General features: G+C 42.9%; 3 protein-coding genes and 1 long non-coding RNA gene across 9 annotated transcripts; 2 read left to right on the top strand and 2 right to left on the bottom strand.

The window, feature by feature from the left end:
• Positions 1–37,211: 37,211 nt before the first annotated feature.
• LOC100079093 (cytochrome b5 type B) lies at positions 37,212–78,408 on the top strand. Of its 2 annotated transcripts, XM_029074568.2 has the most exons (5): positions 37,222–37,512; positions 62,591–62,719; positions 63,149–63,175; positions 73,069–73,094; positions 74,428–78,408. In XM_029074568.2, the coding sequence occupies exons 1-5, from the start codon at positions 37,309–37,311 to the stop codon at positions 74,510–74,512; spliced, it is 471 nt and encodes a 156-aa protein (XP_028930401.1). In that variant the 5' UTR covers positions 37,222–37,308; the 3' UTR covers positions 74,513–78,408. The 2 variants fall into 2 exon arrangements, with proteins under 2 accessions (XP_039769603.1, XP_028930401.1); XM_039913669.1 differs by lacking the exons at positions 73,069–73,094; positions 74,428–78,408 and adding an exon at positions 63,274–63,586 and having other exon boundaries at positions 37,212–37,512.
• A 53,813-nt stretch (positions 78,409–132,221) lies between these two features.
• Positions 132,222–136,613, bottom strand: LOC114815180. Its single transcript, XR_005660564.1, has 3 exons — positions 136,571–136,613; positions 133,646–133,748; positions 132,222–132,261 (listed from the first exon to the last, which is right to left on the bottom strand). It is a non-coding gene; the product is annotated as an uncharacterized LOC114815180 (long non-coding RNA).
• Positions 136,614–137,282: 669 nt separating this feature from the next.
• On the top strand, positions 137,283–245,838 carry NFAT5 (nuclear factor of activated T cells 5). 5 transcript variants are annotated; one of them, XR_003762907.1, is made up of 15 exons: positions 137,283–137,377; positions 181,788–181,913; positions 197,165–197,723; positions 202,293–202,485; positions 204,329–204,519; positions 209,881–210,053; positions 216,856–216,990; positions 217,159–217,211; positions 223,038–223,170; positions 226,698–226,775; positions 236,636–236,790; positions 238,974–241,524; positions 243,141–243,380; positions 243,937–244,003; positions 244,932–245,838. XR_003762907.1 is itself a non-coding variant. In XM_029075717.1 (14 exons), the coding sequence occupies exons 1-13, from the start codon at positions 137,305–137,307 to the stop codon at positions 243,374–243,376; spliced, it is 4,656 nt and encodes a 1,551-aa protein (XP_028931550.1). In that variant the 5' UTR covers positions 137,283–137,304; the 3' UTR covers positions 243,377–243,380; positions 243,937–245,838. The 5 variants fall into 5 exon arrangements, 4 of the variants coding, with proteins under 4 accessions (XP_028931550.1, XP_028931556.1, XP_028931555.1 ...); XM_029075717.1 differs by having other exon boundaries at positions 243,937–245,838; XM_029075722.1 differs by lacking the exon at positions 137,283–137,377 and adding an exon at positions 196,618–196,679 and having other exon boundaries at positions 181,826–181,913; positions 197,165–197,304; positions 243,937–245,838.
• Positions 245,839–255,798: 9,960 nt separating this feature from the next.
• NQO1 (NAD(P)H quinone dehydrogenase 1) lies at positions 255,799–267,857 on the bottom strand. Its single transcript, XM_001510204.6, has 6 exons — positions 267,706–267,857; positions 261,735–261,899; positions 261,513–261,643; positions 259,849–259,962; positions 257,577–257,678; positions 255,799–256,434 (listed from the first exon to the last, which is right to left on the bottom strand). Exons 1-6 carry the CDS (start codon positions 267,710–267,712, stop codon positions 256,129–256,131), a joined length of 825 nt encoding a protein of 274 aa, XP_001510254.1. The 5' UTR covers positions 267,713–267,857; the 3' UTR covers positions 255,799–256,128.
• Positions 267,858–268,241: the final 384 nt, after the last annotated feature.

The raw sequence follows: 268,241 nt of genomic DNA, 5'->3' as shown, positions 1-268,241 counted from the left end.
CAGTGCTTTGTACATAGTAAGCACTTAACAAATGCCATTATTATTATTATCATCCCCATTTTCCAGATGAGGGAACTGAGACACAGAAGTGAAGCGACTTGCCCAAACTCACCCAGCTGATAAGTGGCGGAGGTGGGATTAGAACCCACAACCTCTGACTCCCAAGCCCAGGCTCTTTCCACTGAGCGACGCTGAAATATCTACTGAAGCTACCATAAGGTCAGCCAAGGTAAAGTGATTTGGCCCCACACCTTGGGATAGAATAACTGAAAAAAAAATCTGTCAGTCTCCACTTTCCACAAAGACATAGGTTGTCTAGGCCCAATCTTTATTACAAGCCTGGATGACAATTATTGCCCCGAAATTAAAGATTGGAAGAATGAAAATGCATCATTTTCCCCATATAGTAATCGTCTCCAAAGCTCATAAATATATTGTTAGCCTGTGTTTAATGGTGTACTGTCACTATCCTAGACACATTGTCAAAACATCTCAGTGCCAGCCCCATCACTACACATATGCTGGTGTCCTGGCATGTGAATATCTCCTGTCCACTACAGATGTGGTGTGGTCACCTTTACACCTAGATATTTAAGTTTTAAGTGCCCAACCTCCCTTGTTTCTGTTCCTGCCACCAAGATCCGTGGCTCAATAATGATGTTGGTGTATGTTAAGTTCTTACTATGTGCCAAGCACTGCTCTAAGCGCTGGGGTAGATACAAGGTCATCAGGTTGTCCCATGTAGGGCTCCCTGTCTTCATCTCCATTTTACAGATGAGGGAACTGAGGCACAGAGAAGTGAAGTGACTTGCCCAAGATCACACAGCTGACCGGCTCTGCCGGGACTAGAACCCATTACCTCTGACTCCCAAGCCTGGGCTCTTTTCTCTGAGCCATGCTGCTTCTCCGAAGTGGTGCCCATATTCAAAGTCATTCATTAATTCAGTCATATTTATTAAGCACTTATAATAATGTTGGTATTTGTTAAGCGCTTACTATGTGCAGAGCACTGTTCTAAGCGCTAGGGTAGATACAGGGTAATCGGTTGTCCCATGTGAGGCTCACAGTTAATCCCCATTTTACAGATTAGGTCACTGAGGTTAAATGACTTGCCCAAAGTCACACAGCTGACAGGTGGCGGAGTCGGGATTCGAGCCCATGACCTCTGGACTCCCCAGCCCGGGCTCTTTCCACTGAGCCAAGCCACTTCTCTATGTGTGCAGAGCACTGTACTAAGCTCTTGGGAGAGTGCAGTACAACAATAAACAGTCACATTCCCTGCCCACAACAAGCTTACAGTCTGGGGGGGGGGGGCAGTGAGGAGAGAAGGCAGACATCAATTCAAATAAATAAAATGACAGATATGTACATAAGTGTTGTGGGGCTGGGAGAGGAAAAGAGCAGAGGGAGCAAATCAGGGTGACAAAGAAGGGAGTGGGAGATGAGGAAAAGTGGGGCTTAACTTGGGAAGACCCCTTGGAGGAGATGTGCCTTAAATTCATTCAATAGTATTTATTGAGTGCTTTCTATGTGCAGAGCACTGTACTAAGCGCTTGGAATGTACAATTCGGCAACAGATAGAGACAATCCCTGCCCACTGACGGGCTCACAGTCTCATTGGGGGAGACAGATGGACAAAAACAAGACAACTTAATAGCAATAAATAGAATCAAGGGGATGTACACCTCATTAACTAAATAGAGTAATAAAAATATATACAAACGAGCACAGTGCTGAGGGGAGGGGGAGGAGCAGAGGGAAAGGGGGCTTAGCTGAGGGGAGGTGAAGGGGGGGCAGGGAGGCAGCAGAGAGAGCAGAGGGAAAAGGGGAAGCTGTCTGGGAAGGCCTCTTGGAGGAGGTGAGGCCCTTGAAGAGGGAGACAGTAATTGTGAGTGGTTTGAGGAGGGAGGGCATTCCAGGCCAGAGGCAGGACGTGGGCCGGGGGCGACAAGGCAGGGGAGATGGAGGCACAGTGAGTAGGTTAGCCCTAGAGGAGCAAAGGGCGCAGGCTGGGTTGTAGAAGGAGAGAAGGGAGGTGAGGTAGGAAGGGGCAAGGTGGTGGAGAGATTTAAAGCCAATGATAAGGAGTTTTTATCTGATGTGGAGGCGAATTGGCAACCACTGGGGTTTTTTGAGGAGCAGGATGACATGTCCTGAACGTTTTTATAGAAAATTGATCTGGGAGGCAGAGAGGGGAGAGAGAGAAGGCTGGGAGGGCAGCAAGGAGGCTGATGTAGTCATCCAGGTGGGATAGGATGAGCGACTGTATTAACGCGACAGCAGTTTGGATGGAGAGGAAAGGGCGGATTTTAGCAACGTCGTGAAGGTGGGACCGACAGGATTTTGTGATGCTTTGAATACGTGGGTTGAATGAAAGAGAGGAGGCAAGGATAATGCCAAGGTTGAGGAGTGAGGTGTGCGGGCTGGGTTGAAATAGGAGTGCAGCGGGGTGAGGTCGGGGGGCAAGGTGACTGCTTTAAAGCCAACGGTAAGGAGTATCTGTTTGATGCAGATGTGGATGGGCAACCCCTGGAGGTTCTTGAGGAGTGGGGAAACGTGGCCCTAACATTTTTGAATGTTTCTTAACATCCCTACTCCAATGTCCTGCTGACACCTCAAACTTTACGTGTCCAAAATGGAAGTTCTCATCTTCCCACCCAAAATCCTGTCCTTCCCCTGACTTTCCCATCATGGTAGACAGCACCACAATCCTCCCTGTCTCACAAGCCCATAACCTTGGTGTTATCCTCGACTCATTTCTCATTCAACCCACACTAAATCCTGTTGGTCAGCCTCCACAATGTCACGAAAATCTGCCTTTTCCTCCCCACCCAAACTGCACCCATGTTGATCCAAGCGTTTATCTACCCAGCTTGATTAATAATAATGTTGATATTTGTTAAGCGCTTACTATGTGCCGAGCACTGTTCTAAGCGCTGGGGTAGATACAGGGTAATCAGGTTGTCCCACGTGAGGCTCACAGTTAATCCCCATTTTACAGATGAGGTAACTGAGGCACAGAGAAGTGAAGGTCACATTTCTGACAAGTGGCAGAGCCGGGATTCTAACCCATGACCTCTGACTCCCAAGCCCGGGCTCTTTCCACTGAGCCACGCTGCTTCTCTGCATCAGCCTCCTTGCTGATCTTTTTGCCTCCTGTCTCTCCCCACTCCTGTCCCTATGTCGCTCTGCTTCTCGGATCATTTTTCTACAGAGAGGTTCAGTCCGTGATTCCCCACTCCTCAAGAGGAGTGAGAGGAAACCAAGCGGAACCCCAGTGTGTGAACTGTGGTGGAGTAGGAGCCAAACAATAAGTAAGGTGGAGAGGAGAGCTGATTCAGTGATTGCCTCAAAGTCAGTGGTCAGAAGTTTCTGCTGAGGAGTGGGGAATGGTATTTTAGGAAAATTATCCAGGCAATAGAATGAAATATGGCCCCGAGAGGGGAGAGACTGGAGTCAGTCAAAATACTTGAAAAGGAGGGGGAAGGGAATTGCTTGAGCCAAGGTAAATTTTGCAGCATTGTTTTAAAGTGTAAATGATAATAATAATTATGGGACTTACTATGTGCCAAACACTGTTCTGAGCACTGGGGTAGATCCCAGCTCTGCCACTTGACAGCTATGTGACTGTGGGCAAGTCACTTGACTTCTCTGGGCCTCAGTTCCCTCATCTGTAAAATGGGGATGAAGACTGTGAGCCTCATGTGGGACAACCTGATTACCCTGTATCTACCGCAGCACTTAGAACAGTGCTCTGCACATAGTAAGTGCTTAACAAATACCAACATTATTATTATTATTATTATAACAGGATAATGAGGTTAGACACGGTCCCTGTCCCACATGAGGCTCACGGTCTTGGTAGGAAGAAGTAGGATTTAGTCTTCATTTTATAGAAGAGGTAAGTGAGGCACAGAGAAGTTAAGAGACATGCCCAAGGTCACACAGCAGAGAAGGGGCAGAGCTGGGATTAGAACCCAAGTCCTCTGACTCCCTGGCCAGGGCTCTTTCCCTGGATGGGGAGGATGGGAGGGTGGGATCAGGGCAGTTATAAGAGACAACAAAGAATTGAAAATCTCATCACCAACAAGAAAGCTATTGATATTGACAACATTGAAGAGGCCGGGGAACATTCTTCAATCAGCCCGAGAAGGACGTACTATGGGACCCGATGATGTCCCTTTTACAAGAACCGCCCAGACTCCCAACCAGCAGACACCTCCAAATATGCAGACACATCTCAGGAATACCCTGGACCACCCAGGCTAACATCAGAGGCAAGAATGCCTACTTTCAGGGAGGAAAAGGAGTGTTGGAAGAGTATAAAGGGGTTCAGCAGACAATGGTCTTTCTTCTGCAGGTAATAGTCCACTGGTCGCTTAACCGTTGCGTGAGAGAGCCGGTAAACTTCACTGTGTGAATCTCTTGACATGACATCTCATTCTTGGATTGGTAAATATACCGGGTTTCTTTACTTTTTGGGGGGTGTTCTCTTTAGGAACCCCAATATGTTGCTGGTGCGAGGCAGTTGTCAGCAACTGAGAATAGAAGTAATAGTAGTATTTTTGTTTATTGAGCACCTACTGAGTTCGGAAAATACAACAAATGCACAAGACGTGATCTCTCCCCGCAAGGAGCTCATAGTTTGATGGGAGAGACAGAAAAAGATTTTTCCAACAGCGACATCAGAACAAATGAACTAAATGTTCAATCAAAATATGCGTTAATGCTAAGGACAGACAGATGTAGATAAGAGCAAGAGGCAGCTGTTGAGGGAGGTGCGCCTCAGGGTTGGGGAAGGATTGTTGAAGGAAGTGGAATTTTAGGAATTTTAAAGATGAGGTTTGAGGTCTGGTAAAAGGAAAAGGGAGTTCCAGGTGAGCAGTCCCAGCATAGGCAAGGGGTTGGAGGGGGTGGTGAAACAAACTGGGGATAGAGTTATGAGGTGGTCTTGGAAAAATGAAGAGTGCAGGCTAGGGAGTAGCTGATACAGAGAACCAAAAGGTAAGACGTAGAGCCCTCGTGGAGAGTCACGACGTAAATGGTAAGGGATTTTTGATTTGGAGGGAGATGGGCAACCTTGGCGAGGTAGAAGGAGAGGGGAGACAGTTGCTGAGTGATGTAGGAAGATAATCCTAGCAGTAGTGTGGACCAAAGTTGGGGAGAGGCTAGAGGCAGGGTATCTGGAGAGGAAATCGATACAGTTGTCAAACTATATTTTGATGAATGCTTGAACCTGGCTGGTGACTGTTTGGGAGAAGAGAAAAGAGCAGATGCTTGAAATGTTATTTTTTGGAAAATCTCTCCCTCCTACTTAGACTGTGAGCCTCACGTGGGTAAGGGACCGTGTCAGACCTAATCAACTTCTACCCCACCCCGGCACTTAGAAAGTGTTTGATACATAGTAAGCACTTAAAAAGTAACATAAAAAAATCAGCAGGATTTATCAGGTGGTTGGATGTCCGTACTGAATGGCAGTGAGGCGTCAGAGATGACACAAAGGTTGTGGGCTTTGGTTACAGGGAGGATGGTGTTATTGAAAGAGGTAGGCAAGTTGAGAAGGTTTAGGAGGGAAGATGAGAACTTCAGTTTGAGTAATGTTATGTTGGAAATGCCTATGGGTTTTCTAGGTGGAGATGTCCCAGGGGCAAGAGGAGATTTGGGACTAGGCAGTAGGGGATAGGTTAGGGATAGTCAGGTAGATCTGGGAATAATCCACATATATGTCAGAGCTGAAAACAAAGTAATGAAGGCATTAAAATGCTATAACACTGTTGTGAGAGAGCATTAAAAAGTGCATTATTTCAAAGGACTGCTAAACTGCTAAACCCCGGTTAGAGCTGTTAATTGACTCCATGAAAATTCAGTGCTAAGTAGAAGAGCAGTAAATGAACTATAGCATAGATATAAATATATATTTATATCTGTATATCTAAATATTTACATCTATATTTATATATGTGTATCTATATTTATATATTTATGTCTATATATTTATATATCTCTATATAAATGTAATGTAGAGAAGCAGCATGGCTCAGTGGAAAGAACCCAGGCTTGGCAGTCAGAGGTCATGAGTTCAAATTCCGGCTCCGCCGCTTGTCAGGTGTGTGTTTTAGGCAAGTCACTTCACTTCTCTGTGCCTCAGTAACCTCATTTGTAAAATGGGGATTAAGACTGTCAGCCCCACAGTTCCAACCTGATCACCTTGTAACCTCTCCACCACTTAGAAAAGTCCTTGGCACATAGTAGCAGTTACCTCATCTGCAAAATGGAGATGAAGACTTTGAGCCTCACATGGGACAACCTGATGACCTTGTATCTACCCCAGCACTTAGAACAGTGCTCTGTCCATAGTAAGCGCTTAAGAAATACCAACATTATTATAGTAAGCACTTAACGAATGCCATCATCATCATCATCATATAGTTCCACAAAGAAAATAATGTTAAGTGCATTAATGGATTCCTTAGATTTAAAGAATGATCAAACCAATACATTAAAAATCAGTATTCAAAACACCATAAATATAATTGCATCTAAATATGTACGAAATATTTTGCACTGGATTTTTCCGGGTACATATGTAAATACTAAATTTTCAGGGTTGTCTTTTATATGTACTTAGTACCACAAATACTACCATGACATGTTATTCAGCAAGAAGGTACCTGTGCTATCTCACTAAAAGCTATCATTATCTATCCTAAACAGATGTACCTTTATTGAAATTGAAATGGGTTTTAATCACTCCAATCGATTCACTCAAGACCCGTCTTGTAGAAGCTTTAAGAAATATGGGCATGAAATATGGGCATATCATTTTTTTGAAAGAGTGCTAAAAAAGGGTCACGATAACAGAGGGTGGCTGAATATTTTTCTTTGCGAAAGACAAGCGCATCTATGCGTATTTGTCCTTTATATTTGAAAGAGATTCCACACGGGAAAGTTCATCTATAGATGCATATGTGGCTGGAAAGGTCAAACCGGGACCCATAGGTCACAGTTAACACACAACAGTTGTCCTGTTGTGTTTGCAGTTTGCAGCACTGGATGCTGTTTTCATTTTTTGACTCTTTGTCTCATTCTTTCAAAGCCTCTGCTCAAAAAGAAGGTTTTTGGTGTGTTTTTTTTTTTGTTTTGGTTGCAATGTGCCTTCCTGCTGGCTTGTGGCGATGTCTCCCACTTTTCAGCTAGGATGCCAAGTTGTTTGTTGGGTTTGTTTCTTTGGTTTTGTTTTACCACATTCTTAAAATGTTTCCTCTCTCCCCTTGTTTTCCATTTCCCAATTACGGCTCACGATACAACAGTTGACACCTCCGCCACCTATTCTACTCAGTGTGTAACGTAACTTTTTTAACACCACAAAGGAGGCTATACTGTAGATCATATCGATCATTCAATCAGTTGTCTTTATTAAGCACTTACTGTGTGCACAGCACTGTTTTAAGCACTTGGGAGAGCAGTGCTGCTAAACACATTCCCTACTAGAAGCTTAGCTTGCTGACAAGTGGGTTATTGATATATAATGTAATAATAATATATGATACTATACGTACACAAATAGGGATTACTTATGGACTGAATATCTTCCTAAGGAAAGCTCAAAACAATGACTTAAATGAGATGTGAGGATTTATCACATTTTGCCACTCATTTCTGACCTGTCTCCATTTTGCTGTGCCCCAGGTTAATCAAGTCGATGGTATTTACTGGGTGCTCGCTGTGTGCAGAGCACTGTACTAAACGCTACTTCAAATGCCGTCAAGTTGTTTCCGACCCATGTCGACTCCCATCTTCTGTCATAAAGTAGTTCTGGTATGTGTATCCGTAGAGTTTTCTCGGTAAAGATATGGAAATGGTTTACCATTGCCTTCTTCCATGTAGTATTCACTCTATCATTCATTCATTCAATCGCATTTATTGAGCGCTCACTGTGTGCAGAGCACTGTACTAAGTGCTTGGAAAGTACAATTCAGCAGTAGAGATAATCCCTGCCCACAACGGGCTCACAGTCTAGAAGGGGGGAGACAGACATCAAAACAAGTAAACAGTCATCAATAGCATCAGTATAAATAAAGAGAATTATAGCTATATATACATCAAAACAATAATAATAATGTTGGTATTTAAGCACTTACTATGTGCAGAGCACTGTTCTAAGCGCTGGGGTAGAAACAGGATAATCAGGTTGTCCCACATGAGGCTCACAATTAATCCCCATTTTACAGATGAGGTCACTGAGGCACAGAGAAGTTAAGCGACTTGCCCACAGTCACACAGCTGACAAGTGGCAGAGCCGGGATTCGAATCCATGACCTCTGACTCCCAAGCCCATGCTCTTTACCAGTGAGCCACGCTTCTTCTCAAAACAAGTAAACAGGCATTAATACCAATAAATAGGATTATAGATAGTTATATATATACACAAGAACTGTGGGGCGGGGAGGGGGTAGAGCAAAGGGAGCGAGTTGGGGCGATGGGGAGGAGAGGGGGAGCTGGGGGAAGGGGGACAGTCTGGGAAGGCCTCCTGGAGGAGGTGAGCCTTCAGTAGGGCTTGGAAGGGGAGAAGAGTAATTGTTTGGCGGAGGTGAGGAGGGAGGACGTTCCAGGCCAGAAGTAGGACGTGGGCCAGGGGTCAACGGCAGGACAGGCGAGAATGAGGCAGAGTGAGAAGATTAGCACCGGAGGAGCGGAGTGTGCAGGCCCTCTGCCCTTTTCTTTGTTCAACGTTTTGATTACTTGATCATCCTCCTTTGACTCTTTCCTGTGCTGGGCAGCAGCAGCACGGGTGAATCCACTTTGTCCGACGTTTCAGCTTAGACCTTTCCATCATGGGTAATAATAATAATGATGATGGCATTTGCTAAGCGCTTACTACATGCAAAGCACTGTTCTAAGCGCTGGGGAGGATACAAAGTGATCAGGTTGTCCCACATGCGGCTCACAGTCTTAATCCCCATTTTACAGACGGGGCAACTGAGTCCTAGAGAAGTGAAGTGACTTGCCCAAAGTCACACAGCTGACAAGGGGCTGAGCCGGGATTTGAACCCATGACCTCTCCCCCCCCAAGCCCAGGTTCTTTCCACAAGCATAAACAAACTCTCCTGCCACTATAAGGCGTCGATTTATAGGACAGACTAAACGCTTGCAGCCTGGCTTAGTGGAAAGAGCCCAGGCTTGGGAGTCAGAGGACGTGGGTTCTAATCCTCGCTCTGCCACCTGACTGCCGTGTGACCTTGGACAAGCGGCTTCACTTCTCTGTGTGTCAGTTCCCTCATCTGTAAAATGGGGATTAAAACTGTGAACCCCACGAGGGACAACCTGACTACCTTGTACCTACCCCAGCGCTTAAAACAGTGCTCGGCACATAGTAAGCGCTTAACAAATACCATAATAATAATGATAATAATATAACAGTGTCACAGACAGTAAGTTTACAATCTACCAGTTCAATCCTCATCCACTCCTGACTTATCTCAGCTATCCAACTGGTCAAAAATTCATTCAATCATATTTATTGAGCTCTTACTGTGTGCAGAACACTACACTAAGCTTTTGGAAAGTACAATGCAGCAATAAAGAAAGAAAGTCCCTGCCCACACTGGGCTCACAGTCTGCGGGGGCGGGGGAGACAGACATCAATACAGAAATGATGATGAGGAAGGGGGACACATCACTCCTGATTGCTTTACACTTTGTCCACTTGACTGGTGGCTCCATTCATTCATTCATTCATTCATATTTATTGAGAGCTTACTTTGTGCAGAACACTGTACTAAGCACTTGGAAACTACAGCTTGACAACAAATAGAGACAATCCCTGCCCAACAACAGGCTCTATTTGGGGAAATGAAGCAGAGGGGTCTAGTGGAAAGAGCTTGGGCCTGGGAGTCAGAAGGACTTAATAATAATAATTATGGTATTTGTTAAGTGCTTACTATGTGCAGGGCACTATTCTAAGCGCTGGGGTAGATACAGGGCAATCAGATTGTCCCACATGGGGCTCACATTTTTTAATCCCCATTTTTACAGATGAGGTAACTGAGCCCCAGAGAATTTAAGTGACTTGCCCAAGGTCACACAGCAGACAAGTAGCAGAGTCGGGATTAGTACCCATGACCTCTGACTACCAAGCCCGGGCACTTTCCACTAAGCCACGCCGCTTCTCTTAGAAGTTGGGTTCTAATCCTAACTCCACCACTTGCCTGCTGTGCAGCCTTGGCCAAGTCACCTAACTTCTCTGTGGCTCAGTTACCTCATCTATAAAATCTAGACTGTAAACTCATTGTGGGCAAGGAATGTGTCTGTTTATTGTTGTACTCTTTGTGGTCTGCACAAAGTAAGTGCTCAATAAATATGAATGAATTAATGAATAAAATAGGGATAAAGACTGCGAGCCCCATGTGGGACATGGACTGTGTCCAATCCGATTAGCTTGTACTTAACCCAGCAGTTAGTACACTGCCCGGCACATAGGAAACACCTAACAAATACCATAAGAAACAACATCAGTGAAGTAAGTGTGATGATGGGCATTAGGGCTCCCACCAAAATCCCTCTCCCTGCACTTTGTCATATCAGAGGTAGCAAAACTCCACCTCAGTCAATCAATTGATGGTATTTATTGAGCACTTAGTGGGTGCAGAGCACTGTACTGAGTGGTTGGGAGAGTACAGTACAGCAGAATCAGTACACAATCCTAGCCCACTAGGATCTCACAATGTACAGGAAGAGACAGACTTTAAAATCCACTACAGGTAGGGGAAATGGTAGAGTTTAAGGATGTGTTTGAAAGTGCGGTGGGGCGAGTATCGAAGTGCTTAAGGGGTACCCAGCCAAGTACGTGGTTGATGCAGAGGGGAGGGTGGATAGAGGAAATAAGAGCCGGTCTACTTGGTTTGTTTTGTTGTCCGTCTCCCGCTTCAAGATTGCGTGCCCCTTGTCTGGTAGGGATTGTCTCCATCTGTTCCCGAATTGTACTTTCCAAACGCTTAGTACAGTGCCCTGCACATAGTAAGCGCTCAATAAATACGATCGAATGAATGAAGAGCCTAATCAGGGAAGGCCTCTTGGAGGAGTCAGAAATCTTCCCCAGAAAGAGCTCTGGGAGTGACAAAACTCACCTTTCCTCAAGCAAAGCCCTCGTCTCAATTCACTACTTCATAAATCAGAACAAATTGTGTCTCTTCGTCGGTTAGTGCAACTCCAGGACAGGAAACTAAGCTGAAAAAATAAGGAAACAAGTTGTCTAAACCGAAGCTCTCCTTCCGCAATTTCAGTTCGTTTCCCCTTGTTCTGCCCTCGGTGACTATGAAGAGCCGCTAGTCAACATCCTCTATTTACTCGAAGACTTCCTCAGAGGTGCTATTTTCCAACCCTTTAATCATTATTGTTGCTCTCTCCTGAATTTGCTCCAAGTTCTTTGCTTCTCTTTTAAGCTGACCTCAGCCTGTACTAGCCATTTATTTTCATGGCTAGTCTCTCCAGTTTATCAAAAACTGGGAATATTCCATCCATGACAGACGAAAGTTTACTTCCTGGATTACCTTGGACACCCTTCCAAATTAATTTAATATATAATTAGGGCTTCAACTTGATTAAATCTCTAACTATTCCAAGAAAAAGTGGGAAGGGTCTCTATCACTCTCTGCAAAGCTTCCACGCTACTGATTGCTGTCTTCGTACTTCCTTGACAGGTACTCGTCATTCTTTTGGCCAATCTTCTTCTATACTGATTGAGTGTGACTGCCAACCATTGAGTAGTACCTGAAAATGGAGGAGATTCTCAGTGAGGTCGAGGAATTCCTAGAAATCAGACGTCAGGTACAGCACATCGGGCTTGCATGTTGCCCACTTTTCCATTTTGAATTCTTGATGTTTAGACTGCGAGCCTGTCACTGGGCAGGGATTGTCTCTATCTGTTGCCGAATTGTACATTCCAAGCTCTTAGTACAGTACTCTGCACATAGGAAGCGCTCAATAAATACGATTGAGTGAATATGAAGACGATGTTCAGCCTATCATCAGCCCCAGAGTACTTATGCACATATCAGTAGTTAATGTCTGTCTCTTGTAAGTTTCTTGTTGGCAGAGAATGCACCTACCAACTCTGGTGTATTGTACTCTCCTATGTGCTTAGTTCTGTCCTCTGCACACAGAAGATGCTCATTAAATACCACTGATTGATGGATTTTGAGTGCAGGGGGTAAAAAGGAGTCTGGGTTGTTGGAGGGGAGCAAGTGAGATGGGGTGAGGGAATGGCAAACCCGTTTTGAAAAAGTAATAATTCGAAGAACTCCAATCAGAAATTCTTGGCCCTTTTTAGCCCTGCTAGAAGCAATTAGGGCTCGTCAGACAGAAGCTGGGAAAACGGCCCCCAAACCTGTGGGGATGTAAATAATGGTTTCATCTCCAAAGTGGGAAATCCCTGATGGCCGTGGTGCCCATTTTTCTCATGGAGTTGGCACCCGTGCCTGCGGCAGAAGAGAACTTCAAGAAAGGCCAGATGATAGTGGCAAAAAAAGACTGATGATTGAAGGATTGGAAAATACATTTTACGTGAACAGGTTGCAGGAACTGAGATGATCTTGAGGAAGAGAAAGCCAGAGGGTGATTTAATAACCATTTTCAAGTGCTGAATGAGGAGTAATACAGAGGATGATCAACCACCGTCTCCACTGATGACTGAAAAAGAGGAAATGGACTTAGAAAAAAATGTATTAGAGTAGTATGAGGATTAGAGGATGTACATATGTAAATGATAAGCCATTTAAGTAAGAGATAGTTCAGAACATCAGAGAAAGAGTCACAGAAAAAACCAGCAGGTCTGAAAATGAAGGAAATTGTAGGAGCCCCTCAAGAGGTGCATACGTGCAGATATAGATGTGTGCATACCTATAAATTATAAATTATTAGTGTCTCTCTCCCCCTTTAGACTATAAGCTTATTTTGGGCAGGGAACATGTTTGCCAAAATTCAAATTGTATTTTACTCTCCCAAGCTCTTGCTACAATGCTCTGCACACAGTAAGAGTTCATTAAATACCATTGTTGTTGATAATGATGATGATGATGCAGGACTGGTAACTTGACCGTTCCTTCCCTGTTTAAATCTTATTTTCTTAGGATATTTAGTAAGCCCTTACTACTTGCCAGGAACTGTACTAAACGCTGGGGTAGATACAAGCTAATCAAGTTGGACACAGTCCATGGTCCACATGAGGCTTACAGTCTTAATTGCCATTTTACAGATGAGATAACTGAGGCACAAAAAAGTTAAGTGACTCATCCAAGGTCACCCAGCAGACAGGTAGCAGATTCAGGTTTAGAACCCAGGTGCTTCTGACTCCCAGGCCCATGCTCTATCCACTAGGTCACACTATTTCTCTTATTCCCCCTGGTTCCTCCCTGTCATCACCTCTCCCCCAATTTAAGACAGTGTACTCCTTGTCTCTGCTTACTTTCACCTCCACCCACCAAAAAACTAAGCCAATCTATGTAATTTTAAACATGATGGGTTTGCCCGTGTCTTCACATCAATATTTTGAAAGTGCAAGAATCATGTGTTGTTAATCAAATGTTGTTCACACTTCTAGGCACAATAAGTGTTCAGTAGACATTGGATGATGACCACGATGATGAAAAATTCTGTCCATGGGAGGAATTCGGAAAAAATTTAAAATTAAAATCAGTATAGATGAAATATCCAATTTATGGCTTAGAATGGCTGGAAAATCATGACTGAAGGTACCGAAAGGATATTCAGGAATCATAAAGACACTAAAACTTTGGGTGAATCTTTTGGAATCTTATGGGGAGATACTAAAGAAATAGATTAAAAAACTTCAGGTATGTGTGGGTTTTTATCAGGGGAGTTAGTCTGAGCGAATCAGAAAGAAAGTATTGCAAGTATGGAGCGTAACACAGGCACACACTGACTGGGGGAAAGCAGGTCACTGTAAAAACCTGAGGAAGAACAACTTAGATTTATGGAGTTAGGGGTGAAGAGGTGAAGGTGGGGAAAGAATGCGGTTTCCTCCATCATCTGGTATCTAGTGCAAGGATGTTCTGCTCATTCTAGTACTCCAAAGGTGTGCGGTGTCAAGGGCGTGACCTGCTTCAAGTGAAAAAAAAGGGAAGATGATGGAGGGACTTAATGCCCTTCTTCCTAACTCCTCAAGTGAACTGCTGGGCCCTCAGGAGCCTTGGACAGGAGAGTCAGTCTCATGAATGGGAAATTAGAGAAGCAGCAGGGCTCAGTGGAAAGAGCCCAGGCTTGGGAGGCAGAGGTCATGGGTTCGTATCCCGACTCTGCCCCTTGTCAGCTGTGTGACTGTGGGCAAGTCACTTCACTTCTCTGTGCCTCAGTTCCCTCATCTGTAAAATGGGGATGAAGACTGTGAGCCTCACGTGGGACAACCTCATTCCCCGTATCTACCCCAGTGCTTAGAACAGTGCTCTGCATGTAGTAAGCGCTTAACAAATACCAACATTATTAAATCTAAACAGAAAGTGACCCTCGCTCTTTCAAAAGCTACTGTGAAAAAATAATAGTAATGTAGGTATTTGTTAAGCGCTTACTATGTGCTGAGCACTGTTCTAAGCGCTGGGGTAGATACTGGTTAATCAGGTTGTCCCACATGAAGCTCACAGTTAATTCCCCATTTTACAGATGAGGTAACTGAGGCACAGAGAAGTTAAGTGACTTGCCCACAGTCACATAGCTGCACTCGAGGTGGTTGATGAGGGTGGAAGGAGATGGAAATAATCAAGCAAGCAATCAATCGTATTGAGTGCTCACTGTGTGCAGAGCACACACAGCTGGGGAGAGTCCAGTATAACTATATAACAGTGTCGGTAGACACATTCCCTGCCCACAGCAAGCTTACGGCCTAAGGGGGGAGACAGACATGAATAAGCTGCATGGCACTGTGGAAGGAGCGCAGGCTTGGGAGTCACAGGTCGTGGGTTCTAATCCCGGTTCTGCCGCCTGTCAGCTGTGTGACTTTGAGCAAGTCTCTTAACTGCTCGGTGCCTCAGTTACCTCATCTGTAAAATGGAGATTAAGACTGTGAGCCTCACGTGGGACAACCTGATGACCCTGTAACTACCCCAGTGCTTAGAACAGTGCTCGGCACATAGTAAGCGCTTAACAAATACCAACATTATTATTATTATTCAGTGGAATCTTTCCCGGCGCCAGGGGGATGAGCTAGACATCTGAGGCTCCTTCCAGTCCTGAATTCCGGGATCCTGGCCCTCTAAAGATAGCAGCGTGGCTCAGTGGAAAGAGCCCGGGCTTGGGAGTCAGAGGTCATGGTTTTGAATCCCGGCCCCCTCCGCTTGTCGGCTGTGTGACCTTGGGCGAGTCACTTCACTTCTTTGTGCCTCAGTGCCCTCATCTGTCTAATGGGGATGAAGACTGTGAGCCCTATGTGGGACAACTGATGACCTTGCATCTACCCTAGCGCTCCCCAGCGTTTAGAACAGTGCTTGACACATAGTAAGCGCTTAAATACCAACGTTATTATTATTACTATAATTCTCAAAGGAATTATTGTCCAGTTAAAAAAAAAAAGTCAAACGAGATGAAAAATACCAGCAGGGGGCAGTTGATGCCTAAATTCAGTCCAGGCCACTACAGTCACCCTGAGCTAATTGGTCTATCACAGAGGACGCAATTTATTAACAGTTCATAATTCAACCCCTTGTACTTGGGGTTGGTAGATGTGATAGGTGCCCAGCCACATCCATAATCTAATGCCTCTAATGTAAATCGCCCCTTCCTACCCCTAGCATTTTCAGCAGCAGGTTTAATGTCAATCAATCAATAATCATATTTATTGTGCCTTTACTGTGTGCAGAGCTCGGGAAAGTACGATATTAACAGAGTTGGTAGACAGGTTCCCCGCCCGCCATGAGGGCCGAAGCACAGAAAGTCCCAGATTAGTTATGGGGTGAGGGAACCAGGGGACAGAGTCATTGCAAAGCGTTTAAAATGGGGGTGAAGCTTTGTTTTAGCAGAACATTTTCTCTATATTTGTTTCTTGAATTGATGTTATTAAAAGGGCTGCAGAAAGAGTAATAATAATCCTAATAATGTTGGTATTTGTTAAGCGCTTATTATGTGCTGAGCACTGTTTTAATTGCTGGGGTAGATACAGGGTAATCAGTTTGTCCCACGAGAGGTTCACAGTCTTCATCCTCATTTTACATATGAGGTAACTGAGGCACAGAGAAGTGAAGTGACTTGCCTAAAGTCACACAGCTGACAAGTGGCAGAGCCAGGATTTGAACCCATGATCTCTGACTCCCAAGCCCGCGCTCTTTCTGCTGAGCCACAGATTCAGGTGATCACTGGAAACCACTAGATGACAAATGGAGAGCTGCTCCTCGAACAGAAGTGAGGAGTGTGAAATTTAATTTGAATGAGATGCACCGCTATTCTGATGTTAGCGCTGGGTGTAGAAAAAAGAATTCCTTTTCATCATCTTATAATTCCTACAGGGAGAAGAAATATCTAAAAACTGTTTGGCATTTGTGTAAAGGTCATAGGTCCAGTATTGAATAGTTAAACACAGGTTTACGAAAGAACCCTTCATTGAATTGGCCAGATTAAACAGTATGTAGTTATGGAGAAATAAACATAGGTTAACATTTAACTCCAACAATTCTCTATTTCAGTGTTTGTTGTTCTTCAAGGAATGGGGATGGGGAGGGCTAAATCAAATCTCTATTTAATCCAGGTGTAATTATGACTCCACAGGGCATCTTACCATTTACCTCTCCTCCAAATGGATAGGAATATGCAAGCAAAATGGATATAAAGTTGGGAGACCTTATCAGAGGATAGGCGGTTATTTTGGTGCAGGGACCACTTAAGACATTTTCAGGCTGACAGCGAAGGGCGGGATTGGCAAATTTGCTCAAGTTAGCTTCTATCCGATTCTCGGACCGCTACAGACACATCCGGCCGCCCCTCGGACAGCAGCATCCACTGGACGTGGCCACGGTCCTGAGACTACAGGACTGAGAACCTGTACGGAGGAATTGATTCTCAGGCTAGTGGTTTGCACAGCCCGACTCATCCTCTCTCATCATTATCCCCCTAGGATCCTGAATGCAACAGGTTTCGAGTAGGCAGGCAGGCATCCTCACTGCAAAGTGCACATGCAGCCTTGACCCACATTCACAAGCTGTAGTCATTCATTCGTTCGATCGCATTTATTGAGCGCTTACTGGTTGCAGAGAACTGTACTAAGCGCTTGGGGGACTACAGTACAACAATAAACAGGCGCAATCCCTGTCCTTAACGAGCTCAGAGGGGGAGACAGACATTAATATAAATAGACCCCAGATCTCCTGATTTCCTGTACTCTCCCAAGCGGTTGGCATCAGTGCTCTGCACATAGTAAGCACTCAATAAATACCAGTGTTTGATCGATCAATCGATCGATTGATTCCAGAGGAGGACTCTTTCTAGTGGACCGACAGAAGGATCGAGGCAGTGTCCAGGGATCGCTGACTGCATCCATAAAGTAAGAACTACCACGGGTGAATGGGTCACTTCTGCTAATGAAGTGAGCTTTACCGAGACAATCTCTGCTCCCTAGGATTCCTGCTCCCTAACAACCTTCTCCCCACCCCCGGCCCAAACCCCATCCCCTGAACTACTATGTATCAGCCCATAAGTAGTTCCTCTCCTCCTTCGGACATTCTATTTCCAGAATCTCCCTCCTACGACATGCCCCCTGACCTTGGAGGAATATGTGCTACCCGGGGGACCGTCACGGCTGACTCTCCCTTCGTACAATTTCTCCCATCTAAACTCTGTAGCAGGATGAAGGAGAAGAATTATAAACACTCTATAGATACCGACACTGTTTCGTTCTAAACAAATGGTGCCACCGGTGAATGAAAGGACATTGTGGGGAAAGATTTCCTCTCTTCTGATAACACCTTTGCATTCCAGTTGCAGCTCATATGATAATAATTGTGGTATTTGTTGAGTGCTTACTATGTGCCAGGCACTGTCCTAAGTAATTGGGTAGATAAAAGATAGGTTGGATACAGTCCCTGTCCCACATGAGGCTCACAGTCCAAGTAGAAGGGAGAACGGGTATTAAATCCCTATTTTGCAGATGAGGAAACCGAGGCACCGAGAAGTTAAGTAGCCCGCCCAAGGTCACACAATAGGCAGGTGGTGGAACTGGGATTAGAACCCAAGTCCTCTGACTCGCTTCTAATCAATTCCCCTTCACATATATCTACACTTACATACACTCACAGATCCACTCCCAGCCCCTCACACATCAGAGAATCCCAATTTTAGGGAACATTAAGCAGGATGAGGCTGGATCCTGTGAGGGAAGGTTTTTAGGAAGTAACATTAAAAAGCTGTGATGACATCACGTGGCACGTAGAGCCCCACCAAAGCGAGTAACCTTGGGCCCCTGGGGGGGCCGGGGGTTAATCCAGTCTAGCTGCTGCTGAGGGGGGTTATCGAACAAAGGTGGCGGATGAGAGATTTAAATCCATTACAGTGGGGGTGAGGGGATGAGGTATGATGAGCTGTTAGATTCACAGTGAAGAAAATTATGTAAGTTAGTATGTGTTTAAATTACACGACTGGCTTTCTGTGAACCACTTGCTCAAAGGTCTCATTCTGTTTGGCATTTCTACACAGAAAGGTCAACAACCTCTGCCCTAAATGCACAGAGCTTTGGGTGGAAAACTTACCTTCCACAATCAGCATTGAGGTTAAATAGCTGCAATAGAGAGATTCAAGCGTTGTTTGTTTTTTCCTCCACGAAAAAAGTTACAAACCATAAATTGCAACCTTAAATTCAGCAACAAGTTCTTTGTGAGTTTTATGGGTTCTTTCGTTGTGGGTTTTCATGTTCCGTGTCTTACATTTGGTTGTAATTTCTGAATAATTTGTGGCATTTTTATATGTTCTAGTTAGCAGTATCTCATCCATCTCGCCACTGATCCCTTCCCCACATCTTTCCCCTAGCCTGGAACCCCCTCCTCCTCCAAACATGACGGACCACCACTCTCCCCACCTTCAAAGCATGATTAAGGTCACATCTCCTCCAAGAGGCCTTCCCCAGTTAAGCCCTTTTATTCCCCCCCAGCTCCTCTCCCTTCTGTGTCGTCCGTGAACTTGGATCTCTGAACTTTGGGGCATTTGATGTTTGCCCCGCCCTCAATCCCACAGCACTTATGTACACATCTATAAATTATAGATGATAAATTATGTATTTATATTAATGTTTGTTTCCCCTCTAGACTCATCGTGGGCAGGGAGCATGTCTGCTGATTGTATTGTACTCTCCAAAGCACTCTGCACATAGTAAGTGCTCAGTAAATACCACTGAGGCTGCTGCTGATCAGTAACAGAGGATTACCATGAGGTGTAGTTGTGAAATATAAGTGCTTTATTTTCAACTGGAGTGAAAATATCTAATTTTGAGCTCACTGTGGGCAAGGATCGTGTCTGCCAACTCTGTTATACTGAGAAGCAGCGTGGCCTAATGGAAAGAGCACGGACCTGAGAGTCAGAGGGCCTGGGTTCTAATCACAGCTCAGCCACTGTCTGCTTTGTGACCTTGGGCAAGTCACTTAACTTCTCTGTGCTTTAGTTTGTTCACCTGTAAAATGGGGATTAAGATTGTAAGCCCTATGTGGGACAGGAACTGTGTCCAGTCTAATTATCTTGTATCTACCTCAGTGTTTAGTACAATACCCAGCCCTTATTTAGTAGGTATTTAATAAATACCACAGTTATTATCAGTACTCTCCCTCGCACTTAGTACAGTTTTCTGCACACAGTAAGCGCTCAGTTCATACGATCGATTGCTTTATTGCTTTTTCATTCATCTTTTATTGTTTTGTAGCCAAAATGTATTGTAAAAACGTAAGGTTATCAAGCAGTACCATGAAACCTCAGAGAGAAAGTGTTAGCCTCTCACTTCATTTCTACACACATATTTTTGTCATCCTCCTATACCACCTGTCATTTTCGACTGCTACAGAAATAGACCAAACAATAAACCATGAAACAGTTTCATGAACCCTCCTCCCCAGAACAAAAGAAGAAGGAAGAGAAACCCCATGTGGGATAGGGACTGAGTCCAACCCAATGTGCTTGTATCCACCCCAGCGCTTAGTACAGTGCTCGGCACACAGTAAGCGCTTAACAAATACCAGAAGTATTATTATTAGAGAAGAAACTACTTATGAATTTGATTTCAGATGTTCTTCTTAAAAGAATTTGGTATTGTACTTAAAGCTACTATTCCTGTCAGAATGAAACAGGGAACTGCGCTTTGTCCGGATGTGACAGTCAAATAATTTAAGAAAGGAACTCAGGTTTCCTGAAATAATTCTCTCTCATCTTCCAGTGACAGTTATTTCACTTTTAGGAGGGAGTTGCCGGGGTTTCTTTTAAACAATAATGCAGAATATGCATCGAGACCGATCTTATTTCCTTCCAGCCTCTTGATGCCTCTTTTATCTTAACCAGGTGGGGCCGGTGCTTTTGTTAATTAATGAAGGGCAGAAGTGACATTGGGAAACTGACCTTTTCCCTCTGCTCCGTTGAAAGGATCATGAAATTTCTCATAATTTTTATGACCCCAAGGTCTTTTTGAAATCTCCTGCCAAACAATTTATTGAACTTCTAATTAATGAAAGGTCATATGATCCCATCAAAAAGTTTTTCCGTTGACCTAGACACTGGCTTCCAGACAAGCTCAGGAGTGGTATGTTGTCTATGAAGTTGTTTTAACTGGCTTCTGAGTTTTCCACTGAGCGTGGAATAACAAGAAATTTTTGTGCATGAATTAGGTTTTGTGAACTGGACCCACACCTAATAGAATCCGAGTTTGTGATAAAACCTGCATTTTCCATTTCCCACCTACCTGATCACTTTTTCTTACTGCTATCAGGGCCACAGTCCTGATAAATGGCAATTAGGAGACAGGCCTGGTGGGGATGGGCCAAAGGGTGGGGAACTATTTACTGAGTGAACTGGACAATCCTCCTGGCTTTGTACCCATTTTCTGTTGGCCCCATGGCTGGGCCTGGAGTTCCTCACCCAAACCTGTTCCTCTTTTAATAATAATAACAATAATCTTGGTATTTGTTAAGCGCTTACTATGTGCAGAGCACTGTTCTAAGCGCTGGGGTAGATACAGGGTAATCCGGTTGTCCCAAGTGAGGCTCACAGTCTTAATCCTCATTTTACAGATGAGGTCACTGAGGCTCAGAAAACTGAAGTGTCTTGCCCACAGTCACACAGCTGAGAAGTGGCAGAGCAGGGATTTGAACCCATGACCTCTGACTCCCAAGTCCAGGCTCTTTCCACTGAGCCACACTGCTTCCTCTTTGGAAGATGCCAACTAACCCTGTCCAAACCTCACCATATACAGCCATTTCAGCTCCCGGAAAGAATACCCTCCTGCTCCCTCATCTCCAAGAAGCCCCACTACCCTTTCCCACCTTCTTCTCTCCTTCTTCCTTTGGTCCATCCCTACCTTTTCTCCCCATGAGGGGTAAATGGCCCAGTGGACAGAGCATGGGCCTGGGAGTCAGAAGTGTTTGGGTTCTAATCCTGGCTCCACCACTTGTCTGCTCTGTGACCTTGGGCAAGTTACTTCACTTCTCTGTGCCTCAGTTCCTTCATCTGTAAAATGGGGATTCAAACTGTGAGCCCCCCACAGAACCCACATAAACTGTGTCCAACCTGATGATCTTGTATCTACCCCAGCGCTTAGGACGGTGCCTGGCACACAGTAAGCACTTCACTCATTCCATTAATAAAGGTAAAGTTTTCAAGGGATTCATCTGCTATTTCTTAACTTTTAAGAAAAACTTTGAGCTCACTATGGGCAAGGATCGTGTCTGCCAACTCTGTTATACTGAGAAGCAGCGTGGCCTAATGGAAAAAGCACAATTCCTTGTGGGGAAAAATGAAAAGATTGGGAATTTAGTGATTTCAGGACATAGATGCATTGTCTTCTTAATTAACTAAATATTACTGGCAGAGCAAATTTCTCAGTTACAAAGGATTATTTGAAGGAAATCAATGTGCTTTCTACAAGTGTCTGGAATACCATATATTGGGGGATTTTATTTTTTTTTAGCTCAAGATTAAATGAACTCTGCTGAGTTCCACCTGTACCATCTGTCAAGTACAAGTGCTCCCAAAGCCAAAGGGCTTATGCACTTTTTGATCAAGAAAAAAGAGGAGTCATTACCACTTGATATTATTTGAGAAGCAGCGTGGCACAAAAGGGCCTGGGAGTCAGAGGAACTGGGTTCTAATCTCAGCTCTGCCACTTGTCTGCTTTGTGACCTTGGGCAAGTCACTTCACTTCTCTGCTCCTCAGTTCCCTCAACTGCAAAATGGGGGTTCCATACCTGTTCTCCCTCCTACTTAGACTATGAGCCCCATTTAGGACCTGACTATCTTCTATCTACTGTGCTTGACACACATTAAGTGCTTAACACCATAATCATTATTTTTAGGCAGTCAACCAAACCCAGCCCTTCTTCAGGAACATTACTGAGAAACTAATTTTAGCCTTTTCTTATTCTTTTATTTAACTCAGTCATGATTTTTCCCATATTACCACGTTTGTCAATGTGGTGAAAATGTAGGACTTTCCTCTCATTTCTTTCGCCTCCAATCACACATATGCAATACTTTTAGCTACCTGGAAAAATGTGGGGTATTCAGTCAGTCAATCTTATTTATTGAGCAATTACTATATGTAGAGCACTGTACTAAACTCTTGGGAGAGTACAGAATAACTGATCACCTCATCCTCTCCTACTTCACCTCGCTATTCTCCAACTACAGCCCAGCCCGCACACTTCATTCCTCTAATGCCAATCTTCTCACTGTACCTCGATCTCGTCTATCTCACCGCTGACCTCTCGCCCACACCCTACCTCTGACCTGCAAGGCCCTTCCCCCCGTTCTATCAGGCAGATAATTGCTCTCCCCGACTTCACAACCGTATAGAAGAACCGTCTCCTCGAAGAAGCCTTCCCTAAGCCCTCTTCTCCTCTTCTCCCACTCCGTTCTGCACCCCTTTACTTTCTCCTTCATTCATCCTCCCTCCCATCCCCACAGCATATCTGTTATTTATTTATTCATTTATATTAATATATTTCTCCCTCACTAGACCATGAGCTGACCGGGGGCATGAATGCATCTGTTTGTTGTAATATTGTACTCTCTCAGGGGTTTAGTACAGGGCTTTGCACATGGTAAGTGCTCAATAAATAAGATTGAATGAATGAATGAATGAATGAACTGATATTCGTATACCCACTTTGGTTCTTAAAGCAACATTCATTTCCATAATTCTTTCTCATTGCATTGGCCTACCTCTGTGCCCAAGCACTCCAAGATAAAAACAGGAAATAGACTTAAGAGCAGGGCTAGCTTTGGCTTAGAGATGGTAGAGGTGGGCCTATGATTGGTATTTATATCTACTGCTCTTCAAAGTCTCCTGGTTCTATAAACAGCCTATCTGCAGATCCAAACTGCCGGCCAGATTGGTTGATGTGACGCTCACGGCCACTACCAATGGTTGTTAAACGCTTACTAGGTGACGGGCACTGTACTACGCACTGGGGCGGATACAAGCAAATTGGGTTGGATGCAGTCCCTTTCCCATGTGGGGCTCCTGGTCTCAATCCCCGTTTTACAGATGAGGCACAATGAGGAGAAGTGACCTGCCCAGGCCACACAGCAGGCAGGCGGGGAGTTGGGATTAGAACCTATGAATCTATGGTCCCCTATGGAGTTTACAGTCTCAATCCCTATGTTACAGATGAGGTAACTGAGGCACGGAGAGGTGAAGTGACTTTCCCAAGGTCAGACAACAGACAAGTGTCAGGATTAGAACCCATGATCTTCTGACTCCCAGAGCTGTGCTCGCTCCACTACGCCATGTGAAAAGATGTGGAAAGACAAGTCACAAGCAGGGGAAGGTCAAAGAGGAGGGTCGTAGGAAGAAGGTAATTGGCATGGTTACGTAAAGGAAGAATGAGGTACTGGAAAATGAAAACAAGTGGAGCTATAGGAGGGAAGTGGTAGGGAATTGGGTGTTACAGGAAAAGGGATGTCACGATAAATGGTTGAAGCCGGTTATCTGCTGCATAAGATTCCAAGGCCTGAACTACATTGCTCTCATTATCCAGATTTGGGTTCCAGTGAGATTTTAAGGAACGTTACTTGAACAGAGTCACCTGACTTTTGGCTCAAATGGGCACATTCTTCAGAAGGCACTAGTTTGGGGGTCAAATTTGAGCTAAAATCTTGGGTGCAAAGCAGAGATTAAACAAATAGGAGAGCATTTGGGGAAGTAGTGTGGCCTAGCGGATAGAGCACGGGCTTTGGGAGTCAGAAGGACCTGGCTTCTAATCCAGGCTCTGCTGCTTGTCTGCTGAGTGACCTTGGGCAAGTCCCTTAATTTCTCTGAGCCTCAGTTACTTCATCTGTAAAATGGGGATTAAGACTGTGAGCCTCTGTGATTTTTTTTGCCAATTTATTGATTCTTACAGGGTTTTTTGGTTCAGATTTTTTTTTCCTATTGCAGAAAGGCTAAACCAAGTCAAAATCAGGATTGCTGCAGAAAGGCTTAGGTTTGCAGTCATCGGTATTTTTAAAGTCACGGTTTTATAGGGAGTGAAGTGTGTTAGCTGTTGTGTATCAGGAGAAGACAGGGAACGTGCCTGCTAATTCTGTTGTAGTGTAATCTCCCAAATGCTTAGTACAGTGCTTGGCTCATTGTAAGTGCTCAGTAAATGCCAGTGATTGATTGATTCATTATCATCATTGGTATCTATTGAGCACTTACTGCAATGTATTGAGCGCTTGGGAGAATACAGTAAAACAGAGTTGGTAGACATATTCCCTGCCCACACAAGTTTACAGTCTTCTTTCAAGAACGATGGATGAGCCTTGGCCCTATAATAATAATTATGGTACTTGTTAAGCGCTCACTATGTGCCAAGCGCTGATCTAAGCACTGGGGAAGATACAAGTTAATCAGGTTGGATACAATCCCTGTCCCACAAAGGGCTCACGCTCTTAATCCCTATTTTACAGATGAGGTAACGGAGGCCCAGAGAAGTGAAGTGACTTTCCCAAGGTCACACAGCAGATGTGTGGCGGAGCCGGGATGAGAACCCGTGACTGTCTGACTCCCAGGCCCGTGCTCTATCCTCTAAGCCACGCTGCTTCTCCAGGACTGAGAAACTGCTCAGAGGAACTGATGATAGGACTCGTGCAGCTCAACTTGCCCCCTCTTGTCCCTGCCAGTCGTATTCCCTATGGGGCTGGGAAAGCAAAAAGATGAGCCGGCAGGAAGGGGGGGTGGCCCACTGCTAAGTGCATGATGTGGGGTCTTCCACTAGTTTCAGGCCTCCTGATTCCCACAGCAGTCCTCTTTCCACTGGGCCAAAAGCAGGGCTGCTTTGGGGAGGATAAACGAAAAGTAAAAAGCACAATTCCTACCCTTGAGGCACTTTCTGGAGAGTTGGGGAGACCAGGAAACATAAATTGTACACATACAAGGGGACTAAAAATCTTAGCGACAACGGTTGACAACACAAGTTCATTCAATAGTATTTATTGAGTGCTTACTGTGTGCAAAGCACTGTACTAAGCACTTGGGAGAGTACAATACAACAATAAGCAGACACATTCCCTGTTCACACTGAGCTTACAGACTAGAGGGGGAGACAGACATTAATATAGATGAATAAATAAATTATAGCTATCAAGTAAGCAATGGATCAACTAATAAATATATGGAACAGATAAACCAATATACTCAGAAGTGCTAATACTAATAATGGTATTTTTTAAGTACTTACGATGTAAGTTAAGCATTTACGACGTAAGTGCGTCAAGCAAGAACCGTGCTGGGCTGGGGAAGATAGACTTTTTCCCACCCTAAAGCCAACAGCTTCAACCAAGTCTTCAGGATGAGGAACTATTACCATGGCAAAAACAGGGAACTCACTGAACTCTACTATCAATTAGCCAAAGTCACTTCTTTGCCCTGGGCTCACAGCCTAACAGAGAACAGGAATTGAATCCCAATTTTACAGAGGAGGAAACCGACTGGTCCGAGATCACACAACGGGCAAGTGGTAGAGTCAGGATTAGAATCCAGGTTCCCTGAGCCCCAGGCTTTTTCCGCTAGGTCATGCTGCTTCTCAAAAAATAACAAAAAATTGCTAATGGGATGACATGTTGAGGGAGGTGTGGATTAGTCAGGGAAAACCTCTTGGAGGAGATGACTTTCTAGAAGGGTTCTGAAAGTAGGGAAGACATGGCTTGGTGGGGAGGGATGTCCTTGAAGAAGACAGGGAATACGCTGAAGGTCAGAGACAGGAGAGTTGAAAGTGGGGAGAGTTTAGAGGCTGGCTTGGAAGGAGTGAACCATTTGAGCCGTTGTGTATCATGAAAGACAGCAGAAAGGTGAGGGGACCAATAGTGAAAAGCCTGAGTCCACGGATGAAGAGTTTCTCTTTTGATGTGGAGAGAAATGGGTCTCTTAGGAGATTTTTGAGGAGGGAAGTGATCCATTCAGAATGGCATTTCAGGAAGAAGATCAGGGTAGCAAAGATAATTTACTATTTCTCTTCAATGGAGGACACTATCTAGAAAGAGGCCCTAGCCACTTATCTTCACCCTAAAGCCAAAGACTTCAACAGAATCTTCAGGAAGAGAAAATATTACCCTGGTGAAAATAGGGAACCCATTGAGTTCCTTTAAAAGTGGGACCTATCTCCAGCTACTCCAAACCCTTCCTGTAGGAGATTGTGGCAGGCAGAGATCTCATGATGCATTAAGTGGTAAATGCAGAGTTGGGGGAGGGATAGGCACTATTTTTAAGCTTCTAAGAGGATCTTAGAAACAATTGGGAGTAATTAAAAGTTCTTAGAAATGACCCCATGATGCTCTTTTTACCGAGAGAATGTAGGACGTGCACAATATATTAAAAGAGAGGAGCCATTCTATTGAAGTTAAAAATAATCCTCTGTCACATGGCTAATTTGTTGGAATTCAGCACTGAAGGGTTGTTGGCAGAAGCAGAGGTGAAAACAGCTGGGGAAGAGCAAGTAGAAAGCTTACCCAGGGCCTTGTATTTGCAGATGGAGGAGATTGAATTATACAGTTTATTTAGGATACCTTATCTTAAAATTCATAAAAGGGGCAGGGTCAAAGGGAATAGTGATGTGACTAAAAGTTGTGACTCATCCCATTTTAGGACAATAAGTGAACAGGTCAGGACTTTTCTCCCGGCACTGGGTTCTCTGATTCATGAGCCACCAAGGCCAAAAGATTAAGAATCTTTTCCTTGCAGTGATTTGGAAATTATCTATTTTAATCCATCTCAGATGGATCAAAGGAACCACTGAAGTCTTTCAATTCTAATCCTTACGGTATCTACTCAAACCAGCAGTGTCAGCTTCAGCCCCAAATAATAATGTCTTCAGAGCTGAGGTTGAGGTAGGAAAATAGATCAAAATGACAAGGCCATATTCAAGAAACACCAAAGAATTAGGGAACCCTGGAATCCCTTGTGCTTTGAAATGCTGCTTTAATTGTCTGAGCAGATTTATTTTTTCCCCTCCAGAAACAAAAGACTTTGGACCCAGAGCAGCAGACGACTACTTTTACAACGTGAAATTGTTGTAAAATAGCCTCACTCCTCTGATGGAGACATTTTCATTCAGCCTCAGGCCCAGAGAAACATTCACGTTGCATGTTTTTTCACAGTGCCCACCTGCCCTCTGGCCTGTTCCTTTGTGTTATGTAATTTCAAAAAGAACCACATAGACAAATATACATATGGGCATGTACGCAGGATGGGAATGGGTGAGCATTACATCACAAGGCTTTCTTAATATGGGATACTGTAACCCAATAATCAATCAGTTGTATTTACTGAGCTCTTACTTTGTGCAGAGAACTGTAGTAACAACTTGGGAGAGTACACTATAACAGAGTTGGTAGATATGTTCTCTGCCCACAAGGAACTAGCAGTTACTTTTCAAATCATAATGGGAATCTCTTACCTCATGTAAAGAGCACAGGCCTGGACATCAAGAGACCTGGGTTCTAATGCAGGCTCTTGCCACTGGCCTGTTGAGTGACCTTGGGCAAGTCACCTGATTTCTAGATAACTCAGTTTCCTCATCTGTACAATGGGAATTCCATACCTTTTCTTCCTTCACCTCAGACTCCAGGCCCCATGTGGGACAGGGACTGTGTTTGATCTGACTGTATTTTATCTTCCCCAGCACTTACCACAGTTCTTTTTTTTTTGTGTGTAATGGTAGTGATTTGTACATTCCAAGCGCTTAGTACAGTGCTCTGCACATAGTAAGCGCTCAATAAATACCATTGAATGAATGAATAGTTGTTAAGTGCTTACTCTGTGCCACACATTATACTAAGCACTGGCATAGATACAAGTTAATCAGGTGGGTTACAGACCATGTCCCACATGGGGCTCACAGTCTTAATCTCTGTTTTACAGATGAGGTAACTGGGAAGTTTAGCGACTTGCCCAAAGTCACACAGCAGATGTGGTGGAGCTGGAGTTAGAACCCAGATCCTCCTGACTCCCAATCTCGTGCTCTATCACTAGGCCATGCTGCTTCTCTTAATCCCGGCTCCACCACTTGTCTGCTCTGTGGCCTTGGGCAATTCACTTCACTTCTCTGTGCCTCAGTTCCCTCATCTGTAAAACGTGGATGAGGACTCTGAGCCCCATGCGGGACAGAGACAGTGTCCAATCTGATTTGCTTGTATCCTACCCAGCACTTAGTACAGTGCCTGGCACCTAGTAAGCACTTAACAAATGCCACAATTATTATTATTATTATTGTTCTCTCAGTGTTTGGCATGTAGGAAGCACATAACAAATACCACAAATATTATTATTACAAGACAATCCTACTACTCCCCGCTTAGGCCTTTTTTGGATTAGTGCATCCAGTTTTGGCATCTACAGTTTAAGAGGATGCAGAGAATTTGTTAGAAGGATCTAAGAGGAATTACAAAGACGATTAAAGAGTTGGAAAATGGGTCCTACAGTATAAAAGGTTATTGGAATTATTTAGTTTGGAGAAGAGACAACTGAAGGATGATTTAATAAAGACCGTAAAACACATAAAAGGATTTTATAGAATTTTAAAAGGATCATGGAGCCTATATAATTAGAAATAATTAATGCCAATTAAGTGCCCCTTAAGGAGACTGTGTGCCCCTTGGGGGCTAGGGACATCCATGTTCTTTTTCCCAGCTCTGAATTTGGTGCTTTGCACAAAGCAGGGGCTTAATAAATAATATATTACTCTTCCTCCTCCTCCTCTTAAATAGTCCTATTAGGGAAACTTTCCTTAAAACTTTGGAGTGGTTAGATACTCTCCCAGTTCTCCTCTGACACTAATGGGCCAGAACTATCCCTGGTAGTGACTTTATAAAACCACATAACTGGCAAGATTGGAGCTTAAAGAAGAAGTTGATTCAGGATGATGGACATTGTGGGTCTCTTGAAAATTGTCTCAGGGCTGTCATCATTTTTTAAAAAAGGGACCTGGTTTTCTTTCCCTCAAACTAATGTAAAGGTATTGCTGAAACCCCTCTCCAAACACATATACCCCCTGCAAATTCTAGATTTGAGAATCTATGAAGTATCTCTTGATATCCTCTCAATCAATCAATTAATCAATGAGTGGTATTCAATCATTTATTCAATCTTATTCATCAAGCACTTACTGTATGCAGAGCACTGTACTATGCATTTGGGAGAGTACAACACAACAATAAACAGTCACATTCCCTGCCCTCAATGAGTCTAGAGGTAGGGAGACAGACATCTATACAAATAAATAAAATTACAGATAAGGACATAAGTGCTGTGGGGCAGGGAGGGGGAAAGAACAAAGAGAGTAAGTCAGGGTGAAGCAGAAGCGAGCGGGAAATGAGCAAAAGTGGGATTTAGTCAGGGAAGGCCTCTTGGAGGAGATGTGCCCTTTAATAAGGCTTTGAAGGCAGGGAGAGTAATTGTCCGATTTGAGAGGAGAGGGCATTCCAGGCTAGAGGTGGGATGTGGGCTAGGGCGAGAGGGGCTAAATCGAGTCACAGTGAGAAGGTAGCACTGGAGGAGTGAAGCATGCAGGCTGGGTTGTAGGAGAGAAGGGAGGTGAGATAGGAAGGGGTAAGGGGGTGAAGGTGCTTTAAAGCCAATGGTGAGGAGTTTTTGTTTGATGTGGAGGTGGGTGGGCCACCACTCGAGTTTTTTGAGGAGCAGGATGACATGTACTGAACGTTTTTGTAGAAAAACAATCCAGGCAGCAGAGTGAAGTACGGACTGGAGTGGGGAGAGATGGGAGGCTGGGAGGTCAGCGAGGAGGTTGATGCAGTGATCTAGACAGGATAGGATGAGTGATTGTATTAATATGATAACAGTTAAATTGGAGAGGAAAGGGAGGATTTTAGTGACGCTGTGAAGGTGGGAACAGCAGTGACAGATTGAATCCGTGGGCTGAATGACAGAGAGGAGTCAAGGATAACGCCAAGGTTACGGACTTGTGAGACACAAAGGATGGTAGAGCGCTTGCTGTGGGCAGTACAAGCGCTTGGGAGAGTACAGTACAAGAGAGTTGGTAGCTTTCCTATGAATTAACACTAGACCGACATTTACCCTGTGTGTGTTTGCTTGTGTGCGCACGTGCAAAGGAAGGTTAGAAGGAATGTGATGGTATGGGAATTCTGGGTTAGTTTTCAGAGATTTAAAATGATGGTCAATCAATCAGTGGTATTTACTGAGCGCTCACCGTGTGCATACCGCCACACTAACTCTTAGGAAACTACAACAGAGTTGGTAGACATGAACCCTGCCCTCAAGGAACTTTCATAGTCACTTAGGTGTCTATGGCATTTCATGACTACCTTTGATATAATAATAATGATGTTGGTATTTGTTAAGCACTTACTATGTGCAGAGCACTGTTCGAAGCGCTGGGGTAGATACAGGGTAATCAGGTGGTCCCATGTGAGGCTCACAGTCTTCATCCCCATTTTACAGATGAGGTCACTGAGGCACAGAGAAGTTAAGTGGCTTGCCCACAGTCACACAGTTGACAAGTGGCAGAGCCGGGATTCGAACACAAGACCTCTGACTGCCAAGCCTGGGCTCTTTCCACTGAGCCACGCTGCTTCTCCAGCCACGGTGCTGCAACTTGAACTCTGAGTTTAGTTTTTAATGACCTCCATTCTGCAGTCCAGAGCTCTTTTGGGGGAGTTCAAGGGCTTCTTTTGTAGGAAGGGAGTCTTTTATAGTTCTGAAAAGATCCTTTCCCCATTCTCCTTCTCCTTCCCTTTCCTCCTCCCCCCCCACCCAGTTCAACCCTGGGCATATGCATCTATAGATATGCGGGAGTTCACAGGGGAGAGTACTTTGTCAAAACGAGAATTCTTTCATCCGACGTGTTTCCGAACACATGACGGGACACCAAGGGAAAGAATGAGGAGAAATGAAAGGCCAGTTGCTCAGGCCATTTTCAATGAATCACCTCCAAATGTCATCACCCATCCCCAGTCAGGAAAAGCTTTAGCTTTCTCAATGCCAAGGTAAACATATGGCAGGAAGAAACAAATTATAGTTTTGTTTGTGTTTTGTGTCTTGACTGCTTGATTTAAAGGCCTTGATCCAGTGATTATGGATAAAAGAAAACAGTCTGGAGCCTAAAATCTGCACTTTACAGTGGGGCTAATGTCCACTGTTCAAAGTAAGCACAAAGTTAATAGCAACTAAACCAAAAATTGTACACATTCTTCTAAATGCCTTTTGATCACCCTAAAGGAGAAAATTATCTAATTGTCTGCATAGTTCCCTGCAGTTAAAATGATCACATGAATGACCCCACCTAAGGTACTTGTTCCAAAGTGCAGCATTCAGACCTGCTGCTTCGATAAAAGAGGCCAGAATTAAGTCAGACACTAGTTTTGAGCACCAATGAAAAAGGTAATAATGAATAGCTAGCTGGAGCCCTAGTTTTCAATGTGGTGCAGGGTTTACCTTTTCCCTGTCTCTGCCTCCCATGTCTCTGATTTTGTGTCTTCAATTTCTCTGTCTTTTTATAAAACCCACTTGCCCTCCCGTTTGTTTCTTTATATTATGTAGTTTCAATGACGCTTTATTCCCGTGTATCTGTCTCTGTCTCTTTCTAACTTATTCTGCCTGTGCGTGTGTGTGTGTGTGTGTACCTCTCTTGCTCCTATCTCAGTTGGTAATGGTATTGCTTAGGTGCTTACTATGTGCTAGGCACTGTTCTTATAGGGAGGGATACAAAATAAAAGGTTTCAGACATGATCCCTGTCCCATAATATGATAATCCAGGAAAGGGAGAACAGAAACATAAAAAAGAGAAATAAATTACAGGCAACAAATTTCACACAATGGGAGCATTTAAAATTTTGTCTTGCTTTAAAGTAAAGCATTTAATTCTTTAACACATTTTCCTGTGTTAGACAGTAAACTCCTTGAAGCTAAGGATCGTTTCTTGTAAAGCTCTCGTACTTTCCCAAACACTTAGTTCAGAACCCTGCCCTCAGTAATGCTCAAGCCATACTACTGATGGATTAAAATCCCCAAAATCAATAGCTATATATATTTAGATAAACAGCGGCAGTCTTGATGTTTCTCCGCACTCCAGCCAGAGTCCTTGGTTCTATCATGAGTGCTAACTGTGTGTGGAGCACTGTGCTAAGCATCTGGGAGAATACAATACAACAATACAAGCAGACACGTTCTATTAGTCCTAAAGGCTATTGGTCACCCTCAGCTCCTGTACTCTGGCTATCTGGATAGAGTACGATGCAATCAGTGTGTTGCAAGAAATGGTTGTGCACATGCATACGGGGATGGTCAACGTGTGCATACTATAATGCAAATTTTCCTTGACACGGGATTCATCAATCTGTGCACTAAGCACTTAGACGAATACAGTACGATAGAATTGGTAGACTCACTCCCTGCCCACCAGGAGCTTACAGTCTAGAGGACATAACCCCCCACCATGTTATAGGAAAATTGATGTGTGTGTATATATACACACAAAAGATATGTATATATGTGTGTGTGTATATGTGTGTGTGTGTATACATATATATAGTATATACTTCATTTATAGTTTATATATATTTACCCACTTCGTATAGTTTATATATATGTATCAACATATACGTATATGTGTATATAATAATGTTGGTATTTGTTAAGCGCTTACTATGTGCCGAGCACTGTTCTAAGCGCTGGGGAAGATACAGGGTAATCAGGTTGTCCCACGTGAGGTTCACAGTTAATCCCCATTTTACAGATGAGGTAACTGAGGCACAGAGAAGTTAAGTGACTTGCCCACAGTCACACAGCTGACAAGTGGCAGAGCCGGGATTCGAACTCATGACCTCTGACTCCCAAACCCGTGCTCTTTCCACTGAGCCACGCTGCTTCTTGTCACGTGATGACATGCTTCTTGTATATATATGTATATATAGGCCACACTGCTTCTTGTCACGTGATGACATCAATCAATCATATTTATTAAGTCTTTACTGTAATTCAGAGCACCGTACTAAGCACTTGGAAGAGTACGACACACAGATTATGTAGACATGTTCACTACCCACAAGGAGCTCACAGTCAACCTCTAGACTGACATTAAAATAAATGACTGCTACGTACATACGTGTTTTACTGCGCGGAAGGAGGGGATGGTTAACCGCTTCCATATTTTTACCAAGAAAACTCTCTGGATCCACTACCAGAATGACTGCAGATGGAGGCGGGGTATTCTGGGAGAGATGTGTCCATGGCGTCGCTATGGGTCGGACACAACTCGACAGAATAAGACAACGACATAAGTGCTGTGAGGCTCAAGGTGGGGTGAATAAAGGGTACAAATTCAAATTCAAGAGCAACACAGAAGAAGGAAGGAGTAGGGAAAATGAGGGCTTAGTCAGGGAAGGCCTCTTGGAGGAGATGTGATGTTAATAATGGTTTGGAAGTGGGAAGCTATTGCTTGTCGGATGTGAAGGGAGAGTGACTCTAAGCCAGAGGCAGGATGTGGGGTCAGGAGTGAGTAAGAGCTCGATAAATACAATTGAATGAACGAATGAATGAGATAGCTTAGAAAGACGACATGTTCTAGGGTCTGTGGATTTGCACAAAGGATCATTTTGTATAGTCTTATGACACCATTATGTTAAGTAATCTATGCAAGAGCATCAAATAACTGTAGGGCTCCAGCTAGCTATTCATTATTACCCCTTTTATTGGTGCCAAAAATTGGTGTCATCATTATGTACTTAAGTAACCTGTGCGACTATATCAAATAACTGTAGGTCTGTTGCTTCCTGGTCATCAAAGAGGTGTGTCTGTACTCTTAGAGAAGCAGCGTGGCTTAGTGGAAAGAGCCCGGACCTGGGAGTAAGAGGTCATGGGTTCCAATCCCGGCTCCGCCGCTTGTCAGCTGTGTGACTCTGGGCGAGTCACTTAGCTTCTCTATGCCTCAGTGACCTCATCTGCAAAATGGGGATTAAGACTGTGAGCCCCACATGGGACAACCTGATGACCTTGTAATCTCCCCCAGCAGTTAGAACAGGGCTTGGCACATAGTAAGCGCTTAACAAATACCATCATTATTATTTTTATCATTACCCGAAAGACCTTTCCAGGGGAGAAGGGTATATGTCCACCTTCTAACAGTTACTGGATTGAAACAGAGCCCAGAACTTTCCTACCTTGGACCCCAACTCTAGGGCTAGTCTTGGCCTTCTTGGAGTTCTTTCGGTTGGGTTTAAACCAGGGCTTGATTAAGACCAAACTGACCCTGGGAGTGAGTTGGCTTTTTGCTGGGCTAAAAGCCATTAACCCTCCTTCATTCTACTTCATCTGAACAACTTTAAGGTCTGAGGCTGTGACCGCTGGACCTGGGTAAGAATAAGATGCCATAGGGCACAATACCTAAGCAAAGGGTACGAAAGGATTTAAGGGCCAACTTATTGTGTTTCTGGAACAGGAAAAGGGATCAAGACACCGTGAGAACACAGAAGGTGTACTTGATGTCAGCATGAATGGGACAGGCAGAATCTTTTCTCTGCTCTAAGAGAGTTCAAACAATGGCTTTGTATTTCTTAACTGTTTGCTTTGACATTTTCCTGGTCCCGATTCCATTTCTTACACAAAGCCAGTAAAATGAGCCTACTTTGGATATGCCAATGTAAATAAATACTCCCCTAGATGCAGATCCAACTGTTATCTGGATTTTATAAGATAGCAGTACAAGTTGGCAGGCAGGGAGGGGCTGCATTAATAAACAGTAATAAGAATACTATTTATTACTCTTAAATAAATATTTAATATTTATGTCTCCCCCTTTCATTCAATTGTATTTATTAAGCACTTACTGTGTGCAGAGCACTGTACTAAACGCTTGGGAGAGTATACAGTGCAACAATATAAGCAGACACATTCTAGGCTGTAAGCTTGCTGTGGGCAGGGAACATGTTGTACTCTCCCAAGAGCTTAGTAGAGTGCTCTGCACATAGTAAATGCTCAATAAATAGCATTGATTAATACCAGTGAATTATCTGACAGATTATTTTCTTGTAACACCAGAGAAGCACGACAAAGAAGGATTCTAACAAAGATTCCCATTTGGGGTTTCCTTCAAAACCAATCTGCGGCAGGTGAAACAAGATAAATTGTGCTCTCACTTTCTAGGATGCTTTGGCTCTTCCTCACCTCTGCATCTGACAAGTAGAAAGGCCCTGAATCAGTAGACCAAATAATCAGTAGTATTTATTCAGCCCTTACTGTGTGCAAAACACTATATTAACCACTTGGGAAAGTATGATAGCGTTAATATACGTGATCCCTGGTCTCGGGAAGTTATAACCGGCTGGGGAGACAGATGCTAAAATACAGATACGGTACAGTCACAGAGTCTATATTTGTAGGGAAGCAGCTTGGCTCAGTGGAAAGAGCCCGGGCTTGGGAATCAGAAGTCATGGGTTCGAAATCCCCGCTCTGGCACTTGTCAGCTGTGTGACTTTGGGCAAGTCACTTAACTTCCCTATGCCTCAGTTACCTCATCTGTAAAAGGGGGATTAAAACTGTGAGCCCCACGTGGGACAACCTGATCGCCTTGTATCCCCCAGCACTTAGAACAGTACTTTGCACATAGTAAGCACTTAACAAATACCACCATTATTATATATTATTTTGTCTATATTCGTATATATTATTCATGACTATTTTATTAATGATGTGTGGATACCTATGATTCTATTTCTCTTGATGGTATTGATGCCTGACTACTTGTTTTGTGGTCTGTCTCCCCCGTTTAGACTGGGAGCCCGTGGTTGGGCAGGGATGGTCTCTATATGTTGCTGAATTTTAGGTTCCAAGTGCTTAGTGCAGTGCTCTGTGCACAGGAAGTGCTCAATAAAAATGAATGAATGAGTGAATGAATGAATGAATGAGTGAACGAGTGAGTGAATGATTGAATGAATGAACGAGTGAGTGAATGAATGAATGAGTGAACGAGTGAGTGACTGAGTGAACGAGTGAGTGACTGAGTGAATGAGTGAGTGAATGAATGAACGAGTGAGTGAATGAATGAATGAACGAGTGAGTGAATGAATGAGTGAACGAGTGAGTGAATGAGTGAGTGGATGATTGAGTGAATGAATGAATGAACGAGTGAGTGAACGAGTGAGTGAATGAATGAGTGAACGAGTGAGTGAATGAATGAGTGAACGAATGAATGAACGAGTGAATGAATGAATGAGTGAACGAATGAATGAACGAGTGAGTGAATGAATGAATGACTGAACGAGTGAGTGAATTATTGAGTGAACGAGTGAGTGAATGAATGAATGAGTGAACGCGTGAATGAATGAGCGAACGAATGAATGAATGAATGAATGAATAAATGAATGAAGGCCGGCCTCGAGGTGCCGAGGGCCTCAGACCCGTCGGCCCTGGAGGCCGAGCGCCTTCTCATTGGCTAAGAGCCAACGGCCTCCCGCCCCCCGGCGAGCCGTGATTGGCTGCCGCCGTGTCGCTCAAGGCGGGAGGCGGGCCGAAGCCCCCGCGACGGAAGCCGACGAGGCCCGAGCGCCGCCGGTCCCGCCGAAGCCAGTGGGCCGGCCCGAAGTCCGCGCCGCGGCCGGAAGGAGGCGCTTCGGTTTGCGATGGCGACGGCGGGGGAGCCGGGCGGCCGAGGGAAGGCGCCGGCGCCGGGGCCGGGGCCGGGGCCGGGGCCGGGGCGGCCCGCCGAGGCCGAAACCCCGGTCGCTTACTACCGGCTGGAGGAGGTGGCGAGGCGGAACTCGCCGCTGGAGTCGTGGCTGGTCATCCACGGCAAAGTCTACGACGTCACCCGCTTCCTCAGCGAGGTGGGTGGGGGAGGGGGGTGGGGGCGGCTGTGGAGGCCGCGGAGCATGCCGGGAGCCGGGCCTCTGAGGGGAGGTCGAGGCCTCGGGCCGCCGGGGCCCGGAATGGGGCATCGCTCGCCCAGAAACGGACCCTTTTCCCGGCCTCGCCTTCCCTCCCCAAAAGCGCAGGTGGCGGCCGGGAATCGGCCGGAGGCCCCGGCCGTCGGGACCCGCCCTCGCCCGCCTCAGGCCGCCCGGCCCCGGGACGTGCCTCCTCAGTCACCCGTTCCCTCGGCCCGTCCTACTTAGCCCTGCTAAGCCCGTCCTACTTAGTCGTCAATACCATCAAGAGAAAGAGAATCATAAGCTACTTAGCCCGTCCTGACTGGGCGCGGAGCGCTGGACTAAGCGCTTGGAATGGACAGTTGGGCAGCAGAGGCCATCCCTGCCCACTCGTTCCATCGTATTTATTGAGCCCTGACTGGGTGCGGAGCGCTGGGGTAAGCGCTTGGAATGGACAGTTGGGCAGCAGAGGCCATCCCTGCTCATTCATTCAGTCGTTTTTATTGAGCTCTTACTCTGTGCAGAGCGCTGGGCTAAGCGCTTGGAATGGACAGTTGGGCAACAGACACCATCCTTGCCCATTCATTCCATCATATCCATTGAGCTCTTACCATGTGCAGAGCGCTGGACTAAGCACTTGGAACGGACAATTCGGCAACAGATGGAAACCATCCCTGCCCATTCATTCCATCGTATTTATTGAGCTCTTACTATGTGCAGAGGGCTGGGCTAAGAGCTTGGAATGGACAGTTGGGCAGCAGAGACCATCCCTGCCCATTCATTCCATCGTATTTATTGAGATCTTACTGCGTGCAGAGCACTGGGCTAAACCCTGGGAATGGACAATTGGGTAACAGATAGAGACCAGCCCTGCCCATTCATTCAGTCGTTTTTACTGAGCGCTTACCATGCAGAGCGCTGGACTAAGCACTTGGAATGGACAATTGGGCAACAGATGGAGACCATCCCTGCCCATTCATTCCATCGTATTTATTGAGCTCTTAGTATGTGCAGAGTGCTGGGCTAAGCGCTTGGAATAGACAGTTCGGCAACAGATGGAGACCATCCCTGCCCATTCATTCGATCACATTTATTGAGCGCTTCGTATGTGCAGAGCACTGGGCTAAGCGCTTGGAGTGTACAATTCGGCAACAGATGCAGACCATCCCTGCCCATTCATTCAGTTGTATTTGTTGAGCGCTTCTTATGTGCAGAGCACTGGACTAAGTGCTTAGAATGGACAATTCGGCAACAGATGGAGACCATCCCTGCCCATTTATTCAATCGTATTTATTGAGCGCTTCCTATGTGCAGAGTGCTGTGCTAAGCGCTTGGAGTGTACATTTCAGCAACAGATGGAGAAAATCCCTGTCCATTCATTGTCGTATTTATTGAGCACTTAGTGTGCAGAGCACTGGGCTAAGCACTTGGAAAGGACAATTGGGCAGCAGATAGAGACCATCCCTGCCCCCTCCTTTGACTCAGCAGCTTCTGCTCCCTCAATCATTGTCAGTCATTCGATCGTATTTATTGAGCGCTGACTGTGTGCTAAGCCCTGGACTAAGCGCTTGAAAGGTACAATTCGTCAGCAGATAGAGACCATCCCTGCCCATTCATTCAATCGTATTTATTGAGCACTTCCTATGTGCAGAGCACTGGGCTCTTGGAGTGTACAATTTGGCAACAGATGGAGACCATCCCTGCCCATTCATTGTCGTATTTCTTGAGCGCTTACTATGTGCAGAGCACTGGACTAAGTACTTGGAATGGACAATCTGGCAACAAACTATTCCTGCCCATTCATTCAATCGTATTTATTGAGCGCTTACTATGTGCAGAGCGTTGGACCAGGCGCTTGGAATGTTTAATTCAGCAACAGATGGAGACCTTCCCTGCCCATTCATTCAGTCGTATTTATTGAGCGCTTACTATGTGCAGAACACTGGGCTAGGCTGTCGGAATGTATAATTTGGCAATGGATAGAAACAATCCCAGCCCAACAACGGGCTTACAGTCTCCCCTAGTATTTTGGGAGAAATTTGACCTCTTCATCGTCCTTCATTGCGCCCCTAGCCCCTCTGTATTCGATTCTATTTCTGTATTGGAAGTGTCTGGAGTAAACAGAAAATTTTGTTTTGCCCCATACATTTTGGAATAATAATAGTAATTAATGATGGTATCTAAGTGCTCAGCGCTTAGAATAGTGCTTTGCACATAGTAAAGACTCAACAAATACCATCATTATTATTATTACTATGCACCAAGCACTATTCTAAGCCCATAGTCCCTCTGTATTCGATCCTCTTTCTGTATAATAATGTAATAATAATGTTGGTATTTGTTAAGCGCTTACTATGTGCCGAGCACTGTTCTAAGCGCTGGGGTAGACATAGGGGAATCAGGTTGTCCCACGTGGGGCTCCCAGTCTTAATCCCCATTTTACAGATGAGGGAATTGAGGCACAGAGAAGTTAAGTGACTTGCCCACAGTCACACAGCCGACAAGTGGCAGAGCTGGGATTCGAACTCTTGAGCCCTGACTCCAAAGCCCGTGCTCATTCCACTGAGCCACGCTGTATTGGAAGTGTCGGGTATAAATAGGGAATTTTGTTTTTCCCAATAAATTTTGGAATAACAATAGTAATAATGATGGTATTTGTTAAGCGCTTACTAAGTGCCAAGCATTGTTCTGAGCACTGGGGCAGATACAAGGTAATCAGGTTGTCCCACATGGGGCTCACAGTCTTAATCCCCAGTTTACGGATGAAGTAGCTGAGGCACAGAGAAGTCAAGCGACTTGCCCAGGGTCACACAGCAGACAAGTGGCGGAGCCGGAATTAGAACCCGTGACCTAATCCTCCTAGACCACTCAGCTGCCTTTGTTACTGTGGATCACCCCCCGGCTCAGTGGAAAGACCATGGGCTTGGGAGTCAGAGGTCATGGGTTCGGATCCTAGCTCAGCCACTTGTCAGCTGTGTGACTGTGGGCAAGACACTTAACTTCTCTGAGCCTCAGTTCCCTCATCTGGAAGAATGGGATTAAGACTGTGAGCCCCATGTGGGACAACTTGATTACCCTGTATCTCCCCCAGCGCTTAGAACAGTGCTCTGCACATAGTAAGCGCTTAACAAATACCAACATGATTATTATTATTTTTTGGGGTACACTATCTAACCTTGTTTTCATTGATACCGTCTCCTCTTCTGGGTCTCCTACCCCTGGCCGCTCATGCTCGGACTCTTTCACTGGTTCCTCCTCTGCATCTTGCCCCCCATCTATGGAAATCCCTCAAGGCCCAGTTGGGGTTCCCTTCTGTTCTCCATCTACGTCCACAGCCTTGGAGGGTGCATTTACTCCCAGCACTTCTATTACTACCTCTACGCGGATGATTCCCAAATCTACTTCTCCTGCTCCTACTGTCCCCCCTCAACTGTTTCACATTTCTTCCTGCCTCTATGTGGATGATTCCCAAATCTACTTCTCCTGCTTCTGCTGTTCCCCCTCAACTGTTTTACGTTTCTTCCTGCCTTCAGGACTCCTACCTCTATGTGGATGATGCCTAAATCTACTTCTCCTGCTCTCCCTACTCAACTGTTTCACGTTTCTTCCTGCCTTCAGGACATCTCTGCTTGGGTGTCCTGCCAATACCCCAAACGCGAGAGATTTAAAAGAACACTCTTCCATCTCCCCATCCGAACTCTCTCCCTGATATTCCCATCGCTGTAGATAATACCACCTCCTCCTCTCTCTCAAAAGTGCGTAACCTTGGAGAAGCGTGTCTTAGTGGAAAGAGCAAAGGCTTAGGAAAGGGGGACATGGATTCTCAGCCTGACTCCCACCACTTGCCTGCCGCGTGACCTCAGCCAACCACCTAATTTCTTGATACCTCAGTCACCCCCCTCCTCCTTTTCTTAAAAGTGGGGATAAAATAACTGTTCTTCCTCCCCTTTAGACTGTGAGCCCCCTTATGGGACAGACTTCTGATCTGATTGTATTGTAACTACTTCAGTTTTGAGTGCGGTGCTTCTCATGTAGTAAGCACTTAAGAAGTACGACAATTGTTATCATTACCATTATCGTTTTACTGTTATTCTTATCCTTGACTCGTCTTCCTCCTTTAACCACATATTCACTCAGTCACCAAATCCTGTCAGTTCTCCCAGAGAAGCAGCATGGCCCAGTGGCAAGAATATGGGCTTGTCAGAGGACGTGGGTTCTAATCTGTGTCTGCTGTGTGACGTTGAGCAAGGCACTTCACCTCTCTGGGCCTCGGTAACCTCATCTGTAAAATGGGGATGAAGACTGGGAGCCTTACGTAGGACAACCTGATTACCTTGTATCTACCCCAGTGCTTAGAACAGTGCATGCCACATGTAAGTGCTTAATAAATACCATCATCATTACTATTATTTCCAATGCATCTGTAGAACCTGTCCCTTCCATATTGCCACCACATTGATCCAAGTGCTTATCTGATCCAGTCTCATGGTCTTGGGATGCACCAGTACCTAACAGCTTTACTGTCAGGATAATGTATCCATCCCTCCTGCAGCAGCCTTTTAGCTAAGAAAAAAGCAAAAGTCGTCTCCAATTGCCTTAATTACATTTACCAATAATACCTCCAGCTCACTTCCTCCTATCAGTAGGTAAAGAGGACACTAGCGTCCTATAGCAGCAGATAATCCTAAACGTACCCAGATGTATGTGTCTTTAAACAGCATATTTAGCAATAAAGGGCTTTTTGTGCATTTATTGTAAATAACTGTAACAATGAAAATGATCTCCCATTGCAGAACCAGCTTCCAAACAGCATGAAACAATGAACAAGTTCATTGATTTTTAGGGTTTTTTATTCAATTTCCCTTTGGTCTAGCCTGATTTCTTTGAAGTCCTAGGCAGATAAAATATGCTTATTTCCATTACAGTTGTCAGGGATGAAGACTTTATTAAACTAAGGATCTTTTGGTTCTCCTCTTCTGCATTTTCCCCACTAGGGGAGAAGGATCTTTTTCCAGCTTAACCTTAAACCACAGGGAAAGGGATGGAAAGGCTGGGAGAAAACTTTTACAATGGAATTGTTTGTGTTTTAGCGGATTTGAATATGATGCTTCTAATTTGAAATACCATCTCATAAAACATAAGTGTTGATATAAATGGATTCTGGTGTTAGACTAATTTGTGGGCTGGAATCATTTCTACCTATTCCATCATATTTTACCCTCCCAAGCGCACTCAGTACAGTGTTCTACAAGCAGCAGCATGGCTTAGGAGTCAGAGGATGTGGGTTCTAATCCCGGCCCCGCCACATGTCTGCTGTGTGACCTTGGGCAAGTCATTTAACTCCTCTGGGCCTCAGTTCCTTCATCTGTTAAATGGGGATTAAGACCGTGAGCCCTGTGTGGGACAGGGACAGTGTCCAACCCGATTAGCTTGTATAGAACTTAGAACAGTGCTTGGCATATAGTAAGTGCTTTCCAAATACCATAATTATTATCCTTTTTTATTGTTATTAATCATGACTCAATAGATGTAGTCGATCGATGGATTAGAGCCCTGTACTGACAGGTCCTCACCTTCTGTTCCCCAAAGTAATGAAGCCATCAGCTGTGCCCAGAGGAGTGGTAGTATATATTTAGCGCTTACTGTGTACCGAGCACTGTACTAAGCATTGGGAGAGAATACACAGGTGGAATTAGACACAGTTCCTGCCCCTGGGGGTTGGAGGCTCACAGAGTAAGAATATAAGTGGGGAGAAGGGACTGAAGCGTAATTAGGTTAGAAGAGTGTTTGCTTTCCCTCCTTATCTCTGCATTCAATCATATTTATTGAGCGCTTACGGTGTGCAGAGCGCTATACCAAGCTCTTGGGAGAGTCTGATACAACAATCAACAGACACATTCCCTGGCCACAATGAGCTTACAGCCTAGAGGTGGGGAGACAGGCATTAATATGAATATTAAAAAATTACAGATATATACGTAAGAGCTGTGGGGCCGGAAGGGGCGAAGAACAAAGGGAGTAAGTCGGTGACGCAGAAAGGAGTGGGAGAAGAGGAAAAGGGGGCTTAGTCAGGGAAGGCCTTTTGGAGGAGAAGTGCCTTAAATAAAGCTTTGAAGGCAGGGAGAGGCCATGTCTGGAGCAGATTGGCCTATGTAGGGCTCCAGATCAGTCGATAAACTATCCTGTTTTGTTTTTTATCCATTGACTACTCAGAGGAAAGGCTTGTAGCCTTTGAACTCCATTTCCTACTGAAAAATCCAAATGCAGTGTTAAGTGTGGATGGTTATCTAGATAACTCACTGCCAAAAATTTGGGCAAGTTTGATAGTCTAGCTGCAGCCTTAAATGTTAACATACATTGTTTTCAGTCAATCAGTGGTATTTATTGAGTGCTTACTGTGTGCAGAGCACTGTGCTAAGTATTTGGCAGAGTACAGTACAACAGAATTAGCAGATACGTTCCCTGCCCGTAATGAGCTTACCGTATAGATTTTTAAGGGACAGTGTAGTCCTTTAGAATTGTGAAACTGTGACGTGTTCTTGGAGATGCTTATTCTCTAAATTAGTTCAGTATTTCTACTCAACAAAAATATAAAAAGTTCTATTGTTTAAATGTTTTTAAGCGCCTGCTATGAATTAGATGCTATCCAGAACCGTAAAAAAAACCCATCACCACTGTTGTTTTATGTGAGATGCATGAAATATTGATCAAATTTCAAATATTCACTGCTCCCAAGGGTAAGATATTGCTAGGTCACCCTCTCTGCAGAGAGGAATTGCGATTAAAATGGTCCTCGTAACTCAGTAACACCAAAGCTAATGTATTTACGAATTTACTTAAGCATTACAAATTAACATAATTTTCTGAATTTAATAGTTAAAGAAGTAAAAACTCTATTCATTTCCAGGAGGCTATTATCAGCCGATTACGGTCTAGAAGCGAATTTCACAAATACCCTCATCCTAACACAGTTAAAATGAACGAGTTGGGCATTCGGGATGGTAGATTTGTGTCCTGGTGAGATAGTTGTTAAACTTTTATGTACAGAGTCGAACATACTGTTCTTTTTGTTTTGCTGATATGGCTTTTCTGAATTTGTGACTTAAATTGAAACTTCATAATCTCTTTTATTGTGGTAGGTACCTTGGGGCAGAACATAATTAAGAAGGTTTGAAGCCCCGATCTAGCTTGCTTTAAGTACAGGCTCTGTTAATCCTTTGCGACCATAATTTTCAGTGGAATTAAAACTGGAGACTTATTTTATTCCGTTCACTATCACGCTGAACACGTAGGACTTTTTGGTTTAAAATAGGAGTTGGCAATTATTTTGACCCGTGGGCCAGTTTGGTTTGCAAGAGCCTGTGTGCCAGCAGAGTAGGGGTGGGGAGGAGTGGTTTAGCCCACAGCTCTGCCTACCTGGTTTAGAGTCAGCCGTGAACCCTATCACAGTGCCCTGCACAGAGTAAGCACCCAATAAATACCATTGAGTGCGATGATGGTGGACTGCCTACACACCACTGTTTTGGGAATTGCAGAATGCACCTGTGGTTGGTAAACCACACTGCAGGTAGAAGTGTTTTCCTTGGACCTGAGAAGCAGTGTGGTCTAGTGGATAGCGCATGGGGCCAGGGAGTTAGAAGGACCTGGGTTCGAACTCTGGCTCCGCTCCTTGTCTGCTGTGTGACACTATTTGGGCCTCAGCTACCTCATTTGTAAAATGGGGATGAAGACTGTGAGCCCCATGTGGGATGGGGACTGTGTCCAACCTGATTAGCTTCAATCTACCCCAGAGTTTAGCACATAGTAAATCCCTAACAGTTACCTTTTAAAAAAAGAAAAAAAAATCTGGGCCAGATTAGATCCCTGGATTGATTACGCCCTGCCCTTGTCAGGAAAGATGAAGGGTAACAAGTGGATATACTTGAAACCGAGAAAATCATAAAGGGATGAGTCAGGGCAAATACAGAATTGTTCCCTAAATTCTCCATCACTAGAACTAGGAGTACACTTTGGCTCTTGAAGGTGGTAGGTTCATGACAAATTCAATAATATATTAACAGTGTGGGCACTAAACTCTTGAGAGATCCAGTTCTACTGGAAGTTGAAGAGGCAGAAAATAAAAGTAGACTCCAGAAGCATTTGGATAAACTCATGTAGAAGAGCCCCATTGTCAATTATAAGAGAAAAATATTGGGAATATTAGGCCTAAGAGAAGTTCGTTCATTCATTGTCATATTTATTGGGCGCTTACTGTGTGCAGAGCGCTGTACTAAGTGCTTGGAAAGTACAATTTGGCAACAAATAGAGATAATCCCCTCCCAACAATGGGCTCACAGTCAAGAAAGGGGGAGAAAGACAACAAAACAAAACTAGTAGACAAGCATCAGTAGCCTCAATATAAATAAATAGAATTATAGATATCTACACATCATTAATAAAACAGAATAATAAAATATGTACATATATGCACAAGTGCTGTGGATCAGGTAAGGGGTAGAGGAGAGGGAGGGAGTTGGGGCGATGGGGAGGAGAGGAGGAGCAGAGGAAAAGGGGGGCTCAGTCGGGGAAGGCCTCCTGGAAGAGGTAATAGATGAGTGGCAGGAAAGCTTAAGGAAGTTAAGACTCTTAACTCCCTAACTTGGGGAGAGACTGTCAAGGGAGACAGCTGTGTTCTCCAAATGTCATTTTGTGGCCGTTCAAGAGAATATTGAGCTGGATGGCTTCTAGGTAATAATAATCGTGGTATTTGTTAAACATGTACTATGTGCCAAGTACTGTGCTAAGAGCTGGAGGTACAAGGGAATCACAGTCAAAGTAGAAGAGGGAACAGGTAGTGAACCCCCATTTTGCAGGGGAGAGAACTGAGGCACAGAGAAGTTAAGTGACTTGGCCAAGGTCACACAGCAGGTAAGTGGCAGAGGCGGGATTAGGACCCAGACCCTCTGACCCCCAGATCTGCCTATAGGTACTAATTCTTACGTTTTTATTTTAGGAGTTTCATGTAAATGTATTTTACTTCTCTGTGTATGTTCCAGTCTTGGACCTACTTTCCATCCATCAACTTTTGGCTCTGAATTGTAACTTGCAGAGCTCTGAGGAACCTTTAAGAGAGAAGAACCTTAGAGCAGCAGAGCAGTGCAGGTGATAAATACCAGCTGACATTTGATTTGGACTTTTTTCTTTGTGGCAGATCGGGTTGACCGGAGAAGAGTAGAAAGGAAACATTATACTTTGACATTTTGGGCGAGACTAGATTCTTGTCTTGTGGAATTGAAGAAACCAGTGAGACAGACCTAGCTGTGCTCAGTCAAGGGCTGCAGCTAAAATACCGATTAGAAAAGTGGCAAGCACAACTAATAAGATGCTATCACTTTTCTAAAGGATCTGTGAATCTGCATCTCATCTATTTGGTTTGCGGCTTGGAAGTACCTAAGTTGTGTCCAGCTGATGCTGACGGTAGGGAAATGGGTTCTCTAGAATTTGGTGAATCTTCCCCAGGACTTTTTTCAAAACTTGCAGAAAAATTGCAAATCAAATAGACACGGTCATCTTTTTGAATATTTGGCTGGGCCATCACTAATGGTACACATCTTTATGCTTGGGAAGTTAGCAGTGTGTATAAAATTGAAAGAAAATGAAGAGACCTCTCCAAATTGCAACTGGTATTTCCAAAATGGGGCCTGGATGTGGTTTAAAATTGGTCTCGTGGTAGAATATATACCTTAGGGTGGAATGTGCCTTTTCTAGTCTTTCTTAATCATTAAAACAATTTAGTAAAATTAGTAATGGTATTTGTGGAATTTATGGATTGATCATGGAAGTCTACTCAGTGGAATGCGTTCTACTAAATTATTGGAAAAGCGCAACAGAAGTAAAGACGTATTCTCTTCCCCCAGAGAACTTAAGATCTTCAGTTCTTTTATAACATCTGTGTTTATTTAGGTATTTTGGGTAGAACATGTTGGAAACCAGGGCACCTTCTTCAGCCGTGTGCAGTCTTTCTGGACAGAACTCAAAGCCTTGTCAAAAGAAATGCTTGTGCATATGGAAGTAGCTCCGGTCGGTCGAGACCCGCGTTTCACAGTGCAAGTTTTCCTTAATGCAGGCTTCTTCAGGAATGTAACCCCTGTGATCATTTCTCCAGAGTCAGAGGGCATCTCCTCACCTCCAGCAGGCGTTGTGTGTGTGCTCTTGCTGAGCTGACTAGTGACCTATCACAAATCCCTGTAAAATCGCCCTTTTTACTTGGTTTCCTGCCTTCTGTAGGGGATCTAGTCTGAAGTTTATTTCAGGGATGATTGAGGTGAGAGAGCTGATCATCAGTGCGTGATGTCTGACAGCTTCAGTCTTTGATTGCAGTATAGATTTTTTTCAAAAATTTTGTTTATAATGTTGCAAAGCTCATTGCATAATGAAAACGGAGACTGAGGACATCGGACTACATGGATAAAGGTCATCAGGCCATAAGAACGTTTACAGATTGACCGAAAGGTTTTTTGGTTTTTTTAATGGTATTTGTCAAGCATTTATTCAGTGCTGGGCACTGTACTAAGCGCTGGGGTAGATACAAGCTAGTCACATTGGGCACAGTCCATGGCCCACATGGGGTTCTCAGTCTTAAATCCTGTTTCATAGATGAGGTAACAGGCACAGAGAAGTTAAATGACTTGCCCAAGGTCACACAGCAGACAAGTGGCAGAGTCGGAATTAAAACGTAAGTCCTCTGATTCCCGGACCCTTGCATTTTCCACTAGACCATGTTGCTTTTTGGAAACTTCTCCCAGATTGGAAACCGTGGGCCAATCCATGTGTTGCAGAGGAGGTGTGGTGCAAATCTATGCAGTGAATTGATTTCAGCAGTGTAGACAACTAGCTTGGATAAATAGAGGCCAGAATCAACTGACTTTCTGGGAGATATTCAGGCAGGAGCCGAGGGAGTTTATCCAGACAGTTGCAGCTGGCCTTATTTTTGGTAACCCTTGAAATGAAGGCATTTTGTTAGAGTACTTGTATATCTGAGCCTATGAAAATTTCAAATTATTGGTAGTTTTCCATTTTTTTAGATGTTGGATACCTTATTGGGGAATTATGGACAAGTGAACTTTAGAATTAATGGTTTTGATCGTAGAAGCAGAAGGAGAGGAGCTTTCAGATGTCTGTCTTCTCAAAATTTTGACATTCCCTTTCTTCTGTTTGGATACAGGGCATTTTATGGGGTTCACTTTTCAGGATTTTTCTTGAAGATCATATTTTAAAAGAGCAAGTAAAGGTATCTGAAGCAAACACCACCCCCATGCTTTCTCTGAAACTTTTCTTCAAGTAAGAAAAAACTTGTTTTCCTTTCTCCAGAAACATGGCCGCCGGTCTGGCCAGTAACTTTCCCAGTAGGGTTTTAGTTCAGCTGGTTCGGGGAAAATGCTTTTAATGACTCAGTCGTTCTTTTTGCTCCCAAGTGTTACAGAACAATTCTTTCTCCAGAATATCTGGTCTCCATTAGACCAACCGCACAACTTAATATTTACAAATGAAAAAAAAATAATAAAGTAGGAGAACCCACCTGTTTCCTAATGGACTTTAACTTGCTGTGAATTAGTAACCAATATACATCTCACTGCTGGGGAACGCTTCGTCCTTTAGGATAGCTTGTTTTGGCTTGCTTGTGGAGGTGGGGCAGTCAGTATATGGCAGTGTTTCCTTGTATTGGGCCCCTGATTTGATGTGGAGGATTTATGATTGACCACTGATGCCTGAGGGTTCTGGTGACCCTGTCCTCTTCCCTCCATCCCCACCTCGCCTCCTTTCTGCCTCGGTTCCTTTACTAGAGATTAGTGAATGGTAGACGGAATACATGGAGACTGGGTAATAATAGCTTGGCTAGAATTTTAAACACTTATTAACCGGAGTGATCATAGTAAAGAAAACTTGCCTCCTGCAAAATATGTTTTACCTAGTAGAATGAAGGAAACTAGATTATAGTTGTGTGCCAGGCACTGTTCTAAGCACTGGGGTAGTTACAAAGTAATCAGGTTGGACGCAGTCCCTTTCCTGCAGGAGGCTCACAGTCTTAATCCCTGTTTTACAAATGAGGTAACTGAAGCCCAGAGAAGTGAGGTGATTTACCCAAGGTCACACAGCAGACGTGTGATGGAGCAGGGATTAGAACCTAGGGCTTCCAGCTCCCAGGCTGTGCTCTTCACACCAGGCCATGCTGCTTCCCAATTTTCCCTCATGGGGATTTGTTGTGACTTTGAAAATGGGTTTGCACCCCAAAAGAATCAGGAGGCATGTTGTCTCTACCTCTGTTGTCATGGGCAGTAGGGAAATCTCATTCCCTGAGAACCGGCTCAGAGTTTCAAGGTTGCAGGGTGTAAATTTGACCTCTTTCAAAGCCACTGTGATTTTTTCAAGCTTGTTTGGTAATAGAAGCAAAGCAGTGTGCCTTTCCCCAGTTATGGGGAGTGGTTGGGTTCCAATCTTTGGATTTGGCTATCTGTAGATCGAAGAAAGGTGCTGCCGTGGCAGGCGACAGAATTCAACGCGGGTTTGGAGCGAATGCTGAGCTGTGAATTTGGATTATTAGCACTGAGATCCTGGAAACTAGTTGGATCAGTAAAGTCTTTGGCATTTTTTTCTTGAGGTACCTCTCTTGGAGTAACTGAAAAGCCCAAAGCAGTCATTGTAATTTAAAAAGCTTGAAACAGCCCTCTTCACCTTCTGGACCTGAATAAATAAGTTAATTATGGTATTTTTCATGCAATTGTTCTATGCCAAGTACTATACTAAGTGTAGAGGTGGATACAAGTTAGCGGAATCAGACATTGTCAGCAGGCCAGTGTCAGAGTTTGGACTAGAACCCAGGTTTCATGACTTCCAGTCTCATGTGCTTTCCACTCAATCTCTCAATCAATAAATCAGTGGTATTTATTGAGCACTCACTGCATGCAGAGCACTGTAGTAAGCACTTGGGAGAGAATGCTATAATAGAATTGGTGGACACAATTCCTGTCCACAGGGAACTTACAGTCTAGACGGCGTGACCCTTCACCACTTGATATTCACCCCACCCCACTTCCATTCATGGAGCACGAGCCTGGGAGTCAGACGGACCTGGGTTCCAATGCCGGCTCTGCCACTGTGTGACCTTGGGTGAATCACTTTTCTTCTCTGCCTCAGTTCCCTCTTCTGTAAAATGAGGATTAAGACTTTGAGCCCCATGTGGGTGGGACAGGGACTGTGTCCAACCTGATTTTCTTGTATCCATCCCAGCGCCTACAACGGTGCCTGGCACATAGAACGTGCTTAACGAGTACCACGATGATTCTAAGGACGTGTGTGTATATTTTCTGCCAATTCCCCTATCTGGAATTTATTTTAATGACTGTCTCTCCTTTAGGGTGAAAGTTCCTTGTGGGCAGGGATCATGTCTGCCAACTCTATTGTATTGTACCTTCCCAAGTACTTAAAACAATGCCCCACACCCGGTAAGCATTCAATAAATAGCATTGATTGCATCTGTCTCTGCCTTTCATCACTTCCTCTTCCCTGTTTATGGACCACTGTCTCTTCCCCCTCAGAAACGTTGTGTCTGCAGGAAATTGACAAAGATAGTTTTCTTTTCCAATTTCCTTTGGAATCATTTAATAGTACTATATTAGGTCCTCTAAGCTGTAAACGCATTATGGACAGGGAACATGTCTGCTAATTCCCCAGCGCCAAGCACTCAATAAATACAATTGATCGATTCTCCTACTAGAACACAGAAGCTTGCACTCTTTGTTCCTCTCAAACTCAACCTCCCTTTGCCTCATTCTCATCTCCCCTGCCTCTAATCTCTAGCTCACACCCCTCCTTTTGTCTGGAACTTCCCCCCTCTTCAAAGCCACCAGACCACAGCTCTTCCCATCTTCAGGGTCCTTCTGAAATCCCACCCCCTCCAGGAGGCTTTCCTCACTTCATTTTGCTTCTTCCCAAGTTATGTCCTCTGTACTTTTGTAGATTGTGAGCCCTACAACAGACAGAGACGGTGCTTAATTTTCACCCTTATGTTTTCCCTCAGTGCTTAGAACAGTGCTCTGCACACAAGTGCATAATAAATACTATTCCTATTACTTTGGAGCCACCTCTGCACTTTGGCACTTAGAATCACCCAAACCATTTCTACATACGTTGTTTTTTTACTCTACTATTTAAATCTGTATTCAGCCACATGTCTGTCCATTCTCTTCTTTGTCCTAATTTAATCTGTCCCCTTGCTAGACCTAGCTGCTGTTTTCTCCCACCACACAAGACCATTTTACGTCTTCCATTCCACCAAAGGAAAATTTTTATCATCTCTGGTAATCAACTCTCTGCCCTCAATTAATTTCTCATGGAATTCCCCTAACTCCCACACCCTCTCCCCAAGTTAGGCTGCAGCAAATCAAGTCCCATTTCTCCAAAGCTCACATAAAAAGTCATCTCTTCCGGGAGGCATTCCCGACTGATTGGTAATCCCCTCACTATTCAGTCTCCTCGGCACTTAACGATTATGTAATTATTCGTTCATCTATCTATTATTTGTATATCCATTTGTGCTGTTTTTTTTCCGTTTTCCGGTCCTTTTATCTAGTGTACTTGCCCGACGTTTTCCTTGACGTAGTCATACGCAGTTGTTTCAGTCATTTATTCCACTGTAAGCGTTCAGAGGTTGACAGTCCAAGGATGGTGGTGTATTACAGAAGTGCAGGCAATTCTGACTTTGTTCCAGTTGTCGAAGTACTAATAACTACCCTTCCCCGATGACATCAGTGTCACTGTGCTCACAGTTGCAGCACTCAATAAGCTAGTCGTTGGCAGGGAATGTGTCCCTTATATTGTCGTGTTATGCTCTCCCAAGTGCTTAGTACAGTGCTTTGCGCAGTAGGCACTCAAATACGATCAGATGAATGAACAGCTTCCATATAGGAGCTGCTGTGGATGGAATTCAGTTGCCAGGTAGGTTGGATCCAGCCCATTGGCAATAGTTTTTTCAACCCCTGCATTAAAGTGAAAGCTCCTCAAAGGTAGGAACTGTGTCTCATACGCTCAGTTTTTCTTCACTCGCTCAATTGTATTTACTGAGCACTTACTGTGTGCAGAGCACTGTACTGAGTGCTTGGGAGAGTACACTATAAAAATAAACAGATACCTTCCCTGCCCACAACGAGCTTTGCAGTCTAGGGACTTGAGTTCTCAATGGACTTCAATTTGCTTTATAGTGTTGTACCCTGCTACTGCATGCATCTGAACAACTTTCTTCTGCCGTGTCCATTCCATTCCACCTATCCATAGAGATGCATTTTGTTGGAGTAATAATAATTACAGCATTTAAGCGCTTACTGTTTGCGAAGCACCGTACTAAGCGCTGGAGTAGATACAAGCAAATCAGGTTGGTCCCATTTGGAGCTCAGTCTCAATCCCCATTTTACAGATGAAGTAACTGAGGCACAGAGAAGTAAAGCGACTTGCCCAGGGTCACGCAGCAGGCAAGTGGCGGAACCGGGATTAGAGCCCGTGACCTGCTGACTCCCAGTCCCGTGCTGTATCCTCTATCCGCTACGCCATGTAAGAATCTTCTTTAATTCCCAAACAATCTTCTATCCAAAACATATAGTGGAAACATTGCTTGGGAAGAAGGGCGTGGTTTGGTTTGGTTTATTATGCCAAAGGGCCTTGACGATGCTCTTGTCCAGAGCAAGCCTCACTGAGTGTTTTTTCACTAACAGATCAAGGGATCTTGAGTTGCAAAAATCGTTCATTTTCAATGTCTTAGCTATGTCACAGTTGACAAGTTGTAGCGAGTGCCCTTAGGCAAAATGACACAAAGAAGAAGCCCCCCAAATCCCCCTCGGTTTTGTTGCTTCGAACTGAAAGAAAACAGTGGAAGAAAGTCGCCTGGAAATTTGTTGGAGGGAACCCCTGGGTTTTGAAACTCTTTTAGAAACTGGGCCTTCACAGCTCCCAACTTTCACTGAAGTCTGCCCCTTCCCCGCCCGTTACATTCCCAGCAGGATAATGCCTGGCGTAGCAGCAGCCTAAGAAAGTGAGTAGAGAGATTGTTCTTCCTCCTGTCACTGCCGTCCATTCGCTAGAGAACTCGATCCCGGAGCTGAGTCCGAGTCTGAGAATGCTCTGGGCAGAGGCTCCGGCTTTAGCGAGGCAGCGTGGGGGCTGCCAACCCAGTTTTCCTTTAAATCAAGCCCAGCTGCTGCTGTTTCTTTCAAGGTTCCGTGCCTCCTTAGCGTGTTAAGGAGTCCGGTAAGAAGCTAATCATAGGAACATGAGCCATGGCATCGCTGGGTCAGGCCAGTGCTCTCCCCAGCCTAGAATTGCCTCTGCCTAAAGAGCTGTACCCCGTTCTCTATTGCTGTATTGCATTCTCCTGGGCTCTTAGAATGGTGCTTTGCACATGGTAGGCGTTCAGGAAATACCATTGATTGATTTGAAGTAGTCCTAGAGATAGTCACATCCCTGATTAAAAACCCGGGCTGAGCTATAGGTGAACACGGAGCACTGACTTGTAATTCTCTGTACTTGATCTGTTCACTCAATCAATCAGTGGTATTTATTAAGCACTGACTTTGTGCAGAGCCCAGTACTGGACACTTGGGATAGTTCAATACAGTTGGCTGACACGATATCCGCCCTCAGGGAGCTTACAGACTAGCAGAGGAGACAGAGAAATACAGGTGAATTACAGGTGAGGGGAGCTAGGTGCATTGATGGGGATTGTTTGGCAATCAATTTAGGCAGTCTTGCAGTTATTAAAAAAGATAATCCATAAAATCAGTCAGTCGTGTTTATCGAGCACTAATCATGTGTAGAAAGGTTGTACTAAGCACTCGGGAGAGTGCAGTATAACAATATAAGAGACACATTCCCTTCCCACGGTGATCTTACAGTCTAGAGGGGGAGGCGGACATTAATAGAAATAAATAAAATTAAAGCTGTATACACATGGGATGGGGCTGGGAGAGAAGATAAATAAAGGGAGTAAATGAGGCAACGAAGAAGGCAATGGGAGAAGAGGAAAGGAGGGACTAGGGAAGGCCTCCTGAAGGCTTGTGCCTTGGCTAAGGCTTTGAAGGTAGGGAGAGTGGAGAGAACACATGCAAAGATATATGTGCTTTTAAAAAAACAAATTAAAAAAAACCCTTAGCCCTTTCCTTCTCCCAGTCATAGCTCCGCCAGAGCCATATGGTAAAACAAAATCAACGCTTTTTAGTACCGACCTTCCCTGGCATCAAGGTGGTTTGCAGGGATGTGGTAAATATGGCCTACAGAGATTTGAAGCAGCTGAAGAAGACCCAGGCTCAAAAGACCCTGGGTAAATGGCGGTTAACCCAGGTATTGGCAATCAAAAATGGTTATCATCTGCTTTTTGGTAGACCAGAGGAGAGGGAGCAGGTTGTGTAGTAAATCCCAGACAGAGCCATGGCTACAGCAAGACCGCTGTTATGTGTGGGATCTCCTGCAGAGATGTGAGTTACAATCTTGGATTTGCCCCTGTCCCTCTCTCCCATGGCAGGATCAGGATCGGCGACCTAATCCCAAAACTAGTCAGAAGTTGCTTCCTTTGGGATGTTGAAAAGTGCCGAAGGCACCGCTTCCAGGTTCACATCCAGGGTCCTTACACTGCTACTCAGGTTTTAGAGGATGGTGACCTGGACCCATCATGGCATCAGTAATCTGTGGCCGCCGCCCCTGGCCAGAGGGCAGTGTGCTAATCAGGATGGCTTGTTGTAGGGCTGCCCGTTGCCTGCATTACCTCTTTTGGGCTTCATTTTTCTGAGAAAAAGGAATCAAAATTTCATAGGATCGCTGTACTGAGTAATTGATGAAAATAATCTTGAAGCCCTTGGCAGAATCAGTTTATAAATACTGAACATGTTGAAGACAGAGTCTCTCACTGTTCTGTAGGGTGATTGTCAACACCCAGAAGTGACCGGGATGTTCTAGTTTGACACCTTTGCCCTAAAACGGTACATATACTGAAAGTGAGATGTCCTTTAAAAATTGGAGAATTAGTCTTAATAGGAACAATTGTTATTATGTTCTGCAGCCTGGGAATTGAATTGTTTCTTGTTAGACCCAAATGGATAATTCATTATCCTTACAGCAGATATAGATAAATTACTGTTGAAAGGGATTTTCAAGAAACCTATCTAGGGCTGTTGATTTTCTCCTTTGAAAAATGGCTTATTCATGTGGAATTTTAGTAAATTCCATTCATTTCCAATGAGATGAAAGAAATGGGCTCTATTAAAATTCCAGTAGAAATTTGTGAGTTTTTAAGAGTACGTCCTCTACTGCCGTTCTTTTTCGCTTCATTCTTTTCTTCCTTTTACTTTCATTTTACCCTCTGCCCTTTAGTTTTAGTTTAGTTTAGTTTTGGGGAAGCAGCGTGGCTCAGTGGAAAGAGCCCGGGTTTGGGAGTCAGGCGTCATGGGTTCGAATCCCGGCTCTGCCACTTGGCAGCTATGTAACCATGGGCAAGTCACTTAACTTCTCTGTGCCTCAGTGACCTCATATGTCAAATGGGGATGAAGACTGTGAGCCTCATGTGGGACAACCTGATTACCCTCTATCTACCCCAGTGCTTAGAACAGTGCTCTGCACATAGTAAACGCTTAACAAATACTAACATTATTATTATTATTCTTATTATTATTACTAGTTCCCACTCTAAGGAGCCATACCTGGGAGTTGCTTGGATTCCCTCAGAGGTGGAGGGGAAGCCCTCATTCCTTTTCTTCAGATGGGAGCCCTCAGTGGGCTGAGATCTCCTCCATCGTTTTCGCTACCTAGGTCAGTTCTGTATGATTTAGCCGGCCAGAGTAGGCAGAGGATTCGCTTCCTGTTTCCAGCCACTCTGGAAGCTAGCGCTTTGTACGGAGTTGGAGCCAGCTTTGAGAATTGAGGAGAACAGCATGACCGTGGGACCGATGTTGACCCAAACCCACACTTCCAGGCCTAAAAGTGGGCACCGCTGCTGCTGTTCGTTCATCAGATTCTCCAACTTCTATTTCTTGGTTTGAACGTGCTCAGTACATAGTCTGAATCGTTCAGCATTCTGGGTCCTATGCCATGTACCACTGACTCCTGCACTCAGATTCACTTAGAGGGAAGAGGAAGGCATGGAAGCTTGGGATGTGGTCATTGGGACCCAGTTTTCAGCAAAGATATTGTGGTTGCCCTAAGCTGGAGGGAAATCGATCCCTTCAAAAAAGGTAGTAATGGTAGACATTTTCTTGCAGATGGATAGGAATTCATCTCCATGAATAAGAAGCAATATGGCCAAGTGGAAAGAACTTAGGACTGAGAATCAGGGGACCTGGTTCTGGTCCAAGCTGGGCCACTTCTTTTAATGGTGTTCGTTAAGCACTTACTATGTGGCAGGCCCCGTAAAAAAGCACTGGAGTAGGTACAAGCTAATCAGATTGGACACAGTATATGTGCCACACGGGGTTTACAGTCTTAATCCCCATTTTACAGATGAGGTAACTGAGGCACAGAGAAGTTGTCATTTGCCCAAGGATACACAGCAAACAAGTAGCTGAGCCGGGGTTAGAATACATGTCCTGACTCCCAGGCCCCCTCTTTCCACTAGGTCAGGATACTTTTCCACTTGCCTGCTATGTGACCTTGGGCAAGTCACTTAACCTTTCTGGGCCTCAGTTTCTTCATCTCTAAAATGGGAATTCAATACCTATTCTCCCTTCCCTTTAGACTAGGAGCCCCACTTGGGACAGGGACTGTATCTGATCTGATTATATTGTATCGATCTCTGAGCTTAGCTCAGCACTTGGCACACAGTAAGTACTTAACAGATGCCTCTATTATTATTTTTAGACATAGTATTAATAACCGGATAGCATTTCTTACCCCAGGAGTTTATGCAGGCAGAAAGTATCAGTAGATACAAACAAGGTATAGATAAATTCATGAATGATTTAAGAGAAGAATATGGGATATTAGAAGGTAGATGCTTAGCCATAAGGATCGATGTCAAGGAAGACGACTCCCAGATTTTCTACCTAGCGTCTCTCATGCCACTGTTGGAGAAAGAATACTTGGTCGGCGAGGCAGTCTGACCCACTATTTTGCATTTCTTATGGATTGGGTGGAATCTCCCACCAGGAACAACGGATGAACTTTGGCCCTGAGATTTTAGGACTGAGAGCCTGGGCAGAGATATTGATTTTAACGCTAGTGGTCTGCGCAGCCCCACTCGCACTCTGTTCCTGTGCCAGATATGTTTCCGCGGGAACACGGGCTGCAACGAGCAGGTAGATGGGTGGGGAGGTACAGCATGCTGCAGAGTGCATGTGTAGTCTTCGCCAGCTTCAGGTACAACCACGACTACAAATCCAGGTCCCCTGACTCCCAGCACCATGCTCTTTCCACTGGGCCAATAGTAGTTTCTGGAATTTTTATAATTTGATGTTCACATGGTTTAAAAGAAGAAGATCTGGGAGATGGGTTCCTTTCCAAGGTTCAAGGAACCCAAGCTGTTTCCAGCTGCGGCACACTCCCAGGTAGAGTAGCTAGAATTCATATTGGCAGACCCAAGCTTAGATTCTTCTGCAGTGATTCCGCTTCGTGCTGAAACTAAAGGCTGAGGGATGTGTGTCTGCTTTCCCTGCACTACAAAATTGTCTTGGAAAAAAGAGAGGACCTCCTCTCTTCTTGGGACCCAGAAACGGAATCGTTAGTGAAATTTATGGATTTGTTTCCTTCATTCTTCTTTTCAGTCTTAATTTTCACTCATTAAGAATTTCCTATGTGCCTGTTTTCTGAGAGTACTTGCCTTTATCAGTGACTGACTGTACCGTTGGCTAGTTTAGTTTACAGATCATGTGTGAACAGTTAATTAGAACTGAATGTAGTTGAACAATTGATACTTTTCACTTAGAAACTGGCTCCTGGGACTAGACAGGTTTGGTAATGTATTAAAATGGCTCTTGATGTTCAATTTCATTGGCATTAGGCATTTGCAAACTACTGTTGTTGGGAACAAACATGTTTAGCTTTCTCACTCACATAAAATGCTCTTTGAGAGACTCATTGGCATAGAGGTAAGGAAATAGTAACATGTGTCAGAGAGGAGACCACTTAAAAGAAGAATCAATCTGTAGTATTTATTGAGCACTTACCATAGGCAGAGCACTGTACAAAGCCTTTAGGAGAGTTCAGTGCAATAGAGTTGGTAGACACCATCCTTGCCCACAGGGCGCTTACTGTCTAGCGGGGGACACGGACGTTAAAATAAATTACAGATATGGGAAATGGCTGAGTGTAAGGATGTGTACATAAGGGCTGAAAAAGCGATGACTGTGGCTTATACAAAATATCTAACGTAATCACCGAAATAACTGGAAATCATCAAATGTCTCTGCCACTACAGTCACATATAGAGTTGACCTTTGTAATCGAAGACGTCATTACTGATGGTAAAATTCACTGAAGAAGCTGATGTGGGACCACATCATGCAAACAAGTGTGTTAATTGTTTGAAGCATTTGAGGACAATTTTCATTTTTGCTCATCAGGCTCACAAAACTATCCTTTTGAAACCTTTGCTCGAGAAGAATCTCTTTTTGGATTGCCATCTGCCAGGCTGATCGATCTGCCATAGCTGTCTTCTGATATTCAGCTCTAATGCAACCTTGCCTGAGACTGCACTTTATTGCATTGTTTTCCTCTCCTTTCCCCATTTTCGATCATCCCATTTAGCTCGCAGAAAGCGGTTTGAGAATCCTATCGTCATAAGTTCTCTGCACGTTATGCCATGCAACACTCTGGTGACTTTATCTTTATTATTTTTAAGTGCTTACTCTGTGTCAAGGCACTATACCAAACACTGGGGTAGATACAAGATAAACAAGTCAGACACAGTCCCTGGCACTGATAAGTTAAGCCACTTGCCCAAGGTCCCTCAATAGGCAAATGGCGGAACTGAGATTAGAACCCACGTACTCTGACTCCCAGGGCCAGACTCTTTGCACTAAGTCATGAATCGAGTGTAGCTTCAGTGCTACAAGACTGCCTTTCTTCCAGGAGCCACTTCTTTGTTGCGATCTGCCTTTCCTCTTGAATATGTTGGAATATGAATATGTCGGAGCTGCTCAAGAAGCCAGGTGTGATGGCTGGGAAGGGATCAGGTCTGTCGACCTTCTCGGAAGGTTGGCCAGCCGGTGGTCAGTTGGGTCGAACACCTGATGCCACAATACCCCCACACTCTGACCAACAATCTGGAAGGATAGTCTGGCCTTGTTAAGTAGCTGTAGAAAAGTGAATCAAAGGTGAAGCATCCTGATGAATTTTCCGGCACTAGTAGGGAGTAGAGAAAGAGTTGGAGGAGGTGAATTTTATGGAATATCTGGTCTGCTAGAGAATGAGACATTTATTAGGATTTCGAGGGTAATTTGATCTTACTTAGCTCCTCCTATATTAATCACTTGTGACAATATGACAGAAAAGCTTTGATTGATTTAATTACTTAGTTTCATCTTATGTCTGTCTTTCATTACAGTTTTGCCCATTTTCTTTTAAATCCCCTCAGATCATAATCTAGAAACAAGCCTGAGATGAAATTTACAAAGGGAAGGCATAAATTAAGTTAAATTTAACAGCGGCTGTAAAAAAAAAAATTATCTTTGTCCTATTTTTGCCCTTGGAAGAAAATTTGGAAATGTGTTTTCTTTCCAACCCATTAACAAGCCAGGTCTTGGTGTTGATGAATTGTCTTTTATCGCATGATCATATTTTTCAGATCCAGTAGTGTGCCGGCCAGGGATTGTTGATATATCAATACGGTGTGTACCAGCCCTGTCAGAAGTAGCCGATATTATGAGGATGTTGCTTATAGTGAGACATTTGCTCGGTTTTTAATGCAAGTCCTCAAGAAAATTTTTCTTGGCACCCTTCTGTACTTTCCTTCTGTCAGTTGACATTTGAGGAAGGCCAGCTGAGTTGAAGATTCATTGTTGCTACATTGTGCGGAAAAGTGCACCGAAATGGCCAAAACCTCTTCTTCACTGCCGGTGTACTAGGGAAGTGAAATGGAAATCCCTACCTTCTTTTCAAAAATAGATGACCTCAAAGATGTGCCTTTTTGTAGGCCTGAAGTTTCACTTAGTACTCGAGTTAGTCTTAAGGGAAGAAAGAGATCTGGAGTGAGATGTGGAGTATCAAAAGGCAATAATAGATAAGAGTGTGGGATGACACTTATAGTCGTGAAGGGCATTTTAGCCAGAAGGGCAAGCTAACTAATGATAGTTCTGCTATGATCAAGTTGAAAGTGGACAGCAAGTCAATCCTGGCCATGGATCAGATTCTGTAACAATTGGAAGTCCTCAATTTTGAGATTATAAACTGTGCACTCCCTTGCAGTTTAAAAGTGAATGATGGTTGCTTCAATTTCAAATGCTTAAAGGTCCTGGGGTTTATATTAAGCGTAGGTATTCCCGGACTGCATCTCACAAGAAGGAGATGTTGATCAAAGAGGATTTGGCAAGCTTGAGCAAGCTTTGAACATGACTGAGGAATTCTAGTAGAGGAAAGGGCTTAGAAGACTGTTTTATGATCTGCTCTAGTGAAAATCCCAGGTTTCAAATGAAATCAAGCATTCCGATTTCTTAGCGCTAAAGACTCGGACACCGAGATCAGGTTTTTGCAGTGTGCAGTTCACACATATCAGGTTCACTGCCTGTTGGGAAATGTCTGTTCTGAGTTCTTGTCTCAGGATTTATTCTTCTCTTTAGAGCTTAAAGTGACTGAGGAATTTTCTGTTTTGTTTCTTAAACTTTGTCTTAGAATCTTCGCCCTTCAGTGCAAGAAGAAATGAGAATGACCTAAGTTTTTTTAGCCTGCCTGGCTAGTGTGGGTTACCTAGATTTTGAGGGCTATACGCTCGCTGCCTGGGGCTTTGTTTCCAAAATACTTTATTGTACGATCAGTCTCTGTTATGTTTTTAACATTTATTGAAAATGTTGGTTGGAGAGGACAATCCTATGATACTGGAACTTTTCCTAAGGGCTGCTTCCCCACTTTATGAGGAAACTAGTTCCTTTGTGCATTTTGCCAGATTGGGTCTTATTTTCCCACTAAAGAAATGACCATTATGGGCAAATCTCTAAACCGTAAGCTTGTCTCTAGACTATAAGCTCATTATGGGCAGGGGACGTCTCTGCTAATTCTGTTGTATTGTACTCTCCCAAGCATTTAGTACAGTACTCTGCACATAGTAAACGCTCAATAGATACGATTGACTGATTTAGGCTGACATCATCTGAATTTTTCTCATGCCTTCATTTGTAGGGTTACTAGTATTTTTAGGTAATTTACACCCCTCCACCCCACCCCAGCCCCTTATATAATAACTGGTAGTATTTTCTGGTTAATCCGATGGGCTGGATGGGCTCTAACTCAACTGAATCAAAGGTGGTGAGTAATGATCAGATTGAAAATCGACGCGATTATTATCTTTTATGTGCTTTTTTGACACTCCCGGGATTGGTGTGCCTCTTTGTCATTTAAGTGACTGCCTTCCTTATTTCTGAGGTGGACCCCCGGTTAAATCCTGTGTGTGTCACATTCACTTACACATGCACATATGCACACTCATGTGCGCACTCTGTAATATACGTGCCGTCTCTTCTCCACCTGTTGGGATTTGGGATTCAGAGCGGACGTGATTTACGAGCCAAGTGCTCTCCGATAAAGGGAGAAGAAAAGTTATTGATTCTTGGTGCTGGAGGGGGTTTGGTGCTTGTAAATCCGGTAAGGTTAGATTCTGGGTGCTCTCAGGGACTCTGTCCCCTCCTGTTGCTCAAGACTGCCTGGAGGGGAGGTTGGACACCTGGGTTTCCAGCTAGAAATATCTTGAACTAGTGGTCAGAGGTCACTTTACTAAAATGAGAATGTGTGTGAAAGCTGGGTGGTGGGCGGGGAGGAATTCTTGTCTTAAATATCCTTTCAGTGAATTCGGTTTTCAGTGAATTCCTTTCTCTTGCAGCACCCAGGCGGAGAAGAGGTTCTGCTCGAGCAAGCTGGTGGGGATGCCTCAGAAAGCTTTGAAGACGTAGGGCACTCCATGGATGCCAGGGAAATGCTCGAACAATACTACATTGGGGAGATCCATCCGGTAAGGGCCACTGAGATAGTGACTTCTCCGGGGAGAAAAGTGGATGGAAAAAGTTTACTGGTAGGACTTTGTCCAACCCCACCAGACAGATAAAACTAGTATTTGCCTCATCAACTTCATCCCACTACCCCGAGAAATGTTGACCCCAAAGTGATCAGTGCTTTCGGGATTGCCCCCACCATTTAAGAAAATTAATTCTGCTCTAATATACCCATCTCAGGCAATAGCCCCCATGAACAGCTGGTTTGGGGTACCCCTCATGACATGTTGTCTGTAATTACTCATTTTGGAGTGTGGTTGTCATTCCTCGGAGTAAGCTCACCTCCCAGGATAAGGCATCACAAAGTGGGAGATAACTGTACACATGCCAGTTGGCCTCGATTATCTGGAAGTTTCTTAAAGTGCTGTTCGTTTTGCTTCTCTCAACAGAGTGAACGTAAAGAGAAAGGTTCCAAGGTAAGAAATGGTTGGTTTCTTTCTTGTACCTGCATGTTTGAGCAGATTTGATATGCATCTCTCTCTAACCAAGGGTATTTCTTTTCCCCTTTATACAGAAACCTTGTGCACAGAGATTTGGTCCCCAACCCTAATGCACAGGGCTTTGGGGAAGGGAAGAGAATAACTGAGATTTGAACATTAGGAAAGAAATCCTCACTATTGAGAAAAGGATATCCTTCAACCTGTGAGACCAAGGCACTGATAAAGTTAAGAGAAATTAGTTATGAAGTCAGCAGTAATAGACTGTTATTACATAACATGAAGGCTTTGTAAAGGGGGGTGTTTTCTCAGTGGATTTGAGAAGGAAAATACAGGGACTAAACTTTCTTTTAAGCGTAACCGAATAAACAAGTAATTGACTTGGTTGGAGCTAGCCCTTTTGACTCTTCTCAAAAAACCCTAATCTCTGGTTTAGGAATATTCAGATGATTGGCGGGGGGAGAGGGGGAGGGAGCGGGGGGCAACTTCATCCACTCAGCTGTTCGGTGGAAAAGAGAAAGATATGAGGTAATGGACTCGTACAGTCTTCAGCCGTGATCCACAGCAGCGTGGCTTAGTGGAAAGAGCACAGGCTCGGGACTCAGAGGTCGTGGGTTCTAACCCCAGCTCCCCCACGTGTCAGCTGGGTGACTTTGGGCAAGTCACTTCACTTCTCTGGGCCTCAGTTACTTCATCTATAAAATGGGGATTAAGATTGTGAGCCCCATGTGGGACAACCTGATCACCTTGTATCTACCTTAAGCGCTTAGAACAGTGGTGGGTACAAAGTAAGCACTTAATAAATACCATCGTTATTATTATTATCCACTGACTTTCTCCTCTCCTCTCTATACCTTCCCTCCATTCAGCACCATACTCTCTACAGCTACTGCAGTAATGTGGGTAAATGAAATCTCTCTCAATCACCGATATTTATTGAATGCTTACTGGGGGCACTGCACTGTAGTCATTTGATTCATTCAATCGTATTTATTGAGCGCTTACTGTATGCAGAGCACTGTACTAAGTGCTTGCGAGAGTACAATATAACAGTAAACCGACCCATTCCCTGCCCACAGTGAGCTTAACATTGTAGAGGGAGAGACAGACATCAATATAAATAAATAAATTACAGATATGTGCATAAATGCTGTGGGGCTGGGGCCAGGGGATTAATGAAGGGAGTAAGTCAGGGCAACGCAGAATAGAGAGGAAGAGGAAAGGCGGGCTTAGCTGGGGAAGGCTTCTTGGAGGAGATGTGCTTTCACACGAAGGGGGAGAGAGTAGTCGTCTCTTGGATTTGAGGAGGGAGGGCGTTGCAGGCCAGAGGCGGGATGTGGGTGAGAGGTGGGCAGAGATAGACGCGAGCGAGGTACAATGAGAAGATTAGCAGTAGAAGTGTGAAATGTGCGGTCTGGGTTGTAGTAGGAGAGTAGTGAGTTGAGGTAGGAGGGGGCAAAGTGGTGGAGTGCTTGAAAGGCAATGGTGAGGAGTTTTTGTTTGATGTGGAGGTGGGTGGACAACCGTTGAAGTTTCTTGAGGAGTGGGGAAACGTGGCCCGAATGTTTTTGTAGAAAAACAGTCTGGGCCGCAGAGCGAAGTATGGACCCAGTGGGGAGAGACAGGAGGCCGGGAGGTCAGCGAGGAAGCTGATGCCGAAATCAAGGCGGGATAGGAAAATTCATTCATTCATTTGATAGTATTTATTGAGCGCTTACTATGTGCAGAGCACTGTACTAAGTGCTTGGAATGAACATGTCGGCAACAGATAGAGATGGTCCCTGCCGTTTGACGGGCTTACGGTCTAATCGGGAGAGACGGACAGACGAGAACGATGGCAATAAATAGAGTCGAGGGGAAGAACATCTCGTAAAAACAATGGCAACTAAATAGAATCAAGGGGATGTACATTTCATTAACAAAATAAATAGGGTAATGTAAATATATACAGTTGAGCAGACGAGTACGGTGCTGAGGGGATGGGAAGGGAGGGGGGAGGAGCAGAGGGAGATGGGGGGAAAAGAGGGTTAAGCTGCGGAGAGGTGAAGGGGGGGCGGTAGAGGGAGTAGAGGGAGAAGGGGAGCTCGGTCTGGGAAGGCCTCTTGGAGGAGGTGAGTTTTAAGTAGGGTTTTGAAGAGGGGAAGAGAATTTGCCTGGTGGAGGTGAGGAGGGAGGGCGTTCCAGGACCGCGGGAGGACGTGGCCCGGGGGTCGACGGCGGGATAGGCGAGACCGAGAGACGGTGAGGAGGTGGGCGGCAGAGGAGCGGAGCGTGCGGGGTGGGTGGTAGAAAGAGAGAAGGGAGGAGAGGTAGGAAGGGGCGAGGTGATGTAGAGCCTTGAAGCCTAGAGTGAGTTTTTGTTTGGAGCGGAGGTTGATAAGCAACCACTGGAGGTGTTTAAGAAGGGGAGTGACAGGCCCAAAGTGTTTCTGCAGGAAGATGAGCCGGGCAGCGGAGTGAAGAATAGACCGGAGCGGGGCGAGAGAGGAGGAAGGGAGATCGGAGAGAAGGCTGACACAGTAGTCTAGCCGGGATATAACAAGAGCCCATAGCAGTAAGGTAGCCATTTGGGTGGAGAGGATAGGGCGGATCTTGGCGATATTGTAAAGGTGAAACCGGCAGGTCTCGGTAACGGATAGGATGCGTGGGGTGAACGAGAGAGACGAGTCAAAGATGACACCTAGATTGCGGGCCCGAGAGACGGGAAGGATGGTCATGCCATCCACGGTGATAGAGAAGTCTGGGAGAGGACCGGGTTTGGGAGGGAAGATGAGGAGCTCAGTCTCGCTCATGTTGAGTTTTAGGTGGCGGGCCGACATCCAGGTGGAGACATCCCGGAGGCAGGAGGAGATGCGAGCCCGAAGGGAGGGGGAGAGGACAGGGGCAGAGATGTAGATCGTGTCATCTGCGTAGAAATGGTAGTCAAAGCCATGAGAGCGAATGAGTTCACTGAGGGAGTGAGTGTAAATGGAGAACAGAAGAGGGCCAAGAACTGACCCTTGAGGAACTCCAACAGTTAAAGCGATCCAATTAATGTGATAGTAGTTTGGTTGGAGAGGAAAGGGCGGATTTTAGCGATGATGCGAAGGTGGAACCGACAGGATTTAGTGATAGCACTCGGAAGTGTGCAGTGCAGACATAGTTGGTAGACGTGTTCCCTGCCCACATGGAGCTTATTGTCCAGAAGGGGAGACAGACATTAAAATGAATTAGGGATTTGTTCACAATGGGGTGAATATCCAGTGTTCCTCCCTCCATTCACCACCACACTTCCCACAGCAGTAGAAGTGGGGGTAATAGGCACATCCCAGAATTGTACACCACCCAAATTTGGCTTCTCTGGATCCCCACCTCACATCAGTCTCATCTGCCGACCAATTATGATGTGGCAGTTAGCTCTGGCTTGAACACAAGTACTCTTTAAGCTCAGATATCGCTGCATCAGTCAGTCAACGATTCGTATTTATTGAGTGACTGTATGCAAGGGCTGTACAAAGCATTTGGAAGGGAATAATATAAAAGATTTGGTAAAACTGTTCCCTGCCCACAAGGAGCCTACAGATCAGAGTGTCTGCCATCTGCCCTGCAATCCATGTTAGTATAAATCTGTTCTTGTGCCTCTCTGATATATGATTTTAAATTATGGAATAATTTACAAAAGGAAGAATGTTTCAAGCTAGTTCTGATAGCACTGTTGCTGTTGCAACAACTAGTTTCTGCCCATTAACTTGTATAATAAAGTAAAATTCGAATTTAGTATAATGTCCTTTTCACTCAGTAATATTTGTTGAACACCTACCGTGAACAAAACACTCAACCAAACGGGGAAAAAAAATAAAAGTAAAAAATACACCCCATCTCGGGCCCCACCCAGGGGCTTAAAATCTAAGAATGAAGTGAGGAGAGGGGCTGGTTAGAGATACATAAAGGTAAAACCATAAAAACTCTAGAACTTGCCCTGAAAAGCATTACAGTCAAAGGTCACCACTATATTTAAAGAGTGCATTCACTGACCCAAGAAATGTGCCCTGGCTCCAGAGAGATCTCAAGTTTGTGTTTGCAAACTTTATTCAAACCACTCTACCGAGGTAAACCTATTTCTCAACATTTCTGCCCACTCGACTCTAATTCTTTCCATTGCCTTAATGAGGAACGGCCAAAAGTAATCAATCCACAAAACTGAGTTACTCTATTAAAAGCAGTTTCTTTGGTGTGACTTTTTGTTATGCAGTTAAGTGATAATCCTCTGGAGATTAACACGATTGAAATCCTCAGATAAACCTCAACCCTTATTTTACCCCAATTTAACATCCCACCTCTCCTTCAAACATCTAAATAGCATTGTTAACAAATAGCAAATTTTTTTGGTTTGAGGTTAGCGTCCTCTCCTTGCCCTCCTTTTGAGCTGTTCGGAGGTGATAACAAGCGCTGATATGCTGACCCCCAAACAGAAAACAGTTAAAAGTCTGTTTCTTGGTGCAGCAAGACAGCTAGCTGTGCAAGAAAAGCTGGTGCCCTTTTGTCTATATGGTGACTGCTGCTTGCAAAGGTGTTTTTTTAGGGATGGGTTGCATTTTTCTTGTTCTAACAGTTTTACTTTGTAACATGACCTCTTGAATCAAGATTTAGGATTAGGTGGCAACGTAACTCTTCAAAGCCCAGGCTCTCTTGCTGAGAAGTCTCCCATGCTGGTGTCATTTTAACAGGGCTCCCTTTAGAGGAGTGGCTCGGTAACTTTATAAAACACGGGGTACGATCGTGGTGGGGAGACACCTTTTTCAACACCGTCAGTGCTACGTTTTGGAGCAATTAAGTCTCATTTCTTAAATCCCAGTTTGGATTATTTTTTGGATCTTTTGGTTTTTAATTCTCTCTTCAGAGATCTGTTTTATTCAGCTCACTTAGTGTACTGGTCTCCTGAGAATTTACCTGAAGGTCATATTGCAGCGCTGGTCTTTAATTTTTATTTTGGAAATTGTGCTGTGATCCTGTTGGAAGACTATTTAAATAATCAGTCATAGACACCAAATGGCTACATTTATTCACTTGGGCCATTGCGAATATTATTACCCTATTCTTTTACTTGGAAAAAAGGTCCTGTGTTTGACCATCTTTTATATAAACAAGAAACTACCTACGAGGGGAAAAAAACCCAACAACCTCATGAGTTGTCATCACAGTCATAAAATCCTCAGTTGCTTTATGGAAATTACTGTGTCTGTGGATGTAGTGAACTCTCAGACAAGAAACCAAGCAGACTGTGTGCTAAAACCACCCCGATTCTCAATATTTCTGAGACTCTATCCTCCCTCCCCTTCCCAGTTTCCTACACTTGCAATTCCATCTGCTGTAAAAGCATATTACTTTATCGTTTGAAACTACTTCTCTTAATTCTTTCTTCCCCAAATATATCAATTTTTCCCCTTTTTCTTAAAAAAGTCTGAAAGTTAAATGTTGCGACCAGAAGTCCACCAGAGGGACATATAAATACACCTTAGAGGAACAATAAGATGAATTTGGCTCTAAAAATCGAGTGGTCTTGCTCCATTTAAGACTTTTAAATCTAGCTACTGCTAGAGTCATTCAGAATACTACAAAGCACCTCCTTTCAGCGTCCTAGAAATAACTGTAATGTCTGTGCAATATTTTGGCAACTCTGGGGAAATTAGAGGCTGTAATTTTATTTACAGACTTTGTTTCTAAGGTTTTAAAAGTTTAATAAAGTCAGGACAAGTCTCTAGTTGGGTTTATTGGTTCTCGGTTGTGTGTGTGTACACAGAACTCCACAGAGAGGAAAGGAACATGCCAGTGAATTCCTCAGTTTGTTGCGTGTGTTGAACCCAGTACGGTTTTGAGTTTGCTCTACCTCAAAATCCCCACGCTGTTATTTTGACTCCGTACCACAAACCAAACAGCCTTAGAATAGTTACTGTGTCCTACTCGCTGAAAATCCAGTATTTAATTCCAACTAGGGAAGGCTCACAAATACCTGGATATGGCCATTCAGACAGAAGTATACATTAAAGTCGGTCATATCCTCTGGGGATTTCTCATAAACATCTGTGTTGAATCTAAATTCAAAATCAGGACTTCTGTTTGGAGTTGGGACGACGGGCGTTGCGAAGGGGAGAGGTGAGAGTAGAGCAAATGTTAATACAATCGTTAAAGAGCAAATGTTTGGGGTTTTTATTTTATGAAATTAAAAATAACTTAGGTGGCATCTTTCCAAGATTGACTGAGGGATTGGCTGCTGACGGCACCGCTTTAGACAACCCTTTCATTATAGTTCGTTAAAAGTGAACCACTGTAGCTTGGCATTTTCATGCCTATGAGTGTGTGTAAGGGAGTTTTAGCTCTCTGTGTCTCTATCTGCCTCCCTGTCTCTCCCTGTCTCGCTGTCCTCCTCCCTTTCTCTGTCTTCCACTGTCTCCGTCTCCCGCCGCTCTTTCCTGTAATTCGGTAGGAGAATTTTGAGGGTTTTTTTTTAGGCTCAGGATTGATGTGCATTACTCAGGGTGTTTAGGTGTTCTCGATAAGAAAAACACTTACAAGGAATCTAATGAGCCAATGTGGTATGTCTCTGGTTTTGGAAGCTTCTGTTCCACTAGTCTCTTCCCTTACACTCAGGTTGACCGAGCTTCTGCTCCCTTTTCCCCTCCACTCTCCCCTGACACCCATATACTAGCATGGCCTAGTGGTAAGAGCCTGAGCCTCAGAGTCAGAGGACCTGGGTTCTAATCCTGACTCTACCCCTTTCCTGCTGTGTGCCCTTGGGCAAGTCGTTTTCTCTTCACAGCGCCTCCATTTCCTCATCTGTAAAATAGGGCATTTAATCCCTGTTAAATTAAATACCTGTTCTCCTTCATACTTAGACAGTCCCATGTGGGACAGGGACTGTGTCCAACCCCATTAACTTTTAGCTATCCCTGTGCTTAAGACAGAGTTTGATATATAGTAAGCACCTAACCAATACCTCAGGTGTTAATTATTTGACTTTAAGATCCAATTTGACCTTATCACTTTACCTCTTCTGTACTGAAGATGAGGAAGTCTTCCAAGCGAGATACATTTTAGCACTCTCTGCATGTGTCTGAGGTTTTGACTCTCTTCCCCACCACCCCCCTTTTTTTTTGGTATGGTATTTGTTAAACATTTACTGTGTACCAGGCACTTTACTAAGCCCTGGGGTAGATGCAAGCTTATCAGGTTGGACACAGTCCCTGTCCCACATGGGGCTCACAGTCTTAATCCCCATTTTACAGATGACGTAACTGAGGCCCAGGGAAGTGAAGTGACTTGCCCAAAGTCACATAGTAGGCATGTGTGAGCCCGTTGTTGGGTAGGGATCGTCTCTGTTGCCGAATTGTACTTTCCAAGTGCTTAGTACAATGCTCTGCACACAGTAAGCACTCAATAAATAAGATTGAATGAATCAATGAATGTGGGGGAGCAGGATTAGAACCCAGGTCCTTCTGACTCTTAGGCCCATGCTCTATCCACTGGACCCCACTGATTCCCTGCTTCTCTCTTCACAGAGCTAAGTCAGTGTTCAAGGCTTTAACTTCTGTGAAGTCATATATGTGCCCATAGTAACTTTTAGCTTCTCCATCATTCCAGGATTAAACATTATAATGTGGACTCTGCCCTTTAATTCTTATATTTTATCTCATTGTTCCATAGTTTCTGATTTAGATAATTAAATTACTTCATTTGAACTCTAGATATGCGCTCTCTTTGAACTTTATTATATTAATAACAGGATAGAGTATAATGGTACTTTTGCTAATAACAGTAGAACTTACATTATCCACAGTTACCCAAGTGACTGGTTATATTAATTCAGACTAGTTGATAATCAACTATTGAGCACCTACTATGTGCAGAGCACTGTACTAAGCACTTGGGAGGGTACAGTCCAACAGAATTAGCAGACATGTTCCCTGCCCATAAGAAGTCTGATCAAGAAAGAAATTAAGATAATCCAACAGAATTGGGCATTTATCTTTCTTAGATAAACATACCCAGTTATGGTAGGTTATCTTAACTTTCAGTTATCTGGACTAGTTTCCATTTCTAATAGTTTAGCTATTTCTCACAGTGTACTAAAGCTCCTTTTTGCCCTGTTCCCGGTTTTTGCCCCGTTCCTCTTCTCCCACTCTCTTCTGTATTGCTCTGATTAGCTCATTTTATTTACCCCACAATCAACACCACAGCATTTATGTATATATCTGAAATGTATTTATTTATATTAATGTCTGTCTCCCCCTCAAAACTGTAAACTTGTTGTGGGCAGGGGGACGTGTCTACCAGCTCAGTTACATTGTAATAATAATTGTGGTATTTGTTAAAGGCTTGGTATGTGCTAGGCACTGTACTAAGCGCTGGGGTGGATAAAGACAGATCTGGTTGGACACAGCCCTATCCCACGTGGAGCTCACAATCTCAACCCTCATTTTATAGATGAGGTAACTGAAGCACAGAGAAGTAAGGTGATTTGCCTGAGGCCACACAGCAGACAAGTGGCGGAGTCAGGATTATTCATTCATTCAATAGTATTTATTAGAACCCATGACATCTGATTCCCAGGCTCGTGCTCTCTCCACTGTGCCAAGCTGCTTTCCCCTGTACTCTCCAAGCGCTTAGTACAGAGCTCTGCACACAGTAAAGGCTCAATAAATCCAACTGATTGATGGATAAAAAGAGCTGGTGACAGGAATCTTGCCATATAATAATAATAATAATGTTGGTATTTGTTAAGCGCTTACTATGTGCCGAGCACTGTTCTAAGCGCTGGGGTAAACACAGGGGAATCAGGTTGTCCCACGTGGGGCTCACAGTTAATCCCCATTTTACAGATGAGGGAACTGAGGCACAGAGAAGTTAAGTGACTTGCCCACAGTCACACAGCTGACAAGTGGCAGAGCTGGGATTCGAACTCATGAGCCCTGACTCCAAAGCCCGTGCTCTTTCCACTGCGCCACGCTGCCATATGGAGGGATACTGTGGCTTCATGTCTATCCCTGTCCTTGGGCCTCGATATCTGCCTGCCCTTTATGAGGCCTCCTCCTTCCAGAGGGTCACGATTCCTCTCGGTGTGGATTGGTGTAATCTAAGCCCCCAGTAAGTGTTGTATTACTTGCGTGTAACTCACCGCTGATATGTTATGCCGGTCTTTTGAAGAGTGTAACTAATTTATGGAATGAGCTGCCCAGGAAAATCATTTTTTAGGGTTGTCATTCTAGGCTGACGCCCTAACAGAACGGTTAATGGGTTTCGAGAAGGCGTTTTCCTACCTCGGCCCCAGTTTTCCTCTCGCGGGGCCAAACGGCTCTTGTGGCCTCTAATCGTGATTATAAAAATGAAGCGGCATCAGTGAGGATAATCAAAATTGGAGCCGGTAAATGAGTTACTGGCAGGAGTCAAAGTAATTATCTCCCCACAGAACATTGCACAATTGGCTAAGGTGTAATAGGGGAAAGCTTTAAAAAAAGCACCAACTTTTAAAGTATGGCTGGACAAATCACTGCCAATATGAGACAAACAGGCTCGAGAGGAATAGTGTGATGATTAGTCCACCGTAGGAAGTTAATATCACTACATTCCTCCTCAGCTGTATACTTTCAAAGGACTTTTAGATCCTCATTAATGATTGGCCCCTGGAGAATGAGTGCATAACTTCAAATGCCATTCCCAGTCGACCCTTAGTTTCCAGAATGAAAAAAAAGAAAAATTCCCTCTGGTTCTACTGTGAGTTCTAAAGCCTTCATAGATGTTCTCATGTAAAATTTTATGCAAACCATGTTAACCTTATTTATCTCTCCCCCCCCCCCCCCCCGCTTTTTCTTTTCCCTCTGGGTTCACATCTTCTGCAGAGTTCTTCAAACTCATTTGGCAAAAGGTATGGTATCCCTTTACATTTTTTACTTTTAAAAGTAAAGTTATGTGTAAGTCCATTTACAGTGTTAATTCTGCATTTTTTTGGTAATAATTTAAGGAAGGATCACATTGTAGTTCAGAATACTTTGCAAATGTGTATTTTAAGCCCACAGGACCGTCCTCCCAAGTACCTCTCCAGCTTTGGCCTTTCAAATTCTAGACCTGGAAGGGATTTTGAGAGGAGATTTAGGTCAGCCTAAATAATTTCTGACAGTGTTCTGCCCTTTTCCACATCATATCCCTATTCCAGGGTTTAATAGCCTTTGAATTCCTTCTATTTAATCCAAATCACTTGTGCTTCAGTGTAATCCATTTGCCCTTGTTCTGTTTTCAGTGAAGAAGGAAGAACAGATTTTTCACTGTACTTCATAGAATAACACATCAAAAATTGTCATCCCTGATCTGTCTCTTCTTCAGGCTGAGTAGTCTTAGTTCCTTTAACTGTTCCTCATTGAAGCTATATTCCAACCTTTTAGTTATTGGTGTTTTTCTGTGTAGGGAGGAGAGTTATGTTCTCCACATCTCTTTTAAGATGACAAGTCCAGATCTGAACACAATACTCTGTAGTTTAGGTCTGCCAGAGCTAAGTATAATAGAAGGATTACTTTTGTGGTTTCCTATATGTAATGCTCGTGTTTACACATCTAATATCAGGGTAGTTGGGTGTTTTTTAATGACAATTTCCTGGCTGACTCATGGTGAGTCGGTTATCCACTATGACCTCTATATACTTTCATGCCTTATTCACACGAAGCCAGCGATTCACCATTTTGTATTCATGTCCCTTTTTTCCTTCCCAAAGAGTGCTATGCTGTATTTGGCCTTATCTACTTTCTCATGGCCACTTTTCATGTTGGCCGGTCTCTCGGTCCCAAAATTGCAGAGTCTGAAATACAGGAGCAACAAAACTATTTGGATCATAGTGAAGTGTAGTAGGTTGACACTTCTCATCCTTAGATGATTTAAAGTGTAGCACTCTTGATGGAATGCATTTTGGGCCATCCAGAACCTCATAGGAAAATGGCCAGGCAGTCCTCCCCACAACCTGCCCGTACGTAGAATTGGTATCTCTCTCTCTCTGAGAGAGATCAATCCTAGTAGAGCGTATAAATGGCAAGCTGGTGTTTTCAGTAGTCATCTGGTATCTTACCACCTCCTGGATTTTTATAAGCAATCTGTGTTTCTCAGAATATATCAAAATGCCTTGCCGTCAAAATGTCTTGAAATGTACAGGCTGATGTGCAAAACATTTTCAATCAGATTTATGTAACTTGATTTTTATTTTATTCTTCCAGTTGCAATTGGATTATCCCCATCATTGGAGTTGTTTTATTAGCTTTCATGTATCGCTACTACATGGGGGAGAGCAGAGCTTCTTGATCCCGCCTCAGTGAAACCTGCCAAGTGCAAGCCTTTCAAAGAGAGAAGCAAGCCTGCTTTGTTCAGACTTCTGGATGCCCCTCTCCTTGAATTCTGTCAATTTTATTTTCACCCTTTGGCTTCTCTGGCAACACTGGAGAAACTGAGATAATTCTACCCCCGTTGACCTCAAATCTGGGACCAACACTTGTCGTCTTACATCTCCTTTACCTTCAGACACTCTCACTCACCAGTCTCTCAGGATTTAATTTTGTAATCAATCTGCCCTCCCTCCTTAGGTTTATAGGAGTCAATTTTCATTCCACAACTTTCTGCCACCAATCACATTCAGATTGAAGAGCTGCTACTGGGTGAATCTGTAAAACATTCTGTGCTTCATATGCACATCCGCAGAAGAAATTCTGCACGGGTCTGGTGTTCGGTCCTTTGCGATGAAGTGGTCTGGGATCTAATAGTTTGAATGGATCCAGGGCGTTCTTAACAGGAGAAGCAGCAAACTTCTATTCTTTGAAGATATCCTTCCTCTTTCTTTACATTGATACACACCTTTGAATGGAAAAAATACAGATTTTCAGAAAGCAAAATGTAACTTAATTTTCATACTTCTGTTCCGAGCTGCTTGTCATGAAAGGTAGAAGTACACAGCCACCATGCCCGAAAGCCAACTTCATGAGCTGCTAATTGCCTCTGAATGGAAACATCAGAACCAGAACTAAGCGGTTACTAGATCTACTGTTATGCTCCTGAAATGCCTGAGCCTACACTGGATGTTCGGGTATTCAGTAGCAGAGTTGTTATTTCAAACATTTTGGGTAAATGGAATTTCAAATTCCACATGCTTTTGGTGAGAAGATAAGACTTTCTAAAACCCGCTGCCTTGGTTTGACCCCACACTTCTTCAGCCGCATTTTGAGATTAAAGTTGAAATACAGAGTGGACTTTGTGAATTTTCTCCGAGTTCCATTCCATCAGTAAATTGGAAGGATCATCTTTTGCTAAAAAATGGCTCCCACAGGGAGCGAAAAGTTTTGGATTTTCCCGTTCCTTTTACTACATTTGGGGTGAATGCAGTAAGTGGCACAACTAAATGGCATGTTCAAAGAAGGGATGAAAGGAAGGGAAAACTTGTGCTTTACCAGGCCTCAGTGACTCAGTAGCTTTAATTATGCTCAGAGGAAAATATTTTTTTCCAGACTTGAGTCTTGTTGAGGAATAATTGATTTTTACAAATTTGTAGCCACTTTTTCGTGCTCCTGTGCAAGCTAGGAGCTTGCCTAGTCTTCCCATATAGAGTGAGTGACCGGTTGATGATTTCACCCTAACTCTTTGGGAAAGGTCACCCTATGTCTGAATACATTTAAACACCAGTGCTTTATACAAAAGGAAACAGCTTAGTTTATAAAGTAACAGTCATGCCCAATTCCTCTCCCCTTTTCCCATTTTCCAGGGACCCCACAAGACAAGGAGTAACAAACTGTACTGTGGCTACCCAGGCAGACTACTTAAGGAAACCTCGAGCTGAGGTCTCGCTCTGATTTTATAAATGAGTGAATACACACTTCATTAAATTCTATTTATTAAGTACTCATATATACATGGTGTTGTACTGGTTAACTTCAGTGGTTCCTTGCAGAATTTCCTGTTTCTCTACTTATGGTTTGAAGGATATGTATGTTAAGGCTCAGCAAACGAATGGCCCCTCAAAAATTAAGCATTTCTTGAATTGATAATAAAGCCGTTGCTTTAAAGTGTAAACGAGCCTTTTGCACTGGGGAGAAAATCGTAATTAACTGTATGGCAAAGGACTTGATTAGACCTGAGGTGGTCAAATGGTATGAAATCTTGGGGATAAATATATTGGGGGGATTTCACCCGTTTTGACACCTGTCCTGGGCCCCATGAATTCTCTGTAGCTTTTGTTTCTATAATGGTTTCAAGGGGGACTGAGTCATTGGAGGCCTTAGATGAACGAATGGGGCACAAGAGTAGGAGGAAACAGAGGGATAATTTTAGGTGAAACTTTGAGGCAGGGAGGGGATCGGCTTCTAAAAAAAGGTTGAAAACATCTGATGTAGACCGTTGGTCTCAGAAGAGGACCGCCATAGGTGAAGGGATTTGCTTGCCCCTCGTTCCTGGATATCTGAGGGTTTTTTGGTGTAGTTTTTTCCACTCAGAGAGCCAAACTGAGCTAAAAGATACCCAGGTCTTTAGAAGAGTGTCATCAAGTCTTCAAAATCGAATGAACATCAGTCGCCGTACGTCTGGATTGTTAAGGGGTCTTCAGAAACCTTAGTCCCAATGTGTCAAAGTGGGTTTGATATTTTTAAGGGAAAACAATAAAACAAGTAATGTGGAGCTTTTTTTTCCCGCTGCATGTCTCTTCCTGTTTACATCTAATCTTGTTCTCACTCTGTGCCAAATGTGAATTCTTTTGGTCTTGCCCCCACCACATACACAACCTACCCAGGGCTCTGGGTTCCTCTCTGTCTCACTCAGTATGTTCAGCGATGTCTGGCATTGTGTAAACTGTTCTTGGGTACACGACCGGTAGGCAGGAGAGCACAAGAGCACGAGGGTCTACGCGCAACCCACTGTCACTGTAATCAGCTCCTTTGCACAAGTTCTCTGTCCTGAAGTCTCAGGCTGAGGCGCATCCGTCTTTCTCGACGGGAAAGGTAGGTTTACCCGCAGTATGATGGCCTTGGCTTTTCTGCTTCGCCAGCCCTCCTTAGTTTGTTTGTGCGCTGGTGTTAAACAAAAGGGTCCAGATGCACTAGGTTTTGTCCTGGAAGTGCAAGTTTGGTGCGGGTGATTAAATCTCCATTGTCAGGATCAGTAACCTAGGACAGACGAAGCTATTGTTGGGTACTTGCGAGTAGCTCCCCTTTGGCTGCCAGTGCCCACTGGAGCTCGTCTTTAGGGTATCCTGTGGTTTATTTCCGAGGAAGCTGAGCTACAGTGCACTGTACCGTTGAGTCAAGGCCACAGAATGTCTGGGGAGGAGAAAGGGGAAAAATTGTCGGTCACCCCAGTTAGAGTTGGGACGACCGAGCCCGAGAATTTCTCAAGATGGCTTCTGCCCTTGGAGAGGAAAGGAATGTGGTTGTGGCACATCAGGCTATAAAGGGACGAAGTTTGTTTTGAATTTAGGCGTCTCAATCGAACTGCTCAACAAGGAGTAGAATTCCATCGGCACCTATAACGTCAGCTTCTGGAGTTCCCTAGCAGCTGTCGTAAATTTATGGATTGTGAAATAAGAACATTGTTAGCTTTATGTTCCTTTGGTTCGGTTGTGGGGCAGTGGCGGACGTTTTACAGGCTGGGTCATTGTTTATTGTCTCCCCTGCTTAAACTCTGTCGTGATAGCTCTCTAGTTCAGGAGTCTTGGTCTGTGAAGAAAATGAACGTTCATTCCCTTCTGCCCCAAAGAGATGGATTCAACCCTTTCGTGCCTCAACAAGAAGTTCACTTGTTGAACCACCTCCTCCTGTAGTTGCCCAACATCACAGACCTCTGGGGAGTTTGGCAGGATTGGCCGTCCTCTACTAGAGAAGCCCGGGGCTGGAATTTGTGGGGGTGATGTAGGTGGAGAAGGTTTGACACGCATTAGAATGCCTCACCCCGGGTTAATTCGATACTTCTCGGGGTGCCTAAATCCCGCATCTGCATACTCGGAGAAAAATTCCGAAGAACCATCCCATATATTCTTGACTGTCCTCTTGACATTAACGCATCTTTGACATTAACATCCCTATTGTGTATTCAGTAATTGGGTTTGTTTACCTATTTTATCTCAGAATATTTTAAACAAAGATCTTTGTCTCTTTCTACTGGAATGTGCACACAGTGATTGTTTGTTAGCAGAACTGACACAATAAAGATATTGTTTCACTTTCCTTGCCTCGGTGACAGTTATTCTATCAAAAGGAAAAATGGGAGAATGAGATCTTTTTTCATCAGGTGTTTTAGGGAAAAAAAGGGATTCTGGGAACCTGGAGCTGATTATGTTTGGAACTTGACTGTTTAGGAATTCCCTGAAGGACACTTGCAGCTCTTCGTGGTTTGAAGCTGATTTTTCACTCAACGATATTCCTGCAATCTAGTTTCGTGACTGGTGTGGAAACCAGGTAGGCAGGTTGAAACAGGTCAGAGCTGGCACCCAGGTTCTCAACCAGTGGGGCTGGGTTAGGACAGCCCAGACCCACACTCGGGGGGACTCGGGAGGGCCCCCCTTTTCTCCTGCACCTGTACACCATCTGGCTAAGTGGCAGAGGAAGAGAATGGGGGGCGGGGTAGGGACGGGGGGAGTGTTACTGCGGATTTAACTTTTTTATTCTGGTTTATTCTGACACATTCCCTTCCCACCAGGAGCTTACAGTCTAGGCAGGGAGACAAAATAAATTACAGATACGTACAAAAGTGCTGTGGGGGTGCCGGTGGGTGACTATCAATTTCAGCAGTATTTTATCTCCTGTCCCTGCAAGTGATAAAAGTGTTAAATATTTGCATGTTTTTCTCCCCTATTAGAGTGTAAATTCCTTGTTTTTAGGCAATGTGTCATTTCTTTATTCTGCCCTTCCCAAATGCCTGGGACACCACACTGTACTAAATGGGAACTTAATATTTTTACCACTATTATTAATAGCAGCTGCTTCTGCCAAAAGTTGGGAGTGGGATAATGGCCTAGTGGATAGAGCACCGGCCTGGGGGTCAGAAGGACCTGGGTTTTAATCCTGGCTCTGCCATTTGGCTGCTGTGTGACCTTGGACAAGTCACTTAATTTCTCTTTGCCTCAGTTCCCTCATCTGTAAAATGGGGATTAAGACTGTGAGCCCCCATGTGGGACAGGGACTGTGTCCAACCTGATTAGCTTGTATCTTCCCCAGCACTTAGAACAGTGCTTGACACACAGTAACTGCTCAACAAATAATATTATTATTACATTCATTCAGAGCCCCGGAGCACGAAGCTGTGGCCTCTTTACACGTTGACTGTACCGGCTCGGGGTTCAGATGGATCAGACCCCAAAATTGGCATGGCAGAACTCTGTATTACAAGCTAACAAGTGTTATTTCTATCTCCTAGCTAAATTTCAAATGCAAGTTGTCCTGAGGATCACCAAGAAAACCACTTTGGGAGTGAAATTTCAGCTCTCAAGTTCTCCAAGTTCTGTATCAACAATATTGAGGCCCTAATGTAGGCAGAGCACTGAAATAAGCAATAGGGAGAGTACAGAAGAGTATGTAGGACCGATCCTTGTCCACAGGGAGTTTGTAATTTAGGTTTTTACAATGATAACAAATTAGATTTTGAAACAGCCTGCCAAAATATTTTGTCACTGCTTCTGGCCATTAATAACAGATAATTTTTATAACATTACTTAATAGACATAATTCCATTAAATTAGACTCCATTGAAACAGTATTGTTTCTCTGTAGCACTCTGCTTGCCCTCTTTGGAGCACAGAGGATTGTGTCCATTCCCTTAGTAGGACCAGGCCCAATTTCAGTTGGATGAAAGTGACTGGTCTCTATCCATTACCTGACAGCAACGTAAAGTACAGTCTAAATGTACATTGTGATGAGGAAATATTTATTTTGCATTGCACAAGGTGACTGAGATCTTCTTTTGCAGGGTAATGTCACTGGATTCAAATTTCATGTGTTAATTGTTTCAAGGTCAAATTTACGAAAAATTAACTTTCTACATCAAATGCACCATGATGATATATATAATGTAAGTATATGTGTGTGTGTGTGTGTGTGTGTGTGTGTATGCGTGTGTGAAAGTTAAATTCCTCTACAAATGCATAGGTGGAAAAAAATAACTGACAGTAAATTACTTTCCCAGACGAAACACCGACCTAATAGTAGAAACACATCCTTTGATAGAAGCCTCTTAAAAATAGAAATTTGAGATAAAGTTTTGCAGAGTGTCTTCTCCAGGAAAAGAGTTTTGGAGATTTTTTTTTTTTTAAGACATTGACAGTGGCTACTTGTAAAAAGGAATTAGGGATCTTTGGGCCCTTTAAAACGACTGTTAGGACAATAATTGCTTCAGAGAGAAGTGTATTTGGTTTTTACAGCTCCGGCTGTAAATTTGAGATCCTTGAATGAAATATACTAGGTTGCTAGCTGGGATCGGATTTAAAACAGATAATGACCCACCGAATAATGATCCTTGAAAAGTCATCCTCGGGGAAAGGATGAAGGAGGAGAGCAACTCAGCCTCCTGGCTTTGGTGGCTCCAGGAAAGGAGTTTAGGATGGGTGAGGTAGTCAAAGGTGGGTGGCAGCGAACCTCAGGACAGTCAGTAAATAGTCTTGAGGATGATATCGTGTAAAGACGCCATCGTTTTTAACGAAGAAAAATGTCCTTTTCTAATTCTCCGATTGACTGCCTGCCAATGAAAACTAGAATGAATGAAAATTAGAAGATGGCCTACACTTATCTCCATGAAAATAGCCCAATCTACAGCTTCGGCGATGCAGTCACAGTGTGAAAAAATAATTCAAGGTCATCGGAAAAAGCATCCACAAAAAACACACATGCTTTGTTACCAGCATAACAGATGTCATTTTCAGTCCAACTAACGGTGCCAGTTTCCAAGTAGTTTCCTATTGTTTTTCTGTTCCTGGTTTTAATCTCTGAAACATACCCAGGTTAACATTGAAACCACATGGATTTAGAAAAAAGAAAATAGGCACTTTGCAATCTGTGTTTCTGCAGGAAACTTCCTTTCCCCTCGGAATCTTATTTCTCACTTTTCCGACTGCCTGTGAAAGTATCTGAGTGCCCTCTGAATTTACAGCACTATACTAACTGCTCGGGAACATAAAGTAGAAGTAGGAGGCACAGTCGATAGCCTTTGCTTACAGGTGTTAGCCCCTGAGATTAGGTGGCTTCACTATTACAGCAACATTATGAAAGCCCACGGTAAAAATCTGTGGTTTTGCTGGCTGTACCTCGGCCTTCCTTTCAGGGTCGTACCTGGAGAGTTTCCGGTACTCTACCAGTCACGAGTACAGGAGGGAGAGTTGAGCAGAGTCATTCCATCCCTAGCTTGGCCAGTGGCTGGCGAGTGGAAGGCCACCTGCTACAAGTCAACTCACCTTTGCTGGGCCGCAGCGGCGTGGGAGAGAGTCGAGGGTAGAGACTCACTGACTGCGTGGAAGGAGGCGGTGGTAAACCGCTTCTGGATTTTTATCAAGAAAACCCTACGGATACGCTATCAGAACGACCGCAGATGGAAGTGGGGCGTTCTGGAAGAGACGTGTCTACGGCGTCGCTGTGGGTCGGGAACGACTCGATGGCATAATACAACGACGACGACAGGCTCGACCTTACTTGTATCACTGGTCTCCCTACCTCCAGCTTCTCCGCGCTCCAGTCTGTACTACATGCTGTCGCAAGATTCATCTTCTTGAAGTGTTGCTTGGCAGATATTTCTCTATTGGCTTCCCATTTCCTTCTGCATCAAGCAAAAACTCTTTACAAATGACCTCATGTTTCTCTACTATCTCTCTCCCTCTTCATCTCTGCTCCCTCCACCTGCTACTCCCCAACATGCTATTTTCATTCCTCCCAAGCTAACTTCCTAACTCTATCTCACACTCAACTCTCCTGTCTTCATTACCTCACTCCAGCCATTCCCTGACCTGGAACACCTCCGTCTGCCCCCTACCATTGTCCGTCCCCGGCCCACCTCTGCCCAACACCCACCTACCACCAAATCCAACAGATCATAGCTTTTCCCACCCTCAAAGCCTTCCTAAAATCACACCTTCCAATTCTCATACCCCATTTAATTCCCAACACCCCAAGTTGTATCACCTCAAAGTCGTTTCTAGCATCTTATCATCAGCACTTGTGAATATGTGATTCTTCAGTTATATATGGTTATTTATGCTGATTGCTCTTTTTGGAATTATTACGTCTGTCTCCCCCTGTTAGAATCTATGCTCAGGGTCAACAGGGAGTATTCCTTATCCTGTTACACCTTTCCGAGCTCTTATTATAGAGCCCTGCACTCATCGATTGTTCAGTAAATACTAATTCTGCTACTGCCAATCAATCAGTGGCATTTATTGGTATTTATTGTGTTCAGAGCACTGTACTAAATGCCTGGGAGAATTCAATACAAAGGAAGTTCCTGGCAGTGGTCTATGTTCCAAAGAGGTGTTGGAACTATTCTTACAACTTCTTTAATGCTCACCTCAGCCCCACAGCATTTATGTAAACATCCTTATACCCTTCTATTCCCCCCAGCCACACCATAAGCGAAATGGCCCAGTGATAGAGCACGTGCCTGTGAGTCAGAAGAACCTGGGTTCTAGTCCTAGCTCTATTATTTGTCGGCCATGTTACCTTGGACAAGTCACCCAACTCCTCTGTGCCTCAGATAAATGACGATTAAGACCGTTAGCCCCACGTTGGACAGGGACTGCATCCTATGTGACTAGCTTGTATCTACCTAGCGCCTTGTGCAGTGCGTGGCACATAGTAAGCGCTTAAATGCCATAAAAATTAAAAAATAAGTCAATCGATGGTATTTTTTGAGAGCTTGCTATGTGCAGAGCGCTGTACTAGGTGCTTGGAAGAGCATAATACAACAGAGCTGGGGAACACATTCCCTTCCCACCAGGAGCTTACAGTCTAAGCAGGGAAACATTACGGATGCGTACAAAAGTGCTGTGGGGGTGAGGGTGGGTGACTATCAAGTGCTTTAAAAGGCACAGATCTGAGGGCACAGGTGATGCAGAAAGGAGGGGAAGTAGGGGAAATGGGGGCTTAGTCGAAGAAGGTCTCTTGTGATTTTAATTAGGTTTGGAACGTGGGGAGAGTGGTGGTCTGACTTATGTGAAGGGGGAGGGAGTGCCAGGCCAGAGGGAGGATGTGCAAGGAGTGGGTGGTGAGATGGAAGTAGAGTGAGTGAGGTACTGTGAGCATAGTATAGGGGCTGGATGGTAGGAGATCAGCAAGGTGAGGTAGGAGGGGACGAGCTGATTGAGTGCTTTAAAGCCAGGGGTAAGGAGTTTCTGTTTGATGCGGAGGTGGAATAAGCACTTAGGCTCCCATGCACAATGTCTGTCAAGGCCCATTATCTACAAGGTGAGGTTTTTCAAGAATGTACCCCCAAGTTACTGGAAAACTTGTACTTTCCAAGAAACTCTAATGAGGGCAGTAGACAGCTCTCCGAAAAAAAGGAAGAAAAGCTACCGTATCTATAATCGGTTTCATTAGTCCACTGTCATCACGATTCTAAAAGACATGGAGGAAATAAAAAAGCGTATTGGAAGGCTTTCAGTTAAGACTGTATCTTTGGGGTTGATGGGGAAAAAGACCCTAAAGGGAGAAGCAAGGAAAAAGGTAGGAAAATGAGAGGTAAAAAAAAAATACTCAATGTAATCCACCTTTACCTTCACTCAGTCAATCAATGGTATTTATTGAGGGCTTACTGACAGCAGACCTCTGAACTAAGTGCTTGGTAAAGTTCAATACAACAGAGTTGGTAGATGTCATCCCTGCTTAGAGGGGAGACAGACATTAAAATGAATCTCTTTATCGATGATTCCCAAATCTATCGTTTATTTTTGACCTCTCCCAGCCCTGCAGTGCCGCATTTCCTCCTACCTTCAGGACGTCTCTACTTATGTGTTTTAATTCTTACTTTTCAAGCCTCAGTGGGTGACCACCCTCATCCTGGTGGTGTGGGATTTGGTGAAAAACCATTTTGGATTTGTCCCGCCCACACCTTTCCTGATTTTGTGGACTTCAATGGGGCTTTTCTAGTCCCCTCATTTTATCTTGGCATTCTTCTTTTTCCTTCTCCGACTTTTATTTATTCCTTCTAAAATAGGGCGAGCAAATCCCGGCTCTACCACTTGCTTGCTGTGTGACTGTGGACAAGTCACTTAACTGCTCCATGCCTCAGTTTCCTCATCTGTAAAATGGGGACAAAATCCGTGTTCTCCTTTCTTCCTAGACTAGTAGCGTCATGTGGGACAGGGACGGTGTCCGACCTGATTATCTTTTTTCTACCCTAGTGCTCATCACAATGTTGGACACATGGTAAGTGCTTAAGAAACACCATAATTATTTGAAAGGTGGCAAAACTCTGCCTTTTACTTTATTCTTCATATTGCCCAGCACTTGGTTGGCCTTTTTCAATACTGTCACACATTGAATTATGATTTAAAACAATCAACTGTGACTCCAAGATCCCTCTTCTGAGTCGTAAATGCTTGTTCCAACCCTTCATCATAACGATAATGACTGTGCTACGTGCTAAGCACTGTACTAAGCCCTGGGATAGGCACAAGATAATCAGTTTGGACACAGGTGCCATTTCCCCTGGGGCTCACAGCCTAAGGGGGAGGGAGAGCAGGTATTGAATCCCCATTTTACGGGTGAGGAAACTGAGGCACAGAATAAGTACCTCACCCAAGGTCACACAGGTGGTGGGCCCAGGATTAGTTGCAATTAGTTTTATTTTTTTCTTGGGAGCATTTTCTTGCATCTTTCCACAGCAAATCTTATTTGCCATTTTTCATTCCACTCATCCAGCTTTGGGAAGTTTCTGCAGTTTAATCATCTTTGTGGCATTTCACCACCTGGAAAAAGCTTAGTGGCATCTACAAACTTACAGGTTTCATTGCCCGCTTCCTTTTTCACATCATTTATGAAGATGATAAACACAATACTAACACAGTTGCCTGGGGATGACCCGGTACTTACACTGTTTCACCCTCCAAAAATGTTCATCTTGCCTTCGTGTGCTTCCTAATATTCCCTCAGTTCTAAGTCTTTGAAGTGTAGTTTTGGGAAAAGCCATTTGATAATCTAAGTATATGGTCAGTTGGTTCCCCACCACCCACATGCCTGCGGATTCTTTCAGAGAACGGCAGATTAGTGAGGAAGGATTTCTCTATTTACTAAAACCATATGTTTTTCAAGACCCTGAGCTCCTTGAGGGCAAGGGTCATGTGCCTCCTGGAATACTTGGCCTACAGAAGGTGCTCAAAAAATGCACTGACTCATTGATGGCTCTTTGATTTTAAACTTAATTAGTAGTTCTACTAATTTTCCAGGTATAAAGAAGGATATTTACTAGAGTGTAACTTGCAGAATCAACTCTGGAGTCCATTTTAAAGATGGGAGTTAGCTTGGCAATTCACCAATCTTCTGGAATAGTAGTGGTTATAATCATAGGTTCATTCATTCATTCAATCGTATTTATTGAGTGCTTACTTTGTGCAGAGCACAATACTAAGCCCCCGGAAAGTACAATTCAGCAATAGAGAGAGATAATCCCCACAATGGGCTCACAGTCCAGAAGGGGGGAGACAGGCATCAAAACAAGTAAACAGGCATCAATAGCATCAATATAAATATAAATAATATCAATATCAATATAAATAAATAGAATTAGAGAGATATGCACATCATTAATATAAATATAAGTATGTACATATATACACAAGTGCTGTGGCTGGGGAGGGGGTAGAGCAAAGGGAGTGAGTCGGGCAATGGGGAGGGGAGGGGGAGCGGAGGAAAAGGGGGGTTTAGTCTGGGAAAGCCTCCTGGAGGAGTGACAACCTCTCATTTCACCTTCCAGTTCTTTAAGACCTTTTGAGTGGATGATACTCACGATTTGTTTACATTTCATTAATTGGTCACCACAGTTTGATCCAATTCTTCTGACCCGTTAGCTAGAAAAAGCAATTTGGGGGTGAAGATCTCTCTGTCATCCTCAGTAGAGTGTGTATTTAACATTTCATGAAGCCTCTTGGCTATTGCTTTTTTTTAAAATCCATGAGTGCTCCTTTTATAATAATTGATAATTTATAGTATTTGTTAAGCACTTACTATTCATTCATTCATTCAATAGTATTTATTGAGCGCTTACTATGTGCAGAGCACTGTACTAAGCGCTTGGAATGTACAAGTCAGTAACAGATAGAGACAGTCCCTGCCCTTTGATGGGCTTACAGTCTAATCGGGGGAGACAGGCAGACAAGAACATGTCTGAACTATGAACTATGTCTGAACTATGTCAGAACTATGTGCTGAGTACTGTACTAAGGGCTAGGGTGGATATAAGATTCAGGTTGGACACAGTCCCTGTCCCACAGGGGGGCTCACAGTCCAGGAGGGAGTATAAAGGGTTTAATCTCCATTTTATAGGTAAGGAAATGGAGGCCCAGAAAAGTAAAGTGACTTGCCCAAAGTCACACAGCAGGCAAGTGGCAGAGTCAGGATTAGAACCTAGGTCCTTTGGCTCCCACGTCCATGTTCTTCCCACTAGATGATGCAGGTCCCACTCTGCTTTTATCTCCTAATCATCAAGTTGCTCCGCTCAGGTGTCTGGCTTTTGATACATCATCATCAGTGGTATTTATTGAGCACTTACTGTGTGCACAGCACTGTACTAAGCATTTGGGAGAGTATAATAGATCCAAGTTGGTAGATATATTCCCTGCCCACCACAAGCTTAATATGATCCATCTGATGGATCTTTGGTTTTGGTGTTCTTCAAATTCTGTTTCGACCCATCTAATTCCCCGTTTGCACCTGATTTACCACTCTTTATCATCTTTTTGGTTCTTCATCTGGATGTTTTTCATTTTTAAAAGGATAAACTCTTCTCTCCCACCTTTAGCCATGCAGGATTTCTAGTCCGAAAACTTCTTATGGACAGGAATAGTAGTAATAGTCTTTATTAAGTGCTTTCTCTGTCCAGCACACTGAGGGAATCGTATTTACCTACACTACTGTATTGTACTCTCCCAAGAGTGTAGTACAGTGTTCTGTAGACAGGAAGCACTTAATAAATACGACTGATTGATAGAGTGATTATGCTTAGTTAATTTGTTCTGTGCCACTCATTTTACCTGGTTTTCAAAGATGGGGTTTTAAAAATTAGCCTCTAAGTTTTTTAATACGTTGCTTGTTTTTTGGTTCTCACTTTCAGCTTTTCAAGGCTTATGTTTTTTCACAGTTTCCGTTTCTAAAATTAAATACCCTTGTGGGGTGTTTTTTTATGGCTCTGTTACTGTATCCTAGGCCTTGTACTAAGCTCTGGGGTAGATACAGGCTATTCAAGTTGGACACAGTCCATGTCAATCAATCACTTGTATTTATTGAGTATTAAGTGCTTGGGAGAGTACAATATAAGAGTTGGTTGACACGTTCCCTGCCCTCAACGAGATCCCACATGGGGCTCACAGACGTAAACCCCATTTTAGTGATGAGGTAACTGAGGCACAGAGAAGTTAAGTGACTTGCCTGAGGTCACCCAGCAGATAAGCAGTGGAGCTGGGATTAGAACCCAGATCCTTCTGACTGCCAAGGCCATGGTCTAACCACTAGGCCACTCTGCTTAAGTTCCTTTGATTGTCCCCACTTCTCCTCATCAAGGATGTTAAATTGGATTGAATTTTAGTCATGAATGCAGAGTGACTCTCCTACATATTCATTCATTCATTCATTCAATAGTATTTATTGAGCGCTTACTATGTGCAGAGCACTGTACTAAGCGCTTGGAATGTACAAATCGGTAACAGATAGAGACAGTCCCTGCCCTTTGATGGGCTTACAGTCTAATCGGGGGAGACGGACAGACAAGAACAATAGCAATAAAATACATAAAATAAAATACATATGCCTACTGCAGCAGATCCTGTTCACTTCTCATCACGAAATCTAGTGTAATATCTTCCCTTGTTCACTCTAGTGCCAGCTCTTCCAGAAAAGTCCTTTACTCTGTCCAAAACCCTTATCTCCACTTATCTTCCCGATGAATTATTCAGCCAATCTAAGTGAGGATAATTGAAGGCTCTCAGATTGACTGACCACCTGCCCTGATGATACAGCTTTCCCAATCACTTACTTTCCTTATCCTGGTTAAGTAGTCTAAAGACTACGTCTTCTGTGATATTTTGATTTAATTTCAGAATTTCTGTCTGTTAACCAGAATCCCCAGCGTTCCTTCCCTGAGGTTGTCCATCAGCCATGGTTCGGATCAGGTAGGAAGCAGATCAGGGCAGGGTTGGTTTTTGTGTGTGTGTGTGTGTAGTTTTTTTAATAGTATTCGTTAAGCACTTACTATATGCCGGTCAATCAATCAGTTGTATTTGAGTTCTTACTGTGTGCAGAGACTGAACTAAGCACTTCAGAAAGTACAACATAACAGTTGGGAGACAAATTCCCTGTCCACAAAGAGCTTACAATCTAGAGGAGGTGCTCTACTGAGTAATCCAAGCTAATTGGGTTAGGCACAGTCCATGTCCCACATGATGCTCATTGCCTCAATCCGCATTTTACAGTTGAGGTAACTGAGGCACAGAGAAGTTGAGCGACTCACTCATGGTCACACAGCAGGCGAGTGGCGGAACCAGGATCAGAATCCCGGTCCTTCCGATTTCCAGGCTCGTGCTCTATCCATTAGACCCCGTTGCTTCTCGGTTCACTTCTCTGACGAATCTGCCCCAGGTTCCCTGTTCTCTGAGGTTGTGTGAACAGAGCAGAGCGTCTTCCTTGGGTCCATCGGCAGACTATTGCTACCCCACAGCTGGGCTCACGGTCTTATTGACCACGGTTCACGTAAATGCTTCCCAAAGGGTGGAGCCGTGGTAGTCATCTCCCTCCCCACTCACACAGTCCGCGGTACAGGCTTAACATACGCTTCTATGTAACAAGTGAATTTCTTAGGTCACAAAAATGATCATTTTTTGCTTGCACCAGCGATCATCATGAGGAGGTCCCCTTTTCGGTAAAGTTTACCGATTTCACCAAGTCGTTGGGGGAGAGATGGGCTCTTGCCAGTTTCCAACTGGCTTTAAGGGTCTATAGGATCTGGAGGCATCCTTAGTGCTCTGCATATATTATGCTTTATTGCCTTTATTTTGCAAATGCAAATCTCCTTGGGGGGTGAGGGGCACCTCATAATAGCCCTTTCATCCCCCTACACATGTTATCCAGTAAAAATCCACCAAGGTTTTTAAGCTATTACTACTTATGTTGCATAATTTGCCTCTCTGCTACCCACTCCCAAGCACCTATCTCAAACTTTCCTTTAGTGCCTCTGGAATGACAGCACGACAGTCTTTTGACTTTTTTCCCTCCACCAAGCTCCAGAGATACCAATTAATGTCAATAATAATAATAATGTTGGTATTTGTTAAGCCCTTACTATGTGCCGAGCACTGTTCTACGTGCTGGGGTAGATACAGGGTAATCAGGTTGTCCCACGTGAGGCTCACAGTCTTCATCCCCATTTTACAGAAGAGGAAACTGACGCACGGAGAAGTTAAGTGACGTGCCCAGAGTCACACAGCTGACAAGTGGCAGAGTGGGATTCGAACCCATGACCTCTGACTCCCAAGCCCATGCTCTTTCCACTGAGCCAACCACCAGGCACCCATTTCTTAGCTTGTAAGTATTTGCATTTTTGGTTTGACTTCTTTGACAGTTTCCAGGATACCTCTTGTTGAAATAATACATTGATGACTAAGCTTACAGCTTCAGAGTCTGATACAAGCAATCCAGTCGGTATTTTGGCTCTGTCTTCATGGCACATAACGCCAATGCAGAATAAATAAACTATTTTATACCTAGGATTCGATTCATAAGTAAAGGGAAATCTCATGTAAATCAACAGCTGAAAGCCTATGAAAGATCTGTTAGAGAGGAGTGGGTCAGTTTACGTTTTTTATCTTCAAAAGAACTAACTGCCTCTGCGTAAAGCAGACATTAGTCTCCTATGCAAAGCCCATTGTGCTGCTTTTGAAGGGAAAGAACTCTCTAGACTAAGCTGGGTATGGTAACCTATCTGCAATTCTGTTGTAATCTCCCAAGCGCTTAGGACAGTGCTCTGCACATAGTAAGCGCTCAATAAATACGAACGACTGATAGAAGAACCAGAATCCAATCCATTGACTTGGCACAGCTGATCATTTGGGGTTACAAGCAAAATTTATATAATAAATCCTGTTGTCCACCAGGCAGGAAGCTAGCAACAAGAAACCGCCCTCCACTCCCGAAACTCTGCCACAATAAAGCCTGCTAAGCATCTTGTTTTCACTGTAAACTGATTAAATTGCCAGCTGTGGTCACGCAGATTTCTCAAGCTTTAATTATGATGTAGTACACAAATTTTAAGAAGCACAACTAAAAATGAAAGCTCCACATAAGTGAAAAGCTTTGCATTTCTGATGTTTCCGACAGTATCGATAAAAACAAATAATTAAAAATTCAACCAGGCCCCTGGGGTTTGGATTTCAATGAACTTTTCTCCCAGGTTGGAATATAAATGGAGGGTATCATGCTAGAACCTGCGAAGTATCATCGTCTTCAGACTTCCTTTCAAGTGGAAGTTTGTATTTCCAGAATGTCAGATCTAATACCATTTTGAAATTTTGATGTTCAGAAAGATAGGTCTGGGGTATATGGCCCTGGCTGTGTTTGAGGCGGGACAGCCTGTATTTTGAAAAAAAAATGTTGCCACACATTTTAAGACCTCTCCATGAGGGTGAATTAGATGTAAATTAGGCATTTGGGGAGGGGTATAAACTCTAAGACACTGATTAACATTTAAGTGGGCTGAACTGATCATTTACTAAAGTGGGCCCTGGAGGGGGAGTTGGGTGTGTGTGTATGTGTGTCTATCCTCTCACCTTCAGACTAATTTGAAAATAAACCAGTTCCAGTATAAGAGTCTTGGGATGGCCGATGGGGCTGGAGGAGTGAGGGGGATGATATACTGGGAGAAGGGGCTGTGTCACCCAGCCTTATCCTTATAATAATAATGATGATTATGGTATTACACGCTTACGGTGTACCAAGCACTATTCTAAGCGCTGCGGTAGATACAAGGTAATCAGGTTGTCCCACCTGGGGCTCACAGTCTTCATTCCCATTTTACAGATGAGTCACAGAGAAGTGAAGAAATAATTATGGCATTTGTTAGCACTTACTGTATGCCAGGCACTGTACTAAGCTTGTCTAAGGTCCCACAGCAGACAAGTGGCGGAGCCGGGATTAGAACCCGTGTCCCCTGACTCCCAAACCCAAGTTCTTTCCACTAAACCACACTGCTTCTCTGGTCTACTCTGTCCCTTTGGTCACCAGCAGCCACAGCCCCCGCCTCTCCCATTTTACTCAGCCCCAAGGCCTTGGCTGCGTGCCTAGCTGCTTCTCCATGGCTGGCTGACTTCCCTCTCCCCACCTACCAATTTACTGAGAACTTACTGGGTTTAGCGCACTGTACTAAGTGCTTGGGAGAGTACAACGCAGGCCAGGGCCTGCTCGGCAGCTGGGCCCCATTGAATGGCCGGATTTCTCAAGCAGGGACCCTGGCCCACACATTCCCCCTCCCCTCACCCTTTCTCTTCCCACAGCCCCCTCGGCCTGTTCTCGCCCAAGCACGACGGGGCAGGGAATGTGTCTGCTTATTCTCTTGTTTTGTACTCTTCCAACCTCTTAGAACAGTGCTCTGCGCATAGTAAGTGCTCGGTAGATACCACTGATCCAGTGTAACAGAGTTGGTAGACACGTTCCCTGCTCACAACCTACCCACCAAACCTGCCTGCATGCCACTGTGAACGTCTCCCCGGCCACCCTCACCCCAGCTCCTGAAGGGGGCCACTGACATTTCGCTAAGAAATTCTTTTTTACTTTCAGTGCTGATTGTAAACCCACTTTAGGCCAGGGGGTTTGAATCAACATCCAGGCATCCTTCCCGGAGCTTAGTACGGTGATTCGTAAATTCTATTAAACAAATGCTAGCGATGGATTTAATATCTTTCTGCTTAAGATGCATATGAATAGCCAGTCCTCGGACATATTGGCTCGATTGGTTCCATTAGACTTTCAGTTTCTTCAGGGCAGAAATCACGCCTCTAGTAATAACATGGTATTTGTTAAGTGCTGACTATGTTCCAAACAAAATAGTATGATACTTGTTAAGTGCTATCTGTTTGCACTGTACTAAGTGCTGGAGTAGATTTGAGATAATCAAGTTGGACACAGTCCCTGTCTGGGATGAGGCTCCCAGTTTAAGGAGGAGGGAGAGTGCAGTGTGGCTTAGTGGAGAGAACACAGGCCTGAGAGTTAGAAGTCATGAGTTCGAATCCCGGCTCTGCCACTTGTCAGCTGTGTGACTGTGGGCAAGTAACTTCACTTCTCTGTGCCTCAGTACCCTCATCTGCAAAATGGGGATGAAGACTGTGAACCCCACGTGGGACAACCTGATGACCCTGTATCTACCCCAGCACTTAGAACAGTGCTCTGCACATAGTAAGCGCTTAACAAATACCAACATTATCATCTCCATTTTATAGCCAAGAACACCAAGGTCCAGAGAAGTTAAGTGATTTTCCCAAGGTCACACAGTATGCAAATGGCAATGCAGTTATAGTCCGTACGGCCAGACAAGACGGTACAATTGTGTTTTATCCTACCAAGTTCTCAGTAGAGTGGTCTGCGCAAAATACTCGATTAATACCATCGATTGATTGAGTGGTTTCTGAAAACAGTGTCATCGTCTAAAAATGTAATCAAAACCAATTTTTCAGTAGGAACAATGCTATAAATGAGGATGGGTTCTTAAAACAAGAGAGGATACCCTATTTTTATTAAAATTACTTAGAAATGGGTACTCAATCAATAAAATATTAGTTGTATTGCTACTTTAATGTATATATATATATATATAGAGAGAGAGAGAGAGAGAGAGAGTCCGGGAGGTTCCATGATAGAAAAACCACCTCATCACCTTATCAGAGGGAAAATGAACTAGTCAAATTTCCCTGGTCATGAGGAAAACCCCTCTACCCACCACTGGAGCTCCTGGAGTTAGTGTCAAAAGAGAGAATACTGCAAGACTGAAACCAATATGTTGAAAGGCTGAAAGGGTACAAAATTTACAATTTTATGTAGGAAAGTGTCATTCTTTTTATAGGATGTCTTTTAAAGGGTATCATTCCTAGAATATATTATGGATATTACCTTTTAATAAAATATACATGGAGTTCAATTAGGAAAAGAAAGAAATACATTTACAAACAAGAATGCAAATGTTCCTTCTTTGCATTTCTGGAAGAATGTTTTGAAATAGAGAACTTGAAGCAACTGAAAGCAACTGAATGCCTGAATGATTTGGATTTTGCTTTGGCAGTAAAAGTAATTCGCCTGAAAACTGTGAAGGAGTTGGCTGGTTGTAGGTCAAGTGTTTCGTCATCGTGCCTGCTTATTGCAACAACATTTGTAGGTATGTTAATGTCCACCCACCCCCCCCCCCCCAGGTAAATTAACTCTTGTGACAGTTGTAAACATTGCAAAAATTGGGCAGCTTAAAGACATCCTGGCAGCTAGGCAAGAGGAAGGGACACAGGTTGAATGTGGAATGTGTCTGGCTTTCCAACAGGTTGGCAGTTGAATCACAGGGGGAAAAGCAGATGTTGGAAAGCCAAAGGAAACAACCCTATCCCAACTCTTCCGAAGTAATTGTGTAGTTCCTACAGGGTTGAGCCAGAACTGACCAAAATAAGTGGGAAGGTAGTTATTATTATTATTATTTTGATGGTTGGGGGATTTTCCTGAGGAAAATCTGTGATTACATAATTACTATAAAGAAATTTTTTAGTTGGCTTTGACTTTTGTTATACATATTTTGGTGGATATTCTTATCTGGAATTAGCAAAAGAATCTGTTGTATATTTACATTTAATAATCAAAATACCAAAATGTTGGTGTATAGAATTATTAATTTGCCTCTAAATGTAATTAAATAATTACATTTCTGGAATTAATATGTCCAAATGCTTAAATTCAGAATTTAGTGCCACATCTTTTATCTGTACCTCTCATCTGACATATCAACCTTGGGTATTTGTTTCACTGTAGCACTAAATTACACAAATAGGTTCAATCACATAATTGGTGTGTACCAGTGTAACCACGCTTTCATTGCTCTAGTGTTTATCTCATTCCTCTAAAAGGTAGTTAATTTTAACTTTGTTGTTCAGGAGGAAGTAGAGGTCATTAATTAATAAATTCATTCAATAGTATTTTATTGAGCGCTTACTATGTGCAGAGCATTAATCTCTAACCATGGTTTTCCAAAAGTATTGACCTCACACTTGATCTTTCTTGGTGGGTAGTGGAGAATTTTAGAACTGTAGAACTCAAGGAGCTGCTTGATCAAGCCAAACCCTTGGAATTCAAATTCCTTAGACATTTCTAGTCATAGAGGGAGGACCTGAACAGCCTATTATCCCTTAAAATTAAAAGTGGGGAAAAGACAACACTGTAAACCCGGTGTGGGCAGGGATTGTCTCTCTTTATTGCTGAATCGTACTTTCCAAGCACTTAGTACAGGGCTCTGCACACAGTCAGTGCTCAATAAATACGATCGAATGAATGAATGAAAAGAATGCAAGAATTGGAGAGAGTTCCTCCCCCAATTCTTTAACTGTAGAGTTGGCCTCCCATTCGAAGATGACACCGCCAGTGGCGGGATTGTTACCGTGGGTGCGTGCGTCTTTGAGAGAGACTATTTGTACAGTTCTAGAAAGACCTCTGCAGCAAACCCCCTCCCTTCATCTGTCAAGAGTTGAGGCTGTTACCATGCCCCATGCACTCCAGTTTGTATAAAGAAAGCAGGGGGGAGGTCTTCAGGAGATGAATGCCCCTATAAATACAAAATAGTAATGTCACGCAGGACTTTAAACAGATTCGTCAGCCACTGGGTATTCAGTGAGCTCCCTCAAGGTTCACGGGACTAAATCAGGTCGTAGCTCTAATCTGGTATCATTTTTAGTGGGTGCAAGAGATAAAGAGAGTATGAAGGAAATGCTCTCTCAGTTGTCCTGCAAGGCCTGTGTGTGCATTTTTAATATCTGGTGTATTTGGCCTAGGTGAGGTGGGTAATGAAACCAATATTTTAATTGTATTTTGACACTAGAAATGAATATAGTACTTTCCTGGACAGTGAGCTTAAACTGCATCTGTATTTTAGAATTGACTTGGGCTCATTATTTGAGTCGGATCATAGAGTTGAGCATACTGCACTATCCCATTGGCCAAAAGTCTTTCCCATAGCTTTTGCCATATTAACTGCCCTTAGGTTGAAAAAACAAAGGCTTAAAATCTTCCCTTGAACCCTAGGGGGCAGGGAGGGGAATCAGACACAGGGTGTGAGTTCCTTCTTTTTCAAATGTCATAAACCAATTCCTGTTGGAAACGGGCTCTGTTTTCTTTGGCATGCTTTGGCTCCCTTCTTTTTCTCTGTCGTGATTGTTTTAGTTTGTATTTAGGAGACAGATTATTATCTAAACTAATTATTCTATTAACCACTATCTCATTTTCCCCTCCCCCGAGTTGTTCATTTTTACAGTGCAAATAGTGGATTTGAATATCATGGACTAAGGCTGGCTTGATAGATACTCTCCTGTTCTGAAAAATGGGAAGCGTTAGTAGTTCCTCCCTCAGAGCTCTTCCCAAACTCCATTCTCCTTGGAACGTGCTGTCTAACACCCTACATATTTAGGTTCATAAATCCGCTGTGCCTCTCCTTAAAGCCCGGAGAGATTAGTTGATTTGCCGAGGTCATTTTGCAGGACAGAAGCAGACCTGGGGCTAGAACCCAGGTCTTCTGACTCTCAGACTCTGGCTCTATCTATTACACCACCCCCAGACGATATAGAGAACAGCTGGTTATTATCTTTCTCTTAATAGTTTTTTTTATAGACTAGGGTCCTTATTATTTAGGACATTTGTTAAGTATTTACTTTTTGTAAAGAACTAAGTACTGGAGAAACATAAAGGACATTAATTGAATCAGATCTGGTCCTTGACTGACAGGGAACTCACAGGCTAAAAATGTAGGTGGAAGAATTAACATCCTAGGAAAGAAATAATCAAGCAAATTCAGTAAAAGTAAATTCAGTAATAACCACAAGAAAAGCAGAGGTACATTACTGCATAGTCATCATTTTAGAGCTAAAAATCCCAGTGTATTTAACTTTTTCTCATAGGTCCTACAGTCAAGGTCATTAATCATTTCTGTTGCTTTCCTCTAGACCAAGGCTCTTCATAGTCTTTAAAAATGACAAGTCCTGTATTCCACATATTTTTAAAGGGCCTGACCGATGCAGAATTACTTAGCAGGCATCCACTCTGCCTCCAAAATATCTCCTCACTTTTTTAAAAAAACAAAAGTAACTTTGTTGATTTTCTATTAATCATACGGTCCACTGACTCATTGATTTCATTCTGTTTTGCTCGTACTTAGCTAGTTATTTGCCAGTTTGCATTCGTACAAATTGAATAAGTATACTCTTTATCTTCATCATCCATGAAAGATTAAATGGTAATGGATCTAAGATGGATCCTCGGGACATTATGCCTTTTACCTCTGCCAGGATGTTTTTGAGCCAGTTATAATTGTCCTTTAAATGAAAAATGTAAACACTTCTATATCCTCCAACTAAAGTTTAAAAGCTAATCACTTGCAAAATTTCTTATGAGCTTATTATGTAAAATATAATCATAAATTTTATCCTTAGCAATATCCCTGGAGTGTCTGAGCTCCAGCACACTCCCTGGACTGCATATTCAGCTAACAACTAGAACTTTCTGTCCCTTTTGGAAGGAGGAATTGACAATGTCAATCATTGTCCAATTCAGGTGTTTGTTACATGCCCCTCTCTTATGCTCCATAGTTTTTAGGGCATCAATAATATGAAGTCTCTTTACAATACCTTTTCTTTTGCTTGACTATATTGCTAGGTAGTGACACGGTTATTCCAGTGGTTATTACATTCTACTCTAGGAGCAGCAGCTGATTTCTGTAAAAAGCAAATTGATCTCTCTCAATAAGGGTGCAGTTGCAATCCTCTTTTCTTTGCATATTACAATACTTGAGATACATTTTTGATGGTATTTTTTAAGCACTTACTATATACCAGATATTGCACTTAAGCGCTGGGATTGATAGAAGATAATTAGGTGGAGCACAGCTTCTTCTGGACTAAAGTGAGTTCTCTTTTCTTCACAGGAATTTCAGTGGAGGATCACCATAAGAGACTCTCTAAGCAATCAATTTTAAATGGTCAGGAAAGATCTTTTTTTAAAATGGTATGTTAAGTATTAAACTATGTGTCAGACACTAAACTAAGTGCGGGGGTAGATACAAGCTAATCAGGTTGGATGTAGTCCAAGTACCATGGGGGGTTCAGAGTCTGAAGGCTTTGCACATAGTAATCGCTTAATAAATACCATTATTATTATTATTAATGACGTAACTGAGGTACAGAGATGTTAAGTGATTTGGCCAACGTCACACAGCAGACAAGTGGCGGAGCTGGTATTAGAACCCAGATCCTCTGACTCCCTGGCCCCTGCTCTTTCCTCTAGGCCTTGCTGCTTGCTTCCCTATTCTTCCACATACTTCCACATTTTTGCATATTCCTCTAAGCCAAGTCAAACAGCAATGTCTGTGGGAATGAGTGATCAATAGTCCCACTTTCAAAAAATATTTTGATTTTCTCTTATTCATTCATTCAATAGTATTTATTGAGTGCTTACTATGTGCAGAGCACTGTACTAAGCGCTTGGAATGTACAATTCGGCAAGAGATAGAGAAAATCCCTGCCCGTTGACGGGCTTACAGTCTAAGTGGGGGAGACAGACAGACAAAAACAATAGCAACAAATAGAATCAAGCTTATGTATTCAATACAAATATTCCGCTCATTTTGGTATGGATAGGTCCTCTACCTCAACCTCTTAGAATACAGTAAAAGTCTCAAGTAAGGGATACTGGCTTCTTCTCTTGCACATGCCTGCCCAGCGCGTATTTCCTATCGCTAATTTTGTACCCTCCCAAACACCCCAAAATTGGGTCTCAGATCTTGCAAATTCTCTTCTGCCCTCCTCTCCCCAGTTTAAGTACCTGAGTCTAGGGAAGTTTCTAGTGTCGGTTCCAGCTGACAAATGGCAATGCTGAGCTTGTCCTGACACTGAAAAAACTGTTGGAGGGAGTTAATATTTAGTGAAGACTAAAAGCAGCTAGGCCAAAGTGTTTAACTTGGAAGAGCTATACCCTAGTCTTACGACTCAAGTTTATTCAGAAGGGCACAGAGGAGTTCTATTATTTCCCTGGAAGCTCAGTGTAGACGGGAACTGTGCCTACCAACTCTCTTGTACTGTTCCCTCCCAAGCACTTAGTACAGTGCTCTGCACCCAATAAGCGTTCAATAAATACCACTGATTGATTGATTGGTGCTGGTTCTACCTTGGTTATAGGAGGAGAGTAGATTGATATTTTCTCCATTCTGACCCATTAGGGGTGTGGATTAGCCTACTTTGGTGGAAAGGGGATCGGGTAAAAGTATCATGATCAACTGGAAGACAGACTCTTGAGCCCCAATTATGGGCCAGCTCATTGCCTGAACTAACCAGACAGGCCTTGAAAATTCTGGGGAAATACTGAATCTTAGAACTCAGGAGTGAACCCCTCCTCAAATGGGAAAAAATTTAGGAGATTATAACTTGGTTAGATTGCAGCTCTTTGAGGGTAGTTATTATGTCTACTTAGTCTCTTGCACTCTCCCAAGTGCTCAGTACAGTGCTCTGCCCAGAGTAGGTGCTCAATAAATACAATTGATTAAGTGATTGATTGTGAGGCTTCTTGTGGCAGACCCTGTCTAACTCACTGGAAGGGATGCACTCAAGCTTGGTAAACAAGAAGACCATCGGCACAGCTCCACGGCCTGTTTACCCATGGAAGATGACTGGCTTCTTGGCTGAAAGGGGCCCATGGCTGCTGTCCCTAATGGAGGTAAGATGTTGTTTCAGTTATGACCTTCAACTCTCACACAAATCAGTGTTTCTCAAACTGGGGGAAGGGTTGGATGGTGGGATTTATTTATGAGGGAATCACAGAGAGTAAGCTCCAAACAGCTAATGGGGGGTGGGGAGGTGGAGCAGGGAACAGCAGCATACAGCCTACTCTCCTCACACCAACACCACTACTCTTTTTTCCTAGTCCTGTAAGGCTCACACTTAATGACCCCTCCTAATTAGCACCTCTATTTTCTTGGGGGAAACAAGAGAATACATGACTATCGCTCTCCCCTTCTCATCAGCCTGGAAATCCTGGCGCATGTCTCAGTTCTTTGGGGGAGAGATGATTTCGGTCATGAGTGATCTCGGGAGACTTTTAAATGGGTTCAGTGAACAAAAAATTTGAGAGCCATTTCTGCAGATGTACATTTTTCTGATATCCCTGAAAAACATATTTAACTGCATGTGCATTAGCCAGCTTCAGGAAAGTCAGGTTTTCTAGCAACTTGAGTAACTGACATTCGGGAATTTATTTTGGCTCTTGCAGTCTATCCCAGGCCCAATTTCCCTTGCTAGAATAAAAATCACATTAAAAGCACAGTAAGGCTACAGAAGTAATGTTGCTATTTGCTAAGTGCTTACTATGTGCAGAGCACTGTTCTAAGCACTGGGGTAAGTACAGGGGTAAGTACAGGTTGTCCCACGTGAGGCTCACAGACACTTCCCATTTTAGAGATGAGGTAACTGAGGCCCAGAGAAGTTAAGTGACTTGCCCACAGTCACACAGCTGCCAAGTGGCAGAGCCAGGATTCGAACCCATGACCTTTGACTCCCAAGCCCGTGCTCTTTCCACTGAGCTACGCTGCCCATTTGCTATTGAGGATGCCTATTAATATGTTTTCTCTCCCAGTGTAAACAATTTGGAATATTAGCCTCACCATAGACACGGACATAGAGAGTGATTTTTGTTGTTGTTGTTTGGGGAGAAGGAAAGATTAGATTTTTAGACTAAAGACTAAACTGTCTGGCAACTGACATGAAACTGGCAGCCTATAAATTAGCTTCATCCTATGTGTGATGAGTCCTGTAGGTTGTCCAAAAAGAGTATTTTAGCTGCTTAACCAACTCATAACATGGGGAGAGTAACTCCATCACCACGAGGCACTCTCTGAAGAGAACATTTAGAAACACTTCAAATACTTTAAAAATGCAGATCATTGGTTTAATCAGCTAACCTTTATGGATTGTTAGAAAATACAGATTTGAGTTAAATCTAATTTATTGAAAAGCTGAAACTTAAATAACTTAAAAATTAAGCATAACTTAAAACTAGTAGAATCTGAGCGCCTGCACTTCTTGCAATGTTTAGATCCAGAGTCTTTTTATTTTGTAGGGTGCAAAGAGATAGGCCTGGGAAAATACCCTAAGATCTAATGGGATGGGAGAGGAGTTTGGTAGCATTCTGTGCTCCTCCCACCCCATCACTTCTCAGCTCTTCCCTTTTCCTTTGTAATAATGTTGGTATTTGTTAAGTGCTTACTATGTGCAAAACTGTTCAATGCGCTGGGGAGGATACAAGGTGATCAGGTTGTCCCACGTGGGGCTCACAGTCTTCATCCCCATTTTAGAGATGAGGTAACTGAGGCCCAGAGAAGTTAAGTGACTTGCCCAAAGGCACACAGCTAAGCAGCAGAGCTGGGATTAGAACCCATGACGTCTGACTCCTAAGCCTGGGCTCTTTCCACTGAGCCACGCTGCTTTGTCCTCTGCCCATCTTTGCCTGGTCTTGTCCTCTCTCTTTTTCTCTCTCCTTTTCTTCTCTCCCCTCTCTTCCCTGCCCATTTCAGTAGAAGAGACAGTCTTCCCGAAGAGGAAAAAATGGGAGAAGGAATTATTTTGAGGGTAATCCCTGGGCCTGGAGTGAACATTTCCAATCAATGAGAGGAAAGAAAAATTAATTGCCTGAGCTTCTGCAAGGTCTAGTTTTGGGGGAAAAAAGCATAGTTGAGCTTCTACTAGGTGCATTCCACCCTGGCTGCAGGGCTGTTTATGAAGAGAAAAGCAAAGGGGAGAAAGAAAATCAGCAGCAAATGTAGTCATGCTTTGTTTGGATGCATAGTTGCTCCCAGATGGCTGATTGAAACCACAGCCACCACCACCCTCTACCACCCAGTCAATGCAAAGAGAGATGATTCACGTTGCCACTTCCATTTACTTTACTTTCAAGCATTTGCCAAGTAGAGGGGGTTTTTAACTCGGAGTTTTAACGGGCAGTTTCTTTACTCAGTGAAATTCCATGGTGAAGTTTTACTATAACTTGGTGGCGAGGCATCTATCTATGTTGCCTACAGCTGAGATATTCTTTTTTTGCCCCCCTCTTTTAATAATAGAATGGAATCTACGAGAAACTGTGTTTTAAAAGACTGGCAGGCATCTGGATAGCAAGCTCCAAGATGAGAGATTTGACCCTTCCTCAAAGAGATGCTGATCTTGAGGGAGGAAGGCATTGTGTTCCTGTGTGCTTTGAGGGACTGTGTTTGTGAATTCCTCTTGTGGTATCCACAGAACCAATTAAATTTCTTGTTAGTTTACCTCTAGCCCAGGTTTTTTTTTTCCTGGTGCTTTTAAGAGAGGTTGCTAGGAGTGGCTGGAACCAGGCCAATCCGAGGTGGGTGGCCTCCCCTCTCCCCCCATCCTTCGTGCTTTTGCAGTTCTGGCCGTCTGGGCAGGCTGCTACCAATCAATCAATCGCTCACTTCATTCATTCCATCATATTTTTTGAGCGCTTACTCTGTGCAAAGCACTTGGGAGAATACAATATGGTATTTGTTAAGTGTTTACTCTGTGTCAAGCACTGTTCCAAGCACTGGGGTAGATACAATAATAATATTTATTATGATGGTGTTTGTTAAGAGCTTACTATGTGCCAGGCACGATACTAAGCATCGGGGTGCATCCAAGCAAATCGGGTTGGAAACAGCCCCTGTCCCACATGGGGCTCATAGTCTCAATCCTCATTTTACAGATGAAGGAACTGAGGCCCAGCGAAATGAAGTGACGCCCAAGGTCACACAGCAGACGTGTGGCGGAGCCAGCATTAAAACTCATGACCTTCTGACTCCCAGCCCCACGCTCTATCCAAAGGGCGATGCAGACAATATAAATAAATAAATGAATTACAGATTCATTTTTATTGGGTGCTTAATATGTGCAGGGCACTGTACTAAGCACTTGGGAGAGAATAACACAACAATACAAGAGACACATTCACTGCCCACAACAAGCTTACAATGCTGAATGAGGTGACTTGTTGATAACGGTTAAACTTAAACTTTGGTGGAAGGCCAGATCCACCTACTACATTCTAACCTGTCCAGGATTCAGAGTAATTATAGCAGTTGCTAAGTGCTCACTTAGTGCCAAGCACTGTTCTAAACACTAGGGTAGATACGAGGTTATCAGTTTGGACACATCCTAACTCCCTCATGGGAATCACATTCTGGGTAGGAGGGAGTGGGATCGTAATCCTCATTTTACAGATGAGGAGACTGAGGCACAGAGAAATTAAGTGACTTGCCCAAGGTCACACAGCAGACGAGTGGTGGAGCCAGGGTTAGAACCTAAGTCCTTTGACTCCCATGCCTGTGCTCTTTTCACTAAGCCATGCTGCTTCTCTAGACCTCACTGCTTCCCTACCTTATATTCAGGTACTGAAGATTTAAGACCATGACGTACCTCCTTTTCAGTTCAACTAGTTGTTTGAAGTCGTGATGGAGGAAGTTTGGGTCCAGGAGGCTAGAAACCTGGATCCAGATTTCTGCTGCTTTTGACTTTCTAAGTCTTAATGGAGCAAAGTATTTCCTTCTTCAACCCGCTATCTCCTTTTGAGAAATTGCAATACATTATTCTTGTTATCTACCTCTCTGGGAAAGCGCTAGTGTTAACGGGTAAAATGTCCTGGCAAAGCACCTTAATGAATAATATCTCAAATTAAATAGTTATGTTTAAATAAATGTACATCAAAACAATAATTGTCCAGAATTGCTTCTCTTATAGTGAGCAGTACTATACCATTACAGTACCATGACCATTACTTTGGCTTCACATTCATTCATTCAATCGTATTTACTGAGCTCTTACTGTGTGCAGAGCACTGTACTAAGTGCTTGGAGTCAATCTGGCAACACTGTCGCTGTTCTCTCCTGGTTCTCCTATCTTTCTGGCTGCTCAATCTCAAGTCTATTTCTCAGGCTTCTCCTCTGCCTCCCACCCCATAACTGCGGGAATCTTTCAAGGTTTAGTTCTGGATCCCCTTCTATTCTCCATTTATACCAACTCTCTTGGAGAACTCATTCACTCCCGTGGCTTCAACTATCATCTCTATGTGGATGATTCCCAAATCTACATCTCCAGCCCTGATTTCTCCTCTGCAGTCTTGTATTTCCTCCTGCCTTCGGGACATCTCTATTTGGATGTCCCACCGACACCTCAAACTTAACATGACCAAAACAGAACTCTCCATCTTCCCACCCAAACCCTATCCTCCCCTCGACTTTTCCATCACTGTAGACAGCCCCAGCATCCTCTCTGCTTTATGAATCCGTGATCTTGGCATTATCCTCGGCTAATCTCTCGCATTCAACCCACATGGTCAGTCTTTCACCAAATCCTGTTGGTTCAACCTCCACAACATCACTAATATCTGACCTTTCTTCTCCATCCCAACTGCTATCACGTTGATCCAAGCACTTATCCCAACTCACATTGATTACTTCATCAGCCCTCCTCACTGACCTCCCTGCCTCCTCTCTCTCTCCACTCCAGTCGATACTTCACTCGACTGCCCGGATCCCTTATTTAAAAGAAGTTCAGTTTATGCTTCCCCACCCCTCAAGAACCTCCAGTAGTTGCCCATCCTCCTCCGCATCAAACATAAACGACTTACCTTTGGCTTTAAAGCACTCAATCACCTTGCTTCTTCCTATCTCTCCCTTGCTGATTTCCCACTACGACTCAGCACTCTCATTTTCTTCCTCTAGCGCCAGCTTGTTCACTGTGCCCCGATCTTGTCTATCTTGCACTGACCCCTCTCTCACATCCTGCCTCCCTTCCCCTTCATATCTGATCATCACTCTCCCCACCTTCAAAGCCCTATTAAAATCACATCTACTCCAAGAGGCCTTCCCTAAGTAAGCCCTAATTTCCTCTACTCCCTCTCCTTTCTGTGTCATCCTTACACTTAAATATATCCTTTCCTGCCTTAACTCTGCCCTCTCCTCCGCCAGGCAAAACTTCTTCTCCTCCCTCATCGACACCCATGCCCGTCACCCCCGCCGATTGTTCCGGACCTTTAACTCTCTCCTTAGGGCCCCTGTTCCTCCCCCTCCCCCATCTCTCACCCCCCAATGATCTGGCCACCTATTTCCTCACAAAAATCAACACAATCAGGTCTGAGCTCCCCAAAGTCACCCCTCCGCCTCTCCCCTCCCCCCCACCAACTCTCTCCCCTACTTTCCCATCCTTCCCTGCAGAATCCTCAGAGGAGATCTCCTCCCTCCTCGCAAGTGCCACCCCCTCCACCTGCACCTCGGACTCCATTCCCTCTCACCTTTAAAACCATCACCCCTGCCCTCCTCCCTTCCTTAACTTCTATTTTTAACCACTCAATCTCCAAGGGCTCCTTCCCCTCTGCCTTCAAACATGCCCACGTCTCCCCCATCCTAAAAAAACCCGCTCTCGACCCCACTTCCCCCTCCAGTTATCGCACTATCTCCCTACTACCCTTCCTTTCCAAAATCCTAGAACGAGTCGTCTACAATCGATGCTTAGAATTCCTTAACTCCCATTCTCTCCTAGACCCCCTCCGATCTGGCTTCCGTCCCCTCCACTCTACCGAGACTGCTCTCTCTAAGGTCACCCGTGACCTTCTTCTTGCCAAATCCAATGGCTCCTACTCCATTCTGATCCTCCTTGACCTCTCTGCTGCCTTTGACACTGTCGACCATCCCCTCCTCCTCCATACCTTATCTCACCTTGGCTTCACGGACTCCGTCCTCTCCCGGTTCTCCTCTTACCTCTCTGGCCGGTCATTCTCGGTCTCCTTCGCTGGAGCCTCCTCCCCCTCCCATCCTTTAACTGTTGGAGTTCGTCAAGGGTCAGTTCTTGGCCCTCTTCTGTTCTCCATTTACACTCACTCCCTCGGTGAACTCACTCGCTCTCACGGCTTTGACTACCATCTCTACGCAGATGACACGCAGATCTACATCTCCGCCCCTGTCCTCTCCCCCTCCCTTCAGGCTCGCATCTCCTCCTGCCTCCGGGATGTCTCCAGCTGGATGTCAGCCCGCCACCTAAAACTCAACATGAGCGAGACTGAGCTCCTCATCTTTCCTCCCAAACCCGGTCCTCTCCCAGACTTCCCTATCACCGTGGATGGCACGACCATCCTTCCCGTCTCTCAGGCCCGCAATCTAGGTGTCATCTTTGACTCGTCTCTCTCGTTCACCCCACGCATCCTATCCGTTACCGAGACCTGCCGGTTTCACCTTTACAATATCGCCAAGATCCGTCCTTTCCTCTCCACCCAAATGGCTACCTTACTGCTAAGGGCTCTCGTTATATCCCGGCTAGACTACTGTGTCAGCCTTCTCTCTGACCTCCCTTCCTCCTCTCTCGCGCCGCTCCAGTCTATTCTTTACTCTGCTGCCCGGCTCATCTTCCTGCAGAAACGATCTGGGCATGTCACTCCCCTTCTTAAACAACTCCAGTGGTTGCCTATCGACCTCCGCTCCAAACAAAAACTCCTCACTCTAGGCTTCAAGGCTCTCCGTCACCTTGCCCCTTCCTACCTCTCCTCCCTTCTCTCTTTCTACCGCCCACCCCGCACGCTCCGCTCCTCTGCCGCCCACCTCCTCACCGTCCCTCGGTCTCGCCTATCCCGCCGTCGACCCCTGGGTCACGTCCTCCCACGGTCCTGGAACGCCCTCCCTCCTCACCTCCGCCAAACTGATTCTCTTTCCCTCTTCAAAACCTTACTTAAAAATCACCTCCTCCAAGAGGCGTTCCCAGACTGAGCTCCTCTTCCCCCTCTACTCCCTCTGCCATCCCCCCTTTACCTCTCCGCAGCTAAAGCCTCATTTTCCCCTTTTCCCTCTGCTCCTCCACCTCTCCCTTCCCATCCCCACAGCACTGTACTCGTCCGCTCAACTGTATATATTTTCATTACCCTATTTATTTTGTTAATGAAATGTACATCGCCTTGATTCTATTTAGTCGCCATTGTTTTTAAGAGATGTTCTTCCCCTCGACTCTATTTATTGCCATTGTTCTTGTCTGTCCGTCTCCCCCGATTAGACTGTAAGCCCGTCAAACGGCAGGGACTGTCTCTATCTGTGGCTGACTTGTTCATTCCAAGCGCTTAGTACAGTGCTCTGCACATAGTAAGCGCTCAATAAATACTATTGAATGAATGAATACCCCTTTATTCACCCCCCTCCTCAGCCCCACAGTACTTATGGGCACATCTATAAGTTATTTATATTAATGTTTGTCCCCCCTCTGTAAGCTCCTTGTGAGCAGGGAACATGTCTACTAACATTATTATATTGTACTCTTCCAATCGCGTAGTGCAATGCTCTGCACACAGGAAGTGTTCAATAAATATGATTGAATGACTATAGTATTTAGGCCACAAACAGTGCCATTTATCATGAAAGCATTCAGTAAATTCCTACTGATCATGAAAATTCGTAGAATCTTCTATAGAATAGTGCTTGACATCTAGTAAGAGCTTAATAAATACCATTATGTTTAATAGTTATTAATTCACCATAGCTCAATATTTTGCTGGGAGAGACCTCACCTTCCTTAAAAATAATACAATATATTGGAATACACAGTGTTAAAATGACTGCCTTATAATGGGCTTCTATTGTATCTTTTCTCTTTTTACTCCTTACTATCGGCTTTAAAGCAGTCAATCATCTTGCCTTCTCCTACCTCACCTCGCTACCGCTCCTCTAATGCCAACCTACTCACTGTACCTCGGCCTCATCTATCTTGCCATTGGCCTCTTTCCCATGTCCCACCTCTGGCCTGGAACGCCCTCCCTTTTCATATCTGACAGACGATTACTGTCCCCACCTTCAAAGCCTTATTGAGGGCACATCTCCTAACCCTAACCCTTCAAGAGGCCTTCCCTGACTAAACACTCATTTCCTCTTTTCCCACTCCCTTCTGCGTTGCCCTGACTTGCTCCCTTTACTCACCACCCTCCTGAGCCACACAGCAGGTATGTATAGATCTGTAATTTATCTATTTATATTAACGTCTGTCTCCCCCTCTAGACTGTAAGCTCATTGTGAGCAGGGGATGTGTCTGTTATATTGTTGTGTTGTTCTCTCCCAAGCGCTTAGTACAGTGGTCTGCTCATAGTGAGCACTCAATAAAGACTATTGATCGCTTTTCCATGGCTGCTCTCTCTTCTCAGAGCTAAAACAAGTGGGGTCAGTTCTGAAGCAAATGTTGACCAATAACACCCTATAGTTACTTCACAATTTTTATGTATTTAACTTCATATACTTCTCTCTTGCAGGAATTTATCTTTATGAATGCAAATGGGGTTCTTCTGGCCTCTGAAAATGAGCAAAAACCCCTGCTCTTATACGATCACTCTATGGAAGTGACAGTACACTTGTTTTCTCGGGCTTGCCCTAGAATTCCCAATATCATTAAGACTTTTTTTTAAAAAAAGGACCTCATTACAGCCTAAAATCTCATTCTGATTCTCTTAATGCTTAGTTGACCGTGTTGCTTAATAGGTAGTTCACGTGAACACTGACTCATTTCTGGCCTGAGAGGAATGAAATGCTACGATGGTTACCACATTTGGCTTTTTGCCTTCCTTCTTGATGATGGTGGGGTCTGAAATCCCGGGGTATCTCCAGGGAGACAACCCCCTTCTGTTTGTAAATCCCAGCCAGTGTTCTGCTGAACTCTTGGGCTTTGCTGTTCCTCGTGGCTGGGTGTGTACCTTGACTTGAGAACTCTGAATATGTGCATTCGAGGGTCAACCCCTTCTCTCATTTCCCTCATCTCTTGTAGTTGTTCCTTGCCATGATTGCCTGATTCACTGTGGGCAGAGAACACATCTACCAACTCCGTTATACTGTACTCTCCCAAGTGCTTAGTACAGTGCCCGATAAGAGCTCAATAAATATGATTGATGGATCAGGCAGCAGTAGCATGGAAAAGCAGTGAACAGGGAGGAGAGTGCCCTCCTTGGACCTTGTTTGTCTCTCTCTCTTTCCATACAGCTGCTCAGCATCTGGTGACAAGGACAGGAAAGGGAAAGAATAGTGATGTTGGGCACAGAGATCCATCCTTTCCCGCCTATTCACACACACTGTCCCTTGAAGAATCAGAGTTGGGGTTCCATGACAAGGGTTTCCTGACAAATATGGAAATTTCCCCAGTCCTCAAGTATGAGCTAGACTGACTCGCTCAAAAGGTATTTAATGCATGCTTACTGGGTGCAGAACTGTGACCTACGTGCTTGGGAAAGTACAGTACAGTAGAGTTGATAAATGTGATCCCTGCCTACAAGGAGCTTATACTGTAATATCAGGAAGCAGTCTGGCCTAAATGAACGAACGTGGGCCTGGGAGTCAGATGATCTGGGTTGTAATCCCAGATCTGCCTCTTGCTTGTTGTGTGATCTTGGGCAAATCACTTAACTTCTCTGGACCTCGGTTTCCACATCTCTAAAATGAGGATTTGATACCTGTTCTCCCACTTAGTCTGTGAGCCCCAAGTGGGACAGAGACTGAGTCTGATCTGATTATCATGTATCTACCCCAGCACTTAATAGCGAGCGTAACAATGATATTATTACATTATTAATATCAGGAGCAATTTTTCCAAAGACAGATTGCAAGAAATGCTACTTTAGATTTTTTTTTCTTCTCTCCTCATTTGTAAAGTTTTTGCCATTGTGCAAAGGCTTCTTTATTCAAGCTGACTCTTTAACTAGTATAACGCTAGATTGCCGATGATCAGGAGAAATTTGGGTGGTGTTCTTTCGCTGACTTGTTCTCTTGTAAAAAGACTTGATTACCTGTTATTCATATGTGCCATAAATAAAAAGAAAATCAGAGACACAGATATTCCACCTCTGCCACAACTACCTGATTTCAAGAACGTTGTAGGCCTTATTCTAGGGCAAAGAGACAGACTGACCCTCCCCCTCATAAGATCTTTCTGCAATGACTTGATGCATATTAAGTGAACCATAAACTTTTAAGAGCACATTCCATACGCACCCCAGTTCACATAAAATCCTAGGATTCATTCTTTAGAAAAGCTTCTAGTTTCTGGAGCAGCAGAGCATAGTACATTGGTCATAGTTGGCCTACCTCTATGATTTTCTCCTAAAAATATTTGAATTCTTGAAGTAAATTTCCTGCCATGAAGGTTGTCTGGTGGGAGCTATTGTTGAGCAAAGGGGTGAAGGTCACCTTGGGTCCTTAGATCTCCCTTCTCACTACTAATTCAACTCATTTCACCATGCTAGTTGAGACAGTGGGCAATAAAATAAAATTAAGAACAAAACGGAAAGACACTAATAATGAAACTGTGAGACAAAGGCAGAAGGGGTTGATTTGCCTGCTGACTCACATCCTTACTCGAAGAGAAGCTGTGAAAAGGGGAGATCATATTCTGCTTTCATTTTTATGCTTTTTGCCTTCTGAATCCCCCCTTGTATTTCCCTTGTAGGGATAAATGTTCTAGAAGAAAGACGAAAGACTTTTCGGCTCACTCGGTTTCTGGTATTATGCCTAAAATATCCAGAACAGGCACATAGAGCCAAGCTGGAAAGAAAATAGTTATTCATCCACAAAATGACAACCTTCACAGATGAGATAGTTAAGAGGAATTTACACTTTCCAAAATAGCTCCTGCTATCTAGGATGAAGGGAGATATTTTGAATTTAACCACCTTTTAATAAGAATGTCCCATCTGTGAACTCCAAATGCCCAAATGCCTTTTCTGTTTGGCATCGAGAAGGTTTTGCATTACTTTAGGTCATGCAGCCTGGGGTTTGTAGGCTGGTAAATCTTTCCTAAATAAAAAAAACAAAACAAAACAGTACATTAAACTGTATTTGGTACAATTCCATTCGATTCAATCAGTTTAACAGCAGAATCAAGCAATCAATAGTATTTTTTGAGCACCTGCTCTGCCGAGAAGAGGGAACCCAGGAGATAGAGAGGAGAGGATGAGGCGTTCATACACCTCCTGCTCTCTTTTAGGTCTGGTTCCTGGGAACAGCTGCCATTATCATGTTCCCGCTTCCTAGTAATCTAATTTGAGGGTGGGTGGAAGACTTACAGAGCCTTTTCTGCTCCTCACTATCTCTGATCTCCCTCCCCTCTTTTCAGGATCATTGCAAGGTTAAAATCTAGCCTTTCCTCTCCATCCAAACTACTATATTAATCCAAGCACTTCTCCTAGCCCGACTTGATTACTCTATCAGCCTCCTTGCTCACCTCCCTACCTTCTCTTTCTCTCCCACTCCAGTCCATACTTCACTCTGCTGCCCAGATCATTTTTCTACAAAAGCCTCCGGTCCATGTTTCTCCACTCCTCAAGAACTTCCAGTGGTTACTCAACCACTTTTGCGTCAAACAGAAAGGCCTCACCATCAGTTTGCAGCCTTGCAGCCTTTTACCTCACCTCGCTACTCTCCTACAACAACCCAGACTGCACACTTCACTCCTCGAGTGCCAACCTACTCACTATACCTCAATCTCGTCTATCTCGCCACCGACCTTCTGCCCACGTCCTGCCTCTGGCCTGGCACGCCCTTCCTCTTCATATGTGACAGTCAATTACTCCCCTGCTTCAAAGCCTAATTGAAGTCCCATCTCCTCCAAGAGGCCTTCCCTGGTTAAGCCCTCTTTTCCTTTTCTTCCACTCCCTTCTGCCCTTCTGTATTACCCTGAATTGCTCCCCTTATTCATCCTCCCTCCCAGCCCCGCAGCACTATGTACATATCCATAATTTATTTATATTAACGTCTGCCTCCCTCTCTAGACTGTAAGCTCACTGTGGGCAGGAAATGTCAGTTATATTGTTATATTGTACTCTTCCAAACACTTAGCACAGTGCTCTACGTGCAGTAAGCACTCAATAAATACAGTTGATTGATTGTTTGAAGGCTGCCATGGGAACTGGAGGTGATGATACTGGGGTAGGGATGAGCATGCAAGGTTGCTGGGGTGGTTCTCAACCTCTTTACCCCAACTCCCCCAAGAATCTGGGAGACCCCGGCACTATGATAGCTTTCCCATTACATAGATTTTTAGTGTCAGGATGGGGTGAGGGAAAACAAACACTCTTTTCTGAGAAAGAAAAAGCAAGACTTGAAAATGATAAACACATGGCAGTGGGAGAAAAATGGTAGAACAAAGGACAGAAAAGAAGTATACGGGAAGGAGAAAAAAGTGAAACAAGGAAGAGGCAAAAATGAGCAAGAACAGCCAAGGAGACTGAAGAAAAACAGAATTGAAGAGAGGGAGAGTTAGGTAACAGGAAATACATCCTGCTGGATCAAGGATCAAGGGAAAGAAGTAAAAATGCAAGGAAGAAACAGGTGGAAACAAGATTGGGAAATGACTTTGACTGTAGTGAAAGAATGAGGGGGAGGAAAAAGTGAATGAATTAAAGAAAGTAGGAAATAGGTGGATATTTCTAAATTGTAGGGTTAATCGTTGCTCTTTGGTATACAACATTTTATGTTGCACTATCCCCAATTTAGAGATCTTTTCAGGAAAAACATTTTTAAGAAAAAAGACCCCGCAGTGACTAATGTAAGGTTCACTAGAATAGTGAGTTACATATTTAAGAATTGCATGTATGTTCATAGGGATGAAACCATATATGAATAGTGATTTACTTTGCAATATATAAAATGGATTTGCACCTCATTCCATATCAAGCCTGTTTGTTTTGTCTTACAGGTAGCCAATGGGCTGGGCCAATGAATGGTAGTTCAGTATAAAAAAAGTGTGTTAAATTTCAATCCAAACTGTGAACTTAAGGGTGAGGAGAAGACAGTCTTTTTCTGTGGGCTGGAAAATGTTTGTGCCTGTTTACACGGCCAGTTTAAGTATGTTCTACTCTCCTAAGTAGCTGCTTTTATCAGATTTTTCTAGATCTGAATTATCTGGAACCCAAGTTTCACTAATGAGGCAAAAGGGTGGCTTTCTATTTAGAAGCCCATCTACAGCTCAGCATCCAGAACTGCCTACAATGTTAGATGAAAAAACTCGGGATATTGTTATTCTGGCTTCCAGCCTCTGTACACGGTTGCTGGTTTTTATGATTCACTAAAATGCCTCCCAGAAATACCTCTTTGACCTTAAATATGTGAAAATTCCATTTGCAGTGAATGGACTGTGTTGCTTAAAGAATGATGATCATGGAAGTCTGAATCTATTAAGATGTTTAGGTTTTATCATGAATTAACATGACCGTACTTTCACAGGTGGCTTGGAAGGTGTACTGACCTTGTTTAGGCTTAGCCCTCAAACTTACTGTCTAGAATAGAGAAGTGTGAAAGTTTCAATAGCCGATCTAGTGGCCCCAGTGAATCCTTTCGGTATGATTAGAGAATGTATCAGCTAAATGTTAGCACTTTCCATTTGGGGGTTCAGTTCTGCACTTGGCAGTCAAATTGATCTTTTCCACCTCTGAACACTGAGGTCTGCTTGTGTGGTTAAGTACTGGAGGTTGGTAATAAGTATGTAGTTGAAGTTCTTGGAAGCAGAATGCCCTCCGTATGTCCTCAGGAGAAAGGCGGCTTATCCTGGTTTGTTTTATTTTTTTATGGTATTTGTTCAGCACTTACTGTGTGCCAGGCACTCTTCTAAGCACTGGGGTAGATATAAAATAAGCAGGTTGGACACAGTCCCTGTCCCACATGGTCCCCATTTTACAGATGAGGAAACTGAGGCCCAGAGAAGTTAAGTAATTTATGGACAGCAGGCATGTGGCGGAGCTGGAATTAGAACTCAGGTCCTTCTGACTTGCGGGCCTGTGCTCTATTCACTAGGCCAGGCTGCCTCTTTAGTTACCAGATGAGCAGGTGCAAGTTTTGTCTGTGGACTGTAGCATGTTGTTGGCAAAGAGATAGGCTCCTATTGGCACCTGTTTCTAGAGAGCTAGGGTAGATACAAGTTAATCAGGTTGTCCCACATGGGGCTCATAGTCTTAATCCCCATTGTACAGATGAGGTAACTGAGGCACAGAGAGTTAAATGACTTGCCCAAAGTCACACAGTTGACAAGTGGATGAATCAGGATTAGAACCCATGACCTCTGACTCCCAAGCCTGGGCTCTTTCCATTAAGCCACGCTGCTTTGCGTCCCTAGCAATCTTGACAGTCTGTGGCTATTGGGCAAATTTGGAGAGTTTGGCTCGAAATGGATAATTTTGATCAGTTACAACCAGTAGTTTATCAATCAATCATTCAATCAATGGTATTTATTGAGTGCTGACTCTGTGTAGAGTACTGTACTGAACATTTGGGAAAGTACAACTGCTTGGCACATAGGAAGCGCTAAACAAATATCATCATTATTATTGTTACAATACAACAGAGTTGGTGGACCTATTCCCTGCCTATCAGGAGCTTATAGTTTAGAGGGGAACGCAGACATTAAAATAAATTGTGGGTATGTACATAAGTTCTGTGGGGCTGAGGGTGGGGTGAATAATAATAATGGTGGTATTCATTAAGTGCTTACTGTGTGCCAAGCACTGTTTTAAGCGCTGGGGGGATACAAGGTGATTAGGTTGTCCCATGTTGGGCTCATAGTTTTAATCCCCATTTTACAGATGAGGTAACTGAGGCAAAGAGAAGTTAAGTGACTTGCTATAAATCACCCAGCCGGCAGGTGGTGGATCCAGGATTAGAACCCATGACCTCTGACTCCCAAACCAGGGCTCTTTCCACTGAGCCACGGCCAATATCTAATGCTTAACGGGTACAAATCCCAGTACATAGTGGAAGAGAGAGGGTGTCGGGGAAGTGAGGACTTAGAGAAGGACTCTTGGAGGAAATGGGATTTTATTTAGGGTTTGAAAGTGGGGAGAGTGGTGGTCTGTCATATACGAAGGGTTAGGGAGTCCTAGGCCAAAGGGAGGTCGTGGACAAGGGGTCGCTGGTGAGATAGACGAGATTGAGATACGCTGAGTAGGTTGGTGGTGGAGGAGCCAAGTGTGTGGACTGGGTTGTAGTAGGAAATCAGCTAAGTAAGCTGGGAGTTGGAGAGATGATTGAGTTCTTTAAAGCCGATGGTAAGGCCTTTCTGTTGGATGCGGAGGTGGATGGGCAATCACCGTAAGTTTTTGAGGAGTGGGGAGATGTGAACTGAATAGTTGGTTTAGGAAAATGACTTTGACAGCAGAGTGGAAGGGGGAGAGGGAGAGGCAGGGAGGTCAGCGAGGAGGCTGATGAACTAGTCAAGGCGGAAGACGATAAGTGCTTGGATCAGCTTGGTAGCAATTTGGACGAAAAAGAAAGGGCACATTTTAGTGATGTCGTGAAGGTAGGACCGACAGGATTTGGTGACAGATTGAATATGTGGGTTGAATGAGAGAGATGATTCAAGGTTAATGCCAAGTTTACGGGCTTGTGAAACAGGGAGGTGTGGTCTACAGTGGTGGGAAAAACAGGGAGGGGACAGGATTTTGATGGGAAGATGAGAAGCGGCGTGGCCTAACGAGGCCTGTGTCGTCTATGCACTTGGATCTGTGACCTCTGGACATTTGATATTCTCCCCACTCCCATCCCCACAACATTTATGTACATATCTTTAAATTTATTATAAATTATTTATTCATATTAATATCTGTCTCCCTCTTTAGATTATACACTCATTACGGGCAGGGAACATTTCTACTAATTCTCTTGTACTCTTCCAAGAGCTTTGAACAGTGCTCTACACATATTAAGTGCTCAATCAATCCTACTGACTTGTTGATAACCTTGAGTAAGTCACTTCTCTGTACCTCAGTTACCTCATCTGTAAAATGGGGATAAAGACTGTGAGCCCCATGTGGGAGTGGGCTGTGTCCAACCTGATAGTACACATTTAACAAATGCCATTATTATTAAGATGAGGAGCGCTTTATTGGACCTGTTCAGTTTGAGGAATAAGTAGGATATCAAAGAGGAGATGTCCCGAAAGCAGGAGGAAATGTGAGACTGCAGAGAAGGAGAGGAGTCAGGGCTGGATAGGTAGATTTCGGTGTCATCCGTTTAGAGATGATAGTTGAAGCCATGTGCGTGAATGAGTTCTCCATGGATGTGAACGTAGATGGAGAATAGAAGGGGACCCAGAACTGAGTTTTGAGGGTCTCCCACAGTTAGAGGGTGGGAGGCAGAGGAGAGCCTGAGAAGGAGCAGCCAGGGAAGTAGGAGGAGAACAAGGAGAGGACAGTGTCAGTGAAGCCAAGACTAGGTAATATTTCCAGGAGAAGGGGTTAATCCACAGCGTCGAAGGCATCTGCTAGGTGGAGGAGGATTAAGATGATTGGGAATCAGAAGACCAAGTTGTAATCCCAGTTCAGAAACTGGTCTGTTCTGTGACTTTCGGAAGCAGCGTGGCTCAGTGGAAAGAGCCCGGGCTTGGGAGTCAGAGGTCATGGGTTTGAATCCCGGTTCCCCCACTTGTCTGCTGTGAGACTGTGGGCAAGTCACTTAACTTCTCTGTGCCTCAGTTACCTCATCTGTAAAATGGGGATTAACTGTGAGCCTCACGTGGGACAACCTGATTACCCTGTATCGACCCCAGTGCTTAGAACAGTGCTCTGCACAGAGTAAGCGCTTAACAAATACCAACATTATTATTATTATTATTTGGGTAAGTCACATAACCCTATTTCCTCACCTGGGGATAAATACCTGCTTTTCTGACCTTTTAGAATGTGAGCCCTGTGAGAGACGGTGACTGCTTGTCTGACTGACTACCCATTGGCCTAGTGCTTGTCACGTCGTAAGTGCTTAATATAAAAAATAACATTCTGATGGATAGAGCATGGGTCTTGGAGTCAAAGGACCTGGGCTGTAATCCCAGCTCTGCTCTTTGCCTGTTATGTGACCTTGAGTAAATCACTTAATCTCTCTGGGCCTCAGTTTCATCGTCTGTGAAATGGGGATTAAATACTTGTTCTCCCTCCTACTTAGACTGTGAGCCCCAGTGGGATAGGGACTCTGTCTGACCTGACCATCTCGTATTTACCAGTGCTTTGTTTCATTTCTGTTTTTAGGGTACATGTTGAGTGCCTCCCACATGCCAAACACTCTACTAAATGTTGGGGTGGTTACGAGAGAATCAGGTCGGGCACAGTCACAGTTCAACATGGGGCTCACGGTCTAAATCGAAAGGTGGAGGATTTAATCCCCATTTTATAAACAAGGTAACTGAGGCACCGAGAAGTTAAGTGATTTGCCCAAGGTCACATGGCAGGCAAGTGGTAGAGTCGGGCTAAGAACTCAGGTCCTCTGCCTCCCAGTACCGTACTCTTTCCTCTAGGCCACGCTTCTTTCCTCGGCACCTAGGAAGCATGCAACGAATACAACAATTATTATTCCTCGGTCGAGTGTCTGCCAAGACCACCAGTGCCATTTTGTTTGGTTCTCTGATGGTCCGAACCAGCCTGTGTGTCGGCTAATTTGGAAAATCCATTTTCCAGAAGTGAACACACCGCCACATCATGCCAGTTCCGGGACTCGCCAAGAGCTGCCCACTGAACATATTGCTGCATTGTGCCAGCTCAGGGACTCGCCAGGAGCTGCCCAATGTCTCCAGCGGCCCGTCTTGCCTGAGCACCACTGCAAGAGCCCTCCCACTCTTACTAAAGGAGAAGAGCCACCTGCAGTCTGCTTCTCGAACCCAGAGAATCTCGGGAAGGCTGAGTCATTTCTTACCAAAGACTACAGTATGGTGTAGTGAGACTCCTAAAAATCCCCTTGTGAAGGACTGTTTTCCCATGTAATGTTCTTAATTTCTGCATTCTGTGTTTAATAGCGTTCACTATTTACAGCCTTCCCTTTTTCTATATGTCCTTCCCCCTTTTAGATTATGAACCACTTACTATGGTGTAGTGGAGAGAGCACAGGCCTGGGAGTCAGAAGGTCATGGGTTCTAATCCCAGCTCTACCACTTGTCTGCTGTGTGTCCTTGGGCATGTCACTTCACTTCACTGGGCTTCAATCACCACATCTGTAAAATGGGGGTTGAGACTGTGAGCCCCACACAGGACAGAGACTGTGTCCAACCCAATTTGCTTGTATCCACCCCAGTGCTTAGCACAGTGCTTGGCACAGAGTAAGTGCTTAGCAAATACTATAATTATTATTATTATTATTACCAAATTTGCATTTTCCCTAGTATTTGGGACAGTGTTCAGCACATAGTGCTTAATAAATACCATAACCTGTGAGTTTGGAAGAATCCCATATATTCCCAAAATACATAATGGGTAGCATTATCATTCAGTCACTTTTCCTGTCTCTCCATAGTCTTCCCTCATTCCTCCACTTCCATTCATGTCAAGAAGGTAAAAAGAGATTTTAACCTCACAAGACAATATGGGTGAGAAGCATGATTTAAACACTTGACAATAGTCTGGCATTTTTGTTCACAAACACAAGAGACTGTTAAAAGCTGGTATCGTGTGTTCACAGTTCGTACTTGTTTAGGACCCTGGGAAGGAAAAAGCACTATATCAAATTATCTTTTAATCCTAGAAGTGGTGTTATAGAAGCGGAAAGCTCCAAAATATTTGATTATATCCTAATTTTTTTTAGTTCTGTCATTAACCTGGGAAATAAAAGCCTTAAATCCTCAGGTATTCAACAAAGTATAAAAGGTTTCCATATTATATACAAACCTGCTAATTTCCCCGCATGATCCTGGTTTAGAGTCATCCTACCCACTCACACCTGCTGTTATCCAACCGCTAATATCAACAGTAATGACTGATAAAATATGGGTTGTAAGAGTGAGGTATCCAATTACAGTAATTATTTTACTATTCTCTTGAATTTGAAAATTCCAGCTTTAAACACCTGGTCAGTGTTTGTCTTTGGGCATTAACCCTATTAAAGTATATTAAGTATGATCACGTGCCAAAGGAAAAATATTGTATTTCATGGAAATAAGAACTAGAATAAGCCTATTAAATCATCCACCGATGTTTAATCCAAAGTTTTCTACAAAGTGATGGTATTTACTCTGCTTTTTTTAAGTGACAGTATTTTACAGTTAGAGAACATACTGGTGGGAATTAATTAGACAATTTTGCTCAAACTTTCATATGCTCCTCGAATGATCCTGAATGAGACCTCTTTCCTATAGTCATTCTCCAACTACAGTCCATGAAGATGGCTAATAGGCCAACTGGTTAGCCAAATTACACGTATTTTTAGCCCTTTTACCTCCTCCTTTGCAATCATTTGTATTGATCTCCTTTCCTTTTAAACCACATTTTTGGCAAGGACTGAATTAATGCAGGGGTTTAAGGGACTGCAGTCCAGGATCTGGTGCTAAGGATGGGACCCTATAAAATAAATCCCTGACTGTACATATGGATATAAGATGTGCAGCTATATAAAGATGTATGATTTGTGGTTTAGAGTATTGTAATGTTATTTTGAATTAGAACTATATGTCTTCTATAATTAAGACCACAATGTACTTTAAAAAATAAGTTTAATGTAGTGCTAATAGCATTGATGGCAGAATTGCGGTCATTTTGTTTTAAATTAGAAAAAAAAATATAAACAGGGATTCCAAAAAATCTAATAACCCCAAATCCACAGGAGAGCTCATTGTCCCTGATTGCTGACATCCTTCTGGTGATGAGGATGATGAAAACTGTAATTATGGTACTTGTAGAGTACTAACTATGTGTCAAGCACTGTATTAACCCCTGGGCTAGATAGAAAAATAATCACATTTAATGAGTGCTTTCTATGTGTCGTGCACAGCGCTGTATTAAACTCTTGGAGTGTACAATAGAACAGAATTAAGAGACACGTTCCCTGCCCGGACACAGTCCCTGTCCCACATGGAGCTCACGGTCTAAATGGGAGGGATTAGGATATAATCCTAATCCATGTTACCACCTAGTGACAGGATGATAATGCCACTTCATGGGCCTACCACCCCTTGCCATGCCTTTCCCTCAAGAGTCATCTCCCTTCTTGAGTATCACCTCATCCAGTTTTTCCCAACCAACCCCATTTAACTTCCTACTTTACGCAGGTGTCCATGTAGTATTCCTCCTTTAGGATAGTTCGCTGTTATTTATCCTCCTCTCCTCTAGACATTACCTGCCATTCTTCCCTTTTACGTGTCCCCCTGTTCCGCACCCCACATCCTGACCCCCTGTGAAATTCCAAAATGTCGAGTTAGTCTAACGATAACCAAGCACTCACAGATCCCTAAAGAGCTATTCTCCTATCTGTGTGTGTGTGTTTCTCCCTCTATCTTTCTATGTCTCTCTCTCTCAGGCCACCTTCCTTTTAAACAGGGTGTTTTTTGGGGGGCCACTGTGAGAGTTTTCCATTTTATTAATTTCAAAGCCAATGTGGATAGATTTTTTTTTTTAGAAGGGGGCACCATTTAGAATGCTCTCTCCAATTCTGGGTGCTATCTAGTTCATTAATTTTTCACTTCGATCAAAGAAACCAACCCTATTTATGTGGCATGATGTATTGTGTAAACACAATGTTGTTTGTTGATTGAAGTTTAATTGTCCTCTGTGCTTAAGCTTCCTTGAATAGTTGTTCCCTTATTTTACTTGAGTGTGGAAGTTACATTAACCAGATGGTAATTACTGGGATTTAGGGATCAGCACTTTGTTTGCTCTTCTAGTTTTCCATGACTTTTTGTCAAAATAATTGGTGTGATAAATTCATTAACAAATTCTCCAAAGACAGTAAAATAAATATGGGTTGCATGTGCTGCTGTTAATGTAGTCAGAATTTCCACATATTCCCTTTTCGGATCTACTTATCAGACATTGTTCTTTTTTACTTATTTATTAGAGTGTTCTGCACTGGCATGAAAAGGGGAGGGCAAATTCTTTGATATGACTGGACTTAAAATCACTGTCAGCAGAGATAGGAAAAATATCAAGAGTCAAAAGGACACGATGATAAATAGAGATACAGAGCTAAACCCCCTCAATTTAGATGAGCGAGTGAGGGACATTTAAAAGTTTTCCACAATAGCTGGAAAAGGCCATTGGGAGTTTTAAATAAACATTTCCCCCACTCCTACCCCCGTCCCTCACCATTGCATCTGGATCCATACCTTTAAGCACTTGATATTCATCCCATCCTCAATCCCGCAGCACTTTAAGTACGTCTGTAATTTATTTTAGTGTCTGTCTTCCCCTCTGGACTATATGCTTCAGGTGGGCAGGGATTGTGCCCAGCAACTCTATTGCATTGTACTCTCCCAAGCATTTAGTCCAGTGCTCCCTACTAAGTAAGCACTCAGTAAGTAATTACCACTGACTGATTGGTAACAAAAAAAAATGAGAAAGGAAAAAGGAAAAAATATTCATTTTAAAAACGCAGATCATCACTTTTACCTTAACCTTTTAACAAATGTATGAATATAACTCCTGAAAAAAGAGAAAGAAAAAAATTAAAACCCCAGGGAGTTAGAATATCACACTTAAGGAATTTTCTTAAGGACGTGCTTTTCTTTAATCATATTTTCATAATTCATTGTAAAACCTTTCCTCTCGGGAAATAGTTTAACTTTTATACTGAAGATATAACTTAAGTAATCTATCTTTAGAACCATTTTCGTAATAATAATAATTATTATTGTTGTTATTGTATTTAAGTGTTTACTATGTGCCAAACACTTTGCTATATGCTGTATTTCATTCATTTGTATTTATTGAGTGCTTACTGTGTGCAGAGCACTGTACTAAGCGCTTGGAATGCACAATTCGTCAACAGATAGAGACAATCCCTGCCCAACAAGGGGCTTCAGTCTGGACGGACTTCGAGATCAGACCAGATGTAGTCGCTGTTCATATGGGGCTCAAAGTTCAAAGTAAAGGGAGGCCAGGTGTTTTAACCCTATTTTACATTTGAGGAAACTGAGGCCCAAAAAGATTAAACAACTTGCCCAAGGTCAAGATTAGAACTCAGGCAGGTCTCTGGACGACCAGCCCTGTGCTCTTTCCACTAGGCAGAGCTGCTTCATTCTCTTTGGTCAAATCCATGGAAACATTAGTTTTTTTCTAAGTTTTGAAAAATCTGAGTTTATTTTTCAATTCTTTATTCTATGCTCTATAACATACTGGAGTATATCATATTCGATTCTATTTTTATTTCGAGCTTGGGGCAAACTTGGGGTGGAGTTTTGTGGGAGCAGGAAAGGGAAGAAAAGAGGGACGGAATTGGGAAGAGAGAAGAAAAGAGGAAGGGAAGAGAAAAAGAAGGAAAGCATGCTATACCAAAGGAGGAACGTCTCCATTTTTTTTTAAAAGATACTTTTTAAGAGCTTGCTAGATGCGAGGTATTGTACTTAAGGCTGGGGCAGATACAAATCTTCTTCTGTATTACTCCTTGGGCTTTAGGGCTGGGTGCGAATGGGGACTGGTTGTGAATCGTTCCTCTCACCCTTGTCCCAACACTGTGAAAAGGTGCTGTGTGCCCAGATTCGTCCCCCTTGTCTGATCTGGCCAGGCTGACCGAGGCAGATCCCTAACTCCACAGCACTGACGTACTTATCTTTAAATTGTATATTACAAATGTCTTCTTTATGTCCGTCTCCCCCTCTAAACTGTAAGCTCTTTATGGGCAGGGAACGTGTCCGTTAATTCTGTGGTGGTGTACTCTCCCAAGCGCTTAATTCAGTGTTAGCTTAGTAAGGACTCAATAAAGCAATATGGCTCAGTGGAAAGAGCACAGGCTTAAGAGTCAGAGGTCGTGAGTTCCACCACTTATCAGCTGTGTGACTTTGGACAAGTCACTTAACTTCACTGTGCCTCAGTTACCTCATCTGGAAAATGGGGTTTAAGACTGTGAGCCTCAGGTGGGACAACCTGATGACCTTGTATCTACCCAGTGCTTAGAACAGTGCTTGGCACAGTAAGTGCTTAACAAATACCAAAATTATTATTATTAAATATGATTGATTAATAATTATGGTACTTGTTAAGCACTTTCAATGTGCCAAGCACTGTTCTAAGCGATGGGGTAGACAGTAATCAGGTTGGACACAGTTCCTGACCCACATGGGGCTAACGCTTTTAATCTCCATTTTACAGATGAGGTAACTGAGGCCCAGAGAAGTTAAATGACTCGCTCAAGTTCACACAGCAGACACGTGGCGGAGCCGGGATTGACCGATTGGGGGATTGATCTGGAACCGACTGGGATTAAAGCACTGGAGCTGCTGTGACTAGGGTCCGCCCCCACCCCATGGGACCACACAAGCATTGTGGCTTTGGCTGGAATCTGCTGTCACTGCAAAAGCAACCCAGATGATAATGGTGGTAAATCCTTTACCCTAAATCCCTTACGCTGCCCGGACGGATCAAGCTGGGGACAAGGTGGGAGGATGGCTTCCCACTTGTTTTTGGTGTGATGGTAAGAGGAACTGCTTGCGCTCAGCCCTGGAGGGTAAAAAAGATGCATCCTCTTCATCCTCCTGCTGGCCGGGGATGAGAAGGGGGAGCTGTCATCTTAGATCCATTTTAGACTCCTCTTCTGCTGCTTTTCCAGCTCCCAAAGGCGGGGTAGGGTAGCTAGCTGCAGGTGCCCTTCTTTTACAAAAACCCTGGGATGAAATTAATAGTCTTTCCTATCCCAAGGGGATGCGATCATCCTTTCATTGCTGTTGAGTTGGCCGGCAACTATGGTGAGCTAGGTATATACCCTGATACATAGTAGATATATATGTTTATGATGCCACTGGCAATGAAACTTATCCATGGTTGCCCGTGTGGCTGAAAAAGACCTATCTGTGCTCCATAGTCCCAAACACACTGTGCACACACAAAGACCACCTTTTGTTGTTCACTTATAATTATCGTTTGCAGCTCCTGGCACTATTTTCACTTTTGCCTCCTCGTCACAAGGTCCTTACAAAGCTTTCACTCGAAAAGAGCAGCTCTTTTCCCCTTGCAGCGCGGTACATCCGGTCCGCCTGCGACAACCCATTCCCGGTTTTCAGTTGAGATGCAGCACTATCCGAGGCTTCGTTTTACTGTAGCCTTTCGACAGTTTTGCTGTTCTTCTAATTACAACTCCTCCTCCTCCTTGTCAGTGACCAGTGGTATTTATTGAGTGCTTACTATGTGCAGAGCACTATATTAAGCCCTTGGGAGAGTAAAATACCAGAGTTGGGAGATAAGTCCCCTGCTCACAGTGAGCTGCTTGGAGATCTTATTATTGTGCATTTTTCCCACTGTCCTACGTGCAGCTATGTCGAGGTGGGCATAGCTTCAGTGCAAGGAGAGTGACTTCCTTCTGGTGTCCGTGATCTTGTCGTGCCTTTCGATGCTGAGGATAGCTGGTAAGTCTGCCGAGAGACACGCTCCTTCTGGAGCTGGACGTGACAACTGTAGCCAGGGCAGGCCTTGCAGCTGAGAAGAAAGTTGCTCTTCACTACAACTGTAGACATTTTAGCCTCATGTGACATTTTAGCCATGCTCGGCCAGTCTTCCAAAGCATATGCTGGGCTTCTTGACTGGGTTTTCTACTTTCTTGTCTGTCATTGAATAATTAAAGTGCTAAGTGACAGAATTTGGTGACTGCGTTTAGGTCAGTGTCACCAATATACATTCTGGGTTGCATGGCTGATCATCATCATGGTGGTATTTACCGAGCTCTCACTAAGAGCTTGGGAGAGGACAATACAACAGAATTGGCAGACTTGTTCCCTGTCCACAGTGAGTTTCCAGTCTAGAGGGGGAGATAGACATTCATATAAATAAAAATAATTTATAACATATAATTTATAGATATATGTATCCGTGCTGTGGATGCCTCGGTTTCCTTAGGCTTGTCGTCATCTTATAATGCCTGGCTGCTTTAGTAGAGCAGTTTACAATTATTTGCATTACCCTCTAGACTCTAAGCTCCTTGAGGGCAGGGAACCGACTCTGTCATACCGTACTCTTCCAAGCACTTAGTACAGTGCTCTGCACACAGTAAACACTCAATAAATATGGTAGATCGACTGTATTGTCTTTGGGTGTGTCCTTTTCATATAGCAATTCTTGATTGGATGCCTCTAGGACTAAGTCAGTAGGGCAGCCTTGGCTCTGACATGGCCAGCCATGCTGTCATGAAATAATTTCAGAATCTTAATGTACTTTTTCAGAGCTGCTAAATTTACTAAACAATTTCCAGAGTCTAGATCTCCTCAAAAACCTCCAATTTGAATCAAACAGGAAGTCCTTACCAACAGCTTTAAAGCAATCGATCAGCCCACCCCCCTCTATCTTACCTAGCTGATTTCCTGCTACAACCCAGACCACAGGCTTCGCTCCTCTAACACCAACCTACTCAACGCACCTTTATCTCATCTATTTCGCCTCTGACTCCTTACCCAAGTCCTCCCTCCGGCCTGGAACTTCCTCCTCCTTCATATCCCTTCGACCACCACTCACCCCACCTTCCAAGTCCTATAATAATAATAATAATTATGGTTTTTGGTAGGCGCTTACTATGTGCCAAACACTGTTCTAAGCACTGGGGTAGATACAAAGTAATTAGGTTGTCCCACATGGGGCTCGCAGTCTTCATCCCTCCTTACCCAAGTCCTCCCTCCGGCCTGGAACTTCCTCCTCCTTCATATCCCTTCGACCACCACTCACCCCACCTTCCAAGTCCTATAATAATAATAATAATTATGGTTTTTGGTAGGCGCTTACTATGTGCCAAACACTGTTCTAAGCACTGGGGTAGATACAAAGTAATTAGGTTGTCCCACATGGGGCTCGCAGTCTTCATCCCCATTTTCCAGATGAGGTTAACTGAGGCACAGAGAGGTTAAGTGGCTTGCCCAAGGTCACAGCAGACAAGTGGCGGAGGCGGGATTAGAACCCATGGCCTCTGACTCCCAAGCCCGGGCTCTTGCCACTAAGCCACGCTCTTCCAAGAGGCCTTCCCCAACTAAACCCTCATTTCTCCTACCTCCTCTCCCTTCTGTCTCCTATACGCTTGGACCTTTGCCCACTGAAGTACTTGATATTCACCCCACCCTCAGATCCACAGCACTTTCGTACATATCCATAATTTATTTTAATATCTGTCTCCCCCTCTAAACTGTAAGCTCCCGGTGACCGGGGAACACGTCTACCAACTCTGTTGTATGGTACTCTCCCAAGCGCTTAGTTCAGTGCTCTGCACACAGTAAGTGCTCAATAAATTGATGAACTGATTGACTAGGAGCCCAGCAAGGATCAGATCAACAGGAGCATTAGCAGGTAAAACGAAATCAAATCCCTGTTGTGGCTGCCGTTGGAGGAGGGTCCCTGGCTGTGGAAGAGGCCTGGGTCTGCCTCCAGTTTTCCAACATGGCAACCAGCTTTCTGACATGGTGGAGGTTGGAGTGACAGGACTAGTCCCCACCTTACTTGCCTGAGGTCAAGCTGTACAATTTCACAAGCCAAATATATGAAGTTTCCTCATTTGTCTAATAGGGATTAAATCCTACTCCTCCTACTTTCGCTGTAAGGCCCATGTGGGACAAGGATTGTGTCCAACCTGATTATCTTGTATGTACCCAGCACTTAGTACTGTGCTTGGCACATAATAAGCACGTAAAAAGTACTATAATTATACAGAAGATGCTGATATTCTGTGTTCTATTTCTACTGCACTCAGATCAAGAGGAAATGAACAGTCTGACTTAGTGGAAAAAGGACAGACCTGGACAGACCGAGGACCTGGGTTCCAATTCCAGCTCTGCTGAATGCTTAGTGCGTGACCTTGAGCAAGTCACTTATCTTCTCTGGGTCTCAGTTTTTCTGTTCCTTTTCCAATTTAGATTGTGAGCCCCAGAAGGGACAGGGACTGTGTCCAACCCAATTCACTTGTATCCACCCCAGTGCTTAGAATAGCGTTTGACATACAGCAAGCGCTTAATGAATACCATGAAAAAATGGATGCATATTATGAGTGAATAGTCAGGAGGAAGAATTTTTCACAGTGAGATTTGTTAGGCAATGGGATGTGTAGGGTGAACACCTGAGAAGTGTGGGCTCTCCTTTGGAAGTCTTTCAAAAACAATAAATTTGCAGCTGCCTAGGCTGGATTAGATGCTTTCTCAAAGTTCCTGACACTCGATATTAGTAATAATTCATTCATTCACTCATTCATTCATTTGTATCTCTTAAGCACTGTACTGAGTGCTTGGAAGGTACAATTCAACAACAAATAGAGACAATCCCTCTCCCTTATGGGGCTCACAGTCTAGAAGGGGGGGAAACAGGCATCAAAATGGGCAGCGATAGCATCAGAATACTGGTATTTTAAATATCTGATTTATTAGGTGCCACGCACTATGCTGAGCACTGGGTAAGAGAAAATACAATCAGATAAGGCACAGTCTAATTTCACCAACTTTCCCCAAACTGTACTTTTTGAGAAGAATTGCAGGGTTCTGATTCCTCAAATTTTCAAATGAAAAGGGAGTGCACTTTAGGAACTAAACATTAGAGTCTAAGATATAACTGGAGGATATTAATGTTATGAATTTAGTACTTTTTTTAGTTTAATTGGCCTGTATATTTGTATCATCTATATTATATCTATTCTATTTTACTCCCCCAAGTACAGTGTTCTGCATACAATAAGTCCTGTAAGTGCAGACTGTAACTACCACTCATTGATACGTTATGTGTATATAAAGAGAATTGCACTTCTTGTTTTACATGATATTACTCAGGATGAATGACTGTTTTTTGTGGATGAGTCTTTAGTGAAAGGTACTAGTAGCCTATGAGTATGCGAGTAAGTCTGTGTGTGTGTTTGTCTATGTGTGTGAATACAAATTTCCCCTTGTGTTTTCAACTGGAGAGATCCTTTGTAGCATCTCCCTTTTCTTAGAGAAAACTCTCCCGTTCCTCCTTAATGGTAAGAAATAAATTCAGTTGATTTCCTTTTTTGACTGGGTTATTATTGTTCCGGGTTGCAGAAAGAATGAATTCTTGACAAATGTCTCTTAGGTGACCCATTTTTAGGGTTATTAGTTTCTTAGTTAAATATTTAGCTCGTTAAATGTCTGGAATCCCAAAGACAACCAGTGGTAGAACTTAATGTTCTGGACATGCCAAATCCCAGTTCTAGTATCTCGATTTCCCTGGAGTACCCTTTCCTTTTCCTATGCTGTGTCCCATCTGCGTATTTATATTTTAAGTTCATTAGGCAGGAACTACGTCTCCTTCTACATTTGAGATTATACTTGAGGCAATGATAGAACTTAATAGCACTCATTAACAGAGTGCTTCAAGAGCAAAATAACTTGTGGTTTGGGAAGCCATAATAGTTCATCCAATAACTTTTCTATATCCCTTCAATTCTGAGGGTCAGTAGTAGATGACCAATTCAATCTCTCTGGTTTTGCATCCTTAACTTTAAATATTTAGTCACTAATCCTCAGCAAAGCTACAGGGACACTTTGTATTTCTTTGACTATTCATTGACAAAGTCCAAGGGATGTCCAGGCATTCCTCTGAGATGTCTGAATCAACATATAATGATGTGATGTGTCACAATGTAAACATTTCAATAGCAGGACTTTGTCCTACCTATTTTGGGTCTCTCTAAACCTTCTTTTGGCCGCTGAATGGGAAGCAGAGGTTAGGGGATGATAATATTCCCAGGACTCTCTTTGGCCGCCCCCTTCACACGAGCTTTTTAGTAGGTGCTCAATAAATACTTTATGGATGACTGACTGATCAGGGCATTTATCCTATCCCGCCTTGTTTACTCCATCATCCTCCTTGCTGACCTTTCTGCCTCCTGTCTTCCCTCACTCCAGCCCATACTTCATCTTGCTGACTGGATCATTTTTCTAAAGAAACGTTTACTCCACATCTCCCCGCTCCTCAAGAACTTCCAATGGTTGCCCATCCACCTCTGCATTAAATAGAAACTCCCTCCCAATCATTGGCTTTAAACCAAACAGCTCACCCCCTCCCATCTCACCTCACTGATTTCTTACTGTAACCCAGCCCACACGCTTTGCTCCTTGAATGCCAATCTACTCGGTGCTCCTCAATCTTGTCTCTCACCACTGACCCCTTGCTCACATCCTCCCTCTGGCCTGGAACTCCCTTCCCCTTCACATATGGCAGACCACCACTCTGCCCAACCCTTCAGCCTCATTAAAATTACATCTCCTGCAAGAGGCCTTTCCTGACTGAGCCCTCATTTCCCCTATTTCTGCATCGCCTTCACGCTTAGATTTGTATCCTTCAAGCGCCTGTTATTCCCGCCAAGCTCAGCCCCACAGCACTTGGGTACATGTCTGTAAGTTATCTTCTACTGTCTGTTTCCTCCTCTAGATTGTAAGCTCTCTGCGGGTGGGGAATGTGCTTGCAAACTCTTTCGCATTGTACTCTCCCAAGCACCTAGTTCACTGCTCTACCCACAGTAAATATTGATTGCTTGACAGACTGATATCCCTAACCATGAGTATAGGTGTCAAGGAGAAAAATGATCACATTGTTCCTTCAAGCATCTTTTGGTACCAAAGTAGGAGACAGAATATTGGACTGGGTGGAATATAGGCCAGACCCAGAAATGACATTTCTTATGTTTTTGAGGTCCTCTAGGTGCTTGTTGACTCACCTCACGTACTGGTTTGCCATCACTCTAAACCTCGATCTGCTCACCTAGTTTCTTTAAAGCTTTAAAGAACATATATTAGCTAGTTCCTGAACTGCAGAAGTATGACGTCTGGCATCAGAGAGTTGCCAGATTCACCTGTTATAAGATGGAGGCACTTGGAGAAAAGTCAATTTTCAACTTCTGGAATGTATTTAATATAGTGAGGAACAGACTTTGTCATTCTATCGTTCCCAAGTGCCTAGACGAGTGCATCACATTAAGAGGGTGCTGAATAAATACTATTATTACTACTCTTAGTGTCTTATGCCGCCAAGTCGTCTCCGACCCATAGCGACGCCAAGGACGCATCTCTTCCAGAAGCCCCCACCTTCATCTGCGATCGTTTTTGTAGTATATTCATTCAATAGTATTTATTGAGCACTTACTATGTGCAGAGTACTGTACTAAGCGCTTGGAATGGACAATTCGGCAACAGATAGAGACAATCCCTGCCCAACGATGGGCTCACAGTCTAACTGGGGGAGACAGACAAAAACAAGACAATATAATCACGAGAATCCTTTTCTTCCCCCCTCCCCCACAAGGTGGGAAGGAGAAGTAATCATGCAACATGGACCCCAGCTCTGCCACTTGCCAGCTGTGTGACTTTGGGCAAATCACTTAACTTCTCGGTGCCTCAGTTCCCTCATCTGTAAAATGGGGATTAAGACTGTGAGCCCCACGTGGGACAACCTGATTCCCCTGTGTCTACCCCAGCGCTTAGAACAGTGCTCGGCACATAGTAAGCGCTTAACAAATACCAACATTATTATTATTATTATTAAGGGAGACACTGTCCTCCAAAATTCACAGCATATGCAAACAGAGTCTCTGCCCTCAATTCTCTCCCATGCTGCTGCTTCCCAGCACAGGCGAGTCCAAGCTGGGAATGGAATGGAGAGGCCTCTGCTTGACTCTCCCTTCCACAGTCGAGACTGGCAGAGAACTGGAAACTCTCCAGGTGCGACCTTGAAAGGGGTCTAACTACTACCACTAAATGTATTCGTAATCGTAACCTAAAAAATCTATCCGTTCATGAAAAGAATTGCTAATATACTTACACAGGAAAACTTAAATACAGACATTATTGAATCCTTGGTTAAAATTTTAATACAAACATTGTCATTAATCTATCCTTTCTGATCACTATCGATTCCATTAGAACTTAGATGGAGCAAGCTGGGTTGGGTAAAATTCAGCATTCCTTTACCTTTGTGGCAGTTTTCCTTCTAGATTTTATATGTGCTTCACAGTCTATGACATACATCCAACTAAAATTGCTTTTTTGTTTCCAAGGGTCTGTGCAAACCAAGAGAGCAGACGGATTCTGGAGACTTTGTAACTAGAATTTTACATTCTATAAGCCTTCCAGTATTTTAGCTGCTAATTGTTGACTGAACTGGCTATTAGAGCAGGTGTTTTTCGGTACTTCTACCTAAGGCCTCTTGATCCATTGGATAAATTAAGCCATTGACCCAGGACTCATTGCCCTCTGATAGGTTGGGCAGTCATCCAGTTTTACATTGGACAGTTGGGTTTTCAACTCGTCCATCCCTGTAAGATTTGACTCCATCATTGGGTGCTTGTATAACTGGTAATTTTATTTTCAGCTCCCACCCCACTCCCCTGCATCCCCTCCTGCTACCGAGTTCCATGGCTCTAAAGTGACATCTGTGTTCATCCAGACCTGGGAAGGAACACAACGGCTCTAGGGCATCGGGAAGGTCAGGGGTTCCCGCAGAAAAAGGTTCCGGGTCTGGGTGAGCCCTGAAAAATGGCATGGGTGACTTCATCATGTTTCGCAGGTTCTCACTCACTGACTGGCATTTCTGAGCATCATCAGAAGTCACCGTATCTCAGGGACAACTGTGGCTAGCAGGGTGTGCCCTGCAGCTAGCCTAATATCATCGCTCTTTCCCTATGCTGACATCTACCATGTTTAATTTGGGGCTAACACTAGCCATGGCAGTTCTAGACAGGGAAAGGGGATGTGTGTGTGTATCTTCTGAGCAAGAGGAAGAAGAGGTGAACTTCAGCTTGGGGGTGCTATGGGGTCCACTGCCCACAGCTCACAGGAACCTTAATTTTGGCCTTGCTTCTTCAGAATTTACATTGTAGCTAAGAATGTGCTTCAGAGCACGCAGGGCTGGGTTGACAATGTGACAACTGAGGTGCAGTCAGGGCTGGCTTCAGACATCTGGCCACCCTGAGGTGGGAAAAAATTTTCCTCCTCCTCCCATTCCGCATGACATCATTACGTGGCGCTGAGGGCGTTAGACCGGATACACAGCGTAGCGTGATGGCACTGCACGGGAACCCACAGACACCAGATGCAAGCTGGGTGAATCCCCAGCTCCACTTTGTGCTCCGGGGCCATCACATTCCCTCCTCAGGACACCGTCTACCCAGATTCCGATTCCGGTTGAAGAAGGGGGACACAGAGGCCTCATTTGCTTCTCATCGGAAGTCGACCCCTTCAGTTCTCAGCCTGATGCTTTTGTTGGCTTACTGTTTCCCTGGCTGTGGCCGCCACCAACTCTGCATACGCCTTGGCCTCCTGGGTACCCCTAGCCTGCTCTCCTTTCCCCGGGACCCAGAGCTGAATGCAGTGAGGCAGAGAGCAATCTGACCTGATGTGTTCTCGAGACCAATTTGACTTTGGACACGACCCTTGATTTGGGAACCTCCCCAAAGGAGTCTGTGATAGTTTGGAGCCATCAAAGAGAGGTCCAGCCCAGTTTGGAGTACCCTAATTTGGAAGACCGACCGGGTTGGTTCATGCATCTTACCTGTACATCCTGTAGAGAAGCTTCCTGTAGAGAAGCAGTGTGGCTCAGTGGAAAGAGCGCGGGCTTGGGAGTCAGAAGTCATGGGTTCAAATCCCCACTCAGCCGCTTGTCAGCTGTGTGACTTTGGGCAAGTCATTTAACTTCTCTGTGCCTCAGTGACCTCATCTGAAAAGTGGGGATTAAGACTGTGAGTCCCACATGGGTCAACCTGATCACCCTGTACCCTCCCCAGCGCTTAGAACAGTGCTTTGCACATAGTATGTGCTTAACAAATGCCATCATTATATTATCCTAAACCTTCAACTGCACTAATAGCCCAAGATGATTCCAGTCTGAAATGGAACACCACTCTATCCCAGAGCAACCTTAACCGATACGGTGGAAGGAGGGAGAACCTGGAACTGAATGGTTTTCCTGGGGTCGCTGGCTCTGGAAATGCCCTAGGTGAGGTCAGACTCAATCAATCCTATTTACTGAGCACTTACTGTGTGCGGAGCACTGTACTCAGCTTTTGGGAGAATCTTGGGAGAGTACAGTGTAACAGAGTTAGTAGACACGTTTCTTGCCCGCAATGAGCTTAGAGACTAGCGGTCCTGTGGACCCTCGTCACTGGAATGTTAGGAGGCCTGGTTTGATTCAAGCTCATCCCGAACCCATTAATTTGCCCGGAACTCGAACCGGGCCCAGCCTCGGGTACAGTCATTTGACTTGCACCATTTGACTTCCCGTGACGCTTCTGGTAGGTTGAGAGCAGTGTCCCTGGAGCACAGTATAAACTTATCCCAGCTCTGCCAGTCAATACAGAAGCAGCCATTCTTTGTTTCTCGATCTACAAAGATTTTGTACACTTTAATCTAGATTCTTGTGAATTTTAGTCAAGCTGCTGGGAAATGTAGTCTGAGATTTAGCAGCTACTCAACCAGTGGTATTACTGTATTCGAAGATAAAGGAAAGCGCTAGAGAATGCATATATTACAGTTAGGGAAAAAATATCCTATTGTAATATAGATAATCCAGAGTCTATCCCAATTTGGTGAACTAATTCACATTTCACATCGCAATAAGAAGTCTTGCAGAAGGGGGACTTTTTATTTATAACCACGGCAGACAATCCAGAGTTCCCATTTATTGCACATCTTCTCAGATTTCTAAAGAAAAAGGGTACTAGCTGAAGCACAATCATAACCCCAGCCACAGAGTGTGATTTATTTGGAAACGGAGGTAGCGTAGAGTTCACACGATCTACAACGTACTATATTGCTAGCTTTGGTGACCTGGCATATTTTCCAGGCTCAATCTTGTTTTATGACAAGAGCAAAGGTATTGCTATAACTCGGTGATTTTATTTGTGTTTTCAGTCCCAGGCTCTTCGGAGGACAGAGGTTAAACTGAGTCTTCCTAAAGCTGTGCCATACGAAAAATGAATAATATTCAACATCTCTTTTAAACTGGATTCATGGAAATACTGGGAGAAGTGTAAATATTTAAAAACAACCTCCAGTCAAGTATTACTCAGAGTAACACCTGCAAGTCAGAAAAAAATACTTACGCTGACTTATTCAAAGCTATAAGCTGGCTTTTGAATTTACGAATGGTCCTTCTTCGATCGCAACTGATCCCGATTAGGTTTTCCTTATGCCTTTATACCCTGACTGTTAAAGACAGAAATGCTGATCAGATTTGAAAAATAAAAACCAAAAAAAGCTCATTTTGCCCAATATTACTTGGTCTGAATCCCTCTCACCGAACTGTGTGTGGCTCTGGTAGTTATGAAGGAACTTCCCTTGGGACTTGTTACTACAGTGTTGTACCGATCTGCTGGTAGCAACGGTGATTTGAGGGTTGTTTCCTGTTCTGCTTTGCCACCTGTCTGGATGGCTCTGAAACCCTACCCTCCTTTGACAGGAAGTAGGACATTCACGGGACTGCCTAATCATTACAAGAGACACTGCAAATATAATGGGCTAGCCCGATTCAGACCTGCGGTCCAAAGGATATCGATCACAGAGTTTGCCAGTACGCCGACTGGGTACTTGAGAGAGAGGGTCTGGGCTCGTTCTCCACAGCTGCCAATTTAAATCATGGAAAAAGGACACAATTGGACCAAAAAAACCTTCCCCCCAACCTAAAATTTTTTTATTCTTTTTCACCTATCAAGTCCCAGCTAAGGTTGCTTCTTCTGCAAAGACAGAGTCTCGCCACCCTTCTGCCCAAAAGGTGTTGTACACACAGTATAAATTCCACATTAAAATTGAGGCTAGCCTGATGATCTTGCCTTGAACGGGGCTTTCTCTGCTCACCTGCCCTGTCTGAGGCGGATCCCCACTGGCCCTTCCTCTCCTCTTCCCCTCAGGAGCCAGTTTTCCCCAGGATCCTTTGCTGATCCTGCCTTAAACAGGGCCTTCTCTGCTCAGCTGCCCTGGCCAAGGTGGACCCTCACTGGCTCTTCCTCTCCTTTCCCCCACCTCTCTTCCCCTCAGGAACCAGTTTTTCCCCAGGATCCTTGAACAGGACCTTCTCTGCACACCTGCCCTGGCCAAGGTGGCCCCTCACTGGCTCTTCCTCTCATCTCCCCCACCTCTCTTCCCCTCAGGAGCTAGTTTTTCCCCAGTATCCTTGAACAGGGCCTTCTCTGCTCACCTGCCTTGGCCAAGGTGGCCCCTCACTAGCTCTTCCTCTTCTCTTCCCCAGGATCCTTTGCTGATCCTGCCTTGAACAGGGCCTTCTCTGCTCACCTGTCCTATCCAAGGCGGCCCTTCACTGGCTCTTCCTCTCTCCCCTGGCCCTCTTCCCGTCAGAAGCCAGTTTTCCCCAGGACTCTTTGCTGATCCTGCCTCGAACGGGGCCTTCTCTGCTCACCTGCCCTGGCCAAGGCGGCCCCTCACTGGCCCTTCCTCTCCTCTTCCCCTCAGTAGCCAGTTTTTCCCCAGGATCCTTTGCCGATCCTGCCTTGAACAGGGCCTTCTCTGCTCACCTGCCCTGTTCAAGGCAGACCCTCATTTGCTCTTCTTCTCCTCTTCCCCTCAGGTGCCAGTTTTCCCCAGGATCCTTTGCTGATCCAGCCTTGAAGGGGGCCTTCTCTGCTCACCTGCCCTATCCAAGGTGGCCCTTCACCGGCTCTCCCTCTCCTCTCCCCCACCCCTCTTCCCCTCAGTAGCCAGTTTTTCCCCAGGACCCTTTGCTGATCCTGCCTTGAACAGGGCCTTCTCTGCTCACCTGCCCTATCCAAGGTGGCCCCTCACTGGCTCTACCTCTCCCCTGCCCCTTTGCTTGTCCTGCCTTGAACAGGGCCTTCTCTGTTCACCTGCCCTATCTGAGGTGGCTCTTTCGCTGGCTCTCCCTCTCCTCTCCCCGGGCCCTCTTCCCCTCAGGAGCCAGTTTTTCCCCAGGATCCTTTGCCGATCCTGCCTTGAACGAGGCCTTCTCTGCTCACCTGCCCTGGCCAAGGCGGCTCCTCACTGGCCCTTCCTCTCCTCTTCCCCTCGGTAGCCAGTTTTTCCCCAGGATCTTTTGCCGATCCTGCCTTGAACAGGGTCTTCTCTGCTCACCTGCCCTGTTCAAGGCAGACCCTTATTTGCTCTTCCTCCCCGCTTCCCCTCGGGAGCCAGTTTTCCCCAGGATCCTTTGTTGATCCAGCCTTGAACAGGGCCTTCTCTGCCCACCTGCCCTATCCAAGGTGGCCCTTCACTGGCTCTTCCTCTCTCCCCCAGCCCTCTTCCCCTCAAGTTTTCCCCAGGATCCTTTGTTGATCCTGCCTTGAACAGGGCCTTCTCTGCTCACCTGCCCTGGCCAAGGCGGTTCTTCACCGGCCCTTCCTCTCTTCCCCTCAGGAGCCAGTTTTCCCCAGAATCCTCTGCTGGTCCCTCCTTGAACAAGGGTCTTCTCCGCTCACCTGCCCTCTCCGAGGCGGCCCCTCCCCGGCTCTCATTCATTCAATAGTATTTATGGAGCACTTCCTCTGTGCAGAGCACTGTACTAAGCGCTCGGAATGGACAATTCGGCAACAGATCCCTCTCCTCCACCCCTCAGGAGCCAGTTTTCCCCCAGAAACCTCTGCTGGTCCCGCCTCGAACAAGGGCCTTCTCTGCTCACCCGCCCTCTCCGGCCCTCATTCACTCAGTAGTATTTACGGAGCGCTTCCTCTGTGCAGAGCCCTGTACTAAGCGCTCGGAATGGACAATTTGGCAACAGATCCCTCTCCTCCACCCCTCGGGAGCCAGTTTTCCCCAGAATCCTCTGCTGGTCCTGCCTCGAACAAGGGCCTTCTCTGCTCACCTGCCCTCTCCGAGGCAGCTGCTCCCCGGCTCTCATTCATTCAATAGTATTTATGCAGCGCTTCCTCTGTGCAGAGCACTGTACTAAGCGCTCGGAATGGACAATTCGGCAACAGATCCCTCTCCTCCACCCCTCAGGGGCCAGTTTTCTCCAGAATCCTCTGCTGGTCCCGCCTCGAACGAGGGCCTTCTCCGCTCACCTGCCCTCTCCGGCCCTCATTCACTCAGTAGTATTTACGGAGCGCTTCCCCTGTGCAGAGCCCTGTACTAAAAGCGCTCGGCATGGACAATTCGGCCACAGCTCCCTCTCCCCCACCCCTCCGGGGGCCAGTTTGCCCGGTGGGGGCGGTCCTCTTCCTCTGGGCGCCGTGGCCTCCCCTCCTCCTTCGGGAAAGCCCTCCTCAGCCTCCAACGGAGGCTGTTATCCGCGCGAAGAAACAGCTCTGCCTCGTGCGGGGGCCCTGGTGGCGGGCCAACCTCCTCCCCCCTCGCCCCCCCATTGAGAAGAGGAGCAGGAAAGGCGGCCGGGTGGGTGCCCTTCCAGCCAGCGGCCGCCCCGCCCTCCGCCCCTCGGCTCTTCTCCCGTCCGTCCCTCCGCCCTCCGGAGGGCGCATGCGCAGCGCCGAGGGAGGCGCGCGGGCGGGGGGCGGCGCCGGGATTCCTGTCAGCGGCGGCGGCCGGTCAGTTTTCGCTGAGGAGAAACCTCCCCCCCTCTCCCCCCCCCCCCCCAGGACCAGCCGCTCTCCTCTCCGTCCGTCCCCCCCGCCCCCGGTCTCGTCCGTCGCTCCCGCGGTCCTGCAGCCGGCGGGGGTCCCCCCCCCCCCCTCCGCCCCTCCGCCCGCCGGCCCGGAGAGGAGGTGCCGTCGCCCCCGCTCTCCGTCCCCCTCCCCCCTCCCCCCCCCCACCCGCCGCCCTCGGGCCGGGTCGAGCTGCGATGCCCTCGGACTTCATCTCCTTGCTCAGCGCCGACCTCGACCTGGAGTCGCCCAAGTCCCTGTACTCGCGAGGTAAATGGGGGTGGTGGGATGGGGCGGGGGGGGGGGCAGATCTGCGGCGGGGCCGGGTGGCACCGCCGAGGGGGCCGGCCCCTCCCCCTCCGGACGCGCAAGTGCCTCCATTCCGCCCTCCTTTCGGTCTCTGCGGCATTTAATTGTCGGAAGCGTCTCCCCCCACCCCGACCCTTCTTCCTCTCCCCCCCTCCAAGATGGGGGACCCCCCCCCCGCCACCCCCCCGATAATGTTTTCCGTCCCCTTCATCCCTCCGGCCGCCCCGGGCCTAGTCCGGTCCTTTCGGCCGGGGCTCCCCCCCTTTCCCCTCCCTCCCCCGTCCCTTCCCAGCGCTCAGTGCAGTGCTCCGCACCCAGGAAACGCTCCCCAAACACCCTCGAATGAATGATAATAATCAGAATGTTGGTACTGGTTAAGCGCTGACTCTGTGCAGAGCGCTCTTCTACTAATAATCGTAATGTTAATAAGGTTGGTATTTGTTAAGCGCTGACTCTGTGCAGAGCACTGTTCTAAGCGCTGGGGGAGATTCAGGGGAATCAGCTTGTCCCACGTGAGGCTCACAGTTAATCCCCATTTTTATTTGTTAAGCGCTGACTATGTGCAGAGCACTCATCTAATAATAATCATAATGTTAATAATGTTGGTATTTGTTAAGCGCTGACTCTGTGCAGAGCACTGTTCTAAGCGCTGGGGGAGATACAGGGGAATCAGGTTGTCCCACGTGAGGCTCACAATTAATCCCCGTTTTTATTTGTTAAGCGCTGACTATGTGCAGAGCACTGTTCTAATAATCATAATGTTGGTATTTAGGCGCTGACTCTGTGCAGAGCACTGTTCTAATAAGCATAATGTTAGTATTTGTTAAGCGCTGACTATGTGCAGAGCACTGTTCTAATAATCATAATGTTAGTATTTGTTAAGCGCTGACTATGTGCAGAGCACTGTTCTAATAATGGGGTTAGTATTTGTTAAGCGCTATGTGCAAAGCACTGTTCTAATAATAATAATGTTAGTATTTGTTAAGCGCTGACTATGTGCAAAGCACTGTTCTAATAATCATAATGTTGCTATTTGTTAAGCGCTATGTGCGGAGCACTGTCCTAATAATAATAATCATAATGTTGGTATTCGTTAAGCGCTATGTGCAGAGCACTGTTCTAATAATCATAATGTTGGTATTTGTTAAGCGCTGACTGTGTGCAGAGCACTGTTCTAATAATCATAATAATAATGTTGGTATTTGTTAAGCCCTATGTGCAGAGCACTGTTCTAATAATAATCATAATGTTGGTATTTGTTAAGTGCTATGTGCAGAGCACTGTTCTAATAATAATCATAATGTTGGTATTTGTTAAGCGCTGACTATGTGCAGAGCACTGTTTTAATAATCATAATGTTGGTATTTGTTAAGCGCTGACTGTGTGCAGAGCACTATTCTGAGCGCTGGGGGAGATCCCGGGAATCAGGTTGGCCCACGGAGGCTCACAGTCTTCATCCCCGTTTTACAGATGAGGGAATTGAGGCCCAGAGAAGTGAAGTGACTTGCCCACCATCACCCAGCTGACAAGGGGCAGAGACAGGATTCGAACCCGTGACCTCTGACTCAGAAACCCGGGCTCTTTTGAGGATGAGGGTCAATCCCAGAGGAGGCCTTCATTTCCTTCGCTTTTGCACTTTGAGGAGCAGCCTCCGGGCCCAGATTAAATAATTCATTAGAGAAGCATCGGGGCTCAGTGGAAAGAGCCCGGGCTGGGGAGTCGGAGGTCAGGGGTTCGAATCCTCACTCCGCCACTTGTCAGCTGGGTGACGGTGGGTAAGTCTCTTCACTTCTCTGTGCCTCAGTTCGCTCATCTGCCAAATGGCGATCAACTGTGAGCCTCTCTTGGGCCAACCTGATTCCCCTGTATCTACCCAAATACCAACATTATTATCACTTAACTTCTCTGTGCCTGTTACCTCATCTGCAAAATGGGAATTAAGACTGTGAGCCCCATGTGGGACAACCTGATCGCCTTGTATCCCCCCAGCACTTAGAACAGTGCTCTGCACATAGTAAGTGCTTAACAAATGCCAACTTTATTATTAGTAGTAGTATTAATCCTCTCTGACTCCCATCGAGTCGCCTCTCTGGGCGGATTTAATCCTCCTGTCTTTTCTCTGGGGGACCAGCGCAGGCACAGACTCGCTAGAGAATCCAAGGGCTTATTTTTTTTGGAGGGGGGGGAGCATTTAAGGGCTGCCAGAAGGGAGTGGGGCATCAGGTAGAGATGCCCACACCAACTCTTTTGACCAAGGCCCGTAGGGGATTCCCAGCAATTTAAGTAGCAGCCCTTGAGCCGATCTCGGCCGAGGTTGAATTCCTATACTGGACACCGCAAGAATGTGTCAGAACAGGTTCCCTGGAGAAAGGGGCACCACACTAAAGTCATTCCACTATAATATTAACCACCTCTTAAACCACCGGGGGGAGGGAGGGGGGAGCGAAAGGAGGGGAGGAGCCAGGAGAAGATGGACAGCTTGGATTCGGAACATTAAACAGAAAAAATCCTCTTATGATATAGATACTCTCTTTAGGGATCCGGTTGTGTTTGAATCTTATATCCCCTACGGTACAGAGTGTTTGACCAACTGTCTGACATGTCTTAAAGTTGGCCAGGTGCTTCTGCCTACTACAGCATGCTTAATGACCCCCCCCCCAAAACCCCCACAAACAAAAAGAGAAGGAATTGAAAGCCAGTCTTCATTAACAGGATTGGGTTTGAAATACTGAAATGGAAGTTGTTCAGCTAGATCCAGGTGAGCTTATTGGGTTTGTAGAGGCCCTAGAATTTAGGTATGGGGATCCTAAGTGACCGTTGGATTTACTACCCGACACAGTAACTGGCTCTTGTCCGTTGCTGGGGTGACTCGAGTTGGTTGCTGCCTATAGGTTGGTTTTCAGGGTCACGGTGCTTCGTATCTTTACAGTAGTTTGGAAATACAGTAGTTTGTGGATCCAAAATACACCTAGTAAATGAAGAGTAAAATCTGTTAGTGATAAAATTGAGTTAATTCTATTCTTCAGGACTTTTAGAATGAACATTTCAGAGTGCTGATTAACAGCATAATTTGCTTTTAATGAAGCCCATAATATTTCGAGAGAGAAAATTCAAAATTGATTTTAGTTGAGGCAATTTACCTGTTATATTTTGTGTTTTCCCATGTGCCGAGAAGCGTGCTTCAAAAACGATGCAGTTTTTGCCTCTGGAAGGTGATTGTAAATTGCATTTTGAAGAGTAGCGTCTCCTTGGCATTATGAGTTCTATTGTCATTTCATTTAGCGTCTAAAAGTACTTAACGCTTTTTGTGTTTTGAAGTCATGGCACTCCATGGCCTGCCAGAGAATTTGCATAAAGCTGGACTGTTGAAAAGTTAATAAAGTGCCATTTTAAATGATATGGTGTTGGTATGCAGTGCTTTTTCCCCTAGCTGCTCCATATAGTATAGAGATAGGCATTTGAAACTTTCCCAGTTTGCCCAGTGTATTTTTTTTTCTAAAGGACTTGATCTTTCACACAGAGCAACTCAATGGCTCAATGGACTTGATAGCTGGGCGTGATATCTGTGCAGTGCCAGTGGAATGTCATAATCACATTTATGAACTATCGGTAATTTCATTACTACCCAGACTCCCTTTAAATAACGTATTGTTTATCCCTCTACTCTTTGCTTTTCGGAGCATTTTGGGATCCAAAGCATAGGTCCTGTGGCTTGTAGTTATATATGCAGTGGAAGAATATTCAGCAGCATTTGTCTTGAATGATGGAGTAATATTGTGAGATACCAGCTGGAGTAGAGAAGCAGTGAGGCCTAGTGGCTAGAGCACGGGACTGGAAGTCAGAAGGACCTGGGTTATAATCCCTGCTCTGCCATTTCTCTGCTGTGACCTTGGGCAAGTCACTTAACTTTTCTGCGCTTGCTATCTTATCGGTAAAATGGGGATTAAGACTGGAGGCCCCATGTGGATGGGAACAGGTGCCCAACCCGATCATCTTGTGTCTGCCCAGCACCTAGTACAGTGCCTGGCACGTAGAAAGCACTGAACAAATGCCATAGAAAAATAACCCTATCAATTTTTATATAGCACCCAAAAGGGGATTTCAAGCAAGAAATGACAGCAGGGGGCATTTAGGTGATTCATTAGGATTATGCAGTTTGATATTGAGCATTTATACTGAATTTACTGAGGTCTTTACAGCAGTTTATTGGTTTTCACCAAAATTCTTTGAGGTTGCAAGCTTGTCTATTTTAAGGAATAAGGAGGGTAAAGACAACCTGGGAATGTACACTGTCATTATTGGTGGTAGAACTGAAATTTTGGCCTCTCCATCGTGAGACCCTTTTTTAAAACCACCGTGCGCAGTATTGGCATTTACCGGTGAAAAAATAAGATGCCCCTTTTTGGAAGAAAATACATTTAGTAACATTCATTTGTGAATGTAGAATTACCGAGTCATGTATTTTCTTGAACAAACCTTGGTTAAGTTTGGGTAAAAGTTCTGTTTGAAATAAGTTATTGGGTTCATAAAAAAAAAATCCTCATACTCATAGTAGGGATCAAAATGACTATTGTACCTGTTGCCTTTTTTAGTAAGAGCCCTGACTTACAGCATTATAACTTGAAATGTGATCATATGATTCCCTTTGGTAGTAACAAGTTTTAATAGATTGTTTCCCTGGGATAATGTAAAAATTCTCCAAATGTTAATGCCTCTGTTAAACTTTGTATTGGAAAGCATGTCTTAGACCTGTATTTGTATGAAAACCAGTTTCAAATCATTGTAGTTTTAAGTAAGTATTCCTCTTTTACTTGTTAATGTTAGTAGCTTTTAGATTTTTAAAAATTGCAGTAGAGTGGGATCCTCATGTTAGTCACTTTGTGATCAGGTGGTGAAGGAGTCAGTCTTCTGTCTGGGTGACTGCATCCATTTCCCCAGCAACAAACCAGTGTCATAACCTCAGAAATTACCATCACTGTTAAAGCAGGAGATTTGAAAACTCTCAGTATCCATTGTTAAATAGAGAGGAATACCGAGTCTAAATAGAGCTAAAATGACCTGTTCGTCATTGTGCTTGAACATCTCTGCTGTGATTTGGAGTGTTAAAAATAATAGTTTTTGGTCTAAAACCAAAGTTCCCAATTTATAATTTAGAGAAGAAAAATTTTCAAGTATTGATATTTCTTGACCTTTTTAAGAATTGGTAAGAATGCTAAAAGATTACCATGGCTTTCCTGTGGTCCTTTAAGGCGGTGTTATTAATCAATGAATCCTATTTTTTGAGTGTTGTCAGACACTTGGGTTGCTGCTAAAGTTGGCTCCATCTTTAACTTATTTTTCTTCTTTGTTAATTTTTAATAAATTCTTCCCAGATAACTGAGCGACTTAACCCTCATGATTTAGTTCCTGGAAGTTATCGCTTAACAACCCCTCAAGCAATATGTACCACTGTCTAAAAGGTGGTTTCCCATATAAGGTGATTCCGGACCAAGACGAAAACAATCCCATCTACACTGTTTTATTTCGTTTACCAATCTTTTGAAGTCAAATCCACCGAAATAAGAAATGTAACTTCGGAATCTCTATGTAATTTTTGTCCATTAGTATCTTTTTTCCAGGTAGCTAGCCAGTTAGCTGGAATCTCAGAATTACCTTGTATACTTGATCACTATCAATGGCAAAGCTGCTTTGTCCTTTCTGAGCTCAGTTTAATCTTTCCTAATTGGAGCATGATGGCTACCCATCTCCTTGCTACCTTCCTGTTATTAATTCCTCTCACCGAAATTATTTCATCTTGAATTTGCAGATCTACTTCTGTCATGTTCTGCTCTTGATTGGGTATCCACATTCTTAGTCTGGGGTGTGGTACTATTTCCTCGTAGATCTTAAACTTTCTTTAGCACCGTTCAGGGAGGTAGGCGTGGAGAATGCCCCATTAGCTGAGTGAGAGGTCATTAGGACCCACTATATTCCATATTGTCTTTTTCCTCCTGTGGTATCTTGATGTACAGGTGTCAGGACTATTAATTATCTTCATTTTAGACACCTGCATGAGCCAGGATCAGCCTGTGGATCTGGTTGGACTGGACTAAAACTGAATCCATTTGGGGTTGGACCAGATTTGGATTCCTTTCTCGTTCCTCCCCTCTTTTAGGGCTATTTCAGGCCGGGGAGAAGAGCAGTGCAGACAGGTGGTTGGGGTGCCGCTGCACATGCTTGGTGTTGGTATGTCTGCATGTGGATGTTCAAGTGGCATGCTGGAACTATAAGTACCAGCATTTCAGTGGGGCGAGAGTATAAGATTAAAAAAAAATATCGTGGTATGCGTTCAGCCTTACTGTGTGTCAGACGGTACTACGCACTAGGGTAGAAGAAAATCAGGTTGGACACAGTCCCTGCCCCTCACGGGACTCACAGCTAAAGTAGGAGGTAGAACATTTTACAGATAAGGCAAGTCAGGCTCAGAGAAGCTACGTGACTCACCTGGGGTCACACAGCAGGCCAGTGGAGGAGACGGAGTTTGAATCCAGGACCTCGGACTCCGAGACCTGTATTCTTTCCATCGGACCGTGCTGCTTCTCTAGCTGTGCATTTAAGTTCCCCTTCCCAGATGTGAAGCTGGGCTTCCTGTAGTCCAGCTCTGATCTGAGCCATGCCTTGTTGCTTCTGGGCCCAAGACTTAGCTTATTCTGGTCGGCGACACTGTAGTGGTGTGGAGTCTCCTGCCAGGAAAGATGGCAAAGCCTCAGTCCTGAAGTGTTAGGACCGAGAATATACACAAAGGAATTAATGATAATGCCAGTGGTTTGAGCAGTGCAAACATGGTATTTGTTAGGCGCTTACTATATGCCAGGCACTGTTCTCAGTGCTGAACGATTGAATGAAGTAGATACAAGCTAATCAGTATGGACCCATACCTTGTACTACACGGGGCTCACAGTCTTAATCCCTGTTTTACAGATGAGGTAACTGAGGCACAGAGAAGTTAAGTGCATTGCCCAAGGTCTCATAGCAGGACAGGTGGCGGAGCCGGGACTAGAACCCAGATCCTTCTGACTCCGAGGCCCGTGCTTTATCCACTAAACCACGCTGCTTCTCTCTTGCTCCTATTTCTAATGTTCCTCCTGGAACATGGAGTACAGTAAATGAGTAGGCAGACTGGGGTGCAGCTCATTGTAAGGGACACATAATTCTTTTATATATAACTTAATTTGCATCCAAAGTAACGCCACTTAGTGCGGAGGATGTTCCATAGTCCAGTAGACCATGCCAGGGTGGCCCTATCTTGACTGTGAGCCCATCATCAGGCAGGGATTGTCTCTGCTGCTAAATTGTACATTCCAAGCGCTTAGTACAGTGCTCTGCACATAGTAAGCGCTCAATAAATACTACTGAATGAATGAGTGGTAGCCACTTTGATCTTGAGTGCCAATATTAGCCAGTTATTTTCAGCATCCCTGCCAAGATTGTCTACCATGTGAGATTCCCAAAGTGATTCTTTGGTTAGCGTCCTTTGCTACTTATGTCATAGCTCTGGAAGACGTTGGATTTTCCATCCGACTGTTTTATCCCCCCTACTAGCAGTGGGGAGGTTACATTGGCAACTTTTGCCAGGAAAGAACTATGGTAGCTGAGGTTGGGTTAGGTCATGAATTTTCAGTCCATGCAGGACTGCCTTTATTTGATTCCCCCTATGAGTCAAGGATTGTAAGCTAACTTTACACAGACATTCAGCTTACTCAAAATGCACTCGGGGGGTTCCCCGACGCTCAAATTGCCAAAAAGCCACTTACTTACCTTCTGTTACTTGTTGAGTGTATTTAATTATTTGGCATGGTATCTGATTGCCTCTAGGCTTGACTTTTTTTGGTTTTGGCCTAGGGCATTTGTTAATAAGATGGTTATGTTGTTATTAATTACTGTACTTCATAATGAGATACATTAAGGGGTTTTACTGGAAGGACTTTGACACGTCATCAGTGACGGGCCGTTTTACTGTTGTTAGCGGTAGAGAACATAGGTATACATGAATAGTCCGCAATACAATTAAGTTATGTTCTTGGAAAATATGGTTGGAACATGAATGATTGCATCAAGGGTTTCATTTTCCCATGGATACGTTATAAATTAAGATCCATTCCAGAGCTGCCTGAAGAATAACGTGCAGTTTCCACATGCTGTATATTTTACTGATAAATATCACTAAAGCTATTCATTCTTTTTATCAAAGTAATTCAGAACATTGTATCCGTACTGTTAAATAAGTTAGGCATGCCGATATGATCATTTGCAGGAGGCTGCAGAATTAGAAGCTTTTTCTGATTATTTTCGTGGTGGTTTTTCAACTTCAGTGAAATTCATCTAATGTAGTATTTTTTTTTTAATGGCATCTGTTAAGCACTTATCATGTACTGAGTACTAAGCACTGGGGTATATACAAGCTAATCAGGTGGGAATGCAGTCCATGTTCCACCTGGGGCACAGAGTCTCCACTTTACAGATGAGCTAACTGGGGCACAGAGAAGTTAAGTGACTGGCCCAAAATCACACAGCGGATAAGGGGCAGAGCTGAGATTAGAACCCAGGTCCTTCTGATTCCCAGGCCTGTATTCTATCCACTAGGCCACGCCACTCACAAGTTGAAGAGCAGCTTGTTGTCATCTCTATGGATGAAATCAGAAATTCAAAAGTCTTGTTTCAGAAATCTGTCAGGGCCCTTCTCATAAATGAAACAACAGACTCTCAGTTTTCCCTTTCCAGGATCCATCTTTGTTTTCTTCAGATCCTCTTCCTTGTCTTTATCCTATTCTTGATGAGTTTTCCATTTCTACTCAGCTTTAGATGCTATCCCTGGTACTAAGATGGGAACAGGGATCCAGAGCCTGATCTGTTTCTAGTCTGACCAGGGAGGTACCACCCCTTTGGGATTCTAGAAAAATCCAGGTCCCCCCGGGGGGCTGATCTGGGCTGCAGCCTTGGGCGTTGACTTGGGGGGGACAGGGTTCCGGTAAGGATCAGCAGGTGAACAGCAACTGAAAGTAGGGAAGCAGATGCCTACTCCCCCCTAGGGATTTTCCAGGATTTGGGGGTAAGTTTTTAAGTCTTTAAATATTTACCGTACATTAATATTTTCTAGAAGATTCTATTTCAAATCTAGCAAAACCCTTTCTGAAATTCCAGTTTCCATATTGCCATCCATAGCTGTAGCTCTCATAAGTCTTTTTCTTTGGTGATTAAATTGGTTAGCTGTCAGCAAGCACTTCAAAGGATGGGTAAAGTGATACAAAATGCTTTAATAGGGGATATTCATCTGGTGAACAATTGGGGAGTGAATATATAATTTGGATGGTAATTATCTAGTTTTATTTTCTTTTCATTTGGGTAAAAGGGTTAAAATGAAAAGTATAGAAAATTTCAAAGTTTTCAGGTTTTATTTTTATGCTTTACATGTAACATCTGTATGGCAAGAATTTTGTTAGTAATATTGTTCTTTTCTGGTATTTGAAAATGAGACACATGACTAAATGAAAACTCAACATCTCAGCTAACTGTTTGCATTCAAAGCAGTATTAAGGTATTAGTGCTTTATATAGGGTTTTGGACTGCAATATCAGTCCAAAAGCCAACATCAAAATCTTCATTTTGAGGTATGGCTTAGGTATTGGCGCAAGAAGAATAATGGTGCACATGGGAACAAAAACATGGATGCACATGGGTGCCGGTTAGCCAAGGAAATTTGACTCTTTATGTAGCAAGGAAAGGGAAGGACCCTGTGGGGGGATGAGATGGGACACAAAACAAAGCACTTGGATATGTTTAAAAATGACCAAACTTTTCAGATATCATTTCAAAATGCCCCACTGGACCGTGAGCTCGTTGTGGGCAGACAACATGTTTACCAACTCTGGTATATTGTACTGTCCCAACTGCTTAGTTCAGTGCTCTGCACAAAGTAAATGCTCAATCAATATGATTGATTGTATTGGCAATGAAGATACTGAGAATTCATCACAGTTGTGCAGTTTTGACGTAAGGCAGCTGTGACAAAGTTAGATTCATAAATCATCACCCATTTTAGCAAGGAGAAGTTAAGAAAAACTTGGTAAAATTAAATAATTTGGGGAGGGAGTTTAAACTTAATTTTACAAAGTGATTTGAAAGAGAGAGGTAGGAGTGGAAATCAGGTAAAACCTTAAAAGGCCATATTCTGTAATCACTCTCTGATGCTTGGGAGCCCTTTCTAATTGAGGGCTGGTATCCAGGCACCTCCCTGGAATCCAATCAGGAACATTGACCAGGACCTGGGTATTCCCTCCTCTCTTACTGTAGCCCAGGATTCTGAGCATGAGGAAGGGTATTTTCAGCCCGGCTCCAGGTCCAAAAAAGAGGAGTTGTAAGTTAAAGGGTCACCTGGTTATGTTAAATGAATGTACATATGAGCATGTCTGGTTGTTTGTTTGTGATCAGCCTTATGTGAAGTTGCAGAAAAAGGAGGACTTTGTTTTCAAAGGAAAAGTAACTTGAGACAAAGAAGGGAGTAGAAAAATACTTGACCGTTTTACATAATATGGATTATCTGGTCGCCATGCTCTCGCCTCCACACCTCTCATTTCTGACCCGCCTCACCTTTTGCATAGCGACTTCCAAATTCACTTTTTTCCCATTTGCATCCAACTTTATATCTCCATTATTTTTAACACACCCCTTCTCTTTGCTCCTCTCCCTCTCCCTCTTAAACTTCCCATGCTCCTCTATCCTGTAATCCTTTTTTTTTCTCCTTACATCCAAGAGGCAAACAAGAAATAAAGAAAACCGGGGGCAAAAAAGCAAAGCAAGGGGATAAAAAAAGATTTTAGAAAGCAGTTTTGAATGGTCTTTTCTGTTCATGGTATACTGTACTGTGAAAAGTGGGGGCAAACTAGTGAAGACTTTTAATTGCTGTATAGATTTCGGTCCTCATTTGCAAGGTGAATAATTAAATATCACTAATAGTGATGATTCAGTGTAAATTGTACTCAGTCTGATTTCCCTGTGTAAGGTAGGAGACATAAATGTAGTAGAAAATAATTTTACAGCAGATAAATATTGGAGATAGAAATATATAGTCCTTTTTTTAGTCTGTAATATCAAAGGTTTACTGAAAACATCTTGATTTCTTGCTGGAATGTAAGATTTTCTTCAGGTCGAAAATACTCAAGTGTATGCCGTACTGTATGCCGAGCATAAACCATTTAACTACATTCCTGTGCACTCACATTAACATTAATGCACATTCTGGATTCACTGGAAATATCGGGCATTGCAGCACTGGGGCCCACCACCATTCACCAAAAAGCTGGTAGAATGGGCAAACATCCTGCTTTTGACTATAGTGGCTTCCTAAATTAAAGCTCTGGGGAGCTTGGGAGCTGTCTCAAATGGGTGGTAAAACATAATTTGCAATCTGGGTTGGAGGAAGGGGATTAACTGCCAAGGGACCTCAAGTGAAGCAAGACTCTGTTCTATCACCGGCATGGGTTCCTGTTATTTACCTCTTTAATTATGTATTTTGCCGACTGTAAGCTCTTTGTTGGGCAGGGCTCGTGTCTACCAGTTCTGTGAATTGTAGTGAAGTGTACCAGCCCTCAATTTCCCATGTGCTTAGTACAATGCTTTGCACATACGCACTTAATAAATATCATTGATTTTGTTCTCATTTGTGTCTATGATCCTTATAATAATAATAATAAAGTTACAGTCCTTGTGCGCAGGGACTGTAACTTTATTATTATTATTATTAGTGATATTTAAATGCTTAGACTGTGAGCATTTAGGGACTCTGGTCCGATGAACTTGTATCTACCCCAGCACTTAGAACAGTGACACACAGTAGGTGCTTAACAAATACCGTAAACCCAAACAAAAACCAGGTGGCAGAGCGGGGATTAGAACTCAGGTCCTCTGACTCACAGGCTCATACTCTTTCCTCTAGGGCACCTGCCTCTCGTGTCATGTGTCCCCAAGTACGTAGAAATGTACATTGCTTGGCACACGGTAAGAGCTGAGTAAATACTGTTGCTATTTCATTACTTACCAAAGAGGCCCACCATTCACCAGAAAGAGTTCCGCTACCAAAGAGTTCCTCCTGCTGCCTCGAATGGTGCCAGAGTGGCCGAAGTTGTGCCGTGGTGGGGAAACTGAGGTAGCAACTTCTTTTGTTCTTACGTGACAAGTAAAATCTCCATATTGTTACAGTCCGTTTCCTTGCCCCGGGTATTTCTGGGACGTGAGGTTCTAGAAAAGTAGTTTGCTTTCCGGACAGCGTTACTGAGATTATATGTCCCCGAAATAGAGCGGAGAACCCTGTTCTGAATTTATGAGCCCCACCCTGCCAAACTGAAAACACAGGTGATGTTTAGTAGTTGTCTGGACTTCCTGTTGCTATTTTCCTCTTGGTGTAATCTATTCCAGCGCATATAGTAAAAGCTGAACAAGTACCATTAAAGGCTGCCTGCTTGACTGCGTTATGGCCTAATGGAGTCCAGTGGACTCCAGCACTTGCCCGGTGCCGATTTGTACCACTTCCCAAGGGCCGGTGGTAGTGAGGCAGGCAGAGCAACTGATTGACCTTGGGTAAGTCACTTAACTTCTCTGTGCCTCGGCTACCTCAGCTGCAGAATGGGAATTAAGAGTGTGAGCCCCATGTGAGACGTGGACTGTGCCCAACCTAATTATCTTGCATCTACCCCAGCACTTGATACAGTGCCAGGCACGTGACCTTGGGCAAGTCACTTAACTTCTCTGTGCCTCAGTTACCTCATCTGTAAAATGGGGATTAACTGTGAGCCTCACGTGGGACAACCTGATGACCCTGTATCTACCCTAGCGCTGCTCTGCACGTAGTAAGCGCTTAACAAATACCAACATTAACAAATGCCATTAAGGAAACCAATCCATGGCAAATGGGGGAAAGGAGTTGTAGAAAAATTGTTGTATGTGCAGAGTCGCATTTGTGACATAATAATGTTGGTATTTGTTAAGCGCTTACTATGTGCAGAGCACTGTTCTAAGCGCTGGGGTAGACACAGGGGAATCAGGTTGTCCCACATGGGGCTCACAGTCTTAATCCCCATTTTACAGATGAGGGAACTGAGGCACAGAGAAGTTAAGTGACTTGCCCACAGTCACACAGCTGACAAGTGGCAGAGCTGGGATTCGAACTCATGAGCCCTGACTCCAAAGCCCGTGCTCTTTCCACTGCGCCACGCTGCTTCACCAAGAATATCAGTGAAAAGAAAGCTAAGGCCCAATAAATAATGAAAATATACAGCACTGATTAAACTTAAAATAATGGTGCTCCCGTTCTTAGTATAATTTAACCGGATTGGTCCGCAGTTCAGTGGCGTTGGCTTATTTTTAAGTCGGTGCTAAGGTTAATGAACTAATCCATCCGAAGTGATCAGTGAGTCCCGAACGTAAAATTTAAGGGAGGGGAAGTTGGATAAGATAGTAATGCTACCCTTCTAGTCAGATAAGTGCATTCTGATTTAAAAGTGGCTTGCAAGGTGTTTTCTGTATTTTTTATGATCGTTAGTAGTACTTTTTTTGGTTTTTTTTTAAAGGGAGGAGAGCACTGATTACTTTCCATCTTGGACCTCCATTAGTCTAATGCCTTCCCTGGCTCCTGGTCCTTTTGCCCGGCTCGTTGCCAAGCAAAATTGTGTGACTGTTGAGGATCCATGTGACTGTGTTTGGGAAGGGAAGACTGTATGTTTTTCTACCTCTATTTGTGGGAGTGTGCAGCGCCCCCTGCCATTTTTCTCCTTCCTCTTCCCTCATCCACGCTTGGAATTTTCAACCTAACTTTTAAGGAATACATGCCTTCAGTCTCACTTCAGATTCAAGAAGATCCAGCTACGTTAACTCTGAGGGATGACATCAAGATTTAGCTAGGCTCAAAATGAATCTGGCCCGTGCTACGAGAACTTCAGTCTCTAAATAGTATTAAAACTGGGTTGTTGTTTTTTTAATCTGTTAGGAATATAACTGGAATGTCTATCAGAGCTGCCTAAATACAAGGAAAGGTTAGTTCTGAAGTGAAACTCGGCTGCATGGTTCAGTGAAGATAATTACATAGGTAGTGCTGGCTTCATTCTGAGCACAACCATTGTACTAAAATCCTGACGGAAGATAATATATAAAACTGAGCAGTTGTATTTTGTGCAAAAATGAATCACACCTTCATGGCTTCAGCAGTAGGTAGGTAAAAGTGTTTTCAAGAAAATTAATAAAAAGATTTAAATGTTTTTTCCTAGTCACGCATCCGTAAAATCCTGCTTCTGAATTTTCATCCGCTATTATTATTTCTTATAATATTTTAAATAATCACATGGTACTGATTTTTAACACAGTATTTGATTTAAGAAGTGGGGCATGGGGTTTATTTTATAATATCCTTTTAAGATTGCTTTGTATAATAATTAAGGTATAGTACTTCATTCGATTGTATTTATTGAGTGCTTACTGTGTGCAGAGCACTGTACTAAGCACTTGGAAAGTACAAATCAGCAATAGAGGTATTCCGTGCCCCCATAGGGCATAATATTTAAGTGCTTAGTATGTGTCAAACACTGTTCTAAGCACCAGGATAGGTATAAACTAATCAGCTTGGACACAGTCCCTGCCCCACTTGGGGCTCACAGTCTAAGAAGGAGGGAGAACAGGTATTTAATTCCTGTATAGGTCACATATGTTTCTCTCATGCTAAATTAATGGCTTAGTTTTGGAGAGCAGCTTGGCAAAGTGGATAGAGCACGGGCCTGGGAGTCAGAAGGACATGAGTTCTAATCCCGGCCCTGCCACTTGTCTGCTGTGTGACCTTGGGTAAGTCACTTCTCTTCCTCTGTGCCTCAGTTCCCTCATCTGGAAAATGGGGATTGAGACTGAGAGTCCCACATGGGACAGGGACTGTGTCCAAACCTATTTGCCTGTATCCACCCCAGTGCTTAGTAGAGTGCCTGGCACATATTAAGTGCTTAACAAATGCCCTAGTTATCATTATTATTATTATTATTTTATAATTTAATCCCAAACAGAAAGGGGAAGGCATGAATCAGAAAATGATTGCTCCAAAGAAACTGACCTGCCTAATTCCTTTGTTTCAAGGAGTCTAAAAATATATTTTTAAAAATTGGGTTGCAGAAAAGTTGTAGATTTTTAGGGTACCTTTCATAGCTAACGAAATAATTTTAGTGTCTAACAATAAATACAAATAAAAAATTAACTGTACAGTGAATAAATAAAATGCAGTTAACTTGAATGAAAGAAGGCTTCTTGAGAAGCTGAAAATATTAGCAATAAAAATCCATATGGAAGGGTATTTCATCAAATTGAGGACAGATGTTGAAAAGTTAATTTTTAGAGGACTGCAAATGGTACAGATGGTAATCTAAAATCTTTAATTTTAACATGCTTATTTATAGAAACCAAATCCTAAAAAGAAATTTTTTAAAAAAGGAAATGTTTGACATTTGATCTTCCCTAGAGATTGCACAAATTCGTAATCAACTACTGGCCAGATTATCTTCTTGAGCTGTCTGACGTATTTATTGAACGCTTACTGTGTACAGGAGCACTGTGCTAAGCACTTGGGAGAGTATAGCGCAACAATATAAGCAGACACGTTTCCTGACTGCATAGCTCCACGCCCCTCAAAAATCTCCACGGACTATCCATTTCTTTCCACATCAAATAGGAGATTCTTGCCTTTGGCTTCGAGGCTCTTTGTGCCATAATTATAATCATGGTAATTATTATGTTTCGGTTCTCTTCACTTATTACTCCCCAGCTCTCACTCCCAGGTTCACCCTGGACCTCTTGACCGACCTCTTGACTCTTCCACTTCTATCCCTTTGCTCACACTGTTCTCCTGGCCTGGGAAACACTTCCCCCAGTCTGCCGCTAATCAGCCCTTCCCTAGTTAAAATTCTGAGCCTTCCACCATTCATTCCAAACACCTATTTTCCATCAACCCAACAGCTCCTCAGCCTACCCAACAAGCCGACTCCCGCTATAGTTTTGAATTCTTAGCTGTTTTGGCACCAGCGGGTATTCAGCGAGGGATGAGGGTTGGGACAAAAGTCCTAGATGAAGTATTTAAACCCCATCGGCAGCAAGCAGACGGGCAGGCAGCCTCTGTGTAGGTGATGGGCGCTGTTTGTGCAACTTGCCCTGCAGCCTGATAAGGACAGTGAGAACCCTACAGGTCCTGAGCCAGAGGTCAGGCCCTCCTGACGGAAAGACTTGGAGTAGCAAGAGTGTGAAGTTTTTCCCCCTTCCCTGTCTTGCTCAGAGCCATGCAGGACTCCAGTGTACTAACCCTGAATTTTGAATGTGGTGGGGATCTTGCTCGTGGAGGTTGAAAAACTTGGGACATTGAGGGGGCCAGTGAGGAAAAAGGGGAGGGGAAGAGGATTGGGAAGGAGGAAGAAGCAGAAAGTACACGAGGAGGGCGCCTCCCTCTTCTCCAGCTCCCCTCTCTGTGGTCCGCACTAGGGCTGGATGCAAGCAGCTCTCTTCCGTTCACCCCAGAGCTGCTATCCCTCTGGCTTTATCCCTTCTTGATTGCCCTGCATGGAGCCATACGGGCGGGAGGCCTAGTGAAAAAAGACAATCCTGGAAGGCAGGGGACTTGGGTTCTAATTACAGCTATGCCACTTGCCTGCTGCAGGACCGTGGATAAGTCACTTAAATTCTCCCTTCCCTCAGTTTCCTCATCTGTAAAATTGGGGCTTCAAGACCTGCTCTCCCTCCTACTTAGATTGTCAGCCCGACGAGGGACCAGGTGTCTGATCTCATCTCATATCGGCCTCAGTGCTTAATAAAGTGCTTGGCGCAGAGTAGGTGTTTCACAAATGTCGTTATTATCCAGTCTGGTTGCTGTGGTGTCCGTGATGCCCCTGTGACTCCAGTGTTTCAAACTCTGGTCCTTCTCCAGCGGACCCCTGCTCATTCCTAGCCCATGCTGTCAGTGTGAGGATTCCAGCTGCCATATTGGCTCCTCCTCACGTCCATTTCCCGATTTTGAAGAATGGTTGGGGCATGCTAGCTGTGTTATACAGACTCCCCCAATAAGGTGGCACTTCGGACAGATTTGAAATAATCCGTTCCTGAAAGGTGGAACTGGGAATTTTTATTTTAACCAGTGCACTGTTCCAGAGGGTTCTTAGCCTTTTTTCACTACTATTGCCGTCTGTACTACTCATATCCGTGCTCTTCCTTTTCATCATATTTGTCATTCAAGCGATTGTATTTACTGAGTGCTTATAGTGTGCAGAGCATTCTACTAAGTGTTTGGGAGAGTATAACGTAAAAGAGATAGGAGACACGTTCCCTGCCCACAAGGAGTTTACAATCTAAAGGTTAACTAAGTTTTGTGTTCCCCATTTTAGATGATAAACTAGAGAATAATAATTATGGTACTTGTTAAGTGCTTATTATGTACCAAGCACTGGGGTAGATACAGAATCATGGTGGGCAGAATCCCTGTCTCGCCCGGGGCTCACAGTCTAAGAGGAATTTGGATTTAATCCCCATTTTACAGGGGAGGAAACTGAGGCTCAGAGAAGTTGTCACTTGTCCAAGGTTACTCAGAAGACAGGTAGCAAAGCCAAGATTAGCACCCAGGTCCTTTGACTCCCAGACATATATTCTTTCCCCTAGGCCATGCCGCTTCTCAGAGAATGTGTTTTGTTTTTGCTCTATGATCTGAGTCATAGTGTGGTGTTCTGCACTCAGTAGATGCTCAGTAAATTAGATTGGCTGTTTTTTCTCAACAATGCCACCACCAGTATTTGAGAAATTACTATATGTAAACTCGTTGTGGGTGGGGAACGCCTCTGCCAATTCTGTTGTATTGTTCTCTCCCAAGTGCTCAGTACAGTGCTCTGGACACAGTAATTGCTCAGTAAATACCATTGATTATGGAGTACTAGGCCTAGAATTGATCAAATTTCCTCTGGGAGAGGAAAATGTATATTGTGTTAGAATTTAAGCACTCCATAACATCTAAAGCTGGTAAAAATGTTATAGTATTTCAAATACTGGGCATATACTCCTGAGTTTTAAGGGCACTAAAAATAACCTGAAAATAATTACTATGAGCCCTCGATAGGAATTGTGAAATCCACATGTTAAGAATGATGAATAGGCTTTTCCTTCAGTTGAGAATTAACAAAGATGGATGCTAACTATTAAATGTATTATATTTAGGGTTGGTTGTAACTTGTGCATGCTATATTAATTTTTCTCCCTTAAATTTTATCATAATTTTTTATATGTGTTTTAATGCGAAACAATAAGATAATTACATTATTTAATAAAAGTAGAGAAGTGCTTAGCAAAAATATTTGGCAAAAGGTAGTAGAAAATGGTTTAGTGAAGGACTTGTATGAAAATTTGAAGAAGGATTTAGTGTGACATAATTCTACTGAGAGTGATGACAAAGAAAATGGAACAGACCTAGGCTCTTGAATAAATTTCACACTGACTTGGTCATTCGTTTTATTGATAAGCGTAATAGCCATAGATAGGAATTCAAATGTGTTTAACTTGGATCTTGACTTTTGCCCAGGTGTTCGGAGGAACAGGTAATGGGAACCTGTTCTCACATCTTCCATTCGATGGTGACATTTCCACAGTAAGGCATTTTCTCCTCTAAATTTAAACCCAACCTTCTATCGGCATAGGGTATGAACTGCTTCACTGAATCAGCCAGTCATTATGAGCTGACAAGTCTAAAGAAAACCGAGATGATATATTTGCCTGTGCTTGGGACCAAATTAAGATCTTCAGAACTATAATACTGTCCAGCTCTCTCTCTCTGGCTGTGAGACCTGGATTCCACATAAGTGCTACATCTGACTGCTTGAAACAGTTCCATCTGCATCATCAGTAGGCTATACTCAACATTAAGGGGCCAAACTTGGTTACAGTGATCACACCCCTATAACTGCTAGCTTATATTAGAAAAGAAAAAGAAAGAAGGACCAATTAAACATGTAAAAGACAATAAAGTCTCAATATTACAACCCATCTGAAAAACGGGAGTGAGTTCCTGAGTGTGGGCCAGCACAACATAGTGCAGTTAAGAAAGGAGTGGCTTTTTTTTGAGCAAAACCATTTTATGGAATATATGTATGTCCTTTGCATGTACATATGCCAAATTGTACATTCCAAGCACCTAGTACAGCACACAGTAAGCGCTCAATAAATATGATTGAATGAATGAATACTTAAATAATCGCCGCCTCTGCAGAATTGCAACACCCTAATTTTTAAAGGTGAAATTAAAGATTATTTTTGTACCACATAATTATAAGCAGTGATAGAGTGAGGCACGGAAGAGGAGAAGAATGAGACAGTGCAGTAGAGACTCGATTACATTAGAGAATGGGAAATTTATTCATTGAGGCTGGTGGCACATTCCTGCTGTGCAAGAAGAGAAGTGTCATCAGAGATAGATCCACTCTGGAAGAGGACTAGAAGAAGGGAGAGGGGTTTACTGTAATCAGTTAAGTGCCTATTGTGTGCAGCACTTGGAAAAGTGCAATAGAGGTAAGCGATAAAATCTCAAGTGTTCTCTTATCTACCCCTTCCTTCTCCCCTCCTTTTTTCCTCCTCTTTTTTGTCTTAATTCCTGTATGTGGTGATTAATAGCCCCATCACTGTTTTCATGTTACAGAAGTTAGGCAAGGAAAAAGATACCATTGACAGTGAACTTCACCTATAGATGGCTGAGAAAGGACCTACAGTCCTGTTTTTGTTGTATACCCAAAAAGCATGTCCTTTATTGTGGTGTTCCCTTTGAAGTTTGCAGTGCCTGGAGCTGTTCTGTCTAAGAAATGAGAAGCAAGGAGGTGGAAGCGAAAACAGTTCCAGGTGCAGCAAATGGCAACAAGCTTTTTGTGCTCCCAATAGGGCCTGGACTGTGGTTCCTGCCTTAGCCTTTTCACTCCCATGGGCACTCAGAGGTGAATTTCACCATCGCTGGTGTCATCTATGGACGTAAAAGATTCCACATGTGTATGTGTGTGTGTATAAATATCTATGACATGTGTGTTTATGTATATAGCTATAGATATATTTATAGATAGATATAAGCATACCTATATATATAAATGACACATGACTATATTTTCTGTTATGGGGACTTTTCAAGAGGTAGCCCGGTCTAGTAGGTAGAATACGGACCTGGGAATAAGAGGACCTGGGTTCCAATCTTGGCTCCACTACTGGTCTGCTGTGTGACCTTGGGCAAGTTACTTAACTTCTCTGTGCCTCAATTGGCTCATCTGTCAAATGGGGATTAAATCCTGCTCCCTCCTACTTAGACTCTGAGCCCTGGGTTGGGGCAGGGACTGTATCTAGCCTGATTATCTCGTGTCTACCCTAGCTTTTAGAAGAGCGTTTGACACACAGTAAGCATTTAACAAGTACCATGATCATTTATTATTAATTATTTTGGTAGAACCAGTCCCTGCCCATAAGGAGCTTACAGTCTACATTAAATATTTGTTCTATCTCCCCCTTAGAATGCCTCTTGACACTCTCTGTCATGCTTATCTTAGATCCTAACCGAGCCCTGACCGGTATCCCCCTCGGTGCCCATCATTCCCCAGTGTGGCAGGATCTCGGTAGTTGAGTTAAGGTCTTGCCTTTTCATGCTGGATATCCGCTTGAGACGATGCAGATAAAACTGGCTAAATTTAAAAAATATTCTCCTGGTATGGGGATCGTGCCTCACAGGTGTGTAACATGGTGGATATAGAGCTGAGTCTTTAGGTGGACTTACCGTCCTTTCCAGAGTCAGTATTCCAGCTTTCCAGTGGCTAGTCCGGCCATGCCGGTCTTGAGATGACACCGTCAATAAGAGCGTTTTACAGTAGCCTGCTGCTCGAGCCGAAGACTTAAAGATCGAGAACATCTGCAGGGAATCGATTGTAGGATCATGGTGTATTCTGTGTCACCTGCCAGCTGGGTTACCGTTGAGTCACGATGTGCAACAAGCAAGTAGCAGGGATTTTATCCACGTGGCAACAAACCTCATAGAAGTGGGAGGGGAAAGAGAGGAGGATTTCACTATGTGGGTGATGGGGCACTGAGAGGAAGGAGGAATCAGGCAGGGTTGAGAGTTGAGCAGCGCAGGAGTAAAAAAAAATGGGACCAGGACTATGGCAAGAGCTGAGTGAAAACGGGATATTTGGGAGTTTGGAGGCAAAATGGGGCCCAATAAGGGTGAAAAAATGGGGCTGAGCCAGAAGGAAAAGCAGGGCCACGAGGGAAAGTGGGAGGGTATCCCATAGCCTGGCATGGGCACGGAGGAACCGAGTAGTCGTAGAAATTAATGTTAAATACTGAGCCACTGCTTAACCTAACGTGTTGTACTAAATAATAATAATAAGAAGAAGAATGTTGGTATTTGTTAAGCGCTTACTATGTGCAGAGCACTGTTCTAAGCGCTGGAGTAGATACAGGGTCATCAGGTTGTCCCACGTGAGGCTCACAATCTTAATGCCCATTTTACAGATGAGGTAACTGAGGCCCAGAGAAGTTAAGTGACTTGCCCACAGTCACACAGCTGACAAGTGGAAGAGTCAGGATAGGCACGGGACAGGGATCTCTCTGGAAAGAGCGTGAGGACTGGGCTGGCCATTCTGGCCAGGTCATGGCTGCTTCAGACTTCTCAGGGGCAGGAGGGGCCGCGGGCAACCTCTGCTCTGGCAGTACGTGGGGAAATAACAGCTAAAGCAAAAAATATGCCCCATGCTCACAGGATACGCTATATTGGAGGACCTTACAGTCTGATGGGAAGGGAAGAGAAGATACTGGGGAGTCACAGAGTTGGTAGCCGGGAGAGACTTACCTCTCCAGGTACTCTAGTCTTTATTCTTGTTTTTAGGACTTCCCAGGGCTTTCAAAATGGCATCACTAAAGGCCACAGTCCTTATTCCGGTGGCAAGTGGCACTAAGGCTGCAGCAGTGGTAGCCTGAGGGTGGCTGTCGTTAAGGGTAGCGCCCCAGGCTACTGAGTCCCCCGAGTCACTGTGGCTCTAGCCTTCCTCCCCCAGGACATTGGGTAGTGGCTCTTCCAGCCAGTTGCCATCCGGGAGCCCCAGGGGAGTCCTAATCAGGCTCTGTGAACAGCTCAGATGGATGATCTTATACTTTTCCTCTTAAACATATAAAAAATTTACTTTTAAATGTCTAATTGGTGTCTAACTTCAGTCGATTAGATACTTAAAATGCTAATATGTGTCATCTGATCAATTTAGTTTATTTCTGCAAAGCAAATGTTTATATTCGAGAGTATTAGGAAGGTTGAAATTTCCTGCTAAACGTAACCAAAAAGTGTGGCAGCTATCCCGTAAGGCCAATTACTGATTGTGAAGTATGTGGCACGTTGTAGCTATAGAAACTATGGACCAAAAGAAAAAGGAGCTGGTATTATATTTGCTTCTGTATCATTAATTAGTCTTTGGCAGAAATTAATGAGGACAAGGAATAATACTAGGTTAAATGTAGTACCAATAATTTATATATATCAAAAGGGCCTTGATAAAAGACAGTGGGTAGAATAATTGCTTATGGCTTGGATTTTTCACTCTTTCATACTGTTTAACTTATGCATTTTTTAATGCTATATGTTAAGCTCTTACTGTGTGCCAGGCATTGTAGTAAGTGATGGAGTAGATACAAGACAATCAGTTTAGACAAAGTCCATATCCCACATGAGGCTAACAGTTGTATTCCCAATTTTCTGGACAGAGGAGGTAACCAAGGCCCAGAGACATAAGTGACGTGACCGGAGTCTCACAGCAGAAAAATGGCAGCTGGGATTAGAACCCAGGCCTTTGATTTCCAAGCCTGTGCTCTTTCCACTAGGCCGTGTTGCTTCTCCCTAGGCCATGCTGCTTCTCATATCAATCAGTCGATCATATTTATTGAGCGCTTACTCTGTGCAGAGCATAAGTGCTTGGGAGAGTACCATGTATAAGCATGTAATAAATTACCAATAAGGACAGTGTCAGATTAATTTTGCTCCTGATTTGAGTTTTGGAAATTTTGTGCAGGGAATTGTGTACATGATTTACATAAGTGGAAATTAATTTTAATTAAAGCCACTTGTTTTATTCATTCTTTACAAAAACATTCATTAAATCCTCCGCTTAAATGAATCTTAGAAGTAAAATGCTCCTGGGTGGAAAGTACTTTCAGAGCTGCAGTAGCTTGTAGGCTAAGTTATAAACTCATTGAAGACAGAGAATGTGTTTGATTTCTACTGAACTGTCCTAAGCATTTAGTACAATATTTCTCAATCAATAGTTACGGAGGGCCTACTGTGTACAGTGAATTGTACCGACTGCTTGGAAAAGCCCTCAAGGAGCTTACTTTGCATTCAAGTGGCTCAATAAATAATATTGATTAATAGATTAGTGATAATAATGGTGGTATTAAGCACCTGCTGTGTGCCAGGCACTCAACTAAGTGCAGGGGTGGATGCAGGCTAATTAGGTTGGATGTAGACCCGGTCCAAGCTGGGGCTCACAGTCTTAATTCCCATTTTACAGATGAGGGAACTGAGGCACAGAGAAGTGAGTGGCCCAAGGTCACAGCAGCCAGGTGACAGAGCCAGGATTTGAACCCAGGTCCTTCTGATTCCCTGGCTCGTGCTCTAGCGTCCACTCCACTGTGCTGCTTAGATTTGCATTCACCAGGGGAATAACTAACTTGGTGCTCTGATCGAGGCTGGGTCATTTTATGGGTCGTATTTAGTGACTCCCGTGGGCCTAGGTTCTGGGATAGAGCTCTGAATGGGCTTCGTTTGTTCTGTCGTGGTTTGGAACTCTCTCCAGCTCCCGAAAATGTGGTGGTGTGGCATCAAGCCACACAGGTTCTGCATCTCATAATCATAGTTCTGAGCTCTGAGGGTCACCCGGTGTCCAGAAAGTGGCTTCAGCTGACTCCCCTTTTGGCTCCACCTCTCTAACTCCCCTCAAAATGATCAAAAATGGTTTACCAGAAGTACCGTGGCATATTCACGATGCCTGTTACGGAGCCAGAAGCGGGAGAAGGGCATGTGAACATTCCTGGAACCGTTTTTAGAACTGTGCCAGGAGGTGGAGAACTGAGGCTCTAGGAATGAAAGAGAAGGATATTCACTGGTAGTCTTGAGGGGGCCCTGAGGATTTTTGCATATCGTTACAGAGGACTGGATGACTGGATTCTCTTGATCTCAGGTGATGTATGAAACAGGTGAGGAATGATAAAAGGTGGAGCGTAAGTTGAAAGCACCTGAAAAAACAGCATTCTTACGTAAGTGACGTAGTAAATTGAGAGCTGTATAGTCTCCAAAACAAATAAAGATTCCTCCATGCCCAGAGCTTCAGGCTTTTCCTTTGGTGGGTTACCAGATATGAGGTTGGATCAAAGTCTCTATGGCCAAAGCAAATGCAAGATCAGACTATCTCCTTGAAGTAGGCTGGAAAAATTCTCAGGACGCTAGGTACTGAGAAGAGCTTCTGGGAACGGGGCTTCCGAATGGTTTATTCCATCGTATTAATATTTATATAGCAGTCTTTTAACCATTCATCTCCTTTTGTCTCCCATTCTGCTCTCTTTGTCATCCCTCTCTATCCCTCTGTTACTTGGCTGGCTTGTGGAATAGAAGAGGAATCCATTACCCTAAAGAAAACAAAAAAGACTATGGCCTTGGAAAGCATGAATGCCTTTTAATTCTCATAGGGTTTACCACTTAAGAATAGCTTTAAAGGCTTTCCAAGAGCAACAATGAATTATTGCTAACTATTCCTTTACTAACTTAGTAGCTTATGTAACAGTAACTTCCCCTAGCAAGGCCAAGAGGAAAAATAGTTGCATAAAGTGTCATCTTGGGACTTTGGATTCACATTGTACAGCATCTCTCAGCTTTGCCCACATCCTCACCTAGTAAAAAAAATACAAGATGGTGTACAAATTTGAGTTGATCAAATACAGTAAAGAATTAGTGGATATTAGGTTAATGGATTAGGTATGTGACTGTGTGAGGGTGTCTTCTTGGGGCAGAAGGGGGAATATGAAAGAGAAGCAGCATGGCTCAGTGGAAAGAGCCTGGGCTTGGGAGTCAGAGGTCATGGGTTTGAATCCCGGCTCTGCCATTTGTCAGCTGTGTGACTGTGGGCAAGTCACTTAACTTCTCTGGGCCTCAGTTACCTCATCTGTAAAATGGGGATTAAAAAGCTGTGGGCCTCACGTGGGACAACCTGATGACCCTGTATCTACCCCAGCGCTTAGAACAGTACTCTGCACATAGTAAGCGCTTAACAAATACCAACATTATTAAAGAAGGTGAAGAGGAGATTGCGTTCAGAGCAATCGTAGTTGACCTTAAAGAATCTTACGCAGTTTTCTTCAACTTTGATGTTGGCATTATTCCTCACAATGTCACCTAATTCTACAGTATTTTATAAGGTACCCTGTTTCTCTCAGGGATCTAGTTTTTCCTGAATGTTGTCCTCACTGGTGTCTCAGCTGCTAGTAATAACTGTGTCCTATGTCTTTTTTAGATAGGACCTCTATTTTAGCTTCATAAGATCTTGACACCACTTCACACATAACAGCCCTACACTCTCAGCATTTTCCAGTGATAACCTAACGTTATCTTTTTTTTTTTTAATTCAGGCAAACTGAGAGTGTGAGTCTTGTGGGCAGAGAAGTACATTGCCCTGTATATTGTTAGTACTCAGTAAATGCCACTGATTGATTTGATGCCACAACTTTTCATTTTTGTCTTTATTTTGTCATTTTGCCTTTAATAAATTACTTCAGTCGTATTTACTGAACACGCATTCTGTACAGAGCACCGTGCTAGATCCTTGGGAGAGTACAATGAAAGCAAAACCTGTCTCTGCCCTTGGAGATAATACAATTTCATTGAAGAAGCCAGCAAACAGAAGTCGTGTCCATATAACAGTGGCAGGAGGAAAATCATGAATACAACTGGAACAGAAAGGGTGTGGAAAAAAGATAGAGTATGGTCTTTAATATATACATATAGCTATTAAAGTAACAGAGCCAGAAGTGGTAGAAGTTAATTAGGGAATGCATTTTGGAAGAGGTGGACTTCCAGGAGGATTTTGTAAATGTGGAAGGGCGGATTTGAAGTGGGAGGGAGGAGTACCAGGCAGAGCATGAGTAAGGGGTTGGAGGCAGGAGTTTGAGAAGGAGGATACGGTTATAATTTTCCTTGGAGATTTAAAGAGCGTGAGCCGAGGTGGAGCATATTTGTTGTCTCTCTCCCCCTTCTAGACCTTGAGCCCATTATTGGGTAGGGATTATCTCTATCTGTTGCCGAATCGTACTTTCCAAGCGCTTAGTACAGGGCTCTGCACACAGTAAGCGCTCAATAAATACAATTGAAGGAATGAATGAGAGAGCCTGTAGAGAGCCATTAGTCAGGAGCCTCAGTTTCTTGCAGGAGAGAAACAAGGAGCCATTGGAGGTTTTAAGGGATGCAGGATTATGGTTTGAACAGCGTAATAGGAATACAATCATAATAATAATAATAATGATGATTGTATTTGTTAAGTGCTTACTATGTTCAAAGCACTGTTCTAAGCACTGGGGGTATACAAGGTGATCAGGTTGTCCCACGTGGGGCTCACAGTCTTAATCCCCATTTTAGATGAGGGAACTGAGGCCCAGAAAAGTTAAGTGATTTGCCCAAAGTCACATAGCTGACAAGCGGCAGAGCCGGGATGAGAACCCACGACCTCTGACTCCCAAGCCTGGGCTCTTTCCACTGAGTCACGCTGCTTCCCCGATCATGGCAGCAGAGTGTAGGATAGACTGAAGAGGGGAGAGACTGGAGGCAGAGAGAAGGACTGGTTAAGAGACTGACGCAGTGATTAGTTGGCAGGTGAGGAGAACTTGGATCAGGGTAGGAGCCTTAAGGGATGGATCTAGAAAATATGGTGGGGGGAAAAGGGCAATATTTAGAGGCAGACTAAGTAAAAGACAGGAGTCAAAGGTATCCTTCAAGGTTGCAAGCTTCTGGGATGGGGGGATGGTATTGTTGACTGATAGCAAAGGTGAAGGGGAAGTAGATTTAGCAGGAAGGATGAGAAGTTAAAGTTTGTCCACGTTAAGTTCGCGATGCTAGCAGGTCGTTCAAGTGGAGTTTTTTTGGAAATGCCCTTTGTCCACATTCACCACTGTCATACCTACATTCATACAGACCTTCCTTGGAGCGTTATTTTGGAAGAAACCTTTTCAAAATTAAAATATTTGTTCAAGAGTATAAAACTCCTATATTCAGATATCAGTATGTTCATGAAGGTTACTTCATGGTCTTCTACCTAGAATGTGACTCTCTACTTTTTGGTGTCACCTCCTGGAAATGCCGTTCACACTTCTGCACTAAAAGGCAATTGTTGTAATCTTGATTGTTTTGGAGGGAGGAAGGTAGGTGATTCCCCAGGATAGACATAAGACTGTACAACCTGCAACCGGACATGGGTGAAAGAATGAGTGCCAGTGAGCCCATCCTGGCTTGAAGTATTTCAAAGCAGACCCCTTTTTCTTTTTCTTTTGGCTCCACTGTAGCCCAGAAACTGGCCTGGCCCTTATGTGCCAAGGAGCGGACTTGGCCCTGACATGGTGCCAGCCCCTGCCCGAGGCCATGGTGGAGGGCCCAAGGCAGCCAACTCGGCCATCAGCGGCGCTGCCAGCTCCCTGCATGGATCCAATTGGGCATGGAGGGTATGGGGTTCTGCTCTAAGTGTGGACGTGGGGGGAAAGTTGGCCCATGCTTCTGCTTCCGATCTTTTGGCTGGCAGAGCACGGCCTTTTCAGTGATATACCCCAGGAGGCCCCAAGTTACATGCTGAGTGAGCTGGAGTCTTGTTGCTGCCGTGGTGGGAAATGTCTTCCCGTATACCCTCACCCACTCCTGCCTAACGCCTGGCCTTATCGGAAGGGCCAGGCACCTTTAAATGCCGTTATCCACACACCCATTCTGATGTGCATCAATTTTTACTTGGAGTCGTGGTAAATCCATGTGCTAACTGATGAGTCTTGAAGAGCTAATTTTAGGCTGGCTTTCCCAGGCCGGCATAATGAAGATCACTAGAATCGATTACCAATGCTCACGGCATCTTTAAACTAAAGAAGGAATTTCAACAGAAAAAGATTGTGGGTTATTTCTTGCCATTTGGAAGCGTTCCAATAATCCTAGTAATTTTGCCTTCTGTACAAGGTACTTTTGAAAGTGAGCCAAAGAGTAATTCAGTCAGTCATTTATTGAGCGCTTTGCAGAGCACAGTACTAAGCACTTGGGAGAGTAGAGTATAACAGATCCAGTCCGTGCCCACAACGAGCTTCAGTCTAAAGGGTAATTACATTTGTGACTATTTGCCCAATATTGAAAGTGTAACTAGGACTCAACGATATTACAGTTGTTTTGAACATCTGAAATTTCCTGCCTTGAGCTATTAAACTGAAAAACGTGTACGTAATTGAAATGACTAGTCAGTGGATAGATAGTTTGGAATATGGAATGTATTGTACTGTACAGATGTTTTTAGAAGAGGGGCAGGGAGTCAAGAATTTGTGGTTTGAAAACAAATAACAGGAGCTAATTTGAAGCACATCTTGCCTTGTTGGCCAAGTGCCCTAGCCCCTCCACATTTTTTAAATTGCAAATGAATGTTGCCCTTTTCCTGAACGTTCTTTGCAACTGGAGTTTGACTGACTTGAAAGAGAACATTTGACCTTCAGGATTTGTGAGTTGGAGGTTATTTCTACAGAATGTTGCTTTTGGCCTGAAGCATCGGCGTTTAAAGGTCTGCTCCACTTTCCTTTCTTGTGTCAGGATTTCTCTTTCAGAAAAAAAGTGGTTGGACAGTATGGAAAAAAGTTTGACTTTTAAGTATCGCTCATAACTTTTTTTATGTATCCTGTTACATATTTGTTTTTAATTTTGTTGCTCCATGAGTTCTCTCCCTAAATTGTCAAAGTTTTGCTCAGCAGAAAGAAAATTATTTGGAATTTCTGTCTCAGAAACTGACATTCTGGTTCTTTCTATAAATATAATTGACTATTCAAGAAGTCTTTCATTATTATCAAATCATACTTGCAGTAATTAAAGGGAAGGATAAAAAAGTGTCCAGGAAGGCATGAGATAGGGAAATGTTTTAGCAAGTAGCTTCCCTAGAAAGGAGTCATTACTTGGTTGTCCCGGAGTGAAAAATGCAGTCTCCCAGAGTGAAGGATGAAGGACCGGGTGTATCGGGTCCACGGAATATCTTGTCATGCAAAGTGGGACAGAGCATTGAGAGTTTTGTGTCCAGAATGGATTTGATGAAATTTTGAAAGCTTTGTGTAATATTCTGTAGGGTGAAAAGCTCTAGAATGGGGAGAACATCTCCCTGGAGAGATCCTTTCTCCACCTCTTTCCCCATATTCCTCCGTAGTTACTCCCCTACTCTGATGCATCTTTTGTGTTTATCACAGAATTATAAAATCCTTAGTTCTGGAAGAGACCTTGTTTTTCAAACTTTTGCGATTCTCATATTCAGTGCTCTCTTATTTATGATATTTGTTAAGCATTTACTATGTGCCAGGCACTGTCCTAAGCGCAGGGGTAGGTACAAGCTAATCAGGTGGGTCACAGTCCCTGTTCCACACGGGGCTATTGTTTTTGTCCGTCTGTCTCCGCCGATTGGACTGTAAGCCCGTCACTGGGCAGGGATTGTCTCTGTCGGTTGCCGAATTGTACATTCCAAGGGCTTAGTAAAGTGCTCTGCACATAGTAAGCCCTCAATAAATACTATTGAATGAATTAATTAATTCCCATTTTACCGATGAGGGAACTGAGGCACAGAGAAGTGACAAATTGAAGGTATTACCATCAATATGATTGTGTATATTTAGAAAATGGTTTCCTTTCTCTGTTTTACAGTACCACAGGACTAAACTTCAGACTCAATCTACTGGATTCTGTTTTTTAATGAGACAGGGAATTTGGGGAGTAATTTTCTAATCCCTAACCCATTTGTGTTACACAGGGTACTCCTAAGTAGGGCTGCTCAGAAATCCAGAGTCTCGCCAAAGGATCCTTCTGCCTCCTCAACAAATAACCTACACCCTGGGCTGCCTACTTTCAGAGAATTTTTGTTTGGAGTATAGTAATAGGTCAACCAGCAGCCAGGCGGCAGAGCCCGGATTTGAACCCAGGTCCTTCTGATTCCCTGGCCCATGCTCTATCTGCTAGTCCATGCTCCTTCCCAGAAGGTGAATCTACATGATTCATGATGCTTGGTTTTTCTCTTTTCGAGTTTTCAGGTATTACAGTATGGATAGACTGTAAGCTCACTGTGGGCAGGGGCTATGTCTACCAACTCTGTTGTATTCTCCCAAGTGTCTAACACTGCTCCGCACACCATAAGCACTCAACAGATACTACTGTTGATGATAATGGATAGGTCACATTCAGTGCTCTTTACCACATAGCATGCTCCAAAAAGCCATCCTGTGTTCTGTGGCTGCAAGCTGTGATTTTCAAGGCCTGTTGCTGCTTTGTTTATTGGCAAGTTAGTGTCATAATCGGAGGTGTACAAAGGTGACCGGGCATTATAGGGTTTATGGCTGAAGAGGTTGGGTAGAGATATTCATTCAGTAGTATTTATTGAGCGCTCACTGTGTGCAGAGCACTGTACTAAGTACTTGGAATGGACAATTCGGCAACAGATAGAGACAATCCCTGCCCAGTGACGGGCTTACAGTCTAATCGGGGGTGACAGACAAAAACAAAACAACTTAATTACGATAAATAGAATCAAGGGGATGTTCTATTCCTTGGGCTAACTGCACCCCTAACCTTCATTAGCCGCACCATAATATATGCTGGTGGTCTTAGTGGGATGGCCCGAGAGATGGTTTAACGCATCCCATCATGACTACTGGAAAAGCACAATAATAATAATGATTAATAATTACGGTATTTAAGTGCTTACTTTGTGCCGACCACTGTTCTAAGCACTGGGGTTGATACAAGGAAATCGGGTTGTCCCATGAGGCTCACCATTTCATCCCCATTTTACAGATGAGGGAACCGAGGCACAGAGAAGTTAAGTGACTTGCCCAAGGTCACACAGCAGACAAGTGGCAGAGCTGAGATTAGAACCCACATCCTCTGACTCCCAAAACCGTGCTCTTTCCACTGAGCCACGCTGCTTCTCAAGCATATAGCCTACTAATAGTGGGGTGCCCCATCCCATACCCCAAGCAAAAAATCTCTGGAAGTAGGCAGCCCAGGGTGTAGGTTGTTCGACTGTTGAGGAGACAGAAGGATCCTTTGGCGAGACTCTGGATTTCTGAGCAGGCCTACGTAGGAGTACCCTGTGTAACACAAATGGGTTAGGGATTAGAAAATAACTCCAAATTCCCTGTCTCATTAAAAAACAGAATCCAGTAGATTGAGTCTGAAGCTTAGTCTTGTGGTACTGTAAAACAGAGAAAGAAAACCATTTTCTAAATATACACAATCATATTGATGCCTTCAATTTGTCACTTTTTATTGTTTACAGAACGTTACTTTCCTTATTTCATTTTGCCCTCACAAATCACTAAACTCTCTCCTCAGTTTCTTCATCTGTAAAATGGGAATAATTTTCCTGCTCTCCCTCCCTCTTAGATTGGGATCCGTTTATGCAACAGGGAGAGTCTGATCTGCTTATCTTATATCTTCCCCAGATCTTAGTCACATACTAAGCACTTGATAAATGTAATTAAAATTTGAAAGTGGCTCAGATGCGGCACCTAAATTAACAGTAGACCTGTGAAGGAAAAGCGGTGGCTCTCAAATAAAGTTTGTGTGTGTATCTGGGCGGGGGGTCCCCGTAGAAATACTGTAGGATTGCCTGATCTTGGCATACTTCCACCAAATGGCATGTGTGATGTCATCACATTATGCTGCATTCCCAACATAAGCTATGTGGTGTCACATGTTTATCCTTATCTTTTTATTTGTGAGAGCCATCCTTGGGCACCCTACCAAGAAGTGGCATGTGAGGCTATTATACTCCTAATTATATTTGTTTCTGGCAGCTGTTCAGGCCCTGTTGAATACTGCGTTACGGTCCTTTCGAGTTCCATGTTACCGTGGTGAGTTTATCACGGCTCTTATATCAGCTCTGCGTAGGGGCCGGGAGGCACAGTAGCACAAGGTCCAGTGGATTGAAATCCAGAAGCCATGGCATTTGATGCAGCACTTGTGAGACCGATGCAGAAAATCTGGCATGAAGGGCTTGCCGGTTTTCTCCTCCCTACTTCCTCCATCTCAGCTGAGGGAAAGCTTCACTTAACCGATGTTGGGCAATTACTTGTTCCGGAAGAGCACCTAGTGAATTTTAGTAAACTGCTAAAGGCTACGTATTAAGCACCAAACGTTTTATTTGTAGGGAGAGAGGTGCTGGGGTGCTGAAAACCAGCCCATCTTTCACGGTTGGTCAGCTACACCCAACTGCCGTGCTCAGAAGCAGGAGGATAGAGTCGCGGGAGAGGGGTTTGAGAGGTGGAACTGGTTGTACTCCCTTCCACCTGCTATGATTCCTCAGCTGCAGCAGACATAGCCAAACTCTTTACGCCTCAGCCTTTGATCTCTAGCCAGAAAAGTGCCAGGTTTGGCCCTACTTTTGCCAAACATAATGGAGGCTGGATTTAGAGCAGATTCTGCCCAATCCTGGCATACGTGCTTTTGGAATTTGTATTCTTATGTACCTTTGTGTTGTTTGTCTCTTCAGTACCTTTTTAATCTACTACAGGTACAAGCAACACGGCATAGAGGATAGAGCATGGGCCTCTGAATCAGAAGGTCATGAGTTCTAATCCTAGCTCTGCCACTTGTCTGCTATGAAACCTTGGGCAAGTCACTTCACTTCTCTGGACCTCAGGTGCCTCATCGGTAAATTGGAGATTGAGACTGTGTTCCCCATGGGGGACAGGGACTGTGTCCAACCCAATTTGCTTGTAGCCACCCCAGTGCTTAGTACAGTGCCTTGCATAAAGTAAGTGCTTAACAAATACCATTATTATTATTATTTAACCCCATCACCCCAACCCTCCCCCCTACTAAGTTGTAAACTTCTGATGAGGCAGAGCAGTCATGTTCTATGTTTCGGTGCTCTTGTGGAATTGGAGAAACAGTCTTACTTCAATCATATTGAGTGCTTACTGTGTGCAGAGCACCATGCTAAGCACTTGGGAGAGTCAAACGATACTACAATGTACAGACACATTCCCTGCTCACAACTGCATGCCTACCTGGGTACCAAATGATGTGTTGACAGAAGCTATAATTTTGTATATGCAAGTGTCTTTGGTCAAAAGCGTGAGTATTTTAACTTGACTTTTCCTGAACACGAGGGTCTTCTGGAACACAGCCCCTTCGTAAAAGACAGACGAACACTGTAGTGCTTTGCATTTACCGTGTCAGGCAGTTGTTTGTGGAGTACTGTCTGTAACTGATTGCTGTGGGCAGGGAACGAGTCTGCTTATTGTTACTTTTACTCTCCCAAGCGCCTAGTACAGTGATCTGCACACCGTAAGTTCTCAAATATGATTGAATGAAATATGAGTGAATGATCATAGAAAAAGGAGGAACCCGATAACCAGTTAATCAGGCTTATAGCATCAGCTTTTAAAATAGTTTAGATGTTATGTGCCTTAGGTCAGAGAAGAGGACAATAATATCAGCCTTTTGGAAAGTTCATCATACCATTTAAAATCTCTGGCTTCATAATTTTTCCTATTTTTGGTCCTTTTTTTCCTCTTTCCTTTTTTTTTTTTTTTTTTCCGGAGAAAGAGGCCCAATCCTAGCATTTGTCTGATTGTAAAAGCATACACCTGTGCTACAGGTTCAGTGACCTCCCCAAAGTCTTCAGAGTCCTCCCCGAAGCCAAAGTGCATCCATATCCCTTCTCCATAAGCCAATCTTTCCATGATCCATTAAACAGCAAGGGGAAATGGTGACCAAAAACAAAAAGAACTGGAGGAAGTTATCTTTCCCATTCCCCTTTTTCTAATGGATAATCCTGGTCTCTGTCCCAAAGAGGGCTTTTCTTTATGTGAGGACCCAGAGGTAAAGCCAGTGAAAGCACTGACAACTTTACATGAAGGGTAAAAGTCAGCAGAGAGGAGATTTATCCTGCTTACTGCCCCTCTCCTGCTTAGCTCTACTAAATAGCCTTGTTTTTCTGTTTGAGGAATGTAATATTTTACATAGAAAAAAGGCAAAGATTTATTTTACCTGCATTTATAAAACTATTCTGAGTTCAGATGATCTAATAATAATAATAATAATGTTTTTTTTAAGCACCTACTGTGTGCCAAGCACTGCTCTGTGCAGCCTGGCAAGCTTTAACTGATCTTGGAATGATATCAGCTGGTTTATTCAGCTGTGACTCATCGTGGTCAGTTGTCTAAACTTTAAAATGATTAATTTCTGCACTTACCTTTCATTTAGAATGCTGAATATTGAGATTAATGGTTTGTCTGAAAGACTTAGGATAGTATGGTATTTTTGTTTGGTTGAATTAGAGATTTTCAGAAGTAACTTTATATTATTACATAAATGGACTTGAAAACAATAGAAAGCTTTACATCAGATTTTCAAGGGGAACATTTATAAGTAATTTGTATTTTAAGCTTTTCCTCACCATATGTTGCTTTGGGAATAGTGCGCGGTACTCAGCAAGGTGTTGAAAATAAATTCCTTAAAACAGGGTGTCATTTTTCCAAGTTTAATATTAAACAATTAGTTTTTGGCAAGGTTGATAGGAGACAGGAAAAGATGCACAGAACTCAGATTTTGTCCAGGACACGTGTGTGTGTGTGTCTCTAAAGAAAAAAATTGAAATACCACCATAATTTTCAGTTTCTGAAAATGTATTTTTGACTTTTCATTCTGGTGACTGTTCAGATTCAAAGCACAGTCCTTGCAAAAGAATTGCCATTGACAGCTGGCAGATGAAAATGGGAACTCAGGAAGACCTGACTGTGTTTTTGTTCAGTCACCAGCATACTGGGAAATGGTTCATCACCTACATACTGTGAAATGCTTCATCACCTGCATACTGTGAAACTGTTCACCTGCAGGTTGGGCCCCCAGGCCCTGGAGCTGCATGCTTCCATTTTGCACTGCTGATGACTTCATCCATGTAAATTAGCAGAAGTACCCAGACATAGACCCTAAAAGAAATCAGGCTCAACCTAAAATCATGCTCTACTAAAGTAGGAATCTGAATAAAAATTAATAGTAGTTGTGGTATTTTTAAAGCACTTACTGTGTGCATAACACTGTTCTAAATGTTCGGGTATATACAGGATAAACCTGTTGGACACAGCCCAAGTAGGTGAGGGAATAGGTATTTAGTCCCCATTTTACAGATGAGGAAATTAAGGCACAGGCAGGATTAGAACCCAGGTCCTCTATTTACCAGGCCCATGCACTTTCCATTAGGCTACTCGGCTTATGATTTACAGCATTAGTCCTCTACTTCACTGTCAGGAAATATATCATCTCCAAACCTTCCTAGGTGTTTGTCATCTAATATATGCCATATAAGATGCAGCATTTTAGTGTTTACTCTGCAGGGCGCTGTACCAGGCGCTCGGGAGAATAGAATCAAATTGACAGACAAAATCCTTGCCGTAAAGCAGGTTGTAATATATGGAATTATTCTTTATGGCATTGCCTTGAATCCGAAAAATCCGTTGAGGGGATATGTAATTGGATAATATGAGTAACACAAGTTCTGCTTCCTGTGTAAATAGACAGTGGATGAGCCCGGCCTGCAGAAAGTCTGGCAGCCTAAAACTGAAATCTAGCAATTAGGCTGCGATGCTCACCTTGCTAAATGGAACTGAGACATGGACAGTGTATCGAAGATAGCTTAAAGAGCTGGACAGTTACCGTTAATACCATCCATCCTTTCCAAAGAGCTGTGGGAGCGAAAATGTTTGGCTCTGCTTACTTAGTGCGAGTCCCATTGGGCGTGACATTCCTTTAGCCCTTGCTTGAGAGGCGTTGGCTGGGTGGGACTTACACGTTTTAAAAGTCACTGGAAGAGGTTGGTCCCAGGAGCCTGGATGTCTCAGAAATAGCCACAAACTTGTAATGTGGGGGAGGGAAACCTCAGAAGTCACTGAAAGACAGCAGCTGCCCAAGACCACGGGGTGAATGAGGGAAATCAGCTTTGGGTGGAAGGGAAAAATTGCCTTGAGCTAGTATGTGGCGGGAAAAATGGCCCTGAGATGGATAATATGGTTTGGATAAGTATTATCGTATTTTATAAATTTGATTCTTAGGATGTACTGGCATATCAGTGGAAAGAGCCCGGGCTTTGGAGTCAGAGGTCATGGGTTCAAATCCCGGCTCTGCCACTTGTCAGCTGTGTGACTGTGGGCAAGTCACTTAACTTCTCTGTGCCTCAGTTACCTCATCTATAAAATGGGGATTAACACTGTGAGCCCCATGAGGGACAACCTGATTCCCTTGTGTCTACCCCAGCGCTTAGAACAGTGCTCTGCACATAGTAAGCGCTTAACAAATACCAAATACCAACATTATTATATGCCACCTTATGGCCATTCCGGTGTGTGGCATCTGGAGATATGCCCGCTCTATTTGCTGATAACTTCGAAGACAGGGCTTATAGCTTCTGGGAGATAAATCTAATCACAGCAGGTAGGTCGGTTCTCTTCTGTAGCTGCTCTCCCATCCCATTCTCCCCTGTTCTGAGGAACTTTTCTTCCCATTCCCAACCTCCCAAATTCAGCCCCTCCCCTCTGTTTCCTTCACTCTGCTGCCTGGAGAATTTTTCTAAAAAAAAAAAAAAAAAAATTCAGTCTACATCTCCCTACTCCTCAAGAACATCCAGTAGTTTCTCATCCACCTCCACATCAAATAGAAACACCCTACCACTGGCTCTAAAGCACTCATTCAGCTTCCCCGTTCCTCCCTTACCTTCTACTGCAGCCCAGCCTGCGCAGTTTGCTCCTCTAGTGTCAGTTTGCTCACGGTGCCTCAGTCTCATCTCTCTCACTGCGATCCTTTCCCATACCCTCCTCTCTGGCCTGGAACACCCCCTCCATGTACTACAGGCCACCACTCTCCCCATCTTCAGAGCCTTATTACGGTCACATCGCCTTCAAGAGGCCTTCCTCGATTAAGCCCCCTTTTCCTGGATTCTCTCTTCAGTGTCACCTCTGCCCTTGGATCTGTAATAATAAAAATAATAATGGTATTTGTTAAGCACTTGCTATGTGCAAAGCACTGTTCTAAGTGCTGGGGATACAAGGTGATCAGGTGGTCCCACCTGGGGCTCACAGTCCTAATCCCCATTTTCCAGATGAGGTAACTGAGGCACAGAGAAGTGAAGAGACTTGCCCAAAGTCACACAGCTGACAAGTGGCAGAGCCGGGGTTAGAACCCACAACCTCTGACTCCCAAGCCCGGGCTCTTTCCACTGAGCCACGCTGCTTCTCTAAAGCGAAATTCAACAAGTCCCACCGAGATTCAAACTTGGATCTCTGGATTCAGGGACAAAAGTCCTAACAGTTACAACACGGAGTCAGACACCTATGCATCTGTACCCTTTGGGCGCTTGGTATTCGCCCCAACCCCACAGCACTTACGTACGTATCCGCCCCTTATTTCTACTAATGTCTGTCTCCCCCTAGTCTGTAAGCTCATGAGGGTAGAGAAGGTGTCTACCGACTGATGTATTGCACTCCTCAAAGACCTTAGTACATTGCTCAGCACACAGTAAATGCTCAGTAAATACCATTAATTGATTAGCAGTGGTGTTTTTCAAGGGGGAGTCATAAACTTGAAATCTATTGCCAGTGTGGCTCAGTGAAAAGAGCGTGGGCTTCGGGAATCAGAGGTCATGGGTTCGACTCCCGGCTCTGCCACTTGTCAGCTGTGTGACTGTGGGCAAGTCACTTAACTTCTCTGTGCCTCAGTTACCTCATCTGTCAAATGGGGATTATCTGTGAGCCTCACGTGGGACAAACTGATTACCCTGTATCTCCCCCAGTGCTTAGAACAGTGCTCTGCACATAGTAAGCGCTTAACAAATACCAACATTATTATTGCCCATCCTATATGAGAGTGAACCATTTGTGAAGAACAGTTAGAATAGATGAAAGTTCATGCTACCAATTCTGTGATAGTCTACTTTCCCAAGTGCTTAGTACAGTTCTCTGCACCCAGTAAGCGCTCAATAAATATGCTTGATGGATGCCTGAAATCTTTGCTCAGGGTCCTCCCTTTTCTTGCTCTTCACTTGTTCACCCCGAGTGCTCATCTGCTCACTTAGTTTCACATAGCATCTTTGTGTAGAATATTCCAAAAATATACCTCACCAGCTTTGACCTTTTACCTGGCTTTCAATCTCTCATTTTCTCCCGACTCCAAGGCATTCATATAGGGATGACTTGCCGGTATCTTCAATTCATTTTAGCAAAAACTGAACGCTTCCTTTTCACATCTCCTCCTAACTTTCCCATCAGAGTTAAAATTATTATCTTTCCTTTCTTAGAAGTTTGCAACCCTGAGGCCCTCTTTGACTCCTCTGGCTTTCATCTCCCTCATTCAGACAGGTTCCTGATGTGGTTTTTTTTCACCATATTTTCTGGATATTCCCCTTCCTCCCATGCTTAAGGCTGCCTAGCTAGTCCAAACCTTATCTCCTCTTGGCAGGATTACTGCATTATCTGCTTTAACTGGCCTCCCTCCCTCCAAATTCTCTCTTTTTGCACCTCAGAATGCATCACTTCCCACTTCAGAACCCTCCAATAACTACCCATTTCTCTCTCTACTAAAGGGACACTCGTAACAGTCTGATTTAAGACTCTTCACTGCCTGTCTCCATTTTTAGAAGTCGCATTTATAGGAGGCATTTCCTGACTAATTTTCACCTCCCTGGTTAGCTGCCTATAGAATTCACGAATATAGCTGTTTTCCATTAATAATTGATTCTTTGCCTGTTTTTGCTTCTATCGTTTGTATCTATTCTTTTACCTTTAATCTTATTACATGCTTACAATTGGGACTTTGTTCTCTCTGTTTTCACTGATAAATTGGCACTTTCAATATTCAATAGAAAGAGGTGATGCTGTTTTTCACTGTTAATGTGTAGGTTTTATGCAAAATTGTAAGTTCTGAACAGACCCATTTAAAATATATATTTTAGGCTTTGCAATTTCTCCTGCTTTACAGTCTTAGAGTTACAGCTCTGACATTTCCCCTGCTCTGCAATCTCATATTTGAGCATCATATTGAGCATTTACTAAGCACTCGGGAGAGTACAATGCAATAGGATTGGTAGACACTCTCTCTACCCAAGAGGAGCTTACAGTCTAGAATAAAGTAAGAAACTCTCTCCGTTTAAGCATGCCAACAAATAGATTTATTTCATCTTTAAGCCACTCATCTTTAGGGATTTTTCCTCACTGTACTTTTTCTGGTGTCCAGGGAAAGATCATGTGCTGTTTTGAAGTGCAGAGGTTTGTTTTGTGATCAGTAACAATGGAGAGGCTGTTCTGGAGACACCTTCTCCCTTCTGCTTAGACCATGTAGGAGAGGGACTGCATCCAAGCTGATCATCCCACATTTACCCCAGCACTTAAAACAATGTTTTGCCATAGTACCGAAGCGCTTAACAACTCTCTTGAAAAAAAAAAAAACACAAAAAAACTAATCAGCAGAGGGAATTTTCCCATAAAAGAATAGGATTGTACCATGATTGTAACTTTGTTGAGAAGAGCCAGTACTTTATCAATCCGCAACTTTTTTGGCCACCAGCTTACCCCACCCTTAGGATGGAGTGTAAATCAATGAATGAAGTAAACACAAAAGTCATGGTTAAATGAAGATAAAGTGTGCTTTTACGAGGAAGCGTTTAACTTGGTTTAATCTTCCGTTCACTAAACATCATTAGAAAAACGGTTTTTATTTTAACAAGTTTTGTTGTGGCATCATTATAGTCATCTGTTAAATAAATGGACAATTACGTTATATAAGCAACATGTTATAGAGGACAAACTGGCAGGATAGTGACATTGAGCCAGTTAAATTTAATGAAAACCTTTTTTGGCAAGGTGAAATAGGCAGCATGCTCCCACTTTTTATGCTTCTAAATCTTTGTTGTGTTTTTATTAATAAAGAACCTGAATCAGTTTAAGGCAGAGCTCTCCACAGTGCCAAAATAGACTATTATTATTACAGTCTACTTGTATAAAATCATTTTACTCTGTGGGATAGAACAGACATAATGCAATTACAGCACAATTATTAACAAATATTTTAAAAACTGCCTTTCAGTTCAAGAATAGTTCATCATATGACATTACTAAGTTCATTCTGTTCGTTTTGGAAATTAGTCATGCATCCAAAACATGGGATTCCTTTATTTTTTCAAAAAAAATTTTTTTAAAGTATACTCTGCTTTGGTTTTCATTCAAGTTTTATAATTTAGTCAAGAACAGCAGCTGAAAGGTGCAGGAAAATTTCCATCTTGTAATTTTATGAGAACAAAATAACTTTTGTATGAAATCTGAGTCTGCCAATGCTTCAAACTACTGTTTAGCTCATACTACTGTTGGTTGGAGGGCCAATTGTCAAGTAGTTATAATTGGCTCACTCTTTGGGAAGAAAGTTTTAGTGTGTACATCATGATTTTGTCTAGGACCTAATACTATTTAGTATTTTCTAAAATTACTTGAATAAGGACTTAGTGAGCTTGTTGATTTCATCGCTATGACATTGTTAGTATTTTAACTAGTAAGATAATAATTCAAAATGCTATGGGGTTTATTTTCTTAATATTGTAAAGGCCTGAAGTCTTTTAATTGTGCATTGGGGTGCCATCTTGAGTTTAAAGAAATGTTATTAGGAGTGTTTTGACTTAATTATAATCTCTGTTATGTCTTTAAGGCTATAATTATTTTAAAACTGGCTATTCAGTTGGTTTCTTATAAAATTACTGAAACTGGAGATGAAAAATTCAGCTATGATCTGATCATTCCTTAAAACTCATAGAATGAAGTAGTTTTTTCCTCATGAAGACAGAATTGAAAACTGAGAGGTCTTGGGAGCCAATTATCAGTGTATAACTGGTGGTTCTGAAAGTTGTCTAGAACAGTGCTTTCTAACCATTTTTATTTGGGGAGACACTAGTGGAAGAAGAGTGGCTCCTCCCTCCCCGTACTGCCCTTGGAAAAAAAGATGTGAGATGTGAGATGATATGAGATGTGATGTGAGATGTGATAAAGTGGGATGGAGTGGTATTTTAGTAAAAAGAAACAGCACAGAACTTTGTAATGGAAATAGTGATTGCTTTTACAGAACTCGGAAAAATTCGTATAATTATTGTGTTTTTTTCTAGAAGGCTCATCTATTAGACCCTCTACATCCTTATTTCAAGGTTATTGAATTAAATTTTAGGACATCCTTTGGCTCGGTCTTGAGAATGTATCTGGAAAAGTAAAACTAACTAAAAATTTCTCAATATTAAGCTATTACATTTCAGGGTAGAAATAATGCCTGAGATATTGGAAAAAATTAAGCTCTCAAAAACATTATATAGTAACTTCACAATATAGGTATTTTATCTCTAAAGAGACCTTCTCAAAAATTAATACTATTCCAAAGGAAGATACTACATTAGAGAGTTAATAGCCAATTTTAAACAAGTTGATAATTGAAACAGAAATTATGCCTTGCAGGTTTTCTGAGATATTTTTGAGAACATTTTTATGAAAAATCTTAATAAAATGGAAAAGAATAGGCAATATTAGAACTTGAATTGACCTAGGTTTGTTTTTTATACTGAGTCAGATTTAATTGGCTGAGCCTCATTATTGCAACATATCCTAAAAAGGCTACATTGCATTGTGTTATTGTTTTCTTAAAATAACCTGCAAGATGTGATATGGAGAGGTAAATATGCGACAGCATGCTAGTGCACTGAATTATACTTAGATCAAGAGAAGTTGTTAGGTATATAGAGCTGTACTAGTTAGTTATTCTTGGCCTGTGTAATCTTTTAGAAATCTAATATGCAACAGACATTCAGCCAGTGCATTTTTCCAGCGGAGATGCCAACTATGATGACTGTCAAGCTTGAAGTGTTTTTTAACAGAGAGTGAATGCTGTCTCTCTTCAATGCAGAAAGTATGTTGGCAAATGGAAGGTGCCAAAAAATCCGTTTCAGAATGTCTGAAGTGAAACCGTACCTTTGGGATGTGCTAGTTAGTAGAGGACCAGATATTTTAGTTGAGCTATATTATTTACTACTTAAGCATCATACAAGCCCTTCTAACCCCTAGGCCACTAGGGCAATTTTCTGGCAGAGGTGTAAAAAAAAAATAAATAAATCAGTTCACAGAACTTAGCATGCTTAATGGGACCCAAAAAGGTGTAAAGAATTTCAGGAGTTCACCTGATTCAACTGCTTATCTGAATGCCCGAATCAGCCAAGACAGATGGTTATTTCTTATGTTTAAGGGCCTCCAGAGATGGAGATGCTATAATCACCCTTGGTAACAGTTCCTAGTGTTTAGTCATGCAGTTCGTAAAGAAGTTCTTGTTTTTCGTCCAACCAAGATTTCTTTTATTGCAGTTAAAACCCATTTTTATCTGTGTGGTGTTATATAGAGATGGCATTTAACTTTTCCACTCTTTCATTCTTATATTAGCTTTCATTAAACTCAGTTAAAATCCCTCCCCCATCATCCAGGCTAACTTTATTCCTTTAAACTTTCCTTTTACAGCCTATTTTCTTTAAACACTTATAGATTATCTTTAGTTTCTTTACATCCCTTTTAAAATGTAGAGACCTGAAGTGGATTTAGTGCTTTAATAAAGTTCCTACTCTTGTGTTTGGAGAAGAATTCCTTCCTGGCTCCTTACTTCAGTTATACTGTCCCCGTGTAGATTACTTTAAAAAATAAAACCGCTCCATTTCTAATTCATCTTGTGGTTGCATATGATTAGCAGATCTTTTGACCAAAGTTGTGCCTAGGCACTTCTGTAGTAAGCGTTAAAAAGCCACCACTGTTTGTTTCCCACCCCTGGATGACAGTAAAAGAGTTGAGGAATTGACAGAAACAGGAGGATGAATCTTCTCCCTCCCTTTTCTACTAATACAGTACAGGCTTACACATTGGCATCTTTTTGGCATAATTTTTGCAACCCCAAAACAGGGGAAATGCTATGGTGGGAAATTATGTCTAGTGATAAGGGGAGCAGGAGTGAAAAGGGGAAAAGCAGGAGGACAGGAGCAGAGAAGGAAGAGAAAATTTTAATGAGTCAGTCAAAGGGGATTTATTGAGCATTACTTTGTGAAGAGCACCGAACTAAGTGCTTGGGAGAGTACAAGAGAGTTGGCAGACGTGTTCCCTGCCCACAATGAGCTTACGGTGTAGAGGAGAAGCAGGAGAGGATGGTGTCAGTGGAGCCAAGGTTAGATAATGTCTCAAGGATAATGGGGTGGTCCGTAGTGTTAGAGTCAGCTGAGTGGTGAAGGAGGATTAGAATGAAGTAGAGAGGGTAGTTTCCATGGAGTGAAGGGGTCAGAAGCCAGGTTGGAAGGAGAGAATTGGAGGAGAGGAAGAGGAGGCAGCAGGCTAGACAACTTGCTTAAGGAGTTTGTATAGTTTTGCAATCCAAAGGGCTGCCTACAGTAGGTACTCAATGTATGGTAGCTCCCCTCAGCCCTTCCTCTCTTTCCTCTCCTGGCCCCTGCACACATTTCAAGAAAGAAAATTTGTCAGCTTGAATCTGTCTGACCCTACTTTTCGTGGTACCCCAGTGTGTGTTACTATCCCTAATGAAAAAGAAAATTATTTCCTGCTCAAAATTTGGTGACTGGGGGTAGATTTTACAGTGAAGGCAATTATATGAATAAATACCTGTTTTGATGATTTTAGAGGAGCTGATTGTCGGCAGACCTAACCTCCCTTAAACTTTATTTGGGAATTTTCACTCGATCTAGTGCCTGCTCATTCCCTGTTGGTCATTGATGGCCATGCTAGAGATTATCTGCAACCGATTTAGCACCCACATAAGAATTAAGTAATTTTATGACAGCTGTAAATCACTCTGATAGCAAAAAATCAGAGTGTTAGCGAAAAGCACTATTTTTTGAAATGTTAGGGCCAAAAAAAGATTTCCTTCAATTTAATCTGAGTTTTTCTGATGAATCGCATAATTCATCGAGATTATAACATTAATATCCGTCTCATTTGTTTCTTTTGCTTGTCTTTTCAGAATCGGTCTATGATCTTCTCCCGAAAGAGTTACAGTTACCTCCATCCAGAGAAACAACTGTAGCATCCATGAGTCAAACAAGTGGTGGCGAGGCGGGATCGCCTCCTCCAGCTGTAGTTGCTGCTGGTATGCATTTCATTTTATTCTATTATGTCTATAAGGTTGTTCTCTTCTGGCCGACGTGAACAGTGCTGGCAAAGTTTGGATTAAAAAAAAAAAATGATCATGGAGGATAATTGAGGGTTCATTGTAGGAGGTTGAAATTTCCTTTGGCCCAAATTTTTTTATTCTTATTTGATTATTGTGAATGATAAGCTGTTCAAGCAAGAAATTAACGTACCAGCAAGACATTTGTGTATTGACCCTGCCATCTCCTAGAATGGACCCTACCTTCAAAAGAGGAAACCAGTTTGAAGCTGTCTTTGTAGACTGCATGTAGAAGGTTAAAGTCCAAGCTATGGGTAGAAAATGGTATTTGAGACAATATTTGTAACTATCTATGAAAAATTATTCTCTTTTGGCGATTGGCCTGAAGAAGGCTTCCAGGCTAAAACGCTCAAATCTCTTTTCTGTTTGTAGCATGTAACTGTAACCTTATCATTGCATGTTAAAATGTTTGTGTAACTCTTACTGGCCAGGGTGGCGTCATGCTTATTTTATATTCAGATGAAAGACGTTAGGGATTTGAATATGAGACTATCCATCCAAGATGGGGAAATTTCTTTGTAAAAGTGTGGAAGATCGTATTTGAAATTCGAATTTGTGTTTTATATTTGTCTCCTAAATTATTTGATTTCTGTTGAAGGACAAGGGACCTGCTATTTAATAAATAATTACTTTGCCCCAAATTTATACTTTAAAATAAAAGGAAGAGGGCAGTAGAAGAACGGGGGCAGACAGGCTACTAACTGAGAACAGTTTGGAGAAATTGCCATTACTCTTTTCCCCAGTGATGACTTGCACAGCTGGGATTGCTCTTCAGTCAGTTTTATAGACTGGTGAGCCACTTCACTTGGTTGAAAAGGCAAAGCAACAGACATGCCTGAGGTTTACTTATCTGCCCTCCGGATTATTGAGGTTTCTTGGATAATATATTTCCTCTAGTCTTTAAAATGGTGTGTTAAGACCATTGAGGGAGGTGCTGTCGTCAACTTCTGACGGCTGAAAGACGTTAATTAAGCCGGAAGTTATCTGAAATGGGTGCTGACTACGTTATATGGCGTCTGATGTTTATTCATATGCATTAACTTTATGTATAGGAACCTTCACCCTGATATATATAGTGCAGTAAGCAGACCTCCCATCTGGGAGCAGAAAAAACTTGGAACCTGGCAAAGAAACTTTACAGCACTGCTCACTCTTCAAGTGTTGCCAGACATTTCTAACCGGTTTTGTGGATTTAATTTGTGTAGAATGGAATTTTTTATTCACCATATTTCTATCATGACATGGGTTGTATTTTTATCTCAATTTGGTTTTAAAAGTACCAGGAATATGGTTCAGATATTTAAAAACAATTTAAAGTTTTGCACTAAAATTTACCGGAGAGCAAAATATAAGAAAAATATTTTCAGTAGCTCAAAAATTCTATTTCACTTTAAATCCACATTGAGAAATTAACCAACTGCTTATTTCTTTAATATCTTCTGAAACCGTTTTTAAAGCTAAACTGAGCTGGGTAGAACTAAACGTCTGTGTCTTTTGTGCTTATCCAGTATCTGCTGACAGTGGTAGATCCAGATCCTTTTAGAGGCTGAAAGTACGTTAGCTGGATTGTAGTCGGAACAACTCAAATAAAACCAAAAGATGTCAGTATAGTATAGCTCTCAAATTTTTCATTGATAAACATTGGCAGAAGATGCAGTTACTCAAAGTTATAATAATTAAATATCCTGATTTTTTCACATTTCTTTGAACTTTGATTAGAATGGCACCAACAGATATACAGTTAAAATGCAAGAGAAAAGTGATATCCCGTCTTATAAATTGTAAATTGGCACTAAGGGTATCGTGGAGGTGAGAAGAAACGTGGCTGTTGCGATTTAGCCATGTCCAGATCATCAAACTCTGTTTTTTCTCGAGCAGTTTTTTTCTTAGTTGTATGTACAATTTTGTTTGTGTCTGATTGGTTTTAGTCTAAAATTACAATTTTTATTGTTAAGAAATAAAACCGAAATTACTATATATATAGTAGAGAAACCAATTTAAGCTTGCAAATGATTTATCACTTTTTTGAGACATGGCTAACACAAACAGCCTTAGAATAATCTTCAGATTTCTCGTGGTAATAGAGATAATTCTCATGGATTATTTTGAGCCAAAAACGTTCACCAGAAACACTGACAAAACACTCTGACAAGATTATATTTCAAGAATAATCAGAATCACTTAAACGTAATTTGTTTTGTGCTTTTGTAGGCATAACACTACAGTGTTTAGTCACATGAATTTAGGTTCTGTTAAATTATTTGCTCTGTAATTGGGTGCTTTTAAACATATATACATATATATGTGTATATATCTTTATATGTGTGTATACGTATATGTATATGTATATATATATATGATTCTTAATACAGCTAACTTTTCAGTTCTGAAGGAACAGGATTAGCTGCCAACAGGTAAGGGAGCCAAATGGGAACAGACTTCTAGTTCTACCATCTGTTTCATAAAGTTTGAATTAGTTAAAACTTTCAAAGTATATGGATTTTCATGAAAATATTTCATTAATTATTTAAACTGTGTATTTCTCAGATTCACCAATACAGAACTTTTACACATATTTTACATGACAAAACAAAATGCAACTCATCCACAATGCAGAATGGGATAATAACCCATCAGAATACTAAGATCCCGTTTGTTGAAACTTAAAGAATGATTTTGGTGGTTCTTCATTGGAATCACTTAAACAGTTTTGGAAGAATAGGTCTTCCTGGAGCAGTATTTTGGGCTCTTCGTAAAGACGGAGGATCTACTCCTCAAGGGGAAGAGTGATCAGACTTAATGTGAAATCAGTAAATTCTAAGGACTTTCAACCCTAGGCAATATTTAGATCTCTGAGGATTGAGGTATGTGAATAGGCCTTGGTGCTTGTTTAGTGTTAGGGATTCTTGTAATTTGCCTTTCTTGTCCTGAGTTTTTTTATTTTTTTTTTCCAATTAAGGTAATAATTCTATCTTTTTATAATGTTAGAAAAAAGAAACTCTCAATATTTCTTCCCCCAAATTTTAATTCAGATTCCTTCCTCACTTATTTCAAATGCCAGTACTCAAATCCAATACTCTGTCATTTGCTTTAGGATGAATCAGTTATTGTCCTACCTCAGCAGGGACTTATTTTAAAATAAAATGTAAATTATTGGCCTAAAATGTAATTTTGAGGGCCCATTAGATAGTCAACTCCTTGAGGGTAGAGATCGTATCTATTACCCTCCCCAAAACCCTGTACAGGTCTCTGCACACAGTAAGTGCTCAGTAAGTACCGCGGATTGATTTTAATATTTTATCAAAATTCATTTTTGACTGCTACCTCCTCCAATTCCTTAAAATCTAATGCTCATAATATATGTTCTTTGTATTTTGTTAACTTTCATGAAGCTTGATCTGTCTAAAAATAATGATTTCAGGTAGTCCTTTTCTTACTAAGAATGTAAACATTTCACAATTTACCATTATACTTTCTATAAATCAGGCCTGTGGAAGGGAGTAATTGGCATTAATAAGCAATGAATAATCCACAGACATATCTCCGAGGAAACCTAAGTCCTCTGGGACTTTCTCTTTAGCATTTAGCATTCATTGGGACCTAGGTGTTTTAGAAAATGGCATGAGTTTCCTATGCAGTAAACTGAAGTTATTTCTAAACCTTGCTGCTTTGACTTCTGGGTCTCCAATTTGGCAGCTTTGGAAATACAGTATGAACTTTGCATTGCCCAGATCTTACTGGGAAATTCAGAAAAGTGAAAGAAAGGTGGAGGAATCAGAAGGGAGTGAAGAGATGCCAATTCACCTGAAATGAGGTGAGTGCAGATATGTCGGACATCCCAAATTGGAGGATGGTGATTGTTCATTCACCTCTCACCTCTTCGTTTAATGTGGTACTGGGCAATCAAACTCAAGGAAAGCTTTCTCTTCTAGTGTTAGCCGGCTACTGAGCCCTCCAGGGCCACCAAACTGTCCAGAAGAGGGTTAAACGAGGGTGCGAGTAGTACGAGAATATTCATAATGCAGGTAACTGGAGGTTTTTTGAAGTTTATCAGTTTTCACAACAAATCTTCGAAGTTCATGGAAGTAAATAATTGTTAAAAGATATTGAACGGGAAGCCAATAACTGCATGTATTAACTTATATTGAATGTCCCGTGAAGGTGTTGCGCTAAGATAGAAAGCATTTAAAATTCATTAGCCCAAAGAGGTAGTTTTTTCACTGTGTCTTAGTAGGTAATAAAAGTGTGTTTCTTTGGTCCCTGTGAAGCATATTCTAGAATTCTGGCCCCTACGTGGAATATGTGCTAACTCCAGTAGAGATCGGAAATCGGGACCACCCAAAGCCCTGCCTGTCCCCAACCTCAGTTGCTGCCCCTACTGAACTGGTCCAGCCTTGTTCTGATTGCCATGTGGCATTCATGATGTCATGGGTGTGGAAATACATTGGGTTAAACTCACTTCTACGAGTAGTGGGGGAAATGGCAGCAGGTATGAGATTGCGTAAGGCCTACAAGGACAAGCAGCCAGTAGCCCAACCTTGCTTGCATTGCAATGCTCCCTTAGAAGCAAATTCCCACACATTTCTGGTTTGGCCTGAAAAATGAGGCCAGGGGCTATCAGAGCCGCGAATCGTATTTGGCACTGTACCATCCTAGAGGTAAAAGCTGAGATCTTGTGGGACCCACAGGCTTTTCGGAGCCTAAGTAGAGCTCGAAGTCTCCAGTTCCCTCAAATTAAAGCAGAGGATTATTAGCAGGAGTAGTGCAGTTTCTCTCAGCTCTCATAGATCCAAAACATTGAAAGAGTCAATTTGCTACTTAGAGGCAAGTTCCCCGGTAGCCAAGTACTGAACCATTTAGATGTAAGTGTGCTCTCAGTAATAAGAATGAGATGTTGCAGCACACATTTGTGCACACAGAAAAGTCTATTTCTTTAACTAGACATATTCAATATCTTGTGAATTGTTGCTAGATCAATGGTCTTTATTAGGTTTTGTATTACATCTAGGTGTATGAGATTAGGAGAACTGTAAACATATACATTTTACATGTAACAGTTTTCAAGTCACAGTTTTATCACCCCCAACTTTTGAATTTTATCTATTATTTCCCTCATACACTTTATAATATGTGAGAAACAGCATGGCATAGTGGAGGAACATCATAGGGCAGTGGAAAGAGCACTGCATAAGAATCACAGGACCTTGGTTTTAATCCTGGCTCTGCCACTTGCCTGCTGTGTGACCTCGGGCAAGTCACTTCACTTCTCTATGCCTTAGTTACCTCATCTGGATTCATTCATTCAGTCACTTATTGAGCACTTACTGTGTGCAGAGCACTGTACTGAGCGCTTGGAAAGTACAGTTTAACAATAGAGACAATCCCTGCCCACAGAGGGTTTACAGTCTAGAATGCCTGATCTCCCTCCTACATAGACTTTGTGCCCTGTCTGGGATGTAATAAGCTTGTACCTACTCTAGCAGTTAGAACAATTCTTGGCACATAGTAAGCACTTAAATACTATGATGATAATTGTGATTTTTGTCCACTAGAATGATTTATGATGAAAGAGCTAGACCAGAAGAACTAGAAAAATGTTGACGAGAGATGGGAAAGTCCACTAGAAGTCTTTGTGAGGTAACTAAAGGTCCTGAAGCTACCATTTGAACATAGCTTATGTGCAAGTTACAGCAAAATTTGTTGAATGCTCACTGTATGCAGGGTGCTATGCCCTGGAAAACCTAAATCCAACTACAGAAAGATCTGAATTAGTGCAAAACGTGAGTTTTTAATTCTGTGGAAAAGAAAAAGAATATCCCTGGCACCTAAAAATATAAAAACAGCAATGAATCGAGAGAGATCCTTAAATTGCACACATCATTGTTAGAGGGTAAACCTTTGTCAACATGTCTTTTCACTTGGATGTTTTTCTTGGTCTTGGATCAATCAATCTCCAGCCTCAACTTTCATTTGTGGTTTGATATACTCAATCTCTGAAATAATAGTTACTTTTTTCTGGGTCACGACGAAAAGTGTGAAGAACAGACTGTCCCATCTACTAATGATTGCACCCGAAAATGCATTGCTGTCTAAATGCTATTGCTGCCTAAATGGTATTACTCACAGAGAGTTCTGATCTATAAATTTCATTGTTGTCATCACCATCATCTTTGTAAGCATTACAGAGTGCTTGGTGGGACATTCAGAAGTATGAGATGCAATTTCTGCCCTTTGTTTACGGCAACGATATTTAAGAAACCCTGTGTAGGGATAAATAACACAAACGGATAGGTAATACAAAAAAGAAAAACAGATGAATACATTAGAGTGCTGAGATGGCTGAGGGAATGATATGAACAGAAAGGAGGGAAGATTAATTAAGGAATGCCTCCTATAAGTGACAGACTGTAGGGGATTATTAGATAGGCACAGAATAGATGAGCATTTGCCCATTGTACTCACCTCCCTTTAATTTTTAATTTTATATAAAAAACAATTTCATTATAGATTTCTCTTTGAGGATCAATAATGTATGGAAAAATAAATTAGTCATTTCTGAAATGTAGTGGATTTTTTTCTTTAAGAATCTCAAAATGGGAAAATTATGTTATAGTAGCTATTGAGTTAGAGGAAATTTATTAATTAGGGGGATAAAATGGTTTTAGGTTACCAGCACAACTAATGTTTTTCCAAACAACTTACTATAAATTTCATCCTTGACTAGCTTGACTTGTCATGTCCTTGACTAGCAGAATGCTTTTCACCTTTTCTACAGTCGCAGAAATGTAAAGTACAATAAAATTGAATCCGAGGCCGGAGAGCATTATAGTAACATGGTACTTTGACACCATGCTCTTGGGCACTAAAGTTTATTCCTACACAGAACTTACTTTCACCAATTTGTGGGTTTTGTTATACCCAGAAGATATTTGTAGAAAGTCTCCTAATACTTTCATTGCAATATATCCAAATTTTATAATGGAAGCACATGTTATAGCAGCAATTGGAAATTTATTCATTCGAGCGTATTTGTTGAGCACTTACTGTACTAAGTGCTTGATTTGTTTACTAATCGTTTTATTAAGACATTTATTAAGAAAATAATATCCTTTATCTGTTGCCTGTGAGAATTCATCTACTATTGAAACTATTGCATTTTTCCATCCAGACCCAAATAGCAAAACCAGATTTTTTTTTAAACAGAGGATTTTGTTGTTGATTTTCCATGAACTTCATTCTGTTCCAAGTAAAGAAAACTTCTAGATAAGGTAGACTTTAGGAGGAAAATTGCCACCCACATCTACACTATTAGTAGTCAACTGAAAATCATTGACGTGCATTCTAAATATTTGAAATAATTTATGGCAAGGTGGCGTTTTCAGGGAACATTATCCACCAACTCTGCTGTATTTTACTCTCCCAAGTTCTGTGTACACAGTAGGTGCTCAGTAGATATCATTGATTGACATTTTGGACAGTATGACCTTTATTCTCTATAATTTTAATTTCTCTAAGCCAGTAGTAACTATTTACTTTTTTTGTGTTTGGTCAGTATTACCATTTTGGCCACTGGTGGTACTTTCTTTGCTTTACCCATAGTTCCCGCAATCTTTTCTAGTATACTAATTATAGCACAATTTGGGGCCTTTTATCTTAAAAACTTATTATCTGAAGACTTCATCTTTATTTTGGGCCCTTTGGACCAAATCTGAGATACCAGGGCAGAAGACTACTTTATTTACCGGTAGAAAAATAACTTCCCGGCAGATTTCAGGTTTTGGAAAGGAAGGGATTGCTAACGAGCTTTCAAAGACCTGGACATTTCTTTCTGGGCTAGAAGTTCTTCAGCTACAAATTATATCCTATTTGCTTGTTAGGTAGGTATCTCAATTTGTGTGAAGTTTAAGTTTACCTCTCAACACCTGAAAAATACCTGTTGTAGTATAATTCATATCAGAGTCTTAAGCAAAACTTTAAAAATGTACAGTTCCTAAAACTGGAGAGCTGAAAAACTCCCAGAAAATTCTAGGTACTATTTTGGTGGTGTTATGACCTCTTAAAGAAATAAGTATTTATTATATCCTGGCTTGAATCCAGAATCTTGATACCTGTCACATAATCATTAATCTCAACAATAGGTAATTGTGTTCTCTGCTAATGCCAGTAACAAAAAAAACCATAGTGCTGGTCAATCAAAACGACTGTTTGATTTCTATCAGTGTGTGAAGCTGGGTGATGGATAGGTATTGATAGACAATAGCAAATTGAGTTAATTTGTTGATTTAGGGAAAGAGATGAAAGAAATCTTGGGCTTCCCAGATTTTCTTGTTGCCCGAATCTATTAGGAAAACAGTTTACCATTAACATACTCTTAAAAAGGTGGGATAGAAATAAAGTTTTGCTATTTCTTGAAAGCCCAAAGGGGGACTGAATTTTGGCATTTGGATTGGGTTGCATTTTTATTAGCGAGTAGTAGAACCTCTTTGTCTGTATTGGTGAATATGAGTCATCAACAAAAGTTTCAGGTAAGAACTTGCCACTATTGTATCTTCTAGTTGTTACAAAGTTTTGATTTCTTTTAAAGTCTAAATTTTGTGATTGCTGTAGGTTTATAGCATTGCTGTTTCAGCATGTGACTGTAAATGAGGAAACTGTTTAAATCATAATGTAAATTAAAATAACCAAACCTACAATCTTTGCTATTTCTTAAATAAAATAAATTGGATTGCTGCTTATATTTGCTGGGATGCTAGTTGTTTTTTCTATTAATACACTTGCATTCTAGCTCCGCCATTCAGAGACAGGCATCGTGTGGTGGGTTGTGTGACAGTGTCTGTCAATAGTGAAGACAAATAGTGCCAGAGACACTTAACCCATCCAATCTCACCCAGGGTGTAGGTCGGTCTCATTTTCAGACTTCTTCCTAAGTCTTTTTCCTTCCTTCCTTCCTTCCTTCCTTCCTTCCTTCCTTCCTTCCTTCCTTCCTTCCTTCCTTCCTTCCTTCCTTCCTTCCTTCCTTCCTTCCTTCCTTCCTTCCTTCCTTCCTTCCTTCCTTCCTTCCTTCCTTCCTTCCTTCCTTCCTTCCTTCCTTCCTTCCTTCCTTCCTTCCTTCCTTCCTTCCTTCCTTCCTTCCTTCCTTCCTTCCTTCCTTCCTTCCTTCCTTCCTTCCTTCCTTCCTTCCTTCCTTCCTTCCTTCCGTGGATTGATACTGATTGAAACTAAACTTTTGGGTAAAGTTTTTAACTTTACATCAATAATATAAGAAGAAAAAGAAGAAAAGTAGAAAACCAAGGTTGGCCTATAAAGTGTTGAAAAGCAGGTCTGCAGCCACTTTGTGTGTTCTGGTTCATAATTCAGCTCTTCAGCAACAAGAGAGTCCACCCTGCGTATTTTTTGTTCTCTGAGTATCTTTCTCCTTCGTTCTCAAAGTGTACCTTTGCATCCCGTGACTTTTTTTACCAGACATGATGTTTAAATTTGAAGCCATTGCTGAAGAAATAAATCACTGAGTCTAAACTTTCTATGAAGTCCAGATACGTTTCCAAACCCATCCTTATGTTGATGATTATTTTCCTGATTGTTTCGATGGCCAGTAGTCTGGCCCTTCTGGCATACATGCAAGGGTCACGTGAGGAGTCTTTTAATAGCTGCAGTTGTTGAAAAATTGAAGAGCGCCTCTCTGCATTTAAATATCAGGTGGCTTGCACCACATTTTGACTTCAAATTTTTTGAAAGGCACTTGCTCTTTCTAAAACTTTAAAGAATCTCTATAGGAAAGATCTGAGGGAAAAGGAAAGTTAAATTCCACTGATGATGACAGTTGCTTTCATTGCACACATTTAAACAATTCGCCACATGAAGAGTATTTTTTAAAAGTTACGTTACCTGAATATACGTTTATAGGGGAACAGATCCATTAGGACTTGGATCTTCAACTATTTCTTTGAATTTAAAAACCTTGTTGAAGGAAAAGAAGAATCCTGCACTGTCATAAGCATGGTAGTGCCATTTTTTGTTCATTCTCACCTTTTCTTTGCTACTTGAATTGTAGGAGTAAATTCAGCAGCAAAAATCAGCCGTTTTAGGCCTTGTCGACTGTTTCCTTCGTTCGGCTGTTCATTCAGTAGTATTTATTGAGCGCTTACCATGTGCAGAGCACTGTACTAAGCGCTTGGAATGCACAGTTCGGCAACAGATAGAGACAATCCCTGCCCAATAATGAGCTCTGTATTTCCATATCAAACCTTAACTATTCCAACAGTTCATCGGAATTCAATTTCGCTTTCACAGAAAGAAATGGGACCATAGGCCAATAGGCGGCTTTTCGGTTTGCTAGACAGAAACACAGATTAGCCGATTACATTGCCAGAAATAGGATTCATTTTGCTTCAGTTGGTCAGGAAATAGAAAACCATTGTAGAAGACTACTCTACACCACATTTAGAGTATTCATTTTAGAATCAACATTCTAAGTTAAGATTAAATATTTGTATTTATTAAACAGGATTTCTCATTATTCCACTTGGTAATATGTGCCTTAAAGGGCCAAGAAAATGCTGTGACCTAAACTATTACTCATTATTAATTCATTTGGGTTCAAGATAATTACCCACTGGCGATTATATCAGTTATATAAAGGAAAAAATGAATTTTTTCTTTACAATAGAGAGGGAAGTTGACCTTCCAACTTGGAGGTGCTATTTAATGGTTCACTAATTTCATTTGGCAAGAGCCACATAAAAACTAAACTTGTAAAACTGTGGACCAGGTACCTAATTTTGCTCCTAAACCATGAAATAAAATATACTTTCAGAGTATAAAGTGGTAGCAATAATGGGCTAAATATGGTGTTTAGGAGCAGATATCAAAATAGATTCCAGAATTAGCTTGTCTTTGTAATCACATTTATAGCTGTAACAATTACAACAAAAAATCCACATAACTGCATATACAAGGGCAGGACTCAACTGATATCAGTGGCCAGTCAACAATCTAGGTTGACGATTGAGTAATCTGTTCTGTTCAGTTAACAAATACAGCAGCAGGAAGCAGAGTAGAGAGAAAATGTATCAAACTGAAACTGAGAACGATAAGCCAAAGAGCACAAGATACAGGCAAAGGATAAGAACACCCGACCAGTGGCACTTTTGTGTGACAGATGAATCAAGTCAACATTTGTTGAATACCGAGCATGAGTATTATGAAGCTCTAAGAGAGAGCAGCAGAAAAAATGCCCCAAATATTTATAAGGAGAATATTTAAAGGTTTTATGTAAACTGAGGAAATACTCAAGTGGACGTGGGCCCTATGCTAGCCATCTAGCTTCACAGGCTATGAACTGGGCTATTTCTTGATGACTTTATATATGATTTTTCTAAATATTTCAATTACCTATTCTCTATTGTCAAGAAAACTCCTTTTGTAGATAGTCATTTAGAATGTAAGGAATGCCGAATTAAATGACTTCTGAATTTAGAGTTCAAAGATTAAATATTCAAAACAGAAATAGTTTTCTTCAAAGTATTTATCATGTTAGATGTAATTCAGCAGCCTTAACCCCAAGTCCTCTAAATCAGTTTTAGCCACTGATTTTATATTATGAATTGTAAAACAACTTTGGAACACTGTGACCTGTTGATTCTTTCCTAGTTACTGATGGATTAATACTTTGGGGACCCAAGTCATTTATAATTTTAAGGAAGAAGCTGGTTGAAGGGCCTTGGCCTGGAAACACTAAGTAGTTACTTGGAAACATTAAATATTTACCCATTCTCAAGTAATGCAACATATGGCTCTATCTAGAAAGCACTCTGCTAAATTATCCACAGAACTCAGTTGATATGGAACCAGAGCTGTATGGACACACTGCTGCATTCATTTAACTGGAGCCTTGACCTCTATTTAATTCAGTATAGTAATTAGTGGGATTCCCCCTGCCAAGAGCCTGCAGTAATAGGGTGCAGGGATATCCTACAATTAACAGAAACCTTCATGCACATTGTGTTCTAATCTGAGATGTGAAGAGGCAAAAAAAAAAAATAATTGTAGTTTAAGATCAAGGTTGGGGTAAACGTCCCTAGTATAAGTAGTGTTTCACTTTGGAAAGATGTTTGCTGGTGTCTTTTGATAGTCTTGATATTTCCAGCTTTGTAGCTTTGTGCTAATATACTCTTTTATTTAATAAGTGTATCCGGGAAACTAAAGGTAAAATATACAAGTGTTGTATGTTAGGTCTCCAAGAAAGATGCATTCAAAATTAACTAATGTAGGGTATGATATCACAGTTTGGTATACCTGTCCCAGAACAGACTTTGATTGTTAGATAACTAAATTCTGTAATTGCGATAAGGTTTTTCATGGAGGTTGTAAATGAGACTTTTATGACTCACGTAAGCAAAATTTTATTTACAACGAATAGCAATATTAGGGCTTATTTCCAACATATTCTGTAAAATTGCGATGGATCTTTATTTTAACGTAAAATTTTATAGCCAGCTTCTGAAGTCATGGACCTTCTTTTCCAACATGATTTCTGTCTGTCATGGGCAGGGGTCCCTGGGATTTTCATATTCTGCATTTGACTGTGCATGGTGTTTAGTTTCAGTTGTACCATTGAAGAAGTGGGGTGGAGGGAGCTGCTTTACAGAAATACAAGTTCACAGCATTCATGCTGCATGCTTTATGCATTCCATTTGCAAACATTGCATGCTGCATACTTGTATTTCTATTAGGGCTAGAGTAAAAGTTAAAAAGGAACCTAATTTCAACATTGCTAGTAGTTGGGACCCGTGGAGAACGTTAGAGAAACACACTTTGCTGTGTTTTTTTATCTGGTAGATAGCATTTCTAAATAAACAAGGAAAGAACGGATCTAAACCCAAAGTGGCTGCAAATCAGCTCCTAAACTGTCACTGACATTAGCATCTAGATTTTGTAATTTTACAAATCTTTTAAAAATATTTGTTTACTATGAAAGCATTGCATTAATGCATGATACAAAAAGGATCAATTTTTCTTTAAATTGGAATGCAGTTTAAAGTGACTGAATCTTCCAATTTCAGCTACTGCATTTGACAAGGACTCAAACTCTGGAAAATGGAACTGGTACCATCCAACTGCCCCAGGTTCTTCAGGACTTAGGGTCACAGGGAAAAATCTTTCCATGTGGCTAAAAGTAGAGCACCTTATTGATAGACAATATTAACAACTGCAGCATTCCTCTTGAACTCTGACAGCGATTATATGTTGTGGGTGTCTTTACTTTTACACAAAATGACACTTTTTCCCAATTACTATTTTATAATATATATATTTGAGAAGCAGCACGGCCTAAAATGGAAAGATCATGGGCCTGGGAGTCAGAGGACTCGTGTTCTACTCCCGGCTCCGACACTTGTCTGCTCCGTGACCTTGGGCAAGTCGCCTAACTTCTCTTTGCCTCAGTTCCCACACCTGTAAAAGGGGGATTAAGACTGAGAGCCTTATGTGGGATAGGGACGGAGTCCAACCTGATTATCTTGTACCTACCCCAGCGATTAGAACAGTGCTTGGCGCATAGTAAGTACTTTACCAATACCATTTTTTTTTTACAAAAAATAGATTATTTGATTATATATTTGGTACACCCCATTTTCTTTCAAGACTTTGTTGATCATTTTCAGATTTGTACTGTAACTCATGTAAACAGTACTTTCCCCCACTAAGCAATTACTATTTTAAGATTTACCTCAACCATTAGCTTTGATCCTTCTTGGACTGATAAAATACTAATTTGAAATTTTCCCACTATTCCATTGGCCTAATAAGGCTTTTACCTTTTCTTATTTTTTTGTGTTGGGCTTCCAGTTTTCTCCTGTAGATTGTTTTACTTCTTAAATTAGAACCTTCGATTTCTAATTTATGCTGACCATTTAAATATTGGTTTGCCTTCTAAATTATGCTAAGAGCTAAAACACTGTAAAATTCAATGAGCTGTTCTGCCCTATGCCACGATTTTAGAAATATCTGTACTGTAAGATGAGCTCTGCTTTTTTATCTTCATACATAGACACAAAGGGTGTGATAAACAGAATTTGCAAAAATCTTTTTTAAAGAACCGATTCTGCTACACCCAAAAGATTTTTCTGTTTTTTGTTGTTGTTTCTTTTTAAGTTATTAAACCCTGCTATTACTCAAGTCAAAAGTAGCCCTTTTAATATAGATGATCAGCCTATCCCTTTTAAAGGGAAGTGGAACAGTGGTATTCAATTGCCAGAGGTCTGAAGTACTAACTCTCGAAGGAAAAATGATTCAGTAATTGGCTCTTTTCTCTGCTTTTATTCTGCATTTAGAGATTAATTAATTTCAGAATGTTTTGTTTTAAACTGCCACTTCCAGCCTCTGAAATCCTAGTGGTGCTCATCATGTAGTGCCCAGCACGTTCCAAATGAAATAATTTTCACACCTACTGTCCTCAACTTCTGCAGCCAACCATTTAACAGTGACTGGTACCAGTTCCATTTTGCCTACAATTCAGTTATATATATATATAAATATTTTTTTCTATTTATTTATCATTTTATAATTGATATCTGGAATAATCAGCAGCTCTTTTCTCATTTATTTTCTCATATTTTTATTCCAGGATTTGCCTCTGAAGCAGGGAGTGTCTGCATTAAAAATGACCTGTAGTTCTCTGCTTCATAGGTTAGAAACTTATTTTAATATTTTGTGGCTAAGCACAGTCCCACTTTTTCCAAAAAAAATTCTTATAATGAATGATTTAATTGGCATTGAATGTGGACTACAAGCATACATTTCACATTGGGGTTTCCTTTATTATTTTAAATGGCTTAAATTCAAAAAGAACCAGTCCAGCAGAGGCAATAAAAGCTTCCTTCTTTGCTTCGCAGCCTTTTTTTACAACTTTAATTTTAAAGTTAGTCTTTTTGAAAAAACAAAAAACCATGATCGTAACACAAGTTAAATATTACAATCTGGGCATTTGAAAACAAGGAAAGCATTACTTAGGCCTTGTATTGCTTGAAGCATTTACATTCTCAAACTTACCAAATTCCAAATATACATCTGGGGAAAATCAATCGGTTCACAGATCACATTTTCAATGGGACTGCTAGCCAGCGCAGGTGAAATCACGTATAGTGTATTTACTCTCAAATTGTACACTGCAGATGCTTCTTCAGCTCCCTCCTCTTCCTCCATGGGCGGTGCTTGCAGCTCCTTTACCACCTCTTCCAGCCCTACCATTTATTCTACCTCAGTCACCGACAGCAAGGCTATGCAAGTGGAGAGCTGCTCCTCAGCCGTGGGGGTAAGTAATCGAGGGGTAAGTGAAAAGCAGTTAACCGGTAACACAGCCCAGCAGCATCCGTCAACACCGAAGAGACACACAGTCCTGTACATCTCCCCGCCGCCGGAGGACTTGCTGGATAACAGTCGGATGTCCTGCCAGGATGAAGGGTGCGGATTGGAATCTGAGCAGAGCTGCAGTATGTGGATGGAGGATTCCCCCTCCAACTTCAGTAACATGAGCACCAGTTCCTACAACGATAACACTGAGGTACCGCGTAAATCTCGCAAACGAAATCCAAAGCAGAGGCCGGGGGTCAAACGACGAGATTGCGAAGAGTCCAACATGGATATATTCGACGCAGACAGTGCCAAAGCACCTCACTACGTGCTTTCCCAGCTCACTACGGACAGCAAAGGAAACTCAAAAGCAGGAAATGGGTTGGTATCTGCATTTTTTAAGCTCTATCACCGTCTTATAAAGCCAAACTGCTAAACCATCCCTTTTCTCAAGCGGTAGCCTCCATTCCTACGTGAGGTTAGGTAGGAGGGATGCTAGCTCGGAACCGAAGCTTGTGAGAAGTCTTAACTAGAATCATCTAGACTTGCCGAAGCGTAAAACGAGTGGTCGATTTCAACGTATTGGGCCGAATTTACGTAACAAGCCGGTTAGGGGATGGAAAGGGCCGTTTTGGCTTTTTCGAGTGGACTTACAAACAGAAGGTGACGATATTAATAATATAAATGTCCATCGATAGCGGCCCCCTCTTAAAGCGGCACGTGAACTGGAAATAGATTACAATCTTGGGCACGTTATGTGCTCTAACTGAATCTCGCTCAGACTTAATGTGAGGACTTCCGTCTCACTGTCTACTTCAATCTCTCTTCATTCGATAAAGAGAAGGCAAAGAGGTTAATGGCTTGTTAAGATTTCTCAGCAATTAGATGAATACGTTTTTTACATTTTGTTAGCTAAATTGCTCAATCAAATTTGTTTTAAATGTTAATTCATTTCTGTATTTGATTTTTTTTTTTCAGAAATAAATCTCTAATTTTCTTTCTTACTGTGCTTCTGGGTTGTGTGTGTGGAGGGGAGTAGAGTGGGGACAGAGTGCACATCTGAGTGTTCTTTCGTCTCCACCGGTTCGCACTCTTCATGAAGTACATTCCGGTAGCTACCTTAGAAAATATTTATCTGTTTTTTCTAATGTGTAGCGAGTGTAACTTTTCTCTCCCTGTGACCTTTTGTTATGGCATCCATGTGCTAGACTAATTTTTTAATGTTAAATTTGCAATAAAGCTTAGAGTGGTGAATATTTCCCCGTAACTTTGGAAATGCTAACTGGGGATTTTCTTGGGAAAATTTCCCCAAGTCTGTCAGAGAACTACTAAAATTGCAGATTTATTTGTCCTTATTGAAAAGATTGAAAAATCCTTCAGAGTAGTTTGCAACTTGATGACATCATAGACACCAATACTTGGTGTTTTGGAACTAAGGATAAATCAATCCGTAGTATTTATTGAGTACCTGCGGTGTGCAAAATCCTCTGCTAAGTGCTTGGGGGAGTTAAGTAGTGTAAAAGTAGACACCATCTCTGTGCTCAAGGATCTTGAAAAAGAGGTCATATTTCAAATTTATTAACTCTTCTCCCATGAGAGGAAAGACTGAGCAAATAATGTAATTAAATAATCCTGCAGAAATAATTATTCAAGAAACCTCATTTTAAAGCATTGTTGAAAAAAAACAGACAGAACTATTTTATGTTTTTTATAAATTCATTTTTTTTTTCCAGAGAGAAATTTTGATTCAGGATCTGTTTTTAAAGAAAAAATATAAGCCTATTGTTTCCTGAGAAATTAGATGAAAAAAATTAAGAAATCCAAGACTGGAAGCTTTGACCATTTGAGAAATTATAGTGAAACTATTTGATAGTAAGAACAATGAGTTTAAAATGCTTATATCCCTCTTATACCCTGTACGTCATTGAAGAAAATGTGCATTTTATTTGAATGTTCAGGAAAACTTCCGATTAAGGCACAGGTGATAGCTTCCTCCCAGAAGTAGATTTTTGAAGAGTAAATTATAGTTTTCATTATTAGAATAGGTAATTGCAATTTTGGCCTGTGTTTTATGGCCACATGAGTGAATTACCTGTGCTTGCCTTTCTTCCCTTGTAGCGAAGTCTTATCCCTAAGGTGATTTTTCACGTAGGCGAGAGGGAAGATCTATAACACTGTTTTCAAGCAAAAGTTTTTATTTTTTAGGATAATCACGAGAACTGTAATTAACATTTGAAAGAATTTCTATTCGCACATGCTTTTCCCTACCTATTTTAAATTTATGATGGTAGGCCGGGGTTTGGTAAATAAACATTTTACTCTAAGTCCCAAAATAAGATAGCAAATAGTTGAAAGTTTTATTTCTTCATTAATTCTGACCTTGGATACAGTAGAGAAAGAATCATGGTCAGCGTCGTGAAATATTGTGCACAGTTTTTAAAATTCCTCCTTTTAGTTTTTCAGACAAAGGTATAAACACTGTGAAAAATAAAATCTTGATCTTCATTGGAAGAGGTGTTAAGATTTTTCGGTTCCTCACGCGGATCAATTTGGTTCTGACACTATAGAACCCTGCTTCCTAGTTGTCTTTAATCGGGGAAGCTGTCTGGGAGCACACCTTACTCCCTGATGAGGAACTCAAGGAGGTGGGAGTTTATGCTCGCAAGTCATTTCTCATGTGTGGCAAGGAATCTGTTGGGAAGAGAATTGTATTTTACTTACACTCAGGGTGTGGCTAAATTAAAGACATCAGAGCCCAGAAATTCTTAGGGCAACTAGCTGGTTGGGAATCATACATTAAGAGAATGCTGCTATTTGGACAGATGAGAAACTTGGTGGCCTACCGTTCTTTAGAAATAATCAAGTAGGATTTTTTTTTAAAGCTAACTTTCCAATTTTAGTAGTCAGCGAATAGGAGGTAAACACACAATTTCACAAGAGTATAGAAACTCTTTCCTATTATCTCTATACACAATGGTAGTTCATGAGAAGATATTCTAACCAAGTTTCGAACAGTGCCTGCCCTTTTTAAGTAGACAGATACTAAATCCGGTATTCAAGAAAACGGATTTCAACATTCAAGAAGATGTATTGGAAGAATCAGTATAACAAGGTCAGAGTCCTTAAAGTGTAATTATTCTTATTGGGCCATCTCCTTCTTATATCTTATCTTTAAATTTCTAGTAGCCTACAATTCATTCATATCAGCGTAGCTGGGATTTTGGTCATGATTGTCATCCAAGGGTATTATTTCAGGGTGTTATTTTGCAGGTATAAGTCTCGCATGTTGGAGGCAACTAGGTGGATTACGCAGGCAAAGGAATCAGAATATCCCAATTAAATATTGGACAAGAATAGTTGCCTAAATTGTCCATTTAGGTTGGCAGGTGGAAGGCACCCAGACCAATAGATGATAACATTCTCGTATTATTGTCCTGTCATTAAAGTGATTAGAAAGACTTGCACCGATGGAAATTATTTGAAAATGTTTTATTGGTAGATCGGTTGGTATTTTGTCAAAAGTCCTGAGACTTTTAAATTTGATTTCTTGAATGAAGGTCATTTGTATTTCCGCGTTGTCTTTGAACTTAATAGACATTTCCAAACCTTATGGGATGCTGTGATATAAGTAGCAAAAAAGTCATTCCATTCTCACATGTCTTCCAACCACTCATCAGTCAGTCAGTTGCGTTTACTGAGTGCTTACTATCTGCAGAGCACTGTACTAAGCACTTGGGAGAGTACGATACAACAGAATCACAAAGCCAGTCAGGTAAGAAAGGAGTTGGAGAAGAAGTGTAATGCCAAGATAATAAATGAAATACATTACTGTACTTTTGAAATTTTTAATTAGAGAAGATCACCTTTTGTTTTGAATTTGAAATCTAGCATGAAAAGAGGATTTGATCTGTTCAGAGAGAATTTTGTCAGGTGCTCTACACTACTGCAATCAGATTTGCAGGCAGGTTTCAAAACTGAGTGTCTAACCTGGATAGACATATAATTATAGGCTCTTTATTCAACAGTATTTATTGAGTGCTTACTATATGCAGAGCACTGTACTAAGCACTGGGAATGTACAATTTGGCAACAGATAGAGACAATCCTTGCCCAATGACGGGCTCACAGTCTAATTGGGGGAGACAGATGGACAAAAACAAGACAACATAATCACGATAAATAGAATCAAAGGGATGTACACCTCATTAACACCTCTTGAATGTCATCAAAACTTTTACTTCTTGGTCCTCTGAAACAGATATAGAGTAAAATCTTGATTGTGGATTCCCATAGTAAGGGCACTTGGATTCATGTTTCTACTCTCAGATTTTAAGATAAAAATACGGTTAGAAAACATGAATCCGGGAAAGATTGCTCTAGGTATTATTAGTGGTGCTAACAGTGCACTTGTTTAAAACCACTTAGATTCATCATGTTTTCCAAGTCACATTTCAGAAAGTATTTGTTATTTCAAATTCCTAGGTTTGACTCACCAGAAGCCCCAAATAATATCCATAAAGGTGGTGAATATCAATAATGATCAACGTTAAATGATTTTTCAATGACGGCTTTTGGCAATTTATCACGGAAATTATTTAATTTGGAAATCCACTTAGAAAATATATATAAAAAAGCTTTCCTACATTCTGCCAAACTATTGTTAAGATAGAAAGCCATTTCAGGAGTTAGCCTTACCTTCCACTGTATCCCCTGCCCACCTGTTCCACTTATCCTCCTTCCTATTGTCTTCTGCTATAAATCTTTCAAAGACATTCCATATACACCATTGACCCTCTTTCCTTTCCCTAGGTTGTTTTTGTGTCTGAAAAGCAATTCTAGCTGGACATTTGCTCTGCTTTTACCTGCCGGTTTTACCTGTCCTCCAATGTAACTTGCTCTTTTAAAATATTTCTTATGACATTATCTCAATGATGTGCTTCCACTTCTCAGAGCATCTGAAAATCAGAAAGGAACGGGAGCCAAGAAGAGCCCTATGTTATGTGGACAGTATCCTATTAAAAGTGAGGGAAAAGAGCTGAAAATAGTGGTACAGCCGGAGACCCAGCACAGAGCTCGATACCTGACCGAGGGCAGCCGTGGCTCGGTCAAAGATAGGACCCAGCAAGGATTTCCTACTGTAAAGGTACTTTGTCTAGCAGTATATTAATAACTCTGCTTATTTCCAACCATTCTTTTCCTGCCATGTTCCCTTAATAAAAAGTTGAACTGCGACTAATTTTTCTTCACCAGATGGTCTTGACATCATAAGTACACAACACTTCCTAGACAAAGAGGAGTGTTCAATCTCCAGTTTTACAGGAAAGAAAATATTTCCAAACATTCCTTTTAACTTTTACAATCTCACCTATCTTTTAAAGTACTGGAACTTCACTTGAGTAAAATTCAGCAGTCTCCATACTGACTTCCCCTTGACAGGAAGTGGAAAATAGCAGTATTTGTTGAGGATTTTTGTTTACTTCATCTTTCTGGAAAATTATAGTTCCTTTTAATTTAGCAGTGGCAGAAACAGCACAAAACTGCCTGTCTACTCCTTAAATTTCATCCAGTAGATGACTTCATTGACTCAAGGAGTGCCAGAGGATTCAGATGATCAGTTGTCCTCTGCTGGCACAGTTTCTCCCCACCCAAGACTTCCTCAGAGAATGGCTCCAAATGGTGCGTCACTTGGGCAAAGCGGAAATGTTGCCTTTTAATTCTGACCATTCCATGGATCTGAGCTGCTTGAGTAGCCTGCCCTTGGGAGGAACCGAGCTGGGAGTTACTGAAATGTCTCCAACTGGATGAAAATTAGTGTATGAAACATAAAGGAACAGTATAATTCAAGCCACAGAGGTGTTCTTCCAAATTATAAAGCAGGTTTGGGTAGGATTGTAATGTGTGAAATGAACTAGAATTGAAACTTTTAAGATTGCGTTTGCTTATCTTGGGCTAGAAAACTGTGCTTTGGTTCTCTGACCAAACTGTTACAACTTGTTAACATAGCTTTCATGGTTTGCAAATGGATCTCAAAAATCACGTGCATACTCCAGGATGTTAGAAGACCTAAAGAACAATTTCTTCAACAAGTATCATTGTGTTCATCAATTATAACTGAGACTTTATCCCTTGAATGCCAAACGTCTTGCAGTAGGCTGTTTTCTCCTTGGAGCTCCCCAGTGCACAGAAGCATTTCCCTCCTAAACCTTTGGGGAAAGATAGACACTTCCCTCCTTCCCTTCTTAAATCCTCTGCCGAAGGTGGATTTATTCCTGGTTCCAGTCGGAAAGTGCTGTCTAGGCTGTAGTCGCAGATACAAATATGTGCTCCGTGGCCCCTCTATCAGTCAGTCAATCAGTTGTCATTTAGTGAGTGCTTACTATGTGCAGAACACTGTTCTAAGCGCTTGGGAGAATACAGTGCAACAGAATAGCAGGCACGCACCCTGCCCATAATGAGTTTACTGTCTGGAGAGGAGCTTATGTATCACTGTTACATTAGATTTAGGAAGGAGAGCAGAGTGATACCTTATAGCCAGATCTCCAGATATGTTATAACCCAAAGCAGGGCACATCGTCTTGCTGCTTTTAAACCAGGATGCAAGGATTTTTATAAGTCTCTTTACTCCCTGCATAGAAAATCCTTTGCTCTAGGATAGAACATCCTCTATCCTCTCAGCATCCTTCCTCTCCACCGGAACTTCTGAATAACCACCCCCCACCCATTTCTCCTCTTCTACAGGACTCAATCCGATATATGCTCTTTATATTATTTTTTAATTTAGAAATTCCAATTGTGTATCTTTTAATGCTCAAAGTCATTGTTCTGAAAATATTTTCACACAAATCCTTTTATGTAGGTGTTTCCTGTGTCGTTTCATTGCTACACTATAGCTTAGGTACTTATTGGACTGCGTTTTAAATGTTGATTTTATAATTAGATCAATTGAAAGGTCAATTACATTCCTATTTCCTGCTATTTTGTTCCAGTTGGAAGGCCACAATGAGCCTGTAGTGTTGCAAGTGTTTGTGGGGAATGATTCTGGTCGAGTGAAACCACATGGGTTCTATCAAGCCTGCAGGGTAACTGGACGAAATACAACCCCCTGTAAAGAAGTCGACATTGAAGGCACTACAGTAATAGAAGTTGGCCTCGATCCTAGCAACAACATGACACTGGCGTGAGTAATAATTTTACCTCGCGGCATTATTCCTTGTGATAGGGCAAGAAAATGTTTTGTATTTTAGCTTTCAAGATTTAGTTTGAAAGCAGAATTCCTGTTTCTGAATGACTTGCATGTGAAAGAGTTATTTTGGTGAAAAAAGAAGAGCAAAGACTAAAATAACACTGGTAATACAGATTTTAACCATCCAGTCTTTAAATGATGTATTGTTAAGTTGCTGCTGCATTTTATATAAAAATGAAATCTATATACTCCAAATTTAGTTGATATATATTGAAGAAAACGCCCACAAAATAGCATGTAATAATAATGATAATGGCATTAAGCACTAATATGTGCCAAACATTATGCTAAGTGGTGGGGGAGAGAGAGGATAATGCAATGAGGCACAGAACCTGCCCTCCTGGGACACACAGAGAAAGAAAAAGTGCTACTGCTAGTCTTATTAGCCATTTTAATGTCATTTTTTGATCAAAGCATTTTTAATCGTATTCTTGACTGTTTTCCTTTGCCTGTGTCACTTTCTTAAATTCTGTGTATTGAGAGGGATTTCCGCACATGAATGTGAAAGGCAAACATTGCAAACATTCATAAAAATTCTTCCTGTTTTTTAGCCAAAATTCCATCTCTGATGGATTTTCTGATATTGTTGCTCCTCAGTTCGGGGCCAGCTTCAAACGTTTGGCCATTCTGAGATGGGAATTTATTAGCTCTCTCCCATCTCCTGTTCCATGCAACGTGGTCACATTAGCCTTCACGTGGACACAACATTCCATGGTGTGTCATTTCGTTGACGTCCGTACAGACGTCTGCCTGAACCCAGAGCATTTTTCTTTGATTTATGGTATTTGTTAATCGCTTACTATGTGTCAAACACTGTTCTAAGTTCTGGGGTAGATATAAGTTAATTAGGTTGGACACGGTCCCTGTTCTCTTTGGGGCTCACAGTCTAAGTAATAAACCAGACAATCAGGGGCACTCACTGAGCACCTACTATGTGCAAAGCACTGCACCAATCGCCTGGAAGCTCACAACGTAACAGAATTAGCAGGCACGCTCTCTGCCTACAGTGAGCTTACAGTCTGGGGGGGAAACAGACATTAATATGAATGTCACTTATATAATTTAAAGATAAATACATATGTACAGATACGCATTTCTCCTGCAGAACCTTGAGAACCCAGAGCCATTACATTTTCTTCTGAGGCTCTTGTTCACAAAGGTTCCAATTCCAATTCAGGCTAAATGCTTTTACATTTTTATCTGCCCCCATTCCATTCCACTCCCACCATCCCTATCAACTTTGATATTGTCCTTTGAGGTAGCTGCTTCACTCAGTTTCTGTCTGAAGTTGGCCCTGTCTCATTTTGGTGTCTGCACCTTTTTTTTAATCTATCTTTTAACATTTTCATTGATATCCACCCCACCCTCAGCCTCACAGCACTTATGACGTGTTAGTAATTTATGTTAATATCTGTCTCCCCCCATTTCTTCGTTTTCCGTCTGAAGTTGGCCTTGTCTCATTTTGGTGTCTGCACCATTTTTTATATATATCTTTTAACATTTTCACTGATATCCACCCCACCCTCAGCCTCACAGCACTTATGACATGTTAGTAATTTATGTCAATATGTCTCCCCTGTAGAGTGTAAGCTCCTTTTGGGCATGGGACAAGTCTGCCAACTCTGGTACATTGTACTCTCTCTAGCACTTAATACAGTGCTCTGCACAAAGTGTTCTTCCCTCTCAACTCTTCTAACAGCCTGCCCTTCCTTGCTGCCGCCGAGTCCAGCCGCTCCCCTCTCCAATCTGGATCACTCTCCTAAAAATGGTCCTGTGCAAGTCTCTCCACCCATCAACAGCCTCCAGTGGTTACCCATCCTACTTTTCCTCATCAAACTGAAATTTCTCAGGATTGGCTTTAAGACGCTCAGTCAGCTCTCTCCTGTTATCTGTCCTTGCTCTTCTCCCACGGCAACCCAGCTCTCATAGTTTGCTCCTCTGACTCCAGCCTATTCACTGTACCTTGATCTAGAGAAGCAGCGTGGCTCGGTGGAAAGAGCCCGGGTTTGGGAGTCAGAGGTCATGAGTTCGAATCCCAGCTCTGCCACTTGTCAGCTGTGTGACTGTGGGCAAGTCACTTCACTTCTCTGTGCCTCAGTTACCTCATCTGTAAAATGGGGATGAAGACTGTCAGCCTCCCGTGGGACAACCTGATTACCCTGTATCTACCCCAGCGCTTAGAACAGTGCTCTGCACTTAGTAAGCACTTAACAAATACCAACATTATTATTATTATTATTATTGACCTCATCTGTCTCGCCATTGACCCCCTCACTCCTGCCTAGAGTTCCCTCCCTCTTCGTGTCTAACAGACCACCATTCTTCAGAACCATCTTCAAAACCCTGCTAAAATCATATCACCTCAAGGAAGCTTTCCCTTATAACCACTCATCTATCCACCCAATTCTTCCTCCTGTCCGCGTTATCTATGACCAACCTCTCATCTCCCCACCTTTCCCTCCTTCCCCTCCGCTCTACTTATGCACTTAAGATTGTACCCCTCAGCACTTTGATACTCACCCTCTCCAACCTCCACCACTCTTAATGTACATATCCTTACATATGTTGCTTTCCATAGCAATAATTTAGAAGAAAGAGCACAGATCTGGGAGTCAGAGGACCTGAGTTCTATTCTTTGTTCTTATGACCTTGGTCAAATCACTTAATAATAATAATAATAAAAATAATAATGTTGGTATTTGTTAAGTGCTCTCTATGTGCTGGGGTAGATACAGGGTAATCAGGTTGTCCCACGTGAGACTCACAGACTTAATCCCCATTTTCTAGATGAGGTAACTGAGGCACAGAGAAGTTAAATGACTTGCCCACTTAACTTCTCTGTGCCTCAGTTTTCTCATTTGTAAAGTGGGGACTTGATACTTGTTCTCCGTCCTACTTAGCCTGTGAGCCCGCTAAAGGATAGGAACTGTGTCCAACCTGATTATCTTATCCCAGCACTTGGGAGATTGCATGGCACATAATAAGCACCTTACAAATAGCGTAATTATCATTATTTTTAATATCTCTCTCCCCCACTGGATTATAAGAGCCTTAAGGGCAAGGATCGTGTTTGCTAACTCCGTTGTACTCTCCCAAGCCCTCAGTAAATACCATTTATTGACTGATTATGAGGGTTTCATTTTAGCCTTATTCTCCTTAACCACTTCTCCATCAGTAATACTTGGTAAGTCTCTCAGTTTCATAACTCTCTACTTCTGATTTTAATTCTCCCTATCCGGCATGCTTTGCAAATTGCCCGGCTGGGATGACAGGTGCCGTCTGTTTCCCTGGAACAAAATATCTCTGTACTTTCTCTACCTTATCAGACACTGCAGTTCCTATGTCATTTTTAATTCGTTATTGTTTGACATTCTACTGCCATAGACATCCTTGCTTATTACTGCAGGGATGGCCCTCTAGGGACCATTTACACTCCACCCCTTTTACTGTAATAACAGACACTGCAGTAATCATATCTGAGTCCTAAGACTAGTCTCTGGGTTGCCTATTTTACATCTCCTTTTCCAATTCCCCACTACTACTAGTATTAGTTTTTCCCCTACGAGTCCATGTGGCTTCTGCGTAATCCATTTGCCACCATTGATTTTTCCAGCAGAAAGAGGACCGGAGACTATTAAATGGTTCCAGGCTAGACCTCAGTGTCCAGATAGCTGAATCACGGCTCCACCACTTTGGCCCCAACAACAGTGAGCCAGTTGAGATTTCCTGGCCATGTTCCCCTCTGCCATTTTCTGTTGGTTCAACTAAAATTACCTCTACACAGGTTATCTCGGAATTCCTTGTATTGCAGTCATGCAGACCCAGGGATACACCTGTAGATCTTTTCCTTGATTCTTCTAACGTCTTCTGAAAATTGGAACTCTGGAGGGAGCACGCCCACTCAGATTTGCCCCTCAATCTCTGTTGCTTCATTATGGTTTAGTGGAAAGAGCCCGGGCTTGGGAGTCAGAGGTCATGGGTTTGAATCCCAGATCTGCCACTTGTCAGCTGTGTGACTGTGGGCAAGTCGCTTCACTTCTCTGGGCCTCAGTTCCCTCATCTGTAAAATGGGGATTAACTGTGAGCCTCATGGGCAACAACCTGATTACCCTGTATCTATCCCAGCGCATAGAATAGTGGTCTGTACATAGTAAGCGCTTAACAAATACCAACATCATTATTATTATTATTATTACTGTTGTTATTAAGACTCTGACAGGCTCTTGAACCTGATGGAGAAATAAGGTGGAGACTGCTCTCTAGAGACCAACTTGGGGCTCTTTTCGTGAGGAATGAGATTGGGGCAAAATTGTTAGGCAGGGTGGCTCCTTACTCCAATCCATATCAATTCACAAAGCTCAAGGCAGTTTTAGTTTTTTAATGCTAAACATAGACTGAAAATCTTGCGCTGGGGTTTCAGAGCGGTACAGTACTTAGTGGAATTAATCGATGTGTTTTTAAGTATTCACGATTCCTTTTTTTTACATGCCAGATTTGAGAACGATCCTCTCGATGATGATTTTTTCTTGGCATGGCGTTTCGCTCTGTTTTTTAGGATTTCTTCACCACCTAACTTTTATGAAATCTGAAACTTAGGTAGAGGTCTTTAGCAATAGTTGGCTTTTATGTATTGAAATATTTTGTTCTTGATGCCTAAGGAAAAATGTGGATGGTTTCATATTTCTAATTTTCCTTGGCCCCTCGGCATTCCTCTCCTCAATAAATATGATTGATAGTCCATTTAGAGGTATTAGTATAGGCCAGAACCACAGGAATGAAGTTCTTTTAAACCATTATCTTACCAATCAATCAATTGTATTTATTGATCACTTACTGTGTGCAGAGCACTGTACTAAGTACTTGGAAGAGTTCATTAAAACAGAGTTGATAGAAACGTTCCCTGCCCACAACGAGCTTGTAATGTCATTTACTGTATTAATAAAAATAAGTAGCTTTTTTCAAAAGGACATATTCAGTGTGTACATGAAAAAGACAAGGCATTTCTAGAAATGTGCCCAACCATTCATCAGATGTATTCCGTGGAGGAAGAGGGTATGATAAATGCTAAGAAATCCAAGCATTAAGTGAATTATAGTGGAGAAGAAAGCTGGTGAAAATTTGGGAAGTCCAGTTCTCGCTCCTTCATTACCTAGGCGTTCCTAAAAAAAAAAAAAATCAGTTATGTGAAGCCATTTGCAAAATTGTATCAGGAATATGGGTCTAGAGAGAAAATAATGGCATATGACTGCATGTAATAATTAGTAATAAATGCAATTTTTATTTTTGTGTTCTTAGGGTGGACTGTGTGGGGATACTGAAATTGAGGAATGCTGATGTTGAAGCTCGAATAGGAATTGCTGGATCCAAGAAAAAAAGCACTCGGGCCAGATTGGTATTTCGGGTTAACATCATACGAAAAGATGGCTCAACTTTAACTCTGCAAACACCTTCTTCTCCGATCCTATGCAGTAAGTAGCAAAATAAATTCTCTTGCCTGAAGTCCGAAACCTTTTTAAAACTGAAGCTCGATTTTCTAGGATAAACTGAAAGGTAATGTTTGGAATGAAATTTAAAATGAATTGTACTTTCCAAGTGCTTAGTACAGTGCTCTGCACACAGTAATTGCTCAGTAAATACGCTGGAATAAGTGAGTGAAAAGACCTGTAGTTATGGCTATTGTGTTAACTCAATTTCCAGAATAATTAATTTTTTATAATATCATTATTAACTTGTAACTACAGTAGGTAGACCTCAAGTTTACAATGACAAATAATGATGAAAGTAAACAGCTTTCTTGGATAATAAGCCCCTTGTGTCAGAAGTTGATCCTGATGGCAGATTACGATTCTAGAAAAGGAAAATCAGATTCTTTTTGGATGAATGTTTAATTGTTCTCTATCCATGACTAACTTTGCATAAGAAAATAGTTGACTGGATTGGCTGTCTCTATTAAATGAAATTATGTAGCTGAGATTGTAAACCCTTGTGAGTAGACTCCCCGACTTTTACTTTTATTCGCAAGTGCTCTGCTCACAGGAAGCGCTCAATAGATGCTATCGATGCAGATGATAATGACATAATGGGTATTGTCTGTTTCTGGGATGATTAAAATGAATACTGGAAGGTCCTATACTTTTAAATTGGTTTAGCAAAACATGGAAGGGGAAGGGGATTCTTTTTTTCCTTTTTAGACCACTTACCGAAGATTACAATAAGGGTTATTTTCTTTGGCAGTACTTCTGTGTTATTTTGCACCATGGCAATCAGAGGAGCCAAACAGAGCCTTTTCTCCATTCTCTTGTTTCCTGTTGGGTTGCTGTTAGGTGCTCTGGTTCCGCTGTATCTATAATAACTGAAGCTTTATAAAGTGCACATTTCGCTGCACATATTTTGGTTTGATGGTTGCTTAGTTTTTATTTTTTCCTAGAGCATTCTTAAAATTCTTATTTTTTGGCCTTTTCACTCCTGTGTTGAGTAGTCAAAGACCTCACGTTTCAGTGTGAGGCATCCTGAGTGCAGAAGGACTATCATGCTGATCTAGGAATGGAGTTTCCTGAGTATTTATACTGTTGTGTAACTTTGAAAAACGTATATTGCGTTTCATTGAAAAATGCATTTAAATGTTTCCTAAAGATGTTGAGTGAAGTCTGAAATTCCCATGACGTCTTTGGTTTATGTCATATATGAACAGGAAGTGTGACCTGCAAAAAAGCAAATGGCAACTTTGTTCCAAAATTCATATATGTCCATACATTTGTCCATGTATGGACATATTCATGTCCATTCATATGGCAGTTTTAAGTCAGAACTTCTATTTTCATGTTCACGTTTACCCTCTAGATGGTTTTCTTCTAATTTGAAACTTTGGCTGTCTTTACTGTTTAATTAGACAGTATGACTGCTTATAGATCAAATACAGATATGCAGTATCTCGTAGAATAAATCTCATATACTGCAACATTACCATGTTTCTTGGGGAACAACTTGCAAAGGCTACGAAAAATGCCAGTGGAAGTTAATGGAGGCATTGTGATGTTAGTGGAAGACTGTCCGGAAGTCGAAGGACCTTGGTTTTGAGTTCTAGCTTTGTCACCACACTACTGTGAGCCTAGGGTGAGTCACTTAATAATAATTGTGGTATTTGTCAAGTGCTTTACTATGTGTCAAGCACTGTTCTAATCGATTGTCCCACATGGGGCTCTCAGTGTGAATCCCCATTTTACAGATGAGGTAACTGAGGCACGGAGAAGCCCAATGTCATACAGCAGACAAATGGCGGAGTCGGGATTAGAACTCAAGACCTCTGACTCCCAAGCCCGGGCTCTTTCCACTGAGCCACGCTGCTTCAGTATAATATGGTATAGTATATATACCATAGTATATATGTATACAATATAATATATAGTATAATATATAATAAATATACTATAATATGGTAGTGTACTAGTACTCCAAGAAATATTTACACAAGTGGGCCATGGTTATTACTAGACTTCGGAGGGTAAGCTCCAATTCTAGACTTTAACATCCTTGTAGGCAGGGAACATGTCTGTCAACTCTGTTAAAGCATGATATCCCAAATATTTGGTTCAGTACTCTGCACACAGTAAGCACTCAGTAATAAAACTGATTTCTTGACTACCAGTCAGATTATTTTCATTCTATCAAAGTTAAGCTAAAGCTTTTAAACTTTGGTTAATTTAAAAAATATAATTTGCTCTTCTATGAGTTTTCCCATTTTGTAATATTTCAGAATTTAGCCTCATTATAAAATCTGAACTTAAAAAACCTGTGAGAAATAACCTCTGCTGCTAGATGCTGTATGAAGCTGACTAGATGCTTAGATTCCAGCAACAAGAACTGATCATCAAAACTCGCATCCTAAGAAATGCCATAAAGAAACAAATATGCGGAGCGAGACGACTTTGTTAAAACAGAAGACGAGACAGTTTGAAAAACTTTATACCTTATTCCCCATTTTGAATTGTTTCCACCTTTACGTAAATGTAGGCATCTTGTTCAGGTTAGAGAGTTGGAATAAAATGGGACGTGAAGGAAATCGGGAAAGGAACTGGACTGGAGATTGGAAGGGAGGTGGAAACAGGAATCTGGGAGGTGGAAACAGGAAGCTGGGAGGAGGCAGAGAGGAAATGGGAACAGAAGGTGATGAGGGAAGGCAGGAAGAGAGGAAACAGGCAGGAATGTACATTGATATTCCAGAAAGGGTCAGGTAACCACTGGAACGAAGGCACGTGGCCAGAAGTCATATTGTCATGTGCTGTCTTTCATTTGAAACTCGTGCAGCCCATTTAATTCTAATTCTCTAATTCTCTCCATTTCCCCAAATGCAGTAGCCGATTTTTACCGTGCATTCAGCTCCCCAGACAACAGTGGCATGAGGTCATATGTCATTTAAATCATACTTGCGTAATAAATGCAATGATAACTAACCCATTTCTATTTGTCAACATTATGCATGCCCCACCCTAGCTCTGTATTTCAAATGGAGGAAAATGGAATGAGATTTTTCTTACAGTAATCAATCAATCAGTGGGTTTTTTTGAGCTTTTAATATGTGCAGAGCACGTACTGAGCACTTGGGAGAGTAAAATACAACAGAGTTAGTGGACATGTCCCCTGCCCACGATGAGTTTATAGACTCGGGATTACGGCGTTGGTTTGAATGTACTGTGACCCTGGCTTCGTCGTTTTAGTTGAGAAAATGAGCTAACTTTTCCTCTTTAAATCTGTAGTGTAGCTGTAAGGGTGATTTTAGCAACCACAGATTTTATTCCACTCTACATATTTATTTATTTAATGCAGTTGATGATGTGCTTTGCTGGCTTATGCATATTCACTATTGACATAATCACGCTGCAGAAAACAGCAAAAACATTTATAAATTATGCAACAGTGAGCTAAACAAATCAACATTGTACCTTCTCTTTACCTATGATTTGGATTCTGTTGCATTTGCTGTTTCAAGAACTTGTGCCAATCATCACCTCAGGCAGAGAGACCCAAAAATTAATTCTTCAGGACCTCAAAATCAATCGATGCTCTAGATTTTTTTTAATTAGGAGAGGGAGAAAAACGGGCAAATCCTGCATTAATCCAGCCCTGCTGATGTGTTGTAAAGATGAAACCAAATGTAAATTAGGAACATTGTAAGTGTCCTTTATCTTAACTCCAGATGTCTTAGTTGAGGATTGTCTATGCTCATGTCATAATTACTAATAAGCCCCCCATTTTTCTCTTACGAACTGTTGATCAAGATAAATCTTGTCCTCCAAATAAATAAATTTGCAAAGCAAATATGAGACTTGAAGCAAAACATAAAACCTCAGTTATGTGAGTTGGGATTTCTCCGCCACTAAAAACAGCTAAGTTTCCCAGTACATTGAATCGCTTCTGATATCTTTTCTTCAACTGTTGCTTCTTAAATCCCCACCTTCACTTGCCTCTCACCCTGATATCCAAGAGGAAAGGAGTCTCTGTGTAGTTCTCCATTCTCTTGGAAAATGAGTAGCGCTCTGGCCAAAAAACCACTTCCCACCTCCGTATTAGAGAAAGAAACTTTCCCCACAAGTCCTGTAGCTCAACACCTGGTTCTCCTTGCTAAGGACAAATAATATACTAAGTAAGTTATTTCCCACAATTTACACTTTCCCATTGTTTGCAGTATTTCTTCTCTCTCTGCTCCCAAGTTTCCAGAAAAATACAAACCTGGAATTCCTAATTTTTTATAAAGAATTTTAGTAAGATTTCTAAATGTAATCAGGGCTCTGTGAGATGCTTTGAAAAAAGATCATTCAGGGACATGCTCTGTTCTCTCAGGTTGTCTATCCAACCAGGGAAGTGACGTGGAGCTTTAACATTTATCAACTTTATTTTCATCCATGTGAACCCAGTATTGAGCAAAATGGCCTGTGGTCCAAATTCAGTTAATCAGTGGATTTACTTTAGCCTGCCATTTAATTGGCAGTGGGGCCCTCCACTACTTTTCGTGGTTCTGGGCTTTGCTGACTGCATCCACAGAGCGAAGCCAGTTACTAACGGAAGTACTAACTGCTGATTCTCCTTTAAATCCTTCCTTTCCTCCTCCACTCTTAATCATATCACTATGAGAAGTATCAGAGTGATCATATCTACATGAAATAAAATATACATGATATGAAATATTATATCACATATCGCTTTGGGTGTGACCCTCAATAATTGAGAAAAAGTCATTAAGGGACCCACCAGCCTAAATCATTACCCACCTCTGATGAAGACGAACTGGATCATTTAGGTTAAAAAAAAAATTCAGAGAAGCAGTGTGGTCCAGTAGAAAGAGCATGGGCCTGTGAGTCAGAGGACTTGAGTTCTAATTCTGGCTCCGCCATTTGCCTCTTGTCTGACCATGGGCAAGTCATTTAACTTCTCTGTACCTCAGTTTCCTCATCTGCAAAAAGGGGGTTCATTACCTGTTCTCTCTCCCACTTAGACTGTGAGCGCCTTCTAGGCCAAGGACCGTTTCCAATCTATCTTGTATCTACCCCAACGCTGAGCACAGTGCCTGGCAGGTAGTAAGCACTTAACAAATACCACAGTTATTATCTTTGTTACTGCAAAGCAACTAAGGGAATATTTTGGGGGTATTTAATAAAGCAGTGAGGGGTTTTTTTTGTTTCTTTTAATTTAATAGTAGGTTATTTTTTTCTTTTCAAAGAGAAATATAGAGCAACATAAATGTTGTAAGATCCTTTATTAAACGGGTGAAGTTATTCTACTAGATAACCATTAAACAATTGAGAAAACATTTTATGATCATAAGTTAAAAATAAAATTAATTTGAACATCCATAGCCCAATTCTTTCCTTATAGTAAATAAAAATTTATGAAGGTAGACATGTACCCGAAAATGAGCCTCATTAACAGTGGTATTCCTGCTACACATGAGGAAAAGATAATGAGCTAGAAAAAAAAGCTAATAGGGAAATATAAGTTGCATTAATGAAGTGAAATTTCTCATGAAAGTGAGGAAGGATTATGGTCTGGTTTTATTTCTTTATGCTAATTTGATAGGCTTCTGCCTCTGTTCACTTCTGTTGCTTGGTTTTTCTCATCAATAAATTATTTGCAACATTTTTCTTAAATAGGAAGCTAAAAATTGTTATCTAATCCCCAGTAGACTGTAGAACTTGATCTCTGAATCTTGCTGACATCGACTTTGAGATCTTATGGAATTAACAGCACCTATGCAATTCTCCCTTAATTTATGATTTCAGGATGTATTTTGGATGAAACACTGTTGGGGGAAATAAAGAGTGCTTTTTTGAAAAGTTGTGCCTGGACTGAAACAGTACTCTGTAATGTTGGAAGAAAGTTGTGTAAATGCGCATGGCCTTGGTCAACACATGCATATTAAAATGCGAGCTCTCTTTGGGGTGCGTTGTGCTAGAACGTAGCCCCTGTGTCAGAGGAGAACTGAATGTGCTTTATCACAGTGAGACCAAGGCGGATTCCTAAAATGTGAGCGTAAAATTGGAAAAATAATTCAGCCTTATAATCAGATGTCGCGTGTGCAAGGGAAGGAGCCAGAAATTAAACCTACTCATTGTCTTCCTTGTTTTTTTTCTTGTACTGATGCTGAGCCCTACCCTCTCTTCCAGCAGTTATTTGTGTAAGGAAGGGGGAAAGGAAGTTTCTCATGATTTCTAGGTTTTGGGCCTCACTCCCCCTTTCTAACATCGAATCAGAGAAGAGACGGGGAGCGAAGGTGAAATACTCCTCCAGCCCAGAGCATCTAATTCCCAGAAAGTAGTTTGCGTGCAGTTGTTTTTGCTCTTTGCTATTGCTTAAATCTTGATTTGAAAATAAAGCTCTGTGTTAGTTCTAAGTATAGCCCAAGAGCCTCCTCTTGGTTTCGGAGCAAAACGGAATGTGGTTGCGATTCAGTTCTCTGCCCACTCAGATAATTGTGATAAGAATGTATCCTTGTAAAATAGTTTAAATGCTTCGTGAAAAAATGTGTAAACAATTTTAGGGTGGGTGTGCATATTTGAAAAATATGTATTGATTTTTTCAATTCACCTTTCCTTTTCCCTATCCTTTGGTAGAGGTGCTAACCAGGAGTGAAATTGTCCTCAGAAACAGAAGAAAGCCTGGTGCACAGATAATCAATAAGTTAGATAATTATCCTGAGAATAATTAAGAATGAATTGTAGGATGTTTTGTTAAGATGTATTGGCACTCTTTTTTTACTATATTGTTATTTTCCCATAGCTCAACCAGCAGGAGTGCCAGAAATCCTAAAGAAAAGCCTGCACAGCTGTTCGGTCAAAGGAGAGGAGGAAGTCTTTTTAATTGGCAAGAACTTTCTGAAGGGAACTAAAGTCATTTTTCAAGAGAATATTTCTGGTGAGTCTGAACATTTAATCCTATGGACTTGTGAGGGGAGAACCTGTAATAATGCAGGTGTATTTGCTCTTATTCTGCTTTTCAGTATTCGTGAAACAGCATATACCGTGTAGCACTTGGATTACCAATACCACAATGTTTCAAATACTCTTTTTTTCTTTGAATCAGATGAAAGCTCATGGAAATCAGAAGCTGAAATAGACATGGAATTATTTCATCAGGTATAATTTGTTAAAAAATGATTTGTGTTTACACGGGTTGGTAATTTATGCCCCTTACAATCCTGATCTTGCTTTTTGGTCTGAAAGAAATTCTTCACTGCGTGCAGATGTGAGATTAATTTTTAAGTGTTTCTTTCTTCTGTTAATCGTTATGTTCACTTAAGAAAATTGGGTGATAGCTCTGTAGTGAGAAGCAAAGAGCAACAGTCTTTCACATATAAATTCACCCCACGGCACTCATGTGCACATGTTTAAATTATATCTTATAAATTACTTGTTTATATTCGTTTGTCTCCCCCTCTAGACCGTAAGCTTGTTGTGGGCAGGGAATATGTCTACTAACTCTGTTATATTGTCCTTTCCCAAACACAATCTAATGCTCTGCACACAGTAAGCCCTCAATAAATACCATTGATGGATTGGTAAGAGCATTTTAGGACCAAAACCACTTTTTTTATAGTTATGGCAGCCAGTCAATGGTATTTATTAACTGTAAACTAGACTCTAAGCTCGTTGTGCGCAGGGAATGTGTCTGTTATATTGTGATTCTTTCAAAAAGTTAGTACAGTGCTCTGCACACAGTAAGGGCTCAATAAGTATGATTGAAAAGAGAAATGTACCATATTTACTAGCCTAATTGCCCCACCTGGCATAATTTTTGCAACTCAAAATGGGAAGTGCTGTTAAGTGCAACACTTTGAGGAGCAGGAGGAAAAAGTGGAGAAGGAAGAGAAAGCAAAGGGGCCATTTGAGATCGAGCCTCCTCCTTCTCTGTCACTCCCCAAAGAGCTGCATTCAATAGGTACTCCCTTCTCCTCTTCTAATTCAAGAACCTGACTTTTAAAGAAGAAACTCCTCATCTGACCCTTCCCCTTTTCCCATCTTGAAGCACTCACAACCTGGCATGAGCCGCTCTCTCTGGTGATACTGACCCTCGCCCTCTTCCTACCCCAGAGCCTGCCCGTTTTTAAGACGAGATTCCACTTGGGCATTACCATGTTCTGACCTTTCTGCTCTTCCAGCACAGCATGTACGGCTATCTCTTCTTACAATTACTGGTACATGGAACAGAAAAAATATTTCATTTCCTTCTCAGACAATGTGGGGAGAGAATTATGCAGTGGAGGCAGTTACGCTAGTGAATCCAGTATTTTCTCTGGGCATTCATTCAAATTTTATTTGCTTTATGTATGATAATGTAACTTCTGTAATGTATAAACAGATTGTAGCTCTCAGATATACGGATCAAGAGCTGGCTAGTGAGGGCAGAGTTCTTCAGGAAAAATAAAAAGGACAGGCAGATGGACAATGCAACTTAAAGCGGGAATTGAGAAGAGCAGGAATAGGATACATGTGTTGGTAAGGCATGCAGGGTGAGATTGATCAGGGATAGTAGAGTCAGGAGATCTGAGTTCTAGGACTAGCTCTGCCACTGGCCAATTTTGCTCAATTGTACTTTCCAACCACTTAGTACAGTGCTCTGCACACGGTAAGCGGACAATAAACGCAATTGAATGAATGAATGAATATTTTATGTCCTCAGGAAAGGTCCTTAATAGCTCCGTGCTGCCGTTCCTCAAGTGTAAAATGAAAATAATAATTCTTGCTATCCCTTCCTCACAGGGGATATTGTGAGATTAAAATGGCATCATTGCTTATCAAGGTACTTTTAAAACGTAAAGCCACTTTGCAAATTCAAGATGTTTTTAAGGACCAGGGCTGAACCATGTATAAGCATCAAGCTTTAGGGGAGTTGGACCAAATCAGGGATGAAGACCCAAGAGGTTGGAGAAAATAGGGAAAGCAGAAGGCCAAACTAGGAATGGGGAATGGGATCAAGTGCTGAAGCTTGGGGATGGAGAATGGGAAGTTGATTAGAGTGAATGGTATGTGAACTTCTTTATGTTTAAAAAGCAAAGCAAAATTTAAAAACCCAAAAGCAAACCAAAACATAAAATCTGAACATATCTTCTGCCAAAAGCCTGGAAAATTTTGCAATATTATAAAAAGAAGGAACATATGTATAGCTGGGTCACATTCTGCTGTTGACTTTGCCTTCCATCTCCTTGTTTGGAGCAAGTTTACTTAGTGGAACCCGGCTAAAAGACAATCATCAAGGTCCGAGTTTTGAACCACATTGTAGACAGAAATGCCGACATAGTCAAGGTCCCACTGAAATATGCAATAATGTACTCTCAGTAAATCTCTCACGGAGAAAAAGAGATTAATTTTCCATTCTCGGGATAAAAAGGTGTCACAGCTTCTTTGAGCTGAATTTCGCACCTGCAAAACCTGAAAAAATATCCCCAGGGTGGGCAAATTTAAATAAAACCAGAGGCTGCCAGTTTCTGTTTATTAAGGGAATTCCTAAGATAGAATTCAGATCAGAGCCAGAGTATCATGGCACAGTGGTTGCTTACCCTCTTCTCAGAACTAATCAATCAGTCAGTGGTATTTATTGAGTGCTTACTGCGTGCCAAGCACTCTGAAGAGTACAATACAATCGAGTTGGTGTACTAATAATCTATAGGAAAATTGTGGGAGTAAAAAGAGAGACCAACTCTAAAGTAGGCCATGTGTTATAGTGAGATGCATTGATACAGGATCCTATTGTATAAAATGCTACTTGCTGTAGGGAGGAGGAGATCTAAGCCGCGATCCTCCTAAATTTGCTAAAGCCTCAGAGTTTCAAGCCCTTAGATTTTCTCTGGGGTAGAGTCACCTTTAGGAAGTGTCTTTCTGAGAGACCTGGAGTGGACCGTGGACTTGTTAGTATTGTTCTTTTTGTTGACATTTAGATAGGGGAAGGCTAAAGGGAATATCAGTTTGCAGTTTCAGACTGTGGGGACTGAGATTTTTCTCCAGAGCTCTTTTCCAGGATCATCTTATTCCAATGCCAAGCCAATTGCCTTGAACTTCCTACACTCGTCTCTTCCAACTGGGTGGGCGGAGTTCAGAGCCATTATTGGTGGTATGGTCCGGTAGTTTAGGATTCTGGCAAGTATTTTGGTAGGGGGGAAGGTGGTTTTAGACCAATATAGCGTTGCCAAACCTCACGAACTGAAGAGCCACGAAGCAAATTCACTGTATGGCTGAGAGTCACACAGTAGGCAGGCATTCTGGGGGTGACGTGATGGCACCCATAAGGGAGGACTGCTAGCTCGTTATGGCCGGGGAGCATGTCTGCTAATTCTGTTGTACCCTCCCAAACGCTTAGTATAGTGCTCTGCTTATAGTAAGTGCTCAATGAATACGATTGATTGATTGAGGGTCTTTACAAGCCCCCTAAGAGACAGGGAACGAATCTAATTTCCAACTGCGTAGTCTTTCCCAGCTCATAGTACAGTGTGCTGCGCCCAGGAGGTGCTTAATAAATACTGTTACTACTGCGACTGCAAAATTGAACAGCAGTCTGTTGATTCTAGAAGGTGTCCTGTTTGTTATAAACAGTTTCTTACACCCTCTGGCAACAGCTTGACCCAGCATTCATTCTAAACTTCAGTGCCCAGCTGGAATGTGGCGTACTCATTGGGAGTGGCGTGCTATCAGCAGAAGGCAAAAGAGTGCCTTTCTTTCTTTAGCGTATGCCTCCTCTCAGTAGTGGGAAGGAAAAAAGTGTTTCTTGACCCCTAGGAAGGTGTAGACTTGCCATATTATAATATCACTTCACCTGGCAGAAATAGGAAAATGTGGGCTAAAGCAGGGCTTGGGTCCTTAAGACTGGGGAATTTTAATTCTGGCTGTACCATTGAATTTGCTGAGACTTTGAGCAAGTCTGGCTAAATCCTAATCTGAAAAACCGGTTAATATTTTCACTCATGGGTTGTTTAAAAATAATAGAACATAAGATGATAATGTACTTGGTAAAGTTAAACTGCTAAAGAAATGATTAAAGCTTAGCATAACTTGCTACTTAATTAAAAAAGAATAAAAAGGTGAAACTTTCCATTCTAAAATGTTACCTTTTGTGGTTTTCTGTTTTGTTTTAAATCTGGAGGCTGTTCAAATATGACAGTAGTGGAAAGGCAGTCATGGGAAGACCACCCCATTCCAAAGAAAACACTCTTAGTTTTCAATGTAGAAAAACTTTAGCAGCTGTTGAATTTCTGTCCCATATTAAAATTTTAATATGGCAACACCTCAGAGAAATGAATGTGACTAAAAACACTGTTTTGGATGAAATATTTCTAAAAATAGTGAATGCCCTTTTAAAAAGTGTTTAGCTTGCAGAATGTATGTGCATGTTTTAAAATTAAGTTGCCATGATGTAAAACTTTATGCAGAAGATCTCACTTCTACAGTAAATAGCCATTACTGTTACGACTAGAAAGGACTCTAAAAGTTAAGCAATAAATACACCCATTTGACTTTAAGTAGGAATGTGGTGACCTCAAGCCATCTAAAACATATAGCTGTCTATTTAAAGCACTAAATTTAAATTAATTAGTTTCCCCAGGCTCCCTTTTCCAGTATCTGAACAACCCTTGATTGCATTCAGACATCTTAAGATGTTTTCCTCAATAGCAACTCCAACATCTATTTAATCCTATTTATATTTGTTGCACCTATCGCTGTCAAATAGATATGTTTGACAACTGTGCTATATTGAGGGCAGCAGGTGGATGGTTATTTCTTGTCTCAGTTCTTAAATGTTCTGATTTATCTTTTTAAATGTGGTCTACGGCAGAGATAAGACTAGACAAAACCTCTGCATAATTGTGGACTTGTTTTTTAGAACTTCTAATAACCTCCTTAGGTGTAACAATAATAAAGCCAAACAATAGTTTTCTAACACTTTTTCTTCCATTATATGAGATCCTTATTCCCACTGCCCTTGTTAAATAAAAATTGTCTACTTTATAGTACTGTGATGAAAGATGTCATAAAATGCCTGGGTAAGCAAACAGTATGGTCCTGTTCAAAAGAACCTGACCTAAATTTAGTAATAATAATAATAATAATATTTGTTAAGTGCTTCCTATGTGCCAGGCATTGTTCTAAGCACTACGGTAGATATAAGATAATCATATTGGACACAATCCTTGTCCCACAGAGAGCTCACAGTCTTAATCCCCATTTTACAGATGAGGGAAGTGAGGCACACAGAAGTGAAGTGACTTGCCCAAAGTCACACAGCTGACAAGTGGCAGATCAGGGATTAGAATAATAATAATGATAGTAATAATGGTATTTGTTAAGCGCTTACTACGTGCCAAGCACTGTTCTAAGTGCTGGGGTAGATACAAGGTAATCAGTTTGTCCAACCTGGGGCTTAGTCTTAATACCCATTTTGCAGATGAGGGAACTGAGGCACCGAGAAGTTAAATGACTTGCCCCAAATCACACAGCTGACAGGTAGCAGAGGCAGGATTAGAATCCATGATCTCTGACTCCCAAGCCCATCCTCTTTCCACTAAGCCACAATGCCTCTCAAGCCACTCCATGTCTCTCTAACTCCCAGGCCCGTGCTGTATCCACTAGGCCACATTGCTTCTCTAAATTTGACTTCCGAGTTATGTTATGTGGATGGTGATTTTTAATATTTCTTCCCTATATAACTAATATTTTTCTATATTGGCATTTTTATCATCAAACAGTGGTATTGAGTGATTACTGTTTTGCAAATCACCGTACTAAACACTTAGGAAAATAAGAGTTGCAAGATGAGATTCTAGCTTACATTCTATAGGGGGAGGTATACTTTAAAAAAATTACAGATAGAGGAAATAGTAGAGTATGAAGATAGTTACATAAGTACGAAATTGCTTTTGAATGATTTTCTGAATGTTGTGACTATCTCATTTCCTCTCTCCCCTCTAAATGCAGAATCATCTTATTGTTAAGGTGCCTCCATATCATGACCAATATATAACCTCACCCGTGTCCGTGGGGATATATGTGGTGACTAATGCTGGAAGATCCCATGATGTCCAACCCTTCACTTACACTCCAGATTCAGGTATGTTAATTAAAGAAGTTAAGATTGAACTAACTTTCTGTTCTGTGGAATCACAAGTGACATTGCGTTAATAGTTTCTAGCCCCTGGAGTCCGCGCTTTTTCTCTCGGGTTCCCTAGCCAAGGAATCAGTGGTATTTACTGAGTGCTTATTGGGGGCAGGACACTGTACTAAGACGTTGGGAGAGCCCTGTACAGTAGAATTGGTAAGAATGGCCCCGACCCACAAGGAGCCTACAGTCTAGAGAGGAAGATAGACACTAAAATAAATTACAGTTAGGGAAATGGGAGTGTGTAAAGGATATCTGCGTAGGTGAGGGATGAGGTGACTATCAAGAGCTTACGGGGTAAAGATTCAGATGTAGAGGCAACACTCATCTGTAAAATGGGGAGCATCATGTGAGACAACCTGATTACCCTGTATACCCCAGCATTTAGAACAGTGCTTAACACATAGTAAGCGCTTAACAAATACCAACATTATTATTATTATATTATCTTCTCAGCCCCAACTGATATTTTGAGTCCCCTCCATAAATATCCTAGAAAACAAGCACTGGTAGAATTGGCCTCAGTCAGTAGTTATATTTTATTTTTCAGAATTCAAGCTACTTTTTAGAAATTCTGAATGGAAAGTGAAAAGTGGAAACAAAATGGGGGTTTCCATGCCCACTCTGAGTCTTACACTGTGATGAGTCACTTTCCGAAAGTCCAGAAAAACTCCCAAAATCTGATGAAAATATGATCATGAATTGTTGCTTCAAACTTATAGAGCTAAGACTTCTCATGACTTACACATTTAGCTAATGTAAAATGCTGTTTCTACATAATATGCTAAAAATTATAATTGGCTATTTTGAGTTAGGAGGCAGTTTAAAAAAAAAGCCAAGTTTTGATATGTGTAAGCCACATAATCAAAAGCTTCTATATATGTTATATGGGCAGAAAAAAATAGCCTTAGAACAGCTTCTGACCCAGTTCAGTTACCACTCTCAAGATTCCTAATGCGAAGATCAAGAATCGGTAATACCAATTAGTTTTTATTATCTCGAATCTGGTAAACTAAAGTAGGGAACAGATAACATGCTTTTCAAGGAAGTTCTTTGGAAGAATATGAATTCTTATGTAGATATGGATTTTGTTGATTTTACACCATCATGATCAGTCACATTCTCTGAGCTACAGCTTACCATTTGTAGGCTGTTATTGGTTCAGAGTCAACGGCAGCAAAGGGGGAGGAAATGCAGCAACCAGTTTTCTTCTACGGGACTTTGTTCCTGACCTTCCATGGTTTGATTGCATGTTTAACCGGCTGAATATAGCTTTGTACCTACACCAACAATCATGTAATATTTTGATTTACAGGGGGTGCATTTGATGTAGAATGATGAGTGGAATGTTTAAAAAAAAAGCAAGCCAAGGTTTGATATGTGTAAGCCACACACATCGAAAGCTTCTATATATGTTATATGGGCAGAAAAAAATAGCCTTAGAACAGCTTCTGACCCAGTTCAGTTACCACTCTCAAGATTCCTAATGCAAAGATCAAGAATCGGTAATGCATATTAGTTTTATTATCTTGAATCTTTTAAACTAAAGTGGGGAACAGATAACATGCTTTTCAGGGAAGTTCTTTGGAAGAACATAAAGTCTTATGTGGATATGGATTTTGTTGCTTTTTTACACCATCATGGTCAGTCACATTCTCTGAGCTATGGCTTACCATTTGTAGGTTGTTTTTGGTTCAGAGTCAAAAAGGCAGCAGTAGGGAAGGAAATGCAGCACCCAGTTTTATTCTACGGGACTTTGTTCCTGAACTTCCATGGTTTGATTGCATCTTTAACATGATGAATATAACTTTCTACCTACATCAACAATCGTAATATTTTGATTTATAGGGGATTCATTTGATATAGAATGATTAGTGGAATGTCAATATGCTTCTAATCTATAAATGTACATTCATCACATGATATATTGTCTTTTCTAATCGTACTTTAGCAGTCTTTCTACTACTGACTTTTTTTTCCCTAGAATCTAAGCAAACTTAGGTTTCATCTCAACTTTTTGTGTTGACCAGTATGCAAGTAGGGGTGTGGTGATCATAAACAGAGGGTGAGGAGATCAGATGGAGAAAGCAAACTACCCAATAGTTCTCTGTTATTTTCCTTTATCTTACAGTGCCCACCTTCACAACTTTTTGCTAGATTTCTGGCACCCTAAATGGTCATTACCTTTGGTAATAGTGATGCCAAAACAGTCAGAGAACAGGATGCTCCAAAGTGAAGAGTTGCATTATTTTTTTATTGAAACAAATTTAGAATGTGTGTTATTTGGGGCTTCTTTCCTGAAATGTGTAGCATTTTACTTTTCATTCTGCATCGAAATGTATAACCCGGGTTTCCACAGGATTGGTTCTAGTGACCAGCTTTCCAGAGTTCTGTAGTAAAGTAGAACAAAGTAGGTGCTGAATGAAGTCTAGTAAAGGTAAGTAGGTGGGGAAGATATCTATGAGAAGTTATGACCTTCAATTAAAAAAAAACCTCATATTTTAGGGGGCTTCCCAAGATAACCAAATTGAATGAACTCATTCAAATTTTAACTTTTTCAAAATAATTATTGTCATTAATAATGCCATTACTCCCCAAAGCCTTGATTTGGGGAACAAACTTCTAAAAACCTAGAAAGCGATATCCCATAGCTGGGAATTATATATAGGTATATTTGTCACAGAATACCCCATAAATTTTTTTCCTGACAGGCTAATTGTGGAACTCTTGAACACCAAGATAAATTATGCAGGGTAACAACTCTCAAGGGAAATGTGCAATTTTATTTATTGTTATTTGGCATTGGTGCCAGCTATCGGTTGAAGGTATCTCCTCCGGAATGCTGAAAATTCCATTGAAAATACAAACTAAAGTTAATCAAACAAAACTGAAGTACAGTCAACAGTGAAGACTAGAATGTTAATATAGGTGCTTGGATTTTCTTATACCCCTTTTTATTAGGTTTTTTTTTTTTTACTTTCTGATTAAAATTTTTTACACCAGGACTACTGCAGTGTATTTATATTTGAATTTTATTGCAGCGGTTATAATTGATTGGTTGAAATTTGCCTCTCACCTCCTAGATCTACCTTATGAGAGTTGTTATTAGTAAAATAAGTGGGAAAAGTGTCATAGGATAAATTTACATAGATGTTGCAATACTATATCTAGGGCAGAGTTTCATGTTCATTAACCACAGTTGCCATCTGAGTAACGTAACACTTCTTAGAAGAATTAGCTGTATTTTTTAGGAAATATATTAAAAATCATTGAATTGCAATATATTTGATAATGACTGACTCTCCAATGTTAGACATTGCTACACCCTTTAACTTGTCTAAAAAGCTCAAGAAATGATGTTCTAGATTTGGTGACCAAACTTTTCAGAAGGGAATAGTATCTCAGTACTTAAGCGTAGAACTTTTCCTCTTGGATTGTTAATTAAATATATATACATATATGTTTGTTTTTACTAACAGCTGGTGCTCTGAATGTAAATGTGAAGAAAGAAGTATCCAGCCCAGCCCGACCTTGTTCTTTTGAAGAAGCTATGAAAGGTACCAAATTAGTTATCAGGTTTATTAATGGGTAAACCTTTTCTTTTCCTTGGCATACCTTAACTCTTCTATAGCATGCCTGCAAACCTTACATTTCTGGTGTGACATTTACCTTTCTTTTCTACTCAGACACATTTAGCTGTTTTTTATAAATGGCATGTTTGAGTTTTAATTCCCAGTTAAATTCCCATGTCCCAGTTGTACAGAACTGACCAAATATTAACTGTGGGTTCCATGGAGGCTATTCCTTGTGGTTATTTGTTCCTAATTCTGCTCTCCTCCCCTGACTCAGGGGGATGTGGACCCCAAATTTTCTGGCATGCAATAAACCACCTCAGCTCTTCAGCAAATAAAATATACATCTTTTGTATGATATTTATTAAGCATTTCCTAAATCTTTCCAAAAACAGGCTGATTTTTAATGTGAGTTTGAGGTGCATGAAATTTTGAAGCCCAGAAACTAGATATTGAGAACACAGTGCCTGTGGGTTCTCTTTAGGAATGGGAGGAATTGTCTCAATAGAGCGAGGCATTAATACTTGTTGAAACACTTTTATAACAAAAATTCCAATGAGCTATTTGCACACCAAATTTCCTATCAGTGGCTATAGTCTGGTCATTTACCCTGGTGTATATTACTTTGTTCCTGGCTTTTTTCCCTGAAATCAAAATTGTATTTGAGCTAATTTTTAAAAACTTGATTTAAAATATTATTGATCAATATTAATACCTTGTGAAATAGTAAAGCAATTCCAGAACCGGTTTCATTTGCACTCCTTGAATGCAGTGCAGATTTACGTTTGACCCTAGAGTCAATATGCATTCACGGCAGAAGTTTCAAATTATGAAAATTAACTAATGAAAAATTCTTAGTGCCTTGTTGGAATTTTGGTATTCAGAAGATGCATTCTTTAGAACTACTTTGCCCTACTCATTGAGAAAATAAATAATAAAAATATTCAGCACCTATAATGCCTTGCCTTTCCCCAATTCAGATTATTTCACAATGTAGACATACCCTACAAAACAACCAACTTCCCTTTCTTAAACTGTGGTTGTGTTTTGCACGGTTATATCCTGGAGTATGTTTGCCCCTAAACTTCTATTCAATTGATTAGAATCCTTTGCAGAATCAGCCCCAACTTGACAACCAAGCATTACAGTAAGTGAAAACTGCATTGTAAACTCCTCTGTCTACCCCTTCCCTTGCCCCACTCCGTCCTCCATACCCTCTCTTGTTTCTGTGGTTGGTTGAAAGAATAATTTCTGGAGTGTGAGGGCACGAGGACGATGTGGGACGAATGGACTGGGAAATGGAGAAGGGTGAGTTCAAGATCTGGATATTGCGGGGAAACTGAGGCGTGGCAGAAAAAGTACTGAGAATGAGAGGGTGTGGAGGATGGAGCGAGGCAAGGGAAGGAGATGACAGAGGAATGGGGGCTGCCATCACCCCAATTCCCTTTCCCATTTGTAACCCCACTTTCCCCCCAAAGTCATGGGAATCAGACTAAGGACGGACTGAGCAAGGGGGGAGACGGCAGTAGTGAAAATGGCACCACAACCATCCTTTACAGCCCCCGTCCTGTTGTAATCTATCCCTTTGCCTCATTCCATGACTTCGCCAGGGCCAGGGAGGTTATAGGTAGGATGGGGAAGGGAGCACTGAGGGTTTGGTGGAAGTGTCCACACTGGCAGCAGTAAGTTAGTATAAAAACATAAAAAATAAGATTGGAGTGAGGTGGGAGACTGCAGAGATAGGGTGGCAAGTTTAGGATGCAAGCAGGAGAGGCAGGAAATTCCCTGGGAACAACACAGGGTGAGGAGGAAGTGAGTGAGGGGAGTCAAGAATGATTTTACCTGCTGTGGTCGCTTGCTCATGGCCTTCCTCCTACCTAGAGCTCACCTTCCCCTTCATGCCCACCAGACCACAACTCCCCTCCATCTTCAGAACCTTCGTGGCTTAGTGGAAAGAGCACAGGGTTGGGAGTCAGAGGACATGGGTTTTGATCCCGGCTCCGCCACTTGTCTGCTGTGTGACCTTGGGCAAGCCACTTAACTTCCCTGTGCCTCAGTTACCTCATTTAGGAAATGGGAATGAAAACTGTGAGCCCCCCGTGGGACAACCTGATGACCCCACATCTACACCAGCACTTAAAACAGTGCTCGGCACAGAGTATAAGCGCTTACCAGATGCTCTGAGTATCAGCATTTGGAACAGTGCTCGGTGTTTAGAACAGTGCTCGGCACATAGTAAGCGCTTAATAAATAACCATAATTATTATTATTATTTCTAAAATCACATCTCTTCAAGACCCCTTCCCCAGTTACTTGCTCCTTTCCACCAGTCCTATTCCCTTCCCAGCTACTTCTTCAGCAATTCTGTGTCAGCTACAGATATATGCACTCACTACTATCTGTAGCACGTCTTTAAAGAACTGTCTATTACTCAGATTCTCACTCTCCTGTCTATCCATTTTCCTTTTTCCTCTTATCTGTGAACTATTTTAGTGTGTGTCTCCTTTCCTAAACTGCAAGCTCCAAAAGGGCAGGGATCATGTCTGTTAGCTCTACTGTACTCTTCTGGGAGTGGAGTATAATGCTCTACCCAGCCTAGATGCTCAATAAATATTATAGATTGATGGGTTGGGATAGTTTTGATATGCTGAGGTAAATCAACAGACAACGCAGGATGTATCGTCGTTTCACATGTACTGTGGGATGGTTGAAACCTGAGGTATATCTGTATAACATTTCCTGTTCCTTGTTTTTTGAGTTACGTGGGATTGAGATTCAGTGAAGTGGGTAAACTGATGTTAAGGTGATTTTTTGCCATTCTAAGTAAAGCCTCTTAAAAACATCGGTGGGGCATTGTAAAGTGGATTCCAGATGGTTGAAATTCAGAGCCAGGATCCCTCCCTGTAAACAGTTGACCTCTGGTTCCTTTAGGTTTAGACCACTGGACCATTAATACGAGTTAAGCAGCTGATCTGAATTCTTGAGTGGGGGCAGAGAGCGGCAGAATATTTCTCATATTCTCTGGAGTTAATGGAATAACACTGATATGTTGAGTTGCACTAAAAATCTAAAAAAAAAAATCCAATTTTGATCAGATAATGAAGGGGTGGCATTCTTTGTATACATAAATAATGGGTTTGAAGTCACATGTGAGTGATTTAAGTTGGATAAACTTTAACCATAAAGACTCCTGGGAAATGAAACAAAATTTGAGTGTTTTGGCAGTAGTCTTCATTATGTGGGTCACAGGTGGCGGGAGTCAGATTTTGCCTTAGAGAAGCAGCGTGGCCTTGTGGGAAGAGCACGGGCCTGGATGTCAGAGGACCTGGGTTCTAATCCTGGCTTCGCCACTTACCTGCTGTATGACCTAGAGCAAGTTACTTAACTTCTCTGTGCCTCAGTTCCCTGATCTGGGGATTCAATACCTCTTCTCCCTCCTACTTAGACTGCGAGGCCCATATGGGACCTGATTATCTTGTATGTACTCCAGCGCTTTGTAAAGTGCTTGGCACAAAGTAAGTGCGTAACAAATACCACAGTTATTTTTGCCTCTCACAAAATTGTTGTAAAGGCTCCATTTCAAAGCACTTGAAATTACTTTTTTCCTTTAGCGGGCATCAATCCTAGAGCAGCAACTGCTTTCTTTCAATTATTTTTTTTACACCGGGACCTAAATATGCACCACCAGACCCTAACACTACAGGCAAACCAATGTAATAGATGATGACAGTTCTCATGCTATCATTTAGTTTTGAAAATGTCTCTTTGAAAAAGATGAGGTTTCTGATAGTTTCCTAGCTGCCGCTTTGTATTTATCAGAAAAACCTTCCAAATAGCCTTAAGAGACTTGTTTGTTTTAGAACTACCCCTAGGAATTTTGTAGTACCTGAGAGGGCTTCAGTGTTGCCCAGATTTTTTTTTGAGAGCACCAGAGTAGTCATACACAGAACAGATCTTGGAAAGTATGGAATTCACAGCTTCGTTTATCACATCCTAGTTTACAAGCGTAAATAATTGGAAAAAAACACCTTTATAACACTTTCAAGGTGTGAATGGTTTGTGTAAGTGCAATTTTTGCTTTTACAGCTATCATTCGGCTTTTATTCCTGAAAGGGGATCTGTACCTGACAAAAAGGTGACTGGAAGTTTGAACTGGCAAACATTAATTCTTGTTGTTTGTTACTAGTGAGCAGAACCCCGAAGTGAACTGTAGCTGAACTATATTTATTTCTAAGCTTGTATGCCACTTGGCGATTGGGAAGACCATAATGAAGGATCCCAAGGAATCAAGTCATCCATAAACAGGGTGGGGATAATGATTTCTTTAGCAAATAACTTTTTCCTTCAAAAATAACATCTTTCTTAACTTTGGTAGCAAAAGCAAAAAAAATTAGATTAATCCAAGACCGAGACAAATTTGAGTTCCAAATGGGAAGAATAATGAAGGCACTAATGTTGTCCCCTTTGAAAGAGAAAGAATCAGCAATTGCTACACAGTGAAATCTGCTGAATTCGAAAGTGTAGGATTAATTAGATTCTGTGAAGAGGCAAGTCTTATCTTGGAGTTATGGAGACCCAAAAACTCTGAAACAAGAGTACCGTTGAAGAAAGAGAAGTATATTTCTTAGGGAAAAGAGCGCAGTGTTTAAAAGGCCCAGGTTTAACAAGGAATGATTATCTTCCAAATTTGAGTACGGAATGTCAGAAAAGATACTGAGTGTTCTAATAAGGTGTACTGAACAGGGTATGCTTTGAAAACTATAAAATTTCATTTCTTCCACTATAATGAATTCTTAACAAGAAGAACATCTGCAGAACACCTGATGGGTTTCAGGAGGAGTGAAAGCCGAAGCAGCTGGCTTCGAAAATACAACGATGGAAGACCGCTAGGCCTTTTTCTTAAGAAGAGCTCACACGTTAGGAGTCACTCAATTCCTTGCTTAAAGTGGAGCCTCCTGTTCCTTGTAATGATGATGATCCTAATTATGGTATCTGTAAAGTGGATACTTTGTGTCAAGCACTGTTCAAAGTGCTGAGGTAGGTAGAAGTTAATCAGTTTGGACACAATCACTGTCCCACGGGGGGCTCACAATATAAGTAGGAGGAAGAACAGGTTTTTAATCCCCATTTTACAGATATGGACACTGCAGCACAGAGAGAGTAAGTGACCTGCCCAAGATCTAACAGCAGGCAATTGGGCAGAACTGGGATTGGAAGCCAACCTGGCCTAGTGGATGGAGCACAGGCCTGGGAGTCAGAAGGTCCTGGATTCTAATCCTGGCTCTGCCAGTGGTCTGCTGGGTGACCTTGAGCAAGTCACTTAACTTCTCTGTGCTTCGGTCACCTTGTCTGTAAAATGGGGATTAATATTGTGAGCCCCGTGTGGGACAGGAACTGTGTCCAACCTCATTAGCTTGTGTCTACCCCAGTGCTTCGAACAGGGCCTGACGTATAGTAAGCGCTTAACAAATATCATTTAAAAAAAGAACAAAGGTCCTCTGGCTCCCAGGCTAATGCTTTTTTCACTACGGTATGCTGCTTTTCAGCATGGGGATTACTCGCCACGCTACCGGTGAATTCACTTAGACCCTTCGTTAGGATAGGGTGGCCTTCAGCGGTGAGTTCAGCCTCTTCATTACCATTATCACGTTCTCAGCCTGAACTACGGGAAAGACCTAAGGAAACAACCCTACCTTTTTTAAGAAGTGTGTGTTATGTTTGTACAAAGTCTGCCGTGTGTTTGATGAATTTCGTACAGTGAGGTACAGTCCCGTACGTGCGAGTCTCAGCCAAAACTACATGCACACAAACAGACGCTATTTGTGTACTACATAAATCAAGGTTATGTAATTCTCTAATTGGATAGAGTAAAAGTCAACATGAGAATACATGTCTCTCTGTACTGTAAATAGAGTTCCTTTCGTAAAACTGGTGGTCTTCCTAACAGCCTTATAATCCTGAAACAATAAGCCTTCCGTGTTCTCACAAATTAATGTGATTCTGTAATATTGATTTTTAAGCTTTCTAAAAATGTCCCAGTGCCTTAAGGTTTCTGAGGACAAATTTATTTCTCATTTCTCTCATCACTCTATTCAGACCTCCCCTCCACACCCATTAAAGCAGATAGCTGGATTCCAAGTTTTACAGGTTCATAAAAGAGAGCTTTTTTTTTAATACGTCTGGATATACCAGCCTGAAACTCTTCCTTCATATTTGCATAGTGCTAGAAAGAAGGAACCTAGGCCATAATCTTTTATGTAGCAGAAGATGCTGCAGGAGGAGGAGGCTACTGAAATAATCATGTACACTGAAATCATTTAAATGCATAATTACTTTGTGTGTCAGTCCAAAGGTGTCTGGAAGCTAGAAAATTCTCTAACCAAGAGAAAGGCTTCATTACATTTTAACATTCAAAAATTGACTTTTAGGCAGAACAGAGAAGGGATTCATGGTGAAGGAGAGATTTTCATAGGAAGAGGTAATGGGAGAAAAACTACATGTGGGAGGTCACAGAGAAGGAGTGGATGATGCTGTGATTATGGCATCAGACTGAGCCCCAGGTTATTTTCTGCGCCATATTTTTAACAAAAGTCTAAAATGTACCCAATAATTTAGTTTGTTCTTATATCTGAATAATTAACATTAACGTCTGCCTCATTAATCATTTAAAGTTTAACCAGTAGTAAAGAATAAATATGGCTTTACACTCTGCAGTGAAATTGAAGGGGTGGGATCTTGAAGAACATTATCCAGCTCATTGCTATTCCAACCCTCAGTATTCCCAGAAATAGTTTAGGATTAGGAATTTTTCCTTTTAAAGTAAATCTCGGCCAAAGGGGACATTCTAGCTTTCTCAGTTCATGACGCTTGTTCTTAAATGGTGATATTTCTTTTACTTTGATCCAGTGAAACGTGCTGTAAATCTCTTTCTGTAGCCTCTTCCTCATTAGTAGGCAAGTATGTGTTATCTTTAAAATGATTTATAGACGTTGTTTTTGTCTAGTTGCCAATATATCTGCCCTACACATGACTGAAAGTTATGAACCTTGATCCAGGCAGAATCAGACTGTGGATGGCTCGAGAGAAATATATTTGAGTCTTTCCTTTAGAGCTCTTTTTTTTATGATATTAGTTAAATGTTTACTCTGTGCCAGGCTGCGTACTGAGCACTGGGAAAGATACAAGTTAATCAGGTTGGACGCAGTCTTCGTCCCTCATGAGGCTCAGAGTCTTAATCCCCATTTTACAGACAAGGTGACCGAAGCACGGAATAGTTAAGTGACTTGCTCAGGGTCATACAGCAGAGAAATGGCAGAGCCAGGGTTAGAACTCAGGTCCTCCTGACTCCCAGGCCCGTGTATACATAAATATCTTCGTACACTCATACACACACGTGCACACAATCATCCTGTCCCAGTATTTCCAGCATAGTAGTTACAAACCCAATATCAGGAAGCAAATAAGCGCTCTCTGTTTAAGAGGTTAACCAAAGAAGTTGAGCTTTTAACTAATCGGTAGGGAGAAAAATTATGTCTGCAGACTTTCCAAAACCTATTTTCCAACTTAATATTGTAATTCCATTTGCCCATCTTAAAAATAACTCGAATTTAAGACCAATCTCTTGGAAATCAGAGATTTCAAAATTTTCTTTATTCATACACCACCTACCATATTTTCTTGCATAATTTACCTCATCCTAAAATTCTGACTCATCTCTCCCCCCCCATCAACTTTTGAGGAGGAAATGTAAGATCACCTTTGTAAGCAATAGGCAGAAGGGGACTAGGGTCAAAATGCCATGGATACAGGCTCACACTGCAAAGTTTTCATTTTGGAAGCATGCGTGCTGAGGTAATAAGAGGAGTAGGATCTAAATGCTCCAGATAGGGGTTTGTGCCGTGAGGTTTTCTTTGTTTGGAAATGTGCACAAGTAGGTAAAAAGAGGGTGGGGGAGTTACCGTACTTCATTTTGTATCTATTTTATGTAGCACTTGGGAGAGTACAGTGCAAGTAGGAGACTCAATCTCAAGTATCCTTTTCCTTTTCTCTTCCTCCTCACCTCCTTTCCTCCTTTTTTCTTCTCATTTTTCTCTTGCTTCCTTTATTGCTAAGCTTAATTCCTTGCATAATGGCCCCTCCCCTTTTGGGGAATTGCAAAAATTATGTGCAAAATGTGGGGCGGTTATACAAGTCACTATGGTATTTCAATTTAAAGGTCGTGTGTTCCAACCAAGGGTTGTAGTAAATGAGAAGCAGTGAGGCCTAGTGGAAAGAGCACTTTTCTCGGGGCTGGGAGTCAAAGGACCTGGATTCTAATGCTGATCCCCCACTTGTCTGCTCTGTGATCTTGGGCAAGTTACTTAACTTCTCTGTGCCTCAGTTTTCTTATCTGTAAAAATGGGGATCAAATCCTACTCCCTAGACTGAGTCCCACGTGGGACAGGGACTGTGTCCAAAATGCTAACCTTATATCTGCTCCAGTGCTTAGAGAAGCAGCATGGTGTAGTGGATAGAGCACAGCCCTGGGAATCAGGAAGTCATGGGTTCTAATGATGGGTTCTAATCTCGGCTTCACCACTTATCTGTTGTGTGACCTTGGGCAAGTCACTCCAGTTCTCTGGGCCTTGGTTACCTCATCTATAGACTGTGAGCCCATTGTAGGGAAGCAGCGTGGCTCAGTGGAAAGAGCCTGGGCTTGGGAGTCAAAGGTCATGGGTTCGAATCCCAGCTCTGCCACTTGTCAACTGTGTGACTGTGGGCAAGTCACTTCACTTCTCTGTGCCTCAGTTCCCTCATCTGTAAAATGGGGATGAAGACTGTGAGCCTCACGTGGGACAACTTGATGACCCTGTATCTACCCCAGCAGTTAGAACAGTGCTCTGCACATAGTAAGCGCTTAACCAATACCAACATTATTAGTATTAGACAGGGATTGTCTCTATCTGTTGCCGAATTGTACATTCCAAGTGCTTAGTACGGTGCTCTGTACATAGTAAGCTCTCAATAAATACTATTGAATAAATGAATGGGGATTAAGACAGGAACTGTGTCCAACTTATGTCTTCCCCACCACTTAAAACAATGCTTGGCACATAGTGCTTAACAAATACCAAAATTAGTATTATTATTATTAGAACAGTACCGGGTATAGAGTAAGCACTTAACAAGTACTATAATTATACCATAATTATTCATTTTTAATAGTATTTGTTAAGTACTTACTTGTGCCAGGCCCTGGACTGAGCCCTGGGGTAGATGCAAGCTAATCAGGTTAGATAGAGTCTGTGTCCCACGAGGGACTCACAGTATTCGTGGCTCAGTGGAAGGAGCATGGGCCTGGCAGTCAGAGGTCATGAGTTCAAATCCTGGCTCTGCCACTTGTCAGCTGTGTGACTGTGGGCAAGTCACTTAACTTCTCTGTGCCTCAGTTCCCTCATCGGTAAAATGGGGGTGAAGACTGTGAGCCTCAAGTGGGACAACCTGATTCCCCTGTATCTACCCCAACGCTTAGAAGAGTGCTCTGCACATAGTAAGCGCTTAACAAATACCAACATTATTATTATTTAATCCTCATTTCACATGTGAGATTACTGAAGAACAGAGAAGTGGCAGTTAATTAAGGGGAGAAAACATTTGAACTGGGGATTTGGGCCCACTTTTGCAAAAGAGATTTGTTTCAGCTTTTGAGGTGGCATAAAGGATATGAGCACCTGAATTAGATCCTCTTTTCTCCCTCTTCCTCAAGAATGTGGTATTGAGAATGTCCTGTGTAGCCACTAGGCTTTAGAGTGGCGTTGGATTCTGAAGTGGATAATGGATTCTTTAATACTTTTTGTTTTTTTCAGTAATGAAAGCCACTGGTTGTAACCTAGATAAGGTAAATATTCTTTCTAGTGCCTTGATTCCTCCCACTTCACTCATGCCAAGCAGTGTGATTAAGAATGAAGATGTTACTCCAATGGAAGTAACAGCAGAAAAGAGACCTTCTCCTGTCTTTAAGGTAAGCTACGCTGGGAATCTCAGATATCCAATTCTTGTCATGAATTTGAAATCTCCCCTGTGTACAGTGTACATATCTAAAAGAGGCAGTCATGCTTTGTGGAGATAAATTTTTTCCTGAAAAATGTAATTCCGGGCCTGTTTCCTCATGAGTTAGGTTAACACTAAGCACCCACATAGCGACAGTAATTTCAGAGATGTGTAAACAAAATTAATATTGAGACAGCTCATGTCTAATCTAGTTCTGCCTCGGAGTTTGTCCCCAACAATTCAAGTGACTTCAAGTGTGACAGGGAACATTTCAGCCTTTCATTCAATTAATTGTATTTATTGAGCATTTACTGTGTGCAGAGCACTTTACTAAGCCTACCTAAGAGATGGTGTGACCTAGTGGAAAGAACACTTAGCTGGAAGTCATGAAGCCCTAGTTTTAAAGCCTGATTCTGTCACTGCCCAGCTGTGTGACTTTGGGCAAGTCTTGTAGCCTTTCTGTGCTTCAGTTTCTCCATCTGTAAAATGTGGATAAAAAGGCCTGCTTTTCCCTATAATGCACATGGGGTTTTTTTAAGGTATAATAATAATAATAATGATAATAACGGGCCAATACTGTGTCTGCCCCACTACTAAGTGCTGGGCTAGATACAAATTAATCAGGTTGGACACAATCCATGCCTATGGTATTAATTCCCATTTTGCAGATGAGGTAACAGGCACAGGGACACTAATGATCTGCCCAAAGTAACACTGAAGACAAGTGGTGCAGTCAGGATTAGAACTCAGGTCCTTCTGACTCCCAGGCTCGTGCTGTATCCACTCAGCCATGCTGCTCCCCTAGCTGCTGTGGTAAAGTTGAAAATGAGATTCACTCAGCCCTGCTATAATGTGGGGGTTATGTTACTGATGAACTCCACATTAAGATAAATGTGTATTGCAGTTTGTGTGCCCTGATGAATACTGTGTGAAGAATCACACCTGACTTTTCCAAAATCACATTGCACTATATCCAGATAGTGTCAAAAGAATGCCCCACTGTTCCTTAATGACATTCTATCCAAAAGACAGAATAAAAATAGAAGTAATGGAAGAGTGAAGTGTAATTATTGTGAAAGCACTTGATAAAATAAAGTGCTCTAGAAATTATTTCAGGGTATTATTACAAATTTTCCCCCCTCCCGCCTATAGCCCCCAACCCTTTTGTTGTCCTAGAAGACGGCATCAGTTCTCAGTTTTCAGGCAACTGGGCAAAGGGTGAGGGAGGTACACAGAGTCACCAGTATATCCCTGTGGACTAGTTGTCAATAATGCAGTCTCCCGGCCCATCAGACTCTAAAAAAAATTCTTATAGGAAAATAGACTGGGCTCCACAGGCTCAGCCTAACTTTTTCCAGCCCAACAGTGCTGAATTACACCCCAAAATATTAGTTGTCCGGCCCTCTTTCACAGGTTGGGAAGAGGTCGATGATGTTGCACTGTCAAGAAGTATGCAATTTAAATTAACTTTTCAATGCTTTTCAACATGTGCATTTCTCACATAGACACTTTCCCCTGTAGCAGCTTGTTTTCCTGTTGTCTGTGCTTCACTCATGTTTTTTGGGGGGGAGTTGCCTTGAAGAAAGGCACTTTGCTTTACATTTACTTTAGTATCCACACCAGATCTCACTCCTGATACCCCTAGTTTTTCTTGACGAAACTGAGATTGAGATGTCATTTAATTAATCAGTTAAACGCACATCGATGGGAATTAAATTTAATAATGAATGATCTCGGGATCTTGTGTGTTCACCTACGATATAGTTTCTGTAAATATTCATTCTGTTTTATTTGCTAAAAAGTGAAGAACCCAAATTCAACCTGGCAGTGTTTTTTCTTGTGCCCCATAGAATTAATTACTCCAAGTCTCAGACAAAACATTTTTTGGTTTTTTGCATTCCCTTTAACCTTCCCTAAGAAGGAACTGTATTAGAAAAAATCTTCCATATTGTTCTCTCTCTCCATGGATGATTATCTTCATATCCTGTCTTCTATTTTGCCTCCTCTGAGGTTAGAGGGCACCTCTTGTTTGCATTGGCGTCTTTAAACATGAATGCAACCTTATAGCCTAGCTCTCCTTTCCTAATTTTGGTTGCAGGCGGAAATTTGGAATCTGTTATCTTTGCAGTTTTAAGATGAGTTTTATGTTTTTAGGCGACAAAGGCAGTTGGATCAACTCAGCAAACGTTAGAAAACATTTCCAGCATATCAGGAAATGGATCTTTTTCATCTTCTGCTTCCCACTTATCTCCGGACAACGAAAAGCAGCAGCAGATTCAGCCTAAAGTATACAACCCGGAGACACTGACAACTATCCAAACCCAGGACATTTCCCAGCCTGGGACCTTTCCAACCGTTTCTGCTCCCAGCCAGCTGCCGAACAGCGATGCATTATTGCAGCAGGCCACCCAGTTTCAGCCCAGAGAGTCTCAGTCCAGAGAGGTGTTGCAGTCAGACGGCACCGTGGTGAACTTGTCCCAGCTGACGGATGCATCTCAGCAGCAACAGCAGTCACCGCTTCAAGAACAAGCACAGACGTTACAGCAGCAGATTTCATCGAGCATTTTCTCCTCCCCGAACGGCGTGACTCAGTTGCAGAACACCATCCAGCAGCTGCAGGCCGGAAATTTTCCGACCGGTCCTTCCGGTGGCAGCGGGGGGAACGTCGATTTGGTCCAGCAGGTCTTGGAGGCCCAGCAGCAGTTATCTTCGGTTCTCTTTTCCACCTCGGATGGTAACGACAACGTGCAAGAGCAACTCAGTGCCGAGATTTTTCAACAAGTCAGTCAGATTCAAAACAGTGTCAGTCCCGGCCTGTTTTCCTCAGCAGAGCCAACCGTCCATCCTAGAGCCGAAAATCTACTGTCTGGGAGAGCCGAAAACGTTCATGCCCAGACTGAGGGCACGTTATCCAATCAGCAGCAGCAGCAGCAGCAACAGCAACAACAGCAACAACAACAACAGCAGCAACAGCAACAACAACAACAACAGCAGCAGCAGCAACAGCAGCAAGCGTTGGAATCCTCAGCAGCCATGGTTATGGAAATGCAGCAGAGTATCTGCCAGGCGGCTGCCCAGATACAGTCCGAGCTCTTCTCGCCCACCGCTTCGGGAAGTGGAAACCTCCAGCAGTCCCCAGTGTACCAGCAGGCGTCTCACATGATGAGCGCACTGTCGACAAACGAAGATATCCAAATGCAGTGCGAGCTGTTCTCCTCGTCTCCCGCGGTCTCCGGGAATGAAGCGTCCGCCCCGACTTCTCAGCAGGTTGCCGCCCCTGGCCCTGCCCTGTTTCCCGCGCCCAGCTCGGGAGATGGAGAGGAAACCGGAGGCCAGGCGAAACAGATTCAGAACAGTGTGTTTCAGACCATGGTTCAGATGCAGCACAGCGGGGAAAATCAGGCTCCGGTGACTCTTTTTTCCCCTACGAAGGGCATGATGACTGTTCAGAGCAGCGGATCCCAACAGCAAGGGAATGGACTGTTCCAGCAAGGCGGCGATATGATGTCGCTTCAGTCTGGGAGCTTCTTGCAACAGTCGTCTCATACGCAAGCTCAGCTTTTCCATCCTCAGAATCCTATTGGCGAAGCGCAGAACCTGTCCCAGGAACCCCCGGGTTCCATGTTCCACAGCCCAAACCCCATCGTCCACAGTCAGACGCCCTCCTCTTCCTCCGAACAGTTGCCGTCTTCGATGTTCCACAACCAGAGTCCCATGGCTGTGCTGCAGGGTTCTTCTGTCCCTCCAGAGCAGCCGCCGCCCAACATGTTCCTTTCCCAGAGTCCGCTAAGCACTCTGCAGAACAATCCAGTATCTCAAGAAGAACAGATCACATTTTTTGCAACCCAGAACTCGATCTCCCCACTTCAGCCGGCATCGGGCACCGAACAACAGGCTGCTTTCCAACAGCCGTCTCAGATACCCCACATCCAGACCCCGCTGCTCTCTCCAGAGCAGGCCCAACCCCCTCAACAGGGCTTGTTTCAGGCTCAGGTATCGTTAGGCTCCCTTCCCCCAAATTCACTGTCTCAGAACCAGCAAGGTACAATCTTCCAGCCTCAGCACTCGATGGTCACCATGCCGAATAACTCAGCGTCCCAAGAACAGCAGCAGCAGCAACAGCAACAGCAGCAGCAACAGCAGACTATTCTCTTCAGTAATCAGAGCACGATGGCCACAATGGCGTCTCAAAAACCACCCCCCCAAAACCTGATATTCAGTCCCAGTCAAAATCCGTTGACTAACCAGGAACAGCAGAACCAGTCCCTGTTTCACCCGCAAAACAGTATGCCTCCGATGAGCCAGGATCAACAGCCCATGCAGTTTCAGAACCAGACCACGGTTTCTTCTCTTCAGAACCCAGGATCCACCCCGTCCGATCAACCACAGCCGTCTCTGTTCCATAACTCACCTCAGATTCAGCTGGTGCAAGGCTCTGCCTCCTCTCAAGAGCAACAAGTCACGCTGTTCATCTCATCGGCTTCCATGTCTGCCTTGCAGAACAGTATAAACCAACAGGACCTGCAGCAGCCCCCCCTCTACCCACCTCAGAACAACATGACGGGAATCCAGGGGACAACAGCTGCACCACAACAACAACCAACTTTATTTCACAATACCGCAGGAGGCACAATGAATCAACTCCAGAATTCTCCTGGTTCGACTCAGCAGACTTCAGGAATGTTCCTGTTTGGCATTCAGAATAGTAAGTAGAACCTTCCCACTGCTTAAAAATTTCTTGGAAAGAAAGCTAGATTATTTGGAGTGGTTGATTTTTTTTTCTCCCCCTGCCAAATCACGTTTAAGCAAGTAATAAGCAGTGTGGTCTAGTGGAAAGAGAACATGCCTGGGAGTCGGAGGACCTGGGTTCTGGCCCCAGCTCTGAAGCAGCGTGGCTCAGTGGAAAGAGCCCGGGCTTGGGAGTCAGAGATCATGAGTTCAAATCCCGGCTCTGCCACTTGTCAGCTGTGTGACTGGGGGCAAGTCACTTCACTTCTCTGTGGCTCAGTTACCTCATCTGTAAAATGGGGATTAACTGTGAGCCTCACGTGGGACAACCTGATTACCATGTATCTACCCCAGTGCTTAGAACAGTGCTCTGCACATAGTGAGCGCTTAACAAGTACCAACATTATTATTATTGTCTGCTCCGTGGCCTTGGGCGAGTCGATGATGACGTAGTGGATAGAGCACGGGCTTGAGAGACAGAAGGTCGTGGGTTCTCATCCTACCTCTGCCTCTTGTCTGCCGTGTGACCTTGGCCAACTCACTTCGCTCCTCTGTTTCTCAGTTAGCTCATCTGGAAAGTGGGGATGAAGACTGTGAGTCCTAGGCGGGACAGGGACTGCATCCAACCCGATTTGCTTGTATCCACCCCAGCGCTTAGTACAGTGTCTGGCACATAGGAAGAGCTTAACAAATACCATTATTATTACTGTAATTATTGCTAACAATAATAATAACTTCTCTGTACCTCAAACACCTCATCTGCAAAATGGGGATTAAGACTGAGTCCCATGTGGCACATGGATTGTGTCCAACCTCATTAGTTTGTATCTACCCCAGCTGGCAGTACAGCATTTAACAAATGCCATGAGAAAAAGAAAATGGGGCTTCAGCAGGACTAGGTGTGTATACAGGAGAATGCAGTTTCCAGTCTACTGGCAGATCGGGTTTTTCTTGCCGTAAACTAAGCTACAAATTACTTTTGTTGTTGAGAGAATAGGGAGCCAAACTCGAAGAAGAATAGTTTTTAGCCAATTCCTCTCTTCAAATGTATAAAAACATTTCTCTAGGAAACTTATTTGAAGTGTCTTTTCATAAGAGCAAGCTTCTTAGTAAAAGAGTGCTAACTAGCTACGGGAGCCGATTAGACTGTAAGCCCGTCAAACGGCAGGGACTGTCTCTATCTGTTGCCGACTTGTTCATCCCAAGCGCTTAGTACAGTGCTCTTCACATAGTAAGCGCTCAGTAAATACTATTGAATGAATGAATGAGTGAAGTCCTTTTTTCTCTTCCTGGGTAGCAAAGGTATGGCCATGCGCGGGCCCTGCATGTTGTTGTCTGAATTGGATTGGTTATAAACCTGTAGTTCGAAACGCGAGAACCTCTCGTTATGTCTTGTCACATCTAATTTGTAGCCATAGATTTTATTCTTCCTGATAAGTATTTGATGAGGAAGAGGATTGCAGGGAGTTCACAAAACTACTTTTTCTCCAAAGTTTAAAAATGCTTTGAATTGCATCTCGATCAGAGCGTTTTTGGCTGGCTCAGGTGTGTCTTTTCAAGTTTTAATTACTTCCATTTCAAATATCTTTACAGACTGTAGCCAGCTTTTGGCCTCTGGACCAGCTACATTGCCAGATCCTCTGATGGCTATAAATCAACCAGGTCAGCCCCAAAGTGAAGGTCAGCCTCCCGTATCGACGCTTTTGTCTCAGCAGATGCCTGAGAATTCTTCATTACCGTCATCTATCAACTCCAACCAAAATATCGAAAAGATCGATTTGCTTGTCTCATTGCAAAATCAGGGGAACAATATGACTGGTTCATTTTAACTGGGTAAGTGTTGGATTTTAACACCCTGGTTTTTTCCGGTTGAGAGCATAAACGATCACGCAGTGGTATCTCTTGAGCACTTATTGAGTGCAGAGCACTGTACAAAGTGCTTGGGAGAGTACGCTGTATCGGAGTGGGTGTAGACGACCCCTGCCCACAAGACTTATGGATGAGAGGAGTTTTCCTTTCTAATAGAATAAAAGAGTAACGCCTGGATTTCTAATTATTTTGAAGCATAGCTTCTCTGACAGTTTTCCATGGATTGGTACTTCCAGAGTATCACGGGATTAAAAATTGCAAACTTTTCTAATTTGAACTAGAGCTATCCTAATGCTTTGACAAATGTGCAGAAAAAGCATTTTCTTCTATTAGCTCACTTCTGCTTTATTTAGATCTTCCATGTGGAATTATGTGCCCGAAAATATCAAATGGGGTAACGTTTTGATGTTCTGCATATGATCGAAATGTATTTGAGATTCCTTTAGGATGAAAGAAGTATTTTAAGTGCAAATAGTTATTTACACCTAATATAACTGAAATGTATTTTTTTTCCTTACAGAAATTCCGTCAAGAAAAATCTGATTTCCCAAGATGCCCTTAAACCTGGTATTCCAGCATGGATTAGGGTATATGGAATTGTCGCTGTTTTTTGTTTTGTTTTGTTTTGTTTTTTTTAATGTAGAGAAAGTGTAACTGTATTTGAGCAAATGTGTAGATTTCACCCTGTCTGCAAAAGAGTGCATCTTACATGCTGCCGGTGCAGTGACTAGTAACTAATGTTATCATCCTTGCAATACTTCAGGCTCTCGATCACAATAATGACTCAAAATCTGTGCTTTGTATTTCCAGTTGGTGGAATTAGGTTTTGCTACTTCCCTAGGCACCAAGCCTATATGAAGAGCAGTTGGAATTCAAAGCCAGGCTCCTCGGTTATTATTGTCATTAGAAAATAACCTTTGTTGTCCTGTGTACCTTTGCCCCTTCATCATTTTGACTTCCCTCCATCCCTTCAGTCAAGTAGAGTGGCTGGTGGAGAAGAAAAGGCCGACGCTGCCGTTTTCGCTCTAAAAAGCACAGTTGTCGACCAACTGGATTGAAGGAATCCCGTTTTCAGTTTCTCTAAATAAGCCGAAGAGCTGTCACTGGCAAGTAAACTGTAGTCAAAACTCTATGCAGAGAAGACAACTCTACATATTTTAACCAAAAAGCAAATACTCTGCTACGGCACTGGGAACAGCTTGGAGTGCTGTGGAGTTCCAGTCCCACAAAGTTGTTAACAGTTTTCTAAGTATTTGTATTATGGTGTTTAGATATGACTGTGCGTAGAGTAGTGATTACCTTGCTCATCACAGATGAAGAGGATGATTTAGGGTAAATTATATCCTAGTATCTCGTAATGAAGTTTGAACCGAAGGAAGAGTTTGAGTGGCCGAGTTTTCAAGCCCTTTGTGTCTCTTACCTAGAAGCCACAGGTCAGAACCCGTTACTCTCTCCCCAGTCTCCACCCCAACATTCTCTTTTATATTCATGCTTTTCTTCCTCTTGCTCATTTAGTTGCAAGCATCTAATACACTACTGGCTTTAGGACCTGAGGCAGCGTAGAGGGAACAAGAGCACTTGAACTCCAGGTGACTGATTTTGTCCAACCCTGCAGCACAAAAGAAGAGAAAGGGCCCTTTCAGAGATGTGGGTGGAGGCGGTTTGACTCCAGCGAAGCAATCCCTTTTTTTTTTTTTTTTCCACGAACGGTGCTCTTCTACAGTCTTCAGAATTTCCCTCCGATGGGAAACAGTGACATTTTTCATGAATGCCAGGATTTCTTAAAATGCCTTCTCTCCCCGAGCTGCAGTGACTATCATCTGTCTTGTCACCTCAGTGCTTTACGGTTTTGAGTGGTCACTTTACTGAGAGTTCCTTCAAGCCTTAGGCTGTACCAGGTCATTGTCGTTCACTTAAAATGAAGAATTTGCTCATATATGCGTTAGCTCAAAAAAGCAAAATAACACACTCCAGGACTTGTGGTTGTAGCGCTCAAGTTCCAGGCTTTCGGGCGCTCCAACCAACCCAGTGGGTTGCCGACTTCTCGCTACAACCTCTTGTCTGGACCTGTGCTTATTCCTTATTCTCCTTTTGGCATGTAGAAAGCTATTGATGCTGTTTAGAACCAAACTATTGTGTATGGCTTTTTACGCCTTGATATACTGTTTCTGGTATTCTTGTCTATTTCGTTTTATTTTATTGTTTAAGTACAGAGGAATAGCCTGTAAATTGTTCTAAAGTTGTTCTCTTCTGTTTATTGTTTTTCTAACTTGTATACCTTGCTGCATTGTGTAAGATTGTGGTGTGGTTGGTTTTGTTTTTATAACCAGATTTTTTTTTCCCCTATTTGTGATAGTCTTTCTCTGTTCTTTTGTATGTTCTCTTCCTCTTCCTTGTCATTTTCTCTTGGTTTCCAATTTCTCCCTCTCTCTCTCTCTCTCTCTCTCTTTCTCCTTTCCTCTCCCTCCTTTTCTTTCTCTCTCTGATTGAGAGGCATTGAATTACGTTTTCAGTAGTACAGGCTTCTTGCCGATATGAAGGGAACTTTTCAGAAAGAGACCTGCTCTGGGTCATTTAATTTTGAATACAGTTTTCAATCGTTCAAGTTTTGGATGGTTTATATCTAATGTGTGTTTCATTTTTTTGGAAAGCTATATTTTGTATTTAGGAAATGGTATACTATTTTGCTATTTGTACTGAGTGAGTACATTGGCATAAATATAAAAAAAATTTATATATATACATATATATATATAAAATATTCTTTTTTGCCACACATTTTGTGGTAAATTTGTGAGTTTGTCTGATGTTCTACCACAACGTGGCGTCCGATAACAGTGAGGGGGGTTTTGTTATGTCTTTATTAAGTATTTAAGTACTTTTTGCATCATAAATGACTTGTTCATCTGTGGCCATTCCATCAGGCAATGCATTGTTCTAGTGGGGCTAAAAAAAACCAGCTTAACTCTGTGCTTGCTGTGTCTGTTACTCAGCAACTTACTGTAGTAAGGAAACCCATTTAGGCAGTTTTGTCCAAAGGAGTTTCATCAGAATGAACCATTCAGCTTTTGCTCCCTATATATTTAATATTTTATTATTATTAATTGGCTTTGTTCAATGCCTTTTATTTATAAATACACTAAAATCATATTTGCAGTTTTAGTAATTAAGAGCATTTTCCCTACCATGCGATAATGTCCAGAGCTACTTTTTAAATTGTCTGCACCAAAAACATCGTATTTTTTTCTTCCTCGTTTTCTTCACAGTACCAGTGGGGGGGGGGAGGGGGGGCGGAGGGGGGGGTGATTTTCCATTTGAGTTCAGAACATGAAAAAGAACAGCCAGTGCTCCAGGTACAAATTGTAAAATCTTATCCGAATGTAAAGGAGATTTAGCTTCAAAATCTAGCCAGCTACTGTGGGCTAGGGATGTAGACGTGCAAGATGGCTCTCTGCTGACTTCTTGGGTGTCGTGAAACAGGTCATAAGCAGTGACCCATGAGCCCTAGCAAAATTAATTTATTTACTATTTGTCCCAGGATTATGATGCTTGTTGACACGGCGTGGTGCCTAAATCCTGCAGTGGACGGGATGAAGGAGTGACTAGGAGACTGACTTGTGTTCTGACTTTCGTTCTGCTGTTTAGAGAAGTTTTTGTCATTTGTGAAATGTTAACAGCCTGTGCCAAGTCAATAGGGACCAATTTTCTGCTTATAGATCTGTAGTCAGAACAGAACCTCAACCTGAACTGTCAATGTTCCCAGTTTGGATGGGGTTAGAGGAGGAAAACCCAATTTTGATATGTTTATCAATTTTAGAATTGTTTTATAATAAGGGCTGTTCTACCATATTCTTCTTCTTAAGTAATAATGGATTTTCTTCATTTTGACTTTGTTAAATTTTCCCGATTCATTTTAGGTCAATGTTAATTGTACAACATTCTGAACATGTAATTTGGTTACAAAAAGTATTTGTCTTCTGAACGGAGGGTTGCTCAGTGGTTGGTTTGTGCTAATATTGCTGCTTTCAAACAACTGTTACAAATGATAGGTACCGATGATAGAGAAATTTGAATCTTGGAAACAGCAAATTCTTGGAAATAACAGTTTATAGAAATAGTTTCATGGCAGAAAGACCTAAGTAAACTGTGAACCACACTTTCTTTCATAGCGCTTCTCTAGTACGCTTTGGATTTTAGCAGTTAACGCTGATGCTTGGAGCTTATCCGTATGCGTGGCTCTGTTTGTGTCTGTGTGTGTTTTCCTTGTTTATTCATTCCATTACCCATCTTCATCGGTATGGGGAGTAGCAAATTTGATTTTTTTTTTTTTTGGACTTTTAGCTTTGACAATAGGGACACAGTTATCTCTGTAACTGAAATGTCGAGTACTTGCCAGGAGACTCAAATGAGTGTCATCCCAGTTTAACTGGAACAATTAGTGAGGAGTTTTGTGGGCCTGTCAGACTGGGGCAGTTGAGATTGGTGTGCTCTTTTCATTCTTTCTGTGTATTGCGTGAACATGACTCTTGCTCATTAGTGAAGCCCAGAGGTGGAGTCAGAGCAAGCCGTGAGCAGGAGAGCTGAGCTGCCTTCGGAGCAGGATGGCAGCAGGGGCCTACTGATCCCACGCTGGAGCCATTGAAAAGTGAATCACCAGGTCCATTTCTAGGGAATCTCTCGTGGCCAGGGCCCAAACTCAGCAGTCTGGTTACTGTAGAAGACCCATGGGTGGAAGGGGGTGAATCCGTTGGCATCTCTTCCCTGTCATGAGGAGGAAGTACCAAGCCGATCATCTCTTTTAAACCTCATCCCACATTAATGTTCGTGGGGAAAACAGAGAAACGGTATCTCTTCTGACTTAGCTCTTTTTTTCGTCCCCTACCAGAGGTAAGGGGGTAGAAAGGATTCCGCAGTAGAAGGTTCATTCACAGAGAAGGGTGGTTAGAGTGGCGAGATGCTGGAGCACTCTAAGAGAATAACTTGAGTGGCATCTGGTAGGAACTGAGGGCAGAAGGGAAGGGCAGGTAATGGGAAGGTGGCGTGGCAAAACGCTACTTCTCACAAGATAGGCTCCTCCTGGTTGACTCCTCCTGGAAGTATGCTGAGATCTGGGGGACATGGGACAACCCACTGTGGCTGTCGCTGGGGCTGGAGCTGCTCCGAAAGGTCATTCAGCCAGTTGGCGGCACCTTGGAGACTGCAGGACTCGGTGCGATTTTCTTCATAACCAGTTCGTAGCATGCACTTTAATCATTCTAAAGAAGCTTGAATGCGCAATATAATAATCATTCTTCAGTAAGCTTTTAGTTCTCCGAGGGGCTTTATCCGTTTTACTCTGCATAATCAGCATTCTTCTGACCTATATGATTATGCATTGTGTGACTCTTTTCCAAACTGAATGTATAATTAGCTTAAGCCTTTGAAATCGGATGATTCATAAGAAAACGTAGCTGCACCTAAAATCGACTCTTTTTTTAGTTGACAACCCACACCTTTGAGACACTTTTCCTTTACATTTTCTGTGTTGTGTATATAAGCATATTATCTAGTTTTGTACATAGAACATGCACATATATATATATATATATATGCATATATATATATACATCTATATTATATGTAGTTTAGAACTAATAGGGTTTTTCTTTTGGAATTCATAAAGATATGGACATGTTGATGTTATATAAACTCAAAAAAATCTCCCTAATAGTTTGTGAGTATGCTTAAGAAAGTTCCATGTATGAGTCCTCAGTGGTACCTGCCTAAATTCATTAGAGTCAATCTCCTTATTAATATTCAGTTGACTGTGTATAACAAGTATAATCTCATTATCACTTCACTAAAAGTTTACATGAAATGGCTTTGTTTTAACAGTCTGAATGAACTTTAAAAAGTATCTTATGATATTTCGATAGATGAGACAGGTGCTAGACTAAAATTTCCTCTTTCATTTTAGATTGAATATATCAGTAACAGTGGAAATACAGACTTCCCACTCAGTGTTCTCCACCTTGCCAGCATAAAGAACTTTGCTCTGTCTGGACCACATCTAGGAACAATATTGCGTTTCATTCCCCATGCTCGGCTGTCTCTGCTCATTGAGTCAGTAAGCTAGCCGGAGTGCTAACTCTACAATTTGGGGGTTTTATTCCTTGAGGACCCAGTGAATCGAGTCCAGTATCACTTTACCCAGGGGCCATTGAACAGGAGCAGTTTTCGGCTGCTTTAAACGAACCCCGGATTTGAAAACTTGGGTCTGAAGTTCGAAGCTTGAGCTCGCTGTTCTGTTTTTCACTGTGGAATTTAGATTTAAGATTCCCGCATGCTACACTAACAAAATAAGCTCAAGGAACTGATGGAGGCCGGGGATAGGAATATGATACTTCTCTCTGCTTTGTTATATCCAGCTGTGAGCTAATAGAGGATCATCATCTTCCCCATTTGATTTAATCACTCCTTCAAATTAGACTTTTAACTCCTTAGAAGTAGAATAAGCTTAAAACAACTTCTCTACTGAAACCAATATCGTCCTCTCAATGTCCTGGCAACTTCCTTCTAACTTTCTACCTTTCATCGTCCATTCGTACAACCGCTTGTCGCTGGCATTTGTGCTTGGACCGGCCCAAATATAAGACATTGTGTAATACAAGGCTCCTCCATCCATTCCAGACACTCTATCAATTCATGTCTCCGTAAAACGGGGCACATCGTCTGCTTCCTTAAGATTACGACCGAGTTTTGGCTTTCCTGTTCACCATGTTATATTGGAGACATGGGAAGAATTCTGAGAGTCACCCGGGATAACTAGACTGTCATCATGGCATGGGTGTTTTGTGGCGGTGGGAAGTTCTGGGGATTAGAATTGTGACACTCTCATGTTTCTGTCACCACTCTTTAACCCAGACTCCTGCACCCAAAAGACCCCATAAGAATCTTTCGCAGCCCAACTTCTTTCCCCTCCTTTGCACGCCTGGACCCACAGATGATGACCAGGAAATTCCCTGGCTTCCCCACAGACCTCAAAACGTGGTTTTTAGGTATCCTCTTCAGAGCAGCAGGTCATCTGAGGGGATATTAATTGTTCTTCTATATTCAGTCCCATATCCCACAGTGGAAGTCAGTGTTGCTTACGAAGTGGGTTTTAGGATAGGATGCTGAAGCTTTTCTAGTATAAGTGGCTACAGATCAAGTCCAAGGGATTTTGGGATATTCAGACAGGGGACTAATAAAATCCATCAGCTCACCTTGATCTTACTACGTTCTTACAGGATAAGCTCCAAACGGCTGCACGTTTAACCCTTCTTTGCTCACTTGCATTCACTTTTATTTCATCTGTTCTTTCGTATTTTCCCATTTGGCGGGGCGGGGGGTTGCATTTTTTTTTCTTTCAAGTGGTTTCTCTCTCATTCTGCCATGGTTTTGCTAGAGCACACTGATCAGCCACTGAGCTCCTTCTTCCGTTGTCCTGCAATGATGTGAAGGTAGCACCAGATGTTCCTTTGTGCATTTTTGTGTATATGGCTTTCGTAGTTGGGATTTTCAGAGCACTGATACCAGGTGTTTTCAGTTTGTTCTCTGGGGGAATTTCATTCGCATCTATGTTTTTAGCTCTCTGTGATAACTTGTTAAATATTAAAAAAATATTTTGCTTCTATTGGAACATTTGTATACTCGCAACTATATTTCTGTAAACAGCTGCAGTCGAGAATAAAACATTGAAAGTTTTCATTTTTGCTGTGCAAACTCACTTTTTTTCAAATTTTCATTCCGTGGGGCATGCTGGTGTGTGTATACTTGAGTGAATGTGACCGATCTGGGGAAATGCAAAGTCCTGTAGAATTCTGATGTATGAGAAATGGAGAAAATACCAGCAAGTTCACCAGGATTTGAAGTTCCCTTTTATTTACTTCTCTCCAATTTCTGTCTGTGCTCAACTCTGCAGTCGCAGAATCTCTCCGGGTTTCTTTTCCTTCTGTTGAATTGCTTGTCTTTGCTCCGAATTTCATTTATTCATTCAATCATATTTATTAAGCACTTACCATGTGCAGAGCGCTGTGCTAAGCACTTGGGAAAGTACAATACAGCAATAAAGAATGACGATCTCTGCCCACAATGAGCTCATGGTCTGGAGGGGGGGAAATATGGAACACTCCATGAATTCGCTTGTCATTCTTGCACAGGGAATTTTAAAAGTGAAATTTATCCCTAATAACTTATGCCCCAGTAACTCCCACTGATTTCTCCATTCCCGAGAAGCAGGAGACATTCTCATCTATTTAAAAGAGATTTAAGAGTCACTTTGCTTCTCTGTGCCTCGGTTACCTCACCTGCAAAACGGGGATTAAGACTGTGAGGTCCATGTGGGACATGGAGAGTGGCCAACCTGATGAGTTTGTATCTACCCCAGCGCTTAATACAGTGCCTGGCACTTAGCCTTGTACCAATTCCATTAAAAAAAACACCGAACCTCCCCTCTGGCCTGAGTTCTAACACCTAGGCTGCTTTATTTCCCCACAAGAGGGCAATCACTACTCCTCACTTGAGTTTCAGAAGCAGAGGGAAAACTGATTTCTGTCATTTAAATGCGACAGTAAACTTTCTTCACAGGTAAGTGGAGATCCAGCGTTTGTTTCATTTAGAGAGACGTGGCCGAGAAATACAATGCAGCACGCCAAAGCAATAGACTGTCGAAAGCAGAATTGGAACGCGGTGGCCTCAGAATCATGAGTAAATTTATAACGATGGGGAATTTGGTTATGTTCCTTCAGATTCTCCTTACAGCAGCTGGTCTGCCTAAACGTCATTAGGGCCTTTATTTTTAAAATAATGCTGCCCTGTTTCCTCTCCTGATCTCATTCAACAACAGATGGAGGGTGAGTTTCTGCTTTCTGTAAACCAGGATTACGTTAGAAGCGGAGGGCACTTTGGTTTTATTGGCTTTATAAAGTTTTCACTTCAAATTCCCCATCCCCTGCAGTGTTGAGTATAACAAAGTTAAAGGAACTGTAGCTCTTAAAGGAGACAGGGTAGTCACTATATAGTGATTAAATGTGGATTATAAATAAGGTATGGAGTATTTTGTAAATGAGTAAGGGACCTTTTGGGGATAATTTGTTTTTTATTTGAGGTAAAATTGGATTTAAAGCTTAAATGGGGGTTTTAGTCTAGTTTATTTTTTTCCCTTTATTTTCATGATTCCCCAGCCCTCGAGATCCCCGCAAAGGGAGCTGAGGGCGGGAGAGGAAATGAGGAGTGGGTGCCTTGAGGAAATCGCTGGTAGGGGTGGACTGCTAATGACAGGAGCTGTCGAAGGGAGGAACCGACTAAGAGTGTTGATGCCCGGGCGCAGAGCTGAAGTCCATCTCTCTTCCTCCAGCTTCCTCAGATCTTTCTCCAAGATGTGAGGAAGAAGGGGCTCACAGTGGGAAACAAGTAGAGACACACAATTCAGGTTTTGGAGATTAAACCAAGTTTTTTTTAAAATCGATTGGGGTAAAGTAGGTCAAAACCCATATCCAAAATCTGAACAAGTAACAATGGATCATCACCCAAACATGTCCAAGTTCCTTAGTTCTCCCTTATTGCAGTACTGACATGTGCAGGGTGGACTTGTCATTACTGATCACTCAGATTCCCCAACATAGAGACTGAGGGCTAGCTATTGAAGCTTGAAGTCCCGAGATAAAAGAAAAGACCTCTTCACACCAACATGTGATAAGCATGTGGAATTGGTTACCGTGGAAAGCTGTGCCAGGCAGAAAATATTGGAATTGGGATAAATTTATTGACAAGTGATTCATACGAGGTTGCTAGGAAGTAGTTAGGGACATTAGAAATGTTTGAAACGGAAGGTCTGAGCTAGATTCATGGAGTCTTAACGGTGCTGCGTTGTGTGCTATTATTTGTTGCCGAATTGTACTTTCCAAGCGCTTAGTACAATGCTCTGCACACAGTAAGCACTCAACAAATACGATTGAATGTGCTACATGGAATTAACTCTGGAGTCTCAGTGCCAGTTGAGAGTGTTGTAACATTTTGTGATAATAATGTAATAGAGTTGCGGTCTGGGAAACGAGCTCTACAGAGGTCACAGTTCTTGTGTCGTTTCAAAATAAAGACTATTTTTTATATACAGGTTGAGTCTCACCTAAAGTAAACAGGCAGTGAGAATTAATTAAGGTAGACTTCTGACAATTTCCAAACCTCAACCCTTATGAAATCATTCTGTTGAATTCCAAAGAGCAAAACAATAGGAGGACATTCATTTAGGGAAGTATTGTTTTTTTATCTACACCTATAGTTTGAATTACAAATGAGAAAGATTCTAGGACCTTAAGTAAATTTGATTTTTTAAGAAAGGAAAAAATTACTAGCCGTGAGACCAGTTGTCGTCTTTAGTTTAGCAACCAAGCAAATGAACAAAAGCTAGGGGCTAAGTCGGATGTTGGCCCTTACAGAAACTGATCAAGTTCTTCCCCTCCTCTGTACCACCTTCTGTCAAATTTGAATATTTGTGCTTATGAATCAGTCAACGGTATTCACGGAGCACCCTCTTAAGTGGATGTGAGTTGGTGTGCAGATATATATTTTGACCTTCAGATTCCAAGAAGATATTGATGCAAGGTTTTGTTTTAATAGATCTGTGTAACTGTGGCTGCTAAGACCAAAGTCTCTTAAACTTATTAGGGCAGCCAAATGAGCTAAGTAGTCCTCAGAGCCCATTTGTACCGACGGGTGTAAAATCCTTTGGTATTGTCGACAAACTCTCCTATATCTGAGGTGCAGAGAAGATCACAATCTTGCTGGCCAGATACTAACCGGAGTCCTCGGACTCCCAAAATCACGCTAGATCACGGCAGTCATCTATACATGAGCTGTACATAAGGCTATTGGAAGAGCATGCGGAGTAAACGAGTCCCTCGCTCGACAACGGAGCATACGCTTGTCCAGGAGACACCAGAGAGGAGGACAGCAAGGAGGGTAAGCTGACTCGTGTGTGTCATATTTACCTGGTCTGGAAAAAGGGTAGGGGACTTAGGGGAAGCAGGTTCATACGTATGGAGTGTGGGTTTTTAGCTCTTTCTATCCCATTCCTTCACTAGCTCCAGCTGTCTCTCCTATATTGCACTCTTTCTTATTATCTCTGATTCGGACCGTCGTTACCCAGAAATGGGGGGAGATGCTTCTAGCCCACGAGTTGGCTGAGTGAGGAGTAGATCTCACCGACCAGAGTAAAGTTGTATGGCCCAGTGAAGGGTGGTTCACAGTGATGGGTGCACATTATTTGGGGGTGTCCCTTCTCCATTGCCTGGCTGGAGGTAGCCTCGGAGTCCGTGACTCGCTGGGGTCAGGCCTTACACGTCTGCTTGGAGGTAGAAGTGGCCATCTGGTGAAGCAGCCCAGCAGTCTTCATCCATAGAGGCCCTGGGCTGCTACTCTGGCCATTTTCCAGCTCCAGAGTGTCAGGCTGGCTGGAGGATGCCGGTACATTTTGGTTCTGTTGTCCATCGCTTTGCTCTGTTTCGGTTGTGGCTTTTGTCCCAATTGTCACAGAAAAACACCCTCCAGCCCTTATTACATCCCCTTGAGTGTCACACTCCCCCAGGACGAGTGAGGACAGCGTTGTCGGCTGCTGCCGAGGTCTCAGAGAAACTTCGTTCTGTGGCCATCTTGTCTCTGCTGGCCATCTGGCAACATGTACCACTGGCCCAAAGGGAGTAAGCAGAAGAGTGTGGCCGGCTCAGGGCAAACCCTGACCCCCTCTGTGACAACTTAGGCTCACGTCCTGCTGGCGCTAAGATGTACCCTTTTCCCCTTCACTGGTGTCGGAGCCGTGCTCACTCTGAATGGCAAGGGGCCAGAGAAGGTGTACAACTCTCTTTTTGTGGGCACCGTGTTTAACTGTGTAAGAGATCCTCTTCTGAACACCATGCGAACTCAGCGTCAGCACTGTTGTCTTTGAATCGGGGGGCAGTTTGACACCTTTATTTGCTGTGAACCTCTGTTGAGAGAACCTTCTAGGTGATTTTAAAACAAAATCCTATGTCAGTAAAGGAGGGAAGGGAGAAATAGCAACATCATCTTCAAAACTTAATAATCGTATTTTATTGAGTTCTTACTGTGTGCAGAGCATAGTACTAAACACTTGGGAGAATACAATATTACAGAGTTGGTAGAATGTTCCATGCCCACAAAGACCTCTATTTATTCTTCTCACCAAAACTGGAGGAACGATAGCCCTGGAAGTTCAATCTTGGTCAAGTGTCTTCAGCCACTACTATCCTTGCTTTATATAGTTGTGGAAACCTACCCAGGTTTCTGGGCAAGTTTATGCAACTGGATACTTATATTTTTAACCCCAAAATAAGCAGCCAAAACAAGATTTTAGAAAGTGACTCATTTTGTGTATGCCCTGTTGTTCAGTTCAAGTGTGTGACTCTGCTCATGTGAACACATGTATAAATGTTAAGCCCTCTAAAACCTAAATCCTGGCTCTAGAAGCCTGGATCTGAATGGGAGCTTCTGTCCTGAAGGAGGGACCTACTGTTTTGAAGGAGAACTCTCCCTACTTCATTTTAAAAGAGAATTTACATGTGAATCCAAACCTCCACCCCCAAAAACACCAACAACAACCCTGAGACATCACTTATCAAATAGACTGGAAAAAAAATGACTAGCGTAAGGCAAGTGGGATGACTCTTTACTAGAAAAACTACTTCTTGGCTTTGACCTGGTTGTCGGTTGGAATACTCTTGCCCAAGTGGTGACCCACCGACAGCCCCATCTTCTTGTTTTTCTGCTCTTCTTGAACCTCTTTTTTCATCAGGAAGCCTGCCTGGAAGTTCAGATCGAAGTAACTGCTCGGAGCAAAGGTCAGCGGAGTCTCCTCCCAGATGCTCCCCAAGCGTTGCTTCCATCCTTCCAGGATTTTAATCCGGGCATCTGCTGGGGTGTGGCCAATGCTGTAGGCCATCTGGGGCTCCAAGACTTGGAAGCCACAGAAATAGAGAATGCCACTCTGGGGAGATAAAGCACAGAGGTGAGCCAGAAGACCCGTCACATTCCCTGCTGGGTATGGTGGGGTCCGGGGGAGGGAGGGGCGGTGGGCACGCACGGAGCTGAGCAGGGAAGAAGCTGGGCGGGATCCTGTTTGGGGACAGGCATAGGTGTCACCTCACTTTTCCTAGGATTCCTTCCCAGTGCTTGCCCTGTCCTTTCTGTCCAGGGCACAGCAGGGAGGGTGGCAGGGGTTGGGGTTGGTCTGACTAGTGGGTCAGGACTTCTTTCCTCTCAGAGACCTGTCGGCAGGAAGTTGCCGCACTCAGGAAAGACCAGCGGTTCAGATCTGGCTATGGAATGGATCGCTTGTGTTTTTTTATCCCACTGCTGCTAAGAGCGGGGAGAGTAAAAGCATAAGAATAAAAGGTAGTAGAAAGTCTTGAGGCAGGCGAAGGTTTCAGCGGAGATTTGATGCTTCAAGCTCTGCACCTTTCCAAAGCCCCTCAGCAGGAAGTGTATAACTTTCCTGGTCTTGGCACCTTTGAGGACCAGCTGTTTGAATTTTAACAAACAGCCACCCTCCGATAATACCTTAGCTTTTGCCTATAGCTACTGCCCATTAAGGCATGTTCAGCAATGTTTTCTTAGAAGGAGCGCAAATTTCTACTACGTAAGGGAGAATTTTGAAACTTTGAAGTAGCTAATAGGTATAGGGTGCATCTCCTCCTCAAACAGCAATGGGATACTTCATGTGGAACCTGTGAGGTCCACCCCTCTCTGTGACCTCCTGTTCCTTACAAATCAGGTTCTTAGCAGCCAGTCCTGAGAAAGGGAATGATAACTATTTCTATTGAAGCCACTGCTAAAATGGGAAAAGGCAGGGAATCTGGGAAAAGGGTTTTATTCCAGAGGGTTCAGTTTTGAAACTAGCAGCTAAAGGGTTGTTTGGTCTAAAGCACCGAAGTGATAACTATTAACAACTCGGTAAGAAGAGAAGAAAGTGAATCTACAGGTGAAAGGTCATGTTAACCAAGATGGGGTGGGGAGCAGAGGAAGGTCTGAGTTAAAAAAGGCCACATTTTACAGTGTGAGAGAGTCCAGCACACCGGTCCTTAGAAGGGTCACAAGGGTCAAGACTCAGAAACATTTAGAAGCAGCTACCTGGATTGGCCAGAGGAGGATATTGACGTCCCCATGGATGCCTAGGAGAGAGTACATGGAACCCATGCCACCGGTGGTGATGGAGAGAACAGCCTTCTTTTTCTGTTGAAGAAAAGACACATTACCCGCTGAGCTGTAGAGGTTTCCCAGGGAATGGTGGGGGCTTTGGAAAAGAGTTCATAAAAACAGAACTCACCAAGCTCCTTTATTCTTCTGGTCAAACAGTGATATTTACTGAGTGCTTACGGTGGGAAAGTGCAAGTTGGTAGATGCACACAAGGGGCTTTTGGTCTAGAGGGAAATGCTTATCACCATGACACTTCTGTGCTCTTAGTCCAAGACATGGGAGATGGGAAGGGGCTGGAAGTGAGTGGGCAGAGGAGCAAAATTAAGGCAGTTGGGATGTAAAAGTTCACCTCCCAGAGTGAGACAACTGTCCACAGCATAATATCTCTTCAGCTTAGAGATCAATCAAATGGTCAGTGGTATTAACTGAGTGCTTACTGTGTGCTGGGCACTGTACTAAGCACTTGGGAAAGTGCAATAGAGTAGTTAGACACAATCCTTGCCCTTAAGAAGCTTACAATCTAGTGGAGGAAAAAGAAATTAAGCTAAGTTGCTGGTAGGGGAAACAGAATAAGTATAGATATGTACCTAAGTGTGGTGGGGATGAGGTGGATGGGAAAGTGCCCAAGGAGTAAGGAATTAAGTGCAAAGGTGACAGAGAAGGGGGTAAGGGAGATGAGAGATTAGTCATAAGTGATTCAGAAGAGAGAGAGGACAGGGAGAGATGAGAGATCAGTTTAGTCAGGGAAGGCTTCCTGGATGAGGTATGATTTTAGTAGGACTCTGAAGGAGGGGAAAGTGGTGGTCTGCTGAATATGAACAGGGAGAGGGTTTCAAGCAGATGGGGGTGAGCAAGGGGTCAACAGCGAGAGAGAATCGATCTAGACACTGTAAGTAGGTTGGTGTTAGGAGAGACAGAAGGGTGAAGGCTGAGTCGATCCTTGAGGAGCAAGGAGAGGTAGGAGGGAGAAAGCTGAGACTATCAGTTTCTCCCTTCGCCCACTTAAAGAGCAGCAGTATATGCACTTTAGGGATAAACCACAGAAGATTTTTGGTAAATCAAGCAGCCTCTGCAATGCAAATGAATAGAGAAGAGGCCAAAGGCCACCTCCCAAAAGTTAGGCCTAGAAGACTAGCACTAATGGTACATTCAAGTGTGGTGGTGGAGTAAAGATGAGGCTTATTATTTGGGGAGGCTGTCGTAGCTGCACTACTTATGCACTCGGGATTTTGGTTTCCAAGTCGCCAGGGAGCCAGTGAGAGCCAGCGGCAACTATGCCATGAAGGGATGATGGTGTTAAAGGGAACTGAAAGTCATAACAGGAGTTGGGATGAAGGGATTTAAATTAGTGTCTTTTGAGGTGGATTGGCTCCCACTTGGCAACAAACCGCTCCCAGGTTTAGCCTGTAATCTCATCCGGTGCAAGAAGATCAGTGCGGGCCACGCTGGCTGAAGGTACCAGGATCGAGGACTCCACCTATGGAGCGCTCTCTCTCAGCTTAGCTAGAAAAGAGCCCAGCTCGCATCTCTTCCTCTGAGCCCTTCCCAATTCTCCAGAAGGCCATTTGGATTCTTGGAGAATTGGATCCCAAGACACTTAGCATTTAAGGCCAGGATGCAAGGACTTCCTCCCTTTCTCTATTATTCTCGACCAAAAAACACCAATGCACTTGAGTGCGAGAGATGCCGTGTCAAAATATTCACAGCTAACCTCCCTGCCTGCTTACAGTGCATTTTAAAGCAGATTTTAAACAAGATGGAATGAAGGCTGAATTGGCCATCAGGTCATTCTTGAATCTCTTAGCTCCAAGCCAGAAACAATCCCGCAAGTGATTATTACAGTGTGTATTAAGCATTTACTCTGTGTTATATGCTGGGGTACAGACAAGATAATTAAATCAGACACAGTCCCTGTCCCACATGGGGCTCCCCATCTAAGAGGGAGGGAGATCATCTTATCCCAATTTTACAGATTGAGGAAACCGATCCGGGATTAGAACCCATGACCCTCTGACTCCCAGACCCATGCTCGATCACACATCAAGCAGAGGCTGTGCTGGAGCTAGAACGTGATTCCCTTGACTCTCAGACCCATAGTCTTTCCACTGTGTTATGCTGCCTCGTGCTGTGCTATCCAAAAACACTACAAACACCACTTTTCCTAATTACCCTTCTGCTCCCCTCCTCCTTTTCCAATGTACTTACCTTAAAGGGGCCTTTGTCATACATGGTGGCATAGGAGTAGGCGAATTCTCCGATGAACACTCGTTCGAACCAGCCCTTCAAGATAGCGGGCATCCCAAACCACTGAAGAGGGAACTGCAAAGAAGCAAAGTCAGGTCAGGCGTGCTAGGGAATAGCCAAATGTTATTCATCTTAATCCCCATTTTACAGATGAGGTATTGACGCTGACCTCCCTGCCTCCTGTCTCTCCCCATTCCAGTCCGTACTTCACTCTGCTGCCCACATCCGTTTTCTACAAAAGCGTTCGGTCCGTCTTTCCTCGTTCAAGAACCTCAAGTGGTTGTCCATCCACCTCCGCATCAAACAAAACTCCTATCGGCTTTGAAGCAATCACCTTACACCCTCCTACCTCATCTCGCCACTCTCCTACTATAATCCAGCCCACAAACTTCACTCCCCCTAATGCCGACCTTACTCACTGTATCTTGATCTCGTCTGTCTCGCCACAGCTGACCCTCTCGCCCACATCCTGCCTCTGGCCTGGAATGCCCTCCCTTTTCATAGTCAATAGACGATTACTCTCCCCACCTTCAAAGCCTTATTGAAGGCACATCTCCTCCAAGAGGCCTTCCCTGACTAAGTCCTTATTTCTTTTTTTCCCACTCCTGCATCTCTCTGACTTGCTCCCTTTACTCACCCTTCCAGCCTAATGTCCGTCTCCCCCTCTAGACTATAAGCTCATTGTGGGCAAGGAACATGTCTATTATATTATTGTGTTTTACTCTCCAAAGCGCTTAGCACAGTACTCTGCAAACAGTAGTGCTCAATAATTGACTGAAAGACAAAGACTTTAGTGCAGAACAGTTAAGGCTTGCCTCAAGCAGATCCAGTCAGTTCTTCCAGGACATGGGTTCGCACTATGCATTTTGAATAGACTGCGCCGGCAAAACCGGGGAAAGAAAGATTTTCCGACAACATGTGTCCATCTGAATACAGCATGACTCAGAAGAAAAAGTACACGTGACATTAGGCCGAGCTTTCTTTAATGAGGAACTCTGGAAGAACGCAACCCTCGGGTTACAAGAAAACGGACTGTTTCCATGTCCTGGAAGAACTGACTGGATCTGCTTGAGGCAAGCCTCACAGGTTGAAAGAACCTGTGGACCTTAACAGCCAGCCAATTAGGATATCACTTACGAGCACTTTTTCCATCACAAATCAATCAGTGGTATTTATGGAGCAGAGTATTGTATTAAGAGCTTGGGAGAGTACATCAAATGCCAAACCCCAATTCCTGCCTTCAAAAAGTTTGCGGTGTAATGTAGTTGTAATTTTGGTGGTGTGATCATATGCTCAGTCAGTTGGCCTTTTGCAATTTCAGACCCAAAGCTAGGCTTTACATTAGAGACTTTCTTTAAAAAGAGATGCCTAGCTCCAAGCGGTGAGAATCTTGAGTCACTGCAAAGTGATAGCAGGACACGGATCCACAGATAAAGGCGTTAAACGGGTCTGGATACTAACAGTCACAGGCCTAAGGCAGCAGTGCTTATAATCCACGTGCCCAGGCTGAAGAGAACCATGCATCATAAATCAGACTTTACCAGGAAATTTGTAGAGGTGAAGGAATGCCATCCACAAGCTCAACTACAATTGTGAAAGGATTGGGCGTATGTGCACATTTATACCTGGAATATCACCAAATCTGCAGCTTCCAGTTTCTTCTGTTCAGCAACAATATCTGGGGTCAGTCGACCTTCTTTATAAGCCAGAACTGACTCAGCAGGATATTGAAAGTTGTCAGGATCTTTCAGTTTACCTGAGAAGGGAGTAAAAACCGATCGAGAGGTCAGACACCAGAAAATCTTCATCTCTGGAGCTTCTCCAGGCCCAATGGGAAGGGTAAATACCTGTGATGTCATTTCTGGAGATCACAGGGTTAAACTTCATGGCGTAGAGGTCAGACACTGTGACTTCCCATCCTTTTTTCTTTAGCGCCTCGACGGCAGCTTCTTTCATGGCATAGTTGAACGAAGTCTTCACCTCATGAGCCAACACTATTAGGGCTTTCTTGCCTGCAAGACACCCCAGGATGTGGCGTAAATGGGTAGCTGACCAGCAGTGTATCACAGAAGGTGCCTTTCATAAGATACTTGTCCCACTTCCTTCTGTGTCTCCCTCGCACTTGTATCTGCACCCTTTATTCACCCCTTTATTCACCCTGCAGCCCTTATGTACCTATCTGTAATGTATATTAATGTCTCTATCCCCCTCTAGAACGTAAGCTCGCTGTGGGCGGGGAACAGGTCTACCAACTCTGTTATATTGGACTGTCCAAGCAGTTAGGACAGTGCACTACACACGGTAAGCGCTCAATAAATATAATTGATCGACTGATGGACTGACATTATGAGGCTAGAAAGACTCCAAGACCTTCTAATCCAGAAAGAGTAGTCTTCCCGATTCACTGCTTTTGTTAATGCACTCGGGGGTCTCTTCGGCTCCGTTCCCCTTAAGCACTTTGATACTCATCTCAGCCCTTGTGGAAATATCCTTGTAATAACAACTGTGGTGTTCGTTATGTGCTTACTATGTGCTAAGCCCTGAGCTAAGTGCTGGGGTAGATAGAAGATAGGTCCCACATGGTGCTCATGGTCTAAGTAAGTGGGAGAACAGGTATTGGATCCCCATTTTGTAGATGAGGGAACTGACTCACAGAGAAGTTTAATGACTTAATAATAATTATGGTATTTGCTAAGTGCTTACTATGTGCCCAGTACTGTTCTAAGCCCTGGGGTAAATACAAGGTAATCAGGTTGTCCCAGGTGGGGTTCACAGTCTTAATCCCCATTTTACAGATGAGGGAACTGAGGCTCACAGAAGTGGCTTGCCCAAGGTCACACAGCACACAAGTGGCGGAGCCAGGATTAGAACCCAGGTCCTCTGACTCCCAAGCCCGTGCTCTTTCCACTAAGCCACGCAACTTGCCCAACTTCAAACAGTAGGTAAATAGCAGAAGCGAAAATTAGAAGGCAGGTCCTCTGACTCCCATGCCTGTGCTCTTTCCATTGGCCTCTCTGTTTATGTTCTGTTGCTTCCCCTCTCTGTACTTTATTTTGTTACCTGTCTCCTCTGCTAGCTGGATTATCGATTCCTTGGAGGAGGGTAATGTGTCTACCAACATCGTGACTACAATGTGTCTCCTAAGTCCTTACACAGTAAACGGCCAGTAAGTACCATTGATTGAATGCGTCAGCATTTCTATAGTACTCCAACATTCATTCAGTTGTATTTATTGAGCGCTTACTATGTGCAGAGCACTGCACTAAGCACTTGGAATGTACAATTTGGCAACAGATAGAGACCATCCCTGCCCATTGACAGGCTTACAGTCTAATCGGATCTGCGTGTATGATGCCTGTAAACTCTTAGCGTTTAAGAGCTACTCCAGGAGAAGAGTCTCTTCCTGCGCACGAGGAACAGGTGACAGCAGTGAAATAACTTCCCAGCAACTCCAAAACACAAAGACCGACTGCCACCCTTCCTCAAATGCTACCAAACAGGCAAACCAGACAATTGGCCAGGGTGCTGCCTGGCTTGCCTTTTCTCCGTCCTGTCTTATGCCGTCGAGTCGTCCCCGACCCACAGTGACTCCAAGGACACATCTCTCCTAGAACGTCCCACCACCATCTGCACTCGTTCTGGTAGTGGATCCGTAGAGTTTTCTTAGTAAAAAATATAGAAGCGGTTTACCATGCCCTTCTTCCCTTGCAGTAAACTCGAGTCTCTGCCCTCGATTCTCTCCCCTGCCGCTGCTGCCCGGCACAGGTGAGTTTTGACTTGTAGTGGGTGGCCTTCCACTCGCTAGCCACTGCCCAAACTAGGTTTGGAATGGGTATGACTCTCCCTCCCATAGCCGAGACCGGTAGGGTACTGGGAACTCTCCGGGTACAATCCCCAAAGGGGTTTCTCTGTCTGGTTGCCACTTTTCAACTGCCTTCGACATTCCCTGCTTTTGCCTAATGCACCAAACTCTTTTTAGATGGCCCTGTTAATTATTACTACAGCTCATTTTTCTGTTGACCACACTGGCCCTCAACTTGCTGAGAAGGAGCAGGCCAAGGTCCTGAGTCAAGGGCTCTGCACAGGCAACTTAATTCTACACTAGTGATTCTCAAACTTTTGATCTGCCCTTCCGCCCCCCACTCCGCCCCACCATTTAAGGACAATTTGAAAGAGGCAAAATGGAACTGTCTCCTCCAGGTCGTAAGCTCGCCACCCTCACTTTCTCCTTCCACCCAGAACACCCTGCTTTCCCATTCCTTTCTTTCCACACCCTAAGTCCCTGTGATTTTATTTTCCTCTTGCTGGTGCCTGTTTTTTATTTTCCTCCTTCCAGTAAATTGTTGGCTCCACCCTTGGGTTTCTGCTTCCTCCTCCACCCTTCAAATGCCAATCCTAGCCCAAAATAAATCCTTCCCAGGTTTCCCCAGGTATAGTTCAGAACAGACCCTAACTCCTTCTGCCTATGATTCACTCCCATTTATTCTTCTTCTCCCCAGGCTTGGGCTTATATGCTTATAGCTAAATTAAAAGGAGGGGTGGGGGCCTGGCTCCAGTTACAGGGATTAAAGGCTTTGCTTTGAACTTCACCCCTTACTGGCTCTATAAAGGATATTTCCAGTCCAACACAGAACATTTTAAATTCAGATAGCGTACTTTATCAGCAAGCCCAAGTCCATGGTGATGGTAATAATGGAATCGGTATACATAAACTGATGGAACAGAGAGAAGGAGAAAACCTGAGAGAGCTGCACGGGACTTTCGACTAGCTTTAAACAGGTACGGCCATGAACGTAAACAAATGTCTGCCTGCCCAGCTCTAAGACAAATTGAGGAGTATCTAAGAGTCAAACGGTAGGCTTAAAATATTATGTTTAAAATGTACTCTGCCTTCCTTTCTATTCCCTACTTGCTTGGTTTGTGTGGGAATTAAAATAGAAGGGAAGCCTTAATTTTTTTTAATGGTATTTGTTTTACTACATGCCAGGCATTTGCCTCAGTGTTGTGGTAAAATGAAGCTAATCAGGTTGGACACAGTTGGTGTCCCGTGTGGGGTTCACAATCTCAATCCCTATTTTACAGATGATGTCACTGAGGCACAGAGAAGTCAAGCGACTTTCTCAAGGTCACTTAGCAGTCAAAGGTTTGCTCTCTCAGCTTTGCGATACAGAAAGTTCTGTAGCAGTAAGAGGCAGAAAGGTAGGAAATGCCAATATGAGAGGGAGCAAGATGGGACTGCCTCATAACAATCATGTCAATCAATCAGTGGTATTTATCGAGAAGCAGCGTGGATCAGTGGAAAGAGCCCAGGCTTGGGAGTCAGAGGTCATGGGTTCTAATCCCAGCTTTGCCATTTATCAGCTGTGTGACTTTGGGCAAGTCATTTAACTTCTCTGTGCCTCAGTTACCTCATCTGTAAAATGGGGATTAAGACTGTGAGCCCCACATGGGACAACCTAATTACCTTGTATCTCCCCCAGCGCTTAGAACAGTGCTTGGCACATAGTAAGCGCATAACAAATACCATCATTTTTGGAGAAGCAGTGTGGCTCAGTGGAAGAAGCCCGGGCTTGGGAGTCAGAGGTCATGGGTTCGAATCCCAGCTCTGCCACTTGTCAGCTGTGTGACTGTGTGCAAGTTACTTAACTTCTCTGTGCCTGTTCCCTCATCTGTAAAATGGGGATTAACTGTGAGCCTCACGTGGGACAACCTGATTACCCTGTATCCTCCCCAGCGCTTAGAACAGTGCTTTGCACATAGTAAGCACTTAACAAATGCCAACATTATTACTGAGTGCTGTCCCGTATTGAGTGCTTTGGAGAGCAGAATACCAGATTAATTTCTGCAAATAACGGATGAGGCTGGAAATGTGGCTATCAGTATACTTATTGATTCTAAGGAGGTTTGGGCAGGGATAATCTAAAATTATGGTCTCATTTTGCAGAGGTTAGCAGCGTACTTTGGAGCCTTCTTGACAGATTCCCCAAGGTCACACGAAGGCAACTGCAAACAGCTTCGGTTCCCTACTTTGGGGTGCCCGCCAAATTAGCCGATCTACCTTAGATTACAGATCTCCTGCCTTGTCACTGATAGTGGCAACGATAATTAGTTTTAGTAGCTTGTTGACCTTCCATTTCAATGGGATGGGGTCTTTCAGTTCCAAGGCGACATTACCTGGCTGTGAGACTGTATCCACCTGGGAGAGCGCGGCTAAGAGATTATTTCTTACACATCGTGCACACGAAGGTAGGGAAGGACATGTTTGCTAAACACCTCAGACACCAGCGCTCCACACCACCGGCAAGACATGGGCTAGTTTCTTTGGCAAAGAACAGTAGTTTAGACACCATTCTAAACTCCTCTACTTCCACCTTAGGGCCCAAGGGCTTGTAGGTGAGCTTAGCTGGGGGTGATGGTGGGGGGGGTCTGTCTCTGACTTGAGGGTGGAAGGGTCCACCTTTAAACCCGTGCCACCTCCGTGACGCGCGTGGCCCCTCCTATGACTGGGGATCAGCGCAGATGGATTCCAACTCCCAACCCCACCAATTTTTTTTAACCCCGATCCTTTCTTTCATCTTTCAGGTGACCAAACCTGCCCATAGGCAGCTGAGGAGGAAAGGTAGCTAGCAGGGCAAGTTGCGGGTTTATTACTGTTATAGCATTTGTTAAGCGCCTATTCTGTGTCAAGTACTGTTCTGAACGCTGGAGTAGATACAAGGTTAGAAGGCATTCTCCATGCCATGGGGTCAATGGTGGATATTGAGAACGAGGAGAAAGGAGATGGGGGAGGCCCAAATGGGGTGGGTTTGAGAGTGGCAGACCGGTTTGAAAGCCTCGATTAATGGTCCTTTCTTCCCCACTCCCAAACTGGCTTTGGTTTTTTTCAACCCAGCTAGGAAAGTCTCATGCACTGGGGAGCGCCCAGCCCCAGCCCGGGAGGGGCCGAGACGAAGGCTTGCTGGCCACTCTCTGGGAACTGCTGGCTGGGACCCCATTCCTGGACCCTATGGGTGGTGGGGAGCAGGAGGGCGAAGAGGGAGAGGAGCAGGAGGGAGAAGAGGAAGAGGAGCAGGAGGGCGAAGAGGGAGAGGAGCAGGCGGGCGAAGAGGGAGAGGAGCAGGAGGGCGAAGAGGGAGAGGAGCAGGAGGGAGAGGAGCAGGAGGGAGAGGAGCAGGAGGGAGAGGAGCAGGAGGGAGAGGAGCAGGAGGGAGAAGAGGGAGAGGAGCAGGAGGAAGAGGAGGAAGGTGAGGAGGATGAGGAGAGTGAGTGAGGGGCAGGAGGAGGAGGGGGGAGAGGAAGAGGAGCAGAAGCAGGAAGACGAGGGAGAGGAGAAGGAGGGAGAAGGGGAGAGGAGGAGGGAGAAGAGGGAAAGGAGCAGAAGGAAGAAGAAGGAGCTGAGCAGGAGGGAGAAGAGGGAGAGGAGCAGCAGGATGAAGAGAAGCAGGAGGCGGGGGAGGAGCGGGAGCAAAGAGAGGAGGCGCAGAGGGAGCGGCGGCGGCGACCTCCGACCCCTCAGCTCCTCTGCGTCCCTCTGGTCGGTAACAACCCTAACCATAAGTGTGGGATCCGTTACCGTGTGCCTGGCCCCGGGCTAAGCGAGGAACCGCGGGGAGAAACCAGGTGGGGACACAGTGGCTGCCCCACGGGGCCGCCCGGGCGACCCGGGCCGGAGGGTGTCCTGGCCGGAGGGCGGGCGGTCGGCCGGCCGGCCGCGGTGCAATAGCAGCGGTGCAGCTGCAACGGTGCAATAGCTGCAGCTCGGGCCGGGCCGGGCCGGGCCGGGGGAGGAAGGGCCCGGGCCTCGGCGGGGCTACTCACCGGCCATCTTCCTCCTCGGGGCTCAGCTGCCGAAGAGTCGCAGGGGGGTCGGGGACGGAGGTCGGGGAGCAGAAGGCCCGACCAGACCCGACCAGCCCGGCCCTACCGCCTTTATAGCCCGGGCCGGGACCGGCCCGCCTTGGCGGGGGCGGAGCCCCGACCCTCCCGCGGGGAAAAATCACAATCGGTGGCATCGTAAACAGCCAGACCTCTGCTAAGCGCTCAACTACGAGCCCAGCACTGGACTGAGCGCTGGGGTGATAATCCTACTACTCATAATAATGCTGGTACTTGTTAAGCGCTCACTATGTGCAAAACACTGTTCTAAGCGCGGCGGGGTTGGGGGTAGAAGGTGAACAGGTTGTCCCACGTAGGGTTCATAGTCTTCATCCCCACTACTAACTCAGGTGTTGTTAAGCGCTTAGTATGTGGCGACCACCCTTCTAAGCCCTGGGGTAGGTGCCAGGTCACCAGGTTGTCCCCCCGAGGACTCACAGTTTTCATCCTGGGATGAAAACTTTATCATTAGTTAGAGA

The sequence above is a fragment of the Ornithorhynchus anatinus genome, chromosome 11, assembly GCF_004115215.2.
Source record: "Ornithorhynchus anatinus isolate Pmale09 chromosome 11, mOrnAna1.pri.v4, whole genome shotgun sequence".
Classification (NCBI taxonomy): Eukaryota; Metazoa; Chordata; class Mammalia; order Monotremata; family Ornithorhynchidae; genus Ornithorhynchus; species Ornithorhynchus anatinus.
This window is presented reverse-complemented; position numbering and strand designations above follow the sequence as displayed.

Coding starts and splice junctions, on each gene's coding strand:
- NFAT5 (XM_029075717.1), top strand. CDS start 137,305: ATGCCCTCGGACTTCATCTCCTTGCTCAGCGCCGACCTCGACCTGGAG. Junction 137,378..181,787: donor CAAGTCCCTGTACTCGCGAG/GTAAATGGGGGT, acceptor TTGTCTTTTCAG/AATCGGTCTATGATCTTCTC. Junction 181,914..197,164: donor TCCAGCTGTAGTTGCTGCTG/GTATGCATTTCA, acceptor TGTACACTGCAG/ATGCTTCTTCAGCTCCCTCC.
- NQO1 (XM_001510204.6), bottom strand. Junction 261,644..261,734: donor CTCCAGAAATGACATCACAG/GTATTTACCCTT, acceptor CTCCCTTCTCAG/GTAAACTGAAAGATCCTGAC. Junction 259,963..261,512: donor CAGATTTGGTGATATTCCAG/GTATAAATGTGC, acceptor GCTTCTTTGCAG/TTCCCTCTTCAGTGGTTTGG.
- LOC100079093 (XM_029074568.2), top strand. CDS start 37,309: ATGGCGACGGCGGGGGAGCCGGGCGGCCGAGGGAAGGCGCCGGCGCCG. Junction 62,720..63,148: donor ACATTGGGGAGATCCATCCG/GTAAGGGCCACT, acceptor TTCTCTCAACAG/AGTGAACGTAAAGAGAAAGG. Junction 73,095..74,427: donor TCAAACTCATTTGGCAAAAG/GTATGGTATCCC, acceptor TTATTCTTCCAG/TTGCAATTGGATTATCCCCA.